Source organism: Delphinus delphis, chromosome 10 (genome assembly GCF_949987515.2).
Source record: "Delphinus delphis chromosome 10, mDelDel1.2, whole genome shotgun sequence".
Lineage (NCBI taxonomy): Eukaryota > Metazoa > Chordata > Mammalia > Artiodactyla > Delphinidae > Delphinus > Delphinus delphis.
The window spans coordinates 97,785,034-98,072,065 of NC_082692.2; the positions used below are offsets into that span (position 1 = coordinate 97,785,034).

A 287,032-nucleotide genomic window follows, 5' to 3' on the forward strand; every position below is an offset into this window, starting at 1 on the left:
AGAAACTGAGGCCCAGGAGGTTGGAGGTTACAGAGTGGTGGAACTTCAGGGCTTGGTGCCTGGAGCCCAGCCTAGGCCTGAACAGACCCTTCCACTCTTAAGAGGCCATGTGGGTAGGACATGAGAAGGAAGGGGTAGCGCGACAAGGTGCTCGGCGCGCGCAAAGTGCTCGGCGCGCGCAAAGTGCTCAGCGCGCGCAGTGCGGCGCGCGCAAAGTGCTCACGGGGCTCCCGGGCCCGGCCTAGCCGGGCTGAGGCGACGCGGGCGCCGGGCGGGCCGGGCCGCCGGGCCGCCGCGCGGCGTCCCCGTCCCTGCGCTGGCCCGGCCCGGCCCCTCAGCTCCACCCCCTGCCTCCCCCTCCCGCCTGCTCGCGCCTCCTGAAAAGCCAGCCCGCCCGGGGCGGCGGCGCAGAGCCGGCCCGGCGCACGAGGCAGCCAGCGCGGCCATGACGGCGGAGAAGGCGCTGCCTCTGGGCAACGGGAAGGCTGCCGAGGAGGCGCGGGAGTCTGAGGTGCTGGGTAGCGGCGGCGGCAGCGGGGGCGCGGCGTCCGCCCGCGACCCGCGCGACAAGCGCGACAAGGCAGTCCACGAGCGCGGCCACTGGAATAACAAGGTGGAGTTCGTGCTGAGCGTGGCAGGGGAAATCATCGGGCTGGGCAACGTGTGGCGCTTCCCTTACCTGTGCTACAAGAACGGCGGAGGTGAGGCGACGCGCGGCCCTGAGGAGAATGCGTTGGGGGAAGCCAGCCCTGTGGGGGCGGGGAGCTAGGGGTGAGCGCGAGACCCCTCCCGCGCCTGCGTGTAGGGGGCCCCTCGCGTTGAACGCCGGCCCGGCCCACCTGGCGAGCGAGCTTACCCCTGAGCAAGGCCGCTGTCCCAGTGCGCATGCGCGCCTCGCACCTGCGTGTACCACCTGCTAGCACGCGGGGACTTGTCCGCCAGGTGTGTTCTGTCCCAGCGTGAGGTGCAGACCGAGACGAGGAGCCCTTCATGTTTGGGGCAGGAGACAGACCCTTTGAGCCTCAGCTTTCCTGACTGGAAACCTGCATGAAGGAAAGGGGCTCATAATCTGAGTAGGCTCGGGTTTTGAGCGCTTGTTGAAACGCCAGCCTCCGTACTAAACTTTACTTACACCGTCTCATTTCATCCTACAGTCATCTTTGTAGGTAGTGCTATACCCGTTTTGCAGATGAGGAAACTAAGGGCCAGAGAAGTCACTCACTTAATAAGGGGTAAAGATGGGATTCTGACACCAAAGGCCTGGTTTTAAAGTGGGATTGGATGACAACAGGGAGAACTTTTAGGTGAGGCATTGCTGTTTGATTCCCTGCCTTTCATTTGCTCGTAGGGCCTTTTCTAGGGCCTATTTTCAGGACTGTCTGGTGGGAAAATGGGCAGCAAACAGTTTCTTTTACTGGTCTCAGTCACTCATGACAAATAGCAACAATAATAATTGGATGTTTAGAAGATGCTTAAAGCTTGCAGGGGTCAGGGAAAGGAAGGTGATGAGAAGGTTGTTTCTAGAGACAACGTGTCCGACTCAGTTTGGTGGAGATGCAGCAGTGAGTCCTCAAATCTCCCAGCCCAAGGAAGGGGCTCCAGGCTTTAGGAGCCCCCGACCTGTCATATCAGCAGGACAGCTGGGAGTTCCGTGGCAGAGGACTTTGTGAAACCTTGAGTGGCACAGTTTCCGCAAGGAGAAGTCTGTGTCTATGTTTTCCTCCCTCTATTTGCTGTGTCCCTCCAGCAGATCCCCAGACCCCAGTGAAGGTGGCTCAGAGGTTGGCAGGGACCACACTGTTAGGCTTCGTGGAGCGGGACTTCCTGTGCGGGCAGCTGCAGGGAGAGTGAAAAGGGTACTGCTTGGCCAGGGCCCTTTCTTTGGAGACATTCATCCTGAAGGCACAGCCTGCTCCAAGCCTGCCCTGCACTGGTAATGAAGTGGCCGCCAGTGTTGGTGGCTTGGCAAGGGGGAGAGATGGAGCAGACCCAGAGACCCCGAACGTGCCCTGTGCCCTCATCTGGGAATCCGCCTCTCTTTGTACATTCAGCCTGTGTAAGCTGCCATGTCCGCTTAGATGCCTGTGGAAACCCTTTGGGATAGTCCCAGGCAAGAGCTGTTTTAACATCTTTTTTCTTTTTCTTTTTTAAATACGGGAAATTCTTATGCCAAAACAACAACAAAAAATGCATTCCTAAAATCAGAAAATAGTGTAAGTTGCATTAATTACAAACTCTGCCTTAGATGAAAAAAAAGGTTGTAGTGAGTCAAGTTTAAAAATGAGTCATTTTCTTTTTACTCTAATGAGACAAGAGTCTCCGTTGGGTGCACAGATATCCTGGTTTAATTGAGCTAGTTATCCAAAGGATTACTAGCTTTGTGAACAGAGAGGCCACAAGGCTTTCAGAAAGTGTCATCTGTTAGGTTCTAGAGGATTCACAGGTAAATTACAGCATATTCGGGAAACTTCTGTGGCTTGTTTTAATCACTTAGATTTATATTCAGCAAACAGACCCTCTTATCTTTTACACACTTTTTGCCTTCTAATATAGTTGGGGTATCTGCTTATCAACTGTTTACCTTTTTAAAAAAATCTACACAGCTCTACTCATAAATTGCAACAATAGTTTAGTATTTCTTTCCCAAGGTGAAACTTTGTAAAAATAGAAAACTAAGACCTTTTCAAAACCTGGTAAATATTGTCCTATTATCAGGATTGATCAAAATCGTTGCTTTCAATCCTGTGGTTAAAGGGACTCATTTAGCAGAAAGCAATTTCAATGAAAGCCTTCATTTGTGAGATCAGATGGTGGAGAATAGCGTGTGTTTTCATGCTTTGTTATTAGACGAGAGAGAGAATGAGGGATTTGGGAAAATCCCTTTCTTCTTGTAATGGCTCATGTTCACCTCAGTTATTTAATTTGTTTCACAGAAAGGCTCAGGCAGTGGGTATTGTGTTTCAAGATGGGAGCACTAAAGCTTACGGTGGTCTTTTCTCAGATTGACTCAAAGCCAGCCTCTCTGGACGGATTCTTGCTACGAACTGCTTATAACTCAGCTTCATACCTGGGGCTCATGTACAAGGGGCTGTTACTGCTCATTGTATATCTCCTTGAGAATGCCTTTCTTTATGAAGACTTTTTGCAGGTCACTTCCCAAGTAAGAAGAAGAGGTCCCCCTCCCCTGGCCTGTTGAGGTTACTTTAGAATATAAAAGAAGGATGTAGCGTTCAGGGAGGGAATGAATTTGACCTGCGCTGGAGGGTAGAATGCATAAATAAAAGAATCAAGCATATAACACAATTTCTTCTACATTATCATCTTAGCTGCACAACAGTTCTGTGAGATAAGTGGTGCCGATATTAAGTATTAAAGCCCTATTTTACAGTTGAGGAAGTTGAGGCTGGGAGATGTGACATAAACTTGTTCAAGGGAGTAGGCAGCAGAGAGCACAAACCCAGGCTCACATTTTCTGACTCTGGTCCTCATAGCAGGAACTTGAACTCAAGCTCAGAGCACATGAGGTATTGCCTCTGGTAGGTGCTTATTAAAGGGCTGAACGTGAAGTGGTAGAGGCAATTTTAACCTCATTCGCTTACTTTGCATCCTTGCAGGGGCATTCCTGATTCCCTATGTGGTGTTTTTTATATGCTGTGGGATTCCTGTTTTTTTCCTGGAAACAGCTCTGGGACAATTTACGAGTGAAGGTGGCATTACGTGTTGGAGGAAAGTGTGCCCTTTATTTGAAGGTAAGTGCTGAGTTAATAACAAAGTAAAAGGGTTCCTGGGTGATGTCAGGTTGTGAAGGGCAGCTTTTAACAAGGCGGAGAGAGACAAATCACTGGCTTTCCTTTGTTCTTTCAGGCATTGGCTATGCAACGCAGGTGATTGAGGCCCATCTAAACGTGTACTACATCATCATCCTGGCGTGGGCCATTTTCTACCTGAGCAACTGCTTCACCACCGAGCTCCCCTGGGCCACCTGTGGGCACAAATGGAACACAGGTATGGCCTCCAGGGAGGGTCTCTCTGATGGTCCTGCTGGGGGACCTGGGATTGGTGGTATGTCATGTCTCTTGCCATGAGTCCAGATTCCAATGAAAGTGTACCTGTTCTGTACACTCTTCAGCTCTGAACCTGAGCTGAGTACTGGCCCAGGGATTGGCACAGGGAGAAGAACTGTGATGCTCTTTCCTTGCTTTGCCAAATACAGAGACTGGACCCTTCCTGCACAGAGTAGGGATGCAGGGAAGAAGTACTAAACTGAGGTTCGGGGGGTTGGGCTGCAATTGCAGCCCTGCCTCTTGAGTGTCAGATTTTCCTCTGTAAAATGAAGGGGTTAGACTAGATCAAGGGCTGCAGACAGGGGGCCTGTCAGCCAGTTAGGCTTTAGATCAGTGACCAGCAAATTTCAAAAATGTATTTGGTTGTCAAAATTGAAAAATCAGAAGGCTTGACATGAAAATCCAGATTTTTCAGCTTCTCTTGAAAAATTAAAAAGATCTGGCCAAACCAGAGCCACATTCCCACATTCTTACTTGGCAGCAGGGGCTGCAGCTGAGAACCGTCTGTTGCCTTTGCTTGAAGCTTCTGTCCTCAAGCTGGCCACAGTCCCCACCCAGCTCACATTGCTCATTTACTCTACCTGTCCTACCCAGGTAGATACTTGAATTCACCACCCTCCTCCTGCCTTGAACGGGTAACTTTTTACATTACTTTGGATTCTAATATACTGTTTACTTTTCAATTTGTCATCCTGTCAGGATTGAATCTTACAATCTAGGGAAGGCAAATACTTCTCAAACCCTGTCTTTGGAGGCTGTGCTCAGTGCAGACATCACTAGTCGATTGTAGAATGCTTTCCTTTTGAGTCTAGTCTTGGCCTCAGAACTCTGCTCAGTAGTCTAGGCAGCCACTACCTTTTGACTGGAATCAACACACATGCTTTAACCTGTTTGCCATTTGTGTTGTAACCTGTGGTTAGGTTGTCAATGGAAGTGGCCAGTCATCCTGAAAGCTGAGACACAGTAAGACTGGGTAGGATGTTGGTCACCAGCAGAAGGAACAGTGGGCATTAGACCAAGAAAACGCTGTGAGCTAGCTTCTATCCCTGCATGACTTTGCCTTGCTTCCCCCACCCACCACATTTTGTGGGGTCTTGTTTATCAAACTAAAATTCAAGGACATGTTCTTGGAGGGCTGTGAGTCCTCCCTGATAATTTAATTGTGCATCTTTATTTTGAGGATATTCTAAAAATATGTGCATGTTCTGGATCATCTGCACAGCCATCTTATAAATGAGGACGGTTGGGGGATCTCAGTGCCTGACTTTGTCCGTGTTTACAATTTAAGATGCATTCTTGGTGAACAGGATGATGGTGGCCAAGGGAAAAAGAGCAGAGAGATTTAATTCATAAATGGTCATTGATGCTAAGTCCAGCCAAGAATGCAACAAACTGTAGAAACAAAGGTTTTGCAAATTTGTGACCGGAGAAAAATGGTGGTAGAATTGAATCTCAAATAGTGCATGGAAAAATACGCAAGCTTGGGCTTCCCTGGGGGCGCAGTGGTTGAGGGTCCGCCTGCCGATGCAGGAGACACGGGTTCGTGCCCTGGTCTGGGAAGATCCCACATGCCGCGGAGCAGCTGGGCCCATGAGCCATGGCCGCTGAGCCTGTGCGTCCGAAGCCTGTGCTCCGCAACGGGAGAGGCCACAACAGTGAGAGGCCCGCGTACCGCAAAAAGAAAAAAAATACGCAAGCTTAATTCCATAGACCCTGCCTCCTACCTGTCAGTTCTGTTTTTCTGTTGGGAAATCGATTTAATGTCACAAGATGGCATTATCATACACATCCGTTTTATGCTATCAATTTGAATTGTGTTGGTTCCATAGTATAGTTGGCATTTAACTTGTAAGTTCTGGTTTTATAGGTGTTTGAATACTATAATCACAGACTTTATAATTCATTACTTATTTGTAAAAGATTAAATGTCATTTTAATAAAAAATACCATGTCAACCTTGGGTGTCTGAGACATTTTTTTGCTCTAGAAAAAAATATTTGAGAAACAGTGTTTTAGAGAATCTGATCAAAGCTAAGGGCTCCTCTCCAGAAAAAGGCACAAGTGTACATGCAGGCATTTTGCCTATAATATTAGGTTCCCAGACTTCTCTTAGGACTGTCTGTGGACCCCACAGACCATCTCCTTTCCTAATATGGTTAGCACTTGCCCAGAGAAGTGGGAAGGGGGCAGACACTTGGGGAACGTTTCCCCAGTGGGCTGCAAAGCTTTCTTCCACTGATTGCATTCCCTTTTCTCTGAGGGCGCGTGAACACTTGTGTGAAACATCACGTATAGGAAGGCTTCCTGTTCTGGAGATTATAGATGGAGTTGGAGGGCTCGTGCACACATGAGGAGAGCGAAGGGCCAGAGTGAGGCTGAACACGGGCTCCGTGCTGGCCACTGTGCTGGGTGCATGGGCTTTGAAGCGCATGGGTGCAGGAGGCCCTGTCCTCTGGGAGCTCACAGTCTGGTGACTGAGGTAGCTCCGTGAACAGGGAGGTGCAGGAAGGAAACCCAGATCCCATGGTGGCAGACAGAACCAGGCAATAACCATGGCAAAGGAGGTGGAGCCTTGGTTGGAGTTGATTCCGTTTTCTTCCCCTAACTGGCTGGTGACTTGTGAGGGGGGAATGGGTGTGGGTGGGGTCCCTTGACTACTTCTGAACCCTGATTCCTCCTCTTCAGAATAAAGGGCATGGAGAAGGAGGTTCCTTGGAGGACCTTTAAATTCTAACTTTCTTAGAATTCAGGAGATAGAGATCACGGAAGGCTTCTTGGAGGAGAGGTTAACGGGCTGACCTGGGCCTTAGAGGATGAACACTCAGATGTTTTTAACTTGAGATTCAAATCTCTCTTGGTCATCAAGTTTCATGAAATGAGAAGAGATATTCAATAAGTCCTTTCCTGGATTGAGGGAATGATTAAGGAATTAGGGATTCTTTACACATTTGGATGTTATTTCATCCAGTCATCAGGTCTTTATGAGGCAGCTGTGACATTAGCCTCTTCTTCCATGAAGAAAAACTGAGTCTCACCTGCATTACTGGCCCAGGGACACCATGGCTGACGCCCCCTTTAGCCCCCTTGTTCCTGCCGGGGCCACTGAGCAGAACAGGTAAATGCTATGGACAGGCCTTAGGCAGGGAAGTGGAAAAGGTGAAAGATTCAAGAACCAGGCCAGAGGAAAGAATTGGAAAGGCCATATTCGTGGGAATAGGAGAGAGGAGATACCCTGCCCCCCAAACTTCTCCTCCTGTTTGAACCGAGCCAAGCCTCCCTCTTAAACTGTTTGTAAGTGATTGATTTTCCCCACAGTGCTCTCTGAGCCATGTTTACCCGGAGCGGCTGGGTGAAACCGCTTGGTTGCTCCATCGGCCCTGAAGGTTTTCCAAGCTCCAGCCCTCACAGAGGGTAATTTTCCTGTGTTTCTTGTCTTGTTTCCACTGTAGAGAACTGCGTGGAGTTCCAGAAACTGAACGCAACCAACCACAGCCATGTGTCCCTACAGAATGCCACCTCTCCCGTCATGGAGTTTTGGGAGTAAGTGGAAACGTCTTGTCTCCTTTGGCCCCAGGGGGGCTCTGTCCTGGTGCTGCTCAGTTAACGTTGCCCCCACCCTTGGAAAAAGCCTGACCCTGCCTCCAGCCTTGTACTTCCTGGCTTCTATGGGCATCTGGCTGCTTTGGAAGCCAGAATGGAGATCTTGAGAGGTTTCCCAAAGGGGCAGCTGAGAGAAATGCTTTCTTGTTCTTTGATGACATGTCAGCATGCCTACTTACTGGGACAAGAAGTGCTTGGTAAAATGATGGGCAGTTTAAAAATTCATTTTTTAACAAAAGATAAGATTTGGCACGTTTACAATAAACTAAGTCAAGAATATATTTAGACTTGAAAGCAGAAGTCTCCGGGGGGGGCAGGTTAGCTTTCTGTCAGTAGCAGCAATGTCATGCGGAAAGGAAGTACATCAACATTAACGGGTAGAGGTTGTGAAGAGGCAGGTTTTCAACGTACTTAGGAAGAGCTTTAGCCTCACAGAGTTGTCTGCAAGTACTTCCGAAGGTTGTAAGCCCTTGTTCCTGGAAGAGTTTGACCAGTGTAGGCCTGCTGATGGTTGTTGGGAAGGTGCCTGAATCCACAGACGTTATAGGCAGTAGTCGTGTGGGTGGGCATTTTCCCAGAGATGGGCATTTTTCATCAGTATTCCAAAGAGGTCTGTGGCCCTGGAGTTACGAGAGCTGCCACGTACGGTTGTATAAGTTGTTCACTGCACACCCCTAGAGGGATGATTTACATTGTGAATGTGCAGAATTGTGCAGTGCCCCAGGAATTGAAGAGCAGTTTCCTCTGTGGGCTGAAGGGTGGCTAAAGGCTTTCTGAGGCTTTTTAATCTGGAAAGGTCTGGCTTCATTGAAGACCCTCCCCTACTTTAATGATAGTGTAGAGGGACAGTGGTTTTATGAGTGATTTTTATTCTATTCCCAGATACCATTCTTCTCCTTCCCTCTCTAGAGGTCATTATGCTGAATTTAGATGTATCATTCTATAAAATGAATGTCAAGGGCTTCCCTGGTGGCGCAGTGGTTGAGAGTCCGCCTGCCAATGCAGGGGACACGGGTTCGTGTCCCAGTCCGGGAAGATCCCACATGCTGCGGAGCGGCTAGGCCTGTGAGCCATGGCTACTGAGCCTGTGCATCCGGAGCCTGTGCTCCGCAACAGGAGAGGCCACAACAGTGAGAGGCCCTCATACCGCAAAAAAAAAAAAAAAAAAAAATGAATGTAAAGAACATGAGTTTATAAATATAACTTATTTATATAAACATTAATATAAATAAAATACTTCCCTCTGTACATACATGTGCCTATATACATATATATTCATATTATGTGTATCTCCCAAATAATGGCTAAGTCTTCCTTGAATGTTTTAAAATTTTATATTAATGGTATCCATTACTCACTCTTTCTTATAGCTTTGTTTCTTTGCTCAATATTGGTTTTGAGATGGTCTCCATATTGATACATGTAGCTTTGGTTCATTCATTCTGTTCCTGCTGTATAGTATTTCCATATATAAAGAGTCTACATTGTGTTTACCTGGCTCCTTTTGATGGGCATTTAGACTGTCTCGCGTTTCCCAGTATGATTAAGCTGAGTGAATGTCTTGTTTGTGCTTCTCTGCACAAATCAGGTTTCCTAGGCCATATACCTAACCGTGGAATTACTGGGAGGTAGGGTTCATGCACTGTCACTTTCATCAGATTATGTCAAATTGCTTTTTAAAGGAATTGTTCTAATTTACTCTCCAAACAAGAGTAGAACGAGAATTTCTACTTCTCCCCATTCTAGACCTAGGCACTTGTTCTGGTCAGAGTTTTTAAGTTCTGCCAGTATAATGGATATGAAATTGTATCCCACTGTTTTAAATTTGCATTTCTCTAATTACTTTATGAGGTGGAACATCTTTTCATGTTTTTTTTTGCTCCATTTGGGTTTCCTCATCCATTAACTTTCTGCTCATATCCTTTTCTCTTTTCTCATAGGTAGGAGTTCTTGATACATTGTAGGTATTAGTACCCATGCTGCAAATAGCTTTTCTTAGTGTGTGGCTTTTCTTTCTTGTTTATGTATGGCATAAATTATATTGAATTCAAATTTGCCAATAGTGTTCTATTTGGTTTGCACACTTGGTGTCTTATTTAAGATATAGTTCCCTACCCCAAAGTTGTAAAAAAAATTTTTTTCTGGGTTTTCTTTTTTTGGGGGGGTGGTGTTCTTTTAAGAGTTTTAAAGTTTTGTTTTTTCACATTCAGGAATATAATCTACCTGGAATTTTCTTTTTGCATATGGTACAAGGTAGGAATCCAGCCACATATATGTATGTATCTGCTGAATTGTTCATCCTATCCCTACTGATTTGTAATGCCATCTTCCATATAAAGTTTTCCTACAAGCACATGTCTGTTTAGGGGCTCTCTGTTCTGCTCATCTCTTTTGCTAACTGTGTGTCAATACTATACCTATAGTTTAATTTTAAGCCTTGACCTCATAAGGCAAGTCCCTCACTTTCCTCTTTCCAAAATTGTTCTGGTCTTCCAAATGAATTTTAGAATCAGCTTGTCGAGTTAAAAAACAATAATAACAGAACAACTCTGTGGGGATTTTGGTTGGGAGAATATTGAACTTATAGGTTAATTTGAGGAAAACTGACATCTTTGTGATTCAGCCTCTCTGTCCATGAACATGGTATAGCCCTCCATTTATTTAGGTCTTTTTTTTTTTTCTTTTTTTGCCGTATGCGGGCCTCTCACTGCTGTGGCCTCTCCCATTGCGGAGCACAGGCTCTGGACGTGCAGGCTCAGCGGCCATGGCTCACAGGCCCAGCCGCTCCGTGGCATGTGGGATCCTCCCGGACCGGGGCATGAACCCATGTCCCCTGCATCGGCAGGTGGACTCTCAACCGCTGCACCACCAGGGAAGCCCCTATTTGGGTCTTTTAAAATGCCTGATGAAGTAGTGCTGCCTGATGTGGTTGTCAGAGAAGCAGCATTAGAATCACCTGGTTAGAAATGCAAACTCTAGCTCTCTCCAGACCTACTGAGTCTTAGTCCCAAATAGAGCATCCATATGACATTATGCTAGAGCAGAGGCTGCTCTTGGGGGGTGGGACGAGGTGCTGTGTGACCTTTTCCAGCCTCACTGGGCTATGGTTTTCCAATGGAATGTTTAGGACCTGCACATTTGAGTGTCTGCAAAACATGGTCTCTGTGCTCCCTTAGGGAACACAACCGCAAATCCTACACTGGATAAGTTCTCTGTGTAACTTACGTTGCTTTGAACCATTCATTTCCTTTGTAACATGTATGGAAAACCTCGATTAAATTATTATTTGTGCAATATGTTTGATTATTGTGTGAATTCCCCAGGAGGCAGTCATGAAGCAGTACCTTTTCTGGTTTTGCTCACTACTGCCGGTCTATGGAAGGCCCCCAGTGAATATTTACAGAATGTACAGGTACATGGGAGGAAGGTGGCAGGCAATATTTTCTAGAAAATACTACATGAGGAGAGTCAAAGTGGGCTCTGGCAAGAACTCATCCTGTCCCTAAGCTCCCCAGAACAGCACTGATGGCTTTGAGGATTCCTTTGTCATATCCATGTCACCCACTCATTTGGACACCAAGTGGTGGGAGGGGCAGTGAGTCTGTGTCCTCACTTGTAACTGGGCCTTTTTGTCTGCTACTTGGTCATTCAAAGTCAATGTGAGAATGAACCCATCGTTCTAGTTTTCTACTCTGATTGCATTTGTATCATCTATGCAATGTTGAATTCTGCATCCTAAAAGTACTCAAATGCTGGTGTGACGCTCCTTCCATCGTAAGGTGTTTTTATCAGACAGCTCTAATTCATCTTCTCCTCAGAGCTGAACTTGGAATGTAGAGACTCTGTGAGATGTTTGTAGCACCCTATGAAAAGCTATTTGGAGCCACATAAATTTGAGAAGGGCTGAAAGCCATGCCCTTCAGTAAGAATATCCATTACCTTTGATTAACTCAAATTCCCAAACATATTTTCCCGTGCAATCATTTGGACTCTTTCCCCTCATCCCCCACCCATCGCCCACCCCAGAACGCTAGCATTCCACTAAATACAGCCTGGCAAACGCTCTGCTAGGAGAAAGTTCTTCCTTGAATTCAGTCATAGTTTGGCTTCTGGGGCTTTGGATAGAACGTGCCTAATTCCTTTCCCATGTGACAGCCCTTCAAGTATTGGATCAAGTGTCCTTAAAAATGTTTCTTTCCTAGTTCTCTTTGCTGTTTCCTTGTGTGGCTGGTTCCCATCTATAGTGTGCTCTTACTGTCTCGCTCTCACTGCCTCTAACTCCAGGGACCTTATTCAGGGCCACGTTGCTTGGTCAGAATGGACTGCCTCAGTTGTGTGCTTGTTCATTCATTCAACAAACGTCTGAGCTCCTGGTGCACGTAAGGACACTTGGCGTAATTGGCAGCGGTGGGAATGTAAGACGCCGTTCTAGCCCTCTAGAAGCGGAGGAGAGACAAGCCTGTAGATTCCCATAAAGTCAGTTACAAGGTGCTGTTTCCCTCCGCAGGGCTGCCCATGGCTTTACCCTGACCTTGGGCATCTGGCATCTTGAAAGTTCATTTTCCTTTTCAGGGAATAATTCATGTTACTGGCTTAGCCAGGGAGAACAGCTCAGGCTCTGGGTCAGTCCTGGGTTCTGGCTCAGGCAGGGGGCCTGTGGGGCAGGGGCGGCTTGTCTTCCTCATGTCAGATTTCAAAATCAGGCCACCCTGGTTTCCCTTAGTAACTCATTATGCATCTGGCACCCACGAGTTTATCTCAATATGTTTGCGGTTTTACATGTTGAGCCTGTGTCCTCTGGAGGGATTGAGTGCTATAAGAGTGTAACCGGCATTGTAGCATCAGATGGGCTTTGGTCTATTTTCACTTCCCTTTCTCAGTCGTCTCATCCCTCTCGCCCAGGGTTTTGCAAGCAACTGCATTCTCGCCATGTATACAGTTGAAATCGCTTTTGTGTGGCATCCATTCAGCACACATTTGTTGAGAGCATATTGTGTGCTGAGCCTGCATTAAGCTCTAAGGGTATTCAGTTCTCTATCTTTATTCAGAAGGATGCAGTCTTGTCTTTCTGGTTTATCTTTCCTGGAGGAGGTTTTAAAAAATTGTTTATTTCTAAATCATGTGGCCACTTGAACTGATTTTAATTTGGACACAAAATTTGGGCTCCAAGTTGCTGAAGTGAAACTCTTAATTCTTGCTGTGGGCCCGGGGCCGCCCCTGCTTCCTTCGTCTTCCCCTCTGCCCTCCTCCGCACCGGCCTTCTTTCTGTCTTTCGTATGTCCTGGGCTTGTCCTAGGCTCAGTGTCCAGCTTTTGCATAGAAGAGTCCCTTTGCTTAGAAGTTTCCTCACCAAGTCCTTGGGTGTCTGGCTCGTTCTTATCATTGAGTCTTAATTCACGTGTCATTTGGGAAGCCCTCCCTGCCCATCCTGTTGCTTCCACTTATCAGCTGAATCGGCACCCCGGTCCCTCTCAACCCCATCTGTCTGTTTTATTGTCTGCGTAGGACTTACCTGAAATCCTTGTGTCTTTTTTACTAGTTTATTCTCTCTCTCCCTCCATTAGACTATAAGCCCTATGCCAGCAAGGACTGTCCTGTTTTGTTCCCTGTTGTCCTGCCAGCACATTCTAAGTGCTCACAAAATATTTATTCAAACACATGGATAGAAGATTGAATGAATGAATGAATGTTTTTTAACCTCGTGGAGTTGTGTCCTCTTACTTTGCTTTTGCCCTGTCTGTTGAAGAGTATAAGTTCCCAGGTTCAGAAACGTAATTCATCTCTTAGATCAGCTCCCTTTTATAGAACTCCTAGTATTATCCAGTCTTGATCATTAAAGATATTTGTATATAAAATCAGCTATGAGGGCATTTGTTTTCATAAATAGTGGATGTCTTACACCGAGTAATGGGAAGCAGTGATTTACGGAACCACAAGAGTTCTGACTGAGATTCCTTTTACATCCTGATGGATGAAGTAAAGGAAGGGAAGTTGCAGTTAGTTGCTAAGCAGCTACTGTGTACCCTGGCCCTGAGCATGGCCCTCCAGGCCTATCGCTTCATTTAATCCACCCACCCAGGGGATACATGATACAGCATCACTGAACAGATTCCCATCTCACTCAGGGGATTCTGAGGCAGGGAGAGGTTAAGGGACTTATCCAAAGTGCCTCTCTTGTCTAGCAAGAGCTGGAGCTGGGCTGAGAGCCGGCCCTCTCTGATCCCACCTGCATCCCTCCACCCTTCCGTACATGCTCCTCCCGCCCATGTCTGAAATGCCATCAGCTTCCTGTTTTATCACGGGGCAGAATCCGACTGGTGTGTCCCTTCTATCTGCAGCCCTGTGGCCCTAGGGTCTTGAAGAGAGAGTTTTGCTGTAGATGGAGATGTATAATTGGTGGAGGGAGGGAGGAACGAATGAGGAATGACTTGTCTCCAGCGCCCAGCACAAACAAAACACAAAACACCTGTTGGCTTTTGTCTTGTTGGATTTCAAGAGGTACCTTTAGGAAATGACTTGAATGTTGCTTTTAATAGAATACTGTGGTTTCCAGCTGAGCCAGGCCTTGAGTGTGAGGCAAGCGGACTCTGATCTACTGTGATGAGAGATGGAAATTGATGCTGGCCTCCTGGAGTATGTTGTGGCCCTGCAGCTGGTGGCACAAGAGGTTCATGAATGACTTGAATTCAGGCTCAGGCAGAGAGTAACTCAGAAGGGGTTGTTCCCAAATTTTAGCGTGTTATCTCGATTCCTTATCACTTCTAATAAAACCAGGAGAAAGTGTTTGAAACTCTCCAGATTTACACACACATACACACACACACACACACACACACACACACACACACGCACACACACTCTGCTCCATGCTTTCCCTGGAAGACCTCTAAGATGAGGAAGAAGCACCAGAGCTGGGACCTGACTCTCCCACTCACTCCTGGGGGCCCTGGGCAGGTGATTCTGAACCTCACTTTCCTCCCTGGCAAATGGGTGCACCTCACCACCCTTCCAGGTGCAGTCAGCATAGAGTGATGGAAGCAGGGGGGCAGTAACCAGTGATGGAAGCAGGGGGGCAGTAACCAGTCGACGGTGGCTCCGCTCACCCCTGCATCTTGCCCTTTCTCAGCCTGTCCCCACTCTCCCACCCAACAGCTCAGGTGGATGAGGTGTCATTCAAAAAACAGAGGCCTCCTGGTGGGATACCCTGGACCTGGGGGCAGATGCCCGCTCCTGCTCTGGATCTCTCGTCCAGGGCTTTTCCTGATGTCACGTGTGCCTCTCCTGCCCGCAGTCCCTCCGTCGCAGACAGTGGCTCTCTGCCAGCCTTAACACAGAGTGTCTTGGAGGGGCCGACCCCGCCAGGTGTCAGACCCTCCCTGAGCTTTTGGCCACTCATAACACAGAGCTGCTGTACCAGGGGAACCCGGGGGTCTGGGAAGGCTGTGCTGAGTCCTGGTAAGGAGGAGAAGGGCGCTGGGATTCCAGCCACGGAGCAGTGAGGCCCTTTCCGTGGCGTGGGATCCCTACTTATAGACACCTCTCCTTACTGCTTCCTATCTTGCTGGATATTACCCTCCAGCCATGCAGGACCAGAACAGGCATTGAACTTGGGGTCAGGAGACTGGTGCGCCAGGCCAGGCTCTGCCACTTTCCAGTCTGTGATCTATGGCAAGGTCCATATCTACTTGGAGCCTCAGTCTGCTCTGGGCAGTGGGTGTAAAACAAGACAACATACGCGAGACTGCCCAGTGCTCCGTGCCAAAGTGTGTTCTACACAAAGTTAGGAGGTATTGCTTTGGAAAGGCAGAAACGTGATGGGGCACTTCCTTCTTAACAACTTTTTAATAGCTTTGTGGTATAATTTACATGCCATAAACTGCACGCCGTTTAGGTGTGCAAGTAGGTGATTTTCGAGCAAACTTGCCAAGTGTGAAATTGTCACCGCAAAATAGGTTTGTACTATTTCCATTTCCCCAGCAAGATCTCTCATGCCATTTGTAGTTAATCTCACTGTCCCTGCCAGGCAGCCATTCACCTGCTATCTGTTTCTGTGGATTTGTGTAGTCTGGACGTTGCATATTCAGTGGAGTCATGCAGTGTGTGGTCTCTGTTACTGTCCTCATGAAACTTAGCATCATGTTTCCAGGGTTCATCCATATTCTAGCGTGTGTCACTGCTTTGTTCCTTTTCGTGGCTGAATAATATTCCATTGTATGGATCGACCCCAGTTTGTCTATTGGTTGATGGACATTTGGGTGGTTTTCAGTTTTGGGCTCTTTTTGAATAACCTAGGAGTGGAATGGCTGAGTTTTATGTTTAAATTCTTAACAAACTACCAGACTTTTCCAGTGTGGCCAGAACATTTTATATTCGTACCAGAAATATGTGAGGGTTCCATTTCTCCGTATTCTTGAGGACATTTATCATTGTCTGTCTTTTTTTTTTTTTTTTTTTTTTTTTTTTGCGGTACACGGGCCTCTCACTGTTGTGGCCTCTCCCGTTGTGGAGCGCAGGCTCCGGACGCGCAGGCTCAGCAGCCATGGCTCACGGGCCCAGCCGCTCCACGGCATGTGGGATCTTCCCGGACCGGGGCACGAACCCGTGTCCCCCGCATCGGCAGGTGGACCCTCAACCACTGTGCGACTAGGAAAGCCCTGTTGTCTGTCTTTTTGATTACAGCCGTCCTCTTGGGTGCACCCTAGTGGTATCTCATTGTGGTTTTAATTTTCACTTTAATGGGGAATAGTTCTAAATAAGATTGGGAAACATTGGGTTAGACAGAGCTATAGAGGTGTCTTTATTGCAGGACTTCTCAGAGCCTTTAATAGTCTAATGAGCATTGGGCCTCTCTAAGGAGGGCTATAATGTGCAGCCATTTCTCAGTGAGGTCCCAGTGTGACCTCAGGGTGTATTAAAGGATTAGTGTTCTTTGGGAAGCATTAGCCTAGGACAGAGGTCAGGAAACTATGGGCCAAATCCCATCTGCTGCCTGTTTTTGTAAATAAAGTTTTATTGGAAGACAGCCATAGTGTTCATTTACATATTGTCTCTGGCTGCTTTCACACTGCAAGGATAGAGTTGAATAGTTGGGACAGAGACCATATGCCTTGCGAAACCTAAATCTGTACTATTTGGCCTTTTACAGAAACTGTTTGTTGACCCCTGACCTAGGAGTGCCTGGTGCGTGTAGATGCTCACTGCACCTTCATGGGGAAGGAGGGACCCGTCCTCAGGGTACAGGTGGGGACCAAGGAAGCACTTGGTGAGGCTTTGTATTATTTGAGCTGGTGCTTGAAGGACAGGCAGAATTTTTAAGGCATGTGAGAATTTACAGGGACATTCTTGGCAGAGAGAACCGTGGAATGAATCCTGGAAAGTGGAGGGGACTGGAGGGGACTTCCTCGCGACCTGGGAGGAGGATTTCTGCAGTGATAGAAGAAGTTGGCATGGAAGCTCCAGACCCCACAGACCAGCTTCGTTGCCTAGTTGTCTTCCCTGGGTGACACAATTTCTAGTCCATCTTCCCCAAGATGGGGCCATGGGTCCGAGCAGTGTCTCTGAAGTTGGATAGATGTGGCTTCAGGTTCTGCCTCTGCCTTTCTGGGCATGTTGCTGCCCTAAGCTACAGTTTTCCCATCAGTAAAGTAGGAATCATGGTTGCACTGGCCTCAGTAAGCATGAAGGGAGTGCAGACTGTCACTGACCTTGTCATCACCTTTCTCTTCCCTGAGGGCAGGACTCACCTGCCTTCCTCATCACTGCAGGCCTTGCTCTTAGGGCCCTCAGCAACGCGCAGGTAGCATCCAGTCACTCTCCTGAGTGAATACATGATGCAGAGGCCTAGGAGGGCCCTTGCCCTGAGTCCTCAGCTCAGTTTAGGGCCTCGATCGAGGGCTCTGCAGGAGCAGACCCCGTACACGGGGAGAGTTGGGGGCCTGCACTGGGCCGGGGAAGTGAGAGCAGGACCCCGAAGGTGGAGGGATTATGGAGGGGGCAGGGAAGGCGCATTTGTTTGGGTGATGGGCTGTCTTTGTTTGTTGCTTTGGGAGACCAGAAAGGAGGACTGAGCAAGGCTATTTATAGCGCAGTCCCTCAGTGCCAGCTTTTAGGGCGGCCTCTGCATCCCTGGCAGTGCTACCCTCCATGGCAGGTTAAAGAAAGGTGATGCGTTTGCCGGCTCCATGCTGGACACTGAGATGAGGCCTCCCCGGTCGGCTTGGGACCCGTTCCCACAGCGCCCCTCCCAGGCCCTCTGCGGTGGTGGGAGAGAAGGGTCTACTCCATCTTTGCTTTCTTTGGTCAAACGACTCTCGGCTCTGGAAGCTAGTGTGTGGAAGGAAAGCGCCAGGTATGAGGCTGTTTCCTTCCCTCTGGACTCAGCCCCTCTGTGTATGTGAGACACAGAGAGGACAGTGAGGGTGTTGCAGGATCGGATTCCAGCCACTTCCCTCAGACTGCGGAGGACATAGCAGAAGCCTTGAGTGGGAGGCATCCTCTCTCTGGGGTCAGCTTCTGCCGAGACAGAAGGATGTGTGGCCATCAGAAGAACCTGGTTTCAGGTCCCAATCTGGGCCAGTTGCTTCACCATTCTGGGCCTCAGTTTCCCCACCTGTAGAATGGGTATAAGAATGCCCTCATGGTAGTTATGTTGGTATGAGGACTGAATGCAGTGAGATGTGAGGGCTCTTGGGTGGCACCTGCCACAGTCCCCTCTGCTATCAGCTCCTTCTTGTTCCTTACTCTGAGAGTCTCTTAATGAGGATAGTTTGCTTTTCAACTCACCTCTTGGATTCCCAATTCTTTCCCTCTTCTTCCTGTAGAAATGACGTCTCCACGCATGGATTCTTTCCCTGCTGCCCGTCTCAGAGACTTCTACCTGCTTCTTTCCTCCCTCGCCCCCCATTCCCTTCTGCATTTGAAGCTTCCCCTCCCTCCTGGCTCTTTTCCATTAAGTATCCCAGTCATGCCAACCTGAAAATTAAACAAGCGTAGGTAAGACAGCTCTGATGCCCTGTGGCCAAGAACTACTAGTTCGCATTCTCATCAGAGCAACTTCTCCAAAGAGCCGCCTCAACAGGTCTCACCTCCCCTCTGCTCCCTGCGTGCCGCTGTCTGAAGTCTGCCCCGCCAGGGCTAGGCAGCTCTCCTTGCTTCACCTGCCACTCTGGCCCCGAATCCCGCAGTGCCCTCCCTCTCACCAGGCCACTTGGAGGCACTTGGCAGATGGGTTCCTTGCCCTCCTGGAACGCTCTCTCCCTCTGCCTCTGGGGATGCCACCTTCTTCAGGGATGCCTAACCCTTCTCTCTCTCCTCAAAGGGCTCCTCTCAGCCTCCATCTGCCCTGTAAGTGATGGGGTTCTGGGGGTTCTGTGGCCAGCCCTCTCCCTCCCGTTTCTCCAGCTCTCCCCAGGCGGCCTCATGCTCTCCCAGGACACTTGATGGCCAAGGGCTCGGGTCTGAATCTCCTGCCTGCATCTCTATTGTGAGGTTTGTACCCAGACACCCAGCTGCCTCTGGGCCTCGCAGCCGACTGGGTGTCCCACAAGCATCTCAAAATCACCTTATCTAAAAGATTGACTCTCCGGGGCTTCCCTGGTGGCGCAGTGGTTGAGAGTCCGCCTGCCGAGGCAGGGGACGCGGGTTCGTGCCCCGGTCCGGGAGGATCCCACATGCCACGGAGCGGCTGGGCCCGTGAGCCATGGCCGCTGAGCCTGCGCGTCCGGAGCCTGGGCTCCGCAACGGGAGAGGCCACAACAATGAGAGGCCCGCGTACCGCAAAAAAAAAAACAAAACAAAACAAAAAAAGATTGACCTTCCACCTCCTCCTCCTCTACACCGATTGACAATTCATTCCTGCTCAGCTAATGACCCCCATCCATGAAGGTACAAACCTGGCGTCCGTCTGGACCTCCAACTTCCCTGCTACCTGCCACCCCCAGGCAGCCACCTTGCACCCCTGCTGCTCCCCAGCCCATCTGTTCCCCTCCAGGGCCATTTCCCTACCTTCGTCCAGCCCCTCCCTCTTTATTGTCCAAATTAAGGCAAAAGTCTCCACACTGGGCACCTCGCTCCATTCCACCCTTACCCTCCAGTCTTTCCAGTGCAGCCAAAGAGAGCTTTCGGAAACATGCACCTGATGTAGTCTTCCTCTTTTTTAAGATTCTTCTCGGCTTCCATCACCCTCAGGATGAAGCCCCAGCTCCTCAGCAAGGCTCAGAGTCCAGCTCTTGCTCATCACTCCAGCCTGATCCTTTGCCCCCACTTCTTACCCCGCTTCCTGCTGCACATCGAGCCCTTGTTCCAGCCTCCTGGCTTTTGCCTTTGGTGGACTTTCTGCCCCAAATGCCTCCCTCTTCTTTGTTAACCCTCCAGGGCCTCCACAGCCCCGCTCCCACGTCCAGATACTGGCCAGATCTGCAGTGAGGTTCCTCTGCTTTTCCCTGTCCTGACCCTCTCCACACTCTGCTCTGTTCACTTGTCCGTCTTCCCCCGTGGACCATGAGCTCTTGAAGGACCCCAAGTGTAGCACAGTACCTGACACACTGAAAACACCTTAATAAGTATCACTTGAATAAATTCATAAATGCGTGAAGGATGCGTGCTGTGTACTACTTTTGCCCAGCGCACGAAGTCACGTGAGGTAGCTTTGGGGGGGTGCATTCAACATGGCTTTAACTTGTAAAGGAAGGAAGGGCTTCCTTACAAACTGCTCCCCGAAGCTTCCCAAACACCTCTTAGTGTCATGGGGGAATCTAGGAGCTAGCACTGCAGCTGCAAGTCTGGGCCCTGGAGCCAGGATCCCTGGGTTCAGATCCCGCCCGTCACTTGCTCTCGGCATGACTTTGGGCAAGTTACCTAACCGCCTGGCACCTCGGTTTCCCCATCTTTGAAATGATGATAACAATTGCGTCTGCCTCGAGGATTGTTGGGAGGGTGAGATGAGTTCCTGCTTGAAAACCTATGGAAAGGAGGTGACGTCCCTTCCCCAAGGTCACATAGCTTGTCAGGAGCAGAGCTGGCTTTTGAGCCCAGCCATCTCTGTGTGTGCCCAGGGCTGGAGAAGCAGAGGCATTACACCTCCAGGTACTGGGTGGAAATCTCCAGAAATAGTCTTATGGCCTGAAAAAAATGCTTCATGAAGAACCTGCTTTCATGCCTGGCTCGTAGTAGGTGCACAATATTACTCGGGTAAATGAATCCTTCCGAAGGGCCCCATCCAGTCTTCAACATTTCCCGCCCCCTGAACGGTGTCGGGAGGTCTGTTCCTGGGTCCTTTTTTGCCAGGGTGTTGGCAGCAAACTCTTCCTTATTCAGACCTTTCTTCTGTCCCGGCGCTTCACGGGGGAGGGTCATTAAGAAAGTTTTTTTCCCAGGAAGAGCTGTGCTTTCTCCAAGTCTCCAGAGTTGAGTGTCCCAGCTCCCATGCTCTCAAAGGCTGTCCTTGTAGATTTGAAAACAACCCCACAGTCCTGCAGGCTGAGAACCTGGTCCCCGAGCCTCCTTTCTTTAGAAACTCAATGTCCCTTGCTAGTTAGAGTCAGTGCTGGTTAAACCTAAAGAAAATAGTTTGAGGATGTTTTCAAATAATGTCTGGTGGAACAAAAGAGCAATTCATCCTGCATAGCTTTTAGTAATCTGCTTCCCATTTTGGGAATTAGATTGTTCAATTAAGTGAGAGGGCGCCGAAGCCAGCTGCATGACTCAAAAGTTTGCAGCATCCAAACTGTGGAAGAGGGGGGCCTGCACCAGCTCTCTCCTGGCGGGTCTGCTCCCTTCTTTCTCCCTCTGTCCCTGTGCTGTTTCCAGTTTTCAGATTCTCTGTTCAGGAAACAACCTCACCAGCAAGAGGGCATGGGTGTGCATGCAGCCCTGCTAGGCCTGTCTCAGTGTTTCTTTAATGGAGATTTCGAGGCTGCAGTGACAGGCACAGAGAGTACCCTGGGCATTTCCGTCTGCCGTAGCCGCTTTCTTTCCTGCTCTGGGTTGTCCTTTTTCATTCGCCACCTGATGGGTGTTTGGGAAGCTTCGGGGGGCAGTTTGTAAGGTGGTACTTATGCATCCGCGGCTGCGAGGCTCTAAGTCTGAAGACAGGGGAGTTTGTGAGCACCCTGAAGTTCCTGCAGAATTTGGGGAGTGAATGGGCACATCAGGGTATTTCTCTGGGGAGAAAGTACATCCCTTCAGTACCCTCTCAGAGGATCCCTAACTCCCTGTCCATGTCCTCTCAGAAACAAACAAACAAAACAAAACCCTTGGAGTCTGTACATCATTCCTCCAACACCAGGAAATTCTCCTTCTCCGGTGTTGCTCAAGCCTTGCTGTGCATGAGCAATCCTCTGGGAAACGTAGGAAAAGGTAGCTTCCTGGGAACCATTTTGTAAGGATTCAGACTCAGTGGGTCCACAGGAATTTTTGTATTTTTGGCAAGCACCCCACAAGGGCCATGCTCTGGGTCCTGCTGCTCTGTTTTAATGATAGATACTCTTAAAGGTTTCATTTAATACAGCCTGTCGTTTTAAAACGAATTAAAGCCAAAGACTGCTAAGATATAAGAAGCAAATAAAGTAACCGTTATAGCTAAGCAGCTGTCTCCTTTCTTTCTCAGATAACTTGGACTTTTTTTTGTCCAACTTATCCTAGTACAGGGCAAGCCCCATACCATGCGTGCCTTTTTATCCTCAGTATTAATATAGTGCCTGGTACCTAGTACATGCTCAATAAATGTATATTTAGGAGATGTCCCCCCTTCTGCCTATAGGTGTGAGAGCTGGCTTCCTTTCGAGTAAATCCCCGGCTGCACACAGCCCAATTTTATTTGGGGGCCTGCCTGATTTCTCCGACAGGGGCTGGGGCTGGAGGGAGCCTGCAGACCAGCGCTAATTGGTGTCATTGAGTAATTAATGCAAAATCAGGCCCCGAGTGGATTCCCAGGGAGACAGACACTGAGGGAGGCTTTCATGCTTGGTGGGATGGGAGCTGCTTTCTCAAAGGACGTTCCCAGAGCGCCCAGGCGACTGGCGTGGCCCGGTGGGGGTGGCTTGGCAGCCGGCATGGGGTTCGTGGAGCGAGTGTGGAGGGGGTTTGTGTTGGTGCCATGGTTCTGCACAATATGGAGCGTGGCGAGTCTGACTTTAGAGAAACACAAACCCCAGGCTGGGTTGTAGGAGCCAGGCCTGTGTCAGCCCTGAAGGACTGGTGGGGTCTGAGGGAGGGCCATGGCTGATCACGTTGGCTCAGCGCAGCCAGGGTCCCCCTCTCCTGTGGCCTGGGCCCTCTGGGACCCTCCCCTCCTGCCCCTTGGCACACTATTCAAGGCTCCCGAGGATGCCTCCTCTGTTTATCTGTCCTGCTTTTCGCTTCTGGTCTCTGGGCTTCCTCGTTGCCCAAGTATCCCATGCTCCGTTTTCTGGCCTTTGCTTTTGCTAGTCCCTGGGCCTAAAACAATCTTTACCCCCTCCTTCTCCTGGCTAAACTCTATCATCCTTCAAAATCTGGCTCAAATATCATTTCTTCCAGAAAGCTTTCTCGGACACCTGTGGCAGTCAGGAGAGTTTGGGTTATGCTGCAGTAACAAAGATCTTACTTAGTAGCTTGAAGCAACAGAGTTGGGTTTCTTTTTGTTTTTGTGGCTTTTTTTTTTTTTGAATGAAAGGTTATTTAAGTTCTACAGTACTTTACAATTTTCAAAATTTTCACACCCATGATTTATATAATCCCATAATAACCCCTTAAAAAAAAAAAAAACCCTACCCCTGTCTTGCTCCTCCCCCCTTCCCTCTCCCCACTGGTAGCCACTAGTTTGTTCTCTGTATCTGGAAGCCGGCTTCTTTTATGTTTTATTCACTAGTTGGTTGTATTTTTTAGATTCCACATAGAGTGATATCATCCAGCATTTGTCTTTCAGCAGAGTTTGCTTCTTGCTTCTTGCATTTAAAAAAAGCCACCCCGCTCATGTGGGGTGGCAGGAGGGCTCATGTACTCACTTAGGAACTTGGGCTTCTAGAGGTCCACCTTGACACATGCTTCTGTTATGAGAGCCACACTAGGGCGAAGAGAACATGGCGGACCACACCGCCTGCCTCTGAACGCCTCCGTCTGAAGGGAAGTGTGTGCCGCTGGTCAAAGCAAGTCCTCTGGCCACCGTTGAGTTCAGCAGGGTTGTGTAATCTCCCCTGAGGGAGGGACCTGGGATGTTTATGGACCGTCCTGCCATCTTCCAGCACCCCTGAGGTGGGCTAGGTACTTCTCGGTCTTCCCAAAGTCCCTGTGCTTCTTCCCATTGCAGCTCTTACCATACTGTTTCCATAAACCATCTGCTAACCCGCATCCTATCCCCCATGGAGCGAATCCATGAAGGCTGTGGCTGAGTCTTTCTCCTTTCTGAGGCTCCCACACCCGGCCCTGAGTTTGGCTCAGAGAAGACCCTTGGTGAATGGTGGGCGAATGAGTGGGCTGTCCTTGCCCCTCTGCAGCACTAGCTTTGCTTATGGTGGGGTCAGTGTGGGCTATCTCCAACCCCCGTGACTCTCTGCCCTCCCTTCTGCAGGCGCCGGGTCCTGGCCATCTCAGATGGGATCGAGCACATCGGGAACCTTCGCTGGGAGCTGGCCTTGTGTCTGCTGGCAGCCTGGACCATCTGTTACTTCTGCATCTGGAAGGGAACCAAGTCCACAGGAAAAGTAAGAGGTGGATCTTTAGCTAGCCGTGGGCAGGGGAGGGGCGAGTCGTCCTTGTACAAGCCACAGGGGACCCAGAGAATGCCAGGGGGCTCACGTGGCGAAGGCCAGCTCCTGAGTTGGAGGCTAGGAGGATTGCTAGACAAGGAGTCCAGAGCTGGAATCCCAGTCCACCGCCTGTTTGCCACACACCTCGGGGTGTTCGGTTCTACCTTCTGAGCCTCAGTTTGCTCACCTGTGAAATAATAGAGCCTGGTCCTGTTTTCTAACTGGGTTGAGAGTCATATAAGGAAAGTAGAGTTAAGGTGCTTTGGAAAGCAGGAAATGCTGAACTACTACCATGGGGTTTTTGTAATGAAGACCTGCACTCCAGGCGTGTGCTAGGGCAGGTGGTGCTGGGCGCCTCCGCTACAGATCCCGAGTTCTCACCAGCCTCCATCTTGTAGCCTTGCTGTGCCGGCTGCAGCAGGTGGCCTCCAGGGCCAGTGCCTCACAGGGGAGGAGAAATGGGGGGAGACAGCCAGCTCTGCACTGCCTTGGCCTGGAAGGTACTGCGGCTCTTCCACTCACAGGCCACCGGCCTGAGCCTAAGGCCCAGGCTCACCAACCGCCAGGGAGGCTTAGAAGTGAGGGCAGCAAAGGGCCGTCTGATGCGTACAGCCATCTGTACCACAAGTCTCACTAGAGGTTATAACTGTGTAGCTCATGGCCAAGTCCAGCCCACTCCTGTATCATATCAAAAAGAAAAGAGGCGGGGGAGAATTAGTTACCAACGTTCAGAAATCAGGAAGTTTCATGTGAAATATGTGGAAAAAGAAGTAGGACTCTGTTGTCGCTCGGAAAGTTGGAAGATTGGGCCATGCTGGGATTGATGACCTACCCGGTAGCAGTGGGCTGAGTGGGAAGACTGGGCCACGCTGGGCTTGCACGCCTACCCGGTAGCAGTGGGCTGAGTTGGGCCGCAGCCACCTGCTTCTAGGGATACTAGGTTGACCAGTCCCCACCATTTCCATCACCCCTGGTCCTGTGGCTGGGCGTCAATGCCGTTAGTTTCCTCATTTGTGGAAAAGAGGAAAATCAGACTTTTTTTAAATGCCTGTGTCACCCTGACCGTGTCACTCCCCGCCTGCCTGCTTCTGGTAGGCAGTTGCTCATAAACTTTATTCTAAGTTATTGGCTGGGGCAGTGGGTGAAGACGAAACGTCCAAGGAAATAGGAACTTAATAACTCCAGGACGTTTTGCAAAAGATGGTCCCCTTGGCTCCCACAGGGGTAGGTGAGATGAAGAGGAAACTGCTAGAATGTGGGAGGCGGGCAGACCTGCAGGAGGGGCTTAGGAGAACACAGAAGAGATACCAACAAGCCCCGTGCTGTGGGCTATAAGGAGGCCAAGGATGGACTAGAAAGTCGTCATAGCTGTGCCTCAGGGACCGGAGAGTAGAACAGAGACTCTCATGTCCCCTCAGCCGAGGTGATTTTGCTGATCTTTGTTTTCTCTGGTTTGTGTCTTAAAGACAATAGGATTTTTTTTTGTTTTTCCAAACATAAAATTCATTGCATTATCGACTACATGCATCCTGCCCCCATGCCCCCCTTGCTGCCTCTTCTGGCTAAAGAAGAGGAGAAAGACTGGAGGGGGTGAGAACCAGGGTCTGGAACCATGGTCCACATCTCAGGTCTCTCTCTCTCACTGGCTGAGACTTTGGGTGCATCACTTAACTTCTCTGAGCCTGTTTCCTCTTCTGCAAAACAGGGATTGATGAGTGACCTCGTCTCAGGGATGGTTGTAGGAGTGAAATGCAAGGCTGCACATTTCAGCACTTAGCAGAATGGGGAACTGATCATATGTGCTGAGTAGACGGTGATTTAAAAACATCTTGTTATAAAACTTATTCATTCAAGAAGTAGTTTCTGAGAATCTGCTTAATACCTAGCATTATTCAGTGGGTATGTAAAGATAAATAAAGCACAGCCTCTACCCTACCCAGGTGACATATGTGAACGTGCTTTGTGAACCATAGAAAAAAGGGAGGAGGTATCATGGGTGGTGCTCTTATTGCTCCTACTGTGATGACCACCTTTCTGCGAGTCCGTGCTGGGCCAGCGAGGGCTGCAGTGATGAGGTTTTGGTGCGGGTGCGCGCATGGGCTGTCCACATGCATGTGTGGCTTTGGGCTCTCGGACCTGGGCCACGGCAGAATTTCATTCCACTTGGCCCTCAGGAGGAAGCTCAGTCCCCAGTGGGGCCATTTGCCATTGGCTGGGACATCGAGCCTGTGTGTCAGAGAATCCTAAGGCAGGGACCAAGTATCAAGGAAGAACCGGTGAGCTATGTTCCAAGAGATTTCAGAGAAGATTTAGGGAAGGCAAGGTGACGGTTGTTAAGTACTTCAGATGCCCCTTCCATTCAGACCTTGAAACAACCCCATGAGACGCAGGGGCTAGCATTATCCCCATTTTACAGATGAGGAAACTGAGGCTTCGCGGGGTTACGTAACTTGCTCAAGGACACTCAGGTAGGGAGGGGAGGGCCGGGATTAACCCCAAGCCTCGGTGACCACATAGCCCATGCCTCTGGGTGAGTGGACCATCGTTCCTGTCGTCTGTGACCTGAGGGCAATGACCGTTTCCTCGCGGATTGGTTATGAAGAGGCCGTTGACGAGACTGCCTAGAACATAGTAGGTGCTCTATGATTGTTGGTTGCAGCTGGATCTAAATGGGGCTATTAAGGGGAATGCTGAAGTCGTATGAACAATTCAGTATTTTCCTCAAGATTGGGTTTCATGGGCTCTTCCCCATGTTTCATGCCCAAGACCAGGGTAAGTGTCCAGGATGAGATGTGGTTTGCTGGACCTGTGAGGTTCCTTAGAGATTATCTGGTCCATCTGCACCCGTATTTTATGCATGAGGAAACTGAGGCTCAGAGAGGAGAAGGGACTTGTCCATGGTCTCACAGTGAGTTAAGTGTCAGGTTAGGACCTGGTCTGGTGGCCCAGCTCCCTGGCTGTTTATAAATGACAAGGTTCTGTAGGTCACATCTGACAGTTTGGGGAGACCAGGAGAGCCCGGATCAGCATGTGGGCTCCTCAGGAGAGGGTCTGATGCTTTTGTTACTGTTTATCATTCATCTCACCTTGAACATGAGCCCAGTGTCCAAAGGCTTTTCGATTTTGTACAAAAACAGTTAAAAATAAACACAGGGTCATCTGAGTCTTCCTGAGTGGGCAGAGGTTGCCCCTGCCGCCTGCCTGCGGGACCCTGGCCAGAGCCGCCCTCAGGAGTCAGTTGAAGGAAGCAGCAAGAACTCCATATTCCTGCTGTTGTCCAGGCCACGCCCGAGTTGGCTCTTCCTCTGCATCCCAAGTTCCAGCGTGCTCTCCATACCTGGGCTGCACCAGAAATTTCTGAAATTTCATTAACTTGGAAAAAGTTCCTGGCCGCATCCTGTCTCCAAGGCAAAAACTATAACCCCAGCCTTAACTCAATTGAGAGCCCATCCCCTGCTCAGGAGTTCATGCAGACGCTGCAGGCTCAGCCTCTTGGCAGGTGGCTCTGTAAGTAGGGATTTCGGATCACATCACAAATAAGCAGATCACAGATGAAGCCGTGGCAAGGTGATAGGTGAAGGTGTAGCAGTGCTCTCTAGCGGCCCGAGGGGCGGTGTGTGGGCCCCGACGCTGTGTTGGCGTCATTGCTCCCACCAAGGACAATCGCTGTATGTGACCTTCACTCCATCACCTCCTGCGCCTTCCTCAGTGCTTTTCATCCTTCTGACATCACAGAGGCCCGCATGCAGCATCTCCCAGAGTCAGGGCAAGCAACATCAACTCTCAGAAGAAGCTGCTCTGGCTGGAGAGAGAGTAGCTAGGTTCCAGCTTTGGTACATAGCGAGTGGCACATGGCTGTTGCTTAGTGAACATTTGAGGAACGGATGAATCCTGCCTGGGCAGGGCCTCCTTGCGAGGTGCTGGGACACACTGGGGAACAGTTAGACAGTCGGGTCCTATGAACGTGGGGCTTCTAATGGCGGAGAACTGGCTCTGGAATGTTAGAATATAGCTTGTCCGAGCTGGGAGGGTTTAAGTCCAAACCCTATTATATAAATAAGGCAGTGGAGGCCCAGAGAGGCCACGAGATTTGCCTAAGACCACCCTGCTTGGGAAGAGCAGCGCTGGGATCCAAATCCAGATCTGTCTGCCTTCCCTAGGCCTGGTACTCATCTGTTCTCATACCTCCAGCTGTGGGTTCACGTCCAGGTTCAACGAGAACACATGGATCCGATTTCTGAGCGCGTGGCAGGGGCTTAGTAAGCCATTTATTTTCTTGCCCTGGTTTTAGTTCTACAAGGTTATTTTTCTTCTCTCTCTGGACAATATTGGAAATTCTCACAAGTCTGGATTAACAAAATAAATAAGAACGTTTCTCAATTGTATATCAAGTCCTGAGAAAATATAGGATTCTGAAACACTTGCTTTCATCAGGAGGAAACGTCCAGGCTGTTTATAACTGGTCATCTTCTGGATGATAATCATTTTCAACTGATAATGGAAATCAAGTGGCTAAGACATGGAGACATCTTTGTGATTTTCTTGTGTCCTTGCTTTTTGTTTTTAAAGATTTTATTTTTTAGAGCAGATTTAGGTTCACAGCAAAATGAAGCAGAAAGTACAGGGATTTCTCATGCACTCCCTGCCCCCAACACTGTATAACCTCCCCCATTATCAATATCCCCCGCCAGAGTGGCACATTGGTTACAACTGATGAACCTACTTAAACACATCGTAATCTCCCAAAGTCCGTAATTTACATTAGGGTTCACTTTTGGTGCTGTACATTCTGTGGGTTTGGACAAATGTGTAATGGCATGGATCCACCATTATAGTATCATATAGAATAGTCCCATCGCCCTAAAAATCCTCTGTGCACTACCTGTTCATCTCCCCCCTTCCCCATCCCTGGCAACCACACACACACACACAAAACCAGTCTTTTGCTGTCTCCATAGTTTAGACTTTTCCAGAATGCCATATCATTGGGATCATACTGTATGTAGCTTTTTTAGGTTGACTTCTTTCACTTAGTAATGTGCATTTACGTTTCCTCCATGTCTTTTCATGGCTTTATAGCTCATTTCTTTTTATCACTGAGTAATGTTCCACTGTCTGAACGTACCACAGTTTGTTGATCCATTCACCTATGGACAGACATCTTGGGTGCTTCCAAGTTGGACAATTAGGAGTAAAGCTGCTGTGAACAGTCGCGTGCAAGCATTTGTACGGGCATATGTTTTCAACTCCTTTGTATTAATATGAAGGAGCATGACTGCTGGTTCTTATGGTAAGAGCATGCTTAGTTTTGTATGAAACCATGAACTGCCTTCCAAATTGGCTGTACCATCTTGTATTCCCAACAGCAGTATGAGAGAATGCCTGTTATCTGCATCCTTGCCAGCATTTGGCATCGTTGGCGTTTTGGATGTGGGCCATCCTAATAGATATGTAGTGGTATCTCTTTATTGTCTTAATTTGCATTTCCCTGATGACAGGTGATATGAAGCATCTTTTCATATGCTTATTTACTGTCTGTATATCTCTTTGGTGAGGTGTCCGTTAAGGTCTTTGACCCATTTTGAAATCGGTTGTTTGTTTTCTTATTGTTGAGTTTTAAGAGCTCTTTGTGTATTTTGGATAACAGTCCTTTATCAGATGGGTCTTTTGAAAATATTTTCTCCTGGTCTGTGGCTTGTTTTCACATTTTTTTGGCATTGTCTTTTGCAGAACAGACGTTTTTAATTTAATGAAGTCCAGCCTATCAACTAGCTCTTTCATAGATTGTACTTTTGGTGTTGTATTTTATCTAAAAGTCTTTGCCATACCCAAAGTCATCTAGGTTTTCCCTTATGTTATCTTCTAGGAGTTTAATAGTTGTGCATTTAGATCTATGACCCGTTTTGAGTTAATTTTTGTGAAGGGTGTAAGGTGTGTGTCTCGATTCATTTTTGCATGTGGATGTCCATTTGTTGAAAAGACTGGCTTTGCTCTTTCCTTGTTTTTTTTTTATTTGCCCACCAAATCCATCTTGCCCATCGCCGCCACCAGGTCCTCCCTCTGGTCTCACAGGCCTCAAACCACTAACTTGTTTTGACAACTTCTCACCTAACCTCTCCAGTTGTTGACCAAGTCTACTTTGTAATCACCCTAGAAAGCATCCTGTCTTGTCCATTTTTATTGTCCATCCATCCACTCAGCCACCCACTAGACATTCAACAGTAGCTCCCCAGGACCTCCAGAGTGAAAATTGCTCTTAGAACTTCCCATTTGCACAAACATATTGCTGACATGCAGAATGACACAACTGAAATCCTTTATGTTCTATGAAACAATAATTTCAAATAAATTCAAGGTGCTCCTGTCTTTATTCTATGTTGTCATCCTACAGCATGGAAGCAACGTTAGGGAATGGTGATAGCCTAGTACCTGCTATGCATATTCTTTGAAGACTGAAAAAACCGGTCCTTACTACGTGTCCTTCTCGTGTGGCTTTGCTAGGCCTTAGTCCGACCTGGGGATCGGTCAGCATTGGCCTTTGGCCAGATTTCACCTATGGCCTGCTTTTGTAAATAAAGTTTTATTGGAACACAGCCACATCCGTATGTTTCTGCGTTGCCTTCAGCTGCTTTTGTGCTACTACAATGGCAGAGCTGAGTAGTTGCAACAGAGTTTGTGTGACCCACAAAGGCTAAAATATTCACTATCTGGCCCTTCACAGAAGAAGTTCATGGATCTCTCCTCTGTTAAACTAATTAATGCAAACTATTTGCCGTGTAACAAGAAACTAACACCTAAATTGCTGTCACCCCAAACGTGGACCACTTCAGATGCTGAAAAGCTACAGTGATCGTTTGCAATGGAGAGCTTTTCTGAAGGAATCTTAAAATCTCACCCCAGCCTTTCCAGCTCCTAAATGTTCTGGTTCTTGTATCCAAATGCTCACTTGCTATGGATGTTACTCATTGATTCTTCTGTTCATTCATTAAATGTTTATCGCTCACCTACTGTGTGCCAGGTACCAGGCTGGGGGCTCTTTTCAGTGGTGAGCGAGTCAGACTGTGAAGCTGACTGTTGGTGGGGGAGATGGAGAACAAGCAGCTATAGAAACGCTGTGGGCGGAGGACGGGGGCCTTGAGGGGGAAGAATTAGGGCAGGAGACATTCTCACGGGGGGGGGCCAGGAAAGCCTCCCTGAGAGAGGCCCCCATCTGTGATGGGAAGGATGTGAAGGGATTGGCCTGGTGAGCAGCGCAGATGACATTCTCAAGTGGGAAGGACTCGGTGAATTTGAGAGGCAAAGTAAAGGTGGAGGCCAGATGGAGTCGATGTTAGCAAGTGATGGGGCAGGGGACAGACTAACAGCCATGGTGAAGGGTCGGGGATTTTATTCTAAGGGCCGTGGAGAGCCGCTGAAAATTTTTAAGCAGGGGTAGCACGATCTGACTTTCATCCTGAAAAGCTGGCTCTGGCTACTCGTGGACAATGGACGGGTGGGAGCGGAGAGGCTGGGGAGCTCTAGTAGCGGGTGACCAGGGGGAAGGTGCAGCGGGATGGAGAGAAGTGTCCAATCAGAGACACCTTTTGGTGTGGCGTCCTCCTTCTGCGGGACCCGATGCTGCACAGGAGCCTAAGACCTTTCTCTCTCTTTTGAGTTTTGAATGGGGCGGCTTGCCCAGCTCTTGCCTAGATGCTCTGCCCTCTGCAGGCAGCCCTCCCTGCCCACCAGCTAGTCAGGTGCCCCCTCATGCCACCCGCACTCCCTGCCCAGCTGGCCGCTGTTCTTTGCTCTGTCCCCCTGGCGGTTCCTTCTTCTGTCCTCCTCTCAGAGGATGATTTATGGATTTTTCCCCCTCGTTTCCTGGTCTCCAGGAGCAGTGGTTGGGAGGGGAGGGTGCTACAAAAATAGTTCTGGCCTCTTCCCTGCCTCCTCCTAGTGCCACTTTAAAGGAAGCTGCAGGATTAGCTGGGGTTTTAAGCAGAATCCTGCCTGTTCACTGCTTTAGGCCACTGTTTTTATTCTTTTCAGAGCTCCAGGACACCAAGGCAGGAAAGAAGAAAACACACACAGACACACTCACACAGAAACAGCTGCAAATAGCCTTGAATTGATTTATTTTTTTCTTTTCCTTCCTTCATTCACAAACAAGTAGAGGAGTTGGAGGTAGTACAAGGACGCTTTCTTTTATTAAAGTGTAGTTGACTTACAATATTAGTTTCAGGTGTACAACATAGCGATTCAATGTTTTTATAGATTATACTCCATATAAAGTTATTGGGAAATATTGGCTATATTCCCTGTGCTGTACTTACATCATCCTTGTAACTCATTTATTTTATACCTAGTAGTTTGTACCTCTTACTCCCCTTCACCTGTCTTCCCACTGATAACCACAGCCTGTTCCTGTTACATTTGTGCAAGGGCCCTTAAACAGCCCGCGTTCTCTGCATGATGGTGATGGTAAAGCAGATGTTTCAGTGGCACTTTGATCCAGGCCCTGTTCCAAGGCGCTTGCTACATTAGCCCGCTGAGCCATTAAGACAACCCTATGAGAAAGGTACGATTGCTATCCCCATTTTACAGATGGGAAGACAAAGGCTCACGGGGCTTAAGCTGCTTGCCCTAAGATCGTGAGGGATCACACCCCTTCGGGAGCAGGGAGGAGCAGGGCGGGGCCTCTTGGCCGGTGAGGGTGCCTGCTGCCTCCAGCTTATCCCAGACCTGCCAGACGGAGATGCAGCCTGGAGGGGCCATCCGTGGCTCCTCCCTCGAGTGTGTGCCTTTTTCTCCCTCCCTCCCACTACCACCAAGGGGGTTTGGAGCTGCCAGCAGGGAAACCCTCAGGAGCCCCCCACAGAACATTTATGCTTCAGGAGCGCCCCATAAAGTGGCTGATGGATTCAATGAGGCATAAAGCAGGAGTAAAGGGGGCAGGGGGGAATGAAAGGGAAAGATGTGTGAAAGGGGAGAGAACAGGCCCAGGAAAGGAACTGGGCAGTGCTGTCTCTCGGCCCTCAAGTGGCCTTTGTTGCAGCCTGAAGCAAGCGGGGACGGCGTTGGTGGTGGGGCTCTTCCAGCGCCCGGCTGCTGTCTGCATTCAGAGAGGAAACTAGAGCGTTCATGAGATGCATGCAGAGAGCCCCGCAAGGAGATCCCCTGCCTTCCGCCCCCAGAGCCCGAGGACACCCCAAGCCACTGCTGAGGGGCCTTTGTGCGATGTTGGGAGCACTTCTCACACAACTGGTCCGGGGAGAGCCGTAGATTGTAACATTAAGTCAAAAGAGTTTAGCGTCTTGATTCAGCCCTTTCTTTGGCCTTGAATGACGGCGCTTCACCTTTAGCGGGAACCCTGGCAGCGAGGAGGGTTGGAAAGGAGGGAAGCTTTGCGACTCAGTAATACCGTCTTTATTAAAGCACAAAGGCCCCCCAAAGTCTGAGTGGTTTCTGGGTGGGAGGGGTCCCGCGGGGCTGGCCGCCTCCTGAGAAAGCCCTCGGAGTACAGAGGGGGACCCAAGGGGAGTGGGCGCTGTTAACCCTTCTGGAGCGCCCCCGGGGAGCCCGGCCCTGCCCGCAGCCCATCCACGTGCGGCCGTCTCCCTGGGAAACGAGCCGCCCTCCCGCATGGCAGCGTCAAGGAGTCAAGTCGGCTTTGCACTCCACGTGAGACCAAGCGAGGTGTCATGGGCTGAACCTGAAACGGGCAGAAGTGTTTATGTTGAGCCTCCTGAATATTAGCACCAGGCTGAGCACTGCAAGGGGGAGTTTAAAAGAATGGCTAGCTGTGTACCCTGCCCTCCAGAATTGGGCAGAGAAGCTGAAGACAGAGCTAGTGATGAAGGATGGAATGAGCCGACGTTTGGTGTCAAGAGTCCTGCCCCACAACCCGCCAGCGGCGTGAGTTAGTGCGGCCACCATCGCCCTCCCTGGCTGTCTGTGTTACTCCATTTCCCTGGGCCTCCGTTTCCCCTTCTTTCAAGGGTAGTGTGACAGGTGCAGTGACAGGTGGGGGGGCTGCGCTGGTGTCACTAGGGAGAGAACTTTTAAGTCCTGGCAGCCAGAGCATGCCGGGGGTGGGGTGGGAGGGGTCAGCATGTCCAGGAGGCTCCGGGCAGGTGACGGGTGGGCTGGCTCTGACAGATGTGGTGGGAACAGTGACAGGCAAAGGCCCAAAGAGACATCTGGGGGAGCAGTGAGGGATGGCGTGAGCCTGTGCAGAATGCAGGCCGGGGGCTAAGCAGGGGACTGGCGTGTTGTGGAGGCGTCCGTCACTCCACTGCGCTTGTCTCTCACCAGGGTGTCTGCAGATCCCCTCTGCTCCCCACCCCTGTGGCCATCTTTGTCGGTCAGCATTCAACCAGAGCAGCAGAGCCAGGAGATACGTATTCAGAGATTCCGTTGAGGAATTGGTGGTGGTGAGGGCTGCCTGGGCAAGTCTGGCGTCCAGAGGGTGGGCTGTAGCTCTCTGCAGGAAACGATGCCCACAGGTGGGCGTTCTCCATTAGGGAAACCTTGGTTCTGCTCTTAAGGCTTTTGAACCGGTTGGATCAGCCTACCCAGATCATCTAGAACAATCTCCCTTACTTAAAGTCAACTGATTATGGACTTTAATCACATCTATAAAACACCTTCACAGCAACACCCAGATTAGTGTTTGCTTGCATAACTGGGACTGTAGCCTAGCCACCTAGCAGAGCCTTCCCAGCACCTTCATCCACGTGCCCCCCACCTCACCCCCGGATGTTGGCACAGCAGGCCACCCAGACCCAGGCCGCGTGTTGGCCACTGCCAGACTCTGCTTTCTTAACCATGACTTTCGTTATGTACCTGTTCCCTCAGAACTCCACCATAGCTTCCCAGCATCTATAGCACCTACTCTGAGTCTTAAAAATTGCCCAAAGAATATGTAACAATAGCTATTTCAAAGTGAAAAATGGTCCCCCCCAAATCACTTCCCTGTTGCCCTCCAATCCTTGTACACATTTCGTATAACCATAGTTTGTACCTCATTTAATCATAACATGATAGAATTGAATGTTTTGCCTTTTTCATCACAGAGCCTTCCTGCTGCCCCCATTTTGCCAAAAGACGATTTTTAAATTCCATTGAATAAATCTTTCATGACATCGTAAACTCTTCCATGACTTACTGGACTCAAGATACTTACAGTTCTTCCAGTCGTTGAAAATGCTAATGGGAGTGCTTGATTCATGTGGCTTTCCTTCCCTATGGGAGATCATTTTGCTAGGAAGGCGACAGGGTGTGAAACCTCTGCCAGAATCAGTCTTATCTGCCCCAAGAATCTTTGTCTACTTTCCCTTCCCACCCCCTGCTTCCTGCCGGGCTTCCAGCGTCTCTCTCCTCATGCCCAGATGCTCATGGTTGAAGGCCCAGCTCAAGTCCGGTCCTGGCATTTGGGAAATGTTAGGATTGGATGAAAGAGGTAAGTCTCCTTCACCCCAAACACCTGTTCCCTCAGACCCGCCTCCCTGTCCCCACTTTCCACCAGCGCTCCCTTCTCCATGTTCACTTGACAGATGAGCAGGGTGACCGGGGGCACTTTGCCCCCTTCCAGCTCTTGCTTTCTCACCCTCCTGCTGTCTCTTCTCCTCCAGGAAGCCTTCAGGGGCCCCTCGCACCCTCATCCTTCGCGGCTTTCTCTTCACTCCGAGGCTCTCACCTCGGCAGCATCCGGCTGCCCTGAGTTTGCCTCTCGTTGTCTCGTGACTGCTGGGCTTGTGGGCCCAGAGTGATTTCCTACCCTGTAGGGCAAATATTTATTAAACATGTCCTGTGTACCGTGTCCTGTGCCCAGGACCACAGATATCAACTCTAAACAACCTTAGAGGCTAGAGTTTAGAAGACAGGTAAACAGGCAGTTACAAAATATCACTGTGCTGGGGATAAATGCAGGAAGCAGTGGGATCCATGCTGGCTGGGGAGGTACGGGTGGTTATTAATTACCCAAAGGCAGAGGAGGAAGGAGATTCCAGGTAAAAGGAACCACGTACAAAGGCCAAGAAGCTAGCTTACATCCTTTGTCCTCCCTCCTCCCTTTTTCCTTGCCTCTTTCTTCCTCTTTGTGTATGCTGACAGAGCACCCCTGGCTTGTCGGGGGCCCTTGTGCATTTCTCTGTCCCCGGGGTAGCCCACGTGGTCGGTGCTGGGAACCATCGCGTGTTGATTCAATCAGCCAACAAGTGTGTGATGCCTGTCACATGCTAGGACCTGCTTGATTGATTGAGGTGAAAGTTCTAAAGCATTTCCTGGCAGTCACACGACCAAGCTCTCTTCCCCGCCCTGCCCGCCCCCTGCCCTCCCTGTGGCTAGAGAAACAGCAGAGGGAAAACCGTTCTCGGGGGAGAGAAGTGGAAAAGGAGGCAGGGTGGATGGCAGCTGCGTGTGACCTGTGTGCAGCTGTAGGTGCGAGACCCTCTCGGGGGATGATGAGCAAATGGAGGGTGACTGCAGGTCGAGGGGGTGCAGGGAGATGAGCAGGGGGCACAGAAGCTAAGGGGTCAGGCTGCCCAGGTTCAAAGCTCGGGTCCTCCCCCAAGCTAAGGAAATGCCTTTTACAGAGCACCTACTGTATGCCTGACATTGGGCTCGGCACTCTCTGTTCATTGTCTAATTTAACTTTACAGCAGACAGTCAGGTGAGGGTCAGCACGCCCACTTTATAAATTAAGTCCCGGAGGCGTAGGTGATGGGCATGGGTCACGTGGCTAGCAGAGGCAGGATTCGAACCCAGGTCCGCCAAGGTGGAAGCCGATCCCCAACCACTGTTCTTCCCACTGGTGAATGCAGAGCCCTCAGTAAGTGAACCTTCAGCCGCCCCCCGGCCCGAGTGCTCACTACGGGCCCACCGGTGGTGGGAGGGTGGGAGAGAGCAGAGCCCGGCGGACAGGAGTTTGCATCACAGCTCTGCCTCCAGCATGACCCTGGGGGTGGGCCTTTCTTTGCCTCTGAGCTGTTTCCTCAGCCTTCACTGGGGGCAGTCAGAGGACCCATCTCGTTGGGTTGCTGTGAAGCTTAAGTGAGGTGTTGCCTTTAAATTATCTGCTTATCACACAGTAAACACACAAATTGCTATTGTTTTTATTTTATGGCTTGTAATTTCTATAAACCCATTCTCCAGCTTAAAAGAGTTTTCAGTCTAGTGGGGCAGTAAGATTGGATTCACTCACTTGAAGATAATTAACAGCATTTTGTAGTATAGATGAACTGTCAAATGATGGCTCGGTCAGTGCTGGTACAGAGTTTGGATAAAGAAGTTGCTGTGGCCCAGAGCTGTCTGGAAAGTGCCCCTGGGAGAGGTGGGATGTGAGCTTCACGCTGAAGGATGGCTATGTGCAGGAGGAGGGGTAAGGAAGGGGACCATCAAGCATGGCTGTGGAGGTTGGAAGCGATAGGCTGGGCCAGACTCCAGGGTCGGGCTAGACTAGGTCCCGTGGGCAGGTGGGCAATGGGGAGCCATTGAGAGTTCTTGAGCAAGGATGTATTTGAGGAGAGTGGAGGGGTCCCCGACACGCCTCACATTGCACTCTGTGCTGGGCAGCAGCTGCCTTCCTTCCTGTTGGACAGCCGCCCGTGGGTAATAAACGAGAGCCCCCCAGTGAGAACATTGGAGCAGGTAGTAACTCACTCTGCAGAAGCCAGACACTGCTGTGGCCCTGAATCACAAGTATGTTGTGTAACAGTTATGACTGGCCCGGTGCTCTGACGGTCATCGTATTGACACCGGGAAACCAGTGCTGCCTCTGTGCCAGCACTGGCACCACAGCCTTTACGAGCCCCGTTTATAGACCCAGCACCCCTGTTGATGGTGAGGATTGTAACACTGCCTTTGCCACCTAGAAGTGCAAGTCATAAATAATCTACCAGCACAGGTAAGTCTGAGAAAATCTATATAATATCCCAGCTGTATTTTAAAGGAAAAGCAGAAAGGAAGCAACTTATAATAAAACAACATGTGTTTCAACATGTAAAGGCTCAGACACAGACATAATCTAGTCGACGGGTACCAGCACCACCCTGGAGTGATTGCATTTGGCTGCGAGATGGGAGAGCCACATGTTGTCTGTACTTTTCCTCTACGTTTTACATCTTGAAATAAGAGCTAGCACCTACATTATTATAGAATCTCCGTGAATACCATGGCTACAAACATGGACTCATAGAAGGGAGTGGCACTGGCTACTCAGGTTCCACTGGTGGCATCGCCGGTAGTGACGTGATCTTCTTAAATGATGGATAACATTTGGTAAAGCACTGAATAAAAGATAGTACCATCCACCTTCAATTTATATGGTAATTGCATTTCTGGAAAATTCAGTTTATATTAAAATGAAGTGAAATATACTTTGAGGTTATATGTAAAGCAGAATCAGATTCTAGGCTTAATAATTATAAGCAACCCACACCCATGAGTGTCTGGTGGCACGTTTAGAAATCATGAAAAACAGGGCAGTATTGTTGTGCGGGACTGTCCCCCTGCATGCAGGATTGCCAGCTTTCCTAGGCCTGAGTCATTAAATGCTGACCCTCAGTCTTTGTGGTCACCTAAAATAGCCCTGTGTGTCTCCAGGTTGCCCTTTAGGTGACAATACTGCTTTTGCAGCAACTGCCAACTTATCTTAAATTGTTTAACCTTTGCAACAACCCTTTGAAGTAGATGTTTTCATTCCCATTTTCTGGATGTGCACACTGAGGCTTGGAGAGGTGCCGTAACCTGCTCAAGGCCCCAGAGCTGGGACCAGAACCCTCTCTGTTTTTCTGCCTCAGGAGAGCATTTAGTACTGCATTAGTGTTTTATGGAACAATGTGCCTTAAGGTTACTTCAACATGCATTTATTAAACACCTACTGGATTATAGGCACCCTGGTAAGTCCTGGAGACACAGAGGCAAATACCTAAGATGTGGTCCCTGTGCAAAGTGTGGGCTGGTACAGCGAGAGGGTGGAGTGGGGGGTCATGGCTCAGGAAAGGAACAGAAAGAAGTTCAGGGTGGCCAGTGCACAGTCCTTGACAGGGAACGGAGGGAGACGGGTTGGAGTGGCAGGCAGGGGTGGCTTAGGAAGGCACCTAGTGAGATGCAAGTGGTGGAGAGCCACAAAGGGCTTAAAGCAGAGGAGTGTCGTGACCGGGCTTTCTTTAGAGAAAGGCCACCATGCTTGTGGCATGGGGAATGGGTACATGGGACCTGAGGCTGCATTCCACATAGTAGTCGTTCGGTGGGAGGTGGTGGCAGCTTTCGGAGAGAAGAGGACGGTTTGAGAAATACACAAGGGTAAGCATCCACCCTCGGTGACTGAACGCAGAGGGTGTCGGGGGCAGAGAAGTCCAAGCAGCTTCCTGGCTTGAGTGCCCGCGCTTGGTGGAGCTGTTGAGTGAGTTGGGGTGGTGTCAGGGGAGGGAGAAGTTGGGCCGGAACTGAGGGAGATATGCCTCTCTTTGGGGACCCGTTACGTTTGCAGTGCCTCTGAGACTGGCAAGTGGAGATGTCCGGGTGGTGGACGGGAAGCCTGGAGCTCGGACAGAGGGATGTGGAGTAGAGTCATCAGTTTGTGTGTTAGGATTTCTTTACCTGGGGCCCAGGGATGCTTCGGGGGGGGGGGCCCTGAAACCCCTCGGAATTGTATAAAAATGATGGGATCAGGGGACTTCCCTGGCAGTCCAGTGGTTAAGACTTCGCCTTCCAATGCAGGGGGTATGGGTTCGATCCCTGGTTGGGGAGCTAAGATCCCACGTGTCTCACGGCCAAAAAACCAAAACATAAAAAAACAGAAGCAATATTGTAACAAATTCAATAAAGACTTTAAAATTGGTCCACATCAAAAAAAAATCTTAAAAAAAATGATGGGATCATGTGAATAAGTACATTTTTCTAGGGTATGAGTCCATAGCTATCATCTGATTTTCAAAAAGGCCTGTGTCCCCCAAAAGATGAGAAACCTCTGACATGCCATATTTTACCTGTTCTAAGTTACACTGGTGTTTTATATGCCAGAAGGTACATAATACGTCCAGTGAAGACGGATGTACGTCAGAAGCAGAAATACTGCTAGTTAATCTGCTCTACGTTACCTTCACGTTGGTTATTCCTTTGTGACACGTGAAATAACCACACCGGACTCTTGTTGCTTTGAAGATTATTTATCTCTCCCAAAGGAACCGGCAGGTTCTCCTGTCTGCAGGGGTATTGTTTGAGGTACGACAGCGATCAGTTTGCATGTACTGCAGTAACAGCATAACCCAGCTTCGTCTACTGGTGCGTATCTTCTCAGATCCATAAAGTACTTGGTTGTTTCTCTGCAAGAAAATACAGGATCGTGATCATTTCTCTAATGATTTATATTTGCTTTACAGTATCAACTTGAACCCTCTGTCTGTGAAACACAGTGTAATCTTTTAAAAAGACGTTCTAAACATCAAACAGCAATGGATTTAAATTAAATTGATTTAAAAATATTTTAACCAACAGAGCCCGTAACTCAGCCAAAGTGATGATGAAAGGATCAGCTCTGAGCCAGGTCCCTTACACTCAGAGAGTGCTAACTACATGCCACCTGGGGGACATCCTGATTTCAGAGACAACAAGATAAATAGTGCTAAAAGAACGCATTTTAGAGTTGATGGCATTAAAGCTCTGGGAACGGGTGGGAAACCCAGGGAGAGAATTCAAGAGAAGCACCGAGGCGTAAAGATATGGGACTTGGGGAGATGAGCGGTGGAGGAAGCCGAGTTCTCTGGGAAGTAGAGAAAGGCTGGTTGCGGGGGTGGGGGGGGGACCTGGAAGAGAGTAGGAGAGGGAGGGCCCCCTGCAGCTGGCCACGCCTGGGGAGGGCAGCATCGGGGCTGCAGGGCAGTGGATCCCGACTGTGCGTCTCTCCCTTTCAAAGGCTTTATTCGTTTGAGTTCAGAAGTTGAACTCAAAGAGGACACAGTGAGGTTGTCGTGTAGGTGACACTATTATCCAAGAAAGAGACACAGAAGGAGGAACAGATTGGGGGAGAAAGTAACAATTTTTGTTTTGAGCATGAGGTTGTAGGTAGGAAATCCAGGTGGATGTACACAAAAGGGTGTTGAAAGTATGGGTCTTAAACTCAAGAGATACCACTGGGCTGGTGAGAGACATTGAGGATCATGAGCACATCAGTGGCCCCAAGAACCGCAGGAGTAGGTAAGAAAAGCCACGGGAGTGTGTAGAGAAAGAACAGATGTGGGAGGAGGCCGGACTTCCGGGAAACCGCTTAGAAATCTGCAGACCCAGCAAGCAGCCACCATGACAGCCAGAGGGCAGGGCTCGCTCCTGATCTACCTTCGCATCCTCTATGCCTACTGCAGTAACTGGCACATGACAGATGCTAATCAGAGTTGGCTGACTGGTTGATGAATTGATGGAAAGAATGTGTGAAAAAATGAACTGGTAAAAGACTAAAACATGAGGAAAGGAAGCAGGAATGCAGAAGCATCTAATGGGGGAAAGTTTTTAAGCTGGGAACTGGGAGAAAGACGTGTCCGTTAATGAGGTGCCCTGGTGTCCTTGGGGAGCGGCCCTTGAGTGGAGAGTTGGGAAACAAGACAGATGGCCATCACCTGAGGCAAGAACAGGAGGCAAGCATGGATTCTTCTTTCAACCAATGAAGCTGTTTTGGAAGGAGCGTGTTGCAGCTAGCACAGGTGGTCTGGGAAGGACCCGTGTTGCTCAGGACGCCTGAGAAAGGGCCCAGGAGAGCCCCCCAGTCGTTGCCCTGTGGGATGGATGAGAAGCAGTCCGTCTTAGGGAACAAGTGATGCTTACAGGATCCAGGCAGCATCTTGCCCTTTCTGGCTGCAGACACAGCCCCTGAGCATGGACGCTCTCCTCTCCCCTCCATCACTAAGAGTGTGTTGAAGACTAAAGTAAGAGGACATGGAGTGGTGTTTCTTGTTCGATAACCTCCCTGCACCAGTAAACCCTTGCCCGGGATTTAGGGGTGTGCTTTCATGGTGCCCTTGGTTGCCATGGCGACAGCAGCCTTCTAGTCCAAGAGAGATGGATGGTGTTTAAATCACTCTAAGCCAAGGTACCAGTGTCTTTTCCAGGCCGTAAATAATAGCTCCTAATGCTGGTGGAAGCTTGGCTGGGCTCTGCACGGAATATTTATGTTCTTGGGCTCTTCGGGGGATTCGTTTTCATTTTTGTGGTCTTCGTGGTGGAGATGTGTAAAAATCAATAGCATCGACTCGCTCGCTCATCTTAATTCACCATGAAATAGGCTTAAACACCAGACTCCCCCTTCCAGTGATGTTTTTTCTTTTTAGGTATCCTGTGGACAAGGACTTGAATTGGGCTCCGCAATCTTTGTGCATGTGGTTGTTCTTTAGGTCTCTTGTCCCCTGCGGACATGGCTTCCCTGCCACCGTGCAGATCTTGTTTCTTTCCTAGAGGTGAGGTTCCTAGGCTGAAGCGCCCTGTGTGCCGACCCTTCTTGTTCTAAAGAATGTATTCACACAGCATGTTCTAGATCAGGACTCCTTGGGAGCAACAGGACAGCCTGTTCCCCTTCAAAGCCCAGCTCCAGGAGGACCTCTCTGGCGACACATTGCCACCTGAGCTGCCTCTGTGTCCCTGAGCTCCCACTGCTGCTGTCCCCCCAGTGGTCCTTCGTCATGACTGTCACCGTCTGGGTCTGGCTCATTCATCAGCATGATGTCGAAGACCAGCACAGGACCTGGCACCCAGTGGGCTTAATAAATGGCTGGTGAATCGAATTGGACAGAATGTCCTTTACTTTCAGATGGAGAGGCTCGAGCGAGAGCAGACTGTTTGCACTGAAAGCCCGTTGTAGACACATGGGTTGATGTCCTGTTTTGTCCCATTCATTCTCGCTGGGTAATTGGGGTCAGAATGGACTCATTCACCGAGTGTTTACAGCTTTCATAGGCCTCAACGAGGAGCACGCAGAGCACGCAAAGATAAGGCCCTTACCCTCAGTAAGGGAGAGGCAGGTGCACGAGAGTAAAGAATGAAAAAGGGCTCAGGAGGAAGGAGAGCTGTTGAGTAGGGCTGCTGTGCCTGCTGCTGTGTAGACACTGGCTCGTGTAACTCACACCTGCCATGAGAGGTGGGAACTGTTATCCACATTCCATGGACATAAGAACCCACGGTTCAGGGACTTCCCTGTTGGTGCAGTGGTTAAGAATCCACCTGCCAATGCAGGGGACACGGGTTCGAGCCATGGCCTGGGAAGATCCCACATGCCGCAGAGCAACTAAGCCTGTGCGCCACACCTGAGCCTGCGCTCTAGAGCCCGCGAGCCACAACTACTGAAGCCCGCGCACCTAGAGCCCGTGCTCCGCAACAAGAGCAGCCATCGCAATGAGAAGCCCGCGCACCGCAACGAAGAGTAGCCCGTGCTCGTAGCAACTAGAGAAAGCCCGTGTGTAGCAACGAAGACCCAACGCAGCCAAAAATAAATAAATTAATTGAAAAACAAAACAAAACTTACGGCTCAGAGGGATTGAGTCAATCTGCTGCATTATTGTCCGCACTTTACGGAAAAGAATAGGAAGACCTAGAAAGACAGCTTGCCAAAAATCAGCCACATACATGGAAAGCACCAGAGGCTGGGTTTTGAACTTGGATTTTCTGGAGTCAAGGCCTATCCCGTGTCTGTGTGCTGTATTGCCCAGTGTGCTGTAGGCTATGGAAGGAGCATTTTGTCCTTCCTGGATGGCCTCATGCTGAGACCTGGAAGACATAGTAACTGAACTGGTCTTGAAGACTGGCGAGATGTTGGTAAGTAGAGAAGGAGGAAAGGAGCTTCTGGGTGAACAGAAGCAAAGTCTTGCACGTGGGAAAGTGCAGGGTTTGTTCGGGGAACACAGGGAGATGTGGTGTGAGATGAAGCTGCCCTTGAATCCCCTGTGGGGCTGGGTAGTAGTTGAGTGTCGGCTTTGGAGTTGGATGGCTCTGAGCTTGAATCCTACCTTCTTCTATCTGGGCAACCGTGGGCCAAATACTCTAATTCTGGGTGCCTCCGTTTCCACCTCTGTGCAATGGGAATGATACTACTTTCTGTCTTTTAGAATTCGATAGCGTAAGAGCAAAGCGTGTAGAGCCAGCAACAAAAACTAGTCCCATCATTACGTCATTACCGAGTATCCCCTGATCTTCCATTTCTCCCAAACTGAGCACTTTCCCTCTTGAGCCCCCTGCTTTCAACCAGGATGTCCCTGACGACTAAATAATAAAGCCATGGGATCTCAAGGTTGGAACAGGCCATGGGTGTGGATGATCTTTTTGGTGCCAACCATCAGCAAGAAGAAAGAGTCACACCATTCCCTGGCCTCCTGAGATGTTGGGCTTCCTGCCCACAATGCCCCAACCCTGATGATGAGATTAGATGTTGAGTGAATCCTTCTCTCCTGAACTACCAGGGCTGGGGGTGGCATTTTGGGGTCAGTGTCCGAGAAGTCTCTGCAAGTTCCTCTCCATAAGCTGCACGTGAGCCCCCAGCAACCACGTACCCCTCAGCGGGGAGCCCCTGAGCCCCTTCCTCGCGGGGTTCCTGGAGCCCCACAGCGGTTGGTGATGTTCGTTTTCCTCAGCTTCTCCAGAAGCCCGGCTTCCCCCTTTGCAGGGCAAGCTTCATCCCTGACATAAACATGTCTGCAATGGCACATCTGGGACCCGTCCTTCCCTCCAACTCAGCTTTTGAATCCCTTCTATTCTTTTAAATTGGAATTCTGTCTTAACTGGTCCAGCCTGATAGAATGTCTTCTATTCCATCTAAGGACCCTCTGCCCCCTGGCCCCTCAGCCGCTGCTGGAGCTAGGACTTCAGAGGATTCCATCCGTAATGGCCCCTATGGCTCACTCCCACTGCCTTCCATCCTTTATCCCGGAGTCTGGCTGCTACACCTCCTCAGGATGGCTGTGTACACTTCTCTCTGTCCTGACGATTTTTTTTTTTTTTTTTAATCTCTGAGTCCTGTTCACCCGATTCACCCAGATTTTCCAGCCAATGAATAACCACCTCTTAACACCAGCCTTCCACTGCCACCACATTGCCAGTCACTCCCTTTGTCAGTAAGGGAATCCCATAGGGATTTCCGGGCGACACCACTCTGTCCCTCCCCATATAGCTAAGACAGCCTCTCTGTTTGCATTTTTGAGCCCCCAGATATGTTGTTCTTGGCCAGCCAAGGCCACTGGGCTGGAGGGCATTGCGTCTTGCCTCAGTGATACCAGCAAAGGCAGTCAGAATCCTTCCAGTTATTGAGCGGTCAGTGTCTGTGTCATGTGCTTGGCGTGGTGATCTCTAATCTTCACATCGACCTTGGAAACAGGTGTTATCTTCATTTTACACCGAGGAAGATGGAGGCCCTGGAAGGCTGCAGAGACCTTCTAACCCAGGCACACAGCTTTGTACTTGGTGATGGTGTCCACACTGTCAGGTCAGTCTAAACTGTGACAGAGAAGGTTGGAACTGTGGATTTCCAAGAAATGGTGATCTCTGGCAGGTCTGTTCTAACTTCTCTTTTAATATGATGGACTGGACCTTCCTGCAGGCTTCCTGACTCTATTTATTCCTATTCCTGGTTGACCCCAGGTGTAGGATGGTCGCTTTCGAGAGTCCACGTTCAGATCCTCAGGTTGTCCTCAGCATCTTCGCTTCATTCTGAGTAGAAAGGAATAGTGCGGATCATCTGGGTGGGTGCATTCACTTAAGGAAAGGTGGCATAGACTAAGATTGGGAGCAGGCCCTACCCACAGTCACAGAGGTAGTCAGGGGTTAGATTCAAGGGTTAGATATTTAGGTTACATGTTTGACTCCTTGTAATGAAGACCTCAAAGAGCAATAGCAGGAAGAAGATGGTTCTCTCCTGTAACAGTCCAGGCATAAGCTGCCTGCTTGTGGGGACCCAGGCTCCTTCTGTTTTGTTCCTCGGCCTTCCTGTGGGTGTTGTCCCTATTTCCATGGTCTAAGATGGCTCACTACCTGGTCTTCATTCCAGCCCGTGGGAAGGGCAAGAAGGAAAGGAAAGGGTACAGCCCTTCCCTTTAAGGATACAACCTGGAAGTTGTACGTGGCACCTTTGTTTGTATCTGATTGGCCAGAACATAGTCACATGGTCACACCTGGCTGCAAGAGAGGCTGGGAAATGTCTTTATTCTAGGCAGCCGTGGATCCAGTCAAAACTTAGGGGTTTTGTTACTGCTGAAGAAGGGAGAGTGGATCTTTGGTGGGGGACAGCTCAGAGTCTCTACCGTTGTGGTGGGATGGGGACTTAGAACCCAGTTATCCCTCCCTCCCTTGTTGCCTCTCAGTTCTAATCCTGTCCCTTATCACTTTCCCTCACTTACTCCTCAGCCCAGCTCAGGGCTGAGGCCATGTTACCTGGATCCCAAGGCAAGCCAATGTTCTGGCATGTTCTTTTAGGCTCCACACAGGTGCTAATGACAAACCACTGTCACTGCACAAAAATGAAAACTTTAGCTCCTCGTGGAAATATTGCTGCATTGCTAAAGTACTGTTACCTCCTTGAATAGTGAATACCTTCAGTATTTTCTTGTGCAAACATGATTCCCTCCACCTATTTAGAATTTGGTTACTTGAAACAGAATGTTTTTTCTTCGTTTACTGTTTCTGCTGCAGCGGTCTAAGAACACCTCTAAAAATGATGAAGAGGCCAGATGTGTCCATGGTGACCTCCCTTTTCAGATTCTCATTCTCCTGGCAACTTGTTCCTAGAGATCAATAGCATCTTAATGGAAGTTATGCCAGACTGTTTGGTGCCTGCTGTAGCGTTCTTTCCTAGGAGTTCAGGTAGTGCTCTCTCAAAATCCAAAGCTGGGAAAAATCTGTTGGTGTTCAAAACAGTGATTCTCTAAGGATTGGATGTTCAGTACCCTGCTTTCCAACCATATGGGATGGGCAGATGTACCCCAGACACAGAGGCAAACATGGCTGGGGTAGCAGGCAATGATGAGTTGCTGCCAAAAGTCAGGCAAGCTGGGCCCCTGGGGTTAAGGACAGACAGAGGAGCAAACAGGAGTTGAAGACAGGAAAGTATTGTGTCGCCAGGTTTGCAGCAGAGAGCCCAGCACATGTGGTGGAGAGGGCAAACTCCTGATCACTGACAGCTCTGTGACCTGGAACAAGCCACCTCTCTCTCAAGCCTCAGTTTTTTCTTTGTCTGCAGAGTGGGGATAGAACTTATTCAAGTGGTATTAAGATCAGTTAGAGATACTCTGTGACACATCTCAGGCACCTAGTAGGTGCTCAGTTAACCTCAGTGTCTTCCAAGCTCCAGCTAGCTGGCTAGAGGAAGGTTCAGCCCAAGTCAGGATCAGGACCCTGGAGAGCTCCAGGGAGTCCTGGTCCTTTGAAAAGGGTTGTGCTCTAGACAGGGGTCCCCAAACCCTGGGCCTCGGACCACGCGGCCTGTTAGGAACCGGTCTGCACAGCAGGAGGTGAGCAGTGGGCAAGCGAGTGAGCGAAGCCTCATCTGCCGCTCCCCATCGCTTGCATTTACCACCTGAACCATCTCCACACACACACCCGCCTCCCCCAAACCCCACCCCCGCACTCTCCCCCACCCCCCGGCCATCTGTGAAAAAATTGTCTTCCATGAAACCAGTCCCTGGTGCCAAAAAGGTTGGGGACCGCTGCTCTAGGAAACACTGCTGTTGCGGGGATGGACGTCAGCTTCATCCATCCTGTCTTTCTCACACATAGGCGAAGTGTTCTTTCTCCTGGCTGTCCACAGGGTGATTTTGGGGGTATATGAGCCCAGATTAAAGAACATCCCGTCACATAATGAGACAGTATATTCCCTTTTCATGTGTCTTAAGGCAAAAGGTGCAGTAAGCTGGCTTATTTTTTAGCACCTCTCTGACACCTGCTATACTTGGTTTTGAACTAAAAGAGAACACAGCTCAGACTCAGAACCTTTGGCTTAGAATTTAATCCCGTTTTATCTTCATTGCATTTATTTTTGCATTTATCTTCTATTCGTGGTAAGAGAGAATGGTTTTCAGTTTATCGCGGCAACTTACAGTTTTCTTATTACATAATATTTATTTAATGTAAAAGAGCATATTGATTTATAGAAAATATTAAGTAAATAATGCAAAGATGATACGTGTATGTGGCAAAAAAAAAAAAATGGGCCAGATGGTAAGAGTGATTACAGTTTGGGTTAGTTAACCTCGCCTCATTGTCGATGGTAGAATGCCAGCCCAGGGAGAGCATGGAACTTGCCCGAACTGCTCAGCAAACTGTACCTTCTGACCCTGTGGTCTTGGGTCCTTGCGCCAACACCACCCTGCTAGCTCAATGCCTTTTGAACAATGCTCAGCTTTCCAATTGACTCCATTATCCTAGAAAACGTAGGGAGGGGCAGCCCTTCTTCAACTTTCGTGGCATTCTCAGTGATCCGACCATCCCCTCCCCCTATGAAATAAATAGCTTTGTCCTGGAAGTAGGGAGAAAACACCCCACAATTCCAGTATTGGAATGCAAATGAGCAATTAGAGTCAATTAAAACAGGATACAGTACAATTACCACCAATTGTGCTAACCTTTATATTCAGAAGGACTTGACCTGCTAAAAGGAAATTAAACAATAGTGAAACAAAAAACAAAAAAAACCCAACCCAACCTCTTTCTGAACCAAAGGGTGTGCTTTGGTCAGGAGTCTCCTTTCAGAGGCCTGAGAGGTCTGACAGCTGAGACCCTCCTCCCCCCACACCCACCTCTCTGGGTCCAAGCCATCACTGGCAGTGGCCAGGAACAGCCAGGCTTGATGGTACCTTGTCAGTGACCTTATTATGCCCGTAAGCAGACCCTGCATAATTTAGCATAATGCCTGAGCCCTGCTTGGCTCCCTTCCAGACAGATCCTAGGGCGTCAAACATCTTGAAACTGAACTTTGCGCCTGAACTTCCTTGCCCTCCATCAGCGGACTCGCCTGTCTTTTAAAGCCGCATCTCCTGTGGTTTCCTTATTTATGAACACTCCCTAAAATCCGATGCAATTTTCTGAACCCCATTTTATGTGGTTCTAGCATTTCAGATGGACAAAGCACAAGAGCTATTCTGAAGACCTGCATTCTAACCTCGGGGTCCAGATGTCAGACTACTGATTTGTTTCTCTAACGAATATTTATTGAGCACATTGTATGTACCTTATGCCAGCCTGGGCACTGTGGATACAGCAGAGAATGTAAAAGACCCAACTCCCTTTTTCTGTGGAACTTACATTTTAGAAATGTTAAATTTGCAAGACAATAAAACAGCTGACAGAGAACAGCTACAGTGCTGGGCAGATGCTGGCGTGACTGAGGGATGGATGTGGGGTGAGGGGCAGGGAGGACGTGGCAGACAGGCGTAGTTTATAGTGAAGAGGGTGGCTCCTGACGTAAGACTGAGGTACTTGAAACCCACCACCGGGGGCCTCCCTGCCTGATGTGGACAGTAGATTGGACGATATCGCAGCTGGAAGGCAGGGCCCCTGGCTGTGAGGAGTCCTCAGCCCTGTGGGGATTCAGGCGTACCCAGGACTAACGCCTTGGGTGGCCCAGGAGCCGGGGATGGACGTTCCGGACAAAGGGAGGCATGAAAAGGCAGGGAGGCCTGAAGGAGGCCTGGCATGCGCCCCAGCGGCGGGGAACCTGGCACAGTGAGAGCAAAGTGGTTGGGGGAGGGGTGGAGACCGACGGAGTCGCACAGCAAGTGGGGGCAGCGCCAGGGTTGGAGCACAGGGTTCCTGACGTGAAGCCCAGCCCTTCGCTCTGTATCCCACGACCCTGAGTGAGAGACTGGGAGGTGGACTCAGGAGCAGGAAGACACAGGCCAGATTCTTATTTTTAAAACTTCGGCTATGGAATGGGGCTGTCACATGACTGAGAAGAAAGGTGATGAAGGGCCCTGCCGATGAGGATGAAAGCAGGGTGTAATTTCGAGTATAGTCGGAGATCACGTTGGCAGGACTTGACGCTCCTGCTGGTATGTGAGGGCAGCCTCGGTGCGGTGAGGCTGACTGCAGCCTGAGCACCCGCAGGACAACCTGGAGGTGCCTAGACATCCCAGGGGACCAGATCTGTGCTCATTTCCACATCTTTGGCTGGTTCCATACCTTCCCCGCCTGACTCAGCTCTCCCGTTCCTGCTTAGCCTTGGAGACCCAGCTCCAACCCCGCTGTCACTGCCAAGAGAAGGCCAGAGCCCTTCCTGGAGACCCTCCAACCTGCCTCTCTAGCCTCCTTTCCCGGTTTCACGCTGCTGTGGTGGGTTCATAACCCTGGGCACCTCACCCGTGTGCACACATCCAGCAGTTCTTGAGCACAACACCTGGTCTCACCATTCTGAGGGCCGGGACTAAGGACCTGCAGTGGATGGTGAAGGCATGAGTGAAAAATGGACTAGAGCAAGGGGAGCAGATAGCGGGTTCTTCCCAGATGAAAATGGGGCTGCCTGGAGTCCCACGCGGAGGGTTCTGGGGCCACATCCAGGCTTAGCTTCAGGGTATCATGATAGGGGGTGATGTCTGGCATGGGCACAGGAGGGATGTGGCAGCATGTGTACCATTTACGTGCAGGTTCTCGATAGCAAGATGTGTACTGTTTGGACAGTCTCCAGCTACTCTTGGGAAAAATCAAAGGTGATGTGCACGTGTCTAGGACGGCTGAGGGTAGAGACCGATTGCAAGGGGCTTTTAGGAGAGCTGGGCCAGCCATGCGTCTCAGTTTTCATACTGCTCTCCGCTTACGTGCATTACATAATGACCCTCCTGAACCACCTTTTGTACCCGGCTCCGGGCTCTCAAACATCAGCTTACTAAGGGATTGTTCTAGCTGAGGCCTGACACCCAGTGGTTTCACTTTGGCAGGCTGACTTGTCCGCGCTGTGGTCTTCGGGCAATTTACCTGAATATTTTATTTCCCTTACGGTTTTACAAAATGAGTGTCAAAAGGAGGGTGTGGGTGCCAGTGGAGAGAGTGGAGTTCTCCTAAATGTCCTATAGAAGCAGAGCCTCCATTTAGAACTCCGAACATTGGAATTGTTTCAGAATACTCATCAGCCACTTAATAAATCCTGCCCGTGTGCTGACTGAGGAGCAGTCTGCTCTGTGTACCGCCACGGGCATGGCAGGCTGCGTGTGGCCAGGTTATAAAGGACCCCTGATGCCACACCAGTGGCCCAGTCCGCTCACCACAGACCAGACAGAGCACAACCAGCACGTTTAGTCACATCAAGATGGTCCCATAGATGAAGGCCAAATGTCTGTGATTTTCGTTTGCTCTTACGTTTTACGGGATAACATCTTTTTCCCTAAATTTTGTGAGCATTGGGGGGTAAGCTCCAGAAATATCATTCATCAGGTCCTGGGCATTTTGGATAATTAATCTTCTGCCGTACAACAGAGACCAAAGTGGAAATTATACGATGAAAGCAATAGATTTTAGCCTTCCCAGCTTCATAGACTTAAGCTGGTTGATTGGGGGGTTCATTTTGAAGGAGGAGAATCAAGCATTTGTGTGAAATGCTGAAGATCTGTGATAGATTGTGCCTACAAAGCTAAGGGAAGTGGAGATTTTATAGCAATCTTAATTAGCTCTCTGGGCAGGAACCATCGACATTTACTGTTTACTGGTCTCTAATTTATTATTATTACTAGTATCGTCTACTGGTCTATAGTTATATATTTGACTTACTTTCAACTTCTTTGGGTGACCATATATGTGACAGCAAGAAATTGTTTGTATTGATTATATGCCTTGTCGATTGAGCCAGTGGTTGATCTGGGGCCATGGACATCGAAATTTGTGGGGCAGAGTTGTGGGTGGCCTGAGGTGGGTACCATCATGGTAGGTTAGGAACGGTGTCTGGATGAGATCATCCAGGGTGTGTTGGCAGGACCCATGGACACCACCCCCTGCTGCTTCTTATTTCCCGTTGTTCAGGACTGAGTTTAAATCCCTGCTTCGTCAATTACCAACCAAATGACGTAACTTCTCTGAGAGTCACGTCTCTAAAAATGGGGAAAATAACACTGAATTTGCATTGCTGTCGTGGGAGTCACATATACAGCCTCATGGTTGATTGCATGACCTTGAAGTCAGACAGGCCTCCTTGTGAATCCCACATCGGCCATTCCTTAGCTGGGCCACCCTAGGTGAGTTAGCAGTGACCTCTCTGACATTCCTCATATCTAAAAAGACGGTACTCATAACTGTCTGAAGAATGAATGCCTGGTGTGTGGAAGTGGTGAATAAACATAGCAATTTCTATTGTCATGTGCAAAGTGCGCAGCATATAGTAGGATTTTATTTGTTCCTTCTTCCTTCCGTCTCCATTTCCCATGTCCTGAGCTCCTATTCATCCTTTACGGGACAACATCTGGATCACCTCCTTGGAGAAGCCCTCTCTGACTACCCCTGAGATTAGCTACTCCCTTCTCTGTGCTCCACCATCCTTTGCGTTCCCCCGATTACACAGTGCATTAATTATCTACCTACATACCCGCCTGTCTTTTCTGTCAGTGGGAAGCCTCTTGAAACAGAAACTTTCATCCTGTGACTCCCATTCATTCAGGAGTCTAGCTCAGTGTTCGGTACATAGGAGTGTTTAGGGTTTGTGGGTGAATGAGTGAGTAAATAAATAAATGAGTGGAGTGAAGGCCTGAGCCGCTAGTGAAAGAAACCCTGCATGGCAAAGGGGTGAGAGGCTCCAGAGTGATGGAGGGATTAAGATCTTAGGTCCTAGAGCACAGGTTCTTTACTTGAGGAATCTGAGCCTCTGGACCATCCAAAAGCTGGTGCACGTATCTGTGAAAGTGCACACTTGGGGGAAAGGGGGAGAGGGTCCATAACTGTCATCAGATTCTCAGAAGTGTCTGTGGCCCCCAAATATTAACAAGTTGATGCTCTAAATAGGTGGAGGGATGAAGTGATTGGAGGAGAGGATGTGACGAGGGAGAACAAGTAAGACAGGAGGGGACACTGAGTCCTGAGGGCACCTCAGGTAGAACAGGAACTCCTGTGCTCTGTCAAGGTGTTGCTGTCTCCTTCCACGCGGCTTTTGTTCAGGAAAGCTTAGGGAGGATTTCGTTCCTTTCACCGCCTTGATTCTTGCAGATTCCATGGGCTGCAAGGGTCTCTCAGGTTCATGGGGTCCAATCGCTTGCTTCCAAGCAGACCAAGCGGAAATGATTCCAGGAAAACACTGGGTCTTTCCCACCCTAAACAGCTCCCATCCTCCTCTCCCCCTCCCATTCCCTTCTCTGTTTTCTCCTCTCCTCCTCTCCTCCCCTCCCCTCTTGGGGCTTCCCTGGTGGCGCAGTGGTCGAGAGTCCGCCTGCCGATGCAGGGGACGCGGGTTCGTGCCCCGGTCTGGGAAGATCCCACATGCCGCGGAGCGACTGGGCCCGTGAGCCACGGCCGCTGAGCCTGCGCGTCCGGAGCCTGTGCTCCGCAACAGGAGAGGCCACAGCAGTGAGAGGCCCGCGTACCGCAAAAAAAAAAAAAAAATGTTGGTCTTGACCCATTAGTGAATTGACATGAATTTAAAGGGCCATGACCAGTGTTTAAAAATGACAACAGTATGATAGAAAATACTAGAGTGCATCACACATGTGACATGAGCATGAGTTTGTGAAACTTCCTGTTTCAGCTCTATGTGTGTATGAGTTGTGATATCGTATATATTGCTTTCTTCCGTTCTGGTCCAAAAAAGATTGGAAAGCACTGATACAGCACCACTGTGGGCTCTCAGTAGGTGCTCACTGCAGGACCCAGCCTCGCGGGGGTGGGTACGAGAACAAGCTGTGTTCGGGCTCACTTCTTACCGCTGCGCTGGGCGGCCCTTTGCTGCCAGCAAGAAGTTAGGGGCCTGCCGCGTTGCCTGCCACTGTCGCTCCTTCTTGATTGTTCCCTCTCCTCTCCTGGCAGGTGGTGTATGTCACCGCGACGTTCCCCTACATCATGCTGCTGATCCTTCTGATCCGGGGGGTCACGTTGCCCGGGGCCTCCGAAGGCATCAAGTTCTACCTATACCCCGACCTCTCCCGGCTCTCCGACCCACAGGTAAGAGTCGCTGGCTCCGTGCACAGCTGCCCTCCACCTCTGGGAAGCCTCCTACACGGCGCCTCAACGACCCACTGAGGGAAGTCTGTGGCCCCTTCTCAGAATACTTTTCAATGCGTAAATTACATACACAAGGAATCAAATACATTGAAATACAATCACCAAAACATGAAAAAAAGAGATTTATGACATGGTAATGTAGCAATATCCAGCATGAGGAGAATAATTTCCATGATTTCAAAGCAGTGATGAGCATACATGATATTTGGAGAACTCTGTACAGTGATATGAAAATATGTGGGATCTCTACCGATGACAGTACTGTGGTCTGTCGCCTGCCTTTGTAATTGAAGGAAATGCTAAATTTCAGTGAGAGGTCATTTAAAATAAAAATACACTTTTTTCTCCACCTAAGAACACAGATCTCTGCAGGCGTGCTTCTCCGAGAGAAACTGGGTCTTTGTTGGTGATTCTCCTTGCGGGGGTAGGTCACAGAAACAAAATAACTGGTGACCTGGCTAAGCTGTCAGTTGTCTTTGGAAAGGCATCAGCCGTTCTGAATTCTGGGTAGAACTGTTTATGCCGAAGCCTCTCCAGGTGGGTAGGGGTGGTGTGCCTGCAGGGGGGAGGTGTTAGACAACAGATGAACGCAGCGTCTTAGGGGCCCAGGTCTTCGCAACCTCCACTACTTGTTAGAAACTCCTGGGGAGCTTTTGAACATCCTGATTCCCACCCAGAGCACAACCCCTACCATTTAAAACAAACCCTCTGGGGGTGGGTCTCAGGTCTCAGTATCTTTTGAAGGCCCCCTGGCAATTCCACTGTGTGAAATAACATGCCCAACAGATATCTTAGTGGGTGAAGAGGCGCTCGTTTTTCTTTGAAAACAAACACAGATCGTGCCGTAGAGTGTGGAATCTGCGTTCAGCTGATCACGAGGCTTGCAAGAGATGTCAAGTCTTCCGTCTCTGGCTTGCGGCCGCCCCCTCTTAGGAGAATGGGGTTGTGAGGAGCGCTGGTTCGCGCAGCTCAGCTTGTAGCTCATTACGGTGGGTTCAGGTGGACGGCGGCGGGGCCCGTGTGCTCGTTTCTGTCTCAGTTTGCCCCGCCGTGAGGGCCCCGAGGCTCAGGCCCCAACAAGGAGCAGCCTGAGTTGCAAGCAGAATCCCAGGAAGAAAGAAATTAGCTCCTGACGACTGGCTTCACTAACTCCAACCTCCGATGCCAAAGGCTCAGTTGAAGAAGCAGTTTTGGAAAACAGATTTCCACAGTGACTGCCCTGTGCATTTTCGTTAGGTCCACAAATTCTGCCTTGATCCGGATGGCCGTCCTGTTCCCTCCTCCGCCCACCGGCTTGCTTCTCCCGGTCCTCAGGGCTGGCCAGTCCCGAGCATCTCCCAGAGTTTCCAAACCTGGCTGATCCTCAGAACACCTTGGCACATGCTGAAATGCATTTTCTCGGGGGGCTGAGATGGCACCTGGGCATCTGTATCTTTAAGCTTCAGAGGCCATTCTGATGATCAGAAAAGTTGGCAAAAACCCAGCTGATACCTACAACGTTGGAGCCCTACACATAAGACACGTGTGCACACACAGACACACACCACACGCAGAACAGAAGTGAGGCCAGGCGGTTCACCATTCAGACCCCCTGCCCGAATCATCCTAGTTTCCTACCGGATCTTTCCTTTAGGCCTCTGGGTCCCAGGCCAGCACATATCGGCAAGGCTGTCCTATGGAGCGGCTGCTTGGAGTGGTGGAAAGCACACGGGGCTGGGAGTCAGGACGTGAATTCTTCCTCTGGTTATGCCACTGGTCCTGAGTGACCTTCGACAGGTTCCTTCTCTCTTTCTCCTTCTGGGCCTCAGTTCCCCGCTGATGACATGAAAGGGTGAATTCAGTCAGCGGTTTTCAAAGTAGATTTGGAGAGCCCTGAGTTTTCCATGAGCGTGAGTCGGCAAACTGTGACCTGCACGCCAAATTCGGCCCTCTGCCCGTTTTTATAAATAAGGTCTTATTGGAACATGGCCATGGTATTATTTTTTTTTAACCTATTGTCTGTGGCTCTTCAAAGGCAGAACTGGGTAGTTGAGGCAGAAACCATAGGACCCCCTGTATCAAGGGTTCCAAGACCTCCCCCCATCACCACCCCACATCCAGTGATTTATTAGAAGGGCTTGCAAGACGTAGAAGAAGTTATTCTCTTGGATTTGGTTTATTTCCATCATCAGTGGGAGAAAAAGACACATCAGGCAAAGTCTGGAGGAATCCACACCAGGCGTAGAGCAGTCTCTCCCCTTCCTGACGGGAGAGGCTGCACAGAACGTCCTCTTTCTTCCAGTATCGAAATGCGGCAGCACGTGGGCAGCACTTCTGCCCAGGGGAGACTGCTCCGGACTTGGAGTCCGGGTTTTTAATGGGGGCATTTGATTAAGTGCATGATTGAGCACAGTCCTCTGGATTCCAGACCCCCGTCAGGAAATCCGGCATTCACTGTAAAGTGCATTGCTTGTGTGGACAGTCCAGGCAGGCTGGTCCAGCAGAATTGAGTGCCCCAGGCATGCGGACAACCGCATCGCTTGGCGTCATAGGGAATGTCGAAGCGGAGTTCCTAGACACCAGGGCAAGCCATGCCTCCTGGAGAGCAGCGTCAGGCCTGCTGTGGTAACGCTTTCCTGCATACCTGCAAAACATTAAATATTCACTGTTTGGCCTTTTCTAGAGAAAGTCTGCTGACCCCTGAGTTGAAGAACCTTCAGACACCTGTGAGGGGAAGGTTGATGGGCTCCGACCCCCACCTGATCCCCCCACTCCATCCTTGTTGCCCTCTGCCTCTACTGCCACCAGCCTCATTCAGGCCACCACCATCTCCCATTTGACAACTACAGAAGCCTCCTAACTGGTCTTCCAGAAGTGGCTCTTAACCCCTCTAGGCTACTCCCCACCCAGCAGCAGAGTGATCTTTTTGAAATATAAATCTGGTGGGCACCTCTTTGTTTAAATCCATTCTGGGGTTCCCTGTGGTCTTTGGAATAAGATCCAAGTGGAGGGGCCTCTGAGGTCCTCCGTGAGCTGCCTCCTTGCTGCATCCCCCATCACTCTCCTCCTCTATCATTCCACACCTTAGAATTCCAGATTTTGGGCTCCTTTCTGCCCCAGGACCTTCGCACATGCTGTTTCTCCACTGGGAACACTCTTTCTCCCCGAGACCCTCCTTCTCCACCTTGCTTGAGCAACACGCAGTCACCCTTTAGGATTCAGTTTAAACATTATTTGGTCAGGCAGGTCTGTCCCAACTGCCAACCATGCACCCCTGGACTGACTTTCCAAAGAACTTATCATGTTTGCGATGAAATAATCACATATATATGTCATATATATGTATGACCTGTATGATTTATTTATTTTCTATTTATTTGCAACAGATATTTACTGAGTGCCTACTCTTGTGTCAGAGATTATTATAGGTATTAGGCATATGGAATTAGACAGTGGACAAAAGAGTGATCCCTGCCCAATGGAATTTATATGCTGGTTGGGGAAGAAGGTAGTAAACAAAATCAAGTCAAAGATGCCATCCATTAGATGGTGGCAAGAACCATGGAGACAAAGTATGGACGTGGGGCAAGAGTGCTGGGGAAAAGACCTGTGATTCCCAACAGGTGGCCAGGAAGGGCCTCTCTAAGAAGGCACCTTGGAAGCTGGGTCTGTATCTGCCTTGCCCACCACTGTGTCCCTAGGCCCTGGATAGCTCAGTGCCTGGTACATAATAGCTCAGTAAATGTTTGCTGAATGAATATAAGAGCCAGAGCTATTTTGGTTTTTAAAGAAAGATTTTGTTGCTTTAGCAAGAAGTCTAAAAACCTCCAGCTCACCAGATCTGTGAGCTGTAATGTTTTTTGTTTCTCTCTCAGTAATGGCCAGAAAATGGATATGTTTGTGTGTGTCTCCACAGTCATAGCTGATTGTCTGGACCGAGATACGGATACTGACCCCAAAGGGCAAAGAAAACAAAACTCCAGGTAGCTAGTGTTTTTTGGAAGCTGGGGTGTGTTGCAGGAACGGCTCAGGAAAGGGAGGTCTGGAAAGGGAGGTGGGAGCAGCCCCGAACCTGCTCTTGATCTGCTCTGGGCGCTGAAAGGCAGGCAGTAGAGTGTACAGTCATGATGAGTCTGCATAAGGGTTTTGATGGCTCCTCAAATTTGGAGGCTAGTGCATCACGCAAAGCTTGTCTCCTTGTGGGGAGAGAGGGCAGCATCTGAGCAGGTCAGTAGAATCACAATGCCCCAGCTGGAATGTCTACTCGACAGATAGAGAGATCCAGGTCAGAGAGGCTGAGCCACTTGCCTGTGGCCACACAGCAGCTTCGCAACCCAGTGAAGACTTAGAGCCCAGGGTTCCTGGGTTCTGGGAAGGACAACTCCTAAATGAAGGGAGGTGAGGTCTTAAGAAGAAAACAGATCCACAGCACCCGGTTACAACTGTTCCCATTTGTATATATTCCAGACCATGAAGAAGCAGAGGCCACTGGTTTTGACTCCTACCTCCCGTTATTGGAGATGTGGCCTCAAGCAAGGTTCCTCACCTCTCTGGGGTGAGTTCCCTCTTCTCTAGAATGAGGATCTCAGGCTGTACTTGCCTGCCCCATCAGATGACCATGAAGGTCTAGGATGATGACCCAGCTGTGGAGGAATATTCTTTTCCTTTTATAGTTATGTACTTATTTTAATGTGCATTAGAAAAAAATCTGGGATATCAACCAAATCAAAATACACACACACACACACACACACACACACACACACACACACACACACACACAGAGTTGACCCTTGAACAACACGGGTTTGAACTGTGTGGGTCCACTTATACATGGATTTTTTTTTTTTTTCAGTAAATGCTACAGTACAATGTGTGGTTGGTTGAATCCCCGGATGCGAGCCCCAGGTACAGAGGGCCGACTACGGGACTTGAGCATCTGCAGATTTTGTTTCTGTGTGAGGTCCTGGAGCCAGTCTTCTGAAGATACTAAAATCCACAAATCCTCAAGTCCCTTACTGTTGGCCCTCCGTATCCATAGGTTCTGCATCTGCAGACTGAACCAGCCACAGACCATGTAGTATTTGCCATCTGCAGTTGGTTGAATCTGAGGATGTGGAACCCGTGAATACAGAGGCCCGACAGTATACACACTCACGTGTATATATGTGACACCCCTCCCCACAACCTCACACACATACTCTGAAGGGTAATTTGGCAAGAACTTTGAAAACCAGAAGTGAGCATAGGCTGCCGCCCAGAACATCCCTTATGTGTGTGCATAAGGAGGTATGCACATAGAGGTTTGCTAAAAAAAAGAAAAAGAAATAGTTTATCATAGGAAACATTGGAAATAAATATCCATCAAATAATGACTGGTAAAAAAAAATATATATATATATATGTGTGTGTGTGTGTGTGTATATGTATATATATATATGCATGATAAAATAAACAAGGTTAATTTTTTTATTTTTCAAATTATGTTTATTATCGTGCCATAACATTCTTTTTTGTAACATCTTTATTGGAGCATAATTGCTTTACAGTGTTGTGTTAGTAAGGCAGTATTAAATGAATATTAGAACAAACATGGACATGGCAAAAATAGTGCAAGTGAAAGGTGGTTGGCTGAAGTTTGGGCCACAGCCGGGGCTGGAGGGACCTCTGGGTAGCGTTAGGACTTTAGGTGGCCACATGCTCCCACTCGACACAAGAGGCCAGCTCTCACAGAGAAAGTTGGTCGGAGAGCTGCTGGCTGGACATATTTTATCAGGAGGTCAGTAAAAGCCTCGGTCTTGTGTCTCTTGGTAGTGTTCCCCTTTTAGCCAGTGCAGATTTTTTTTTTTCTGAATAATCATCTTAAGTTAGTTTCCCATTTGTACTTCAAATTGCACCAAGAAGGAAAGTTCCTGGGAAGTGTCACTCGGTCTAGTTGTTCGGCTGCTCTCGGAGTGTGAACACACTTGTTTCATGGGGATGATCTAGAAGTTGCAGTGTGCAGGCTGCGAGGGACTCAAGCGTTGATTCCGGGGCTGGAGAGCTGGGAAGGAGAGGTGATGGGGACAGGTGAGCCACGGGGAGGTCGTTGGTCCCCGGGGCTGCTCCATCCGGTCCCTGGGGAGTGGGGGGTGGTCAGTGATCTCAGGTGCACTGAGGGGTCAGCAGGGGGTGAAGTGAGCACTTGGTTGGGAGTCCTTCCTGATCTGCAGACCCCACGAGGACGGGCATCCCGTTAGTCCTGTGTACCACTCATCTGTCACCAAAGCCTGGCAAAGCTGCACCTTACGTTATTCCAGATGCTCGTTGCATGAACCTATGTGCCAGACATCAGCATGTAGAATGAGTGAGACCCCCCCTTCCCCTCAGGGGGCCCACAGTCTGGCGTAAGAGGGCAGAGTCACCGCTCCTCGCCTGAGTTCCTCTCCCTGTAAGAAGAGGGAACAGGCATGGGCGAGATCACAGCTTCCCGTCCTTCCTTCCAGTCAGTTGAGAAGAATGTGGCCGCTTGTTACTGATAACCGTCCTTGCGCCAAAGCCAGTGAACGATTCAGCCTTTTATACGTACACCCACGGGGATGGGAAGCGGCTGCACTCCTGCCATGCCTTTCACTCTCATGCCTTCCAGAGGCGTACTTGGTGGGGGCCTCAGGGGTGGGGGTTGCTGACGGCTGAGGCTGCACGCGTTAGAACCCCCAAGTCTCCTGGTCTCTCCTGCAGCCTGAGGCACCGGCCCTGTCCTGGGGCTCCAGTGATAACTGGGGGGCTGCCCATTACCATCAGAGCTTCACTTCTCTGCAGACATGTTGGGGGTTCCCTGAAGTCTGGGGCCTGGGGTGGGAGTGCCCATGCATGTCATCAGGGGGAGGGGAGGCAGTGACCCACAGGAGAAAGACGGTCCCCAGGGTGTCTTCCCTCCCCATAGGATGCTCTTCTCCCGGCATCTGGACCAGAATGGTGAGGAGCTTAGATGCAGCCCTGCAGCCTCCCCAGGATCCAGCATCTCTATTAATTCCAGGTCCGGGCCCAGCTCCCTTCCCTCCTGCTTACAAGGGGCTCAGACACGCCTGTTTGCTGTGTCATTTACATTTACAAAGGGACACAGGGAGCCTGACTGGTGCAGAGCTCTGGACCCCAGCTCCGGGGCCTTGGACAAGGGAAAATTCCCTTTGAGAGACCCTCCTGGCCCCTCTGGGCTTGTGTGGCAGGGATTCTCCATCACAACTGATTGTCGGATGATGGGCACTTAGGTTGTTTCCATCTCCGGGCTATTGTAAATAGAGCTGCAATGAACATTTTGGTACATGACTCTTTTTGAATTATGGTTTTCTCAGGGTATATGCCCAGCAGTGGGATTGCTGGGTCATATGGTAGTTCTATTTGTAGTTTTTTAAGGAACCTCCATACTGTTCTCCATAGTGGCTGTACCAATTCACATTCCCACTAGAGTCTGTCATACAGAGTGAAGTAAGTCAGAAAGAGAAAGACAAATTCCGTATGCTAACACATATATATGTAATTTAAGAAAAAAAAAATGTCATGAAGAACCTAAGGGTAAGACAGGAATAAAGGCACAGACCTACTAGAGAATGGACTTGAGGATATGGGGAGGGGGAAGGGTGAGCTGGGACAAAGTGAGAGAGTGGCATGGACATATATACACTACCAAACGTAAAATAGATAGCTAGTGGGAAGCAGCCACATAGCACAGGGAGATCAGCTCGGTGCTTTGTGACCACCTAGAGGGGTGGGATAGGGAGGGTGGGAGGGAGGGAGACACAAGAGGGAAGAGATATGGGAACATATGTATATGTATAACTGATTCACTTTGTTATAAAGCAGAAACTAACACACCATTGTAAAGCAATTATACCCCAATAAAGATGTAAAAAAAAAAAAAAACTGATTGTCGGGCCGGGTCAGGGAGTATTCACAACAGCCCTCTCTTCCTGTCTCCCAGCTAGTGAAGCAGGAGAGAGAACTCCAGAAAGCGAAAGTAGGTAAAGAGCTAAGCTGTGGGAACCTGGGAGCTGGGAGAACACCTGCCTCACAGGAAAACGCGGGGTCGAGAGAGCCATGGAAGTTGTTTCCAGGTCTAAAAGGCTGTAGTGTCCATGAGGGCTTCCCAACCACCTGGTTTAAAACTGCAGCCCCCTTCCACCCTCCACGCATTCTGCCCACCTTCCCGGCTTTGGTTTCTCCCTGACACTTGCCAGCATTCAGATGTTGTTCATTGTGTATCACTGTGCCCCACACGCTACAGTGTAGGCTCCATGAGTGAGCGCAGGTGACTGATCTGTTTCGTTCGCTGCAGAACTCCAGCCCCCAGAACTCTGCCTGCCCCACAGTGCACGCTCGATAAATAGTTATTGAATGAGTGAAGGAAGGACGATTCCCACCAGAGCCTGTGTGACTTTGCATTACGGTGACGTAGCATACATTGTGGTTGGGGGTCTGCTCTCCAGAGAGAGGGGTTTTCAGTGCAGTGGAATCTGGTGTCGAGGGAAAGAAATTTGAGACACTACTGCCCTTGAGCTGCTGGGCGGCCTTCAGCCCATCCCTTTACTTCTCTGGGCTCAAGGAACTCACCTGTCCGTCCAGGTATGAATATCTACTGCATAGAGTAGCCGTGAAGCCAGTGTGCCTGGGAATGCAAACACACTTCTAGTTTTCAGTTTGGGTGCCCGGCACATAGGAGGACGCCGAGAAGTCGGCGGTGTTCCTCATCCTGTGTCCACGCCACTGGCGCTGGCCAGGGCAAGCCTAGGCCTCACAGCCCAAAGGGGAGGCCTTGAACTCAGAACTGAGAGCTTTTATCATGGGTCCAGTAAATTAAGTTTCTCATCAAGCCCTTGAAGCCACACAGCAACTCGCCGCCTTTGTCCCCTGGCAATTTGCATTCCGTGGTCTGTTATAACTTTCTAAACATCTATTTGTCTTCTCTGTCAGCCCTGTGTTCTCTCTGAAGTATGAAGTGCTTCCACTCCATTTTTTTTTTCCCTCAAATTTTTATTTTCTGCCTTTTCAGTCTTTGGGGAGTGGAGGGGCTCTTGCAGGAAATCACATTTTCCCTGCCCCAGATTCCTGCCACTCTCGCGCTTCATTGTGTTTCAAGTGTGTGTTTTCAGGGCAAGAATAGAAAAGCCTGTCACAGATCCAAGTCGTGGGGTCTGCTTTCCCAGGGCGTGTACAAGTTCCCCGAGTCGGCCTCCTCTCTGGAGGGAACTGGAGCCTGTAGCTAAGGTGTCAGATCCTGGGGATGGGGTCCAAGGATGCCCGAACAGTGAGAGCCCGTAGAACACCAAATCTATCCCCCTCCCCACCCCAAAGGGGGACAAATCAGGGAAAACAAGACCTCGGTTTAAAACCCTACCTGCTTACCCAGCTGGGACGAAGTGAGAGAGTGGTGTGGACATATATACACTACCAAATGTAAAATAGATAGCTAGTGGGAAGCAGCCACATAGCACAGGGAGATCAGCTCGGTGCTTTGTGACCACCTAGAGGGGTGGGATAGGGAGGGTGGGAGGGAGGGAGACGCAAGAGGGAGGGGATATGGGGACATATGTATATGTATAACTGATTCACTTTGTTGTAAAGCAGAAACTAACACACCAGTGTAAAGCAATTATACTCCAATAAAGATGTTAAAAATAAATAAATGAATAAATAAATAAAAGAAAACCCTACCTGCTGAACCTCAGGGATGGGACCATGGAATTTGGCAGTGTACTCTGATTCCAGGCAGGGACCCAAGGGAAAATGGGCCTCTTGGCTGTTGGACGTTCAAACCAATATTTACAAAATTGATATCGACTTAGAGACATGGGATGTGTTTTGGAAAAGATCACAAACCTCACTGACATGGGGGTTGCAAACCTCACGCCATGGGACTGAAAATCCCCCAAGGTATCCTTTCGGTACGTTTGATTCAGGGTTAGGGTCACTGCCCCACCATGCCGGTTTGTTTTCCTCTCAGTACCAAGCAGGGGGATGCAGAATCAGATCACACGTTGTTCTTGTCTTCAAGGAGATGACAGTCTCTTAGGAAAGACACACAATAACAATAAAGTCAGTGGTGAAGGGCTGTGCAGTGGTCGGAATTCACCTGACACAGGTGTGCTCCTTCCAGTCGTCAGGTAAACGCCTCTGGAATTAGAGATGCGTTATTGATCTGATATCATGTACACTTAAAGACAGTGACTGTTTCTTTCTTTACTGCTTGAAATTCCTTCAGAATTGCCTGCTGTTAGAATCAGAATTCCTGTACACGCCAGTGAGATTTTGTACATCGCTGGGCACCCACTAAATTCTTCCAACCACAGGTTTACTCAAGGTGAAGGTTTGTGCTTTTTAGTTTTTGGCAGTTTTAGCGGCACCTTATTAACCTGCAGTCTTGGTGGTTGAGGAGCTGCTCAGGTATCCGTAAGAGTAGTGATACTGGTTACTGCTTATCATCTCTTGATGGCTGACTCTATGTCAGTTACTGTGCTTTATGAACTTGTCATTTAATTTATCCAATTCGCTTAATCAGCAAATAGTCAGGTGTTGAAAATTATTCTGTCTCAGACTCAGGAGCTAAGTGCTATATGTAAGTACCTTAAATTCTGATGACCAATAAGAAGTCCTTAGATTCTGTGACTGAGAGAAAAGTCCTATCTTATAGGACCTGAGAATCTTAAAACCCATGACCTAAAGGCTTTCACGTGAGGAGTCAGGGCTCCAGCACTAGTGTCTTGCTTACACAGCTAGCACTTGAACCCAGGTGAGTCTCACTCGGCCATGTAGAGGATTCAATGCTGAAACTTTGTCATATCTGATCTTTCTGGGCTCACTCTCTCTCTGCCCAGCACTGGGATGACAGTCCTGCTTCTGGGGTCTTTGAGCATCCCAGACCTATGTGACTATTTTGCAGGAATCCTAGAATCTCAGCATTGGGTGAGATTCCCACCCGAGGTGCCCAGTGCAGGAATCCCCTCTGTAGAAACCTGGTCAGCCACTGAGTGGCCCCTCCTGTGACATGGAAGCCTCTCACCTCTACTTTGGGACAGCCCTCTACTCACCTGGGTCCCAATGTTGAGATATTCATTTATTCTTTCACTTGCTTATTCTTTCTTGACTCATCTGCTCTAAGTTGTCAGTCCCCCACTTTGAGAGTATCCACCAGGGTTGAACACACTAATTTAAATGGAGCCTAAACTACTGAGGCACAAGCCAGCCTCCTCTGGGCTAATAGAATAGCCTCCAAGATGGGCCCCATCCTCCAAGGTGGGCCTCTTACTCACTCACTCACTCTTTTCCTCACACAGCAGACCCAGGGAGCTCTGAAAAAGGAATCTGGATCATGCAACTTCCTGATGTTGTTATTCAAATGTATTTTCCTTTAATGCTTTGAATATATCTATAATAACTCCTTTACAGTGTTTGCTAAATCTGACATTTTTCAGGATATAGATCACGTTTTTCTGGTTTCTTGTTTTGTTTTGTTTTCTTGCATGTCTGGTAGTTTTTGACTGAATATTGTGAATAATATGTTGTACACACTCTGGATTTTGTTATCTTCCTCTGCAGAGTGTTTTTTTTTTATTTTAATAAGTAGTTCGGTTATTGGCGGATCACCTTAAACTTCTATAGGTTCAACGTTGTTTTTTAGTGTGGATCTGTGGAAATCCCAAGCTGTTTCCCAAGCTCCTTTAATTTGATGGGAGTGGATAGGACTTAATGGGATTCTGAACTCTGTCTCCCCAGTAGATCTTGCCAGGGCTTGGCTTTAGGCTTTATTAGGATGGAGCTAGAGTAGTGATTACTCTAGAGTGATGGCTCTCAACCAGGGAAATTTTGCCTCCCAGGAGACACTTGCAAATGTCTGCAAACAGTATTGATTGTTACAACTTGGGGGGTTACTGGCATCTAGTGAGTAGAGGCCAGGGAGGCTGTTAAACATTCTACAATGCACAGGACAGCCCCTGCAACAAAGAATTACGGGTCCCAAATGTCCATAGTGCCACAGTGTAGAAACCCTGCTTTAGGACATGGTTCTTCCCCCAATGGAAGGTCCTTCTATGTCTCAGCCAGGTACCAAGGGTGAATACTTGGCGTTGGCCAGATCTGTCTACTCGGGCAGGGAGGGAGCCCCGATCCCCTGGCGCTGCTCTTTCCCTGGCGGCGTCTGGCCTCTAGTGTCTCTTGCATTTTCAGCCCCAAGCGGTGCTATCTGGGAAGTCTTGGTGGTCTCACCCTGGATGTTTACATCAGCCACAGCCTCGTGGGAACCTCCACATGGACATCTGGGGCATCCGCTCTGCACAGTTCCCCCTTTCCTGTGCCCCACACTGCAGATTCCAGCTATTTCAGCTGCCCTGCTCTCTGGCCCTGCCTGTTCAGCTTGGCGGGACTGTGTGTTCTGCTTGGCTCTAGTTGTTGTCCCCAGGCAGAGGGCTCAGCACACCCCTCTTGGATCTTCCCATCTCTCAGGGGTAGCAGTCTTGCCCTGCGTGTTATCTACTGCCTGAAAATGGTTATATTTTTGTCTGCTCTGATAGTTGCTTATGGCAGGAGGGCCATTCCTTACCAGTCCCTCAGGACCAGAAGCAGAAGTCTGACCCTCCTGCTTACAAGCCCTAGCAGCTTCCCCTTGCATGAGGATTAAAATCCAGACTGCTCACCATGGCCCAGGCTGAGGAGCCCTCCGTGGCCTGGCCCCATGTCCCACGTGGTGCTGGGCATCCCAGGCTCTTTCCTACCACAGACCCTGTCTGTCTGGGCCACTGCCCCATCAGATATTCCCATGTCCAGCTCCTTCTCACCCTACAGGTCTCCGCTTCAAAGTCCTCTGTGATCAGCTGTGCTCAGACATCCCCACTAAACCCCGTGACTCTAACCAAGCCCCTGTTTTATTTTATTCATGGGGCTGGTGGCTCTCTGAAGCAATCGCGTGTTCATTTGTTGAAGCCTCACTGTTAGCCTCCCTTAATTAGAATGTGGACTCCCTGGCACCTGGCACAGAGCCTAGCATATGTTAGGCTTCCCGTCAATACTGGATGAGTAGGTGGGTGGATGGGTGAGTGGGTGGGTGGATGTCATATGGTGGTTTAGATGAAGGACTGCTAACAGAGGAGAACAGAATTATTTCCAATTATATGTCCCAGAGAAGATTTTATGAAACAAGTAGCCTTTCATTTCATCCTTGAAGGATGGAGAAGGGAAGGCTATCTGGAGATAAGCAAAGACCAGCAAGTCTACATATACGAAGGAAATGGTAAGAAGTTCAATGTGGCTACAGGATAGGTTTTGTGACAGGAAATCACAGGAAATAAGGTTGAGACAGTAGACTGAGACCCCTCCTTCTGGGAGCATCATGTGTCAAGGCCAGAGAGCTGAAGATTTCATCCAGTGGTCGGTAGGGAGCTGTCGAGCATTTCGGGGCAAGAGGTTGACCGGCATGAACAAAGCTGTAACATCAGAAGATTATGCAGACAAGAGAGGCTCAGCAGAGCTTGCCATCAGAGAGCTTTAGAGTCAAACGGAGCTGCATTTGAGTGCCTGCCTCTCCCTCACCCACTGTGTGACCTTGAGCAAGTGACTCACTCTCTCTGACACTCGGTTTCCTCTCTTGTAAGCCTCTAGCAGGCAGGGTCCCATCTTTTACTCGCCTCCTGCGCCCTCGTAGATATGGTACGGTTAGATGAAACAGCACAGGGGAACTTCTCCAGGTGCATAGAAAGAGCGAGAAAATAGAGTATGTTTGGAGGTGAAGAGGGAAGAAGCAGAGATACGTACCAGATGACCTTGATCTGGGGGAGAGGGGAAGCTTTGCCATGTCATAGGGGATATGAGAAGCAGCCCTCCAGCTGTGATGTCACAGGTGTATGGGCAGGTGTGGCTGGAGTTAGTGCCATTGTGTGAGTTTGTCTAGCTACTTGCAGAAGCCCGAGAGGCGCTACAGAGAAAAGAGACTGATGTCAGCAAACATTCAGGATGCACCTACTGTGTGCAAGTCCTGCCCATGGGGTAGAAGTATGAGGGATGAGTCAGGCACTGGTTTTACCCTTGAGATGTCACCAGGAGTGGCCACAGCTGGGGCTGGTGAGAGCCACAGAGAGTGAGGACTCCAGCTCTACAGCACAGGAGAGGAGCAGCTGCAAGCCCGTCTCCAGGGGTTCTTAGGCCAATGTTTTAGAATTCCAGTCTTATGTTTATTCATCCGGCAAGTATCACTGAACACATACTGTATGCCAGGTATTGCGCCTGGTCTTTGCTTTGAAAATGAATCAACAGAAATGTACAAAGTATCCGCTCTTGCCAGACATTTGCTGGGCTCTGTGGGAGTGGGGTGGAGGGGTGGATGAGCGATATATTCTAGGACAGGAGTTTTTTCATTGGGGGAAGGTCTTTGGCCACCCCTCCCCAAAGTTATATATAAAATATTGTATATTAAGCATGTTCTTTTTCAATTAATAAACTTTTTTAAAGCAGTTTTAGCTATACAGAAAAATTAAGCAGAAAATACAGAGTTCCCATATATCTCCTCTCCCCTGGTCCCACTTTTTCCCTATTATTAACATCCTATATTTCTGTGGTGCATTTGTTAAAATTGATGAGTCAGTATTGACACATTATTATTGCAGTATTTACTAAATAAGTCTATTGTTTACATTAGGGCACACTCTTTGTGTGCTGCAGGCTATGGGTTTTGACAAATGCATCATCCAGCATTATGGTATCATACAGGAAGGACAGTTTCACTGCCTTAAAATTGCTGCACTAGGCATCCCTCCTCCTTCCTCACCAAACCCCTGCCAACCACTGATCTTTACTGTCTCCATAGTTTTGCCTTTTCCAGAATGCCATACATTATGTAACCTTTTCAGATTGGCTTCTTTCACTTAATAATATGCATTTAAGGTTCTTGCATGTCTTTTTGTGTCGTGATAGCTCTCTTCTTTTTATCCCTGAATAATATTCTGTTGTCTGCTTGAAGCACAATTTGTTTATCCTTTCACCTATTGATGGACATCTTGGGTACTTCCAAGTTTGATGATTGTGAATAAAGCTGCTATGAATATCTGTGGGCAGGTATTTCGTTAGCATCTTTTTCTTAAAAAGAGTCCATTCACCCCCAACAGAGATCCCTGTTCTTGAGCTTTCAACCAAAGCTGCAGGTACAGTGTGGGGTCCCATCAGACTGCTTGGATTTCATGGCTCGTCTGCTTACTAACTGTGTAACCGCAGGCACATTACTTAGCCTCTCTGTGCCTTGATTTCCTCATCTGTAAAAAGGGTTGTTGTGAGGATTAAATGAGATAATGCTCATTCATTGTGTGCATAGCATTGTGTCCAGCACATAGTAAATGCTCAGTAAATGTTAGCTGTTATTTTCTTTAAGAGATGAATATGCCTTTAATTTTATTGACCAAAACTTCAGGCATTTTTGTGGTGCTACATAGTATGAACTTGTTAACCTATCTTGCTCTCACAGAATATGCTTTTAAACGCCTTGAGAGAACAGATACAGATGTTAACGTAAGCTATTAATGCTAGCTGTCATCGTACATGTAGACAGAGCTAACTGACATTTCGAGAAGTCTAAAACCTTATGACTCCAAGTGTGGTCCCCAGACCAGCAGTAGCATTAGCCTTATTTGGGAGTTTTTAGTAAATGCAGATTCTCAGGCCCCATCCCCAACCTGCCCCATCAGAGTCTGCATCTCAGCAACATCTTCACTGGTTTTACAATGTGGGAGTTTGAGGAGCACTGGTCTAGGAGCATTCAGGTCTGGCTGAGACGTATCAGACACATCAGTGAAGGCTGTGGTCGGGGAGGAAGAGGTCCTGGGGCCAAGTAAGGTGAGCAAGGTTTTCCCGGGTGTTGGGGCCACCTACCTGCTCTCGCTCATGTTCCGGGGCAGAGGGTGGGAGAGATCACTCTGGGAATTCCTGTACCCCTCTCTCTCAGGATCGTTTGAGAATGGAATGGATCTCTTCAGGGATCGCCCACCCTCTAAAACTACACTGTCCAGCACAGGAGCCACAAGCCATATCTAACCATTTAAATTTAAAGTCATTGAAATTAAAGTCAATATTCCGTTCCTCAGGTTCAAGAGTCAGATTTCAGATGCTCAATAGCCACGTGTGGCTGGTTCCTCCCATATCGGACAGAGCAGGTATAGAATGTTTCTATCATCGCAGACCGTTCTGCTGTACTTTTGTGCTCTAGAGGGATAAAGCCTCAAGAAGCAGAAGAGTCTGTGGAAACTCAAACTCCAATCGCACCGGATGCCAAGTGAGCCCTGCCTCTCTGAAGGCATGCTGTTGGCATTGTGGGTTTCTTTCCTCTACCCCTTAGGGGCCTGGTTATTTCCAGAAGAGTTCAGAGAATGCACATTGAAGAATCAGGATCAGAACTGTGGCCACAGCTGTCTTGGGCAGAGTGGACTGCAGTGGAGTTCCACCCAGTGACATGCCGAGGAGGCTGCGCTAGCTGCATTTGCAGTGGCCCCAGGACGGGAGGAAAGGGTCTTCCCCCAGAGCAGTGGGAAGACAGAAGACGCAGGTGCCCAGTTAGTCAGAGTGGCTCTTAACTAGGTTTTTTCTCTTTCTGAGCAAGAAATACCATGGGACACAAATTTCCCTCCAGCTTCCACACTCTGCCCATCCTTGTTATTGTTTTCCACCCCTTTTTAATTCTGCTTTATTACTGTATAGAGTTGATACTTATTTGGATTTTACAATGTGTTTACTGATTTCTTTGCTTCCTGTTATTTTTACTCTTTTCTAATAGATTAAACTTCTTCTTGTTGGAGTACATCCTTTAGTAGTTCTTTCAGCAAAGGCCTTTGGGAACTGAGCTCTCTTAGTTCATATCTGAAAAGGTATTTATTTCACTGTCACCCTGGAATGGGAGTTTAGCTGGGTATGCAATTCTAGGACAGTAGTTTTAAAGTGTCAGTTTAAACTTGGATGCCCACTTGGCAGGAGCACTGTGTGATCATACCCATACCTGATATTTCCATATCGAGTCCTGGGCTGAGGGGCAGAGTTTTCTGACCCCTCATTCACCATAAGACAATCCCTTTCTGGCTCCTAGGTTTTTGCAGTGATCCCACTCAGTTTCTGGTCATGCCCAGGGCCTGGAATCTTTTTTTTAAAATAATTTGTTTTATTGAAGTATAGTTGATGTACGGTATTATGTAAGTTACAGGTGTACAATATAGTGATTCACAATGTAGTGATTTTTAAAGTTTATACTCCACTTATAAAATACTGGCTATATTCCCTGTGATGTATAATATATCCTTGTAGTTTATTTTATATATGATAGTTTATACCTCTTAATCTCCTACCCCTGTGTTGCCTCCCTTCCCTCTCCCCACTGGTAACCACTAGTCGGTTCTCTATATCTGTTAGTCTGTTTCTTTTTTGTTATAGTCATTAGTTTGTTATATTTTTTAGATTCCAAATATAAGTGCTACCATACAATATTTGTCTCTGTATCATATTTTAGATTCCACATATAAATGATATCATGGAATTATTGTCTTTCTCTGTCTGACTTACTTCACTTCGTATGATCATCTCTAGGTCCATCCATGTTGCTGCAGATGGCATTATTTCATTCTCTTTATGGCTGAATAGTATTCCATTGTATAAACGTACAACATCCTCTTTATCCATTCATCTGTTGATGGACACAGGTTGCTTCCATATCTTGGCAATTGTAAATAATGCTGGTATGAACATTGGGGTGCATGTATCTGTTCGAATTCGTGTTTTTGTCTTTTTCAGATACATACTCAGGAGTGGAATTGCTGGGTCATATGGTAGTTCTATTTTTAGTTTTTTGAGAAACCTCCATACCGTTTTCCACACTGGCTGCACCAATTTACCTTCCCGCCAACAGCGTGCAAGGGTTCTCCTTTCTCCATATCCTCGCCAACATTTGTTATTTGTGTTTCTCTTGGTGGTAGCCGTTCCGACCGGTGTGAAGTTATAGCTCATTGTGGTTTTGATTTGCATTTCCCTGGTGACGAGTGGTGCTGAGCATGTTTTCCTGTGCATGTTGGCCATCTGCATGTCCTCTTTGGAAAAATGTCTATTCTGCCCATTTTTTAATTGGGTTGTTCAGTTTTTTTGATGTTGAGCTGTATGAGCTGTTTGTGTATGTTGAATACTAAGCCCTTCCTGGTCATATAGTTCGCAAATATATTCTCCCATTCAGTAGGTTTCTTTTCATTTTGTCGATGGTTTCCTTTGCTTTAAAGCTTTTATGTTTAATTAGGTCCCATTTATTTATTTTTGCTTTTATTTCCTTTACTTTAGGAGACAGATCCAAAAAAAATACTGCTGTGATTCATGTCGGGCAATGCTCTACCTATGCTTTCCTCTAGGAATTTTATGGTTTCCAGTCTTAAATTTAGATCCTTAATCCATTTTGAGTTTATTTTTGTACATGGTGTTAGAGAGTATACTGATTTCATTCTTTTACGTGTAGCTGTCCAGTTTTCCCAGCACAAGTTATTCAGGAGACTGTCTTTTCTCCTTTGTGTGTTCTTGCCAGGGCCGGAAATCTTAATTCTGTCCTTGGGAAGGAATTTAAATTCTAGATCCTCAGGTGTCTCTCTACTTGGATGTCCCCATGGGTTGCTGGGTCTATTCCTAGTCTTCATCTTTTAGCTTTGACTCTCATTTCTGGCACCTGGAAGAATTTTCTATCTCCCTTTCCAGACAGGTTATGAATTTTCAATATCTGTTACATTTCATAATTATTTGTTTTCTGTATCTCTCATAAAAATATGTTGGACCCTTGGTATTTGCTTTTCTTCGTCTGCTGGTCTTGAACATGACATACTGAATGTTTAAGCAGGAAATTAATATTAAAGGAAGTATCCCTGGGTGCTTAATTCAACAGTTCAGTTTTGTTCATAAAGTCGTATGTTTGTGGTGATGATTTCATATTCCACACTATCCATGATTATGTTTTCTGACAGTGAATTTGTCTCTAGCACATGGAGTAAAATCATATTCGTCAAGGTTTTTGACAAAAAGCCCCCTGGGCCCCACTTATTTGCTGTTTTAACAAATTTGAGAGTCAGTTTCTAGATTCACCTTCTTCTTTTGTGGACAAGTTGCTGAGTCCCAGAGAGAGGACATGACTTACCCACAGCCACAGCTGGGGGAGAACAGGATGAGGACATAGAACCTCCAGTTTGAAACATCTATTATCTTTCCACCCCTTGAGCCTGTTTCCCCAACTATGAAATCAAGAGGTTAGAGCAGACATGGAATAAGGTCCTGACTCACTAGCTTTGTAACCTTGAGCAGGTCACTTAACCTCTCTGGGCTTCTGTCTTTATAAGCCCGACCCTCTCCACCTCGGGTGACTGCTGAGAGTACCAGTGGGGCTGACCTGTACGACAGAGCTCTGAGGAGCACAGGGCTGCCGAGAGGTGCACGCCGTTCTTTTCTGGAAGATGCTAAGACCGCCTCCCGAGATACCTCCTTAGTGAGGAAGGCGCATGCTTTGCAAATGCAACGTATTCTGATGATTTCTGACCCAGCACAAATGGGAGCGAGGAGAGCAAGGCTTTCCTCTGTCTGCGAGCAGCAAGGTGACGGGGCTTTGATACATCTGAGTTTGCTGGGGATTGGGACTTTTGATGCTGAAAACTCACTGGTGTGTGAATCTCATGTTCCGCCTGCCTCACTTCTCGTGTGCGAGCAAGAGCTGAAAAGACCCTCAGGGCCAGTCCTGAGTCCTGCGTGACGTTCACAAGGAGGGTGGAAGCTGCTCCGGCTCCTTGATGAGACACCCCACTTGGCTCAGCTGCTCCCTCCGTGCCGTTCCCACCCTTTCCTGCCTGCAGGAGGTACTGTTGCCCAGTGGGAAACTCCTAGGCTCAGGATCAGGGGACCCAGCTCCATCACTGACCTTGAAGGGTCGTTGTCCCTCCTTGTGCCGAGTTCCCTCAGCCATAATGAGGGCATCAAGTAAAATCACTGGTTTTCAATCTTTTCACGATCAATGACCCTTGACTTTTCTTTCTCCCCTTAGGACCCATTCTGGGCTATTTCATACTGACAGGAAGTTCCTATTAGCGGTTGTATGTGGATGATTAATAAAGGTGCCAGAGCCCAGAAATTAATCTTTAAAATGTCCTTCTATGAAAGTTAGACCCAGAGATTGGAGATGATTTATCTATGAGCATGTGAATATTTTTATGTTATAAATCACCCACATGTCTCCAAGGTTATAGATGATAGCACGTTAAGAGTTCTCAAGGCCATGTAAGTAAGTGGGGGAAGAGGGTTGGATGAATGCCGTTCTAAGCAAATATGTGATTAACATCCTTGGGGGCTTAATCCAAACTACACGGGCTCACCACCCAAGACTACCCTTCCAGAACATAGACAGCATCTCTTTCAACCATACCTCCCCCATGGGGGCTTCCATGCTGCCCAGCACCCAGTACGTGCTCACTAAACACCTGTCGTAGAATGCCATCATCTCAGCGCTAGGCTCCTGCCCGGAAAGGGGCTGCCATGATAATTGTTTATACCTCGAAATAGGTGACAGAGTAGAGAAGACACAAAGGGAGGAAGAAAGTAAATGTTCTCTAAGAGAGACAGATGAGGAAAACACATTACAGACACGGACATCTTAGTGAATGCCTCCGAGACAGAGCATCAAATGTATCCGTGAAACCGTGCAGAGGGTGACGGTGGGGGTGGGTGGGGGGGTGTGCCCTTGTGCCTTCTTGGTCACCACTCCTGAACCTCTCTTGAACCCTGGAAGGTTGTTCCACCTCAGCCTGAAAGGAATTGTGGCTGACAGTGAGGTTTAAGCCCTGCTCAGATAAATCCACAAATCACAGCTGGAGGATTTAAAGAATTCACATGTGTTTTTAATCTTTGAGGTGAGGTCGAGGAGACTTGTGAATCCCAGAAAACTTCGAGATTTCTGGTCGCTGACTGAACGCTGGGTTTGGCCCCTGACTGTCACCTGGGCAGAGCTACGATTTCCTCAGTTTAGTCCCCACCGACGTGCTCGTGAGGTACCGGCCACAAAACACACATCTTCTCCCGGACGTGTCCCTGGGAAGCGTGTCCCTCCCCCTTAGCAATTATGGACCCATCTCCGCAGTGAGTCCGCAGTTCCCACTGCTGGATGGGATCATCCTCTCCAGCATCCTGTTGGTCCTACCTGCCCAGGGAACACTCACATACTACTCGCTACCCAGATTCTGCCATCAGCATTTTGCTGTGTTGGCTTCATCACAGACCTTCCCAGGACTTGCATCTATCCATCCATTTTATCTCTTTGGATACATTTCAGAGTAAGTTGCAGACATTGGCACACTTCACTCCCCAAAGACTTCAACATTCATGTCTTGATTTATTTTTAAACTGGTCATTCTGTCATTCTTGGTTTTGTTGCTCAAGCAGATGCCCAGGGACGTCACTGAGAGAGGCGTGAGGAGTGAGGACAGTCCCTCTGTCAGGTGGCTTTGCCCAGAGCCGAGGCCACCCTCCTGTAGCATCACTTGGGAGGGAGTGTTGTGGCGGCCTGTCTTGTCTCCTGTGCGTGCTCACGTGAGGTTCGCCATCGCTCCTGTTTTCTCACCCTGCACGACCTTGACGTGCGTGGTCAGGAAGACGGCCTCGCAGCTCATGGGTGGGGGGCAGCCTGCCATATTGTGACGGTCGTGCACACACGCAGTCTCTGGACCTGCTTCTGCCCTCTTCCTGGGCACTCTGGGCTTGCTGCTCTGTTAGTCAGCCTCCCGAGCATCTGGTATCGTTGAAGGCTGTCACCTCTCCGTTCAGATGAGCAGAGGAGGGGCAGTGTGGAGCAGATGGCTATGTGACCGTGAAGGCTGGCAAGGACGTGGGGTGGGAGTGGGCGGTGGAGGGAGCATTTGTGAGCGGACACAGGCAGGTCCGCGGATGTCAAGCACCACATCCCCCGGGATGTGGGCCTGGGAGGAGCAGAGACTCGGGTGATAGGCTGGTCGCCTGGGGCTCTCTCCTCTTGGTTGAGATGGTGGAAGTCTATTGGGGAGATTAAAGGGAGGGCTTTGGGGTCAACAAGTCTGGGTTTGGGTCTTCCTCCTACTGGCTGCCTGATCCAGGGTCACTTCTATAGCCTCTCTGGGCCTCTGTTTCCTGGCCTGTAAGTGGAGATAATAACAGCATCTGACTTGAGGTGTGGCGAGGACCACATGAGACGAACAGTCAGCTTCGTAAGCCCCCAGCAGAGAGGGAGTCTGCAAGGGCTTGGGATCCTGGATTTCTGTGGCTGAGATGATTAAGGAACCCACCCACCTTCTTTTTTCAGGAGCAGAGAGTCTTTGCATCCCCAGGCGATGCTCACACAGGCAGCCATGAAGGCCCACACAGCCTCAGCGGGTTTCCCCTTTGTTCTCACTCCTAATGCCACCCGGAGGCGATGGCCCCAGGGAGACAGAGAGGTGCCCTGAGGCCTTCAGAGCCCCGCTCCCTGAGGTTTGTCTGTGGGCCTGGGGGAGGAGGGAGGTGTGACTGAGAAGGAGGCTTGTTGGGCAGCTGTCGGGGCAGTTCTGAGCCTCTGCAAGGGGGCCAGCGTCCTGCCCCTGGTGGAGCTTCCATAGCAGGTGGGGGAGGCGGCGGGGCTCTGGGACCAGCCCCTGACTGTGCCGAGAAGAGCTGACTTTTCTTCTGCTTACCCTCCTGGGACACACCTACGCAGCCCCCAGACCCTTCAAAGATTCTTCTCAAGCCGGAAGTCATGAGCCGTCTGTGGCCACTCAGCCCCTCCCACTGGAAGAGCAGTTACTGTGAGCCGGGTGCCAGCACGCGCTCTACACACACTGAGTCATGTCTCCAGAACCCCCTGGAGCTGTTGCTCTTCCCATTGTGCCCACAGAGAAACTGAGGCTCGAGGAGTGACCTCCTTGAAGTCGCCCAGCAGAGCTGGCACCCAGCCAGATCTGTCTGACTCTGTGTGACCAGGGAAGGCACTTGGCTGACCTCCTTTCCCCACATACACTTGCTAGATTGCTAGCCTCTGAGCAGGGGATCAGCGTTCTGAATTATCTCCATATTGGCCATGCCTGGCAGATATATATGGTGCTCAGAAAACGTTGTTGAGGGGAATTGACCCACTGACCATCAAGTTTCTTACCAGCAGAAAACCTCAGAGATCTTCTGCCCTAACTTCCAAGGCAATGCGAGAATCGCATCCCCAACTCTGCTTGGTTACCTCTACTAACAGGGAACTCATCCCAGGGCTGGAGGTCTCAGCCAGGGAGGAAGCTCTTCCATTGTTGACTGTGACTGACCTCCCCACCCCTCCCCCGCCACCATGGATCCCCTCTGGGAGGCTGCTCCGGGACGAAATTTGAGCACTTTGCCTTGCCCCAGTCAGAATTATTTTCACGTGGAATTGAGTAGCATCGTCTGCATCCACCGTGTGGCTACCGTAGGTATTTTCCCACCTCAGCCAAAGACGAAGTGATGAATGAAATACCAGCTGTCTGAATCCATGGGACTCAGGAAGGAGCATTCCATCCCCTCTCTCAGTCCTTAGCGTTCCCACTAGGAAACTCCAGACAGTCCTTTCTTTTCCCTACCTCCAGGCCTTTGCTTATGCCACTTACCTCCAGCCTTCCAGGCCAGGACAAGTACCAAAAATCCATTGGAAGTGTGAATCTCCATGAGCATGGTGGTGTTCTCCTTCTTGCTTTTGTAAAGACTCTCTGCCCGGTGCATTTGACTTGAAGTTTGTTCGTAATGTGGGTAGGAGCTTAAATTCCGTGGTGTTACAGTGTCTTCCTAGGCTTTCAAGACTGTAGGATTGAAACACCCCAGCAGAAAACCCCAGGGAAAATGAGTCACAGCTGACCCCCAAACATATCCTTGCTATGTAGGTCTGCGGTGTACATCCCCGTCAGGTTTTAACTCGCTTACCAACTCTGACAGGTGGTGGACTTTCTCCACCATAGCTGGGGGCAAAAGGACTGTGTGATTGATTAGCAATGCCTGCCACGGGCAGGAATGATAGGTGGGATTGATCAGTAATGTCTGCCATGGACAGGAATAGGGATGGGATGTACATGCCATATATTTGTCATCTCATTGCATTCCAGTTTCCTTATTTTGAAGATTAGAAAACTGAGGCCAGGAGGAAAGAAAGAACTTTAGGGAAAACATAGGAACTTTCGGGACAACCTAGAATTGCAACCAGGTGTCCTGACCCTCTCAGTCTAACACACTGTCCACTTGGCCTGGTAGCTAGGATTCTGCATAAGCCTTGAATTCCCCATTCCTATGTGCTGGAGACTAAGCAGATGTGGCATTCAATACATATTTTTTGAGTGCTGACAATGTGCAAAGTGCTGGGGAATGCATCAGTGAAAAAACAGAACTTCCTGCGCTCCTGGCACTTCTATTCTAGTTGGGGGGAGACAGACAAAAATCAACGAACATAATGATGTCATTAAATGTATTGACTTGTCTGTCTCCGGGCAGACGCAGAGGCAGCTGCCTTCACCAACCATGGCTGCTTGCTGTTTTGTGTTCCTCTTGAGGAAGTCCCTTCTCTAGGCTGGAGTACACACCACTGCTTGGCTCTCCCAGGGCCTGGAGCCTCCTTGTGTGCCCTTTCTTTCCCTGGCTCTCTGCCTCTGTACCAGCTCCATGGTTCTTAGGAGAGAAGTGATTAAGGTGGGAGATGACAAGGTTTCATTTCCATCTCAGTGCTTGCTCGGATGACACAGGAGAACGCACCTGCTTGGGGCTCGGTTTGGCCCAGAAGACCCTGGCCTTGTGTTCCCAGCAACGGCAGCTGGGTTCTGCAGCCCCACCGCTGATGCCAGCTCAGACTCCCCTGCCTCACTGGTTCTCCCAGAGGAAGAGGTGGGACCACTGCCCAGGGGTCATTTAGTAATACGTCGGGGAGTAATTCTGGTTTCCTCTATGACGGGGGCACCTCTGGCATTTAGAGAGTGGGACTGGGTGATGCTAAACCTCCTACAACGAACAGGACCGTCCTGCACAATGAATGTCCTGTCCAGAAGGCCAGTTGCACCCTCTTAGAGGAACACTTTAGGGGGAAGACCTTGCCCTAAAATGTAGCCCCCAAGGCCGTGTGGACAGTCCCGGGAACAGCGCAGGACCAAGAACGTACTGTCTCCAGGCCTTGCTCATGCCCTCCATTGCTCCAAACCTCCTCTCTTTAGCCCTTTAGTAAAATGGGGCTCCACTGTCTCATGCGATGGTTTAAGGGGTAGACGCGCATGGCCCCAGGATCCTATCACATAAGGCAGGGAGGTCACTGCCATCAGCCCAGTGCCAGCAACTGCCCGTCCACTCCCTCCACACTCTGTGACCAGGACACAGCTGTCCAGCCTCCGGGCAAAGGCCCAGCACCGTGACCCCGCTCCCTGCTCCACACAAAGGGGCCACCGGGGTCAGCCGACACACCCAGGCTCCCCTCACCGCCCACGGTGCTACCCTTCAGCCCAGTGACACTTTGCTGGCAGGGCCTCTGGGCAAGGCTGGCTGCCCGGGGAAGGGCTGGCACCAGAGCCAGAGGCTGCAGAACATATTTCCAGTGGAGCTTGCAGGCCAAGAGCTTCTGCCCCTTCCCACCACTGTTCCCGCTGGCCCTGCCCGGCTGCCCGGCACATTAGCATTTAAATATATCCAGAATCGGCTCCCCCAAAGCCCTCTCCCCTCCCTGAATGCACCAGGGAGGGAGCACTTGAATCCTCCTGCCTCGACTCCCTTCCTCATAATGGCCATACTGCATTCATCAGTGTCTGTATGTGGCATTAGCTGAGCGGAGAAGAGAGGGCGCCTAGCAACCCAGAGGGGGCTGCGAAAGAGGTGGGAAGGAAGTGATATTCATGTAATCATTCACTTCTACAAAAGCCGTTGTCAGGTACACACTGGAAACACAGCTGTTGTATTATTCTCCTAACCTACTTTTAATCTTCTGAGACTATTTCCCAATACAAATGACCAAAAGAAAGAGCTTAATTCAGCTATTTTCTGCCGGGCCATATACGTTATGTTTTCACCTCAGTGGAAGGCTCTGCTTACAAAAGTGGTGTTGTGTGTGCGTTTCTGTGTCTGTGTGTGGCTGTCTGTCTGAAAAGAAAATGTTAAAGAAAGAGAAGGCTGTGGGTCATGAGCCCAGGACGGCCACCAAGCCCTGTCCTGGCTACTTGGATCCGAGAGCCAGACGCCGCGTGTGCTGTTGGGTCTGGAGGTTTTAGCATCTTCTTGGCAGGGCAAGGAGCACAGGAGCAGTGGGGTGCTGGCTTCCTCCGCCCCTCCCTGTTGTACCCTAGCTCACGGCCCTAAGGGCAGGTGACTCTGCTTTAGTGATGGACGGTGGCCGCATTTGGTACTGCTCAGAAATCTGATTAGCTCACCTGGTAGGGAGGGGGCTGGGATGGTGGGAAAGACCTGGGAGCCTGTTTTCATAACATGTACAGTGGAGAAGCTACCGTACATGCTGTGTATAGCATTAGCCACATGAGGAGTGGAAAAGCATTAGCCACCAAAAGGAAGCAGATTAAGGGAGCTGTGCCAGGTACCCCGTTACGTACTTTACGTTCATTGTATCTTTCTTTTGTGAACAAGGAAGTTGGGGCTCAGAGAAGTGAAGTAACTTGCCCAGAGTTGCACAGCAGGTAAATGGCAGTGCAGGGCTCCAGCCTGGGTCTACCTGACCCTGAAGCTCATGCCCTTTCCATTAAGCCCCAGAGAGGTGCGGAACCAGGCACCGGGGAAAAGCCCAGGTTTGATTTAGTCCCCTTCACATGATGCTCCAGTGCCTTCTCCCCAAGGCGGGCCAGGTTCCAGAGGTTTTGTCCCTAAGCCCAAGGGGACTCCTCACACAGTGGCCAGTGCGTACATCTCTCCAAAGCTAAATAGACAACAAACTCCCCCTCTCTGGGTGTTAGTTTTTTATCCATAAAAGGGAGATAATAATTGCACTGATCTCAACAGTGAGTCTAATATTTGTGAAGTGTGTAGAACAGCCCCTGCTGTGTCATCGGTGCTTCCAAAGGTGAGCAGGTGCTCTGATGACTGGCTCCTCTCACTGGTGCTTTCCTGGCAGGATGGGTTAACGCTGCGTTTGTCAGGGACCTCAGAGCATCAGTGCAGCAAACGCCATCTCCTCCAGGGCACAGGGACAGATGGACCAGGCCCACCTGCTGGCGCCAGCTTTGATCCCTGGCAGAGTTGCTGCCCTTCTGCTCTGACTGGCGGCTCTTTGTCGACATGAAAGCACATTTCTGGGGGATCTTTTTTCTGTAGCCCGTGCTGCCTTAAGACACTGCAGCAGGTCACATCTGCAACTGCCCCTTCACAGAGCAGGGCCCCGGCCCCGCTGCCCCACGCCCCTGCCTCTCACCATCCGCCCACTTGCTCGTCTCCACCAGATGCCGTGTTCCAGCCTATCTGCCCGTGTTTGTGGCCTGTCTCTCCTGCTAGAAGGTAGTAAGCTCCCTGAGGGCAGGAGCTCCTGGAACTTCGCCTGGCACATAGTGGACACTTGGTGCTTGTGCACTGTGGGGAGAAAAGGGAAAAGAGGCTTTTTTCTTCTCCTCCAGATTTGTGAAGACCGGTAGATCCTGAGAAGGGATTAACATTGACTAAGTGCCTGCTGTTGGAGCTCACGGCTGGGTTTCTGAGCACTTCCTCGGTGCTCTCCAAGAGCTGGGCTCTGTGCTGAGTATTTGTTTCACACACATCATCTTATTTAATCTTCTGTGCGCAAGAGGAGGGAGGGGCTCACCACTATGCACACTGACCCTCTCCCAGGTCTCCCCTATCAGGGTAGTCTCTTCTCTCCAAGGGGTGAGAGAAAGACATGACGCTTTTGCCCTCAAGCTTCTAGGAGATTAGACATTCTACATATGAGGTCAAAGGGGGAAGAGGGAGAGAGGACGGGGCGTTTTCCGTGTCCCCCCCGCCAACAGCTGTCTCTAACCTGGGCGTGATGACGCCCACCCCAGGACAGTCACAGGATGTAGGACGATGCCTTGTACACTCTAAAGTGCTGTCCGTGTGGACAGGGGCGCGGGTACTAAGCGTCCATCTTGCCAGTGTAGCTCCTGAGCTTGGTAGGGAAGAGTGTGTCCTGGTCCGTCCGTCCTTCCTTGCTTCTCCCGGCTGGGCCCCACCGATCCAGTTGGGAAGGAGGGTTACACCCTGATCCACTGCTTTCTGCACCTGCCGTGCACCAGGGCTCATCGGAACAAGTTGGTCTGAAAGAGGTGAAGTCGCCCCAGAGCTAGGAGGGCGGGACCACTTCTCTTCCAAAGGGGCTCTGCTCCCTGGTTCCCATGCAGATCTGTCCTCCAAACCTCTGAATGTGGACGGCCCCTGCCATGCAGCCAGAACGCCCCCCATTCATTGCTGCAGAACATGGGGAGCGATCCGTTTCTCAGCTACTGACCCAGCTTCCTTAGGGTTTGTTCTGTGGAGACTGTTTTCTCTTCAAATTCTCTTGAGAACTAGGAAGGCCTTTCTCCACTGAGCTGCCCCCTTTGTGGCGTCCTGGGAGATGCTGGTCAGTGGGGCTCAGTTGCCTGGTCTTCCTTTCATGGAGGTGGGGTTGTTTTTGTCTTGTTGACCTCACAGCCACAGAGCTGTTTAAACCCCTGCCGAGAGTCCAGGCCTGCGCAGTGCACCAGGAGGCCCCAGCTTCTCTCTTTAAAATGTGGAGCCAGAACGCCTGGGGTTCAAACCTGACTCTGTCCCTTGTTAGCTGTTTGACCGTCTATGGATCGCTTCCTCTTCTCTAAAGAGTACTCTAAAGTACTGCCTAGTGAGATGGTTGTGTCAGTTATGAGATTGTTCCATGAAAGCCTTGCGTACACGGTAGGTTTTCAACAAATGGTGACTCAAGATTCCCACTTCCTAAGGCATCACCAAACTGGTAGAAGGTTCATGAATGTCCTGTTGGCCTGTTTTATTAGCCTCTCTTTGCAAATCATTCTGTCAAATCATTCCAGTGGCCACCATGATCTAGTCTGATCTCTGGGTGTTTGTGGAATTCCTAGTTGAAGAAAGAAATTGCCTTAGATGAAAAAGACTTGGGCTAATGCCTGTAGCAGAGGCAATGCTTTCTGTTCACTAAACATCTATTTTTTCTCTTCCTGAGTGAAATGGGAAGAGACTTTCCCAGACTTCCTTGTCTTTAAGTTGGGATCACGGGACTTGGTTCTGGTCAGTGGTGTGTGGGCAGGGTGGTATTAGTAATTACAAGTCTGGTTCTAAAAACTTCCCAAACATGGGACTTCCCTGGTGGCGCAGTGGTTAAGAATCCGCCTGCCAATGCAGGGAACATGGGTTTGAGCCCTGGTCTGGGAAGATCCCCCATGCTGTGGAGCAACTAAGCCCGTGCGCCACAACTACTGAGCCTGCGCTCTAGAGCCTGCGAGCCACAACTACTGAAGCCCACGTGCCACAACTACTGAAGCCCACGTGCCTAGAGCCGGTGCTCCACAACAAGAGAAACCCCTGCAATGAGAAGCCCGCGCACTGCAACGAAGAGTAGCCCCCTCTCGCCACAACTAGAGAAAACCCGCGCGCAGCAGTGAAGACCCAACGCAGCAAAAAATTAATGAATTAATTAAAAAAAAAAAAAAAAACCCACCTTCCCAAACAAAGCTCTCGTAGTCTGTTCCTCTGCGTCAGAGGCTGTGCTGACCTGGGGGTATCATGATGAGGTAGGAGGGCTTGCTCGCTGTCATTGGGTGGAAGAGAGCCAGCCCCTGCACAGTCTGCCATGTGCTTTGTGTAGGCGGGAAATAAACTTCCATTGTGCTAAGCCATTGAGGCTCGGGGGGGTTATTGTTTATTTCAGCGTAGCCTGAACACATACAGCTCCCCCAGTGAGTTCATTCGTTTCTTCCTAAACAAAGGTTGTAGGGAGGCTAACAGTTGGAACCCTGTGGCATTTTCGCAGCCACAGGTGTGTTCAAGAACATAGACGTGCATCAGGTATGCCTGTCTGCTGAGGAGTCCGATGGTGTAGAGTCCCCGTGAAGACATGTCATGCTTCTTTGTGAGACTTTTTCAAGAAATCGAATCCTGAAGCTTCGCGGGCTCTGCAGGCCCAGTAAGCATGTATCTCAGCAGAAAAGTTGAATCAACACTGGTTTATCAAATGTGGAAAATAGAAAAGGCCAGTGGACAGAGCTTTGGATCTGGAGTCAAGGAGATGATAAGTTAGTACTAAAATCCTGATGACTTGCAAATCTGTGTCTCAAGCCCAGACTGCAATATTTAGCCCTAAACTTTCTGCCTATCTCCTGAACAGCTCACCTGATGCCTTGTCTAGACTATACTCGTACCCTTTTCCCCACATTGTACCTCGAACCTCCCTTTAAAAAACTGGCTCATCCTCTAGTGTTACACCCCCACCCACCACATCCCTCAGTTCTGGGGATCCGTCTCTCACCCCCAGTCAAGACCAGTCTTCTTTAATCTGCCCTCTGAAAATGTCTTGAGAACCAAGGAGACAAGATGGCAACAGAAAAAAATTTTTTTTTAATTTTCCAGAATCTCCACACCTAAACAGAGAAACTAGGATAGTAAACCAAAAAGCATATGGATGGTACCTTCAGCATAACTAGGCGGCTCCATGAACCACAAAAGGTGAACAGGTCAGATACCAACAGCAGTAACATCTGCATGGTATCCACTCTATGGGATGAGATGAAGATGAAGAGGTAGAGGAAGAGGAAGGCAAAGGGATACAGAAGGCTGAGAGACAGGAAACCCATAAATCTCTAACATGTATTCACCCATAGAAGGAGAGGGCACTGGGAATAGAAGGTTGGTGCACCCATCTGAGAATGTCAGCTGAAACTAGGAGGGATGTGTTCAGGCTGCAAGTCACAGGTGAGTGTGAGAGGACTGTAGGAAGTTCAGGCAGGGGTCTGGGACCTGGGAACTCTACAGACTGACCAGCTGAGGCTCTGTGGTCAGACAGGACCCCCACATTGAGGAGAAACCACTGAAAACAGAATCCAAATTGAGCAGGACAAAGACAGTAGAGGAAACAAAGAGAAATTCTGGATAAGAGTGGAGAACAGTAATTGCAGAAAGTACTCTCTGCGTGGCTATAGTTTTAAAGACTTTTTGGTACTGTCGGAAGAGGCAACGCTAGACCTTTGAGGCCAGAAAATCTACACAAGAAAACCTCCTACTAAGAGTACCAAAAAAAAAAAAAAAAAGCATGTCACCTACATGTGAGCACCAGAAAAGGATTGCGATCAAGTCTCATACAAAGCTATTATAAGAAAAAGAATTAGGAGCAGAATAGTGTTCCTACAGATAATGGACACATTCCACAAAGACCCAGCAACTTAATATTTCACAACAAGCTAAAAGAAATGAAGAAACAATAGATGCTATGAAACACTAGCATAAATGAAATTGTTAGGCAAAAAGAATATTTGAAAGGAGAGCTGACAGGAAGGACAGCTTATGAAAGAAAAAACAAATGAAGAAAGTTTTTAAAGAATGTAAGAAAAAGTGATAGGTATAGAAATAAAGAAGATCCAACATACAAACAAGTCCCCAGAGGAGAAATCCAAAGTGATGGAAGAGAACACATACTAAAAACAATTATTCAGGAAATTTTTCCCCCTGAAATAAAAGAGGAGACTCGAATTGGCATCTTGAAGAAGTATATCACAAGCCTGGGAAAAATAACCCAGAATAATCAACATTAAGACATGTTTTTATTAGAATAATATTAGAATTATTGGACTTCCAAGAGAAAGCAACAAACCTGTTGATAATTCAGACAAAAAGAGTAAATGCTTTTATAAGGGGAAACAAATTAGAGTGGCGTCAGACTTTTCTACCCCATCACTTTGTGCCAGGAGACACCTAAGCAACATCAAAGTACTCAGGAAGAGAAAAAGAGAACCAAGGATTTTATATGCAGCCAAACCAACTTTCAGTTACAAGAGCCACAGATCAACTGTTAGGAACATGAAAGAACCCAGGAAATATATTTCCCATAAGCCTTTCCAGAGGAATTTACTAGAGAACAAGCTACAACAAAACTGACTGGAGAGGTATTAAGATAATGGCTGGGGGTGAGCATTAAATTTATAGTCACCTGTAGAACTCACACTAAATAATGGCAAAAGGGGGACAGTATAATATGAAATGGCTGTATGTTCTGATAATGCAGATACAGTACAAGTATTAAAAATTGGGAGAGAAGGGAGTGTGTATATGAAAAGTAAAGTAAATTCACATAATGCCTTTCGGTATTAACTGGAAACAAATGAATATTTCTTCAAATTAGATTCTAGAGGAAAGGGAAGAAAGAAAGAGAAGATGTGGCTAATTTCAATATTCCTCATAGTAGGGAGCCAACAGGGGGAGGGCTAAGGGTATTGTATAAAGGTGTTGATTTAATGGTAATCATCTGAATAAAAATGACAGCCTTTTCCCTACAGAGGTAGGGGAGCAAGAAAAAAAAATCATTGAGAATACATTCCTCCCTCACGTGAACCTCCATACCCAATGTGTCCTCTTTCATCACTTCTCTATTCTTTAAAGGTGTGCCTCCTCCAGACAGCCTTCTCTGATTTCCCTAGCACATGTTAATCTTTCCCCTCCTCTACCACTCCCAGGTACTGGGTATCTTGTTCTCTGAATGTTTCATTTTATCTCACCTGCAGACAGAGATGGAGTGCTATAAATAATTGTACAGTACCTCTTTCAGAGCCTGGCACAGGGTTCTGCATACAGAAGGCACTCAATAAATGCTGGGTCATTGGTAATTCAGGATTGATTGAAGAATTTGGGCTTAGAGCTCCTAGGTTTTTCTAAGATCTTAATGTTGCTGTTAGTCAGAATTCTTTCTGCTTGAAGTGACAGCAGTCCCATTCAAACTGACTTAAGAAAAAGAGGAATTATAGGCCTCTGAAACTGAAATACTCTCAGGTAGGCCTGATTTCAGGTGTGGCTGGATCCAGGGACTTGAGTCATATCTCCAATATTAGTCTTTCTTTGCTCTAAACTCTGCTTTCCTCTGCATTGGCTTTATTCTCAGGCAGGCTCTTCACTCATGGTCAGCGATGACCCCCAGCAGTTACAAGCTTAATATCTGTAAGAGAAAAGAATGTGTCCCATTTGCAGTAGCTCCACTAAAAGTCCCAGGATTGAGTTTCATTGGCTTGGTTTGCATCATATGCTCATCCCCGAACCAGTCACTGTGGCCAAGAGAAATGCTTTGATTGGCCTGGGTGGGGAGGAGGTGGCTTTTCAAAGTAAAATTGGGGTGCTGTTACCTGAAAAGGGGAGATGGGTGCCGGGTGGGCAAAAACAGCAGATGCCTGTTTTAGTGCTGGGTGCGATGAGCAAACTGCAAGAAAAATCCCCTGCGGGTGGAAAGCGTGGTTTGAGGCCCCATCTTTGGGACGTGTGGGTGGAAAGCTCTCTTGGGTGTTTTTGAACTCACGGAGGGGTTTATGTACCATGTGGGGAGGGTGGGGCCATTCGCCATGGGGCCCCGTTGTGATGAAGCCCCCAGGTTTCCCACGGGTCTGGAGGCTTCCCTCACTCTGGTCTGTGCACTCCGTGAAGGTTCTGGGGAGAGGGACACCCCGTTTGCCGAGGCTCTAGGAACCACACGTGTTCGAGTGCTGAGCGTCCCAGCACCTTGCTGCTGGGATCTGGCCTTGCTTTCTGGGTTAGGAGCTGCCCTGTGTTTTGCTTCTCCATATGGTTTACTGGCCTTACCGAGGAGAAAAGGGGGTGCACTGAGGTGGCAAATGGAGAGACTGAGGCACAGCAGGAGGACTTTAAAATACATCCATTTCTCTCCCAAATCTTCAACATTGTTTTTTTTTTGCATTGGGCCCTTCCTGTCAACATTTAAGCATCCTCAAGTTTCTGCTATTTTTAAAAAATCCTCCCTAAATTATTTTCTCTCACACAACCACCCTGTCTCCCAACTCCCCTTTCTTGAAAAAGTTTTTTAATATTCCCTCTTCCCATCTCCTCCTCGCCGTGTCTCAGCCCGCTCTGATCTGCTGGCACCCCCTCCACACACACACATACACACACTTCATGAAAGAGCTTTCCCTGCGTTCCTCATTTAGCGCTGAGACACTGAACCCGAAGGCTCTTTGTTAGAGGAAGACAATGTACCACTTTTTAGGTTGAAAAGCAGCACTGTGATCTTCACTTCTAATAAATGTTTCTTGAATGATTTAACAAGCAAGCAAACCCAGGGTAGAGTGACCTGTACTGTGTAATCAAATCCCCAAGAGAGAGGAAGTTGAGAAAATTTGCCTGGAAAAGGCTGTGTTCCAGAGGGTTCTTCAGATCTGTAAAGTGCTGCCACAGGGGAGAGGGAGGTGTGGCCCCAGAGCCAGGGAAACAGGAAGGGAGATTTTCTCTCATTTTAAGAAATGCTCTAATGGTCAGAGTTCTCTTAAGAAAAAGAAAGGGGCTGTGTCAAAAGGCAGTGAGCTCCACATCACTGGTGGTAGTCAAGCAGAGACCATTCTGTCAAAAGTACTCAGAAGAGAGTCCTGTGTTGGGTGGGGGGTTACACCAGATGTTTTTTTGGGGTTTTTTTTTCGGTACGCAGCCTCTCACTGTTGTGGCCTCTCTTGTTGCGGAGCACAGGCTCCGGACGCGCAGGCTCAGCGGCCATGGCTCACGGGCCCAGCCGCTCCATGGCATGTGGGATCCTCCCGGACCGGGGCACGAACCCATGTCCCCTGCATTGGCAGGCGGACTCTCAACCACTGCGCCACCAGGGAAGCCCTACACTAGAGGTTTTTTGAAATTCTGGGGTTGGTTACATGTGTTTCTTTAGCGGTGTGTCTCCTTGGACTTGCGTCTGCCGCTCCCAGCTGTGTGGTCTTGAGCAAGTTGCCCCGTTCTCTAGATGGCAGCTGCTTCTCAAGCTTCAGTCTCATCAGCTGCATTTGGGTTTTAGCTGTGGATTTTCCTTGGTAGCTTCTAGGAGCAGCGCTCAGAGAGAGTCCAGGGGGGTGTTAGAGAAGCCACCATAATTCCTGTTGTGCGTGTCAGGGCTTCCACGGCAGGTTTTGTTGGAGGCAAGCTTGGAGACTAAGAAAGTAGTTTCCACGTGTATCACATAGGAAGCCCAAATGCACCTCTTTGGAAAGGTGGTAAAGATTTGGTGGGAGGGCCTCCCGCATCTCATTTCCCTGTCCTCTGGCCGAGCACATGGGGCAGAGTGAGAGAAGTCTCCAGACCTGGAGGAAAAATGGGGTTTCATTGTAATTGGGCCCCATGGTGAATGGTCCCCTGGTATATATACATGGTAAGTAAGCTCTGTGAGTTCAAAAATACCCGAGAGAGCTTTTCTCGTGGTGGTCTTAATCGCAAAGCAGAAAAAATCACTTGTTTTGGCTTCAACAGTCCTGAGAGGGAAGTTTACTCCCCACTTTGCAGTTCAGGAGACTAAGCCTCAGAGAGGTTAAGTAACTTTTCCAAGGTCACACAGCTGGAGCAGAGTCCTAAAACCCAAATTCTTGCTATTTGGTGAACTACTGTCCATAAAGTCCAGAAAATTCTGGTTTTAACTAAGGTCGTTTATATTTAATCACCCCAAGAATAGAACTTCTAAAAAAAAATGCATTCCTGAGATGAGGACATTTGATTGTCCCTTTGTGGAGTCTTTTTGGAGGTTGGGTGTGGGTGGGGGCTTTCAGAGAACAGGGCCATCCCACCCACCCACCCCCTCGCCGCACATCTGACTTCTCTTTCTGCCAACTTCTTTGTGCCTTCCTACAGGTCTGGGTAGATGCTGGGACGCAGATCTTTTTCTCCTATGCCATCTGCCTGGGTTGTCTGACTGCTCTGGGAAGTTATAACACTTATAACAACAACTGCTACAGGTGAGCATTTCCCCAGGCCCTGCCAGCTCTCCACCAAACCCGAGAGCCCGCCATGCTGCCCGGCTAGTTCACGGTCATCTTCTCACCTTGCAGGTCTGGGTGAGGGAAAGAGGCCTGTTAAGAGAGGGGCGACAGGGCACCAGCCATTCCAGGTGGAACTGGAGAGGACCCTGGGCTATTTGTCAGCCTCTCCCCACCCCAGGGACAAAGAATGGTCCAACAGAGGAGCTAGGAGAATAATAAACATGATCAGAGTGCGTTCCAGGCTGCAAAGTGAGTCTACTCCGGGAATGGGACTCAGGCCTCCATCCTACCCCATACAGCAAAGCTTTATCCCAGGATGAATGATTGGCCCAAGGTTACACGGCAAGTAAGTGGCAATGCTGGGACTTGAACCCAGGTCTTCTGACACGAAGGGCCTTGTTCTGCCTTCTGTTCAGGAATTTCTTTCCTGCTTCTTCACACTTGACTGTAGGGTCCTGTCCAGTCCCACTTGGAATGGCCAGTGCCCTGCCGCCCCTCTCTGGACAGGCCTCCCTCCCTCCCTGGCTTCCTGCAGCTGGCCACACCCAGCGTGGGGAAGGGGCCCACATGGGGAGGTGAGCCTGAGGCTGTGTGACCCTGGCTGCCTGGTCCTCATGCCTGTAGCCTGGTTTCTACCCAGAGGCTGAGTCCACAGAGGCCCAGGGACTTGGCTAGGGTCACCCAGCAGTGCCTGGCGGAAGTGAACTTTGCACCCTGGTCTCTAACTCTAGGCCTGTTGGCTGAGGTCGCTGCACCCCTGAATCAGTGCCTGGTCATAGACGGTGAATACGCAGAGAAGGCTGGACAGCACATCTCTGTCCCCGAGTTCCAGAGCTCCTTATTCTAATGTAGAAACTCGTGGACTAATGGCAGTGAAGCCGTCCCTGAACACAGGTTCATTGGAAAAGGAAGGGTTTTTCAGCAAACAATTCTGAGATAGGATAAGTATTTTGGTGGAAGTAATTAGGATAGATCCTCACCTTGCCCCACATATGCACCATAATAAGTGTCAGATTGATTCAACAGTTAAATATTTTTTAAAAGAAAGCCATCCTAAAATGAGGAGTAAAATATTGTTTTCATAATGGGAAAGATATGGAAACATCAAAATCATTAAATCAGGAAGGAAGTGACAGATTGATTCACATAAATATCTAGAACTTCTAAATTTCTGGAAAGATACAGAGGAAACTATTAAAAAGAGCCACCTCTGAAGAGAGACACAGAAGTCAGAGATGGGGAGACAGGCTTTTTCTACCTATACCTTCCTGTACAATTTAAAGGTTTTGTTTTGCCTTGTCTTTACTCTTGAGTACATATTGCTTTTATAATTTTTAAAAAGTCACATTAATACAAATGTTATCTATATACCTCCCGCATTACATCTCCAAGCAAAACATGAAAATCATCTACAAAGTTAAAGGGCATACGAACAACATATAATATGATACTCAAAGTGTTGGCGCCCCTAATACCTAAAGATTACAAACAGGCCCATATGAAAAACCCTAAAACACCAAGAGAAAAGTCAGCAACACACTCTTAAAATAATGAGCTTATTTTTCTTAACTAGCACATGAGCTGTGGTCTAAAAATGACCCCTGTTTGATGCAGGTGAGGGTACAGTGAGAGGGGCCATGTCCCAGTCTGTTGGTGGGATGGGAACTCGGAGGTGACAGCCACATCACTTGGTTGTTGTGTGGCTCGAGTGGGAGCATCATTTCAGAGAACTTTTGTCAGTGATGAAGTCCCTCCCGTGTTATCCCCATCTTCGTGGGAGGGAAATTGAGGCTCATGGATGTCATTCCTCCAGCTAGGTGTGGTAGACCTGGACTCTGGCCACGTTCTTCTAATCCCCATCCTACCACTCTGCTGCATCCTCCCTGAAAGCTGGCTTTGTGATCGCTTTACCAACCCATTTGTTAAGTCAGCCGTGTGCTGTATGTGTCACTAAGTGTGAGATGCCCAAATCGCTACCTTTGGAGATACACACAGCTCCAGTCTACAGAGACTGCCACTTGGGGAAACCAAGGCAATGAAAGGGGGCAGATCCAACATGCTGGAGGAGAGGCCACAGGGGAAGCCAGCGGGCTCTGCTGTCCCTGGGCCGTTAGGCAGAGAAGTCATTTGGGTACTGTTGGACAGAGGGATGTTAGAGAGGTGGGAGGTCAGACCAGGTTGTCCAGAAGAGCCTCTCATCCTCCAAGGCATTCACAGGAGGTGGGTCTGGGGGATGAGGTGTAGCACACTGTGAGCCACGATAGAAAATAGAACCACGGGTAAGAAGAGAAGGGCGCAGGCACAGGGAGAGCAGCGGGCAGACCCCTGGTCTGGGTTGAGTGTGACACCCTCCGGGTGCTGTCTGCGTACAGCTGTCAGCACGTCAGCAGCCAGCGTCCAGCGCGGGCCCTCCGTGCCGGGCGTTGCGGAAATCTCTAGGTCACTGTCCATCACCTCCAGCTTGGCCGTCAGCTCCATGAGGACACAGTCTGGGTCCTCTTGTTCACCACCATTCCTCAAGCCTAGGAGAACACTGGCTGAAGTGTAAGGAGGCAAGGAAGGAGCCACACCATTATCCAGATGAGGAAACTGAGGCCGGGGGTAGGCCCCTTGCTCGATGGAACGTGGCTTTGAACCTGGGCCTTTCTGGCTCCTGCACCCCTATCCCTCACTCCCAGGCCTGGCCAGTTCTTCCCCAGCTACTGCAGTCAGCAAGGATTTGGCCGAGAATGCGTCGTTATCAGGCTGGGGTATCATGCCTCGTCTCAGGGCAGTGACAATGGCAACTTTCTTCCTCGCCAAGCAGGTGGGTGAAATATGCTGACTGCCCCAGATCCCTTCTGCTTCCGCCTCCAACAGGCAGGTTTTTTCCCCTCCTGTCAGTAGCAGAAAGCAAATCCCCTAGGTGACATTGCAAAATCTGAGGGCTCCTTTTATTTCTGTTTCCAAATTTTTCCCTGAGCACATCTTCCCAACTCAGAGGGAGTAAATTAATACCCTCTCTTCCGACAGCATAATAGCTTCTGGAGGTCTTCAAAGCCCAGCTCAGCTCCTGCCAACTTCAAAGCGCTTCTTACGTAGCTGTTCACCTAGAAGGTGCCCCGTGGGGAAGGAATTAGAGGGCTGGAGATGGAGCAAACCAGATGGGGAAAATCCTCACTTCAGAACACAGGCTGCTAAGCTCTCTCTGCTTGGAGGTTGGGGTGCTCCGAGGAAGGGGGTGCAGGGCACAGGACTGGAAGCACCTCGAGTCTGCTCAGAGCTTCTGTCCCTCTGTGATGTGAGGAAGTCACTCAGCGTGGGGGGGGGGGCGGGGAACCTTGCAATAAGGGACATTTGTTTTCAACAGCCACATGGACGCCCAAAGATTGTTTTCCAAAAGTCAGGATTTAGAAATCTGAATTCTTAGGGAGCATTGTTACTGTGTAGCGCCTAGAAAAAGAGTGGGCTTTGGTGTTTGAGACAACTAGATTCACATCCCGGCTACCCCGGCAGATGACAAAACAGTTTGAGTGTGTGACTCTCCTCCCTGGGCCTCAGGATTCAGTGACAATATTCAACACTGCAGGTCCAAAAAACACAGGAGAATTCCAGAATGGAGAGGCTATGGAGAAAACACTTTGCTCACCAGTGCTGCCTTGTTTTGGACTGTTGGATAAGTCAGGGGCCAGAAACAGGCATGCAGGGCAGATTTACCCCAGCCTTAGGAATAACTTTGCCCTCCTGGGCTGAGCTGAATTTCCCTTAGAGAGGAGGTGATCAGTCTTGCAGATAAAGTCTCCAGGCCTGCCAGCCCAGCCTCTGTCCACAGTGCCAGAAGAGTTCTGTAAAGGGACCTGTATCAGTCACTCACTGCCGTAAGAATGCTGTGTAACAAGCAGCCCCAGGACTCAGTAGCTCACCACAACAAGCATTCGCTTTTATTGCTCACCAGTTTGCTGGTCAGCTGGGGACTCTCTCCTTCAGGCTGTGGGTTGGGCAGGTTTGGCTCCAGGGTCCAGGCCAGGCTCAAGCCTGCTCCATGTGTACATTCTGGGGTCCAGGCTGCAGGGACAGCAGCTCCCCTGGAAAAGTCCTTCTCATGGCACATCACAGAAGGGATAAAGGACAAGACCAATTGCACAAACACATCTGAAGCCTCCACTTGTGTCACACCTGCTGATAGCTCATTGGCCAAAGCAAGTCACGTGGCTAAGCCCAAAGTCATTGGGGCAGGGAAATATACTCTACCCCAAGGAAGAAGGTATGGAAGTGACCACTTGCTGAAAAATGACTTAATCAATCACAAGGCCCAAGAGACCCTCTTATCCAAGCCACCTTGTCATATAGCTGGTAAGGTCAGGCCCAGAGAGAAGGTATTGCAAGGGGAATTGGAACCCAAGGCTCCTGACCCCAAGTCTAATGCTCTTTCCACCATGCCCTTGATTCCCAGGGTCAATGCAATGCAACGCAACTGGGGGCCACAGTCACCAACATCTGTGTAAACTTTGGTTGCATTACAAAAAGTATGGTGTCAGGAGAAGAGGAGGTGAGAGTCCTGCTCTGTTCTTGAGTCTAGTGCTCAGTCCTGGATATGACATTGGAAAAGGGTCTGGACAAGCTGGAGTGAATTTCAGATCACCAGCAGGATGAGGAACACTGATAAGGGAACTGGGAGGTCTAAATGAGCGAGCTAAAACCTCAGGGGGATCTGAAGGGGATATCTTCAGAACTGTAGGCTGTTTGGGAGAGTAGAACTAAAACTCCCCAGAGGAGGTGGATTTGGGTCGAACCCAGCATGAGGAAGTTCTTGCACTGTGAGCGGCAAGAGCGGTCCGGGAAGAAAAGCACCACGGAGCAAGGTGACTGGTCCTGCTTGCTAGGGTGGGAGCAGAGGCCAGCTCGCCGCCATTGCAGGGATGCTCCAGGCTGGTCGTGCTTCAGGGAGGAGATTGGACAAAACACCCAGAGCCCCTCCCTCTGAAGTGGAGCATCACAGGTGTTGTAAGCCTGATTCCTATGTGCACGCTCTGTGGCGGCTGAGATCCTGAGAGGCTGATTCCCTGACCCATCTGCGTGAGGATGCACAGCCGAGGTTGAAGGGACCCGGATGTGAGGGTTCCATCTTCTTCATCTTGGCAAAGCCCTGTCATTTGTAGTCTGAAATCTCCTGGGTCACGGCTTTATGCTGCTGCTTCTTTGCTGTGAGCCCTTCCCAAGAGCAGGGAGCAGTCACTGCTCTGGTGAAGCCCCCAGGAGGAGTCTGGCCTGGGAGGGGCTGCCCCTCACAGCAGAAGAGCAGACGCTTGCAGTGAGGTCTGGGAGATGCCGCTCTGGTAAAGAGCTGGGCCAGGAGGGATGTATCTCCCAAGGCTGCTCCACTGTCGGGGAAGCAGTCCTTTCTCTCAGAGGCTTATATCCTCATGTTTTGAGCTCCTAGAAAATCAATCCTCTCTCGCTTCCCTTGGTTTTCTCTCCTACCAGGAATTTGGAGGAGCGATGGTTTGTCTCCAAGTCTTTCCTCACCAGTTGTGCATTTTCCCACTTGCCAGCTTCCCTTCCTTCCCACCCCCTCTCCATGCTTCTGGTCTGTGACCTACCTTACCTTCTAGAAATGCAGGACAAGCGGTGTGATCGTGGGCCAGCCACCTACGCTCTCTGAACCACAAGGGCTTCCTCAGGCAGTGGGACAGCCATGGTGCTCAGACAGAACGTTCCAGTACTGCACTGGTTCCACCCACCCTGACCCAAGCTTCTCTCGCTGCTTTCCCACAGGGACTGCATCATGCTCTGTTGCCTGAACAGCGGCACCAGCTTCATAGCCGGGTTTGCCATCTTCTCAGTCCTGGGATTCATGGCATATGAGCAAGGGGTGCCCATCGCCGAGGTAGCAGAGTCAGGTAAGTTTGCCAAAGAGGAACTATGATCTTCCTCAGCTCGCTCTGCTCCTGGGCTCAGGTCTCAGGAGGGGGCCCACTGTCCGTCCACAAACCAGGCTCCTGGGAGGGAGCCACCAGCCCAGAGAACCGCCACCTGGTCGACCACAGGAGCTTTCACTGGCCTCCCTGCCTCCCCTGTTGTCCCCTCTGTTCCATGCACCTCTCACCCTGCAGAGTGATTTTTTTTTTCAAAATGCAAGCCTGGACCTGTCCTTCCCTGACGAACTGCCTGTTTTGGCTTCTCCTAGGGCTGACCTCTCAGTGTGGCCCCAAGGCCCTGCACTGCCCAGCTCCTGCGGTCTCTCACCCTCCACCTCGCTCCCCTGTGCTCACTCTGCCCCACCACACTGTGGTCTGCTTTCACTTCTGCAACATCGCTCTCTCCCTCCCTGCCACCCCAGGGCCTTTGCACATGCTGTTCCCTCTGCTTGGAGGACCTCTTTCCCTTTCCTTGTTCTAGATGTAGAATCACCATGAGTGTGACAGTCCTAGTGTAAGATGACGTGTGTTTGTATCAAACACACCACAGGTAGGGTCATTGCTGCTAAGGTAATTGTGCAAAATGGTGAGTAACTCTCCCCTTGATTGACATTTTTTTGAATTCTGGGAAAATTCAATGTACAGTTAAAAGTACAAAAATAGTTTGCGTTTCCATAACAGAGTTAGCCTCTCACCTCCAATACATCTAAATAAGGTTTTCACCTGCAAGAATGTCTGGAAGGACAGTTAGTCAGGAGCTTCACAGGGGGCCCAGCCTCCCTGGCCTCCATCTACTCAATGCCGGTCATGCCGTCCATTTGTTAGGACGCACCCCTGGGGCTTTGTTCCCTCCACTGAGTACACTGGTCTAGGATGTGGCTGCTTTTGCCTGGCGCGCACAGAGAGGGAAGCACCACTCTGACCCACCAAGCTGGGCAGGGTGGTAGATGTGGACACTGGAGCAGGAAGCTGGTTGCCAAGCTCTGCTTCATGACCACATGGGCTCCAGCTTCCTCTGCATGGTGTCTGTCAGAGGGACAGACAGTCCCTGCTGAAATCAGGGAGCCAGAGCTGGACCAGAGGATATTAATATGATCGAAGCTGTCAATCATCGAGCGCCTGCCATGGGCAGGAACTGTCACATATGATCCTCGACTCAGCCCTCCGAGGTGGCAGTTTTGCCACCCCCATTTTACAGATGAGAAAGCTGAGGCGCAGAGACGTGCTGTCACTTATCCAAGGTCACACAGACCGGAAAGAACAGGGCTAGATTTAATCCAGGCCATGCTCTCACCACTCCATCCCGTTGCCCACTGGGGGCAGGCACCTGGCACTTCACAAAACATTCATGTTCCTCCCTTGCATTAAACCACGGGGCAGCCCTGTGAGGAGGCAGCATTACCTTCTCTGTGAGACTTTTGCCCTCTCTGAGGGACCTTTGACCTCTCTGAGAATCTGCTTCCTCCTCTGTAAAATGAGCAAACTAATTCCCACCTCAGGTGTTGAGTGCTATAGGGTATCTACAGCACTGTTGTTACTCTTTTTATCGTTATTTCCGTTTTACAGATGAAGCTCAGAGAAGAGTCATGGAGAGAAAGCAAGAGAGCCAACTAGAAATAAATTTTATTGTTTTTTTTTTCTTATTTCAAATTGAAAGCACATTCACTGTAGAAAAATGCTGAAATATTGACAAAGGAAAATCTCCGATCTGAATCTCACTACACTTTGGGGTTCTCCTACCAGGATTTTCCATACATACATAGCTATATCTATATTAATGAAAACTAGATCATATTAGGTTGCATTTTTCGATTCACAATAAAGCATGAGAGCTTTCTGCCGCAGTAAATAAAGATCTCAATCATGAGTTTTAATGGCTGTGTAGTATTCCACTGAAAGGATGTACCATAATTGATTTACTGTGTCTCACTTGTCAGGCCCTGGGGTGGTTGTTCATATACTACCTCACGAAATGCTCATAGCACCTCTGCAAGGCATGCTTTATCAAGGCCTGCATTTGTGGCTGTGCAGAATGTGCCCTGCACAACTCCAGGGGGCGTCATTCACATAGACAGCAGTCCTGGGCTTTATACTGCCCATTACAGAGGAGGACTCTGTAACTCAGAGCATGAAGTGGGTCCCCTAAGGCCACACAGCCCATAGGTGGTACAGCCTGGCTCTAGCCTCTTCTGCTTCACCCTCCTGTGTCACTCCTGGTGTCAAGCAGGTAAGCCTGCTCTATGGTTAGGGGTGTGAACCAGACCAAGATCCCCTTTAGGAGTTCCCGCCATTTGGATCAATTGCATGTTGTAAGTATGTAGCCCCCCCCCACTCACCCTTCTCATCAGGTTCTTACAGTGAAATTTACAACTTTAATTACCTAATTAGAAGGAAGGTGTTTTTTTTTTAACATCTTTATTGGAGTATAATTGCTTGTGTTAGTTGTGTTAGTTTCCACTGTATAACAAAGTGAATCAGCTATACGTATACGTATATCCCCATATCCCCTCCCTCTTGCGTCTCCCCCCCACCCTCCCTATCCCACCCTCCCTATCCCACCCCTCTAGGTGGTCACAAAGCACCGAGCTGATCTCCCTGTTCTCTGCAGCTGCTTCCCACTAGCTATCTATTTTACATTTGGTAGTGTATATATGTCCATGCCACTCTCTCACTAGAAAGAAGGGTTTAAAGTAAAAAATTAAAGTTTTTATCGGAAGAAGCTGAAAAAAAAGTACAAATTAAACCCAGAGTAAGTAGAGGCAAAGAGATAATAAAGGTGTGCTCGCTTGGGCAGCACATATACTAAAATTGAAACAATACAGAGAAGATTAGCATGGCCCCTGCACAAGGATGACACGCAAATTCGTGAAGCGTTCCATATTTTAAAAATAAATAAATAATAAAGTTAAGACATACAAACAATAGAGAAAATTTTCAAAGCCAAAATTTGGTATTAGAAAAGATAGCAAAATTTATAACACCCTGGCAAGACTAATTAAGGAAAAAAACAGGAGAAAACACAAATTACTGATATCAGGAATGAAAGAGGAAATATGGCTACAGATACTGTAGACATTAAAAATGAGAATAAGGAAATATCATGAACAACTTAAAGCAAATATACTTGATAATGTAAATTAAATGGACAGATTCCTAAAAATCCATAATTTACTTAAACTGAGTCAAGAAGAAATAGAAAAACTAAATGGCTCTATATTTTGAAAAGAAATTGAATTCATTGTCAAAAATCTTTCTGCCAAGAAGACTCCAAGCCCTGCTGGTTTCACTGGCGAGTTCTACCAACTGTTTAAAGAAGAAATAACATCCCTCTTACGCAAACTCTTTTAAAAATTAGAGGAAGTAAGAGTATCTGAGGACGACAGCTGTATAGCTACATATATCCCCATTTTTTCCCCCAAAAAAGAAAACAACAAGAAGGGAAAAGAATATTCTACAGAAAACCATGCCCCCTGCATAATCTGAAGCAGAAAATGTCGAAGCTGCAGATAACTGTAACAGAAAGAAAAATCACCAATCCCAGTTCACAGTCTCCACCGCAGAGGCAAACCGAGAAAAGCTGTGGGACAGACAGAAGATAGAGGCTAGCTAAAGGACCTAAGTGATTTGGAGCAACCACCAGAAAGATTAAATCTACTCTAAACCTGAATGTACTGGAAAGGATCCAGACACATCCCTTAGCTGGGACTACAGAGAAGGGATTCAGTGTAGGTGTGATTTCAAGGGGCACGGACCATTTCAAAGGGACAGGAACATTTTAAAGGAGGTACCATTTGAAACACAAAGCTTCTTGGGGAGAAAAAAGGCAAAAAGAAAGGAAAAACACCCTTTTACAATGAGATGGTGAAGGGAAACCAAGAAAAGGGGATAAAATGTAAATACCTGCAAAACAAAAGAGAACCATAAAGTGAGGGTGTGAGAATGGGAGCTCACCCTTCCCCCATCACCAGAACAAAAGGCTGCTAATGTGCCTGGACTTTGCAATACTGGCAGAAGAGGGCGCTGTTAAGCTGGGACTATTGTAAAATACCCAAGAACGCGAACAAGAGAAAAGTCAAGTCCCTGCAGAACTACTATAGAAAATCAGGAGTAGAAAGTTCCCACGTGTCTATGAAGAACCACACTGTGCCTCTGAAAAACAACCATGAACTAGAAGAAAATTGTAAGTCAACACTCCAAACAGAATTAAATATACTCAAACAAGCATCTGAGGATGTGAAAAAACTGACCCAGAAATTTTAACAAATGCATGAGGGGGAGAACAGGAATGAATGAAAAGGGAGTTGATTGAAATCAGGGAAAAAATGAGAAAAAAGGAAAGATATTGTTATCTCAGAAATGAAGAATAGGGCTTCCCTGGTGGCACAGTGGTTGAGAGTCCGTCTGCCGATGCAGGGGACACGGGTTCGTGCCCCGGTCCGCGAAGATCCCACATGCCGCGGAGCGGCTGGGCCCGTGAGCCATGGGCGCTGAGCCTGTGCTCCACAACAGGAGAGGCCACAGCAGTGAGAGGCCTGCGTACCGCAAAAAAAAAAAGAAAAGAAAAGAAATGAAGAATAAATTACAAAGTATCAAATGGAGAATAGTCTCAATAAAAGGCATTTTGAAAAGGAAGGAAAACAACCAGGTGAATGAAAATGACATAAAGAAGTAAAAATGATCCCTCCAAAGAAGTAGAGGGAAGACCAGCAAAGAAGAAAATATTCATATTATCAGAGCCCCTGAAGAAAAATAAATAAATAAAAGAGTGGAACAGAGGTAATATTTAAAACCGTAATCCAAGAAAACTTTCTAGAAACAGAAAAAGAGCTGAATATACACATTGAAAGGACTCCTTGGGTACTAGGGAAAATTAACCCAGAGTGATCAACTCCAAGACATCTTAGTAAAGATACTAGATTTCAAAGATAAGATAAATTCCTCAAGCCTTCCAGGCAAAAAAAAGATCAAATAACTTATAACAGCAAAAGTATTAAACTGGCATCATACCTTTCAAAACTCACATACAAGACAACTATGGGGCAGCATTTTTTAAAAATTCACACAAAGAAGTGTGAACCAAAGATTTGATATCCGGCCATGTCTTCAAATGTGAAGGCTATAGAAAAAACATTTTCAAGATACAAGAACTTAGAGACTTATACAATCTTCAGCCCTTTGGAAGAATCTGCCAGAGGGCGAACTTCATCCAACCCATTAACAACTGGGAAAACTTCAGAAATAGGACTGATGGTAAGCACTTAAAATATATATAAGTATACATATAAGACCAAAACAAAGGTGAGGAAAAAGAGGACTAATGTAGAAATATGCTACATACTGTTACAAAGTAGAAATCATTAACCAAAAAATAGAGGAGGCAAGAGAAAATATCAATAGAAAAAGCTCACTGATGTATGAGCAATAGGTGATAGTAACGGATACTGCGGGTGAAACCTGGAAAGCCAGATAGTAAAGATTTACATAAGAGAACAAGGGCTTAAGAGCATTTTAAAAAGGTACAAGTATAAAAGTAACCACTAGAATAAAAACATAAACCTTCCTAAATACCAAAATAATAATAATAAAAGTATAAAAAAAGAACACAGAATACACAACTCATAGAGATACATATAAAAATATACATAATCATAAAATATATTGTCAGTTAAGACCAAATATATCAATAAATGTGAATGACCTTAACTATTAAAAGAAAAAGATTTTCAATTTGGCTCAGAAAATAAGACCTACGCACAGGCATACTTTGTTTTATCGTGCTTCACTTTGTTGTGCTTCGCAGATACTGCATTTTTTACAAATTAATACTTTGGGGCAACCCTGCATACCCCGTTTACTGCGGATAAAATGCTATCAAATGGCACGGAATGCTACAGAGAAATCGCTCTGGAAAAGAAGAGTCAACCAGTGGCGCAAACTTCACTGTCGTCTTATTTTAAGACATTGCCATGGCGACCCCAACCTTCAGCGTCCACCACCTGATCGGTCAGCAGCCATCCACGTTGCGGCAAGACCCTCCACCAGCAAAAAAATTATGACTCACTGAAGGCTCAGATGATGGTTAGCATTTTTAGTAATCATGTATTTTTTAATTAAGGTATTTATTGTTTTTTTAGACATAATGGTATTGTACACTTAGTAGACTACAGTATAGTGTGAACATAACTTTTATATTTGCTGGGAAACCAAAAAAATTCATGTGACTCACTCTATTGTGATATTTACTTTGTTGTGGTGGTCTGGAACTGAGCCTGCAACATCTCTTGAGGTATGCCTTTATGTGCTATATATAAGAGACACATCTAAAACAAAACGATTCCAAAGCCTAAAAATAAAGGGATAGATGATGATAACAATTCTGATATCAGACAAAGTAGCATTCAAGCCTAAATGCATTAAGCATGACAAAGGATGCTTTTTAATGTTAAAAGCCACAATTCACAGTGAAGATATAACACACACAAAAATGTATGCACTAAATAACACAGCAATAATCTTTATGAAGCAAAAACTGCAGGAGATGCAAGGAGACAGAGATAGAAATAAACTAACAATAAGAGAAAACTTTACTAAACACATTTATCAATAAAAGTGAAAGAATGAAAATAAATTGATTACATCCCCTGTTTAGAAAAATAAGAAAAACAACAGCAAAATGAACTAAAAGAAGGCACAAGGAAGGAAATAATAAAGATAAAAGCAGAAAGTAATGAAGTAGAAAATAGAAAAATAGTACATCTGGTTTTTTAAAAATAATAAATTAAGCAACCTAAATGTCCATCAACAGAGGAATGGATAAAGAAGATGTGGTACATATATACAATGGAATATTACTCAGCCATAAAAAAGAATGAAATAATGCCATTTGCAGCAACATGGATGGACCTAGAAATTGTCATACTGAGTGAAGTAAGTCAGACCGAGAAAGACAAATATCATATGATATTGCTTGTATGTGGAATCTGAAAAAAGGGTACAAATGAACTTACCTACAAAACAGAAGTTGAGTTACAGGTATAGAAAACAAACTTATGGTTACCAGGGGATCAGGGGGTAGGGATAAATTGGGATATTGGGATTGACATATACACACTATTATATATAAAATAGATACCTAATAAGGACCTACTGTATAGCACGGGGAACTCTACTCAATACTCTGTAATGGCCTATTTGGGAGAAGAATCAAAAAAGAGTGGATTTATATATCAGTATATGTATAACTGATTCACTTTGCTGTACACCTGAAACTAACACAACATTGTAAATCAACTATACTCTAATAAAAGTTAAAGTAATAATAATAATAAATTAAAATTCTAGGTTTTTAGAAATAAAAATAGACAAATCACCAGATGATTAAGAAAATAAAAGGAGGGGGGAGAACATGCAAATAGCAAAATTAGAAATGACAAAGGGGAAATAGCCATTGAAGCAAAAGACATTTTTAAAAATCATAAGAGATTATTTTGCAATCCTCTTTGCATATAAATTTGAAAACCTAGATGAAATGAATATTTTCCTAGGGAAATAGAGATTGCTAAAATTGACCCCATTTGATTTAGAAAGCTTAAACAGGCCAGTTTCCATAGAAGAGATAGACAAAGTTATTGAGGAACTACCCCACAAAAAAACAACAGGCCCAGATGGTTTCTCAGAAGAATTCTACCAAACCTTTGGAACCAGCTAGGCCCAGTGCTCTATAAATTATTCCAGAGCATTGAAAGGGGAGGAAACTTTCCTAACTTATTATATGAAAAGTATAATATTGATACCTAAACCAAATAGACAATGCAAAGAAAGAAAACTACAGATGAATATCACTCGTGTGTATTGCTGCAGAAATACTAAATAAAATATTAGCAAACTCAAATCCAAAATATTAGAATCCACACTCACATTAAGAAGGTAATATACCATGTCCAAGTAGGGTTTATTACAGGAGTAATGTAAGGTTGATTTAACACTAAGAAAGCCATTAATATCACACACTATATTAATAGCCCAAATAAAATAAATCATAAAATTATCTCCATAGATACTGAAAAAGTCTTTGAAAAATTCAACATTTATTCACTATAAAAAAAAATCAAGTAAATGGAAATTGAAGCATATTTTTTTAAATAGGTATGCATATCAAAGTTTAAAAAGCAAGTATCTATGATATTCCACCCATCATGTAAGAAAGGAGATAAAAGAAAATACGTCTGTGTGTTTGTGTAAAAATAAACAGAAAATAAATAAATAGAAAGGAGAAAACTTATTAAGTTTTATCAATAATTATTAATAATTAACAAATTATTAATATTTACTTAACTATTAAATATTGTTAATTATTAATAATCTTGTTATTTATTTATTTAAAAATAAATAGAAGAAACTAGAAAAGAAAGCTCATGGTTACCTGAAGGGGTGGGTAGAAAAGGGATAGAAAAGGGGGAAGAATAAGAAGTAAGGATGAGAAGGAAGCACCCCTTCCCTGAGTATATATCTTTATTAGTTCTGACTCTTAGAGTCACAGTAATATTTCACATACCACCCAAAATAAATAGTTGCTTTTTGTGGGTGGAACCAAAATGTAATACAAATAGTGACAAACGAACTTAACTATATTACAAACGAACAATGCAACCATACTTAAGAGAATGGGGAAGAAAAGAGCTAACATAAGTGAATTTCAGGAAGCAGTATGTTGACTGGAAACTGTAAGGCTAAAAAAATTACTGTACCCTTGTTGGTAAAGGGAAATGGGTTAGCAATTCTAAACTATTACATGGCTATGTTAGGATTGAACAAACAAGTCAATATAGATAATTTGAGGCAGATTTTTCACCGCCTGAAAAAGATGTTACAAATAAGGAAAGTAAAGAAGCTAGAATGAACTGTATTAGAATTGGAGGTATAAGTTTGGACTTACGATTTTAATATTTATACAGGTAGATATAGACACATAAGCATGTATGTTTCTGTGGGTAAATATACGTATACATGTTTTCTAGCTTTGTGTGCTGAGAGGGTCTGTGAGCAATGATACTCCAGTAGCAATGAGCATACCTAGTGGTCAGATCTTGGTTTCTAAATGCCATTTAGAAAGGAACCAGAACCCCTTGGAGAAGCAATTGGTTTGAGTGCTGGGGAAGGACAAGATGAAGTTGGAACATATCATGGTGCCCCTAAAATAAGAAAGTACTCAGAAAAGTGTTGGAGGTATGTCAAAAAGACACAGGAATCAATCTGAAGAAGTTCCCAATGGCCAAACCAGGGATAATTTGAATAGCAAAATAAATAATGATAGTACTGGATTATGACCCCTAGAATAATCTAAGTACCCAGGAGTCCATACCTGAAATTAATAAAAATTGAATAAATAAGTGGGTGTGACAGGGCAGCTCTTTCTTACAGAAAAATTCTTATTAGTAAGTATAGAAGGAATGAAGAAAATATAAACCCATTAGGCAAACACCATAGGGATAATCGTTGCAGGCAAGATCCACCAATGGATGATAAAATCAATGAGTAAAGGTTTGACTTGAAAGAGGATATTTTCATGATCTCAAAGTATCCTCCCCAAGATGGTTACCAATTACAAAGGGAAACATGGTAACTTTATAGTGGAGAAAACTGGCGTTCACCAACTTACCCAAATGATCAAGGTAAACATCTCCTGTACTAAGTTTTATTGACATCCTGTGTCCCCTTATATGATAAACTGAGAAAGACACAGTATCACTTCTATAGTTTTCTTGCCAAAAATATGTATACTCTCAGTTTAATAATGAGAACATGAGACAAACTCACATTGAGGAGCATTCTGCAGAATAATGACCAGTACTCATCAAAAGGTCATGAAAGACAGGGAAGGGCTGAGGAACTGTCACAGGATGGAGGAGACTAAAGACAGACAGCCATGAAGTGCAAAGTGGAATCCTGAATTGGATACTAGGACAGAATAAAGGACATAAGGAAAAAAAACTGATGGAATATGAGTAAAGTCTGTAGCTTAATTAATAGTATTGTACCAATGTTAATTTCCTAGCTATTAAATATTAAATGCTTTACCCTAAAATCTGAAACAAAGCAAAGATGTATGCTGTCTCCACTTCTATTCCATATAATACTGGAATTCCTAGAGAGTGTGATAAGGCAAGAAAAATAAATAAAAAAGATTAAGATTGGAAAGGAAGAATAAAAACTGTCTTCATTCATAAACATCATGATTGACCACATAGAGAAGGCCTAAGAAACCTACAAAAAAAAATTACTAAGTGAATTTAGTAAGGTGACAGGATAAAAAGATAATAAACAAAAATCTATTGTATTGTGTATATGCTAGCAACAAACAATTGGAAAATTTTAAACTTCTGATTTTCACAAGACACAATTGAAAAAATGAAAAGGCAAGCCACAGACTTGGAGGAAATATTTATAATACTTCTCTCTCATAAAGGATTTATATCCCAGGGACTTCCCTGGTGTTCCAGTGGGTAAGACTCCGCATTCCCAATGCAGGGGGCCTGGTTTGATCCCTGGTCGGGGAACTAGATCCTGTGTGCATGCCACAACTAACAGTTCGCATGCCACAACTAAGAAGCCCATATGCTGCAACTAAGAAGTCCACATGCCGCAAGTAAGAAGTCTGCATGCTGCAACTAAAAGATCCCGCATGCCACAATGAAGATCCTGCGTGCCACAACTAAGACCCAGCGCTGCATGCATAAATAAATAAATAAATAAATAACAACATCAAGTGTTGACAAGGATGTTGAGCCACTGGAACTCTCAAACATTGCTGGTAGGAATGTAAAATGACACAGTTAACTTCTGAATTCAGTTGGGCATTTCTTAGAAAGTTAAACATATAATTACCATATGACCTGGTAATTCCAGGTAGGATTGATAAAGCTAATCTAAGGTGAAAAAATATCAGATCAGTGGTTGACCAGTGCAAAGACGGGGAATGAGGGTGGAGAGACTGCACAGGGGCCCCGGGTGATGATGGAAATATTCTATATCTTGATTGCAGTGGTGGTTATCTGGGTGCATCCACTTTTCAAAAGTCATTGAACTGTACACTTAAAAATGAATGCTTATTATAGGTAAATTAGACTTTAACAAGGCTGTTTTTAAGGTAGAAAACAATCAGAATGAATGTTTTTTGAACATTTACCTTTTTAAATACTTTCCATATTCTGTATCATCGCACTGAATTCCCCAAACCACCCTATTAGGTAGGACTACATTGTTTCCATTTTCTAGCTGAGGAGACAGAGGTAGAGCTCACAGTAAAGAATGAGGATCTGAGCCCTCGACCACTGTGCTAGAGGGCTAGAACATCACAATCTCGCCCTTGACATTCATAAAGCTTATCCTGAGGATGTGCTAACAAGCCCTCTGCTGGGAGCAGCTAAGAGAAGTGAGTGTGGATCTGGGAAATGAGAGGAGACGCCCAAAGGAAGAGGTGGCCTGTGGGGACCAGCATTTGTCCAAGCCTGGACTTCTAAATACTTACATAGGAATCGTCGGGTGCCTGGTCCTTGCCTCACCCTAGACCGACTGTATTAGAATCCCTGGGGTGAGCCTGAGAGCCTGCATTTTAACAAGAATGTCCCCCTCCTACCCCCACCTACCCCAGTAGGAAGAGTAGAGACAGGTCTGTGCAGAGGAAGGTCTGGGTGTCAGACCAACCTGGGCTTGAATTTGACCCTTCCAGACCCTTGCTTCCCCCTCTCCGCCTCAGCTTGCTCATCTGTACAATGGGCATCATAATAGTACCAATAGCATGATGTGGCTGGGAGATTACGTGATTTGAGTAAAATTAGGCACAGCACCTGGCACAAAGGAAGCACTCAATACATGTTGGATTAAAATAACAATTGAATGCGGCATTGAACTCCACTCAGCACCTTTCTCTCTCCTTCCTCTCCAGGCCCCGGCCTGGCCTTTATCGCTTACCCCAAGGCCGTCACCATGATTCCCCTCTCCCCACTGTGGGCCACCTTGTTCTTCATGATGCTCATCTTCCTGGGCCTGGACAGCCAGGTAAGAGGGGAACCCAGGCTGGAAGGGCAGGGAGCCAGGTATGTCACTCTCCAGAATAGCTCTGAGACCTACACACCACATCCTGGTCCTTGTCGTCAGAACCGCCCAGACCCTGGAGGACACGGAGATGTGGAAGAGCATCTTCTTCTTCCTTCCTTTATCTGTGGATTGGGGCCCCATGGCATGCCACTGGCGGCCACATGGGTCCTCGGTACCACCACCAGCTACCGCTGCCCCCGACATTCCACCTGCCTGCCTCTCTTCTCCGTGTGGGCTTCTCCCGACCCACCCTCCACTTGGCAGCCCGCCTTCCTCCATGAAGGCTGTAGAGTTAGAACTAGCGGTTTATCTGTGCACATTTTCCTTTCTCTCCACACGAACACGTACACTTACACCTTCTCACACTGTAAAACCCACCCAGCCCGCCCTCCCACCCTCCTCTAATCCTCTCCTTGGTTTTCCTGCCAGAAACCTGTGGCCTCCAGTCTCTCTTCTGTCCCAGAAATCTGCCCCTTGCCCTGCTGCCCCATCGTGGCTGGGTTTCCTAAGAGCCCCAGAGAAGGTTTTCCAGCCAAAGCCAGGTGCTCTGCTCTCAGACAGGGGTCTCTTGGCAAGGTGCTGCCCACCCCCCTACCGGTGACCTTGTGTGAGTCACGTAGCACCCAGGCCTGGTGGCTGGTGTGTCTGTCTATTCAGCCAAGTCCTGTTTCTTCCCCTGGATGGTTTCTCAGAAACTGCTGAGCCGAGCTGCCGCAGCACCGGGTGTTTTTGCCGATAATCATCCCGTCCGTGGTTGCGGGCAGAGGCCTCAGGAGGGGTTGGCAGCTTGTGTGACAGTGACAGGCCCGCCTCCACAGGGTGTGCAGGGTCTGAGCCTCGGCTCTGTGAGTCCCCGGGCTGAGCTAGGCCAGCATTAAGACGGAGACACTTGGTTTGCAAAGGGGACTGGGGGCCCAGAGGTCTGGCCTGGATGGCTGCTCTGCTCACCCCCAGGTGTACATGGCATGGGCTTTGTGCCTGGGCTGTGTCCTCAGTTCTCAGTCATGATAGCGACATGGGCTGGGGGGGGGGTCCCCTTTTGTTATCCTCATTTTGCAGAGGAAGAAAGTGAGGCTCAGAAACGCAGAGTGACTTGCTGGACGTGCACCCAGGTCTGTGTGCTGCTTAAGCCGCCCGCTTTGATGTCACTTCAGTTTAGGTGCTGGATCAACAGGCTCCCCGGAGCCTCCTTCCTTCCCTGGGGACCCTGCAGAAAGGACGAGCACGGCCAGCCTTGCTGCAGAGGCAGGGCAGCCTGGACGCTAGGAGTCCAGGTGTTGAAGCCAGACAGGGCTGGGTTTGAGTCCCAGCTGCACGACTCTGGCCAGCTGTGTGACTCTGGGCTAGTCACCTCACCTCTCTGTGCTACAGTCCCTTTGCACAATAAGGATAGAAATCCGTACCCTAAGGAGGTGGACATGAACCAGAAAGGATTTGGAGCCAAAGAATGGCTCCAGGGAAGTGGGGGGAGTGCCCCACAGAGGTGACAGCCAGCCTCTGGAACAAGATTGCCTGGTTCAGATTCTGGCCCTAATATGTTATACCTCTGATCTCAGGGAAAGTTGCTTACACCCCTGTGCTTCCGTGTCTTCATTTACAAAACGGGTAATAATAGGACCTAACACCTAGAGATTAAATAAATTAATATGTTAACTGCTTAGAACTGAGCCTGGCACACGACAAGCACCATGTGTTTGCCACTGTTGTTATTATTCATTTATTAAACATTTTCTGAGCATCTCCTCTGTGCCACTGGAAATAGATGAAAACGATGTGGCCTCTGCCTTCCAGGGTCTCACCTTCTTGCTAGGAGACAGGTCAACAGCAGTCACGGGCCCCACGAGATGAAGGATATGGACTAGAGGGAAGAGAGGGGAGATCTGTTCTGCCCAAGTAGGAGGCAAGGAAGAGCAGCGAAGAAAAGGCTCATGCAGGAGGTCTGCCCACAGTGCTGGAAGAACCCGGGCAGGGGGGTAGGGGTGTGCTGGGATATTTGGGCTGGGTGTTGATGGGTGAGTAGGAGTGTAACTTAGCCCATACCCAGCCCTGTCTCAGCATGGCGGGACACAGATGCCTAGTGGCTCAGGCTCTGCCGTTGAAACCTGCCCAGCCCAAACGCAAGAGCTGGGTGTTAGCTCACCTGACTGCCCTCCCCCCAGCAGAGGGTCACTTGCCCACCAGAAGCAAAGGGCAGGGTAAATGTCACAGGCCTGGAGGACAAAGCAAGTCAAGTCCCACCCACAGACCAGAGCCTGCCAGCAGCAGAGCCCTCAGCTCTCAGGACAGTTACAGGGATTCCCATCTTGCTTCCCAGGCAGAGGCTGGGTCTCATTTAAGTCGTTGACCCCAGAACAGGGCCCAGCACATAGGCACGTGATAGGCAGCTTGGGGGGGATAAGGAATTCTAGAGTCAGGAGACCTCATTTCAAGTCCTGACCCTGCCACTTCCTTGCTGAGAGACTTTGGGCAGGTCGCTTTCCGTCTCTGAGCCTCAGGGTCCTCATGTGTTAAATGGGCCCGCCAGAGTTCTGTAAACGCCGGGATTATTTTTATTCTTGGGTCCTCCATCAGGGTAAGTGTGGGAATGAAGGTGAGACCCAGTGGAAAGGAAGCCCAGGGTTTAAGGCTGCTCTGCTTGCCTGGAGCCAGGGCCAGTAAGAACGGCCTTTCTCTTGGGTTTCACACCATCATTTCTACCCTGTCCAGTTTGTGTGTGTGGAAAGCCTGGTGACCGCTGTGGTGGACATGTACCCCAAAGTCTTCCGGAGGGGCTATCGGCGGGAGCTGCTCATCCTGGCCCTGTCGGTCACCTCCTATTTTCTGGGCCTCGTGATGTTAACGGAGGTGAGTGATGAGGATACAGGTAAGTGATGTGAACAGGGTAGCACAAGGGTTAAGTGCCTGGGCTTTGGGTTAGCGGATCTGACGTTGACTAGCTGTGTGACCCTGGCTCCAGGTCCAGCACTTCTCGGGGACTCCGTGTTCTTATGTTTGTAATGGGTTGTTGTGAGACTCCATGGCCGTTTTCATTAAGCCCTTAGCACAGTGACCTGCACGTGTAAGTGCTCAGCTCAAGGTCTCCACTTCACTGCCAGAAGGAATAAAACTCCCAGAGGGAAAGGCTGGGTTTACCTGGTCATCGTGAACGTCCGGATGCCGGGGCCACCCCTTTTAGTAACTTCTGGGTGAAGGGGACAGTGTCAGCTACGGAACCCTCAACTATTTGCTATTATCGGCCTCCAGTTCAGAGGAGGCTTTTCTGGGGCATCACTGAGAATAGGCATGAGGAATTGGGCACCTTCAGGCACTGTGTGTTCCCGCCCCAGCCCTTCATGTGTACCCTCTTCTTGTCTCTGCCTGGGGTCAGGAGGGGCTCATCATGACCCTAAATTAAGACTGTCTCATAAAGCCATGTTTCTCTTCGCTCGTGCAGCCATCCTGTCAAATAAATACTTTCTTAAGTACCTTGGGAAGGTGTGATTAGATATCTTTTTATCCACACTCAGAAAATTAATTAATTTTAAAAGCCAAACCACCCCCCACCAAAAAGCCTAAAAACTGTTGTCTAGGGACAAGAAGAGGTTTTGTAAGAAACATGGAAAGAAATGAGGGAATTCAGAATCTGTCAAAGCAGCTGATATGGTACTGAAGTCGGTCTGTTGATTGTCATCCTCCACTTCTCAGTTCAAATGCCACCTCCTCCTGGAAGCCACCTCTGCTTTCCTTCCCACTCAGGACTTCATTCTAAGCTCAGCTCAGCCTCCCTCTGGCCATTACAATGACCTGTCTGTTCACCTGCTGCCCGCACAAGGCCCCGAGGTCCTCAAGAACAGGAGCTGACCTTGACCTGCTCTGCACCCTTGGGACCTGGCATGGAGTGCGCTCTGGGGCGTGGTGGCTGGTGTTATTACTGCTCCTAGTCATTGTCACATTAATGGGAGTGATAATCAGCATTTGAGCAAATGAATGGTGAAGAACTTCCCATTTCCTCCTCTGCTCTCCCCACACGGAGAACCAGGGAGGCAGTGAGCAGGGCCTCATTAAGTGCTGATTAATTAGGCAAAGTAGAGTCTTTTGTCACGCACAAGTTGGGGGGTTAACCTGACGCCTTAAAAAGGCTGGTGGCACTACAAGAAGAGAAGGCATTGGCTGGCGTCCCCGGCTTGCAGCAGGCAGGTAGAGCGCCCTCCTGGACACCGGCCCTGGGTGCCCTGCTCACAGAGCCTTCCAGCCCACCCTCCTCCAGGCCTCGGGTCTGCCCCGGGGCACCTTCCCCCCCCTCCCCACCCCCCCCCCCCCCCCGCCCATGAGGGAGCCAGCGCTGTGTCTGCCCAGGACCAGCGTGTCCTTGAGTGATCACACCGGGAAGGTCACACTGCCAAATGGGCCCTGTCGGCCTCAGTAATTGCTGGCAGGATCTTCTCCCTCATTTAAAGCTCTGCTCTAGAGAAAAACTAGTCCGCAAATATCTGATCTTCCACTGAGGCAGTGTGATGGGTGGTGAAGGGCACGGGCTCTGCAGCCAGACACTTGGGCTCAGTCCTCAGCCCCACGGCTGGGCAGCTGGGTGACCTGTGGTGCGTATTCTCACTGGCCCGGGCCTCGGGTTCCCCCACGTGAGCACTGAGTCTAACTGTAGCACCTGCCCTGTGATCACACTGTGCAGGAACAGCTAGACTGAGACCTGGGACCAGGTACCACAGAGCTGGCAGGTGGAGAGCACTGCGTTAAGGCTTCCTTCTGGGTTATTTTAATGTATGATGTTTGTGGAAGGAGACCCTCGGGAGAGCAATTAGGAGGGCAGTCCTGGGTTTAACTCAGAAAGCTCCTTACGCTCAGAGACCCGAGCACCTGCCATATCTGTCACAGACAGGAGGCCCCAGACCAGATACGGCCCAGCGATCCATGTTGTTTCCCCCTCACTGTGATCTTTTAAGAAGATGAAGAGGTTACCAAAATTAAAGAGAAAGATTTCTCAAGAAAATTTGGATTTGGGGCATCTTCCAGAAAATCTGCAGACCTGGCTGCCCAGGCCTACGTCCCCCAGCAGCAGTCGACTGGAGTTGTGTGGCCACGTGGGGCCTATGCTCTCCAGTTAGCCACAGTCCCCACCACTCCCTCTGTCACACACTAGGACCACTTGGACTCAGCACTGAGATGTTGCCCCTGGTCTAGTTGAAGAGATGAATGAGGAAACAAATAGTCCCAGGGTGTGTGGTCTTTCACATGATAGAAGGAGGCCCGGGGACTTGGGGAACACAGAGAAGAAGCTTAGTCCCAAGAGGTCCCGGTGGCAGACACATAAGGAGGCTGTCCAGGCTTCATCCTGGCCTCTTAACCCCCCTCCTTTCCTGGCATTTGGAACACCTCCCCCAACCCGACCCTCCCTCCCTTTTGTACTTTTATTTCTGCTGCTTTTGATTGTCCCGCTAAGGACTCTCATTGTGTTGTAGGATTTTCTTTACGGATCCCAACCCTTCCCACACCGGCATCTGGCCTCCCCTCCTCTGCCCACCCAGACACCTCCCCTGCCTCCCAGAGATCCTTCCAGAGCACCTTGGCCAGCCAAGCTTGCACCTCCCTGGCCTTCCACTGAACTTAATCATCAGAGATTTGCATAGCACAGAGCTGGCCCACTTTGTTCCTGCATCCCACAACGATTGCGCACCTACTGTGTGCCGAGTCTTTGGCCAGAAACAGGGACACAGCTGTGGACAAGCCATTCAGAGTCCCTCCCCAACAGGGCACTCACTTCATATGATTCAATTTGCACTTACGGGGACATACTGCAAGCCGGGCCCTGCGCTGAGGGTGGGAGACACACAGAGGACAGTGCGGGGGCCTTACCAGCAGGAGCTCAGAGCTAACAGAGTAGCTGATGGCAGAACACTTTTTTTTTAAAACTATGAATCCTTAAAATGTGCTACGGAGGCCCAAAGAAAGAACGAGGCTGTCAGGGAGGGCTGCTTGGAGGAGGTGACATTTGAGATGAGCTTTGAAGGAACTTACCCAGTGAAAGGGAATAGCATGTGCAAAGGCACAGCAGTGAGACAGTCCCTTGGTGTGTCCAGGAGGGAGCATGTTGAGGGGGACTGTGGGAAGGGGAGCTGAGGCCCAGTGAGGAGGGCAGCCCTGCCTGGCAGGCTGAAGGAAGCCAAGGGGTAATTGTAAACTGTAGGGTGACATGGTTGGATTTGCAGGTTGGAAAGGTCCCTGTGAAAGCTGGTGTGTGGAAGGGTAGGAGAGGGAGGCTGGAGGCAGGGAGGCCAGTGGGGAGGCTGTCACAGCCACCTGGAGAGAGGTGCTGAGCCTTCCCAACCTCCAGTCTCTGGTCTTCTGTGTTGTCTCTGACGTTTGGGGAGCAGGGACAAGACAAACCATCGCAATCTCAGCGACCCCCCAGAGGGTGGTCTTAGGGGGCGCCCAGGTGTGGTGGGCGCAGTGTTCCAGGACCCTGGGGAGACCAGTCTGTCCTGGTGGAAGTGAGCCCCGGCTAGTGGTAGCCGCAGGGCGGAGAGCCCTTCCCAAGGCCAGCTGGCTGACCCTGCTCTCCAGCTGTCTGTCCCTCTGTCCATATTTCTGTCCTCTCACTTCCCAGGGTGGCATGTACATCTTCCAGCTCTTTGACTCCTACGCCGCCAGTGGGATGTGCCTTCTCTTTGTGGCCATCTTTGAATGCATCTGCATCGGCTGGGTGTACGGTGAGTAGAGGCTGAGCCCTCGCGCACCCCAGAGGCCGCCATGGTGCCCAGCACATGCACACCCGGGACCCGGCTGGGCCTGGGTTCCCTCTGGCTGGTCTCCATCTGCATCAACCTCTCCGTCCTCCCCTCAGGGACTTCTTGTCCTTTCCCACTTGTCGGGAGACCCTCCTGCTTTTATATCCCTGCAGCAGAGGGAGGGGTTCCAGGCTCAGACACTGTGACCTTGATTCTGTCCTTCTGCCCCTGATGCTCAGTTTTCCCACCTGCAAAATGGAGTAGTGTCTCCGAGCAGGAGGTAGTGTAGGCAAAGCAGGTGGCCCAGTGCCCGGCCCTCAGTCAGCGCATGCCTTCTGGTTCCCCAAACCGTGTGAGTGCGTGAGGGTTGCTGGTCTCGATGATGATGCACACTGCCAAGTGTGGTTCGGGAATAGACACCCCACAGGCCACCCGTCCGGCCCTCACCTTCAGAGCCCTGACCCCCGCCCCCGTGCAGGTCAGCCAGCCCCTGGCCCTGCCTCAAAGGGACCACCTTCTTCCTTTCCCCCAGAAACTCCTGCCCGTTTCCTGGACCTCACTGCCCAGGGTCAGAAGGGGTCTTCCCAATATTGAACCAGAGTCCCTTCTACCGCAGTTTATCCTGACACCTCACATATGTAACACCTTGGTAGTTTTTAAGCGGTAAATAGGGTTCCTGCCGCAATGTGTCTTGGGCTGGGGAAACCAGACACTCATAGCCTTCCCTCTGAGTCTTGTACAGAAATCTTCTGGGGTGTGTATGCCCATCTTCTTTATTCTGGACAGGAAGCAACCGCTTCTATGATAACATCGAAGACATGATTGGCTACCGGCCGTTGTCACTCATCCAATGGTGCTGGAAAGTCGTGACCCCCGGGATCTGTGCGGTAAGGGCCCTGCCGGGAGCCGCCTGCATCCCACCCACCCACCCACCCACCTACCCACGTACTTCTGCACCCCAGAGCCCAGACCTGGCTGAGGCCGAGACTGAGGAGGTGATGTCCCCCTGGGGACCCTCTGCGCCCTCAGAAGGTCCGAGGCACCTGACACTTTTCAAAGCCGGCATTGTGGGGACAGTCTCTGGGCTTGGCCAGGGGGCCTCACTAGGACCCCAGCCCTGCAACCAGCTTGCTGTGTGATTGTGAGCAAATCACCTCCCTTCTTGGGACCTCAGGTTCTATGCCTGCACACGTATAGAGGCGGCTGGGACCTGCCTCTGTGGGGGCCGAGGGTCCTGTGAAAGGCATTTGGCTCTGCTGTTCACAGTGAAGCAGCAGTGTGAGGGTGAAGGGGCCACGCTCTGCCCCTCACGTCAGACCGGGAGAGGCCTTTGTGAGAGGACGTTTAACTAAAAAGACAAAACCCCCTGCTCTTCACCCAGTCCTTGGCACTGGAAGTATCTCAGAGCATCTTCACAAACCATCTTAGTTCTGAAAGGCAGCTTTGAAACCAGCCCTGAGAAGTAGCTAGGAAAAAATAATAATTCCTGAGTGGGCAGAGGCGGGGAGTGAGGCTCCTGGGGGTCGCGGAGGGTCTCCTGGGATCTGTGGGGGTTAGTTCCCCGTGTTTCTCGCTGTGGACCCAGCAGGGCATCACCTCTCCGAGGCCGCCACACGGGGTTGGCTGTCTCCCCTGCTGGCTGCCCGCACGCAGGCTGAGGGCCGCCCCAGGGACTTTTCCCCGTCTCCCCGCAGGGCATCTTCATCTTCTTCCTGGTCAAGTACAAGCCCCTCAAGTACAACAACATCTACACCTACCCCGCCTGGGGCTATGGCATTGGCTGGCTCATGGCCCTGTCCTCCATGCTCTGCATCCCGCTCTGGGTCTTCATCAAGGTGTGGAAGACGGAAGGGACACTGCCGGAGGTGAGCAGCCTGGGAGGAGGGGTCAGGAAGGGCGGCTCAGAGGTGGAGCGTATGGCTCAGGGCAGGGCTGGCAGTGCTGGGAGGACTGGTGAGTGTGGGCACAGCCATGGGCACGTCTGGGTCCCCGCTTCCTCATCTGGGCAATGGGTGTGATGAGAACGTGTCCCTACGTGTCTCCCAGGGAAGCCTGGCCAACTCCTCCCTGGCGGGTATTCGTCAGTACTGCTGTGCTGAAGCCTTGGGGTTGAGACATTTTCCCTGAGCTCAGCCTCAGTTTCCTCATCTGTAGAATGGGTCAACAGCAGTCCCTCACTTACAGAGGTTGTTTGAGGACTCAGTGAGTATGCAGAGGGAAAGCACTTAGACCAGGACCTGGGAGAGAGAGAGAGACCAAGTGTTAGCTCTTACTGCTCTGTTGATTCTGTTCATTAAGGACCCCATTCCCAGGGCACAGGGAGAGGGTCTGACATTTGTGGAACATCTATCCTGTGTCGTCGCTATGCCAAGCTCTCTCTGTGCTGCATCTCCTCTAGTCCTCAGAGAAATTAAGTCATTCGCCTAGGATCACACAGCCAAAAATTAGCAAACCAAAATTTTTTAACAATCTTATTGAGGTATGTTTTCTATATGGTATCATAAAATTCACCCATTTCAGGTATACAATTCAGTGGGGTTTTTTTTAGTAACTTTCTGTGTAGTGCAGTCATCACCATAAATCAGTTTGCAAATATTTGTATGTATGTATTTATTTATTTTATTTATTTATTTTTAAGATCCCTGGTGCCCATTCCCAGTAAGCCCTGTTCCCAAGCCCAGACACGCACCAATCTGTCTCTGTGTGTGTGCCTCTTACGGGCGTTTCCTGCCAGTGGAATCCTGCAGTATGTGGTCTCTTGGTAGCAGAGTGAATTTGGACCCCAACCCGTCACACCCCCCCACCCACTCTCTCCTCACTCTCCTTTCCCACCCGCTGGCAGATCAGAAGGTCTGAGTCAGCTTCTCGCCCATTTTGCAAACTGTCTGCCGTGTGGCAGACGCTGCTCTAAGCCGTCTACAAGCACTAGGCCACTGACTCCTCACAGCAGTCCTGTGAGGCGGAGGAGCTTCCTGTCCCCACGTCACAGGTGAGGAAGCTGAGCACAGAGAAGGGAAGCAGGTTACCCAAGGGCACACAGCCTCTGAGTGATGCAGCAGGTACCCTGTGCCCCCTGCCCCCGCCTCGTTCCTGCCCCAACGCAGCACCCCAGGGCTCTCGGGGCTGACCTGCGTCTCACAAGCATGCGGCCTGGGTGCAGACACGCACAGGCAAGAGCCAGCTCTCCTGCCCACCCAGGGGCCTGAGCTCCAGAAAAGCCACCATCCAGCCAGGAGGGGCAGGCTGAGAGGGAAGGTCCCTTTCTCCAGCCTGCTCGTGCTCTCAAGCAAGTCAGGGTCCTCCGCTCCTGCAGGGAATGTAGGTCAAGGGCAGTTGTTAATTCTGGTTTGGGACCAGACATGTCCAGAGGAGAGCAGCCCTGGAGCCCTAACCCCTTGGCCATGGCAGGCCCCTGACAGTTAGTTCCCCTCCTTCCATTTCCAGAAGGTTCTGCCCGCTGATGGGAAGGTTCTGGAAGGAAAAATGGGGTCAGAGAACTGCTGTGAGGGTGGGTAGTCTGTGCTAAGAGCTGTGGATGGGTCAACAAATCTGAGGCCACCTCATGACAACGCTAGAGGCAGGTGCCACTGTGACCCCCTTGGACAGATGAGGGAACGAGACACGGAGGGTTAAGTTCTTGCCCCAGTTAAGTGGTGGGACTGGGAGTCAAGCCCAGGTGTCTGGTTCCAGAGCCCGTGCTCCCAGCGCCTGTCCTGTGTCAAGAGCCTAACACCATACCTGGCACCCAGGAGGTGCTCGGCATTGCCGAGGGGTGGGCGGGGGTGCGGGAGCTGCCTGTTAATCCCGTCCGGGCAGGATAGGTCCAGCTTCTCTCAGGCACGGCATGATCTGAAAGAGAAAACAGAACCTTGATCATAAGAAACCAGCCACCCCAAAGTCTTCCCAGCCTTCCTGGGGAGAAGGTTTATGCCCAGGAAAGGCCTCCCAAATCCTGGCCTGATGTCTTCTGGAGGTGCACATGAGGCTGAGGTGTGGGACCCGAGGCTGGGCCGGGGGGGCAGGAGCGTGTGTCCAGGGTCTGCCCGTGGCCTCCGCTCCCTCATCGGTAGAGTAGACGATGGCCACCCTGTCTGCGCCCAGCCCAGAGCCGGCCACTCTGCCAGGCGGCGTGAGGCTGTGGCCTTAGGGATAACGTTTCCGTCTTTAGACACACACCGCCTGCTCCCCTGGATGGGGGAGCGCGATGACAGCCTTTTGTGGGAAACATACCTGTTTATCCAGCGATCATTATAGGAACGGCTCTGGAGGTGCCGTAGCTCATCCTCACAGCAGCCCTTCGGGCAGGTACTCCTATCCCATTTCACAGATGGGAAAACAGCCCAGAGACGTTAGGTGACTTGCCCCACATGTAGGGAGGCTAAGCAGCTTCTCTGTCTCCACGGGTACAGCTCTCACGTCCCGGCCACCTGCAGCGGGCCAGGTACAGCGTGGGCACTTCCGCTCACTGTCTCCTTACTCCTCACCCAGTGATTGTCCCCATGTCCGGGGGTGGGGGCGGGAAACGGAGACCCGGAGGTCCACGCATGGTCCAGGACAGAGCTCTGAGTGGCAGGGCTGGGGCTGGGGGCTTCACTGCCCCGAGGTGTCCACCGTGCCGTTGGGAGGTGCCGAGGCAGGCCCAGGACCCTGGCAGCCGCTCTCAGACAGCTCTTTTCCTCTCCAACCGTGTAGAAATTCCAGAAGTTGACGACCCCCAGCGCCGATCTGAGCACGCGGGGCAAGCTTGGGGCAGGCCCACGGACGGTGATGGTTAATGACTGTGACGCCAAACTCAAGGGTGATGGGACCATTGCAGCTATCACAGAGAAGGAGACGCACTTCTGAGCGCCCCTGCCACCTTGATGCCTCTTCCGCTCCTCGCCCGCCCCGTCTCCGCCGTCCCCGCCGTCCCCGCCGTCCCCGCCCTGTGTACAAATGAATACCTGAACCACGTACTTCACCTAATGGTAGAGGCTTGCTCGTTTTGCACAGGATTCATTAACAAGTTAATTTTAAGGTGGCCGCACCCACTCTGGTTTCAAGTCACATCCCCTCCTCGCCCCCCAGTTGCCATGTGAGTAACAATATGAAGAGATAATCCTGTACAGGGACTAGTATCATCCTCTCGTGCTAGGACGCTTTTAACCAGCATTTTCTAGGGGTTAGGAAGTTGTATCATAGGGCCAGACTTTTATACTCGGGCTGTGGGGCAGGTGGGCGGGAGCGATGCCTGTCCCCCTCCGTCAGCCTTTGAACCCACCGGTTCATGTCCCACCTTTGTCCCTGACCGCGCAGCTGCCCTTCCTCCGCGCTGCCATGCTTCCCCTTCAGCCCCTCCCTAGCTTCCTAGAGGTGGGTTTGCAGACAGCAAGGCTGTGTCAGAGAAGAAGTCCCAGCAGACTCAGGACTCCTGGGTGGCAGGCCCTCCTCTTCCCTGGTCCCACCGGGTGATCTGGGGCACTTCCCTCCCCTCTCGCGTGTCCCCAGTGGGGCGGGCTGGATCAGGTGACCTCTGAGGTTCTGCCCACCCGGCTTCATCTCTTGGGGGTGCTCTGCGTGCCTCCTTGGCTTGCAGACCCGCTGTTGAGCTCGGGTTCTTCTGAAGACTTCCAGGTGGGCAGTCCCTCGCCCCTCACCCCCTTATTTAAAGTCAAGTTTGTCATGGAAACTTTGTGGTTTGATTTCATCCATGAGCATTCCCATCCTCGAGACCAGCCAGGTCCTCGGCCCTGTGGCAGGGCTCCTCCTGGCCATCTGCTCACACCCTCTGCTCTGCCTCTCTGTCCTCAGAAGGGCTGGCTGGAGTTGCCTGTGCGCTGGTTCTCGGGCCCGGGCAGCAGCCTCTATTCTGCTTGCGGCTGTCTGTCCTGCCACGGCCCCCACCGGGATCTGCATTGTAGGACCTTCCAGCAGCCTCCAGGGAGGGAGCTGTGGTCGGGCCTGGAGCCTGGTTTCCTCCTCCAGCCCCTTCTTTGTCCTCCTGCCTCGTTTGGTCCCTCTCGCTGTCGTCCCTGCCCTCCTCCCTCTCCTGCCATCTTGTGACCTCCAGTCCCTCCCCATCCCTTCCTGTCACCAGCAGAACCCTGGAATTTTCACAAGGCTTCTTCCCTACCTTTTTCCCGGAGCCAACGCACCTGCCTCCCTGGCCAGGGAGCTGAGAAGCCTCAGCCTCACTGATGGGGAGATGGGGGCTCCCACCCGTCCCTCAGTACAGCCCTAGGGTGTGGGGAGGTGGCTGGTGCCGCGCCAGGCCTCCCTGGCTGACCCCTCTCTTCTTTAATTGGATTTGACGGCAAGCCTCTGCCTTGGATCCGGAGTTATTTGGGGACAGGGAAGGTGCATTCTTTATCCTTTTCCTTTATGTTCCCTATCTTATTTGGTGGAAATGCGAGTTTCCTCCAAACAGAGGATTTAGTTTCCTGTAATAAACCTGCGTGTTTGATTGGCCCAAACGCCCAGCTTCTCTGCCCCGGCCAGCCCCCATCTGAAGCCCGCGTTTGCTAAGAGGGATGCCAAGCGCCCCCCAGGCGAGTCGGGATGAGCTGTCTGCTCCGGTGGAGCCAGGAAATGGATGCAGGAAGACCGGGGCTCTCGCTGAGCCCCCGCCTGTGTCCATCGTCGTCTGCTTTTCTCCCAACAGGTCGGGGAGGGGGTCTCCCCACTGCTGCTGCTACCGGTTCTCCACCAACCACTGTCGCCAGTGCACAGCCCCACAGCCTAGCTGGGGACAAGCCGCATTGTACTTGTGGCACTTAACACTTCACTTACTTCACGGGACTCATGGTGCAGGGCGGAGGGAGGGTTTTTGTTCTTTGCTTTTTGTAATTTCCTACTAGTATTTGGGTAACTTTGGGGGGCGGGGAGGGAAATGAGGGGGCAGGTGAAACGTCATTGCAGTGACTTTTTTGATATTCATTAGAAACAATACATCCTTTCTGAAATATTTACAGTATTATTAAAAAATGAAAAAGGTTGTACTGTTTTGCACAATGAACGTTTTTATTGGGTATTCAAAGGGTACACGATTGTCAGCTTACTCATTTTTAAAAATTAAAGAAGTGAACAAACTCTCTGTGGCTGTTCTGGCAGAGTGGTATTCATCGGGTGGTTCTTCCTGTTTTATTACTTCCGTGATATTCCTGCCAAACCATCTTGGCATTTGGAGGTTGCTGTTTCAACTGGGGATTCCAAGTTAGAAACACCCAGGACTGTTTCAGGAGCCCACACTGCCTTTCATGTGATCCCCATGCACTGAAGGTCTACTGTGTGCTAAGTGCTTTACAAAATTTCTCTCTTTAAATCCTACCACAACCCCACTTTATTTGTCTGTTACTTCCCCTGCTTTACAGACAGGAGAAATTGAGGCACAGAGAAGTCAAGCCATTTGCCCAGAGCCTCACAGCTAGTAAATAGCTAGACCAGAAAGAGAAGTCAGCTCTGTCTGAACCCAAAGCCCAGTCCCCTTGTCACTACACCTTACTCTCCCTCAGGCTGCAAGACGCAAAGAAGGCGAGAGCCACCCCGTGATGGCAGCGACGGTTGCCACAAAGCTCCTGCACCTGTCCTAGGGGGCAGCCCTGCGTGTCTGAGGCAGGCAACGGGGGGGTGGAAGGAGACAAGGATTTGGAGCGTGCAGCTCTGCTTTGGGCTCTGGGATCCACCTTTGACAGCCTCAGTTTTCTCATCTCTAAAATGGGGATAATACCTCCTGCTTCAAACTTGGGATGACTGTGAGATCTATTCACTCTGGGTGTGAATGGTAAAGCTTTGTGTTCACACTGGTTATCATTATCCTGAAAGAATTGTGCCTAAGCTCTCAAAGTGTGTTGTTGCTCAGAACTTAGACAAAAATCTCTAAATCTGTGTCTGAGATTTCCAGACAGTGGCTCAGGACCATGGAGTGTGCTTTGTCCTGCTAGCACATGGCACAGCAAGGTTGTCTGCACACAGGGTCTGCTCATTCCTATCTGGTTGGCTCTTTTGCTTAAAATCCAGGTCCACCTGAACCTGTCTTGGCCTCTTGCCACATGTGAGGTGGTAACATCTGCTCACAGGGAAAGCATCCCACAAAGATCCAGAATTCAGAAAATCCCTGTGACTCCCCAGAGGGTCCCTGAGTACCTTATAACTTCACAGAGCCACGGGGATCGGTCCAGTCACCCGTCCCCTGCCCACGTGCCCTCCTTGTGTCTGAAAGTATATTGTGTTAGGCAGTGATCAGCAGCAAGGCACAAAGAGGCTGCGTCATGGAAATGTGGGTCTCCCTCATTCCCAGGAAATCTGATTTGCAGACTCCCGAGCTTACAGAATTGGTAACTTGTGGCATTAATTCACCCAGTAGACCTGGCAGGCTGCAGTGTGTCTAGCAACCCCTGCTGGCCAAGTGTGACTCTGCAGCCTAGCTCTATTAGGTGCTGCAATTAACCAGAGGAGAGGGGAGGCCTAAGATATTTTTCTCTGGGTTGAGGGAGGGGATCAGACACCAAATAGCTGGCACTTTGGGCTGAGAACTGCAAATTCTGGAAAATAGGGTCATGTATTCGGTAGGTCTTACTGAGCATGCACCGTGCTCCTTGCCTGGACCCAGGACTAGGGGTATTGAGAAAAGTGGAACAGCCCCTTGTCTTGAGTGTCCCTGCCCTTCCTAGTCAAGAGGAGAGGTGCCCACACTCCTCTGGACAGGGGCAAGTGCGTGGAGAGAAGCTGCCCTGTCTTCCCCAGTCTTCACCAGCCAGTTTGAGCTCTGCAGTGTGGCCCCGGGCAAGTGTGCCCACTTCTCCGGGCCTTGGATTGGCCACTAGTAGAAAGGTGAAGAAAATGTGACCCAGAGAGGAAATATAGCTGGCTCAAGATGCCCCTAGAAGTCCTCTGCCCTCCCGTCTCATACTCAGCCCCCTGCACCCTCTCAGGCTGTGAAAAATCAAATGAGCCCTTGGCCGGGGCACCTCATGACCCGCTAGGGAGCAGAGTCAGTCTTTGTTGCCAACTCTTGGCCTTCTCTGTCTCTCACTTTTGAATAAGGTCCACTTCGCGAAGGATACTGAGAGGAGCCACACAGGCACTGCCCTCAGAGCTTCAGGCTAGCTGGACTGTCAGGACCACCCCCACGAGAAACTCCAGGGCAGAACGTGCCAGGGACAAGTGCTCAGGGAGTGCCAAGGGCAGGATCAGAGCAGTTTATTGAGCACCTACTATGTTCCAGGGGTCATGCCTGCATTACCTCATCAGAGCCTCACAACAAACCGAGCAGGTAAGTGTTATCCCATTTTTTTATATAAAAGAACTAATGTTTAGAGACCATAAATAATTTGCCAAAAAATGATACCGGATATACCTCCTGGAGAGTGGAGGAGCTGAGTAGGACCGAGGTTTGCCGGGTCTGCCTAGAGGCCACATACCAAAGCACTTAACCAAGGACTGGAGACTTGAGTTGCACCTTGAGGGATGTGAAGACTTTGCCAGGCAGGGAAGTGCATCTGAGATGGGGGAACAGCCTGAGCAAAGGCAGAGGCACAAAAATGTCTTTGGGGAAACATGGTGAAAGCCAGAGTCCCGCCCCCCAGCCCTGGTTTACTCTTATAACGCATTGTGCGACTTCACCTGCTGTGTGGCTGCGGTGAGCCCTCCCCAGTTTCTCAGAGTAAGGGGTTTGGGTAACACCAGCATCAGTGCAGGTCCTGGCACAGAGCAGATGCTTCCTGGGGCAGGGGCTTCGATGAATAAACACCCAGCTTGCTTGAGAGTGGGGAGCTATGGGAAAGGGAATGAACAGGCACTGAAGACCTACCTGGTGCTGGAAACCATGCTGGCTCCCCCATAAGTAGCACCCTGCCCTCGTTCCCCGTGCGGGTTGGCATGGTGGTCACCTTCTACCAATGAGCAAATGGGCTCAGAGAAGTCGATTTGGCTGCCCCAGGTCCCAGAACTGGATAGCTGCAGAGCTATGGTAACAGGCCTGGGGTCTCCGGCTCCAAGGCCCATGCCCTTTCCATAGACCACCTTTGGAAGGCACTGAGTGCCGCCATGAGCACTGATGGATCATTCATGGCCATGGGGAACCGGCTGGTGGTGGAGGCCGTGTGGGAAAGATCTGAGGGTCTTCAGGAGCCTTGAAACACCTCAGGTGACACTAGGGACCTCTAGAAGTCTCCAGAGTTTCCCAGAAATGATATCCTGCCACTGGGGTTCACTGAGAGGGACAAGGGAACGTTTGGGGCCAGTGAGGTGTTGATAGTGGAAGGGACCATTGGGACCCCTGGAGACCTAAAAGACAAGTTAGGGGGTCCTAGGAATCCAGCAGAATTATGTGGAGCCATCAGTACGTGATGGAGCCCTTTGGGAGCTAGGAGGGGTTGAGGGTACTGGATGGTACCCGTACTCACACACATAGGGGACCGCTGGGGAAAATGGAGAATCATCGCAGAGTATGTCAGAGTTACTGAGGGCCATCCAGAGTTGTAAGAATATCAGGGCCCTTGGTCATTACTGCGGGGCTATGGAGCCATCCAGAGTTCTAGGGGGCACTTGGGGTCACCTTGTGGTAAGCGTGTTTCTGGAGAGCACCCTGCAGGATGCAGCCTTGAGGAAAGGGGAGGAGGGGAGCTCAGAAATGCTTTCCGGGGGCGGGGCAGGGCAGTGAATCTGACGTGAATGTGAGTGAAGGCAGGGGGCGGCCCGGCAGTGATGGGGAGGCCCCGCCTGAACTGCAAACCAGGGGAGGCGGTGGGCAAGGAGGGCCTGGGCTGAGAACTCCATGACCTTGACCTTGAGAGAGTGGCGCAGGCTTTGCTCTTCCAGAGAGACTCCCCCACCCCCCACCTAGGTGTGTCAGACTAGTTCTAGCCAACACTTGGCTTTTCTTATTCTCCCAGGAATCTTCTCTGCCTTCCTTTTGAGTATCTTCCCAAAGCGAACCATTTCTAGAGTGAGGAGACGCTCATGGCCTGGTCTGAACAGGAGCTTGGGCCCAAACAAAGAAGGGTGACTTAGGAGAAGCCCAGCAGAGGGTCTGGGCCTGATCGGTGGGTCCCCGTGAGCAGACAGTGGGGAGAGGGGTCAGAGGAGACAGCAGAGCAAAGGCAAGTGTCATTTACTGATCGCTGAGAGTATCATTTATTCAGCACCTCCCATGCACCTGGGATAGGGTCAGGTATTTTCTATTAGCCTCAAAACTACCCTGCAACTGCGATTCATTCCGACTGTACAGTTGTGGAAACAAACTCAAGAGAAGTAAGTGGGGGAACTTGCCCAGCATCACACAGACTGAGCTGGAATTCAAAGCCAAGTCTATCAAACCCAGAGTCCTTGGTTTTTTTCTCTATACCAGGCGGCTATTGGGTGACCTGGGGCTCCCACAAGGAAGAACGAGCTGGGGGACCTCCCTCCCCTGATCACTGCCCTCCTACCCGGAGTCCTACCCGGAGATGGGCTCTGGTGGCAGCAAATCAGCCACCAGGTGGCGCTGCTGCTAAACCCAACCCCCGTCCTTGGGATCCAGGCTCCGACCAGTGAGGTCAGAACTGGAGCAGAGACTGGAACTCGAGACTAGAGGGTCCAGAGGCTCCAGATGAGGGACCAAGAGGCTGCCCTTGACAGAAGGGCACGATTCACCCTTCTCACCCCGCCCCATCCTGAGCTGTGTCTGCAGTGCTACCGCAACACCCAGATGCCCCTGCCTTCAGTTCTCAACAGCCTCACTCACTGGCTGTGTGGCCTTAGGCAAATGACTTCACCTCTCTGATGTCAGTTTCCTCATCTGTGCAACTGGACAGAATAAGCCCCTCTGACATTGAGGGGCTTAAAGGAGACAATGGTGTGCGCCTAAAGTGTCTGGCACATGGAGAGAGTGTGCTTCTTGTTACATGTAGCTCTGCTCAGGATGCTGGAGTCAGGAGACCTGCATCCTGGTTCTGAACTTGCTCTGTGCCTTGGACAAAGTCATTTCGCCTCCCTGGGCCTCAGTTTCCTCATCTGTAAAATGGGGCTAATCACAGGAATGTTCTCTTTTGGCTATTTTAAGGATTAAATGAGATAGCGGCTATATGGCCTTTGTTTTATAGAGCTCCCAATAAACAGGAAAGGTATTAAAAATATGAAAATTTCCAGGGGAGTGTGGATAGGTGAATATGAAAATGATGATAAAATATGAGTAGCACAGGGAAGCTTCTCAGGGATGGACCTGACGTGGGACAGACTGTGGGTTTGCTCTGACCGTGTACTAGCAATTACAGAGGCCCCGCCACTAGGCCCTGCCTTGGTACCTGCCCAGCCTCCCTCTAGTCCCTACCTTGCTCCGTCTGCCCGGATGTCCTGCCCCAAACCCATTTGGACACAAAAATATAGCACACAGATGAGAAGGCCAGACACTGAGATGTAGATAATGATTATCTCTGGGTGATACGTTTTGGGCTGACTTTAATTTTCTCCTTTCTTTCTATGCCATCTAATTTTTTCTTTAACAAAGAGCATCTATTGCTTTTATATTCCAAAAAATAAAATCAATAAAGCTATTTTTAACAATCCTCTCCTCACCACTGGGAGGCTGGTTACAAACGCAGGCCCGCAGGGAATGGAAAATGATTCTCATGTGGTTGGAAGAAATGGCAAGAGAGAGAAGGGGAGGATGTTGCCACTGCATACATTCCTCAACCTCGGCTCCAGCCTCTGCTGAGGCCTCTGGGCGCCCAGTGAGCTAAGCCTCAGGAGGAGAGAGAAGCAAATGGGGCAGGACCCCTTCTCTGCGCCACATAATTCTCCAAACATTTATGGATGTGCCAGCGGCTTCAAGCTTGTCACAGGGAACTTGTCTATAGTGAGCTTCTCACAGCTGTTTGAGGGGAGAAGGAAACACACTAGCAAGGAAGCCACTCTTTGTTGAGGGCTGACTGTGTGCTCATTACTGCCGCCCTTTTATCTCAGGAGGCCTACCCTCCCCACACACACTCATTGAGGGAGCTGGGATTATTAGCCCAATTTACAGATGAAGAAACTAAGGTCCATGCTTGTATATTTGCTTTGTGAACAGCTCCTTTTGGGAGTCCACTGGGGCATCTCAAACTCAAGTTTCCCAGTTGAATTCATCTCCTCTAACCCCACACCCACCAGTCTGTTCCTCCTGTCTCAATAAATGACACCACCATCCAACCACTTCCTCCATTCAGCAAATATTGGTTGAGGACCCACAATGACTCTGCCCTCACAGAGCTTACATTCTAGTGGGAGGACAAGACAATGAATTTTTTTTTTTTTTTTTCGGTATGCGGACCTCTCACTGTTGTGGCCTCTCCCGCCGCGGAGCACAGGCTCCGGACGCGCAGGCTCAACGGCCATGGCTCACGGGCCCAGCCGCTCCTCGGCATGTGGGATCCTCCCGGACCGGGGCACGAACCCGCATCCCCCGCATCGGCAGGTGGACCCTCAACCACTGCGCCACCAGGGAAGCCCTTTTTTTTTTTTTTGACAATGAATATTTTTTAATTGAAGTATGGTTGATTTACAATGTTTCAAGTGTATAGCAAAGAGATTCAATTTTATATATATTTATAAAACTGAATCATATATATATGATTCATATATACATTTTTTTCAGATTCTTTTCCATTATAGGTTATTACAAGATGACTGAATATTTTAAAGAGTAAAAATATACAGTATAGAAGATGATAAATAATGGGGCCAGAAAGAAAGTGGGGAAGAGGTATAGGGAGGGCCAGGGAGTACGGAGTTGTGTTGGAATTTTAAATAGGATGGTCAGGGAAGGGGGGGAGGGAGAAGGGCGGGGAGCCTGTGGCTGTCTGGGGAAGAGCATTCCAGGCAGAGGAAAACAGCATGTGCAACAGCCCTGGGGTGAGGGCTTATCTGCACTGTTCCCAGAGCAGCTAGGAGGCCAGGATGGCTGAAGCAAGGGGAACAAGGGGAGCGTGTAGAAAGGAGGTGAGAGAGGTGGTGGGCAGATCACCAGCTGGGAGGCTGGTGTAGATGTGAGCTAAGGAGCTACAGGAGGGTTTTCAGCAGAAGAGGAACGTAGTCTGATTTCTGCTGTAATAGGCTGCTGTGGGGGTCTTGGGTGGAGGCAGGGAGACCAGTGAGGAGGCTGTTGTCATCCAGGCAAGCGATCTTGGGGGTTGGACTGGAGAGAGAGGGCAGATGTTGTCAGATTGTGGCCATATTTTGAAGGTAGGATTTCCTGGGGGTTTGGAAGTGGGTGTGAGGGGAATCAAGGATGCCCGGCGTGTGGGCCAGCTCGTCAACTGAGAATCCTCCTCACTCTCCACATTCCACCAATCAGCCAGTCTCCCCATCCTCTTCCTTGGTACCTCTCAAATTCACACACTCCTCCATTCCAGCCACTGCTGGACTCTGCGCCCTCGCCTGGGCTGCTGCCGTGGCTTCCTGCCTGGCCTGCACCGCCCCTCCCCGGTGCATTCTCTGCTTGTGATCAGGCCCTTCACACCTGTCAGTGCCCCTGACTGACTGGAGCACTTCCCACCTCACTCAGCACCAGCTGTCAGGGAGCTTTCCTTCTGCCTGAGAGTTACTACCCCAAAGGGAAATCAGGGGGTACCAGCACCAACAGAGGGGGGGAATGATGCTCGGTCACCAAAAGCCCCAAAAGTGCATACCCCAGCCACACATAACCACCAGGCCAGTTCCATGACCAAGCGTCATTCAGAGGGGTAGAGAATGGCAGCCCCAGAGCTGGCAGAGAAGGCTTCCTGGAGGCGGTGGTGGGGATTGGGCCCTTGAAGAAGTCCAGAGCTTAGTGATTTCAACTGGGGGCTCTGGCATCTCACAGATGTGGTTTGAATTCTGGCTCCACCACTTACACCATCTGGGTGACCTCAAGCAAGTCTCTTTGCCTCTCTGAGCCTCAATTTGCCTCATCTGCAAATTGGAACCAATAATCCCCAGGCTTTGTGATTTTTGCAAGACCTGAGAGTTCCATTAGGGTGTTCGCTTAACTTAGGATAAGGTCTCCTAGGGTCTGATGGTCCCCCATAAAAGGAACAGGCTCAAGCTCTGAAGTCAGACAGACTGGATTCCCATCCCAGCTCAGCCACTTACTAGCCCAGTGACCCACAGTGAAGCCACCACCTCTCTGAGCCTCCAACCCCTCTCCTGCAAAAGGGAGCCCACCACTCACCAAAAAGGCAGCTGTCTGTGCACCCAGCACATAGTAGGTGCCCCGCCACAGTGCTAGAGAGTTTGGACTTCACCCTGGAGGCAGCTGGACGCGCTGCCTAAATGCTCCCCCCGCCTTCGTGGGCGGGGCAGCTGCAGCCCCCACTGGAGTGTTTTTATCCCCAAGCCGCAGTGGGCTCCGCAGAGCTCGGCAGAGTCCCTGCGCACGGACAAAGAGCTGTTGTTCCCGCAGATCTAAAATTGCCTCCCTCTGATTGCCGCTATACAAACCCAGGCGGCTGCTCGCTTCCCCCATCCAGTTGGGTCTATTTCAAGAACACGCTGATTAGCGCTGATTGCGCCTTGATTATGGCGAGCGCATAGCCCAGCCTCCTCCCCAGGCTCCGCGGGGAGTCCATGCTCCTGCTCCGACCGTGGCCCCGCGGCACCCAGGGGCCCTGGACCCGCGAGGAGTGCAGCATAGCCAGGCTGGGGTCCTCGCTCTGCCTCCACCGCCTGTGGGACTTGGGGAGGTCACCTCCCCCCTCTCCAGCCTCTCTTCCTTCCACGGCAAAATTCTGTGCTCAAGCAGGCAAGGAAAAGAATAGCGCCTATAGGGAAGTGTGGCTTCAACGGTGGGCTTTCAGACATTGTGGTTGTGATTGTCATGAGGAGAAGGAACATAGTTTTGGCCAGGGGGAGACTTCAAAGCCCCCCATCTCTCTCTGTCTCTGTCTGTCTGTCTCTCTTTCTGTCTCACACACACGCACACACACACACGCAAACTCACTCCCACCTGTACTTGAGGCTGCCCTTGGTGCAGTGGAGTGAACTTTAATAACCAGAGCGTCCCTTAACTGAGCACGTGCTAGGCACCCAGGGCACACGATCTCGTGTGCAAACGCCTCAGTCATCTTTTGAGGCACCTATCTCATGTCCTGTGCAGGTGAGGTTCCTGACGCTCCCAGAGGTGATGTGACTTGCCCATACCACCCAACCAGGGAATGGTGAAATCTGGCTTTGAACCAAGGTCGTTGTGAGGGCGAAGCCTGTGCTTCCCAGCACCCCAGAGCCTGCCCAGGGCTCTTGGCCAGGGTTAAGGGAAACCATGAAGAAGAAGAATAGATCAGACATCGAATGCTATTTGTTTCTACGATTCTAGTCCTGTGTGATCCTGGAAAAGCATTTTTCCCCTTCAGGGGCCTGTTTCTTCCTCCATAAAATGGGGAATCGACTCAGGGCATCCCAGATTCTAGCCATTGCCCGTGATGAATGGACTGATTCTTGGAATAATCTGAAAGTACCTTTTAAAAATGTAGGTTCTGGACCCAGTCATTAGAGATCTGAAATCAGTAGGCCTGGATGGGCCCAGGAAGCAGTGTTTTAAGACACTACAGGCGTGGGTCAGTTGTTCTGTCTGACAGCAGTCAACTCTGCCCCAGACTCCTCAGGCCCCCGCCCCAGCCCCACCCATGCACAGGACCTGTCTGTTCTCCAAAATGGGCCTCCAATCCATCTGGTTCTCTGCGCCCCCCACTACGCCCTGCCCCCAGCCCCAGCTCCCATCACCATGTGCACCAAGCACTGCAGCAGCCTCCTCCCTGGACTCCCTGCTGCCGCTCTGGCCCCTCTCACCCGTCTTCTACACTGCAGGTTGAAGGATCTTCTTGAAATGCAAATCCAAACACCAGCACCACCTCCTAGCCTAAAGCGTCAAGGGCTCCTCATTGCTCCAGGCACAAAGACTGAAGCCCACGCTCTGGTCTGCACGTCCCTGCAGCCCCGGGGGCTGCTCTCCCACCCCCAGCCTCATTTTACACCACCAACCCCAGCCCCTCCCCGGGTCTTCTTTCAGATTTCAGACTTTGACCCACTGTGTGAGTCAAAGGTCCACCAGAGGGCCTTTGCATCGCTGTTTCTTCTTCTTAGAGCACCTCCTCTCCCTTCTTTTTCCAGTTAACTCCCGTCCATTCATTAGATGGAACTAAGCCTCACTTCCTGGGAGTATCCTGGGAGAGACTGGGCTGCCGCGGGGATAGTAAACTCCCCGTGCAGGGAGGAGTGCAAGATGATTCTGAGTATCCACTTGGGAGGAGGTCACAGAGGGGATGTCTGCTTTGGGTCTGAGCCCTAGATCCCTCTCCCTACCTGCGAGAGCCTGTGGGCCTCTAGGACAAGGGAGCCCTGCCCTCCTGGGGTGTGGGGAGCGAGGCGGCAGTGGAGACTGGCCCTGGTCCTCAGAATCCCAGGCAACCTAAGCGAAGGCCTGTTGGCAGCAGCGGGGGCTCCAGAGCTCTGGCAAAGAGACTGGAATTCTCATTCTACTTGCCACTTGGTCCCCGGGTCCTGGGCAGCTCTGGGGAGTGGAACGCTCTGACTCCTGGTTGGCAGCCCTTCCAGCCCCGAGAGGTTTCCGAGGAGCGTGCAGATCAGCTCTCCCTTCTCCTCTCTGCTACCCTGAGGCCCCTTCTCTCTCCAGCATCCTCCAGCCTTTCACCTACCCCCCTCTTCTTCTTCTCTTCGGTACTTCTCCTCCCTCCCCCTCTCCCGTAGGCTTTCACCTCTCCTGCTGTCTCCTCTCCCCTCCCCATCATTTTACACCCCTCTTTGTCTGAAGACCTCGTCCCTGGTTCTCTCTCTCTCTGCAGATCCCCTCCCGCAACCCTGCTCCCATCTGTGTATGAGACCAAGGACCTCTGTCCATCCTGCCCAGGGTCCTAGGGAGTGCTGCAAGTGCCAGGCCAGGCCAGGCGGGACCCGAATGTCACAAACCTGAGGAGGGAGACACGAGTCCCAAGTCCTTCCCCTGATGTCCTGAGCACCCGCCTGACACACAGTGGTGCTTGGGAACTGTAATAGATGGCTAGAGACCGACCTTGGTCTCAGGCTTGACCTCCGGGCAGGGGAATGAACATCTGAGCCGCTCTCTGAGTTTCTACATAGGTCCTCAGAGGGAGAAGGGTCTGGGGGGTTAAGAATCATAAGGCACCTTCACATCCATCATCTTTGTAACCCTCCCTCTGTGCCTCGGCTGGGTTGGGATGAGTCACCCCAGTGTTATGCATGAAGAAACCCATCTCAGGAAGGTGAGGCCACAAGCCCCAGGTCTACAGTTGGTCTAGCAAGGCCAGGGCTTGAGCTCAGCTGCATGGCCCCTGGAGAACTGTCTCCCTCCATTACCTGGTCCTGGACCCCAGCTTTGGGGACCATCACGGGGCTACTTTGGGGTCTCCAGGGCCCATGCCTGGGATGTGGGAGATAGGCAGAATGTTTGCCCAGATTCCAGGATTCTGCAAACCCCTCCCAGTTTCCCACCCCCTGTTGCTAGGCAACAGCTGCTCAAGGCTGAGGGGACAAGCAGAGGTTGAGTAGAGGGAGGCTGAGCAGCTGGCTCTGTCCTTCACAAAGGGGCTGGTGGAAGCCGCTCCCACGCCAGACCCAGTGAGAACCTGAGCCTCAGAGATGTGCAGGGACTTACTCAAGACCACTAGAGATGAGGGTTAACTCATCCTAGCACCAAAACGCCAGAGCTGGCAGGACCCTTAGAAAGTCTGCTCTTAAAGAACATGCTTGCTATAACCCTCAATGCCTGAGCCAGGGCAGACATTGCTAGTGGATGACCGTACTCCTTCCCACCGAGCCCAGCCTTAGCTCAGAATTCTCAAAACAGTGGTCAGGCAGCTCTAACAGTGGACCAGAGTTGGCATGAAGGATAAACCAATTTATTATCTCGAACCTGCTCCGACCCCCTCATTTACAGATGGATAAACTGAGGCCCAGAGAAATGTGGCAGAATTAAACGTGCATGGGGCCTGGGAGTCAGATAAGCTCAGGTGTAAGCCATGTGCTGTCTTGCTGTGTGACCGTGGGCAAGCCCCTTTACCTCTCTGAACCTCAGGCTCTCGGTTGTAGAATGGGTTTGATGACAGCAAGTCCCCACCTGTGAAAATTAAACCAGGGAGTGGGTGCAATCACTCCCAGGCACTGGGCACAGAGGTGGTGTTTGAGGAATTTTTGACCCCTTCTTTCCTTTCTTGTTTGTCTCCTCCAGGGCTTGGCAGGAGCCAGGCTGGAACCCAGGCATCCCCTTCCCCAGGACACACGTCCCTCAGTCCCAGCTCTGCCAGCTGCTCCGTTCCTGGGGCAGATGTTTGCCCAGCAAGTGGGGTTAAGTGTGAGGAGAGAGGGAGGGGCCAGAACTGAGCGCCTGGGTCTTGGTGTCCCTGGAGGAGGAAAGGAAAGATGGGGCTGGGGGACAGGTATCGGCTGGGGAGGGGGAAGGTTGCCTGGCCGCTGGGGTCCTTGAGCGTCTGGCTGGTTGCTCAGGTTTGGAGTCAGCCACTTCCCTCCCTCAACTTCTTTTTCTCTCTGTCCGCCAGACTCAGACTCCACCCCTGCTCTGCCTGTCATGGCTGCTGGGGGAGAAAGCAGCAAGGGCTCCCCCTTCAAACACACACACACACACCACGCGCATACGTCTCAAATGAGCTTATTCAACCCTATGATACAGGAAGAGTCACTGGCCCCAGAACCAGGCACTTGCCACTGGACAGCCCCATCTTGGCTCCTCTAATCCATGCAGGACAAGCTGGGCACCAGCCCACCACCAATCCCACCCGCCTGCGAGCCCCTCCCCCATCTGCCCTCAGCGTGGAAGGTGAGGGTGCTCATCGAACCCACTGTTGGTCCTGTCTCCACAGCCAGGCAGGGCTCCCTGAAGGCAGCTCTTGGCTTGGCCAGCGCGATGCACCCAGAGCACACAGTCGGTGCTTTCGGTAAGCGCACGCAGCGGTGCTCAGTGAGCGTGGGCTGAGTGTACACACGTGTGCATGAATGAATGAAGAGATGCACGAACGAACACACGCATGGATGAATGAAAGAACACAGCTCCGTGCCTGCTGGATTGTAACCTTCCTGAAAGCAGGGCTGTGTGTTGGCTCAGGCACTAAGCTGAGAGTCAGGGGACTGGGTTCTGCCCCTGAGTGTGCCTGTCGCTGTCTGTATGACCTTGGGGAAGCGCCTCCCCTCCCTGATCCCAGTTTCTCATCTGTCAAATAAGGATGCAGAATAGATGCTTGGGTTCTGCAGTTCAGAGCATCCTTGAACGTGATTTATAACTCCCGAGACCTGCCCTCTGTGTGCAGCTGGGTTAGGAAGCAGCTGCTGTGGGGAAGGGGAGGGAGAGAGTCACCCCACCCCAGTGCTGTGGTGTGTGGGTCCACCTGGTCCATCCTTTGCTAGGGACAGGCCCTCTGCCTGAGTCAGGAAGGACGTCGTGGCATTGTTTGCCCTGTGGACCAGGAGGTGAGCGTTGAGAGAGGTGTTCAGAGGAGAATCATGCTGGAAGGAGATTCTTGTAAAGATTTTCTAAGCAGGAGGGGGGGACTTGAAAGGAGAAGTTCTGGGAGAAATGTGCCTGCACGTGAGCGTGTACACACAAACCGCACGCCACACCACACACACAGACACACACCACACACACATACCATATCATGCACACGCACACATGCTGACTTTTCCTGCAGAGCTGTTTGGGTGTCTTCTCCCCCTGAGATGTTTCCATTGTCTTCCTGATTGTCTCATCTCGAATGTGATCATTCTGACTCGGCCAAGGAGCACAGGGGCTCAGCTCCCACGTTGGGCAGCAGCCGTCAGGGCCCCCAGCAGTGGGCTGAGGCTGGCAGCACAGGTCCTGTGGGTGCGGGGTGCTGAGAGCAGGTGAGGGACCACGGGGTGCGGGCACGAGGGCCCCTGGTGGTCAGCTCTGCTCGGACCCAGGGCTTGGTGAGCTTGGCCCATCTGAAGGAGGGACCCAAGTCCTTACTGGGGGACAGAGGGGCTCCCCTGACTGTGGCCTGGCTGGCCTCTCTGCCCAGCCTCTTGCCCCAACTGCGCTGGGTCTCATCGCTCCTCATTTAGAGGGAGAGGACTTTGTCACAGCCTTGGTGTGTCTGTTTTGCTGGGCCTGGGGACTCTCACCAACACCATCCTTGCCCAGATTTCTCTTTACATTTTGTTAAAGTCATCTTTTCACTATGATTTTTGTCAGTGCCTTTCATCTTCCATTTTCAAAAGATCCAGAAGTGACAGGGAGCCAGGAACAGGAGTAAAGACATTCAGCTAGAAGCACGGGTTGGAGAGCATTCAATAATTATTCATTAACTCACTAAATAAAACCTTCTTGAGCACCTACTATGAGCCAACCACCACTCCAGAGGCATGTTCTTGCTGCGTGGAGTATATACCTTAATATATCCATCTGTAAGTAGACAAAACAATGACAATGATCTGCGCTAGAAAGGGGGGGGTCAATGGCCTGAGACAGTGAGTCTTAAGGCTGGTGACGGTGGTCAGGAAATACTGCTCTGAAGGAGACGCCAGCAGGAGAAAGAGCTGGCCAGGCAGAGTGGAGAGAACCGCATGATCGATCGGGAAAGGAGAGAGCAAAATGCCCAAGTGTGTGTGAATTACAGAGAGGAGGCTGGTGGTGCGCAAGGTGCGGAGGCATGACGTGGGCGGGACAGGTGGGCAGGCCCTGGTGAGGGGACAGGTGTGGCGGCCAGGAGCCAGGGGTGCTGGGGAGAAAATGGAATCAGGGACCAGTCGATTTCTGCCTTGGGTAAGTGGAGGCCACTGCCGTGCTTTGTTGAGGGTCTACTGGGCCTCAGACCCAGACGCCTCATCAAGTTGGTGGCGGTCGGGGGGTGGTCCATGGCTGCCCCCGCAGCCGAGAGACTGTGTCCACAGGCCCAATGGGGCCCCAGGCAGCTGTTGAGGGCAGCAGCTGCAAAAATATCCCCTCCTTGCTGCCTCCACCTGACCCTCAGCCGCTCCAGGCATGCAGGCCCTGGGCAGAGATGCTCATCTGAGGCCCACCTGCTGGGGTTGAAACAAGAGCTTTGGAGAGGTCTGGTGCTCAGACGACAAATTCCCTCACGTTCCAGGAGTTCCGCCATTTGGTCCCCTGGACTCCCAATCCAGTTGAATCAAACAGGGTGAAGGCAGCCGGAAACCTAGTCCCCACTTACTGAGACCACCCCCTAGAACTCACCTTCCACATTCAGATCAATGCCTCCTTAAAATGGGGCTCCCGACCCCACCAGAAACTTCTAAGAAATCCAGCTTCCCAGGGCCCATCCCTGACTTGCCAGTTCAGAATTTTCTTGGGAGTCCTGTATTTTTAGCAAGTTTCTTTGTGACTGGGAACCACTGTTCTGGAGTAGAGACCTGGCAAGTCTCAGGACAGAGGGGCAAGCTGGGGGCCCTGGAGGCAGAAAGGCCGGGGATACGTCCTAGCAGACCTATTGTGGGATCCTGGGCACGTTGCTGAACCTGTCTGAGCCTTGTTTTCCTCATCTGTAATGGGAAAATTGAATATAACTCTGGTCCCTCCACCCACTGCAGATTCTTCATGAGGTATGTCAAGTTCCCGGCACACAGTGGTGCTTAATCAAGGGGAGGGATTTTAACCGTTGTCTTTGACGTAGGTTCTTCTTGTGGATGTTTAGAGAGAAACCACTAGCTTGTAATGGCTGCCCGAATGATTCCCAGGGCCCGCCGAGCCAGCCCGTTGTTCCTGCTCAGATGGGCGTGCTGAAATCTCTCAGGCAGGTCTCCTTGGCACTCAGGGTACCAGGCACATGATTTCCCCAACAGAGGCAAAGCGGGAAGGATCTTCCCAATGTCCCTAGCTCCCCTGTGGGTAGGGGCCAGCCCACTCACCCAGTCCCAATGGGCAGGGGAGGAGGGGCCTGAAAAAGGCTTAGAGAGAGGAGATGAGCCCCAAAGTGGGTCAGTGCTGCCCTGGACACTAACCCGTTTCCACGCCCTCCTGCCCGTAGGCCCGCCGGCCACGGGCTGTCATCTTGCATTTGCTCCTCTTCTGCCAGAGACTTTGACCCCGTTTTCTACCTCTTGCCAGTGGAGGGGGACGCGTGTTTGAACAACTCGAGCATAGCCCATGGGGATTGCAGGGATGGCCTTATGGTTTATGCTGGGTATTCTAGAAGGGCTTGTCACCCACGTGTCCCAACTTAATCTGGAGTGGGGGTTCCGGGGGAGCAGTAAGGTGGTCAAAATAATATAGGATTTAGGGCAGCCAGATGTGGGCTCCAAACCCAATTCCCCCACTTCCAGGCCCTCTGTGCTCCTGTGCAATTGGCTTTGTTTCTTCCGAGCCTCTGTTTCCTCATCCATAAAATGGGCTGTTGCAAAGGTTAAATGAGATGGTATCTATACACATCCTTCCTTGGGGACTTGCTGAGAAGCCTGATCTACAAACAGCAGCTGTGATTCTTACTCTAGTATAACAGAGGCTGGGGACCAGGCTTGGGAGCTGGCCAGACCTAGGCTGGAATCATGGCTCTGGCCCTTGGAGCAGTGTGCGACTTGAGACAAGTGGCTTAAACTTCTCTCCCCCTCCATTTCTTTATCCGTAAAATGGAGAGCTTCCCCTCCCAGGTCTGTGAGGATCACATGCAGGGATGCTGTAACGGAGCCTCGTGCAGAGTAAACGCTCAGCCAGCAATAGCTATTAGTAACGATAATCAGCAACTGCGTGTGAATCTGTTCGCTGCACGTTTATGGAGCACTTACCTGCGTGCACGGCACTGGGACCTAGGAGGGAAGAAGACATCTGGCTCTGGGTCCGGAGACAGAGCTTGCTGACAAGTGGATGAACAATCCCAGTGCAAGTTATTACCTTTCTCCATCCTCTGTGATCCTGAGCGGGGAGACCTGTCGCAGCCCAATCTCTTTTCTCTCCAGAGAGGTCCAAGGGAGAATGATGGACCCCAAGTCAGTCATCCAGCCAGGGTGGGGGGGCCGGGTAACCCAGGACACCACGCTGCCTCCCACACCACCCCTGCTCCCCTTGATAAGCTGTGGCCCCTCCTCGGGTGGGCAGAGGGGAGCTGGCCTCGAGTGGTTCATTCAGAAGCAGTCAGTAGGCACTTGTGGCTTGGAGAGATGCCCAGCTGTCAGTGACCCAGCAACTGTCCTGCCACAGCTGCTGGGAGTCAAGCTGTGGACGCCACTGGTTCTGGGTGGTTATTGATTGGCAGCTCTGTGCCCACACCTCCAGGATGTGAGATGAGGTTCTGTTGAGACCCAGGCCCGGGTTAATGGCCAGAGACAGAGGAAAGGGCTGGGCGAGGTCTGCAAAAGCAGTCCCAGGGGAGGCCTGCAGGGGTTAAAAAAAGATACCCTCCTCCAGGCTTTGAGCCCCATTCTCCCCAGCACCCCAGTGCTGGGAACTTGCTCTGCCCAAAAGCCCCCCCCAGGAAGTGACCTGAGCCAGCGGATAGCCACGTGCTGCTGAGGTAGAAATACCCCAAATATCCTCCTGGTGGGTCAGGCAACTTGGAACTTGGGCTATCATTGGAGAATAATTAGAGACAGATTTCAGGGCCGAATTTATATCCAACTTAACACCACTTACTACCTGGACCCCAGTTTTCTCATCTGTAAAATGGAAGCAACAACAATAATAGTACTGAGCTTGCAGGATGGTCGGGAAGTTTAAAAGAGTTCACAGATGTAAAGCAATGAGAACAGGACTTGCACATAGCAAAGCTTAGTGAGTGTTATCTGGTATATTGTCAGAGTGAGCAGCCCTGCTAGGGAAGGGAGCACAGACAGGGAATTATCAAGGACCTACCTAAAGGAAGCCAATGTAAATGGCCAATGCAGTTTGGTGCCTGGAATGATTCTGACTCACACACTTTCCACCCCTCACTGCCCCCCAACCCCGGCCCCGATCTCAGCCATGGCTGTCTGTGCAGTCTCCTTTTCACTTTGCTCAAGGACATGCCAGAGTCTTTGCCTAAATGAGGGGGTGTCCATGGAGTTCACGGGAACCTCATGCACATGCAGCTCAGAGATTCTGGGGAATCAGCACCCCATTCCAGGCAACCCTTGACACATGGGGGACCAGAGTCAATGGGCAATTCTGGGAAGACACAGTCCTTTTATTTTTTTTCTGGCCATGCCACACAACTTGCGGGATCTCAGTTCCCCAACCAGGGATTGAACCTGGGCCACAGCAGTGAAAGTCCAGAATCCTAACTACTAGACCACTAGGGAACTCCAGCGGGAGGACACAGTTCTGACGGACAACTGCTTGGAAGATGCTGGAAGATTTGACTCCTATTTCCCGCTGAAGGCCCCCTTCTCCCTCATTCCTGTCCCTTTGGTGGCACTGGTCAGACTTTTGTCCTCGGCTCCCTAAGTTGGAAGTCAGCGTTCCTAGAGGTCTCATCCTCGCCCTCCCCCAGGTGCACCCACTGCTCAAAAGCAGAACCTCAGGGAAGGCAGCTAAGGTCACACGAGCTCCCCTCCCAGCCTCTCAGAGACAAAAATAAAGTGTGTAACTGTCAGAAGCATTATGGAACTGTCAAAGGTATATGAAATCACTCCCGTGAATTATTAATAAGTCACGGGCCTAACTAATCGGTGACAGTATAAAAAATGACAAAAATGTTTATCAAGAGGTAAAGAGTTTTAAAAAGTAAAGAAAGTATATGAGCTGTGGGAATAGTAATCCATGAGTTTCCAAAATCAGGAGCAAAGAGTTAGGAGAAACCATGAACCCCAGTGCAGTGTGTTTCAGGACCATGGAAAGCGACGTTGTTGGGGGAAAGTGGATCTCCTGTCACCATGGCTCCTCTGATCCTAGAGCAGCACCACAGCTGTCTGGACCTCCACTCTAGCGGCCTCCCGCTCCAAACGCATTGCCTTCGCCTAAACCGCGATCAGAGCTGGTGACCATGCCGGCTGTGGCCTCATCTCCCTAGACTGTTGAAATCATTGAGCCCGGCACCCGCATAATGCAGGAGACTCTGGGGGTGCACCCTGGTGAGAATTGCCTGTCTCCAAGCAATTCAAGGTAACTAATCAACACCATGATGTTGGCAGCTGTGACTGCTAATGCAGCTAGAAGCTGTCAAACTGAAGGTAATAACTGTCTCCTTTATTAAAAAAAAAAAGTTAATTAGCATAATCAGGGCATAAATGGCCAATATTCCTAACCCAACATGGGAGATGAATATGAATTATGGTGCCTTCAGGGTCTCTGGTAGAGTTATCAAAACCAGCCGGGGGTTGGGGTCACCAGTTTAGAAGGTAGAGGAGAAGAGGGCAAGTGTGTGGTTAGGAGAGGTGCTATGTGACTGTCCCCAGGAGATGTTGTTTTATGTAAAACGCACCCCTGTCTTCAAGGCAGTGATGTTCATCTTAGCATTTTTCCAATTCATCCTTTCATGTGTATTTACTGAGCCAGGAAGGCAGCCAGGGTTCATTCTTGGCAAAAACAATTTTGAAGTTCACAGAGTGTGCTCTCCATCCCCCAAGCCCCTCATCTCCCCTCCCACTCCCAAAGAGCTCTGTTCTCTGTGTTGTCAGGGTAAGGTGAGAGCTCATTCCAAGTTATACATGTCTGGTAAGGCTCTCCAAGGGGCTCTGGGAATTGAGAGAACTCAGCTCTCATGTCTCTCTAAGTCATTTCCCCAATCAACTGCTGCCTGAGTTGTGTGTCCTTCAGGTGAGAGTGGGGACAGGCATGAAATGATCCTAGTTACACCAACGCTTATACACCATTTCTCAAGTGCTTGGCATTGACCAATACTATGTACACATTTATTTAGGTATGTACTGTCCTATCAGTGAGGTAGGTACCGTTATCACCCCATTTTATGGAGGAAGAAACTGAGGCTCAAAATGATTAAATAACCTGCCCAAAGTTACCCTGCTAGTGCATTCCAGAGTCAGAATTTGAACACAGACAGCCTAAATCCAGGGTTCAGGTACTTAAATACCTGAAGTTCTGAAGTCAAACATCTGTAATAAAGGGCCAGGCAGGGAGCAGAAGGGAAGTAACGTATCCTGAGCACTCAGTATGTGGAAGGCACGGAGCTAGGTATGGAGACCACCAAGGGAGCCAAGACCTGGTCTCTATAGCCAAGATGCTTGCAGGCTGCAGCCAGGGGTGACCGACGCATATAGCACTGAGCTCTTGAGCAGTCGCTTCATATACTGTGGGTTTGAATCCTGGCTCCTCCACTTACCAGGCAGATGCCCTTGGGTAAAGGTCTGAGTTTGGGTTCCTCTTGAAGCTGAGCCTGAAATGAAGATTCAAGTTTAAATAGTTCATTTGGGAGGTGAACCCAGGAAACCTTGATAGTGGAGTAAGAGAGTGTATTAATTAACTATCACCATAACAGATTACCCCAAAACTTAGATGCATAAAACAACAAGTTTCTGTTATCTAATAGTTTCTGAAGGTCAGGAATCTGGAAGTTGCTCAGCTGAGTGGTTCAGGCTCAGAGTCTCTCATGAGGTTTCAATCAAGCTGTCAGCCAGGGCTGACGATTTGAAGGATTGACTGAGGCTGAAGGATTCACTCCAAAGCTGCCTCTCATGGTTGTTGACAGCCCAGATTCCTTGTTGGCTGCTGGCTGGGGGCCTCAGTGTCTCACAGTGTGGGCCTCTCCATACTGCTTCCCATGACATGGAAGCAGGCTCTCCCCAGAGTGAGTGATGGGGGAGAGAGAGAGATAGACAGAGACAGAGATCTCCAGACAGGAGCCACAGTGTCCTTCATAACCTAATATCAGAAGTGACATTCCATCACTTTTGTCATATTTTATTGGTCACACAGACCAACCCTGATACAGTGTGGGAGGGGCTACAAGCGTGTGAATACCAGGAGGTGAGGATCATTTGGGTCATCTTAGAGGTTGGCTGTGACAGGAAGTGAAACAGGGGAAGCAAAGGAAGCCAGTAGAGGGTGTGTTATCAAGCCAGATCCCACTGTGGGCCACTAGAGCTTAACCCCACAGGGGACTCTGGAAGACAGTGTAGAACATGCCTCAGTGTCATCCCAACCTTGAGGTGAAGACGCAAGGGTATTTCTCCATCCAACCCTTGCCCGTCATTGGTTGAGAGGTGTTTCCATGGGCATCACCTCCAGTGTTTTCAGCTTACCCTGTGCACAGGGTAAGCATAATGGGTGATGCCCTAATGGAATCTACTGCAGTGGGGACTCTCTCTTGCCCTAAGATTCCTGATCTGTAAGTGAGGATGATAACAACAATTACATGACAGAGTAACTGAGCAGTGGTTGTGCCTGGCAAATAGTAAGTGTTCAATAAAGCCTGTGATGTGGCTACAGTGGTCATTCTGAGGGATGGCCGTGAGTTTGAAATGAGATGGTGTCCACACTGCCCTTGTTAAATCCACATTTCCTGACTCCGATTCCTGTGCTCTTTCCAGCTCACCACAGCACAAACTCCAGACAATAGCATTTCAGATCTCTGTGCTCTGACACTTAGAGGAGCCCAGAGACAGACTGAGAGTAGAAATGGGTTATTTCAAAAGCTGTTGCTGATCTAAGCGTCCAAGGGCCGTGCGGGGCCCAGGGAGCCCAAAGTCACATCAGCACCTCGGACAGCTCCCAAAGGCTTGGCCGGCCTCACCTGGTTTCATCCCCCTCCTTGTTAGCAACACCGCCACAGTAGTTAGATGTCTTGAGACCCTCCTGTAGGTCAGCAAAGTGGTTTGTCTGAAGCACTGTAGCTAGAAGGGCAGAGCCGGACTCAAAGGCCAGGTATAACTGCCTTAGATAAGGTGCTTATCTCTGTGCCTCAGTCTCTTCTGTAACAAGGGACCAAGGCTGGGTTCATGGGCATGTAATGTGGTTTAATTTTCGTCTGTCACTGTCTTGAAATTCATAATAATTGTTTAACAGGGGGATGGGCATTTTCATTTTGCACTCAGCCCTGAAGCTCATTTAGCTCCTTATTCCTGCCTGGGAATGATAATCATAGCACCTGCCTCTACTGGACACATTCTGTTTTCCACTCTGGGCCTACTCTCCAGCCTTCTCCCCCTGCCCTATGGCCCAGAAGGTTGGCTTATAAGGACTAACCCTCAGGCTCCCTTGTCCTCTGATGAACAGTTGGGTCAAGCCAATGGGACACCCTGGCAGGAGATGGGAGGGCAGGAGGAGAATGGGTGCTCAGCTTCAAGGGCATGCTACTCATCCCTCAGTGGGGTGTTTTCCCTGGCTCCCTCCCTGTTGGGTCACTGCAGTTTGCCTACGTTCCCCTGGCCGGCATCCTGCTCCAGAAGCTATGGCCACTCTCTCTGTGTTCCAGTAACACCTCCTTCCCTTGGTCCACTTAGGCCCCTAGTTGCCGACTTCAGCTGCATCATCATCCTTTGTTGGTTTTCTTGAACCTTTCGTTAAACTCTCCTGAATTCCTCCCTGTGTATGCACCTTCTCTTTCCTGTCAGGACCCCACCTGATACACTCTCCCATGGAGTTCCTGGGGAAGCTAAGAAAACCCCACATGTAACACATTCAGCATGGTCCAGGTACACAGTACACGCTGAACGAAAATTCACTATTACTATTGGTTATCTAGCTCCAAAGGCCTAAAGCTCTTAGCTATTATCCTACCCAGCCACAACCCTCCCAACACATGCACACACACACACACATGCACAGGCACAAGCCACTCTACTGAAAACAGTTGATTTGGTGGAGTGTGGACAACCAGAGAGAGCTGTGTCTAGAGGTTTCCGGCTTTGGGAGTGAAGTTTGGACTGTAACTTGCTCCCAAGGACCTCTTGTTTCCAGCTCACGGGCTCTAGGCTGCTCTATGATTCTCATCTTGGAAGGCAGCTATGCTCACCAGTATACCACCAACGCACATTAATTCTCATTTTGGGAATCTCTCTCTCTCTCTCTTTCTCTCTCTGTCTCTGTCTCTCTCCCTTTCTCTTCCCTCCTCCCTCTAAGAAGATCCAGCCAGCTAGCTGGCCTGTGGAGGCCTCACTTCCAACCAAGACTTGGGTGTCTGCAGCCTTGGTCCTCCTCTGGGACACATGGGCTCTACGTCAAAAGACAGAAGCCAGGGCTTGGTTTGTCTCTCTATTTGGGTGAGCAAACCACCTCACAGCTCTACTGCCCCTTCCCAGGTGTAATCAGGAGACCACAGAAGACCAAGGAGTGTAAAAACACCAGTGTAGCAGAGATGGAGCCAGCACCATCAGCAAGGATGCCAACTGATCACTGCCACTGCACAGCAGTGCAGGGACCCTCGAAGAGCAGGTTCTGCTCCCTTCACTGGGCCCAACTCCTCTTGATTCCCAACTGCATAGACCCCCCAAGCCATGGAGCCATCACAGACTTGGGATGGCCTTGTTGGGTTAGGGTTCAGTTAGGGTTGGGGTTAGGGCCATATCTGTCTTGTTCTCCACTGCATCCTTGGATCCTGACAGATGGAGCAGGGACTTCTTAAATGTGTGTTGAGTGAATAAATGGGTGAACAGATGAATGAACACTTGAGTCCATAAGCTAGTACAAGAGCCAGCTGAGCTCTTCCTGTATTTTAGACCCACTTTATTTCACACAAAGTCTCCCCTCCACGTTTGGCCTGAGGATGTTGTGGAAGAATCTCCCACACATACAAGGCATCTTCCTCCCAGTCACCTTCTGACTCAGCTGAATACACACTCCCCTGACCTGTGACAATGCTAGTTGGAGGGAGAATTTCTTCTTCTACCACTCTGATTAATTCTTCCTCTCCCATGCAGCCCAGGTCCTGACCAGGAGCCCCTTTGCAGGGGCAGGTGGAATTTCAAAGGAAAACGCCAAGGACACTGTTGTTTTGTGTGTGTGTGTGTGTCTGTCTGCGCTGGATCTTAGCTGCAGCATGCAGGATCTTTTTTTTTTTTTTTTAGTTGTGGCATGTGGAACCTTTAGTTGTAGCATGCAGGCTCTTAGTTGTGGCGTGAGAGATCTAATTCCCTGACCAGGGATTAAACCCAGACCCCTGCATTAGGCGCACGGAGTCTTAACCACTGGACCACCGGGGAAGTCCCCAAGGACACTCTGAGGAAAACCACAGAGACAACTGTTGGGATGGAAAGGCTTGGCTGGGCTGGTAAAGGAGGGATGTGGAGGTGCCCCATGAAGACCTCCCCAAGAATCCACCTGTCTCAGGGTGGACTCCCCTAAAAGAGACCTTGAGACAAGGATCTGAATGGAAGCAGCTTATTAGGTGGTGGCCCCAGGGAACCCTAGTCAAGGAAGCTGAGGAGGGAAGGGAGTAAAGAAACAGCTCACCGCTGAGTAGGTTCCCACTGTGGGTAGCTGGGGCTTAGTGTTCACCTCGAGCCATCCCTGGAGGGACAAGAAGCTGGGGTCCATCCTCCCACTCTTGTCCATCTTTGGCCAGGGCTGCTTCCAGGAGCACACCCAGCCTGCCCTGCAGAGCCAAGAGAAAGCAGTCGGGTGGAGAGTGACAGGGCCCACAGTGGGAATTACCTGCACCCCCTCCACCTGAAATGCACCCTCAGTTACCCCCATGAGAGGGCGGAGCTTCCTGTAATGTGGGTCCTGGTCATGACTGTGTCCATGGGTTTGCATGGCCACCATCTGGGCCAGGATCTGTCCCTTACACATCCTCTCTCGGAGTCCTCACACAACCCTGTGAGGTTGTGCGGTTGTGTGAACAGTCGTCTGCACTTGACAGACGAGGAAACCTAGGCATAGAGGTTACATGACTTTTGTAAGGTTGGACAGCTAGAAAGTGAACGAAATCAATGAGAATTCCTGCCCTGATGTCCCGTATATCCTCAGAGATGTAGAGAGACAAGCAAGTGTGTAGGGCTTTAAAAGGCAACAAGTGCTGTGGAGAAAACTTCGTGTGTATATATATATATATGTAAAATAAGGGGGATTGGGCGTGCTGGGGGAGGGGTACGAAATGAAATAAAGTGATCAGAGAAAGATTACAGAGACGGCAGCATTTAAGGACTTACAGGAGGTGAGGGCAGGAAGGATTTGTGTGAGGGAACAATGTTCCAGGCAGAGGTAATGGTAAATATAAACTGCTGCGGCGAGAGCCTGCCAGTGTGTGAACAGAACAGCCGGGAGGCCAGTGTGGCTGAGACGGGGGGTGGGCTTCCCAGAGGAGGGGGCCCCTTCGAGATCTGCCTCGAAGGCCATGGCAGGGACTTTGATTTCTGCTCTGAGGGAGGTGGCTTCCAAGCAGCGCAGGGGTCTGGTCACTTAACAGAATCCCTCTGGCTACCAGGTTGAGAAGAGAATTTAGTAATGAGTGAATGACTGAATGAGTGAGTGAGCATCCTTGTACCTCTTCACAGATTCACCACTTACTTGATGGAGGGACAGGAGGCAGCAGAGGAATAGGTGCTGGTGGAAACCACACCGCACACAGAGTCTGGAATGCAGGCCCAGCAGACAGGCAGCTGGGCCCGGCAGGAGGCCGATGGGCTTTGCTGTGGTCCGGCTGCCCCACCATCCCTGTGTTCCCACCGCCAGCAGAGCCTCAGGGGACTGGTGTGATCATAGACATTAAAGGGAGCCCCACGCAGGGAGTATGATCAGAAGCCTTGTGACAGCTGTTTTCCCTCAGAACACCGCTTCTGAGAGGCCCCAGGCCATCCGGGCGGCCCTTTTCATCCTCCTCAAGCCCCCTGGGCCGCCTACTGGCCCCCTAAGCAGCAGGCTGAGGCCGTGACACTTCTACCCAACAGGAGAAACAGTCCACAGTTGCTGAAATACTAACACTGTGATGAAGCGAGGTCTGCTCTGAAGGGAGGAGGCCCATAGCTGCAGGTGAGGCTGGTCAGAGTGTGGTCGCAGATGCCTGACCCCCACAGGGCAGCCATCCTTTGAACCATCACTGTGTCCTCTCTCTCTCATGCTCTCTCTCTCTGTCTCTCTGTCTCTCTCTCTCTGTCTCTCTGTCTCTCTTTTTCTCTCGACCTTTGGACCGTAAATTGGGAAAGTTGACAGAGAGGAGGGAAGAGATGGAGCTGAAAGGGGAGGAACAAGAAGGAAGGCAGAGAGGATGAACAGGAAAGAGGACAAGGAATGAAGACCCTGTGTGAACATCAACCCTGGGCTTTCTAGTCACTATTTCACTTAATCCGCACAACAGCCCCATGAAGCAGAGCCTTTCGCAGAGGTGCAAATGTGGCTCAGAGAGGTTAAATCTCCTGCCCAAGGACACAGGTGGGGAAGTGGCAGAGCTGGGGTTCTGTATCCTGATGCTGACGCTACCTGCGTATGACAATCTGATGAGTGGCACATTCTGTGCCTAGTCCTTGTGTAGGGTCGGGACTGGGCAGCCTGAGATCCCTGGAGCCCGGGCTCCAGGCCCAGGTGAGTCATGGAGCCAGGGACAGGGAAGGGTCCAGCCACCAGGCCTCATTCAGCTCCACGCACCCTTGTTTTTCCACTTGGCCACCACCCATGGACAAGGCCATGCTGGGGACTCTGAGAGGAATCAGACTTCAGCCCTGCCCTCATGGGGCTACCAATCCAGGGGGCACACATGACCAAAACCCAGGGTAGAAACTTTCAACTCCTCCCAAAGGACCTTCTTCCATCAATGGGGATTTGACTAATTCTATCCGTTCCCTACCATGGCCTGAGCTCCTCCCTATGACAGGCTCCACGCCTGTCCCTGGGGCTACAGTGGTGAATGAGACAAGGTCCCTGCCCTCAAGGAGCTCTCAGCTCCAGGGGAGGAAGATGGGTACACAAATACATCCAGAGCAGGATTATAAATGCCTCTGAGGCAATCTTTTTAAAAAAATTGTATTAGAGTATAGTTGATTTACAAAGTTGTGTTAGTTTCAGGTGTACAGCAAAGTGATTCAGTTATACATATACATATATTCATTCTTTTTCAGATTCTTTACCCATATAGATTATTACAGAATACTGAGTAGAGTTCCCTGTGCTCTACAGTAGGTCCTTGTTGGTTATCTATTTTATATATAGTAGTGTGTGTATGTTAATTCCAAGCTCCTAATTTATCCCTCCCCTCAACCTTTCCCCTTTGGTAACCGTAAGTTTGTTTTCGAAATCTGTGAGTCTGCTTCTGTTTTATAGATAAGTTCATTTGTATCATTTTTTAATTAGATTCCACATATGAGTAATATCATGATACTTGTCTTTCTCTGTCTGACTTACTTCACTTAGTATGATAATCTCTAGGCCCATCCATGTTGCTGCAAATGGCATTATTTTGTTCTTTTTCATGGCTGAGTAATATCCCGTTGTACATATGTACCACAACTTCTTTATCCATTCCTCTGTCGACGGACATTTAGGTTGCTTCCATGTCTTGGCTATTGTAAATAGTGCTGCAATGAACATTGGAGTCATGTATATTTTTGGATTTTGTTTTCTCCAGATGTACACCCAGGAGTGTGATCACTGGATCATATGGTAGTTCTGTTTTTAGTTTTTTAAGGAACCTCCATGCTGTTCTCCATAATGGTTATACCAATTTACATTCTTACCAACTGTGTAGGAAGTTTTCCTTTTCTCCACACCCTCACTAGCATTTATTGTTTGTAGATTTTTTGAGGATGGCCATTCTGACCCGTGTGAGGTGATACCTCCTTGTAGTTTTAATTTGCATCTCTCTGATAATTAGTGATTTTGAGTATCTTTTCATGTGCTTTTTGGCCATCTGTGTGTCTTCTTTGGAGACATGCCTATTTAGATCTTCTGCCTATTTTTTGATTTGCTTGTTTGGTTTTTTGACATAGAGCTGTGTGAGCTATTTTGGAGATTAATCCCGTGTCAGTCACTTTGTGTGCAAATATTTTCTTCCATTCTGTGGGTTGTCTTTTCATCTTGTTCATGGTTTTCTTTGCTGTGAAAATGCTTTTAAGTTTAATTAGGTTCCATTTGTTTATTTTTGTTTTTATTTTCATTACTCTAGGAGGTGGGTCAAAAAAGATACTGCTACAATTTATGTCAAAGAGTGTTCTGCCTATGTTCTCCTCTAAGAATTTTATAGTGTCCAGCCTTACATTTAGCTCTTTGGTCCATTTTGAGTTTATTTTTGTGTATGGTGTTAGATAATGTTCTAATTTCATTCTTTTACATGTAGCTGTCCAGTTTTCCCAGCACCACTTATTGAAGAGACTGTCTTTTCTCCATTGTATATTCTTGCCTCCTTTTTCATAGATTAGTTGACCATAGGTGCATGGGTTTATGTCTGGGCTTTCTATCCTGTTCCATTGATCTATATTTGTGTTTTTGCAATGGTACCATAGTGTTTTGATTACTATAGCTTTGTAGCATGGTCTGAAGTCAGGGAGCCTGATTCCTCCAGCTCTGTTTTTCTTTCTCAGGATTGCTTTTGCTATTCAGGGTCTTTTGTGTTTCCATACAAATTTTTATATTTTTAATTCTAGTTCTGTGAAAAATTCCATTGGTAACTTGATAGGGATTGCATTAAATCTGTAGATTGCCTTGGGTAGTATAGTCACCTTGACAATATTGATTCTTCGTCCAAGAACATGGTATGTCTTTCCATCTGTTTGTTTCACCTTTGATTTCTTTCATCAGTGTTTTATAGATTCAGAGTATAGGTCTTTTGCCTCCGTAGGTAGGTTTATTCCTAGATGTTTTATTCTTTTTGATGCAATGGTAAATGGGATTGTTTCCTTAATTTCACCTGTGAGGCAATCTTTTCAGAGTTGAGTGGAAACCCAGAAAGGGTTGATTGGAGAAGGTAGAGAGGGCTTTGAAGCATGATTAGGAGATGTGTCAAACCAAGAAGAGAGACCTGGGCATTCCAAGTGGAGAGAACAGCTCAAGCAAAGGCCAAGGGGTACGAAAGGTCATGTAGTGGCCAGGGAATTGCCAAAAGGTCAAAGCAGAAGGAGCAGCCAAAGCGTGTCTGCATCTCTTCCTTTCTCTTCTCCCCACATAGTCTCTAAAAATCCCCTTTACTGCTGGAGCAATTCTGCTCTGCCCTCAATTTGCATTCCTGTTGGAGACCTCACCCCCGATCCCCCCAAAAGTATACAAGTATTCATCCAAATAAAACACCTCTCTTCCTAGGGAGAAAATGAACTTCTGAGAGCATATGATTTTCAGCACATTGTTACCCAAGAGATGAGAGAGTATTTTTTCATGCAGTGGGAGGACAGGAGTGGAAGAGGCCACCCACTATTCTAGCTGGGGAGGCTGAATGATTTGGCCTGGATGGGACTGGATTAGGAATCAGGGAAAAGTGATGGATGGAAAGGAAAGAGGCTGGATTCAGATTAAAGAAGCCAAGACCCCAAGCTGAACTACTGAAATGCCGCTGGGGGCAGGGGTGCCAAGGGCAGCTCAGCCAACCTGGACCCTGGGTGGCTCAGCCAGTGGCCACCCCAGGCTTGCTGGGGGTAAGCATGGAGTTGGCGTTCGGAGCTGTCAGAAGTGATTAATTCATTAACAACATGGTGCACTGGAAAACTGCCTCTGACTCAATGGCTCATTAATACCCGGACTCTGATCAGCCTGCAGATGCTAATTCAAGCCACTCCAAATAAAGGGTGGCCTCCTGAAAGCTCGACCTTAACCCTCCCTTGCTTCCCCTGCAGGATGCACTTGGGGCCTGGAGGGGGTGAGCCTGGGGTTGGCTCTGGGCCACCCACCATCCTCCCATGCGAGGACAAGCTCATGCTCAGTAACTCTGCAGGGCCAGCGCCCAGGGGCACTTAGAGACAATCAGGCCCAATTGCTGCCATTTCACAGATTGAGACACTAAGCCTCAGGGAGGTGCAGGGACTTGCCCATGGTCACAGAGCAAGAAAGAAACAGAGCTTGGACTTGACTCCATGCCTGAGCCCGTCCCACCCCACTCTTCTGTCTCCCAGCCCCTGATGCAGACCTGTGTGCCAGTCACTGAGCCCCACAAGCAGTGGGAACTGACACAGCAGGGCCACGGCCCTAAGCCCGACTACAGGCACATGGGTGGGGCATTTGGGGAGGGCAGCTATCTCTTATTCAACTCCACACCCTTGCCCCCAGCCCTGGTCCTGATACAGAGACGTGCTTGATAAAATGTAGAACAAGTTCATGACTCAGTGAACTCAAATTCATGTCCAGTGGGAACAGGTGTTTTAATCAAGTACAAACTGCTCCATGAGCTCGGAGGAAAAAGAGATCAAGGAAGGCTTCCTGGAGGAAGGAACATCAGAAATGAGCCTTTATGCAAAGAGGCACAGACTGGTCCTGCCTGGGGCTGCTCTGAGCATCTTCTCATTTCATCCTCACGATAACAACCCAGCGATGATTGTAACAATGATTATATCTACTTCACAGGTGAGGAAACTGAGGCCCAGTCAGGCTAAGTCCTTTACCCAAGGTTCCACGGCCAGGAAGCAAAGGAGTTGAGACTTGAAACCAAGTCTTTCTGTCACCAAAACTCATGTTTTCATCAGCATCTGAAGGCCCTGCTCAAGTAGTCCTGCCAGAGCTCTCCAAGATGTGGCCACTCGCCCCTGGGGATCCCCACATCACTCCATCCCAACATCATGCCTGCCTCTCCTGCCGTGGGCTCCGATCAGCTGTGTCTATGGACAGGGGATCATCATGGCATCACCCACACCCACACCCAGCACTGGGCTTTGCGGGCTGGGAGCTACCCACAGATGTCTGTCAAGGGGACTTTAATCCATGGAAGCTGAGATCTCAGAGGGCTGCTGTGAGGATTCCATGAGTGGACACTCAGGAAGAGGCTGGCTCAGTGACGGGGAAGGCTGCTGTTGGGTTGTTTATTATTATTCAGATTTGACCAGCCTCCCTTCCTGGATTCAAAGCAATTCCTGTCCCCAGGGAAGTGCAGACCAGAGAAGGTCACATGGCCACATGAGGCCCAAAGCCAAGTTTCCGGACTCCCCAGGAAGTGCTCCCTGACCCTCAGGAACTTCACTCAGCCTCACTTGAGTTCTGCATCTTTTGACAACAGAAAATCCCCTAAGGAAATAATTCAACCCCAGCTCCATCACCGAACCATACATCTGTTTCCACCTCACCCTGTTCCCACTGCTTTCCCTGTTCCTGACCAGAGGTTGGATGCCCTGCTTGTCAGACTAGCCTGGAGTATGCTGTGGAGAGTGTGTGAGCCCAGGGAGTGGGGTGTGTGTGTGTGTGTGTGTGTGTGTGTGTGTGTGTGTGTGTGTGAACCCTGCAGGAATGTGTGTGTACATAAGAAAACATGCTCCCCCTTGTGTTTCTCCTTTGCTCTCACACTACGACCACACTCACAACACTTTTGACACCAGACACGTGGGTTTTCCACACATCAAACAATTCTGTGACCCCAGCTGGGTGTCCTCCAATTCAACTTAGTTCTGACGCTGTCTCCCTGGAGTTAGCGTCAGATTCCACATGCTAAGGGCTCAGTCCCACAAGATTTCCCCCACTTCAGACATCAATCACATGTCCGGAGTTATCGCCTGCACTTCTGACCAAGCAGATATAAGTCAGGGTCCCCATAACCCCCTCGTTGGGTTTGATAATTTGCTAGAATGGCTCATAGAACTCAGGGAAACACTTACTTAGGTTACCAGTTTATTGTATAACAACAGATGCGGATGAACAGCCAGACGAAGAAGTATGTACGGAATGGTCCAGAAATGTCTCAAGTAGAGGAGCTTCTATCCCTGTGGAGCTGGAGTGCACCACCACCATGTGGATATGTTCACCAACCCAGAAGCTCTAGGAACACTTTGACGTTTCTGTGGAGCCTTCATCATAGAGGCACGGCCAATCGTTAACTCAATCTCCAGCCCCTCTTCTCTTCCAGGAGGATAAGGGACAAGGCTGAAAGTTACAAGCTTCTAATCATGGCTGGGTCTTTCTGGGGACCAGCCCCCATCCTGAAGCCATCCATGAGCCCAGCAAGTGTCACATCATTAGAAAAAAATCGCTCCTATTATTCAGGAAATTCTAAGGGCTTCAGGAGCTCTGTGCCAGGAACTGGGAGCAGAGATCAGTATGTATAATGTTTATATTATCTCACAGTGCGTATGTTTGGATGTGTGTGTGTTGTCTCTCTCAGCCAAGGCCGTGCCGTGCTGCAGTAACAAGTGCTCCCCAGAGCACAATAGCTCACAGCAATGTAGAGTTACTTCTCAGCATCTACATTACTTCGAGGGTCACCTAGGCGCTGCTTCCTGTCAGCAACACCCTGGGACCCAGAGTAAATGGGCAGCCTCTACCCGGAGTGCCACAGGTCACCACAGCAGAGGGAGAAGAGAGCCTGGAGGACCTGGAAGCTGGCTCTGGAGGCTCCCACCCAGAGGGGCACACAGCTCTTCCCCTCCAACTTCAGGGGCTGGAGCTGGTCACGTGACTGAGTCTGTCCTCACGGGAAGTGGCCCCTCCCTCAGGGAGAGCCAGGAGGCACCCCTGAACTGGAGGCAGCCTACCCAACTCTGATTCAGCGGTGTGAGAAACTGTGGGTCTTGGTTAATGTGAGAAAGTGCAGCTGCACAAATCTACCTTTTGGGATACCTTGTGCTCTGGGTGTGGACAGGTGTAGGTAGGTGTTTCTGGATGTAAAACAAGTGTGTAAGTGGTGTGCGCAGGAGCCTGTAGGTGAATGGACAAATGGGAGTGCACATGTGATGGGAAGAATGTGAGTCAGGGTGGTGTGAGCATGTATGTGCAAATTTTGTGTGTGCATATGTGTGCGAGTGTGCGCACACGTGTGCAAGCATGTGTGCACGTGTATGCCACTTGCCCTAGCCATGGCACTGAGTCCATCTGTATGTACAGCAAACGCCCCCCACACTCACACCCGAACATACGCTCCCTTCCACAGGGAAGAAGCTCTCACAGATGGGAGGTGAGATGCTCAATTTCCCAGCTGATGATTTAGCAGGTTCATTCACCCCTCATTTGTGGCCATCTGTCACCTTCCACGTGGCAGCTGGGCTGTCTCCACCTGGCCTGCACGCTGTGGCTGCAGAGGAATGGTGGCAGGACAGCAGGCAGGGATTCTGTCCGCAGCCTCCAGTTCCAGAGACTGAGGTCCCCTTCCAGTCCCAGGACTGCCTCTCTCAGAGCTGCCCTGGGGGATGGGGGCCCAGGCGGGACAGACCCAGCCCTGAGCAATCCCCAAAGATGAGTCTCTTCCAGAAGGGACTTGGGGGTTCTCCAAAATGCCTTAGACAGCCCCAAACCTCCAGCAACCCTCCCCTACTCCCAGCTCGCCCCTCCTCCCCCTGCGGGGACCTCCAGTCAGAACAAGCCAGCCCCTAACAGTCACCTCCGGGTGCTGACCCTGTGTGAGGCTCCGTGCTAAGCGCTTGACATGCACTCTCTCATTTAGACCAAGATGTTGGTGTTGCTCTTCTCCCTGTTCGACAGATAAGGAAACTGAGGCACAGAGAGGTGCACACGTTCACACAGCCCACTGGTAGCAAAAGCCTTGGGCTAAGGTCTCCCTGTTCGAATGGGTCCAGGGCTGCTCCAGGTTACCTCCTCCAGGAAGCTGCCCACCTAGCATCCTGGAGGCGCCAGGCCTGGGCTGTGGCAGGACAGCAGCCCTGGGTGTGGATGCTGGGGGAGGCGGTGGAACAGAGGGTCCAGGTCACCCCATCTTCTTCTCTGGTGACCACCCTACCCCTTCCCAGGAGAGAGACCTTCCCGCCTTGGTCCTGCCTTCTGATTCCAACACTTCCTTGAAATGAGCCTCTCAAGCCCAGGGCTGCTTTTGTCATGTCCCTGCTCCACCACCGTCCTGGCTTGGAATGAAGTCCAGCCTCCCTAACACACCGCAGCTGGCCCTGGCTTTGGGCCTCGCCCCCGCCCCCCAACCCTGGCCCCGTCCAGCCTCACAGCCCCACCTCCCCTCCACTCTTGCGTTGAGTTCCTCACCCACGCTCCTTCACCTCTGATGCTTCGCTTTCCCTCCACCAGTCTCCTTCACACTTTCCCAGCTCACTCCTGCCCACCCTGCCCTGCTCATGGAAGTCTTCCCTGCCCCTCAAGGCCACGGCAGATCCCGTCTCCAAGCTGCCCTCCCCTCCCCTTCCCTTCGTGGAGCCTCTCACACCACAGGGGATTTGTGTCTCCCACACTGAACTGTAAGTACCCGGGGCACATGGTGCTTCCCCGGTCACTCACTTAACAGATATTATTGATCTCCCCCTGCCCCAGGCCACGGACTGTTCTAGAGGCCAGAGATACAAGAAAACAAGAAAGGAGGATGAGAGGGAGACCGACTAGGCTCAGCCAGCAGCTTCAAGATAGGCGGCGAGGGAAGGCTTCTCAGAGGTGGTGACAAGTATGCTGAGGCCCGAATGACGAGAAGAAAGAAGCAGCGTGAAGGTCTGAGAGTCGGCAACTCCTGGCTGAGGAAACAGCCAGTACAAAGGCCCTGAGGCAGAAGTGGGTCTGGCACGTTTGGGTTATGCTCATGTGGCTGGAGTGTAGACAGCTGGGGGAGGGGAAGGGTTCAGAGAGGTAGCAAAGGGTTTCCTGAACGTTTTAAATTTTGTCCTTCAATGCTCCAGACTGCCTACTCCAGAGAACCTTCTCTGACTGCACATTCCTCGTGCCTCTGAGCCCTCCCAGCCCTACCCCGTGTGACCCAAATCACCTCTCAGCCCCTTTATGATGGGTGAGTCTCAAACCCCTGCCCTATCTTATTTGGATGATGTACAAGCATTCTACAAGTGGACCTTCCTCTGGTCCTGGGTCCCATGGCCAGGAGAGCATCTGCGGGATTTGGATGGGGTCCCTATCAGGACAATTGTCCTCCATGTCTGCTCCAGCTCCCGTTAGCAGGTCGCTAGGGGAGGCGGGCTGGACTGGCTGGACTGTCAGGTTCGGTTATTTATGGAATTCGATTTCCCATGCTCCCTGCAACTCCCAGGAGCATCACAGGGAGGCTGCAGAGAAGGATTTTGTCTGGGCCTATGAGAGGGATTCAACGGCCAAGTGAATCAAACACCCTCCAGAAGGACAGAGAACACTTTGGGGCAGTGTCTGGGGATAAGGACTCTGGCCTGGGCATCAGAAAACCTGGGTTCTAGGCCTGGCTCTGCCCCAGCGTTAGGCCAGCCCTTCTCTGGGCCCCAGTTTCCACCTTAATAGGAGGTGAGAGAGATTGATCTAGGTCAGGCATTGATGTATGTTTTTGTAAATGACCATATAAAAAACATATTAGGCTTTGTGGGCTATAGGGTCTCTGTAACAACTACTCAACTTGCCTAGCAGTGTAAGAACAGCCATAGACAATAAGTAAGTAAATGGACATGGCTGTGTTCCCAAAAACACTTTATTTAACAAAACAGGTGGTAGGCGGACGTTGGCCCATGAGCTATAGATTGCTGACTCCTGATCTAGGTTACTGGTGTGTTGGTCAGGACACTTTAGGTTGCAAGCAAAAGAAGCCCAATGCATACTGGCTTACACTAAACATTGTCTAGGGGAGGGGGCTCGTTGGGTCATATAAAAGAAAAAGTCCCAGCGGGGCTTCAGGCGTTGCTGGATCCAGGGGCTCAGATGATATCAATAGGACTCATTATGACTGAGTTTCACTCTCACTACTCCTTGACTACATTTGCCTCTATTTTGGCCTTGATTTTAGGCAAGCACTCTTCATCAACAGAGGTCTGGGATTCATTCTGATTGGGCCAGCTTGGTCATGTGCTCCTCCCTGAACCAATCACTCAAGTGGGAATGATGAATTTACCCTGATTGGCCAGGCCTGGGTCACGTGCCCATCTCTAGAGCCAAAGGTGAGTCCAGCTCCACGATATGACATGCACCGTCGTATAGGGAGTGGCCTTGGGAGTGGACATCAAGAGACGTCCATGTGGCCCTCCCAGTGGACAGTTGGGGGTTCTTTGTGCAGGTATTGTCCTTAGGGTTTCTCCTCATGGTGTCATCATTCCTCCCTGGATAACTGCAGCCACCTCCTAAATGCCTCTTGGTCCCCCTCACTCTCTGTCCATCCAACCCATACCACACACCATCACCAGATTAATCTTCCCAAGGCTTCCCAGTAAGTCTCCTGCTCAAGAACTTTCCTTGGGTCCCCAATGCCATCAGGACAAGGTCCTCGTGCCTCAGTCTCGTGCTCAAGGCCCCCTGTGATCTCACTTTAGTTGTTTTTCTCAGCCTTGTCTCTTCCACTCTTCTATGCTGGAATAAGAGTCCAAGACTTGAGTTGGCATCACTGTTCACTAGCTGTATGACCTTGAACACAATTCAGTATTGAAGAAGAACAAAGCTGGGGGACAGACACTACTTGACTTCAAGACTTCCTATAAAGTTATAGTAATCAAGACAGTGTGCTATTGGTGAAAGAAGAGACAAATAGGTCAATGGAACAGAATGAAGAGCTCAGAAATAGATCCTGATAAATAGAATCAACTGATCCTTGATAAAGGAGCAAAGGAAATGAAATGGAGCAATGATAGTCTCTTCAACAAATGGTGCTGGAACAACTATACATCCACATGCAAAAAAATGAATCCAGACACAGACATTATACCCTTCACAAAAATTACCTTACAATGGATCATGGATCCTACATACACCTAAATATAAAATGCAAAAGGAGAAAACTCCTAGAATATAATGTAGGAGAAAATCTATATAACTTTAGGTATGGTGATGACTTTTTAAATAACACCAAAGGAACAATTCAAGAAAGAAATAATTGATAGACTGGACTTCATTAAAATTAAAAACTTCTGCAGATGACGATGTCAAAAGAATGAGAAGGCAAGCCACAGACTGGGAGAAAATATTTGCAAAAGACCTATCCACAATACACAAAGAACTCTTAAAACTCAACAATAAGAAAACAAACAACCCAATTTGAAACTCAAAAGATCTTAACACACACCTCACCGAAGAAGAAGATATGCAGATCAAAACTAAGCATATGAAAAGATGTCTCACATCATATGTCATCAAGGAAATTCAAATTAAAACAACAATGTGATACCACTACACACCTATTAGAATGGCTAAAATCTGTAACACTGACAACATCAAATGCTGGTAAGGATTTAGAGCAATGGGAGCTCTTGTTCATTGCTGGTGGGATTGCAAAATGGTGCAGCCACTTTGGAAGACGTTTTGTTGGTTTCTTACAAAACCATACTCTTATAATGCTATGCAGCAATACCACTCATTGTTATTTATCCAAAGGAGTTGAAAACTTACCTCCAAAAAAAAACCAAACATAGATATTTACAGCAGCTTTATTCATAACTGCCAAAACTTGGAAGCAACCAAGATGTCCATTCAGTAGGTGAATGGAAACATAAATTGTGGTACATCCAGACAATGGAACATTATTCAGCACTGAAAAGAAATAAGCTATCAAGCCATAAAAAGACATATTAAATGCGTATTACTAAGTGAAAGAAGACAATCTGCAAAGGCTACATATTGTATGATTCTGACTGTACGACACTGTGGAAAAGGCAAAACTATGGAGACAGTAAAAAATTACTGGTTGCCCAAGAGTGGGGCTAGGGGAGGGATGAGTGGGCGGATCACTGAGGATTTTTAGGGCAGTGGGTGCCATAATAATGGAACATGTCGTTATACATTTGTCCAAACCCATGGAACATATACAATAACACCAAGAGTGAACCCTAAGGTAAACTGTGGACTTAGGGTGATAACGTTGTGTCAACGTAAGTTCATCAGTCGTAAAAAATGTACCACGTTGTGGGGTGGTGTTGATCATGGGGGAAGCTGTGCACATGCGGGGGCAGGAGGTATATGGGAAATGTCTGTCCTTTCCTCTTAATTTTGCATGAACTGAAAACTTGCTTAAAAAAAGGTTTTGTTGTTGTTGTTGTTTTAAAGCAAGTGACAGAATGACAACTAGAGTACAATGCTATTTTTATAAAATAAACACACAAACAAAAAGATGTTTACTAGGTATTTATAGATGTACCCAAATGGGAAGAAAACAATGTGTGGAAGGACATGCAGCAAACTATTCCTATTATATCTGCAAAGGGGAGGAGGAGTAAATGAGGATTAAATGGGAAGATCAAAGGGAACTTTTGTCTTAAATATTGTGATCGTTAACAGGGTGTAAATACCAGAAGTACTCGGCTAATTAATAATATTTTTTAAAGAGGAAAAATGAAGGAAAACAAAATAAGGAAAGAAAGAAGAGAGGGAGGGAGAGAAAAGGAAGGTAAAAAGAGAAGTAAGAGAGGGTCAGAGAGAAAGGGAGGGAGGAGGAGGGCAAGGGGGGAAGCAGAAGAGGACAGAAACGCCCTGTGGCCCCCTCTTTACCCACCTGCCAAGATGTCTCCGGCCCACCTCAGCCTGGGCAGGCAAGCTGCAATCCTAGAGCTCTGCTATATTCTCTCCCATTAAGATGTCAGCTCTCTCCTGGCTGCTGCCGGCCCCTAGCCCTGGCCTCCGGTGGAGTGCTTTATTCTCGTTATCAGTCAGTGAGAACCAGCAAGGACCACATCTCTGGACCCATGCCTGGGCCACAGATTGCAAATTGTTTCTGAAGGAGCACTTTGCAATGGGCTTTCCCTCTCCCGGGACTATTCTAGGAATGTCAATAGCTTCTGTTTGGAATAAAAATGCTGAATCCATTTCTCTCATAAATAACAATATTATGATTAGCTGCCATTTGGATGGCAAATAATGAAAGTGGAGCAGGCATTTGCTGCTTCTGGATTTCCTAAGATAGAGATAGAGGTATGGATGCCAAAGCCCTGATGGGGCATCCACTCCATGCCAGGGTTTGAGTGCCATGAACTCCTTCTGCCTCTCAACAGCTCTCCTAGGTAATCACGGCTGCGCCTGTGTAACAGAGGAAGAAACTGTGGCCCAGGGATGTCACTCAGCTATGAGGTCCTAGAACGAGCCAGGAACTCCTGAGTCTAAGATCAGGATTCACACGTCTACCCCAGCTGCCCCTCACTCTTGGAAGGCGAAAATTCCAGAAAGTGCATAAGGTTGAGCAGACTCTGGATAATGCTCCGTGCCCCAGCCCCATCAGGCATCAGCTACCTTTGCAGTGTCCACCCCTTTCCTACTGGAGGATACATAGTATGTCACCCATAACCCTGCACCTGACTTTCCCAGGGGCTCTGGCCAACCTCCCACTCTCTTTCCTGTAATGCTGTGCCTGGGGGCTTCCCTGCAACCCCAGAAGGCTGCTCGGCCAAATGCCTCCTAGTGCAGAAGTGCCAGGAAATTGGCACCCTTGGAGCAGTCTTCAACCAAAGGCTGGCGAGAATTGGTGTATCAATACCCCAGCTCCCTTTCCCCTCAAGTGGGGTAACTCTGAGATGCATGTGCTACCCTGTTTCCTAGAGTTTTGTCCCTGGAATTAAGTGCCGGCTGCCCACCTGGTAGCTGGCTGGATCAAACACCCTACGCCGGCTGCCTGCCCTTCTGACATCCCACTTCCCTCCTGTGTTAGCTCTGCCTCCCAAATAACCCACTTGCACTCAAGTCCTTGTCCTCAGCTTGGCCTATGGGGAACCCAAAAAAGATCCAGACACGCTCTGTGTCTTAGTTTAAGCTGTAAAATTGGTATAACACCTCCCATCCTGTGGGGTCACTGGGAGGGTGATTGCAATGATTCATGCGAAGGGCTTTGGCACTAAGTAGAAGCTCAATAAATACTCACATAGTTACAGTACTTAGAATTTTCAAGGCATGAACTTGCCCATGGTAATGCAGCTCCTGGGGTGTGAATTAGTCTCCCCACCCTGAGGCCCATATTCTTTTCGCAGCACTAATTCCCTCTTTGTGCCTTTCTTCCAGGCCTCTGGTTTCCCTCCAGCACAGTCACCACATTTGCCCCATCTCCTCCTGGGGGTCCTCAGTGCCCTACACATGGGAACCAGCCTGGGTTGGTTTTCAGATGCCCGCAGGTGACAGTGACATTCAGATCCGTCCTGACAGTGACTGTGATGCTTGCCAGCAGGCAGGGTTTTCACTTCCAGGAGCCTGGCAGTGCTCAGGGGAGAAAAAGTCAGAATTCTCAGAACTCCGAGCCCTTCTCGCACCCTGTCTATCCGAGGAGCCAACGGGCAGGTCCTCAAGAACCTGCCACATGAGTAAGACATGATCCCATGGTTTTCATGTGTGCATTTCTCTCTTCAACAGATATTTAGTGAGCAGTTCCTGTGTGCCAAGCACTGGGCTGTACCCATTTCTGACCTCGCAGAGCTTAAGAGTCCAGAGAGAGAGCGGATGAAACCACGAGTTAAACAATCCAGTGTGCGCATTTCTATGAAGGGGAAACGTGCAGAGTGAGTCCAACCAGGGAACGGGGCCAGGCCGTGAGGGCAGGAGTCATCCCACTGGCATCCAAGTCAAAACCTGCAGAGTAAAGGTAAGTCCACTAGAGAAGAGGATAAGGGAACAGTGTTCCTGGCAGAGGGAACAGCATATGTAAAGGCCCAGAGGTTGGGACCCTTGAGGAGCACTGAAAGTAGTCTCATATATCTGGATGTTGGCAATGAGTGTGGAAGGAACCCAATAGCCCTGGGCTCTCTGCCCTGGGAGCAGATACAAAGTGTCAGTGAATATTGAGCCCCTATTGTGTGCAGGGCTCCAAGGAACAGCAGTCTGTGCCCCCATTGAAGGTAGAGTGGTGAGTACCTTTAAAGGGAAGCAGGAACGAGATCTGTGTAGGAATTGGAGGCATGAAGAAATCATATGCAGTTGGGCAAAAGCCAGACAAGATTCTTGGAGGTGGTGGCATTTGAGATTGCCTTCAACTCTCAGTTAGAATCTTATTGACTCGGGGGTAGAGCAGATTGCAAATGGCACCTGCATAATAAGAGTATTTGAGCATTTACCACGTACCAGAACATGAGCTGGCTTTCTCCCAGCAATGCTGTCAGGTAGAAGCTATAACTGTTATTATTATTCCCATCCTATAGATGAGGAAACTGAGGCCCAGGAAGGTGCGGTCACTTGGCTAAGGTCTGTCTGGCTCCAAAGTCTGCACATTACCCACAAACTGTACGCTGTGGAGAAGAGTTTATCGGGCCATCTCCTTGGGACAGGCCCTGTCTGTACTGAGAACAGCCTGCTTCCCATCTTGTGGGGGGTTGCCTCTTTGGAAGTGGCAGTCTGTCAGGGTGTTGCAGTATTGAGCCCAGCATGGTATGATATGCACAAATATTTGAACATTCAGCAACAGGGCCGCTGCCAAGGATCTGCCCCAGCGTGACTCATGGACAGGATAACAAAATGATATTATGTCCTATTATCCCCCGCGAGGTTTATTGTGGTTTTTCAAGTGGTTACACACATTAATGTGGTGGCTCTTTTGCTAACGGGGGAATTTCTGGTGTGAAGGGGGTGTGGTTAAGGTAATAGCATCCCTTCTGAAAACAAAACACGAAGCCCTGTTTCCCTACAGGGGATATTTTCTTAGGTCGAAGGGAGGCTTGTCAGTGTTACTAGAATTTTGGACAAGCTGGATGATGGAATTGTGTTGTCTGTGGAAACAGAGTCTGCCGCGAGCAGCTGAAGGGTTCAGGACAGGAGGCCTGGGCAAGGTGTGGGGAGCAGACTCAGGCATGGCCTTCCTCCTGAGCCCCTCACCCAGCAGCCTGAGGACTTGGGATGTCAGAAGGGAAGTGAAATCTCTTTAATTTGAAAGTGAGGAAACTGGGCCTCAGAGAGGGAAAGGGACTTGCCCAAGGACACACAGAGGGCTGATGACAGATCTGGACATCCCGCCCCCCCCCGCCCCCCCCAAATCAGGTCTCTTCCCACAGCATCACCTGTGGCCTGATGAGAGGTTGCCTGGGGGTGCAGGGGCGAGATTAATGAACTTAATGGCCCAGGGTGCCACCTGTGGAGATGGCCAGGCTTCATTTGGGATCCCAGCTCTGCTCCATTTCTACCGTGAGACTTTGGGCCAGTGACTCTCTGTTTCCCCATGGGTCAGTGATTAGCACACAGCAGTGCTCCAAAATACAGCTAGCGGTCATCACCTTCCTGGCTCTGCTACCAGGTAGCCAGGTGCTCGCAGGCAAGTCACTGTGTCTCTCCAGGCCTCAATTTACCCATTTCTAAAATAAAGATATTCGACTAGGTAATATCTCAGGGCCATCTCCAGTCTGATGCCCTGTAAGTCTATGACTCATTGAACTGCCCCAAGTCAAGGGAAGGTAGGGGACTACAACAATAATATTAACAATAATAGTTTCAACCATTTATTGAGTGCCCACTGTTAGGTGCCAGTCCCCCTCATGTCACGCCTACAACATTACAGCAGCCCCCTACTGGTCTCCTGGCTTCCAATCTTCTCCCCTTCAATCCACCTTGCATACCTGGCCAGTTTCAACAATCTTAAATCCTACCTTACTGTTTCTGCTCCAGCACATTCAATGGCTCCCCAGTGCCCCACAAGGTCAGATCCAGTTCTTCCATGTGGTGATTAAACCTTCCATGGTGAGGCCTTGCCCTCTTTAATGGAATCTCCTACCAGCTGTGTTGTCTCTTTGTCGAGTCCTCCCCCGTGTCTCGTCTCAGAGGTGCTCAATGAACATTTGTTGAGTGAACGAACACATGGGTGAAATGTTTCTCTAAATTAGGCTACGCAAACTTCAGTCACTTGCAAACCAGCCGCGAGAGTTTTGCAAAAATCTGTGCATTGTGTCTATTTTTATTTACTTAAGTATTTTCCTCTTTTAGATTAAATAAATGTATCTGAAAAGGAAACTGTACATCACACTGTAACTAGAAGATCAGTATCACTTGCCAGAAATAGGTCTCCACTAAAATAGACACAAGGACAGTTGAGCAATGTGTTCAATTCTAACTAGATATTGGTGTCTACCAGGGCTACAGTCCTAGGGCTTATCTCTCTTAGTTAAAATGGGATGGCTCAGTACTGTGAGAGGTGTTAAAGACAAATTACCCCAACCTGAGACTTGCCCATGGACAGAAATCACAATGATGTTACAGGGAGATGAATATGGAAGAGCTTTTGTGCACCAAGTTATTCCACCTCACTGAAAATTATCCTAGCTACCACCAATGGTTGCCAGCCCACATTCTGAGAACTCTGCTAACAGAAACTATCCCTCTAGCCCATGAGGGATGCATGTAAGTTCTCTGGAAGACTTTAACCAGGCTTTTAGGAAGGACATGGAGACGGTGCATCAGACATCTCAACTTTATAGTATAGGGTCCCTTATCTGAAGCTCCCCTCTGCACAGTAGACAGTCCTTGGAACACCAGTGAGATAAGAGTTTGTTGTTTGAAACCATCCGCCTGGTGGAATAATGAGTTTCCCATGACTGGAGATGTGCAGGCAGATGCTAGACAGTCATGGGCAGGCAGGGAGGGAGGGGAGTGGGGAGCAGGGGATGTTATGGAGATAATTCAAGCATTAGATGGTCCAGTCTATGAAACTGACCTGACAGCCAGACTTTGCTGTAGGCAAAACACATTTTTAAAAAAACTTATTTATTTTTGGGTGCGTTGGGTCCTCGTTGCTGCACGCAGGCTTTCTCTGGTTGCGGTGAGCGGGGTCTACTCTTTGTTACGGTGCGCGGGCTTCCGATTGCGGTGGCCTCTCTTGTTGCAGAGCACGGGCTCTAGGCGAACGGGCTTCAGTAGTTGTGGCTTGTGGGCTCTAGCGCGCAGGCTCAGTAGTTGCGGCGCATGGGCTTAGTTGCTCCGCAGCATGTGGGATCTTCCCAGACCAGGGCTTGAACCCGTGTCCCCTGCGTTGGCAGGTGGATTCTTAACCACTGCACCACCAGGGAAGCCCCTGCAAAACACATTTAGAGCAATGAAAATAGAGGGGAATTAACTTCTGAATAGGAATACAGAAAAAAGAGAGATGATTGTGAGAGTATCGAGGAGACTTGAAGGAAGAAAGGGGAGTGGAAATGGTTACTATAATTCGTTTATATCAGTAATGCTTCCCATTTCTCAATCCAGAACTGGATTCATCAGCACTCTTTTGGTTTTAATCAACATAAACTGAACTCAAACTTGCGTAAGTGACAAAAAAGGAACTTAATGTGATTTCAATAATGAAACTGCCTTCAGGCATGGCTGAGTCCAGGGACTCAAACAATACTCATCAGGACTCTGTCCATTGTCCATCTCTCAGTTCTGCCTTCCTCTGTGTTGGCTTCATTTTCAGATATGATCTGTTCAAGGAGTGACAAAGCTGGCTGCCAGCAGTTGCAGGCTTAGGAACCGTGGTGGAGATCAAACTTGTGTTTGACAGTAGTTTTAGCAAAAGTCCCAGGAACAGTTCTCATCAACCCAGTATATGTCACACGTTCTTTCCATTGAGATCAGGGTGATGTGCTCTGGCTGTGCCTGGGTCACATGTCCACCCCTGAAAGGAGGGAACTCCACCTAACCATACGAATATGAGTGGAGAAGGGGAAGTTCCCCAAATCAAAATTGAGGTGCTGTCGCCTGAACAAGCTGAAATGAATGTCAGGCAAGAAAAAATAGCTTCCATATTTGCTACTCTCATACCCTTGCTCAAATCTGTGTCCCGCATCTCCATCCAGATAGCATCTATTCATCCTTTGGCCATCAGCTCAAATGACACTTCCTTGAGGAAACCTTTCCCAACCATCCCAAGCTGGACCGGATCGCCTGGAATGTGTGCTCCCAGCAGAGCTTGTCACTCTGGGCCTGTGTGGTTATTTGACAGAAGCCTGTCTCCCATACCGGACCAGGACCACCTTGGGGTCTGTGGCCTGTCTTGTTCACCATGGTGTCTCCAGGTGGTGACCAGTAGACGGGAGGAATGGATGGGTCAAGGAAGATATCAAGATTCCATGCTTGTGGGTGAGAGTGTGGGAAAGAGCCAGGAGCAGTCAGGGTCACCTTGGGGAGCACTGGGGGTTGTGGGGTCCAGGATGGATGATGGGTGGGCAATGTGGGGTGGGGGATGGCAAGTCTATCAGCAAATGCCAGCCCTGGGGCCAGAGAGAGGAGGCAAAGAGTAGGTCAGGGGTAGAGAGAAGGGATCCTTTCTGTGAGTCCTTGGGGAACCCAGATGGAAGGGCAGTCATGGCCCCATTACCAGGAGTCTTGGCAGGTCAGGACTTGGCAAGGGGTAGGGAGGGAGTCCTCTGGTACTGGGTGAGCACTGGCTGGGAGAGAGGCTTCTCTGGGACAATCCCTCAAATCTCAAGAACTGGAAGGAGGAGGGTACCTGGGGGACAGGGCTGGGGGGGCAGGGGAGGGGGAGGGGGTGTTCTGCTGCCATCCCTGGGTGTTGTTGCAGGCTGTGTTTCTCTTTTTAATCATCTGTTTATCCATCTGTCCATCCACACGCATAGCCACTTGTGTCTCCACCACCACCCCCTGGCAGCAGAGAGGGAGTCCTCACCAACCCGCCCCTCCCCGCCTTATGCACACATCCTGCCTGGGATCAAAAGCCTTGTTGCTTCAGCTCAGAAACTGTTCCCTGTGTAACAGGCAGGGGAGCAGGGAGGGGGCAGGAGCCCACCCCCCACCCCCACTGAGGGGCCTTGTGACCTACAGAGAGAGAAGAGGGTGAAACAGGGAAAGAGAAACGAAAAAGACCATCAGAAGCAGATCAGCAAGGCTGGAGAGAGAAAAGCCAAGAGGGAAATCCATGTTGAAAAGGACTGGGACACAGAGACCCAGACAGACGGGCCAAGGCAGGGAAGAGGCCACCAGACGAAAGGCGAAGGAAGGAGAGAGTGAGGGGGAGAGGGGAGCGGGCGAGGCGGATGGGGCGGGGAAGAGAGGAGAGAGAAGAAAAGGAGAGAAAAGGGGGTAGGGAGGGGAGATGGAGAGCGAAGAACTGGAAGCGGGAAACGGGAGAGACAAGGAGAGAAGACAGGAGTGGAAGGAAGGGAGTGGGGTGAAGGGACGCCGAAGAAGCCGTGGAAACGGGTCGCGCGGCTGGCGGGGGGTCGCAGCAGCCCCCTCCCCGGGCTGGGCGGGCTCCGGCGCCCCGGCCCCGCCCCCGCCCGCGCGCCCTCCGCCCCGCCCCCCGCGCGCCCCGCCCCCCGCACTCCCCGCCCCTCTCTTCCCGGTGTCTCTCCGCCCGCCCCCGAGAGACTGAGCGAGCAGCGAGATTGCGGGCGAGAAACGCGGAGCTGAGGCACCGAGGAGCTGGGGAGCGCAGCGCGGCCCGAGGCGGGAGCGGCCCCGCGTCCGGAGCGCACCGGAGGGGCCGAGCTGCCCGCGCAGCGCCCGCCGCGGGCAGCGCAGCCCCGGCCGCAGGTAGGAAGGGGCTGCCGGCTTCGGGACGCGGGGCGCAGAGTCCGGGACGGCTGGACAGCGCGGACGGTCGCCCAGAGCCACCGCTGCGGGCCGGGCGGGATGGGGTCGACCACGCCGAGTTTCCAGCCCCGGCGCCTCGCCCGGCCTCGGGCCACAGGAAAGAGCCTGAGGTGCCGCTCCGACAGTCGAGGCGCACCCCGGCCATCCCCATGGGACGCGTAGGGGACCGGGGGAACTAGAGGGACCGAGGGTCGCTAGAATCTCCTGCCTTTTCCTGGTCGCGGGCCCCTTGGACCCCCAGCTGGTGTTGAATTCTGCTGGAGCCGTCGAAGCGCCGCGTTCATCCCCAGGGGATGGCAGGGGACCCGGGAAAGAATGATAACGTTTGGCTAGTCGTGCGCCACTTCTCCGTCTGGGGTCAGCTGCGCCGAGGTCGAGCTGTGCCCCTCTTCTGTTCTCTCCGGGCTCTGGGGACCAGGCGACTTGAGAATGGGACACCTCCTTTCTGTCCTAGGGCCGCTTAAGCTGTCAAGAAATGTTGGCTAGAAAGCACACCACAGCTTGGGCTTGAGCTGAGCGCGCTGAAGCTCGCGACGCGGTCTCCCCACTCCTTTCCCCGAGGAATGTGGAGTGAGGGGGGGTCTCTCAGAGGGGTTGAGGACGGTGTCTCCTTGCTACCGCAGGGACCATTCTCAGCTTCTTGCCTTACATCCTGGCATTTACTTTCCGAGGATTGGAAAAAGGGACGACCCTGCTCCCCGAGGTTGCCTGGGGGGAAATAATCAGCGGGTCTTCATGCGTGGTCCCTTTGTACCCACACGTCCCCACGACTGGCACCCACAGATGCCGTGTTCTAGCGTAGCTTGCTTTTTGGACAAGGAACTCAGACCTGGCAGCCCGGCACTGAGGCTCTGGGCTAATCTACTCCCCAAATAGATGTGAACCCCAAGGAGAAGATTGGGTTTTTAAAAGCCCAGTGATGATGTTTAGTGTCTTCCCGTTGTGGGGCTTCAGCTCTCTCTCCCTCTCCCAGTAAGCTCAGCCTCATCTTCATGAAGAACTGGGGGCTCTGAATAAAATGGCTCCTGAGCTTTGGTGACACCCCCAAATCAGAGACTGTGTCAGGCTAAGTGAGTGGACTTTGGGGTAAACCTTTATCTGTGACAGGCAAGGTGGGTGTTTGGCAAGAGAGGGGGTGTTGGGTGCTGGGGTATTGCTTAGATTCTCTCTTTGGGAACTTTGGGGGAAATGCATTCATAAGGGAGTGTGAAAAGGCACCCCAACTCCCAAATTCCAGAACAAAGGAGGTCAGTGGGAACAACAGGCATCTGTACTCTCTCTTTCTCCTTGGAATGCTCTCTCTGGGAAGGGTTGACCCAGCCCCTGCTCTGGTCCTGGTCAGAGCAGCCTCAGACCCTCCCTCCCCCTCCTCCCCACACACAGAGGATGATACAAGTCCCTGGAGAAGTGAGAGGGACACCCCCCCCCCCCAGGAATGGGGCAAAATGGCTGAGCCTCCCTTGAGCCTCAGAAAGATATTGTCAGGCAGACGGCAAACAAAGGAAGCGCTCTCTCTCTAGCCAAGCGCTGGCTCAGTGGCCAGTCCTCAGAGGACAAACAGTGAGTCCCAGGCAGTGGGACGCAGCCCGGCTTGTCTGCCAGAGCATCTAGAGAGTGGGGCGATCCCTCAGAATTACAGTAGAGAGGCGGCCGCTGTGGGAGAGAAGAGGGAACCATCTCTGCTGATGTCCTACCCTTTAGTCCATGCTGGAGGCTCAGTGAGAACTGGGTCCCCTAGGAACTCAGGATGGGGCTGGGAGGGGCGTCTAGAGGCCAAGGAGGAGGCAACTCAGAGGGCAAAGGAAAGAGCAAGTCCCTCAAAGCTGACAGAAGCACAATAGACCTGTCTCTCCCTGGATTTCATACGCATGGCAACCAGGAGCTCCAAGTGCTATGAATGTGTCTGTGCGTGGCCCAGCACCCAGCAGGCACTCAGTCAATGTCTTACAATAAAGCCTACATAGATGGAAGGTGAGGACAGCCTAGCATGGACCTCCCTGCGTCGTTGAGCTGGAAGGCTACAAAATACGGCCTCCGAGACCTCGGCCAGGAACGAGCCCTAGAAGGATTGGCTTGGAGCTGGGCTGCTGCCATCTTCTGCAGGTGACCTTGGGCAAGTTCTCATCCCCATGGGAAGGTAGGAAAGAAGTATTGAAAGCTGCCAATGTATCCAGCTTATAATTCCTACAGTAACCTTGCGCAGCAGGTACTATTCTAATCCTCCCCTTCAGAGGTGAGGAAACTGCAATACAGAGAGTGAAAGTGACTTGCCCAAGGTCACACAGCCAGGAGGAGGCAGGGTTGAGATTTGAACCCCACTCTTCTGACTTCCAGGCCAACGCTTTGCCCCTTTGATGGGTCTCTGGGCTTTGTTTTTCACCTCCATAAAGTGAGGTGGTGGGGCGATGGTCAGGGTTTGATGACTGACACTGAGACCCCTCTGGACTGCCGTCTGAGCAGTGGCTGCTCCCTTGCCTTCCCACATATGCTAAGAGCAACCTTAAATAAAGCACAGTGTCAGGCAGCTTCTTGCCTTCGCATAAAGACGCTGTTCCTACGCTTGTCTGTGAGCTCAGTAGCTGAGATAGAGACATCCCAAGCCGCTTGGAATTTGGAGATGTCATTTTGTCCCTCTTGTGGGGTGTGGATCACAGGCTGAGCATCGTCCCCAGCTGATTAAGCCTTGCTGTCGCCTCCAGCCCCCTGCATCCTAAAGTCCATCCCCTTTGTCCTTGGGAGCAGGTGGAGTGCCTGAGTCCCTCCCTGTCACCTGGCCTGAGGCGTGCCTAGCGCTTCCTTGCCTTTGATCACCTAAGCCGTCTCCCTCAGCCACATCTCAACGCCAAACCCAGTTAGAGACTCTTAATCCCCCTGCTCCCCAGATGGAAACAGAGATGTGTCAACCTTTGCCCATGTCAGAACCGCCCCTTCCATTCAACTGGGCCAAGTTGCCTGGACGGTGGGCAGAGCACACCTGCCACGATAAAAACAACCTTGAATCGACAGCAATTGCAAAGAGCTGCAGCCACAGCCCACCGCCACCCCCCCCCACCGCCCTCAGTGGGGAGACCATCAGCTGTTCATCCACTGCTCTGTGGCATTCCTCGGCACCAGCTCCCCAAATGGCCCCAGCACCGAGGGGCCTTTCTGCCACCTTTACCCCATTCTCTGCAGGTCGCTGGAAGGTGGTGGGAAACAGGGTGGTACTTGAGAGGGGGAAAGGCTGGGAGGCCCGATGTGGACCCCAAAATAGGGCTTCCCAGAAAACGTGCCTCTGTGAGCTTTACGAATGTCCAGCATGTTCACGCCCAGCTCACCTGAGAGCCTCCGGAGCAGGGGGAGGGGGTGAGAGGCAGCGGCAAGCCGGCTAATAGCGGAGATAGGGTTGCCTGGCATAGACCGTAGCTGCGAACGCAAGCTGTGATGTTTCAGCACAGACTTGGATCCAGTCATAAACAGGAAAGAAAAACCCACTAAATGTTGTTCCAATGATAATATCATCAATAACAGTTATAACTAAGAGTTATTGCAAGTTGGTGATCTGCCAGGGAGTGTGCTGTGTGCCTTCCTGCTAGTATTGCATTTAATTTTCACAAAACCCCGTGAGCTACATAGTGGAGTTGTCCCTGTGCTGATGAGGAAACTGAGAAAGAGAGAGGTTTAGGCACCTGCTGCAAGATCGCTGGCCTAGGAAATGGCCCTGGAGCCCAGAGGCGGCCACATGGTGCTGACACCCCTGCCACGGAAAAGGCCCTGGCCTTGCTCACTTGGCAAGGCCCACGATGCCCTGTTTAAGGAGCTGTGCAATAGAAAGCACTTCCCAGTTCGTTCCATCAGTTGAGCTTTGCCACAGCTCAGGAGGCCAGTAGCGTGATAGCTGCTATTTGCTAGCTGGGGAGGTTGAGGCAGAGAGATGAATTTGTACCCAGTGTCCCTCAGTTGCTAATGCCTCTGTTGGATTTGCACTCAGGTGCCCCCCTGTACAGCGCATTCATGACCTATGCTGTAGATTCATTTAAAGCTGCTGTTGACGTTGTGCACCCAGCCACCTTGCCCTGACTCTCGGTGCCCCCCAGTTTGTCACCACCCTCTTGCTGCTCTGGAAGCCATCGAGAGCAGCCGAGGAAGCCGTCAGCTCTGTGTACCGTGATCTGACATGACACGAAAGTGGCATCCGATTTGATGAGAGCTGCCTGCAGCGAATGGCCTTCTATTTTTACATTTCTCACAAATTGGAAATTACAAGGAGGCCAGGCCTTGTGGAGCGATTGGCTGGAGCCCTGTGCAAGCAGGGGGTGTGCAGCTAGGTGGAACGGGCCACATTTAGGGTGCCAGGGACCGTCTTGGCTACAGAAGGGGCTCCCAGCTTCCGGGGCTGGATGAGATCCTGGCATGCAGGTCAGCCTGGAGGATGCAGGAGTTAGTGGCTGCTTCGGACAGTGACCTGCAGCTCTGCCCACCTGTCAGCTGCCCAGTGTCTGCAAGATTGGTGTCGCATGCCAACTCTGGAGATAACTGAGTTCTTACCAGAGGGACATTCAAGGTCAAAGATGCCCGGAAAGACATTGACAGCGGGTTGCTTTCATGGCCTTATTGTTTGGTAAGGAGGTTCTGTGCAGGGAGAAGGCAGCAGCCACAAGAAGGTGAGAAATGACATTTGGTATCAGTGTTGCAGTTTTCTGGAACTTAGTGCTGAAAGCAATTCTCCCAGTCATCAGAACAACACGGTTTACAAAAAAAAAAAAAAAGAAAAAGCTCTTGTGGCTGTTCTTTCTTTTGCTCCTGTATGAAGTATGCCAGGGGAAGAAAATATGGTTCTTGATATCCCGGAGAACGGTCCTCTGTCAGACAAAAAGAGACATCTTCTGTAAGTGACTTTTCTCAAAAAGCCCAAATCAGAATGACCTTGACTCAGATGAGGCCTCTTTGCACACACGTAAAATACACACACACTTAACGCTTAAGCAGAATTTCACAAAATGCTTTCCATTGAAGTTTGCATGAGCCCTGGGAGCTCCAGGTGAAAGCAATATTATTATTATTATTACTACTATTATTATCTCCACCTTTTGGTTGGGGAAACAGGAGCTCTGCAAGCCCTGAACACCCTCACCCATGACCTCTGGTTTCCCAGTTGAGGGGAATCACCTTTCCTAAGCCCGAATCCGAATTCACCAGGTAGCCCCTTGGAAGGAACCCAGAGGAGCCTCGATTTGTAGGAGGCAGAACACAGCACCGGGGTCAAGCCTGCCAGATAGTGTGGAAAGGCACAGCGTGAGGTTTGAAGGACAGGGTCCCTGATCTTGTTCTAGCCTCCCCTGAGCCCTGGCCAGCAGCTGACATGTCCTCCGTCGCATCCAGTTTGGGGTCTGAAGTGTGCTCATCTGGCCAGGACTCTGCAGCGGTGGCAGCACCCGGGGAAAGGAAGTCTGGTTGCTTTCAGATGCTCGGGCACACGCACACGTGTGTGTACCTAGATGGATTTAGATGAAAATGAACACCAGGGGTCCTGTGAGATCATCTAGAAAGATCAAGGGCCTTGGTAACCAGGAGAGGTGTGGGCAAGTGTTTGTATGTGAGCCTCGGGTGGTTTGGGACCCGCTTTGTGCCTTGGAGTCTTGCCCCACCCAAGAGGGAAGGGAAGGGATGGGGGAATGGGATGCAAACCACTCACCCTGGCCCGTACCCCCTTCCTGTCTGCCCATGGACTGCTGCCCATGCTGAAGACTGTGGAATATCACGAGGTCTAGGGGCTTCCTTCTGGGGGTGGCAGGGACACTTGAGGGTCTGACATGTCCCCTGGCTGCGTGGCCAGCCCAGCCCTGACCACTGGTGCAGGAGCACCTCCCAGGCATCAGTCGTGGGCCGCCCGAGGCTGGTGAGAGTAGTGCTGGGGGATCAGTGTTGCTGTCCCCATAGGCCGGAGGAGGACCCTGAGGCTGAGGGAGGTGGAATCACTCTCCCCGGGGTACACAGCAGAGTTCAGACCCAGGACTTGCTGATGCCAGCCCCTTGCGCTTCCCACGCCACCCGCTGCCACTGGAGAGCACCTGAGTGAGAGCGTAGTAGGGGGAGGTGGGGCTTTCACTCAGTGAGGCGGAGGATAAACAACACAAAAGTGACCACAGCCAGAGGCCGCCGCTTCCCACGCGCTGTGCACTGTCCAACCTGCGTCCAGCCCTCGCCGCCGCCCGAGCCTCTCAGCGCTCACGTTGGCCGTTTCCAGAGCTTGAGGTCAAGGACCCACCTATGATTTTTTTTTTTTTTTTTTAAAGTGGGCTTGGGGATGGAGAAGAAGCAGTCTTACTGAAGGACTTTATTTATTTATTTATTTTTTACTGAAGGAATTTAAATGCACTCATTGTACTGCACGTACGCTCCTAACAGGTCGTCTCAGTGCTGTGACACGAAGTCATCAGATGCGTACAAGCCCCAGTGCTGAGCGCTGACTTTGATGCAGGCGCTGAGCCCAGCACTTTACAAGCCGTGTCCCAGGATCCTCAGTAGGACACTGAGCCCAGGGCACTCTTGTGGTTGCCCGGGTCGCCCCCCTGACTGACAGGTGCTGGGAGACCCGAGGCCTGGGCTTGCAGACCCCAGGAAGTGGCGGGAGAGCTGCCTCCTATGCGGGCTGCCCGTTAGCCTGGGGGACAGTGGGCCGGGTCCTTCCCTAATCTGGGCGTCGCTTTCTCAGACTGTAAAGCCAAGGGGTTTGGACCGGACACGTCGATCGGCTGCTCCCTGTGCCCGGCGCCAGCTCTCCAAGCGGTAAAGGGGGGCTGCGTGCCCCACTTCCTCCTCCATTTCCCCATAATAGCGTCCCTGAGACTAATGACTGGGAAACTAAGAGCCCTTTCTCCAAATGGCAGTGAATGCCGCTAATGACAGAGCAGATGCAGCACTGTTAATTATGCCGCGGGTATTAAACCAAAACGCCAGCCCGGGAGGAGTTAAATAGTGCCACTGGGCTGGCCACGGGTGTGCCTAAAAGCAGCGCCATCAGCCTGCGCCAAGGCAGAACCGCCCCCTCCCCAACCCGGGAGCCAGCCAGGAGTCACAAAGCCTCGTTCGCACTGGCCCCTCCCCAGCATGGGGTCCGCGGCGGCTCCTTGGAGCTGAGACATCGGGATCTGCTCTGGGAGATTTTCTTAGAGGCCTCTGGGGGGTCAGAGGCAGATGTGGGCCAACAACTGGACCATATAAAACTTTGAGCACCTACTGTGTGCTGGGCCCTACTGTGGGTCATGGAGGTAAACCAGGAGCAGGAATGCCATGTCTTCTGGTGTCTCTGGTGCCAGAATAGTTGGGGACGCGTAGCAGGTGCTTAGCTCTTGCTTGTGATTGTCTATGTGGCTCCTTAAGTGGGAGCCAGAGGCCACACAAGTGGGGACCAGAGCAAAACCAGCCGTGGGCTGAATGGAGCAGAGGGACAGGCAGGGGACTGTCGCACTTCCCTAGGCACCACCCTTCCTGCCTTTCCGGGAGTCGGACCTTTTACTTGCTGGTGCCCATGGACCCCTTTGCCCTCCCTGAGCCTCAGTTTGCACACCTGCAAGTTGGGTACAGCGAGGGCTGTGATGGCAACTCCTCAGGAGAGAACGTGGTCACCAAAGGCAGCTTCTGGTTCTTCTTGTGGATGTAAAATGTCACTCAAACCTTCAATCCTCTTCAGTAACTCTGGTTCCCTGCCTCCTGCTTCCTGGACCTTGAAATCTGTTTCTCAGGTTTTTCTAGGCCAGAGAAAGTCACAGAAGCCACCCATTTCAGACACCTCTGTTACAGATGGGTAAACTGAGGCCTAGAGAAGAGGGGGGTCTAAGGCCTGCAGGTGCTGGGACCCAGAGCTCCTAACCCCTAACCCCGTGCTCTTTCCCCTGCCCCAAGCCAGCCCAGCTCTGCTGCTGAGAAATCATTAAATAGAGTTGTTGGAAGGACTCTGGTTGCCATGGCAATGGAGCCTGTGTCCTCAGGAGATAATGGCGTTGCACAAGGCAGAGTGATGTGTGTTGAATGCTGATTCAGGAGCTGCTAGAGCGAGCGAGTGAGTGGAGGGGACTGTGTCTAGGGCTTGAGCTTCCCCAAGAAAGAGGCTGGTAGTGAGGGCAGCTGCGGGGAAACTTGCTTTGTCTGGAAGCATCCTTGCTACAACCTCGCAGAAAGGGATAATTTCCTTCACTTCATAGAGGTGCACAGTGAGGTGCAGAGGGGGGAAGTGACTTCACCCAGGTCACATACCTGGGCAAGAGATAGAGCTGGCATTCAAACCTCCAGTGGCTTCAGGGAGTCTAGGCTACAGAGGGCCCGTAAGGGGGCACAGCGAGAGGGAGGGCAGTTGGGGACACAGTGTACTCGGAGCACGTGGACCTCTCGAAAGACTGTTGAGAAGAGTCTCAAACATGAAGATTCTGGTGGGCCAGGAGCAACAATTCCAGCCCAAGAGGAATGGGAAACAGTAAGTCCAAAGTCGAAGCCCGCCCTCCCGTTTCCTAGCTGTGTGACCCAGGGCAAGTCACTTCACCTCTCTGAGCCTCAGTGTCCGCATCTGTAAAATGGGTAATAAAAGACCTACTTCTTACGATTGTTATGAGACCAAATAAGGTAAGGTAGGAAGAGCATCAAGCCCCACTGCTGAGCACAAACAGTCACTGTTATTAACCAAAGAGAAGAGGCTTGGAGAAGGGTCTGCTCCCAAACGTGTATCAGCTTGTAAGGTGTGGTGTTGGAAGAGTGAAATTGGCTAAAGCAAGTGCAAGAGCAATAAATAACAGGGATCTTCATTCCAGGCTAGTGAATATCAGCAGAACAAATGAACAGTCCCCATCACCAAAAATATAAATAAATATTTTGTCTTTGTAAGGCATGATTGGTGTACCTCACTTTAAAGGTACTGTCCCTAACAGCCTATTTGCAAACCACATCGGGGGAAACCGTGTTTGCTCTATGCCGGCTATCCACATGACCTTGCGCTGCAGCCCCGTGGAACATAAATACTCTCACCCACACTCTTCATTTCTCTATCCCGAACTGCTGGTGCAATATATTCACTTCCCTAGTTGGGGGTTGGGGATCATGGGGTTAACACCCCAAGAAACCCCAAAGTATATCATTTGCATGCTGGCAAAGATGGGATGCAAGCTGGCAGACAACCCCACTCCATTTTGGAAGCAGAAAGAGGGTGCTGGACTCAGGCGTTTTGGGCTATTTCAAAAGCAGTGGTGAGAGCTGGGATCCTGCTTACTTAGAGGCAAGCAACCATTTTGTTTGTTACCACAAACCTGTCTGAGCAGATCCACCCCCAGAGTAGAAACCTGTTCCTGGGTTCCTGGAGAGGGAGCGTCGTTTGTTCGCTGCTGCTCCTGAGGCTGGATGGCAGGGTGCATGGAAAGCAGTGAGCCCAAGCCCCCCAGGTTCTGACCCCTCCATCGTCGGCAGGCGGGAGAGAGTCAGGGAGATTCATTCTGTGGACAAATGAAGACGGTTGACATTTAACGGGATTTGAGCAAACGTGCTAATTACAGGGATAGGTACCCATGAACACTTCAGGGACCGTGTTTAATGAGCAGTTTGAGAATTTGATATGATTGGCGGCTGCCAGTGGCTCAACCATTCCCTTTTATCGGTTGCATGTGCGTTAAGATAAGTGTGGGGCTTCCCTGGTGGCGCAGTGGTTGAGAGTCCGCCTGCCGATGCAGGGGACACGGCTTCGTGCCCCGGTCCGGGAAGATCCCACGTGCCGCGGGGCGGCTGGGCCCATGAGCCATGGCCGCTGAGCCTGCGCGTCCGGAGCCTGTGCTCCGCAACGGGAGAGGCCACAACAGTGAGAGGCCTGCATAACGCCAAAAAAAAAAAAGATAAGTGTGGCATTCTGCCCAGGACTTTTTTCCCATAGGTATCTTAAAAAATAATAATACTAGCCCTAATCAGGTGATTTATTATAATCTCTGCCAGGTAACAAGCAAGTACTATGCACCAGGCTCTGTATGAACCACTTTACACAGTCTCCCATGTAATTCTCACAGTGGCCATGAAAATAGATATCATCACCTCTGTCTTAGAGAGGTTTTGTAGTCACGCAGCATCCGAACTGAGACTCAAAACCAGGTTTTCTTGACCTCAGGGCCAGTGCCGTGAACCACTGCCCTATTCCGTCTTGTCTCATGACAAATAAACCTCTGAGTACCCTTGACTTCTCAAGTGGAAGTTACTCATGCATTTCTTCATTGTTCGTGGGACTTAAGGACGTTTACTTAATAAAAATCTCACTTTCCCAAATGGAGAGGTGCTTCTCGCTACATGGGCTTTTTCGCTTGACAAAGAAGGGGGGATTCATGCTATAAAGATTCCTTTGGAAAGCTTGGTGAGTGAATCAAGAACAGATGTGTTGGCTAAAGTGAGCATTCGCTTGAGTCTTTTAAAAACAAAATTAGCTTTCTCTTGTGGGAAATGTTTGAGACCCAGGAATCTGACCCTTACTCGACTCTGAAAATACACTCCCTCCTCATTCTTGCAAAATATTCTGAAGCAATGTCTCTCAACATTTTTTTAAATCTAACTGAGCTGTATTATAAGAACAATAGGATTTGTTGTTTCCCAAATATAAACTCATATTGCTGACCTCGCTTTTTTAACCAGCCCCCAAATTTTGCATATTTCCTAGGGAAGGGGCAACAGTAACCCCTTCTTCTACCACTTTGAGAAAAGAGCTCTCTGGAGTGACTAGACTGCTCCTATATAGTAGGATTGCGAACTCAAAGGCCATGGAGGGCCATGCGGGTCAAAGAAATGAGTAAAGAGGTCAGGAACAAGGTGACGGTCATGGTGGGACTTGTAGCAAACTGGAAAACACATACCGACTCCCCGTCCCCAAAGCACGCAACCAAACGCGTGTGGGACCCATTCGGCCCGCAGGCCATCGGTGTGACATCCCTGGTGGTCCTTATTGTGGCTTGGTGTGATCTCAGTCCAGACAGTTTGTCTTTGGGGCTTTGGTGTGTGCATCTCCAGAAGGGGGCTGATAAAGGCTGCGGAGCCGTCGAGAGGAGAAAATGGAGTCCCAGGTGTGGACGCTTGGTAAGGAACCGTGGAGCTGCCCAGGGCCACCGTCACCAAAGTACCGTTCCGTGACACGGACTCAGCTCTCCATTCCAGCTGCGCGTCTGCCCATGACTTGTTACGGATCACCATTTAGTTCAGCCAGTCCCTGCGGTATTATGTTTTTCTTTTTCCCAAATCTGAGTTCTTAAAGGGCCTTAATCCTAATGCCCTTCAGAGTCCTTGAAGAACATCTTGAACAGGAGAGAATGGTTATTTAACCCCCTGGTTTTCTTACAAGTGTGTCTTAAAAGGCAAAGAGCAATGTGAAAGAATGCTGGGTGGGCATCCTGTCCCTCTTATTTCCTGATCTGAATTAATCCTTTCTGGCTGGTGGAGCAGGGTCTTTTCAGAGGCGTCCCCTGGAGCAGAATTCTCCAGAATTCCCCACACCAGGCAGAGGAAGGGAGGAAGAGAGACTCCCTCGCAGACTGCGGGGGCATGGAAGCCGGCAGCCTTGGCTCTTCCACTGCGGGTCCCCTTGTACCCCTGGGTGGTTCTCAGGGGTGCTGGAGCCTGCCCTGGCACAGCCAGTTAGGAAGGCTGGAGGGAGCTGGGGGGGGGGGGGGAGGGGAGGCCCAGCGGCCTGCTTCCAATCACAGCTTTTCAACCACTTGCGACCTTGGGCTCTGCCGGGGGGTTTCTGAAACATAGGCTCCCTCTGTCCTTGGGGTCTTGGGCTGGTTCTGTGCGATCGCAGAGCAGAGCCTGGTGCAGCACAGAGGAAATCAACAGCACACCTGCGTCTCCTTCCTTCTCTCCTTCGTCCCTCCGTCCCTTCCTTCCGTCTTTTCTTCCTTTTTCTCTTTCCTTCCCTCTGCCTCCTGCCCCTTCTCCCCGTTACTCTGCTGCTCCCCTCCAGTCTCCCTCTCTCCTGTCTCTCATTTTTGACGTCCAGGGCATTCCTTACAGGAATGAGCCTGTGAGGTTTGCTGAGTATGCGCATCTCTTTCTGATCCTGTGACCTCATGGTGGACCCTGACCAGGCTTTGGTGGGAACATGGACACCACAGAAATCAGTAGACGCCCCCAGTCAGGACTATCGCTTGCTCTCCGGAGAGACCTTTGTTAAAGCTTACCAGCACACCACTGCTTTGGAGACAGGTGCCAGCCACCTCCTCCGAAGCAGACATTTCTCGAGGACTTGTAATAACAACGTCCCCTGCCACCAGGGTGGGACTCGGGATGTGCGTCTGGCACTGTGTGAGCTGCTGTGGGGGAAGCAGAGCAAGTTGAAGACCCAGGTCCCATTGGTACAGAGGGGACAGGGGAGCTGGGGAGGTAGGACAGAAGAATTAGTTACGCATCAGGATAGGAGCCAAGTTGTGTAGAGTGACTGGGCCTTCCCCATGGCCCCCACCCCCGCCCACAGTCCCAGCTCAGGCACTGTCCTTCCATCCCTGACCTCCCCACATACACAGCTGACGGGTTCTTGCCAAATCACCATCAGATCAGATCTCTCCACCTTCAAAGGCTCCAAGGTTCCCAAGCTCCCGCCTTCCCAGTACTCACTGTGGGGAGGGGCAATTAAAAGCATGGGCTTCGGAGTTGAGCTGTTATCTCCAGATCTGGGACCGTGGGCAAGTTGCTGTCCTCCTTTGAGCCTCAGTCTCCGTATCTGTGAAAATTAAATGCGAGCATCTATGAGATGCACTGAACAGAGTAAGCACTGAATAAGCCTTTGGCATGATCACTGTTCTTATTGCAGGACACAGGGCACCCCCTTTTCCTGCATTCGGAGCCCTTTACTGCTACTGCCACCTCCCAGCCAAGCTCCCTAAATGACCCCAGATTCTGTCCAACCAAGCCAGGCCCCTCACTGTCTCTAAAAACATTATGCTTTTCCCCCGTCCTCTCTGCCTGAGATGGACCAGAAGCAGTTAGGCTTGTGGTTGGAGCAAGGATTCTAGTCCTGCTTCTGTAGCTGTGATTATAAAAGGAAGGTCCCCATTTCTGTCCCCTTTCCACTAGCCCAAATGCCATCATCTCCCAGTTTCTTGCCTGAACCCCGGCCCCCTCTATCTGGGCCATGGAAGAACTTACTGCATGGATGTTGGTTATCCACGCAGCCCGTCACCCAGCTGTCCCCAGCGCTCAGTGGCGGCAGACTCAGACGATCCCTCTGCACCCAGCGTGGGACCTGGCTCCCTGGAGGTGCGAGGTTGATGCGGGTCGGATTGGATTGAAAATTACCTCGACAAAGCGAGGTGCTCGGTCGGGCATTGTGGACAATTAGCGGCCAAACAGATGTTAGCAAACGGCTGATTGTGTGAGCGAGGCAGGGGGGCTGAGATGAGAATGAGGATGGGGGTCAGGAGGATGCTGCCGGCTAGAGTCTGACTCCTCTCCTCTCACACAGAAGGGAACCCAGGCACAGAGAGGGAAAGGGCCTGGCTCAGGGTCACACAGCTGGTAGTGTGTGGAGTGAGGATTCAGACCGGGGTCTGCAGACTCCAGAGTCTGAAGCTAACTGTGCTTCCTCCTCTGCTGGGCCCTAGAAAGGCCCTCTCCCTGCTGCAAGCACAGGCCGTGTCTGCAGGGGGAGGAGAGCTGGGGACTCCCAGAGGGGATCGCCACCCCTGGGGCTGGCTGTCTCCTGGGGGGACTCTCGTTAGGGCCCCAGCCCCAGGGGCCTGGTGAGAGCTGCTCAGCCTGGATCCCACGTGACCTCTTGTCGGCTCCCAGGACCCCTGCAGGGTTTGCCCAGTATGACCATGGGGACAAGTTAGCCTTTCATGAAGCCAGACCTCAGAGGATGAGTGTCAGCAGCTCCTTTTGGGTTTCCTATAAAGAGCAGCAGGCCTTGTCCTTGGGGGTTTGCCCTGGAAGGAATTACCATTCTCCCACACCCTAAAGGTGGGGCTCAGGGGTTCCGCAGGCACCCTGCTAGAGACACTGGTTGAGTGTGGACACAGGAGCCCAGCTGCCTGGGTTCCAGTCCTGGCCCCCCATGTTCCTAGCTGGGAGACCTTTGGCAATTCCCATTCCCTCCCTCTGCCTTGGTTTACCCATCAGTAAAATGGGGGAGAGGGGTGAGAACGGCCGTTTACTATCCATAAAGCACTTAGAGCAGGCCCTGGCATTGTCAGCTAAGCACTCAGCTGACTTCTTTCTCGTACTGTGAGCTCTCCTATCTCTTTCCTTTTTGTTAATGAAAAGTTGGGGATGTTTTCCTGTGTGCAGCCGCAGAGAAAAGAGCAGCATGACTTATTTCACCTTTGAATGAGTCTAGGAAGCCTCCAGCTGATATAAACCTGATTTTTTTCTCACTCTGGTTGTTGGTGTGGGGTGGTGCCCTCTAACCTTCTCGTACCTTCTGGTTTAGGGGGCACCCTAGAAAACCAGACTTCCAGGCTCTCCAAGGCTGCAGGCCGAGGGGAAGGGCTTGCACCTCGGTTTCATCGTCTGTCGAGGACTGTGGGACCAGGCAAACCCCCTTCCATGCTGTCACCTCTCTACCTCCCCAGAACCCAGCAGGCAGACGCTTCAGAGAGTTTCACCCAGGCCAGTGTCTGGGAGGCAGGTGGTAGGTAAGCAGAGGGCCTGGGCTAAATTCCTGTGTGACCTTGGGCAGGTTATTTGACCTCTCTGAGCCCCAGTACCATTATCTGCAAACTGGGACGAATAATCATTTTAGCTTCACTGTATTTAGCATTTGCTGGCCAAGGGCTAGAAAATCTAAATCTAGCCCTGGGCCTGTGTAAAGTGGTGACCATTGGCCTCATTTCCTGTTAGAACAGACAGTTTGGGAAAATATGTAACTTACATGAAAGTCACACTGGGATGTTGTAGAGAAGAGGCATTCAACACTTAATACTGGGGAATGCGCCTGGGGCTGCAGATTACCTCTCGGGTTTGTTGAACCAGCGGAGGGCTTTGCACCTAGATGTGAAGCTTTTTCCTTCGTGTCTTAAGTAAGAGTGTGCAGGGGGCTGAGATTTGGGGTGGTGGGGGTCTGTAAGGGTCATATGACTCGTGTGCTATGTGACCCTGGACCAGCCACCAGCCCTTTCTGGGCCTTCTTTTCCATCTGTAGACTGTTGTTATAGGCCAGGTGTACCGTGTGGCATGGAACAGACTTGAACCAGGAAGGAGGCTGCCTTGGTCCTGGCCCCAAGCCCCACTGGTCCAAGGATGAGAGCCTAACGCCTGGACCTGCAGCCATCCATTTAGCCTGCAGCTTGCACCCTGGCAAAGACTGACTCCTCACCGCCAGACTGGGTTCAGGCCTCTGAGGCCTAAGCCCTGAGGCCTTGGAGATCCTCTCGAGCTGCCCCTTCTCCATCAGAGCACCTTCTCCACCAGAGCACCTTCTCCAGGGAGCCGTCACGGACCTCCAGGGCAGTCCGTGGCAAGGACCGCCCACAGCACCAGCCCTCCACCTGCACAGTCCACCCTCCCTCTACCCTTCCGCACTGGATCATCAGCTATTAATTGGTCCTCACATTTGTATGGCGTTTTTCGATTACAAAGCACTTCCGTGGCCATTCATCTCTTTGAATGGCAATCTAAGCTGCTATTTATTGAGTGCTTCCTGTGTGCCAGGCCCTCTGCTTTCCCTGGTCTCATTCCATGCATTATCTCACTTCAGAGTTTCACAACAATCCTATGAAGTGTACGGGTCTATATTTGCAGACAAGGAAACTGAGGCTCGAGCAAGCTAAATATCTAGCCCCCGGTCACGCAGGGATTTGAATCAAGCTCCGTGAAATAATCAGGGTCACCCATAACCTACCGCCTCTGAAGCTGCCGTGTGCACCTGAATCCCTGGGACCTTGTTAAAGTGCAGCTTCTGATTCTGTGGGTCTGGAGTGGGGCCTAGGACTCTGCATTTCCGACAGGCTGCCAGTGATGCTGATGCTGCCCACGGAGAACCACACGTTGCGTAGCAAGGCTCTGGATCGCTGAGCCATGTGAGACTCCTTTACAGTAGCCTCAGGCTGGCAAGCCTTAGTTTCCCCATCTGTCAGATGGGTGAAATAGCCCCTGGCTTCTAGGGATGGGAGGAGGACTGGATGACGTAGCACCTGTGAAATGCCTGGCACACAACAGGCGCTCAATAAATGCTGGCTCTTCTCCCTTGGTAGGAGCTGGCGTGGGTCTGGGTGCACAACAGACGCTCAGTAAAGCCTTGTCCAGTGGACTGAGCCTAGCATTTCTCCCTAAAGGAGAGAATAAACTGTATTGTTTCCCCTTGGCATGCTGCCAAACCCAATATTAATTTTTTTCTTGAACCGCAGAGTTTCAAAAAGAAAGAAAAGGGAGTAGAGTGATTGCAGTCTGAAGCAAGGCTCTGTAATTTCTGTAATTACAGAACGGGAGCGAAATAAAGCAGGAGTGCGCACAGCGGCATGGGAGAGAGCGGCCCCCTCCCGGCCTGCTGCCCCCCCTCCCCACCTCTGGCTCTTCCCGGTGCCCCACTCGCTCCCAGTGGGTTCTGGGCCCAGCCCTGGCCCTAGACAATGACAGCCTGAGACTAGGCCTTGGCCTTTCTGCCTCTGCCCAGGTCCCTACCCCACGCAGCCACCCATCCCGCTGGTGCAGTAGGACAGAGGGGGATTGTCCAAGGCAGCTGCCACATGCTCCCCTCCCCCAGCCTGCCATCTGGCCTAGGGCTGGGCTGCTGACAGCCAATCCTCCAGCAAGGTTTGCGGGGCCCCACCTCCAAAATAGATCCCCGTCCACTCCTCACCATCTCTGGCCTGGCTGCCACTGTTCAGGTCACCATCATCCCTCGCGTGGACTCTCAGCTCTTAAGGAGCCTGCCTGCTTCCACCCTTGCTCTTGGGCAGCCTCTTCTGGGCAGCCAGGGTGAGACTCATAAACGTAAGTCAGGCCACCACCACCACTTAAACGCTCCACTTTCTCCGTTCCCCTTTAGAATAAAATCTGAGCTCCTTGCCGTGGTCTCTGAGACTTTGCATGATCTAGCCCCTGCCTGCCTCTAACTAGATCTGTCCCCTCCTGCCCTGGGACTCCCACGACCCTGGCCTCCATGCCATCTCGCAAAACATGCCAAACGTATTCCTGCCTCAGGGCCTTTGCACTTGCTGTTGCCTCTCGTTAAAATGCTGTATTCTAGAGCATCACATTTCTGGCTTCTAAGTCAAACTGAAAAAAAATTTTGTTCAGGCCAAATAAAGCAAGCCCAAGGGCCAATGTTGACCCGTGTTGCCACTCCTGATCTAGAGCTTCCAAACTCCACATGTTTTCTTTTCCTTACAAAGCATTTCCTCATTCAGGGATTGGCAGACATATTCTTCCTGTTTGCTTTGGCCCCATTTTTATCGATGGTGCTCATTGAGGAAGGATGGGGCATCATGGGAACATCTTTAGCATCTTCCTGTCTCGAATCTCTTTCTCTAACTCCATCCTCCCCAGAGCCTCCCTGAGTGAGTCTTCTTCTATAATATGAACTTGACCACATTGTCACCCCTGTCCCATCCCTGCAGTTGGTCCCTAAGTTCCCTAGCCTGGCTTTTGAGTCCCTTCGCAAACTAAACTTCCTAGCTTCAAACCTCCCTACCTTTGTTCATGTGTTTCCCTCTACTTGGGATGCCCTTTCCCTCTTTTTGAGCCTATGAACACCTATGCAACCTTCAAAACCCAGCTCAAACGTCCCTTCATCTGGAATACCTTCTCTGGCTGAATTAAATCATTCCTTCTAGGCCTGTCTGATTCATACGGTCTTGTAGCACTTATCACAGAGTATTATGAATAACTGTAGCAGAGCTATTTCTCTTTAAAGCCTGTGACCTTGTCAAGGTCAGGAACCTTGTCTTATTAATCCTTGCCACCTAACCATCCAGCCCAGCTCCGTGCACACATTAGGCTCTCAGTATGTAGTTACAAAATAGGATCTTTCTGCCGGCACCTGTTAGATCACTGGTTCAAACTCTGGTGACCAGTGTGTAGTTCAGAATGCAAAACGCTTGGAACAACTGTCCCATCGCCAATTCAGCTCTTGGAACGAGCTCAGTAAATGCTTGTTGAATGAATGAAGGTGTGAAGGTGAGTGAATACAGAGTACTTGTCGCTTGTGGTCTCACATTAACTGTACCATTTAGAACGTTGCTTTGGTGGAGTTCAGTGAATGTTGGCACGTGAACGACTGGATTCTTGGTCTGCAGAATATTGCCACCTGACGAGGAAGAACGGGGAGACTCTGGAAGAAGTCCTTGGAAACATGCTTCAAATCTTGAGGTGGTGAGGCCTCTCCTTCCACCAGCTCCGCCAGCAGATAAAGGAGGAAGAGGAAAGAGAGGTGGGGCCTCCCTGCCACCGACCCGCAGAGCCATCCTCTGACCCCGAGCGGCGCCGGCACTGCAGAGCACGGGTGCCAGTTTCAGGAAAGAGAGAGTAACACTGGTGAAAAGGTTGCTTCTGCTTCAGAGATCATTAATTTTCTAGAAAGACAGTGGGTTCCCTTGCCATGAACATGCATGTGCCTGTGCTTTCTGTGTGCCGTTCTTCATGGGGGAGGGGGCGACAGGTGAACCAGCCAGGTCAGGAACTAAAGTTACCTGAGCAGTGCGTGAATGAGGCCGCTTCCTGGAGCCGCTCTGGGTTAGCACCGGGTCCCAGGCTTTTTCACTAATGGGGGCCTTTTATCATTTTCCTCCCATCGCTGAGATGTTTTGGAATTTCTTTTCTTACCAGATTTTATTTACTACAGAACAATACTTTTTCTTATTAACCAAACACACAAAGGTACCACTGCTGGCTTCTGACTGGCCCAAGGTGATCAGCTAGACCGCTCTGAGCTGGTATAAAGACAGCCCAAAGCAAAGGGCTTGACATTTTTATTAGCTAGTATTCCCCATGATGACTAAAAGATTGATTTATATCTGGCTTCTGAAAATGCTGAAAGTCGCTCCAGGGCCTGAATAATAAGCCCTCAATAAATGTTAGCTGCTATTCTTATTACAGTTATGGTTGTTACATCATCATCATCTCTGTGGCCTTCTGGGAAGCTGAGAACACGAGATTAAGAGCCACGATCCGCACACAGATGGCAGCAATCACAACGATGATAACGGCTGAAACTCCCTGCACCCTCGCTATGAGCCGGGTGTTCTTTCCCATGCTTTACAGGCATGTCTCATTTAATCTTCCCACAAGCCTTGGAGGGAGGCATTATTTTCCCCCCATTTTACAGATGAGGATCAAAGAGGTGACGTAATTCGCCCAACATAAGCATCGGAGGGAGCGAAGGTCTGTCTGATTTAGGCCTGGGCTGGTCCTTGCAGGAAGGGCCTTCTCAGTCTGATTCCTCAAAGAAGCATCATTTATACTAATTCCTGGCTTTACATTCTTGATCCTGGAAAACTGCACGTATGCTTATACGGCTCTTCATGGGGAAGTTGCAGACATTTGGCTGAATCTGTATACGTGCCCTAGTTCTGGAAACTGCACATATGTCTTCCTCGTTGTGAGTTCTCTGGAGCAGCCGCCCTCTTTGATCTCTCCGGAGGGCTTCAGTATACTCATGGAGAAGACGATGGAATAAACTTCCTGGTGACCCGGAGCTCTCCTCCTTCAGCCTTGAACGGTTCCCGCAAAGGATATACACACCCCGTTCCACCTGGTTCAACACGCCCTGCCATCTTTCTACCTCTCTCTCTGAATGGCATCAGATGATCCTGTGGCCCAGGGCACACACCAGTTTCCAAAGCCCAGTAGATTTTAGAGTTTGGTTTGATTTGAGTCTCCCTGAGAATCAACAAGTAAACCCAGAATGAAGCCCAGAAGTTGCTGTTCCTCCAGGACACAGGGGTGTGTGCAGAGATTCAGGATTGTAGCAGGAACCCCGGACCCAACCTGCAAAAATGGGGAATTTGTTTTACAACCATGGGGATGCTTTGCAAACTCCGAGAGCAGGAAGGTAGCCAGTCTTAAGAAAGCCTGGAACCGCAGAGTAGAATGCCTTGAAGACCCTCTCTTTGTCGTTTGATCTCTGATTTCCTCCCTCCTCAGCACACCAACTCTCTCTGCTGCTCTGAGGACAAGGTGGGCAAAAGATGGCCGCCTCAGAGTTCCCAAGTCGCTGGAGAGACTGCCTTCTTTCTCGGCCCCGCGCCGGATTCCCAGGGAAGGAGGCTCGATTGACTTGCCGGGGTCAGGTGACCAGCCCTGGTGCAAAGTGGTTGGATCATTTTGAACAAATATGGAGGCTAATACCTGTAAGTTTAAATTGTGGAGACAGTTAAGGGCATCATTGTCTTAACAGTTAATGGTTGACCCTTCCTCCCCCAAAAGAGGGGCTGCTTTAGCCTCTCCCCACTTTCCTGAGGCTGCTCTGTCCCCAAGATTCCCTGGTGGACATAGAATCGGCTGCCTCCTGCCATTCCTGATGCTAGGAGGCAGTCACCCCACCCGAGTCTGGAGTTCCCTCTGATGTTCCCCTGCTCAGGCCAGGATTTAGATGGGCATCTGAGACCATCCTTGAGAACAAGAAGCAGGGTTGGCGGTAAAGTTTGGATTATCTGAAGGTGGTCTGGTTCTCTGTGAACTCTAGGAAGAGACAGTGGAGTTTGGTAACGGGGACTGCATGTGGTGGGGGGATGAGTGCACAGCAAACAGGGTGCCCCCAGGTGGGGCAGAGCTGAGGGGAGGGGCCGCTGGGACAGGGCCAGGCCCACACCACACGTTGCTTTGGCTCAGCTCCTACAACTGAGAGCCCACTGGCCAGTGCTCACGTGCTCCGTTTGCTCTGAGGGTTCCATAAGTTTATTCTGGTATTTTAATTTTTTTAAAAAAATGTGGAACATTATAGAAATCCAGAAAAGAACAAAGAAGAAAATACAACTCACTTAGAAACTACTCACTGTGAATGTGAATGTCTTAGGGTATATCCTTCTGGTGTTTTAGGTTTTGATTTTTTTTTTTAATGAACAGTTTTGGGGGGATGGGGCAAAAATGGGGTCACACTAAATGAACTGTTTTGAAACCTACTTTCTTCACTCTCTCCCATATTCGTACATGGTCTTTGGCAACACTTCTGCAAGTTTGGATGGAGGATGGAGAAAAATATCTGCTGCATTCATTGGCTCCCCACGGGGCCCTGCAGAGCTGCAGCCCCTCTCTTGATTTCTCTTTTCCTTCTGGTAAAATTATGGAATGTCTTCCTCACGTCACCCTCATGCCCACCCCCACTACTGTCCCGAGGGCAGCAAGCCCACTCCTGCACGTTCCCAGCGCCGGGGACTGGCATCTTGCTGTGTGCACATGCTGTGGTCACCCCTGCTGGGTGGCTCCATGGGGCCCATCTGCAGCTCAGATGCTGGCAGGCTTCCTGCACCCCTGCTGCTCTCTGCCCAGGGCTACTATCAGCCCGTCTGTCCGTTCAACGTCCCTCCTGTCCTCTGCTTTGCAGGCTCTCACCCAGGGGTTGCAGAGGGAGCTGCTCTGGAGCTGACCCAGCACAGAAAACCGTCAGGTAACATCAACAACCAAAATCAAAACAACCATCTATGGAGTTCTTTTCTGAACCATTTGGGTGAAAAGCACCCTCGCAGCCATTAAAGTTTATTTTGGCCATAATTCTACAAGCCAGATAGGATCCCCCCTCCCCATTTTATAGGTGGAAAAACTGAGGCCAGAGAAATCAAGAGTAGTACTTAGGGTCACTCTGCTGGTAAAAGGTGGACTGGAGATTTGAATCCAGGACAGGTCTGATCCAGTGTCATATGCTGTCTTCTACCCCATGCTGCCTCTGCAACTAAAGAGGTAAGAAGGGTACAGAATGTAGGTAGAACATCTGGGGGAGACCGAGGGTCAGAGAGGTCATCCAAGCTGGTAGTCCTTCCTTGCCTGAGGGCTGGGCTGGGCTCCCGGCCTAAGAATCTCCTTTATCGGGATTTGTTAAAAGTATAGATCCGTTCATTGATGATGTTTCCATCTCCTGGCTATTGTAATTAGAGCTGCAATGAACATTTTGGTACATGACTCTTTTTGAATTACAGTTTTCTCAGGGTATATGCCCAGTAGTGGGATTGCTGGGTCATATGGTAGTTCTATTTGTGGCACATATATACGATGGAATATTACTCAGCCATAAAAAGAAACGAAATTGAGCTATTTGTGATGAGGTGGATGGACCTAGGGTCTGTCATACAGAGTGAAGTAAGTCAGAAGGAGAAAGACAAATACCGTATGCTAACACATATAATATGGAATTTAAGAAAAAAAAATGTCCTGAAGAACCTAGGGGTAAGACAGGAATAAAGACACAGACCTACTAGAGAATGGACTTGAGGATATGGGGGCGGGGGGAAGGGTAAGCTGGGACAAAGCGAGAGAGTGGCATGGACATATATACACTACCAAACGTAAAATAGATAGCTAGTGGGAAGCAGCCGCATAGCACAGGGAGATCAGCTCAGTGCTTTGTGACCACCTAGAGGGGTGGGATAGGGAGGGTGGGAGGGAGGGAGACGCAAGAGGGAAGAGATATGGGAAAATATGTATATGTATAACTGATTCACTTTGTTACAAAGCAGAAACTAACACACCATTGTAAAGCAATTATACTCAGATAAAGATGTAAAAAAAAAAAAAGTATAGATCTGGGGCTGTCTCCTAGAGATTCTGATGTGGCACATCTGGGGAGGGACCTGGGGACCTGTGTCTTTGTAGAGCTTCCTAAATGACTTGGAAACACAGCCAGGCTTGGGGGCTGCTGGTGAATTAGTAGCAGGTCCTCACTGTTTGCAGCCACTGGGTGCTCACTAAGTGAAGAACAACAGCCCGGTAAGGGGTCCACTACGATCATCCTCAAATTAAAAGATAGGGAGAGTGAGGCCCAGAGAGGTTAAGAAGCTTACTCAAAGTCACACAGCTCCAAAGTGGCAAAGAGGACTTTGATCATGATCAGAGTCTGTGCTCACATACCGCCTTCACCTACCGCTGCAGCCAGGAAACCTCCCTATTCAGCCTCACAGGAAAATCCTGCATTGCTTACCCTGCCTTGGCTATTATGGCCTCAGCGAATGGAAAATCTCCCAACTGCATCCTGGGAGGCAAAGGTTAAGTGCACATAATACTTCTGTTTGGAATTTTGGTTGCCTGGGGCTACTCTCTGACATGGACATGTAACGGAGGGCACGTGACACAGATGGCCAGCGTTGATGCTAGCCCAGGAGACATCAAGACCACATTCTCACATGCTGACTTTGGAAGCAAAAGGCATCTTCCTTCCTCCTGGGGCAGGAGCTGGCAGGAAAAAGAGGGAGAGCCCTCTTCGTCCCTTGGTTTGTGGGTTATTTTGTTTTGTTATTTTGGGGCGACTCCAGGATCTTAACACCTTCAGTGCCTGTCACCCTATCCCTCTGTTCTCCTAGGGTGACCTTGAGCCGCAAAACTGCTGTCCACGTAGACCAGGGCTGACATCGCACGTCCGTCTGCCAGGACCCCTGCGTCCAAACTCCGAGACATGGCGACCAATGGCAGCAAGGTGGCCGATGGGCAGATCTCCACGGAGGTCAGCGAGGTCCCCGTGGCCAATGACAAGCCCAAAACGCTGGTGGTCAAGGTGCAGAAAAAGGCGGCGGACCTTCCAGACCGGGACACATGGAAGGGCCGCTTCGACTTCCTCATGTCCTGCGTGGGCTACGCCATCGGGCTGGGCAATGTCTGGAGGTTCCCATATCTCTGCGGGAAAAACGGTGGCGGTAGGTGCTGGCCTGGTGACCTCCTGCTGGGTCTGCACCCCCCCCCCGACACACACACACACACGGAGAGTGTCCTGCTTAGGCATTTTCTGGGGTGACCTTGGGGAAATGGGTCCCCTAAAGACTCCAATGGGAGTGCCAGGCCCCACTTCTGCTTCTTGTCCTTTTCCAAAGGATTCCCAAAGGGCAGTAGTCCTCTGTTAATGATGCCCGAAAGGTCCCGTCTTCATTCTGCAAAGTGCAGGGCATGGGTCTTGAGCAAAGGACGTCCTCGGGCCTCACTTTGGCTTCGGGGGCTGCTTTTAAGGTAGAATATAATGAAATCGTGGCAGGGACCCCAGAACGCCCCGCTGTGATGCTCTCTCTGACCGACCGGGTTTCTAAAAGCTCAAGGCCACGAGCATCTCTCTTCTCGACCCCGCAGGGGCCTTCCTGATCCCCTACTTCTTGACGCTCATCTTTGCGGGGGTCCCGCTCTTCCTGCTGGAGTGCTCCCTGGGCCAGTACACGTCCATCGGGGGCCTGGGGGTGTGGAAGCTGGCCCCCATGTTCAAGGGTGAGTGTGCAGAGTGGAGCTGTGGGTTGTGGTCGTGCTCCTGCCCACAGCTCCGGGCCCTGGACAGAGGGAGCTGTTGGGTCACGTCTGAGCAGCGGGGAGCCCTTGCAGGGGCCAGGTGACCCATGGCAATGCTGGTCAGAGGAGGACCCAGTCCAGAGGCCCCGCACGCACGTCAGCCTGCCCTGCCCCTTGAGCTCATTTCCCCAGCAGGGGCTGAGCGCGACTTCCTCTGCTTCCTTGCTCAGTGCCTGACGGACACTCGGGTGGACACGTGCAGGGTCGTGCTTGCCTGGCAAGCCAAGGCCCCGGTCCGCCCTGCAACCAGCCTGTGCTGGGCCCCAGACGCAAGTCCTGGCTCCCTCACTTGCCATGTGTGTGTGACCTTAGCCAAGTCCCTGCTTCTCTCCAAGTTCCAGTGACACTGTAGATGTCCTGGAAAATGACAACGATGACAGGAGCTGGGATGGTTATGATTCTTACTGTATTAAATGAAGGTCGTGATGATGTGTCTGGTCCCAGGTGTGGGCCTTGCCGCTGCTGTGCTGTCGTTCTGGCTGAACATCTACTACATTGTCATCATCTCTTGGGCCATCTACTACCTGTACAATTCCTTCACCACAGTGAGTGGCCCCTTGGAACACCCGCCCCCCAGAAGGAGGCAGACCCAGACCCCACCCTCCCTCTACTGGGACCACCGTTCTGCCGACAGGGCCATTCCTCCGGGTAGCGGGCGTGGTTTGCCTTCAGTAGCCCTTGTGTCCTCGTCATAGCACCATTCGCCCATGTTATATAGACCCAGACAGCCTGGGTTCAAATCCTGACCCTAGTCTATACCAACTGTGCCGCTTCAGGAAAGAGACTTAACCTCTCTGAGCCACAGTGCCCTCATTTATAAAATGGGGCTTAAGGTAAAACTCACCTCACCTCATACGGTTGTGTGAGGATTAAGGAGTAATATGTGTAAAGTGCTTAGAACCATACCCAGCAAAGAACAAACACTGTAAGTGTTCACTGTTAACTTCATCGTGCACAGGCTCAGACGGGCATGGTTACTTACCCAAGGTCACGTAGCTGGGAAGTGGCCCCAGGGTGGACACAGGAGACCTTTCGGTACAGCTCGGAGAGCTGGTTTTCAGAGTGAAAAGGCTGAGGTTCAAATTTCAGCCCTGACATGTAGGAGCTGTGTGGTCTTGAGCAAGTTGCTGCCCCTCTCTGATCTCTAAAATGGGGCTCACAACATGACCTGCATCTGGAGCTGTTGGGAATGGGAGGTGCGGTAATGGCTGTGAGCAGGCTCAGAGGACTGTGAGGATGTGCGGGATGTGCTGGGGCCACTGGGGCCAGCTCTTGGGGTCTTATGTGGTTTATCTGTGCCGCTGTGTCTTTGCAGACGCTGCCATGGAAACAGTGTGACAACCCCTGGAACACAGACCGCTGCTTCTCCAACTACAGCATCGTCAACACCAGCACCATGACCAGCGCCGTGGTGGAGTTCTGGGAGTGAGTGCGGGGTTATCCCTGGGGGCGGTGGCGTATCACTCAAGGCCAGTGAGAACAACAGCGAGCTTTCACTGCAAGATTTTAAGCAGGAAAGTGACGTGATCAGACATTAGAAGGGGCTGGAGTGGGGACAGAGCAGAAGTGAAGGGGGGTGGTCCTGCTGAGAGGCCTCTGCAGACATCCAGGTGAGCGGCCATGGTGGCAGAACTAAGTCACTGGCAGGTCCCTTGAGCAAATAGTACTTTCTCCCGATTAGTGTAAGGGACCCGTGGCCCCCACCCAGCTCTTGGAGCCCAGTGATCACAGCTGTCAGCACCATCACGCCCTGGGCGCCCCCGCCAGCCCCACGTAACTTTGTCCTCCCTCCGATGTTCCACCAGGCGCAACATGCATCAGATGACAGACGGGCTGGATAAGCCAGGTCAAATCCGCTGGCCTTTGGCCATCACCCTGGCCATCGCCTGGATCCTTGTGTATTTCTGTATCTGGAAGGGTGTTGGCTGGACTGGAAAGGTAAGAGGTGTGCACAGTGGGGACCCAAGGGGGATGGGTCTACAAAGGGATCTCTGCTCTGGGTGAGGAGTCAATAGCTCCCAGGAACCCCATCCAGCTTTGACTTAAGCAGGTGCCTTCATCTCTCTGTGCCTCAGTTTCCTTTCCTGTAAAATAGGAATAAAAGGATTAAAGGAAATACTGCAAGTCATGCTGTTAGTGCAGTGCCAGGCTCATGGTGAATCCCTTGAGATCGAGATTCCCCTGGGCCAGACAGAACCATTGCAAAGCGGAGGGCAAATGTGGTTCCTGGACCATTTGACAAACCATCCCTGAGATCTACTCTGTTCCAAGCTTTGTTCTAGGTGCAGGTGATCCAGAGGTGAGCACAGTTACATCCCGGCCTTTGAGGAGGTAATAGAGATGGATTGGTTCGTGGTTAAATACTCAGGCCCTGTGTTCAAACGGTTCTGACCCATCTTGGCCATTTATGTGGCTGTGTGACCTGGAACAAATCGCTTTGCCTCTCTGAAACCCAGTGTCCTCTTCTGTAAAATAGGACCAATAACCGCTTATCCATTGGTTTGTTATGTGAATCAAATGAGCTGCTGATTTTGTGAAGAAATCAGAAGCTAGCAAGAGGAGTTGTTATTGTTTTTGTTTTTGGCAAAGGCAGAGCCGTGCCAAGCTGGGATGTCCAGCCTGGGGACACCTGGGGATTAAATTGCCAATCAGATCGGGGGTGAGGTGGGGACTGGCCTCACCCCCACCTCTTTCTGTTTTCAAGCCCCATCCCAGGAGTCTGGGGACAGAAGATGGCCAAGTCTCTCACTGGCCTGGACCGGAAGGAAACTCACAGGGCAAGGGTATTGTCTGAGGTCTTAGAGCAAGTAAGAGAAAGAAAGGAATTGAACTGAATCCGGCTCAGACAGGGAGGTCCAGACTGCCCAAGAAGCTGAATCGAGCAAAACAGAACCTTAGTGAATTACACACTTGGGCACGGACCCAGCTAACGAGAAGGTGCCCAACTGCGGTCAGGTGGGACCTTCGGATCCACCGGGTTCTCAGAACCAAGGCCGCTGTCAAACATCTCTGCTTTGTCCCTAGGCTAGGTGAGCAGGAGGAGGGCACAGGTGTCTCCCAGCCCAACTTCAGGCAGCGGAAGAATGTAGGGCCCAAGGGCTTTGGCGGAGACAGAGCTGAATTTGAATGTCAGTCCCCTGGGCCCTAGCTGTGTGCACTTGGGCAAGTCACTTCACTTTTCCGAGCCTCAGTTTCCTCATCTGCTAAATGGTCACAGTATTAGTGCCTTACAGGGTTGTCTCAAAGACTGAGATAATCAGTCTGCATGGAATGTAGAGCGTATGCCTAGCACACAGTCGGCACTCAATACATGATGTCTATTATAATTATTTGTGGGTTGTGGGTGGTACCTAAAGTTCCTGCTGCCTTAGGAGACCGACTACTTCTTGGGGACAGAGAGTAGAGCCCCTCTCACTGCATCTTTTGAGTGAGTCAACCAGTCTATCAATGAGCATTTACTGAGCTCCTACTGTATACCTGGCTCCATGCCAAAGACCCAGTGAAGAGCAAGACATAGATGACATGGATTAAGCATGTTGTATGTCCTCATACACCCAACCTGTCTGAGCAAAAAGGTTGATTGTACCCAGACAAGAAAAAGCTAGGTTCAGAGAGGATGAGAAATTGACCCAGTGTCACACAGCTTGTAGGTGACACAGATGGTTTTAAATCCCCTTTTCCTAATTCCAAGTACAGTGTTTTTTCTGCTGGATCGTGGCTGCCTTTCCTAAGCCTGAAGAGTCTCAGAGTCGTCAGGGAGATGAGACTAACCCAGAGAATAATTTATGCTGACCGGGAAGTAGGGGCACAGCAGACTTGGAGGTACAGAGGTTACTGACCTTGAAAATTGCTCTTTCACACTGGTGAGCAAAGAAATGCCATTTCAGACAGTGACGTCAGTCTCTTGATTATCAATTTAAAGTAATTTGTAAGGTGATTATCCTCAGTGCTGGCCCCTTTGTGGGAAAGGCACTGTCTGTAGTACTGGACGAAGTTCAGTTTCTGGGAGGTAATTAGGCAATGTGGATCAAAAAGCCTTGAGAAGTTTATTCCTTTTCACTCAGTAATTCCACTTCTAAGAATTTTTCTCGAGAATAGTATAATAATTTTGTAGACAAAGTTTTATCTACAGGGTGTCTGGTGTAGTAGTATTGAGACTCACATAAAATTGGAAATAACCTGAACGGATAACAGTAGGGGAAATTTTAAAAAGGGTGGTGGGACCTCCTGAGGGACTGTTTTGTATAATTAAAAATCACAGTGTATGAGACAGTAAAACAGCATTCAGTAAACGAAACAAGAAACAAAGCTGTACGTACTGTGTTTTTTAACTTTAAACATGTTAAATGAAAAGGCAAGTATATAATTTGCACCTCATTTGTCAGAAAATGTAATCATATATGCAAAGGAAAGTCTCAAAAGAGAATATTAAAATATTAACATCCATGCACTTATGTATCTGTCAGGCAGTTACTGAGTGTCTACTATATACCATGGACTGTTCTAGGCACTGGGAAAACAGAGAAGTGAACACGACAAGTCCTGTCCCTCATGTAACTTGTATTCTACGGGCTGTTGAAAGGAACTCTAATTTGTGTGTGTATTCATATGTAATTTAAAAATTTCCTTGTCACCACATATATTATTTGAATACTTTAAATAAAAATAAAAAAATAGGAAGGGTAGGGAAAGGGGAAAAAATGGGTGCTGAGCTGGTTGATTCAGACACCAAGGAGCAGCTTCAGAAAAGTGGCCAAGAGGAGCAGGTTAGGAATCCAGGAAGGCTTCCTGGAGGAAGATGAATTGGAACCAAGCCCAGAGCCACAACAGGTAGGGATGTAGGTAAAGTGGTTAAGGAGAGCATGGGTGCGCTGGAAGGGGCGTAACCCTTCGCCCCCTTTCCTCCCAGGTGGTCTACTTCTCTGCCACGTATCCCTACATCATGCTGATCATCCTGTTCTTCCGCGGAGTGACGCTCCCCGGGGCCAAGGAGGGCATCCTCTTCTACATCACGCCCAACTTCCGCAAGCTGTCGGACTCTGAGGTGAGCAACCTCCCAACCTGGTCCTGGAGCGCCCCCCGCTGGGATAAGAGCACATCTGAGTCCTGAGCCATCGTTTACCACCTTTAGGATAAGTTATCGCACCTCTCGGAGGGACCCGCGTTTGTGAACTGGGGTTGCTGCCTGGTAGAGCTGGTTAGCACGTGTGAAAGGCCCTGGGGCGTTCCGGGCTATGATTATGACTTTGACGTTTTTTTTTTTTTTTTAATCATTCTGCCTATAGGTGTGGCTGGATGCGGCTACCCAGATCTTTTTCTCCTATGGGCTGGGCCTGGGATCCCTGATCGCTCTCGGCAGCTACAACTCTTTCCACAACAACGTCTACAGGTGCTTCCCCGCGGCCACGCCCCTCCGAGAGCACGCCCCTCCCTTGGCCTGTCAACTCCACCCATCTCTGAGCCAAAACCTTCTGGCCACTCCTTCCGGTTCCACCCCTTCCGGGGGAGGCGGGGGGAGGGGCACACCAGTAGCTCGGCTCACAGGTACCCTACTCCGCCTCGCCCCTTGATAACCACGGCCCACTAGCTCACCTTCCCGCCAGCCCCACCCTTCCTGACCCCATCCCTCCCTCTCTGCAGGGACTCCATCATCGTCTGCTGCATCAATTCCTGCACCAGCATGTTCGCAGGATTTGTTATCTTCTCCATCGTGGGCTTCATGGCCCATGTCACCAAGAGGTCCATTGCTGATGTGGCGGCCTCAGGTCAGCACCGCACTGGGGAGGGCTGGGGGGAGGGGCTAACCCCGCGGACTTTGTACATCTTCATCGCTGTCACCGTCATCACCACCGTGGCTCGCTGGCGTTGAGTGTCCCTACCTGCCAGCAGTGCCCTGAGCATTTACATGGACAGTGTCCCTGAATCTTCCCAACACCATGGGGTCAGTGCTCTTGTTATCCTTATGTCATAGGTGAGGAAACCGAGACTCACCAAGGTCACCTACCCAAATTAACAGAGCTCAAAGGTGGTAGGACTGGAGTTGACCCCAGACCTGGCTGGTTGCAAAGCCAGGCCATTCTGGCACCTCCAGCACGATCCTGGACATCTGGGGGGAGCAGACCTACTCTTGTCCCCTGGGATATCAACTTCGGTCCAACCCAGACACCTTCACCATCGTGACTCAAAGCGCCCGCATCGGTGCTTTTGTCCCAGTTCCAAAAAGGTTCTCACCGACTGGGCTGTGCCCACTCTGCTCTCCACACAGTCATCCATGCCACAGGGTCCAAGGACAGCCCCAGACACACCCCCTTCCCTGCTCAAACGCGGGGGACCCACTATGTGCTCAGCAGAGGCTCAGGGAGGCAATGTGACCTGTCCCTTCTCTGTCGTGGGGAGCTGGGCGTGTCGTGTGGAAAGGAACATTCCCCTCCAAGGGCTTGCTCTCCCCTGCACGGGCAGCGCAGCATCTCATTTCTCTGGAACTTCCCAGCCAACCCCCTTTCCAGAGCCAGACCCCAGAGGGGTTACAGTCTCTTCTTTCTTCCACTGTTTTCCCTGATCTCCTGAATACCCACCCCCAGACACTCACAGTGTCCCAAACTCATCAAGCCTTCTCCTACCCTGTTCTCCCATCGTAGCAAAGGGTTCCAGTGTCTAGTGCCCAGGCCAGGCCCCCAGCATCATCCTGGACCCTTCCTTTGTCTTCCCTCCCCTTCCCTCGCAAACCAACCAAAACCAGGACCTGCCCACTCTGCCTCCTGAGTATCTCTCCATCCGGTCCCCTGTCTGTGCCAGCACTGTCCCCAGTCCCCGCCGCTGGCCAGGTCACTGCAGTCCCTCCTCTTATCTCACTGGTCCCCTTGCCTCTGGACCCAACTCTGTAGCCTCCTGCCTCCCCCTTCCTCAGCCCCTCCCCCCAACTGTTTCCTTGTCTGGAAAGGGAGGCTGATAACACTCACTGAAACGTTTCCTCTGAAGATGAGATGAAATAAAGCTCAGGAAGTGGGTGCGCTGGGGATGCCGCAGGGGCTCAGCGCCTTGTATTTTTTCCTCTTCTGCCCTTCCTGCCACAGGCCCTGGGCTGGCGTTCCTGGCATATCCGGAGGCGGTGACACAGCTGCCCATCTCTCCTCTCTGGGCCATCCTGTTCTTCTCCATGCTGCTCATGCTGGGCATTGACAGCCAGGTGAGGTTACCCTCCCTGGCGCCTTGAGGAGCCCCCACCCAGCCTCACTGGTCCAGGACCAAGCAGGGAGAGGAGCCCATTGTCTTAGGCCCCCTAGAAGCTGGCCAAGAGTTTCAAACCCACGGGATGTTCTACCACATGACACTTCAGGGATCAGCTCAGCTACCTTCCGCATTTTCCAGATGGGGAAACTGAGGCCCAGGGGGAAGGGATTCTCCTGAGGTCACAGAGGGAGGCAGAGGGAGAGTCAGGCCTGGAACCCAGGGTTCCCCTGGCCCTGCCGTCCCCACAGGGTGAGGCTTTGGGTGGGTGGGGCTGGGGCTGCCTGGGGTGGCTGACCTCCGCCCCCCGCAGTTCTGCACCGTGGAAGGCTTCATCACTGCCCTGGTGGATGAGTACCCCAGGCTGCTCCGCAACCGCAGGGAGCTCTTCATTGCCGCCGTCTGCATCGTCTCCTACCTGATCGGCCTGTCTAACATCACCCAGGTGAGCGCGTCAGCACCTGGCACACCTCTGCTGCTGCCTGCCCGGGGCCACTCCCAGGCCCTCTATGCCCCAGCCTTGTCCCATCCCACCTTTCATTTTGGTGGACAAGACTGACATGCAAACTAGATCATTAAATGCCATGAAGAACAGAGGATAGTGGGACAGAGAATGAACAGCAGGGGTGGGAAGGACGGTGCCTTGGACAGAGTAGTCAGGGCAGTCCCTCTGAGGAAGTGACCTTTCAGCTGAAACTCACATGGCGAGGAAGAGTCAGCCAGGGGAAGATCTAGCTAGGGGAGGAAAGCACAGCAGGTGCAAAGGCCCTGGGGTGGGAATGGGCTTGGCAAGCTTGAGGGACAGAAAGAAGGCCAGTGTGGTAGCGACAGAGGGAGTGGGGGAGTAGGTAGTGGCTGCAGAGCCAGATCATGCAGGACCTTCCAGGTGGGCATTTGGATTTTATTTTATTTTATTTTACTTTATATCTCTTTACATTGTATATATTACATTACAGTCTTATTTAAACTATGGAAGAGCTTCTGGAGAGAGACATGACTGGTTTAACATTGTGAACAGATGGCTCAGATGACCAGCTCCTCTTTCTGCCCTCCAGCCCTCCCAGAAATGGGACATTTCCCTCCGCCACCTGGGCATTTTCTTCCCATTCCCCAGAGTCCATGCCCACATCCTTGCAGGGTCGCAAAGACCTCTGTGCTTCCTCTCATCTACCCTCAAGCCTTCTTGATGCAGTGTAGCCTAATCCCAACCCACACAGCCTGTGTTGACCGGGAACTGAATGCACTGGTCCCCCGGGGAAGTGGACCCTCTCTCACCTCTTTTGCTTTCGCAGGGGGGCATTTACGTCTTCAAACTCTTTGATTACTACTCCGCCAGTGGCATGAGCCTGCTGTTCCTCGTGTTCTTTGAATGTGTCTCCATTTCCTGGTTTTATGGTAAGCACCAACCCCGCCTCCCTCCCTCCCTCGTTCATTTGTTCATTCATTCATTCATCCCTTTCTTCAGTCATCATTCAGTAAATACGACTTGAGCACCAGGCCCTCTCCATACATTAATTTATTCGGTCCTCACTGCAGTTCGATGAAGTTAGCACAGGACGTCCCGTGTTTAGAAGATACCATAAGAAGAAGAGTTAAATAAACTCATTGAAAATGGGAGTCAAAATTTCTTCATAAATTTTGCCATAAAAGACCTCTTTGAGATTTTATCGAGAAAAAGGAAACTGAAACTATAAAGAAGTTCTAAAGTTAAATATTTTTAAAAGCTAGGCTATAATTAAAAGTATGCACTATCTTAGAATGTAGGACATGATGATTTTTATTTGTTGATTTTGTGGGCTAAGTTTCCTGACCCAACTGCGTGATAGTGAAAAGGCTGTCCTTCCGGGCACTTTGGTTGTCACAGCAAGATGATGTTTTTGGAAGAAGTGTTCTCCAGAGTCCCTCTGGGTCCTTGGTATTCTGTGTATGTTGTTTGTAGTCCTGCCACCTCACCCTTCCTCATCATTTTCTTCTTGCTTTCTAACTGGCCTAGCACTGTCAGGTCCTCACTGTCAGTGACTTTGCTGATGATCTGAGCAGTGCCCAGTGCCCAGTGTCACTCTCATGAACTTCAGGACATCTGCAGTGGGTTTTTTTGTTTTGTTTTTTTTGCAAGATTGGCAGTTCTTCTTTGCAATTTGCAATCCATCACCAGTTGCTTATGCATCAGATCAGCAGGGAAAACCACCCCTGCCCAGCAAAGCTTTGAAGGAATGGCTGGGAGAGATGTTGGGTGGGAGGGACACTGAGAGTGACGGGGATGCTCTTTGTAAGTACATCCTTTTGTTGGTGGATGTTTTCACATTCAGGTGACTTGCTCTCCCATACAACTCGTTTGCTGGGGGATTTGGTTATTGAATCCTTAGCTAATAAGGACCCCCACCCCCACCCCAGAGCATTAGCCCCATGTTACAGATGAGGAAACTGAGGCTCAGAGAGGTTAGGTGACTTGCCCGTGGTCACACTGTGACAAAACAGCAGGTCGGGGCCTTGAACCTGCAGTCCTCACGGCTCGCCCATCCCTCCTGCTCTTGCTCCAATTGTCACAGGTGTCAACCGATTCTATGACAACATCCAAGAGATGGTTGGCTCCAGGCCCTGCATCTGGTGGAAGCTCTGCTGGTCCTTCTTCACCCCCATCATTGTGGCGGTAAGGGCAGGACCAGACCGGGCCCTGGGGTGACTCAGGTCCAGAGAGACACTTCTGGAGCCAAAGGCAGGGGGAAGAGACCCACAGACCTCTGTTCCCTAGGAATACTATTCTCTCATTTGTGCTGAGCATCTACTCTGTGCCCTGCATGGTACCAGACACGCTGCAGCATCCTCAAACATCAGCACAGTAGGCGTTATTGCCCCACTTGACTGCTGTCGGTACTGGGGCTCACCAGCCAGCATCACCCAGTGGGCTGGTGCTGCACTCAAACCTGATTCTGAAGCCAAACCAGTCACTCGGGGAGGCCTCTTATCCTCAGCATCCCTCGTTCCCTCCTGCAAGGGGAAGCCGAGGCACGAGCAGGCCTGGGAGGGGCTGCCCAGGTCCTTGCAGTGAGGCTGGGCCACTGCATATGTTGTGTCCTGCACAGGGACACTCAGCCAATGGCCGACTCGGGGCGACCTCCCACCCTTGTTCTGCTTGACAAACTGGTTAACCTGGAGGAAGGGATGCCCTTTTCTGTTGGTCCTCCCGGAGAAGCTACCTTTTGCTATTGGTCCTTCCAGAGGGGGCACCTTCTTCGTATTGGCTTTCCCAGAAGGGATGCCCTTTTCTATTGGTTGCCACTGAGAAGGCACCTTTTTCTGTTGGTCCTCCCGGAAGCAGTGGCTTCTTCTGTTATACACAAAGGCACCTTATGTCCTAGCAGTGGCCTTGGGTGCAGGATTCCCAAGATGCTGGGCCCTTGTGAGGGTCAGCCCCAGGGCAGGGGTAGAGGGCAGTGGACCTATCAGCTGCAGGGTCTAGGGAGGGGCCTTGGCAGTCCAGCCTGGGTGACTGCCTGCCTCCCTCCTCTTTCCTGTCCCTCCCCAGGGTGTGTTCATTTTCAGTGCTGTGCAGATGACCCCTCTCACCATGGGAAGCTACGTTTTTCCCAAGTGGGGCCAGGGTGTGGGCTGGCTCATGGCCCTGTCTTCCATGGTCCTCATCCCGGGGTACATGGCCTACATGTTCCTCACCTTAAAGGGCTCCCTGAAGCAGGTAAGTCCCTTCTTCACCCTTCTTGTCGCTGGGCCCCTTCCCCACTCTGTTGGGCACCACGCCTACACTCATGGAGCACAGTCTATTTGGGGAGACAGACAACTTGATAGCCAGTGAAAGTAGAGTGTCAGAGGTCACGATTGGGGTGAACCAGGGAGACATCCTCCTGCATTATAGAGGGTTAGAGAAGGCTTCCTAAAGAGGGGACAGCAAAGAAGAGAACTAAGGACTATCCAGACTTAAACGTAGAAGCAGGGGGGAAGAAAAAGATACAAATGAAGTTATTTACAGAACAGATGTAGACTTACAGGCATAGAAAACAAACTTATGGTTACCGAAGGGAGATAAATTAGGAGGTTGAGATTAACATATACACACTACTGGGCTTCCCTGGTGGCGCAGTGATTGAGAGTCCACCTGCGGATGCAGGGGACACGGGTTCGTGCCCCGGTCCGGGAGGATCCCACGTGCCGCGGAGCGGCTGGGCCCGTGAGCCATGGCCGCTGAGCCTGCGCGTCCGGAGCCTGTGCTCCGCAATGGGAGAGGCCACAACAGTGAGAGGCCTGCATACCGCAAAAAAATCAACAACAACAACAAAAAAAACCATATACACACTACTATATATAAAATAGATAAACAACAAGGACATAGTATAACACAGGGAACTATACTTAATATTTTGTAATAACCTATAAGGAAGAAGAATTTGAATATATATATATACACATATATATAAAACCAAATCACTGTGCTGTACACATGAAGCTAACATAAAATCAACTCTACTTCAATTTTTTAAAAAATAAATAAATAATAAAAGTAGAAGCAGAGAGAAGTCCCAGGGGTATAAACTGATCAGTGAGGCTGGAGGGTAGAGTGGGGAGGGGTGCAGGGAGGTGATAAGACATGAGGCTGGGAATGTAAGAAGGTTGGACCAGATGATGAAGGGCTTTGAAAATCAGGACAAGAACTTTGGACTTTATCCTGAGTTTATCCAGTGGCAAATGGGGAGCCATTGAGGTTTCAGAGCAGGTAAGGGTGGGATCAGATGTGTTAAGAGCTTAACTCTAGACCTCACGTAAGGCACGCTGCCCCCAGCAGGGACCCACTGACATATGTGAGGTCCACGTCAGCTCTTTGTTAAATTATATTGAATTCTTGAGTGAAACAAGGCAGTGCTGGAGGTCCAGGTGCTGAGACATTGATGAAGTAAGTGTAGCCCGGGGAGATTTCACTGAGGAGGTGGAAGGCCACAGCTGGGAGGACCTAGATCTGTGCCTCTCAGCCTTATTGCCCACCAAGATGTCCCTGCCAGACACACTCAGAGCCAGACGGAGGGTCTGTAAGGTCTGCATCATAGGGGTGGCGTGTTGTGCGCAGCCCCTGGAGTTGCTGGGCCAGCCTCCTCCCTTCACAGAAAGAGCACATGAGGTGCCGGGTGGGGAAACTGCTTCCCCATCCCTTGCAGTCAGGTATTAGCAGAGCTGGGGCCTTACAGCCCTTTCTTCCAACTCCAGGTCCAACACTTTTGTTTACCATGATTCGCTGCTGTGTCTCAAAAGGTAGTCAGGTCTGAGAGTGGCAGAGAGGCAGAAGGGGTGCATTTGTGGAAGGGAGCACAGCCTGTGCAAAGGCCCAGCGGTGGGAAAGGGAAGACTCGTCTGAGGACAGTGCTGATGGGGCAGGATGGCAGGGCGGGTGTGCAGAGAAGGTGGGGAGGTTGCACCCCTTTAGCAAACATGCATTGAGCACCTGCTATGTGCCAGACACTATTGTCAGTGCTGGGGACACAGCCATGAGCAAAATCCTACCCTCATGGACCTTACATTCTGAGAGAGGAAGATCAGCAATTAACAAAATAAAGTCACATTTGATGGGGATGAGGAATATGGAGAAAGAGGGTGTAGGGGGTGCTGGGCAACGCCTCGCTGAGGAGATAACGCTGAGCCAAGACCTAAGGAGACAGAGACTGAGCTGTGTCACTGTCTGAAAGGGGTGTCCCTGGAGAGGGTCCGGCAAGTGCAAAGGCCCTGGGGCAGGTGCTTGCTTGGTGCTTGTGAGGAGGCCAGTGTGGCTGCAGTGTAGAGAGCAAGGGGCTGAGGGGAGAACACTGAGGTCTGCAGTGATGGGCGCCAGATCCTGTGGGGCCGTGTAGGACTTTGGTGAAATGGGAGCCCTCGTGGGGTCCTGAGGAGCAGAGGGATGTGATCCCCCTCTGGCTGGGGTGTTGAGAGTAGAATGAAGGGGATTAGGGGCAGGAATGGAAGTGGAGGGCTGGGGGCAGTTACTGCAGGGACCCAAGTGAGAGGGAGTGGGTGTGGCCCAGCGGAGCTTTGGAAGGTGTGCAGGAGGGGGCTGGCACCTGGGAGCACCTCGCAGGCAGAACAAACAGGGGAGACTTGAGAAGAGGGTGGGCCAACGAGAGGCCAGCCCCCCTCCCTCCCAGCCTGAATCCTCCTGCTGTCCACAGCGCATCCAGGTCATGATCCAGCCCAGCGAAGACATTGTCCGCCCTGAGAATGGCCCAGAGCAGCCGCAGGCCAGCGGCTCCGCCAGCAAAGAGGCCTACATCTAGGGGTGCAGGGCGGCTCGCCCACCCACACTCTCACCCCGACCCTGGCTGTACACGACCACCACTTGATGTCTGAAGATACCGTCTATCTCAACCTACCTCGAGTGGCGAGTCCAGACACCATCACCATGCAAAGAGAGGGAGGTGGGGACAGTCACACCCCCGTGGGCCCCGCCGTGGGCAAAGAAGATGCCCGATGGCTCCAGCACGTGCGGGCTGGTGACCTTTTGAATCTGGGCCCCATCAGCATCAAGCAGTCGGCCTGTGTGGCCGCTGTGATAGATCATTTTTATCCCGCCAGCGAGTGTGATGCGGAGAGGCCGCGCACTCCTGGCTTTTAGTTGTATTCCTGACTGTTCTCTTACTGCCGAAACCCATGACTGTTATCTCGGACTTGGCAGGAGTTCGGTTCCGTCGGAACACTGCTCTGTGCACATGAAAAGGGCATTTTGTATAATGGACATTTCCAGGGAGAGCTCACTCTTAAGAGCAGAGAGCCAGCAGAGCTCTTTCATTTTTTGGTTTTCTCCTTCCCGAGGCAGCTTGACAACCCCCAGCCCCTTCGGTATTCCCAGAACTGCTTTCTCAAGCACTCCGCCCAGTGTCCTGTTTCCCTGCCGCCCGGCGGAATGAGCATCTGTGCACTAAGCTTTCCTGGCCCCCCCGACCCCCGCTTCTCACCACGCCATTCTGCTTGCGCCTGGCCCAACAGCGATCGTTCCCGATGGGCGCTGCTCCTCGGAAAACTGCCACAAGCACAACTGATTTTTTTAATCACCATTCCGGGGACCTCAGATCCCGCTGGGGAAATTCCCTAATCAGGAGCCCCAGTTTCTCCTAGGCTGCCCGGCTTTGCAGAGCACAGAACAGTTGCAGAGGAAATCAAAGTGAGGCTCTGTCCTTGAGGCAAAGTGGATCCAGTGATCTTTCTGTCTCCTTCTTAAAACGTCTCCCTCACTGCAACCCCAGTCAAGGCTGCTGCCCTCTCCCCTTCCCTGAAGTCCCCCGGTGAGAATCTCCTCACTGCCACTAAGATCTGCCAGCCCAGTAAATGAGGAGCTAGTGTTAATCCAGACCTGCCCCGCCAAGTGCTTCCGAGATTAAAGCTGCTTCGTTGGGAAGTAGTATTTGTTCCGTTCCAGAACTGGGCTCCACAGTGGTGGCAGCAAATCGGGTGAAGACAGTTTCTTGCAAGCTCCAGCAACTCAGCGCTTCTCATTTGCCAGGAACATGGGTTCCCATGTAGCAAATCGTATGTTGTGCCCTGTACTCCTTAGCTAGTTAACTCACGAGTTGTGTTTTACGACTAATCCTTAATAACTATGGTAAATAACTGTGACTGTGGGTTTTTTAATCTGTCATCCTCGTCCAAAAGTGACCAGCATACCAGTTCTTGCAATAAGGTATTACCCTCAGAATATTAAGCACATTCTTGTAGAGAAAAAACAAAAAGTCTGCGTACACATATAAATGCACACATATGTACATTCATCCTCATGCTTGGTACATAGGGTCTCATTTGATATTGTGTAGGAAATCTAAAAGCTTTTCCTGAAGTCATCTGTAAAATAGTCTCATTACTAAGGCATCCCAAATGCCAACTGGTGAATCCAGGATCAAAATGCATATGTATTGTTAAATTATAGGGTTTAGAACAAAAGGAACCCTTCACTGTGTCTCATGGTCCCAGCCCCCATCCTTTGTGTGAATTCCTTTAGAATAAGGGCAGGAAGACTTCTAACTTTCTCTTTGTTCTTCATTCTGAAACTAAGAACAAGTCTTTCGAAGACAAATGCAGCGTATTTAATGTTTGTAATCAAATCTAAGTGAGATGTTTGGCAAGAAATCCCTTAACTGATTTCCATCCAAACCTACTTATATAGCACAATATTATGTGTCGTACAATTACTGTGAGAACTGTGAATATGTGTAACTTTTTTTAGTATTTGCCCTGGGGAGGGAAAGATATTGTATTATCATATATGCTTTTTTTTGCAATAAGGATTTATTCTCAGAACACCAAGTAAATCTATCTCTATATTAAAAAATATATGTAATATATACATATTCAAACTATATACAGAGCCTGTTTTAAAAAATATTACAGTATTATTTAGTAAAATTATCTGTTCTATGGACCAAATGTAAAATATTTATACATGAAGATGCATTTTAAATGTCTATAAATGGTGTTATAACTAGAGCACGGGCGTTATGTACGTTTCTAAGAATATAGAGGAAAAATAATAAAGGTTCTATGATATACAATGTCAGACCTTCAGTTCTTTGGGGTGGGGGTCACAATAGCCTCTTTCATCAAAACAGCGAGAGATACACAGAATACATTTTTCCCCAACAGAGAGAGATTTGGGCTCAAAATCCAGGGACATGGAACTGGACTTCCCCAGAAGTCTTGGAATGAGTGGATAGAAAATGATTCTGAGCCACCGAAGGGAGGTGCTTTCACTCTTCTAAGAAACTTAAATGTGGTCAACGAAATGAAGGTCTAAAACTAGGATAATAGGAGCACATTAAGTTAACAACATTCATTCCCTCGTGATTCATTCCTCAAAATATTTAATTTTAAAATCTTATTTAAAATTTGAATTCTACAGAGAAGTTGTAAGAAAGGTTCAACAGTCACCCAGGTTCACCAGTTTTTGACACGTTGCCACCTTAAGTCTGTCTGTCAAGGTTCAGTCTGGGAAGCAGGACCACTATGAGTATTCTGGAATAAGGTGTTTATTAGAGGAACAAGCCTTATACAGTTGTGGGAGAAGGTAGGAAGTAATGGTCTGAAAGAGAGAGTTGGGAGATCAGCGGAAAGTCACTAACCAGGTGAGCAGGAGAGGTAGGAGTGGGCCTGGTACACATCGATGCTCAGATGGGCCCATTCTGAAGACCAGCTTTGTGAGTGCCCATGATAGCGCCAGCAGATTACTCCCCTCTCGGTCCTGGCAAACCATCCCTTTCATGGTCCTCCGTAGACCCTCCCCCGGGACACGCCTCAGGCTCACTGAGCTGTTGTGGGGCTGCTTGGGGGAGCTGCCCCGTGGGCGGTTGGCCGTGGGGATGGTCACAACAGTGATGATGATAACAGATCCATTGTGGTTCCACTAAGCAGCAGGCCCTGCACCAACTCCTCCCAAGCATTTTCTCAGCTGACCCTCAGGACACCCCCATGATGTGTCGGCGCTCTCACGCTCATGCCCTGGCCTCACCCCTGCTCTGGCTCCCTTCTCGTTTCCGTTTTTTGTGCGCACCAGCTCCGATATCCACCACCTCCACTCTGTGCCACAAACGTGGCTATTACCTTTTATAATGGGAAATACATAACAAATGGTATTTAACAAGAAAACCCACAAAGCCACGTGGGCTTGCCAGTGTGGAGGCGGACAATTTACTGACAAGAACATCTCATCATGATGCACATACATTTAAGGACTGAATATTCTGCTCTTGAAGGAAAGTCTTCTTGTGCTAAAATAAATGCTAATGGGGACATGGAGCGGGGAGCCCAGCCATGATGAAGACAATAACATCATAACACTGATCAAGGAGAAATCAGGGGCTCCGGAGACCTGCTTGCTGGAGGTGTCCCCTGATGTTTTCAAGGGGATTTGTTGGTGTTTTCCTTGAGGTTTGGGTCCGCTCAGGTCTGAAAGAAGAAGACACCAAAGACAGAGCTAGAAGTGCAAGAGATCTGAAGGGGGAGGTAAATGTCTTTAAATGGTACAGGGGAGAAAGGACAGGAGCCAGCAGGGAAACACTCGGGCACCTGTGCCAGGAGAGAGAGAAGGAAGGAGGCTTGAGTAGGAAGAGCCTCAGACTATGGGGCAGGGCTGGGATGGTGTCAGCCAGACCAAAGGACAGCCCCAGTGCCACGGCTGTCATGAAAGGAGCCCCACATGGAGGACTGCCCAGGCCACAGCACCTCCACCATGCTGGATCCTGACTGGGCTGCCAGGGGAAGGTGGACTTGTGCAAATGCTACAGCCGCAGCTGGAGACCGCTAGCCAGCTGCACTCCCCTCAGCAGTTCTCCAGGAGTGCAGGGACAAGGAAAGGATGTCTACATTTCTGAAGGCCTTCTACCTGCCCAGCACTTTCTCCTGGAATGCTGTTTACTCCCCACCACCAACCTGCAAAAAGGGGCAGGCTATTATTTCCATTTATAGATGAGTATGCTAAGGCTCAGAGAGGGACAGCAACTCCCCCAAGGCCACACAGCTCTAAGTCACAGGACTGGACACCACAGCAGTCTACTTGGGCAGACAAATGCACAAGGCACCGGCCCCATCTCAAACTTTCTGATGCAGGAAGTCGTTCTGATGCAGGAAGCCCGCAGGTGCTGGAGCCATCGGGCAGGGACTCAGGAATTGCCTTCTAAAAAGCACTCCAAGCCTTTCTGATGGAGAAAGTTGGTAGCCAATCACATCAAGAAACATTGTTTAAAAGAATCTAGGAAACCAAATTGAGGGACGTTTTACAAAACAACCGATCTATGCTCTTAAAAAAATGTCAAGGTCATAAAAGACAAAATGGAAGAGTTTCAGATGAAGGAGATATGACAACTGAATGCAATGCCTGATCCTGAATTAGACACTGGGCCGAGGAAAACAAATTTTTTTCTTTTGCTATAAAGGGCATTAGTGGGACACTAGGTGAGATTTGAATACGATATGTAGATTAGATAATAATATTTTATCAGTGTTAATTTCCTGATTTTGATCAATGCATTGTGGATACGTAAGAGAATGTCATTGCTTTTAGGAAATATTCAGGGGTGAAGGAATATCTTGTCTACAATTTATTCTCAAATGATTGAGGAAAAATAATTTACACATATGTGGTATGTGTATGTGTGTGTTGTATGTGTCGAGTGGGAGAGTGATGAAACAGGCAAATGTGGAGAAATAACACCTGAGGAATCTGCGTGAAGGTTGTACAGAAACTCTTTATACTAGTTTTGCAACTTCTAAGTGTGAAATTATTCAAACAAACAATCTAGGAAGGGCCTGGGTGTCACCTTCATTTGATTAGCGCTGCACAGGGCTGTGGGGATGGGGGTTCCTGCCGGGGTGAGGGGGGCGGAGAGATGGACACAGTCTTTGGTTTGGACCAGGACCACTCCTCACTCATGCACTCCCATGGCTGTAATTGCCCCTCTTCTCCTGGAAAGCCTTCAGGTCTCAGCCCAGAAGTCACCTCCTTGGATCCTACCAGGCTCACTACCTCCTAGGCTGCGTGGGGGGCCCCTCGCTTCCGTCAGAGCTGCAGGGCAGGGTCCTCCCCTCTCTGCTCACGCACTGTCTCCCCACCGGCCCACGAACCTCTGGGGGCCGGAGGGGAGTGGCTGTGTCTCATGCGTCTTTGGGTCCCTAGTCATGGCATGAAGTTTATCACACGCCAGTGCTCAAAAGAGATCCGCTTTTGGTTTCTGATTCCTGAAATCCAGCATTTCACAATACACACTAGCTAATTAAGCCCTGCCTAGCCTCTATCTCATTAATACCCACAAAACCTATAAGGTACTGACCCTTTGGAGTCGGGCCCCAACAAGGGTCCTCCTGCCTGGTGTTGTTCAAGCCAATAGAACAAGACCCAGTTCAGCTCATAAGCAGAAGAAAGCTTTCTTCTTTGACCAAAGCCTGGAGAGGTACGAGCTCGCTCTAGTGCGCGTGGAGAGGTGCGAGCTCGCTCTAGTGCGCGTGCTCTTCCCGACAGACCGTGGGCGGGGCTGCTGCGTAGGGCTCTCCTGGGCGGGGCAGGGGAGGAGGCGGAGTTCTCACGGGGCTCTCGGCTCCAGGTCGCAGTGCGGAGCGCAGTGCCTCTGCACACAGCCCGCAAGCGGAGGTGTCAGCGCCGCCATTTTGTACCAGTAACTCTTCTCTGACGAAGTGTCTGCCTGCAGCGCCCTCTGAGCAAGTGAAGCTAGACAAAGCACAAAAGAAAAAAAAAAGAAAAACGGTTAGACTTTATTTTATTACCCAGATTCTATTTTTATTTCCCGGGAATTGTTAATGGGCTTTGCTGGTGACAAATCCCCCCTGTGTCGTGCGTCCTCCTCCTCACTGTCGAGGGGCGCTGAGGGGCCCTGGCTCGTCTTCTGTGGCTGCTTCCTGCTGGTTTGGGGCATCATGATAGCCCCGGTGGAGGCGCGGAACTGCTCCGCGGCTGCCTTTAGGTACGTTTGGTTGCCCCCAGGCCTCAGCCCTGACTGTTCGTATCCCTGAGCGACCCCCATTTGTCTAACCTTTTGGAGACAAAGGACACCAGACAATTTAAGATCCGTGGCCCAAATATTAGCAAGAGAATAATGGTCACATGTCAAGTTTTTCCTGAAAACACGGGTCTCTCAGTCTTTGGGCCGTGGGCGAGCGGGCCCTGACGTCGAGGCTCTGCTGGGGCTGAATCTCCCTGGTCACACTTTGGTCGTTTTTCGGAAGAGAAGCTTCAGCTCAGAGAGAGGTTCCCCCAGGTAGTCGAGGGGCCGTTGCTCCAGGTCGTCTGTGTGGAGGTGGGGGGGGGGGGTCTCTTCCCTCGAGTGTGAGGCACCCATGGAGTGATCTCTGTGACTTCCGGTGTGACGGGTTAGGGTCACCGGGTGGGGTCCATCTGCTTAGGGGCGAGCGGGGCTGGCGGGCCGCCGGTTTTCCAGGGTTTTAGATGCACTTGGTCTCCTGGCCGGATGGGCTGGGGGCCTGGTGGGTGGGTGCGGGCAGCACCTGGTCGCCATATTCCGTGAGAGCGTCCTGGTTTCTTCTACCTGGAGGGCACACTTGGGTGGTTCCATTTCAAGGAGGTTAAGGTGCCCCATCTCTCGGGCTTGGAGAATGGGTCTACCGTACCTGAGTTCAAATGCACTTAACTTTAACTCATCCCTCGGGGCTGATTGCGCAAGGAGCGGGGCAATCAGAAGCAACTTAATCCAATTTTCTTGAGTTTCCTGACATAGCTTGGCTAAGGCCCATTTCAGGGTCTGATGGGATCTCTCACCGTTCCCCAGTGATTGAATGAAAGGTCCATCCTTTGCCCAGGGCACTCATTATCCCCTGTGTCACTTCAGACACAAATGCTGGACCGTTATCACTTTGTAGGGATCCTGGGAGCCCAAACCTGGGGGTTATTTCTTTTAATAATGCCTTAACCACTTCAGCTGCCGTTTCAGCTGTGTCTACTAGCACCGAGAGAGGCCTGAAATTGGCCGGCGCCCTCGGCCTGACGGTGCAGTGAATCTGCCTGTCTTCTCCAGGATATGTTCCTCTGGTCTGAATGGGCCTTATCTGGGGGCCTCTTGGGGGTCTTGTGTCGGGGGTGTTACCTATCAGGCCAGGAGTTACCACGACCTCAACCAACTAAGCAGTTAAAACGGGCTTTCCTCCCGTAGTGAGTTTCGTGATGAGCCTCCCTGATGGCTTGACAAGCTGCAGTTTGGGGAAGGAAGGATTGCCCATGTTCTTTAACTAGCCACCCCTAGATCTCTACTGAAGTCCCATTTGGGGGCTGTGTCTGATTCTTCCTTTGTGTAGACGGGGGAATAATTGGATGGATCTGGCTTTCAGGGTGTGAGGAGTGGTCGCCAAGTTACTGGTTCTAGGGCCACCCTTTTGGCAGTTCCGTCCACCTTGTTTCCCTTTATTAATTCTGCATCCCCCTGTTGGTGACCCCTGCAGTGAATCACTGCCACGTGATTTTTGGAAGCTGTACTAGTGCTAAGAGCTTCCATATGCTTAAGCCAGGTTTCATTGTTTATTCTCTGCAGTAAGCATACCTCTTTCCTTACAAATAGCCCCGTGTGTATGTAGGTTGGCATATGCGTACCGGGAATCTGTGTAAACGTTTAAGATCACCGAGCTCTAAAGCTCCGGTGAGGGCTATCAGCGCAGTTTTGGGGCAGAATCCTTGGAGGTAAGCTGCTTGCTTCTATGACTTGGGTCTGGGAGGTCACTGCGTGTCCCACCAGGCTTTTTCCCTGCCCATAAAGCTTCTCCCATCTGTGAATCACTCCTCTTTGGGGTTTGGGAGAGGCTCACTTCCTAGGTTGGGGTGGCTGGAATAGGTCGTGTCTATGGTTTCTGTACAGTCATGCTCCAGGGGCTCCGTTTCTGTGGGTAGCAGGGTGACAGGATTTAGCGTGTGACGGGTTTTTGTGGTAGCTATTGGGTTGTCTAAAAGCATAGCCTGAATCTGAACTGACCTTCTGGGGGATAGCCATTCTGTTCTCTTAGAACTAACTAAAGCCTGAACTTGGTGTATGGTCCGTACAGTGATTGGCTGACCGAACATGAACTTTTAACTAAAGCCTCCTTTGGCAGGGTTGTAGTAACTGCTACTGCCCATAGGCAAGGAGGCCACCCCTTAGTGGTTTGATCTGATTGTTCAGAGAAAAAAGCAACCACCTGAGTAAGGGATCCCAGTTTTTGAGCGAACACTCCAAGGGGTTTCCCCTTCTCTCATGAAAGTAAAGGTCAAAAGGTTTAGTTAAATTTGGGAGGGCCAGGGCCTGATGTAATTGCTTTTTCAATTCTTAAAAGGTCCCTTTGCATTCTGAATTCCATTCAAAAGAGTCATCATCCTCTCCTTTCAGCTTCTCATATACAGGCCGAGCTATTAGATCGTAGTTAGGGATCCAGATGCGGCAAAACCCAGCCATCCCCAGGAAGCCTGTAAGCTGTCTTCTAGTTGTAGGAGGGGTGAGGCTGCACATGGCTTCTTTTCTTTCCTGGGGTGGCTCCTCTGACCTTCTGTGAGAATGAAGCCTAGGTAGGTCACCCTAGTTTGTGACATTTGAGCCTTTTTCTTGGACACATTATATCCTTTATCAGCTAGGTGGTTCAGGGTGGTTACAGTATTTTTGTTGGAGTGTATCTTCTAGGTCTTCCGCTAAAGTTTCCCCAAAGATGGTGGGGGAGTTTTCGAACGCTTGGGGCAGGACTGTCCAGCAGTATTGTTGTTTTTGTTGTGTGTTTGGGTCCTGCCACGGAAAAATTTCTCATGACTCTGGGGCTAATGGGTAACAGAAGGCGGCATCTTTTAAATCTAATACAGAATATCAGGTCCTTGTGGACCGTAGAGTGACCAGCAGTGTGTAGGGATTAAGGACTACTGGATGTGTATTCTCAGTGGTTTCACTGACTACCCTGAGGTCCTGTACCATCACATATTCCCCCCTGGGTTTCTTTATGGGGAGATTGAGGGTATTACAGGCTGATTGGCCTGGCCTAAAAAGGCCCTGGTCATTTAGGCCCTGTATCACAGGGGCGATGCCTAACAAGGCCTCCCAACAGAGAGGGTACTGTTTTCTACTGGGCCATGTATGTCCAGGTTTTAGATGGACTACCATGGAACTGGCTCCTACAGCTCATCCCACCCGTCCCTCGGCCCAGACCTCAGGATTTACTCCAGGGAAGTTGACTTGCTCTGTCCGGGAAGGTTTGTCCTCAGTCATTAACATTATCCTCTTGTGCCCCTTGTCTAAGGGGACAACAGTCTCCAGTTTGTCTCCCATTAGGTGGATAGTAGCCCCCAATTTATGTAAGATATCGCTTCCTAGCAGGGGGTATAGGGCATTTGGGGACATATAGGAAGAAATGGATGAGAGTGTGTTCATCCACTTTACATTCTAATGGCTCTGTGAACGCCAGTTCTTGGGCCTTTTCTGATACCCAATAATTTTACAACTCTTGTGACCAAGTTTGCCTGATCTGGTGTTCAGAACCGAGTAAGTGGCACCAGTAAGAGACCTCCCTCTCATCCACAGGTCCCCACCTTTCCTGGGCGTCTGGTACCATTGGAAGGCCATCCAGAGGCAGGAGACAGACATGCCTGAGTTTTCACTCTCTGATCCCAGTGATGCCACAGTGTGATCCCTTAAGGGGGCCCAGTCCAGATGACTCTGGGGCTGTACTCTGTGTGTAGCACACCTGGGTATTGGGTTGCTGGGCAGAGTTGCTCTGTATTCCGCAGAAGGCTACTGCCGTCCTACCCCATCAGTGTCCTCAAGTCAGAGGAGGTCATTTCCATGTGAACCTCCCAAAGCCTCTGCCATCCTCCTGCTGGAGTCGGGGCAAGCCCGGAGCCTAGTGGATAGGTGCAGGCAAAAGGCCATGGTCCAGCCCATCTGGGTCACCAAAACTTATTACCAGCCCTTCTGAGTCAGGCCCCAACAAGGGTCCTCCTGCCCCGAGTCACTTGCATCAATAGAACGAGACTGAATTTGGTTCAGGAGCAAAGGAAAGTTTTATTCTTTGATCGAAGAATGGAGAGGTGTGAGCTCGGGATCTAGAGCACACGCTGTCCCCAAAAGGCCACCTGTGGGGCTGCTTTATAGGGTTCCCCCCAGCAGAGAGGGAGCGGAGTTCTTACTGGTTGGGCGCAGTTGTGCTGCTCACGGCTTCAGATCCAGGTGCCAGGCATAGCGTCTCTGCACATGGCCTGACATCACCATCCTGAATTGCAGTGTCGTGTGCAGAAGTGTCAGGTGCGGCCTTGTCGCACTAGGAGCTCTGGTCTGAGGAACTGGGTGCAAGATCTCTGCATGCAACACCCTATGAGCGAGTGAAACTAGACTAAGGGCAAAAGAAAATTTTTAAAAAGGTTAGACTTTTTCATTACCCAGATTCCATTTATATTCCCCAGGAATTGTTCACAGGTTTTGCTGGTGACAGTAGGCCTGATCACTCCCATTTGACGGATGAAAAAATAATGCTTAGAAAAATGAAGTGATTTGCTTTAAAAAGAAACATTTATTGAATAAATGAGTAAGCAAATAAGGTAGAAGGTCAGGTCAGGGTGTTCTGTGATCCCAGAGGGGCCAAAGGTGTGTGTATTAGGGGTGGGTGGGTGACGGACTCCAGTTCAACTGAAGGAAGCACATTCCCCTGGTCAGGACTCTCCAACAATAGAACACGCTGCCTTGGTAGTGAGTGAGGTCCCCATCCCTGGAGGTATGCAAGCAGAGGGATCCACTTGATAGAGATGACAGGAAGATGAGAGTTGGCTGCCCACCTGGGAGGGGCTGATTCTACGATTCTCCTGGTAGAGATGATTTCTGAAATGGTCCAGTAGGAAAAGGGACTTGGGACACCGGATACCTGAAGATAAGCATGTACTCTCTTTCCTCATCCGCTACCCCCACTCCAAGAATAACACTCCCCCAAGGGCTTGTTGCCAAGTCCTGGCCCATTAAAACATGAATTTGAAAAATTGGCCCTTGCACTTAGAATATTTTCAAGCTGAAGCTTTTTAACAAAACGATGGCCTCATTAGACTTCGTTTGAAGCAAGGGAGCCAACTCCCAGTGAGACTAATAGGGTCACATGGGGTCCACAGCTGGTCCCATCTGGGGCTTGAGAGCCAACTGGGACATTCAAAATTGCATCTTCTGAGCCTCAGGCAGGATCGGGCTCTCAGCCTCCACCCCACCCAGCTCTCCCACCCCAGACCCCCACCAGCCCTTGATCTGGGAGTTCCCCCCTCCAAATATAGCTCAGCTCAGACCTCTCCTCTCCCCCATCTCACGATTCACCTGGTGGCTGCAATGCCTCCCTCACTGGTCTCTGGCTTCCACTCTCGAGTGTCTAACCCACTGTCCACACATAGCTCTTTCTAAAGCTTACACAACTCACGAGACTCACCTGCTGGAAACCCTCCAACAGCCTCCTGCTGTGCTGAGAATTAAGTTCAAGCTCCTGGCTGTACCCTGCAAGGCCCTGTCTCACCTGGTCCCCCACCTTGGGCCACATCCAGCTGCTCCTGGCCCTCTGCACACTCATATGGCCTTGCACGTGCCTGTCCTTTGCCAGGTACGTCCTGCGCCTCTCACTGTGCTCTGCTCTGTAAACTCCTGCTTATACTTCAAGAGCCCTCTGGGGCATCCTCTTCCCCCAGAACCCTTTTCTGAGCCAGACCCCTTGCATGCATGCCCTGGGGGCCTCCAGACCTGCCTGGCTGTGCACAAATGCACTGTATTGATATGTCCCCTCCCATTCTCATTCCCCAGATACACTGTTAGTCCCACGAGGACAGGAACTGTCCCGCTGCTGTTTCCTCAGCACCAAGCACGTGCCTGTCAGGTTGTAAAGTTCAGTAACCATGTGGTGACTGAAATGGGGGGATGGATGAACCAGTGAGAATACAGGAAGACAGATTAATCAGCAAATATAAACACAAATGAATGATTAAATAGATGAATACATAAATGTCAGTAAATAAGTGACAGCATTCCCCCAGATCGTTTAAAGCAATGGTTCTCAACCCTGGCTACATGTTGGAATCACCTGAGGAGCTTTTAAAATATCTTGGCAGGCCCCATCTTGGATCAATTAACTCAGAATCTCTAGTGGGGAGGCTGAGGCTTCAGACTTTTTAAAGCCCCTGGTGATTCTAACATGCAGCCAGGGCTGAGTGGTTGTCAGAATGCGGTCCCTGGACCAGCAGCATCCGCTTTGCCTGGGAAATCAGTGTTCCTCCAACATGAGCATGGTCATCACCTGATTCTGGAAGCCTGGGGTGGGTCCCAGATGCTGCTGGTGCTACTGGCTGGGGTGCCCTTGGAGGTCCAGGGTTCTAGAAGCCCTTTCTCTCCAGTCCTTTATAGAGAAAGAAGGATGGGAGGGGTTGACAAGTAATGCGTGCAGGCCTGGGGCAGGAAGCTATGTAAGGGTAGGACAGGGATTGCTCTATCAATCTTTCTCCTTTTTCTTTACTTTCCCATTTTCATGATGAGGAAGCTGAGGCCTGGGGAGGATTAGTAATTTGCCCAAAGCCTAGAATCAAATCTTTTAAAAAACTGATTTAATGGCATATTTATTGAGCACTTGCTATGTGCCAGGCATGGTTCTGAACTGGGGGGCAGGCCTCTTCACTCAGACCTGGCCTCTTCCAGGTTGACACAGCACCCCAAGGTTGGAGCTGTGGATAAAGAATGTCACCTTCCATTTCAGTAAACAAAGGGTGTTGTGGCCATCAAGCCTTCAGCCACTGCAGCCACGCCAATGGTGCACGTGGGATTCAGAATGAAGAAAAACAGGATACTGGGCCTATCTAGTTAAGGTTCATATCAAAGGAATAATTTCAACAGGCCCAGACTCTTGCATCTTCCCATAGATAGAAAAGCGCTAAATTCATTAACCTGAGATGTCTGGTTTTTCTTTAATTAGCAGTCATCTTTTGATGTTTAACTACCTGGGTTGTTTTTTTTTTAAACTTCTGTATATCCTGACTTCTCACTTAACTCTTCGGAACAGTCCCCGAGAGCTATCTGAGAGGCTATCTCAGGCTTAAGTCCTCAGTAATGCCCCAAATGAAACAGAATCCTCAACTTATAGGTTGTGCTTTTTTTTTTTTTTCCAGTCAACAGAACTTAGGGATGGGAGGTCCCTGATGGCAGCTCAGCTCCAACTCAGCTAGACCAGTATTCCTGCTTCTCCCCTACCCTGATGGAAGAAGCAGATCTATCCCCTGCTTCCAGGGCCCCCAAGGCCTGCCAAGACCCAAGGGGGTCACAACTAGGAGTAAATGAGGCAAGGCGGCCAACTGGAGGCGCCCAGCTCTCAGCCGTATGGGATGCTCCCTTCCTTGGGGGATGCTTAGCTCCCACGCAGCCCATTTTTCTGTCTGCAAAGGTGGTGTCTGGAGACAGTGAACCAACAGCCATTTCCCCCCTTCTTCCTCAGTACCAAACCCTGATCCTATTCCGCAGCTCCAGAGGGTAAATCTTGATTGGTCTATGTCAATCATGTGATTTCTGTTCTCCTGGACAGTGATTGGTAGAGTCATAGGCATGGGAGCAGTTATGGCCAATGAGGTGTGAGGAGCCAGATGGTGAGAGAGGTAGGGGAATTTTTTGGTTCTTGAAAATATGTAGATGCTGGGAAAAAAAAAAAGGGGATGAATGGATGGAAGATGGATGGATTGCTGGAGATATGATAAAACAAGTATAATAAAATGTTAATGATAGAATCTAGGTGGTGGTATGTGGGTGCTCACTATACTATTCTTTCAGCTTTTCTGTATGTTTGAAATTTTTCACAGCAAAATGTTTTAAAAAATGAAGCCTGAGTATCCACTAAAGCTGAATATATGCATACTCTATGACCCAACCATTTTTATCCTAGGTAGAACAGAAATGCATGCTCATGTTCACTCAAAGGTGTGTGTAAGAATGTTCATAGAAGCACTGTGTGTAACAGCCCAAGACTGAAATGATCAAATGTTCAGTCACAAGTCGCATTTTCAGACTCCCATCCTCTCTCTCACCATCCACTTCCTCCACCTCCTGAGGCTCTTCTAACCTTCGGCCTTCGCACATGCTGTTTGCTCTGCTTGCAGCCCCCTCCTCCTTATGTCCAGCTGGCTGACTCCAACTTCTCTTTCAAGTCTTGGCTTTGGTGCCCTTCCTCCAGGCAGACTTCCTGGACTGTCTGCACCTCTTTTTGGAATATGAGGCCCATAAAGCAAGAAGAGAGGCCATAAACCCTCACATGTGCCCAGCCCTCTGAGAGGGAAACCCTCATTGATTTCTTCCAACAACCCTCCAAGATGGACAAGGCAGGCATTCTCAGCCCCACTTGACAGATCGAGAAACTGAGGACCAGAGAGGACATGAGACCTACACAAAATCACACAGTGTTCTTTCCTTTAGCAGACAGGCCCTGAATTATGCCTGTGAAATTTGGCAGCAACAGCAACAAAGATAATGATACTTGCTGAGGTTGATTTGACATTTATCAAGAAGAACTCTAGCAGGTTCATATGTATTAACTCATTTTATCTTCACAACAACCCTATGGAATAGACATTATTATTATCCCCAGTTTACAGTTAAGGGACCAGAAGCGCAGAGAGATGAGACACTTGCTCTGTTAGCTACCAAACACTCAACACCAAATACCAAGATACTCATCTTTTCACCTAGTAACTAAAAAAGCTTCTATAGGGAATCTTCCTCATCCATTAAATCTGCAAAATTAAAAAAAAACATAAATGGCAGTATCAGCAAGGACGCAGGGAAATGAACACATTTATAGATGTAGGACAGATACCTAAATTGATTTTTTTAAAACTTTCTGAACATAATTTGGCAATAGAGTAAGAATTCTCTTTTCTTTTTTTTTTTGGCGGTACGCAGGCCTCTCACCGCTGTGGCCTCTCCTGTTGCGGAGCACAGGTTCCGGACGCACAGGCCCAGAGGGCATGGCTCATGGGCCCAGCCGCTCCGCAGCATGTGGGATCCTCCCAGACCAGGGCACGAACCCGTGTCCCCTGCATCGGCAGGCAGACTCCCAACCACTGTGCCACCAGGGAAGCCCCTCTCATTCTTTTTGACTCAGCAATTCCACTTGTAGGAATCTCTTAGAAAATACTCAGCAATGCTGGGCAAAATTTGTATTAAAAGTTTTTCATTACAGTATTATATATAACAACAACAGAAGAAAGGAATTCACCCATTAGTTCAGCAGTAGGGTTTGTGGGATAAATGATGGCACTCCCAGCCCACGAAACATGACCCAGCCATTAGAAGTGATGTGGTAAAAGAAAAGTCAGTGTCATTTTTCTGAAAGTGTCGAAAATTCAATGATGAGTAAAATAAGTAGGGTTCAAAATTATACATACATAGTGTCATTCACATTGTATTCAGTTGGGTTGGGTTGGGTTGTATTGTATTGTATGCCTGAAAGGAAATCTCCCCAAAGGTTAACACTGTATGCAGCAATACTGGCTAAATTTACTGAGCAGGGCAAGGCAGGATATGCATTGATCTCATTCCCCTTCATAACAACCCCTGAGATGGCCTTTTATGATTCCCATTCCACAGGTGGGACCATTGAGGCACAAGAAATTAAGTTTCTCATCAAGGCCAAGATTGTCTGACTCCAGAGCCCACATTTTCTACACTCTTCTCTATACACAGTCTCTTGGTGTGCCTTTATGGGTAAGTGGTTAAAACTTTTTGTATGCTTTTAAAACTTATTTTCTAAGCTGTTTACGATGAGCATCTATCACTTATATAATCAAGAGGGGGAAGGCAATAAAATGATTTGTTTAGGCAAAGTGTCCAGAAGTTCTGGAAGGCTGTACATACCCAGGTGTTTGCAACAATTATCTCCAGCTGGTGGGAGGACTAGAGCATTCTGGTCTCTTTATCTTGCTCTGTTTTGTCATTTTTTTCTGTAGAAAGTGAGCACAGGCATTATTTAGAGTTGAGATATGTTTGGTGTCTGGGGCTTCCACAGGGTCTGCAGCAGCTGGAGGGGGCCTGCTCTGAGGGGGGGCGGGGTTGGCGTCTCCAGCCCCCTGCTCGCCTTCTGCCCCCCGGCCCCTGGTCGCTCCTCCCTGCAGGAAAAATGCCAACACCAGCTTGTGTCTCTCCTCCTTCCCTCCCAAGAGGGCTGTGTCCTTGCTCATGTGTAACTTTCAATTAACCAGACACCAGGCTCCGGCTCAGAGGCTGAGCCAATGTGCCAAGGAGGAAAAGAAAAACCAGCCCAACAACTCTGGGGAGGACATTTCCTTTTAACTAAAGTGAGAATCAGGGTGGCTCTGAAACCCCTGTGTGCTGAACGGTGACGTTGGCCAGGGAGGGCAGGGCAGGCTGGGGTGGAGGTCGGAGGGAGCAGGGCTGTGGGGAGGGAGCCACCTCCTATCCCTGCAGCTCCCTCCTGAGGCCCCTGCAGGACTGGGGTCTTCTAATTGCAGTGAGGAAGGGTGGCTGATCTCAGAACCCAGGACCCCCCGAGAGGGCCCCTCCCCACAGATGAGATTACTGTGACTACTAGCTGTTAGTGGTGTAGGGGAGGCGGGAGAATGTGGTGTGGGCCACAGGGGCGAACAGGGGCTCTGTGTCTCCAGGCCTCCTTGCTCCTTCTCCTGCTCCCCTTGCCCCCCTTGCTGGCCGGCCTGGCTTCTCGGGTTGTCTACTCAGACAAAATGAAGGGGAGGAAGGACCCTCCCTGCCCATGTTTGTCCCTTCTCTTGAGCCATCTCCCCAGAGGCCTGGCAGCAGGGCTGAGGTTCAGGTGATGGTGGGTGATGCTGGTGCTGGTGGTGGTGATGGGTGCAGTCATTGTGGCCAGCAGTTATTGAACATGGTTGTCCCTCAGGGTGCACCAGTGAGAGAACGGACCGAAGAGCTCAGCCTCTGCTCTCCCTAGCTGTATGACCGAGGGCAAAGTGATCCACCTCTCTGGGCCTCTGTTTCCTCATCTGTAAAATAGGGTTAATAGTGAGTCCTGTCTCATAAGGCTGTTGTGAGAATTAAATTAATAAATATGTGTGAACTGTAAGAAGAGTGCCTGGTACATGACCTGCACTCAGTAAATGTTAACTGTTATTAAAACATTTATACAAGCTAATTCATTGGTCCATCCCGATATCTCACCTGGTAGTCACTTTCATTATCCCGTTTGGCAAATGAAAACACAGAGGCACAGGGAGGCTAGGGAGCCTGCCCAAGGTCACACAGCTCTTCTGGTAAGGAGAGGAGCAGGATTCAGGGCCAGGCCCCAGGGCTCCTGGCCTGCACGCTGGGTCCTCAGTTTATTCTGCTTCTCAGTGTGGACGTGTGGATGTGGAAATCAGGCATGCATTGTACTTTGTAGCAGTTTTTTTAAGATGACAGATATTAAGGGAGTGGCTATAAGAGTTGAAAGGGCGGAGGCTCAGGGGTCAGGCAGGTGTGTTCAAGCCTCCATGGGGCTGCTTTCTCAGTGTGTGCCTTTGGGCAAGTCACTCAGCCTCTCTGTGCCTCAATTTCCTTGTCTGTGAAATGGGATCCCTGCCCCTTCTCAAGGAGGCAATAGAGTAAGAGGCATTGCAGGAACAGCCCCTGTGCAGGGTTGTGACATGGGGTGGGGAGGGTATGGCCACCAGAAGAAGGGCCTGTCCCCTGTAGATCCTGGACCCCTGCCCTTGGAAGGGGATCCTTCTCCCTCCTCCACTCTCTGCCCCTCTCAGTGGTTCTGAGTCCACAGAACAGCCAGAGGCAAAACCCTGGACCCCGTAACCACCACTTCCTGCAAAGTGATGAAGCATCAGGCTCCCATCACTTGAGATCTCAGCGGGGGCCCAGTCAGCTGGGCTTTGAGGAGGGAAGGGGGGCCTGCTGAGGGCAGCTGGGGCTGGGAGGCAGCGAGTGAGAACCCCACAACACTGGCTACTGCAATCCGGTCACTTCCACAGACAGCTAGGCAGCCCGGGACCCCCTCGTCTGGCTCTTCCCCACCTTCCTCGAGTCCCGCTCCCTCCAGCCCAGCCTCCAGCTGCAGCAGAGGGATCTGTCTAGGATGCAGATCTGATTTAATCTTGTCACTCTCTTGCCTAAAACCTTCCAAGGCTCCCCATCTCCCTCCATCCCTCCCCATGAAGCCCAGACTCTTTGCCATGACCCGGGGAGCCCACATCCACCTGGTCTGGGGCTGGGGTCCCTCTTCCGTCCTTTCTGGTCACTGCCCTCCCTCACGTCCACTGTTAACTAACTCTGAGCTCCCTGAACATTCCTTTGCCGTGCTGTCTCACCTCCACACTCGCAGTTCCCTCTGCAGGAAGCTCCCTTCCTGCTCCTCCTCCACCCCACCCCTCCTGAAAACTGCTGCACTTGGGGAAGCCCTCCCTAACACTCCCCTAACTCCAAGCTGAGTTAGCTGCTCCTGCTAAGGGTTTCCACAACTTCTCAGCTTCCCTCCTTGAGCATTTGTCGTACTCTGTTGTAATTGCTTAAAAATATGTCTCATCCATTGGGCTTAGGGAACTCCTTGAGGTTAGGGACTAATTGGGGCTGATTGTCATTAAAATAATGGTGCCTGGAACTGAGAAGGTGCTTAAGGTCTGATGGATGGGTGAATGAGTGGATGGATGGATGGATGGATGGATGGGCGGTTGGTGGATGATTGGGTAGATGGGTTGCTGAGTGGATGGATGGGTGGATGGATGGATTGATGCGTGGATGGATGGATGGATAGATGGGTAGGTGGATGAACAGACAAGTAGCTGAGTGGCAAGAGGGGATGATATATTGGTGGATGAATAATAAGATTATAGATAGATTAATCATAAATTGTGGATGAGTAGGTGAGAGGGTGGATACATGAATGATTGGAAGGCTGGTGGCCACATAGACAGATGAATGGATGCTGGTCCTTCCTCAATTATTAGAGGGAGTAAAGCTCTAGTCTTGGATTTCAAGGTTTGGAAGGCCACTGCACCTGCCCACCAGCCTTATCTTTGATAGTCACAATAACAGTAACATATTCCTAAATCAGACTTCTTTTTTTTTAAATTGAGGTGAAATTACCAAAAAATCAACCATTTTATAGAGAACAATTCAGTGATGTTCAGTCCATTCACAACGTTATACAACCACCTCTATCTTGTTCCAAAACATTTCGTCACTCCAAAATAAAACCCCACTAAACAGTTTCTCCTCATCCTCCCCTCCCCCAGGCCCCGGTAAGCACTAACCTACTTTCTGTCTCTATGGATGTACCGTCTCTGGACATTTCATATAAATGGAATCATACCATATGTGAGTTTTTGTGTCTGATTCTTAAATCAGACTTCTTGTGGGCAATAAAAACTAGTTTCTGAGATTAGCAAGGAATCTGTAAAATGGGGATATGACCACTCCTGCCTGGTCACTCTTGCTTGGAAAGAAAAAGAGCTTACAGAAGCAGCTGGGGCTGAGAAGCAGGCAGGAGAGCCTCTGGAGCCACAGGCTATAAAGTGGTTTGGAGAACTGCTGACCTCCCAGGGTGGCCAAACACCGGGCTCAGGGGCCGGCGGGCAGTGAGAACTTAGTAAGTAGGGAACAGGGTGACCCTTAGTGTGAACGGCAGGAAGAGGAATAAAGATTCCCCTCACCTCCTGGCTCTGCGATGGTCACAGAGAGAAACTTTCTCTCGTCCACATCAGTAAACACAAATAAATACCAATAAACAAGTAACACTTGCTGTGTTTTCACTTTTCCTGACTACCCTGCAGAGGGTCTTATCAGGAGACCTATTTTACAGATGCTGAAGTGGAGGCTCAAAGAGGTGAAGAGACTCACCCAACACCACACAGCAGAAAAGTGGCTGAGCTGGGCTTGAGCCCACATGTGTCCCGTGCCAGCCCGTGCACTTTCCCCTATAAATGCTGCCCCTTTCTCTCTTCTCCTCTGCCTGCTCCTTGTTGGGGCCTTGCCACCCATCTGCACTGGATTCAAACCCTTAAGGACATAGGCCCCTGTATCCCACCCCCTGGAATCTTCTTCTTAACCACTTCCTGCTGCCCCTGGAGCCCCAGACAGGCCCCCTCTTCTGCCAGCATCTCTGCTCCCCTAAAGGCAGCAACCAAAGGCCTCTTCATGGCGAGAGGCTGCCACATGGTGTCCGTGCTGAGTATAGCAGCCACAGAGAAAAATAGAGACAGGAGTCTGAGAATTAATTCCCTGCCCAGGCTGCAGCACCTCACAGCTCCTGTGACGGGCCCTGTTCCAGGTGGTTTACCTGCATTGATCTCATCCAACCCTTACTGTAACACTACAAGAACCACTTCCTGCGTATGTAGTAGGGACTCAGAAATACATGTGACAAAAAGATAAAACGGTGATTCCTCTTGTATGAGGTCCCTAGAGTATCCAAAATCATAGAGACAGAAAGTAAAATGGTGGTTTCCAGGGCCTGGGGGCGGGGGATGGGGAGTTGGTATTTAATGGGGACAGAATTTCAGTTTGGGAAGATGAGAAAGTTCTGGAGATGGATGGTGGTGATGGTTGCACAACAGTGTGAATGTACCTGCACACTTAAAAAATTAAAGAATAAAAACCATATGATCATCTCAGATGCACAAAAAGCTTTTGACAAAACTCAACACCCACTCTCCAGAAAGCAGGCATAGAGGGAACCTACCTCAACATGATAAAGGCCGTATATGACAGCCCCACAGCAAGCATCACTCTCAATGGTGAAAAACTGAAAGCATTTCCTCTAAGGTCAGGAACAAGACAAGGATGTCCACTCTCTCCACTCTTATTCAACATAGTTTTAGAAGTCCTAGCCACGGCAATCAGAGAAGAAAAATAAAAGGAATCCAAATTGGAAAAGAAGAAGTAAAACTATCATGTCATTTGCAGATGACATGATACTGTACATAGAAAATCCTAAAGATGCCTCCAGAAAACTACTAGAGCTAATCAGTGAATATGATTAAGTGGCAGGATATGAAATGAATGCACAGAAATCTCTTGCGTTCCTATACATTAACAACAAAAGATCAGAAAGAGAAATTAAGAAAACAATCACATTTGCCATCACAACAAAAAGAATAAAATACCTAGGAATAAACCTACCTAAGGAGGCAAAAGAACTGTACTCAGAAAACTATAAAACACTGATGAAAGAAGTCAAAGATGATGCAAACAGATGGAGAGATATACCATGTTCTTGGATTAGAAGAATCAATATTGTCAAAATGACAATACTACCCAAAGCAATCTACAGATTCAGTGCAATCCCTACCAAATTACCAATGGCATTTTTCAGAGAATTAGACAAAAAATTTTACAATTTGTATGGAAACACAAAAGACTCTGAATAGCCAAAGCAACCTTGAGGGAAGAAAATGGAGCTGGAGGAATCATGCTCCCCGACTTCAGTCTGTATTACAAAGCTACAGTAATCAAGACAATACGGTACTGGCACAAAAAACAGAAATACAGATCAATGGAACAGGATAGAAAGCCCAGAGATAAACCCACACACTTGTGGTCAACTAATCTATGACAAAGGAGGCAAGGATATACAATGGAGAAAAGACAGTCTCTTCAATAAGTGGTGCTGGGAAAACTGGATAGCTCCATGTAAAAGAATGAAATTAGAACACTCCCTAACACCATACACAAAAATAAACTCAAAATGGATTAAAGACGTAAATGTGAGGCCAGCCACTGTAAAACTCTTAGAGGAAAACATAGGAAAAACGCTCTCTGACATTAATCACACGAAGATCTTTTTTGACCCACCTCCTAGAGTAATGAAAATAAAAACAAAAATAAGCAAATGGGGCCTAATGAAACTTCAAAGCTTTTGCACATCAAAGGAAACCATAAACAAGACAAAAAGATAACCCCTAGAATGGGAGAAAATATTGGGTTGGTCAAAAGGTTTGTTTGGTTTTTTCCGTAAGATGACTCTAGTAGCACTTAGTTGTCTTTAACTTCATTTGAAACAATTTTGTTAGATTGTATGTGACAGCTGTCATATCAGCATGCATTTAAACAAAGATTTATCAAAATTGGTGAATTTTTGTATAGCCATTTTAATATTGAAAATGGAATTAAAAAAGCAACATTTTCAGTGTATTATGTTTCATTATTTCGGGAAAGGTAAAAACACAGCCGAGATTTGTGCAGTGTATGGAGAAGGTGCTGTGACTGATCGGACGTGTCAGAAGTGGTCTGCAAAGTTTCATGCTGGAGATTTCCCGCTGGATGATGCTCCGCAGTCGGGTAGACCAGTTGAAGTTGATAGCGATCAAATTGAGACATTGAGAACAATCAACGTTATACCACGCGGGAGATAGCCAACATACTCAAAATATACAAATCAAGTGTTGAAAATCATTTGCACCAGCTTGGTTATGTTCATCGCTTTGATGTTTAGGTTAAGCAAAAAAAACCTTCTTGGCCGTATTTCTACATGCGATTCTTTATTTAAACATAATGAAAACATTTCATTTTTAAGACAAATTGTGACACATGATGAAAAGTGGATGCTGTACAATAATGAGGAATGAAAGAGATCGTGGGGCAAGTGAAATGAACCACCACCAACCACACCAAATGCTGGTCTTCATCCAGAGAAGGTGATGTTGTGTAAGTGGTGGGATTAGAAGGGAGTCCTGTATTATGAGCTCCTTCCGGAAAACCAAACGATTAATTCCAACAAGTACTGCTCCCAATTAGACCAAATGAAAGCAGCACTCGATGAAAAGTGTCCAGAATTAATCAACAGAAAACACATAATCTTCCATCAGGATAACGCAATACCGTGTGTTTCTTTGATGACCGGGCAAAATCTGTTACAGTTTAGCTGGGAAGTTCTGATTCATCCATCTTACTCACCAGACATTGCACCTTCGGATTTCCGTTTATTTTGGTCTTTACCAAATTCTCTTAATGGAAAAAATTTCAATTCACTGGAAGACTATAAAAGGCACCTGGAACAGTTCTTTGCTCAAAAAGATAAAAATTTTGGGAAGATGGAATTATGAAGTTGCCTGAAAGATGACAGAAGGTAGTGGAACAAAAGGGTGAATACGTTATTCAATAAACTTCTTGGTGAAAATTAAAAATGTGTCTTTTGGGCTTCCCTGGTGGCGCAGTGGTTGAGAGTCTGCCTGCCGGTGCAGGGGACACGGGTTTGTGCCGTGTCCATGAGCCATGGACACGCTGAGCCGTGGCCGCTGAGCCTGTGCGTCTGGAGCCTGTGCTCCGCAACGGGAGAGGCCACAACAGTGAGAGGCCCACATATCACCAAAAATAAATAAATAAATTAATAATAATAATAATAAATTAATAAATAAATAATGTGTCTTTTATTTTTACTTAAAAACCAAAGGTACTTTTTGGCCACCCCAATATTTGCAAATAAAGCAACGGACAAAGGATTAATCTCCAAAATGTACAAACAGCTTATGCAGTTCAATATCAAAACAACAAAAAATACAATCAAAAAAATGGGCGGAAGATCTAAATAGACATTTCTCCAAAGAAGACATACACATGGCCAAGAGGCACATGAAAAGATGCTCAACATCACTAATTATTAGAGAAATGCAAATCACAACTACAGTGAGGTATCACCTCACAGGTCAGAATGGCCATCACCAAAATATCTACAAACAATAAATGCTGGAGAGGGTGTGGAGAAAAGGGAACCCTCTTGTACTGTTGGTGGGAATGTAAATTGATACAGCCACTGTGGAGAACAGTATGGAGGTTCTTTAAAAAACTAAAAATAGAATTACCATATGACCCAGCAATCCCACTACTGGGCATATACGCTGAGAAAACCATAATTCAAAAAGAGACATGTACCACAATGTTCATTGCTGCACAATTTACAATAGGCAGGACATGGAAACAACCTAAATGTCCATCGACAGATGAATGGATAAAGAAGATGTGGTACACATATATAATGGAATATTACTCAGCCATAAAAAGGAACGAAATTGAGTCATTTGTAGAGATGCAGATGGACCTAGAGTCTGTCATACAGACTGAAGTAAGTCAGAAAGAGAAGAACAAATATTGTATATTAACGCATATATGTGGAATATAGAAAAATGGTACAGATGAACCTATTTGCAGGCAGGAATAGAGATGCAGACGTAGAGAATGGACGCGTGGACATGGCAGGGAAGGGGAAGGTGGGACGAATTGGGAGATTAGGTTTAACATAAATACACTACCATGTGTAAAATAGATAGCTAGTGGGAACTTGCTGTATAGCACAGGGAGCTCAGCTCTGTGCTCTGTGATGACCTAGATGGGTGGGATGGGGGCGTGGATGGAGGTCCAAGAGGGATGGGAGATATGTATACATAATAGCTCATTCACTTCATTGTATAGCAGAAACTAACACAACAATGTAAAGCAATTATACTCCAATAAAAAAATAGAAAATAATGGTTAAAATGGTAAGTTTTGTGTTATATATGTTTTACCACGATTAAAAATATATATATGTGAGTGAGTGAATCAACTAAGAGATGAGCAAATGAATAAATGAATAAATGCATAAATGAATGCATAATCACAGTAACAGTAATGTTTACTGAATACTTAGTGTTAAAATACAAAGTGTGTTTCAACCCATGAATATTTTTGTTGAGCTGTGCGATGTACCCAGCCCTGCAGGAGGCTCTTGGGACACAGCAGTGAACGGAGTCTTTACCATGACAGACGTGTCATTTTGTGGGAAAGATAGTGAACAAGGAATATTAAAATGTCAGATGGTGGTACGTGCTATATATATATAATGAAAAAAACAAGGCAAAGTAAAAGGATAAAAATGGCTTGGAGGGAGATGGGGGAACTCTCAGGAGGGCATAGTCTGGGAAGGCCTTTTTGAAGTGTGTTATGTGGTCATTACCAGGTTGACCCTCACCACATCCATGAGGTAGGTGTTATGATCACACTCGTTTTACAGATGAGGCACCTGAGGCCTGGGGGTAGCTCAGGGTTCCACAGCTAGAAAATGGTCCAGCTAGGAACTGCACCCAGGTCTGTCAGAGCCCAGGTCTGTCAGAGCCCGGGTCTGGAGCTCTTAACCATGCTGTGAATAAATGTGGGAATGATGGGGTCTCTCCACTCATGCCCTGTAGGCACATACTTCAAATCTTTGAGGGCCTCAGGGCTAAGTCCCAGAGCTTGCCTGGCCCCTTCCCTCCCCGCCACCAGGCAGCAAGAGATGCAGAGGGATTCATATCTCCAGCAGGTGGCGCTGCTGCCTGACTCAGAAGCCCCAGAAGCAACAGTCCAGAGCCCTCCACCCCACAGATCAGTCTTTGCCAAGCTGGGAAGGGGGACCTGGGCAGTGGGACCAGTCTGAAGTGACAGACCTCCAGACACTCCAGATAAAGATGAGAATCCTCACACGGTATTGCTGTCACCCTTTGTGTGAGACAGGCCAGTTTTAGAACAGCAGCCCTGTGAGTCATAGGCCCATGCCCCACTTTAAGGGTGCATTGGTCAGGGTTCTCTAGAGAAACAGAACCAATAGGAGATACATAGATATCTGTCTGCATCTATATCTATTTATCTGTCTAAAGAGGTTTATTATAATAATTGGCTCGTGCTATTATGGAAGCTGAGAAGTTCCGCAATATTTTGTCTGCAAGCTGGAGCCCCAGGAAAGCTGATGGTATGTTTCTAGTCTGAGTCCAAAGTCCTGAGAACCAGGAGAGCCAATGGTGTGAGCCCCAGTCTGAAGGCAGGAGAAGAACAAGGCCCCAGCTCCAGCAATCAGGCAGAGGGAGAAAATACTCCCTTTCTGTTACTTTTTGTTCTATTCAAGCCCTTCACAGGTTGGGTGAAGCCCACCAACACAAATATGAATTTCTTCCGGAAACACCCTTACAAACATACCCAGAAATAATGTTTGGCCAGATATCTGGGTACCCCATGGCCCAGTCAAGTTAATATATAAAATTAGCCATCCCAGGGGTGAGGGGAAGTGTAATCCTCCAGATACTCAGAATAGGGGAAGTAGGGTTAGCAATGGACATCACACTGCTCTTATGATTCGTATAACGAGCCTATATTGCCAACTTAATGTTTTTAATTATAAGGCTATAAAACCTCCTCTCCCGATTGGAGGACTGAGCGACTACCTCCGTTTCCCAGGGAGAGTATCTGTGCTGAGATCACGTGGGGACCCTTAAGAGGAGGAGAATCAGCGGTTTCTCCATCTACCCAGCTTCCCACAACAGGAACCCAGGCATCACTGCAGACTCTTCTGAATGCTCTCCCCACCTGGCCAGTCATCACATCCTTCTCACGCGTATCCTTACCTCCCAACCCCAAGCACAGACCACTGCCTGGCTCTGATTATCACCACCTCACACCACCTAACAGCCTCAGTCGTCCGCTGGCCTCCCTGCCCCAGCCTTGCTGGTGTGGTCTCGCCAGATGGCCACTCTGACCACGTCACTTCCTGGCTGTCTCCCCAGGGGGTCTGATGGTATCATACTAAAACCCAAGCACTTTCCCTGGCATTCACACCCTTTGGGATCCAGTCTTCTCTTAATCTTCAGCCTCCACTCACTCCATTTCCACCTGCACCTTCCACACCACAGGCCCACTGGTCACCTTGCTCTTCTCTCTGCTTTTCCATGACTCTGTGCTTTTGCACATGCTGTTCCATCCACCTGCACCCCCCTTCCTCCTTCTTCAGTGGAAAAACTCCTCTCATGGTTCAAGACCCAGCTCAAATGTCACCTTCTGTGTGAAGCCTCCCAGTGCCATCCTGGCAGAGGGATAGAGCTGTGCTGCCCCCCAGCACACCCCCCATAGCAACCAGCATGCAGCATTGACATTTATTTCCATGACACCAGCCCCCCAGCGGAAAATACATTTCACACTAAAATCCAATACCCACACCCACATGTACACTGGATGCAAAAGTTTCCCAAACACTATTTTCCCTTGCTAACTGCTATGCACACTAATATTTTGTATTATAGCCTATTCTGTTTCACTTTTTAAAATATGCTAGTGGATCCATTAAATTCATTTTGCTACAGTCTGAAAAACACTGCCTGGAACCTCCTGCAGGGTTGCAGGGATTGCAGCCTTAATTCTCTCCTCATCTCCCAGAGCTTAAGACATTAATAAATGTCTTTAAATAAGTAAGAAAACAAATGAGGGAATGATTATTTACATGTGAGTGGATGAATGAATAATTGAATGATTAAGCAAATAAACTGATGAGTGAATAAGTGGGTGAAAGAATGAATGAATAATGAAGTGACTGGCCATGTTGTGGAGACTAGCAGTATAAGCCAGTGGGTTGCCCCACTGTGCAGGGTTTTTGCAGGTGTGGCTCCAGGGGAGCAGAGTACGAATGCAGGTGCCCAGTACCCTCTCAGACCTGTTGAATCAGACTTTCTGGAGTGAGGCGCAGGACTCTGCATTTTTGTAAGCTGCCCAGTTGATTTTGGGGTGTGCTAAAGTTGGAAGATATTGCTCCAGCACCAAAGCGAGCTGCTGTTGGAGGGGGCAGAGCAGACAAAGATAGATAAGAGCCTCCCTGAATCCTCCCCTGACCACTTCGGAAGGGAAGGAAGGGAGGACTTGCCGTGAGCCTGCTCCTCTGCCACGCCCAGGCCCCGCAGTGATGGGGCGACAGAACCCCATCCTGCACTGTTGACATACGAGCAGGAGGCAGTGGTTGCCATGGCTGCACATTCAGAGATGCAGAGCCACCTTCAGTTGCAGCATCTGGAAAGGGTCAAGCCTTTGGGATATGGAGGAGGGAGGGAAATCACTCCCCCGGCATCCTTGTAACTAACAAAGCCATAGCACAGTGACTGTTACAAAGCACTTTCACAAGCATTACCTCACGGGGTACTCACAAGGAAGCTAGGAAGTGGTGTCCTCATTTTACAGATCAGAAAACTGGGGCTGGAGTCAGTGGCAGGACTGGTATTTGATTTCAAAGCCTGTGCTCTTGTTCCTGTAATAGTTGCCCATCTTGGGGAACTGACAGGCAAGGACACAGAGACTCCAGAATCCCCATGGGGATTGGGGTTGGGGGGCACATGCACTGACTTGACACTACCTGTGGCCCACTATACCTGGCACTTATCTAGGAAAGTTCACACTTGCACAGACCAACAAGCAGAAAAGCTTCCAGAATGTGTCCATACATGCATGCATGTAGCACATGTATACACAGTCAAAGAAAATGTAACATACAGAAGCAGGTTCACATGGACATACACCTGCAAACGCATAAGCAGGCACATACCTGTATATACATAGAAGCACACACAGAATTGATTGCCTTAATGGTCCTGAGTTACCATCCCTCCACGTATCCACTTCTGACATGGGGCTTTGAGTTCCTCTCCTCTAAGAGGGGGATCTGTTTCCCTACCCATTGAATTTGGGCTCAGCCGTGGGGCTTGCTTTAGCCAATGGAGTGGTAGCAGACACAATTCAAGTAGACCCTTGAAAAAGTGCTTGTGTGCTTCTTCTTGCTCTTGGCCTTCACTGTGAAAACGTGCCTAGAATGTTAGAAGACAAGACACATGGTGCAGAACCAAGTCACCCCAATGGTCCCAGCTGAATCCAACCTAGATCAGCCAGCCCGTGGCCAACCATCACAAGTGGGACACTAGCTAAAACCAGAACCACCCAGCGGAGCACAGACGACTCATGAGCCAAATAAGTATTTATTGTTAGGTGCCACTGAGGTTTTGTGGTTGTTTGTTACACAGCGTTACTGTACCAGTAGATAATGGATACGTATATATACCAAAGGAGAATTTATGGTGATGTGCATTGGCCTTTTAAGAGAGCTGGGAGGGCACCCTAGCAATGTGTTCACCTGATGATAGGGTTTCGTAAATTTTAAAAAAGTAATCTTCTTTTTTAAATAACAGCTTGAGATTAAATTCACATACCATTAGACTCGGCTAAAGTGTACAATTCAGTATTTTTTTAGCATATTCAGAGTTGTACAGCCATCACTACTATCTTATTCCAGAACTTTTTTATCACCCCAAAAGAAACCCCATACTTACTAGCTGTCACTCTCCGTCCTCTCCTTCCAGCCCCTGGCAACAACTAATCTACTTTCTGACGCGACGGGTTTGCCTCTTCTGGACATTTCGTATCAGTGGAATTATGCAATATGTGGTTTTTTGTGTTGGGCTCCTTTCACTGAGCATAATGTTTTCAAGGTTCATCCATGTTGAGCATGTATCAGTACTTCATTCTTTTTATGACTGACTAATATTCCGTTGTGTGGATAGACCACGTTTTCTTTATGCATTCATCAGTTGATGAACATTCAAGAAAAGTAACACATCCCGCAGCTGGTTAAGACTGCTCTGCCTTCCCCTTAGCCATACTTCGGTCATGACAGCAGCATTTGGGGGAAGCTGAGTTGAGGGTACGTGGGACCGTGTGGCGTATGTGTGGGGTTCATGTCTACCCTATATATTTTTTATCATTAGCCATCCTGGCATAGCAGTGGCCTCCAGGAATCGCTCTGCTGCTTGGTGCCAACTCCCCCTGCATCAGGACCCGGAGGAGTGAGGCCTGAGGTTGGGCTGAGCTGTCTCAGTATGTGCTCTGGTGCCTCACATGCCAGGAACACATGGGTAAAGGAAGCAAGGTTGGATAGGTACAGAGCCAGAAGTTAGTATTGGAAATGGAAGTGAAACATTCTTCTAATCATCAGACATGTAGTATTATAGTTGGATTCAGTTCTCATTGACACCTAGTCAAAAATTTTTTGGGCATATGTTTGATAATGCAGTATATGCCCAAATCTGCAACGTACATCACTCCCAGTACACATCCAAGTATGTGATAGGAAACATACAAAATAAAGTTGATCAGAATCCCTGTGTCTATAGGGCCCAAATGAAAAGCCACGCTAAGCAGCAAATACCTGAACAAAGTCCAGTTTTACATATCCTAATTCCTTATAAAATTTTTTAAAATTGAAGTATAGTTGATTTACAGTGTTGTGTTAGTTTCTGCTGTACAGCAAAGTGATTCAGTTATACATATGTATATATTCTTTTGTTTGTTTGTTTTTTGTTGGTTTTTTTTTTTTGCGGTACGCCGGCCTCTCACTGTTGTGTCCTCTCCCGTTGCGGAGCACAGGCTCTGGACGCACAGGCTCAGCGGCCATGGCTTACGGGCCCAGCCGCTCCGCGGCACGTGGGATCCTCCCGGACCGGGGCACGAACCCGTGTCCCCTGCATCGGCAGGCGGACTCTCAACCACTGGGCCACCAGGGAAGCCCATATATATTCTTTTTTAAAAATTCTTTTCCATTATGGTTTATCACTGGATATTGAATATAGTTCCCTGTGTTATACAGTAGGACCTTGTTGTTCATCCATTCTATTTACAAACACTTACATCTGCTAACACCAGTCTCCTACTTCATCCCTCCCCCACCCCTCCTCCCCCTTGGCAACCACAAGTCTGTTCTCTATGTCTGTGAGTCTATTAGATATGTTCATTTCTGTCATATTTTAGATTCCACATATAAGTGATATCATATGGTATTTGTCTTTCTCTTTGTGACTTACTTCACTTAGTATGATAATCTGTAGGTCCATCGATGTTGCTGCAAATGGCATGATTTCATTCTTTTTATGGCTGAGTAGTATTCCATTGTATGTATGTACCACATCTTCTTTACCTATTCCTCTGTCAGTGGACATTTAGGTTGCTTCCATGTCTTGGCTATTGTGAATAGTGCTGCTATTATGAACATAGGGGTGCATGTGTCTTTTTTTTTTTTTTTTTTTTTTGCGGTACGCGGGCCTCTCACTGTTGTGGCCTCTCCCGTTGCGGAGCACAGGCTCCGGACACGCAGGCTCTGGATGCACAGGCTCAGCAGCCATGGCTCACGGGCCCAGCCGCTCCGCGGCATGTGGGATCTTCCCAGACCAGGGCACGAACCCGTATCCCCTGCATCGGCGGCGGACTCTCAACCACTGCGCCACCAGGGAAGCCCGCATGTGTCTTTTTGAATTCTGGTTTTGTCTGGATATATGCCCAGGAGTGGGATTGCTGGATCATATGGAAACTCTATTTTTAGTTTTTTGAGGAACCTCCATACTATTTTCCACAGTGGCTGCACCAATTTACATTCTAACTGTTAATAAAAGCAAATTGCAACCACCATGCCAGACAAAAGTCTGGTTTATCTTTCTTTTCTCTCTATAGAAAATATAAAAATATAAAAATCCTGCACATATGAAGAGGCTGTCAAAGAGTTTACAGCCCCCCAAAAAAAGAGTAGAAAATGCATTTCCAATGGTATCAGGTAGTTAATAAAATATATGTGAATTTTCTAGCTTTTGTGATTTTTCTTGTATTTGTCAGTTTTTAAAAAATGTGATCTTTAAAAATTCTAAATACGTATGTACATATGTACCTAAATTTGTATTGACAATTTTGAAATCTTTGTCTTAATGAGGGTCTCCCAAATGGTATAAACTTTAACCCCCTCCAAAAAAACCCAAAATGTGAACACATCCCTAGCCCACACTAGTGTACAGGATGTATGCGTGCCTGCACATGTGTGCAGATCTTGGCATCCACACGCCTGCAGGCACCCCAGGCAGGCTCTCTCCAAGGTCAGGGAGGGGAGGAGGAATCAAGTAGGAGGCAAGTGACCCCTAAGTCACAAATGCAGTCCCACCTTTCAGAAACCCCAGGGTGGCTTGGAGACACTCCAGCACTGGCTCATCTCTGATAAACACAATTGCTTTTGCTTACAGTGCTACTGGCTTTCCCTCTCCCTTCTTCCAGTCTTCTGGAAACCTCTGGTAGCCTTGTCTCCACCTGCAAGATCTCGTCCGCTAACCCACAGTCAGGGTGTAAGGTGAGGGTGAACGACCCTCCTCAGGGGGATATTTGAAAGCATTGCTCAGCCCAAAGGAGCAGTCTCCAGATGGTGGAGTTTTGTCCTGGCAAGTGGAATATTTGGGGAACTGCTGTCCTTCTGCGTCATGTCACATGGGCAGGTGTCTCCTGTTCTCTCCCAGTTTTCTGGCTGCGTGTACTTTCACTTCCCTCACTCTTCTCTCTGCTTCTCTTTATGATTGTGTGTCTGCTTGGGCTCTGCACCAGGGTCTGGAAGGCTTTTTTCTGTGGAGGGCCAGACTGTCAGTCTTCTGGTTTGGTGGGCCACACACAGTCCCTGCTGCAAATACTCAGTGCTGTCATTGGATGAAAGCAACCATAAACAGTACTCAAATGAATGAACATGGCTGTGTTCCAATAAAACCTAATTTATAAGAACAATCTGTGGGCCAGAGTTGGACCACTGGTTGGAGATTGCCAGCCTCTGCTCTAGACTCCAAGCTCCATTAAGGCAGGGCCTGATTAATTTTTACAAACAGACCTCTAGGTCCTCCCAGCATGACTGACATGGAGTGAGATCTCAGCTGGTATTAGTTGGCTCTGACTCTGTCTCTCTACCTGCCCTTGCTTTTCCTTTTCCTCTGTCTCCCTCTGTCCATGAAACCTCACCAGGCCTCGGCTTTTCAGAGTCCCAGGGGAGTCAGATGAGGAAAACTGCCTCTCGCTCTGGCCATCGGCTAACTGGCGTAGCTCTTCCAGGGCACTCAGTGAAGGAAGCTTCACACTTAATTCTACGTCTCTCTCAAGGCTTAACCCAACCTGGGAGAAGCATTAAGACGGAGGGGCCAGGGAAACCTCAGAGAGAGGCAGGGTGACAGCAGCTTGCAGCCACACCTCTGCTACCCTCATCCACAGCCCTTTCTCCTATCCTGCCATTCTTTCACGCTCTAGTTCGATATTTCCTGAGCGCCAGCACTGTACTAGGCACAGAGGGTGCAGCATATGGTCTAGCAGGGGAGACAGAAAATTAACACCAGCACAGTCACTGGCACATGGAAAATAACCCCCAGAACTATTAATGAACAAATGATTAGTTGAACAAGAGTGTTGGAGGTAAGGCTTGGTTCTTTCAGCAGCCATCAGGCACATTTTCCTCAGGATGAGCACTCTGGGATGGAAGCCTCTGGATGACCATCTGTGACCTCTGACAAGGGGAGGCCCAACTGGCTGGCAGGACTGCTGTTCCAAAATGAAAGGTGTTAACAAAGAGTCTGACTTAAAAATGGGCAGAGGGGGCTTCCCTGGTGGCGCAGTGGTTAAGAATCCGTCTGCCAATGCAGGGGCCATGGGTTCAAGCCCTGGTCTGGGAAGATCCCACATGCTGTGGAGCAGCTAAGCCTGTGCGCCACAGCTACTGAGTCTAAGTTCTAGAGCCTGCAAGCCATAACTACTGAGCCCACATGCCACAACTACTGAAACATGTGTGCCTAAAGCCCGTGCTCCACAACAAGAGAAGCCACAGCAATGAGAAGCCCACGCACTGCAACAAAGAGTAGCCTCCGCTCACCACAACTAGAGAAAGCCCACGCACAGCAACAAAGACCCAGTGCAGCCAAAAATAAGTAAATTAATCATTTAAAAAAAAAATGGGCAGAGGATCTGAATAGACAGTTTTCCAAAGAAGACCTACAGATGGCCAACAGGTACATGAAAAGGTGCTCAACATCACTGATCATCAGGAAAATGCAAATCAAAACCATAATGAGATATCACCTCACATCTGTTAGAATGGCTATCACAGAAAAGACAAGAAACTACAAGTGTTTGTGAGGATGTGGAAAAAAGGGAATCCTTGTGCACTGTTGGTGGGAATATAATTTGGTGTAGCATCTATGGAAAACAGCATGGAGGCCCTCAAAAAATAAAAAAAAGAACTACCAAACGACCCAGCAATTCCATGTTTGGGTATTTATCTGAAGGAAACAAAAACATTAATTCAAAAAGATATCTGCACCCCTGTGTTCCATGCAGCATTACTTACAATAGCCAAGATTTAGGAACAATCTAAGTGTCCATCAATGAGTGAATGGATAAAGAAAATGTGATGTTGATATGTGATATATACATATGTCACATTTTATTTATTGACATATATAACACATGCACAATGGAATATTATTCAGCCATAAAAAAGAAGGAAATCTTGCCATTCGCTACAGCATGGATGGGCCTTAATTAAGGTCATTATGCTAAGTCAGAGAAATAAGTCAGAGAAAGACAAATACTGTATGAGCTCACTTATATGTGGAATCTAAACAAACAAACAAATCCAAGCTCACGGGTACAGAGAACAAATCGATAGTTGCCAGAGGCGGTTGAGGTGAGAGGTGGGAGAAATGAGTAAAGGCTTCAAAAGGCACAGACCTCCAGTTTGTAAATTAAGTAAGTCATGGGATGTAATGTACAGCATGGTGACTATAGTTAACAATACTGTGTTGGATATTTGAAAGTTGCTAAGAGAGTGTTCAAAGTTCTCATCACAAGAAAAAATTTGTAACTGGTGATGGATGTTAACTAGACTTACTGTGGTGATCATTTCAAAATATATACAAATATTGAATCATTATGTGGTACACTTGAAACTAATAAAATGTTATATATCAATGATATCTCAGAAAGAGAGGGAAGGAGGGAGGGAAGAAGGAAGGAAGGAAAGAAGGGAGGGAGGGAGGGGAGGGGAGGGAGGGAGAGAAGGAAGGGAAAAAGGAGGAAAGGTAGGTGTTGAAAAATGCCCAGGCTTGTCCACAGGGAGCCTGGAACCAGCCTTGCCCAAAGCTCTGCCTTAGAGATGGGGACACTGAGGCCCACTGGGGGAGCTGACTGTCAGAAGTTTACCACCATGATGTCGGATGTCAAGTTTAAAACACTTCAGAGAAGATAATGTGATATGAACATGTGTTTGTGTTCAAGCTGCAGCTCCAGAGGAGTTTTCAGTTGCTTATTCCAGAATTCACAGTCCAGCTGGCATCCTCTCCAGCAAGGCCTTGCTGGCTCCGGAAGCCACTTGGACAAGAGCTTTACCTTCAGTGTTGATCAGCACCAGAGACTTTGCTGATTAGCATAATGACTGTTAAAAATAAATGGGTTTTCCAGATGGAGAGATATACCATGTTCTTGGATTGGAAGAATCAATATTGTGAAGATGACTACACTACCCAAAGCAATCCACAGATTCAGTGCAATCCACAGCCAGGGCCTTTACCACCTTTTTTTTTTCTTTTTCCTCCTCTTTTTTTTTTCTTTTTTCGGTACGCGGGCCTCTCACTGTTGTGGCCTCTCCCTTTGTGGAGCACAGGCTCTGGACGCGCAGGCTCAGCGGCCATGGCTCACGGGCCCAGCCGCTCCACGGCATGTGGGATCTTCTTGGACCCGCGTCCCCTGCATCGGCAGGTGGACTCTCAACCACTGTGCCACCAGGGAAGCCCCCTTCTCCTTTTTACTACTGTGGTTCTGTTTTACCTTCCGGTTGTTGTTTCATCTATATTTTTATTTTTATATTTTTTCTAACATAGCTGTTAGTTTCCTAGTCTAATCTTATTTTTTACTTTGTTATTGTTCTTTTTTTTTTTCTTTTGCCGCCCCCCGCAGCTTGCGGGATCTTGGTTCACGAACCAGGGGTCGGGCCAAAGTTCCTGCGGTGGGAGCTCCGAGTCTGAACAACTGGACTAACAGAGAACCTCAGACCCCGAGGAATATTCATCAGAGTGAGGTCTCCCGGAGGTCCTCATCTCAACACCAAGATCCAGCTCTAACCAACAGCCTACGGACTCCACTGTTGGAAGCCTCAGGCCAAACAATCAGTAAGACAGGAACACAATCCCACTCATTAAAAAATGGGAAAAAAAAGTGAGACGGCAAGAATATATGTCACAGATGAAGGAGCAAGGTAAAAAGCTATGAAACCAAATAAATGAAGAGGAAATAGGCAATCTACCTGAAAAAAGAATTCAGAATAATGATAGTAAAGATAAACTAGAATCTCGGAAATAGAATGGAGGGCCGGATTGAGAAAATACAAGCAACGTTTAACAGAGATGTAGAAGAACTAAAGAACAAACAAACAGAGATGAAAAACACAATAACTGAAATGGAAAATACACTAGAAGGAATCAATAACAGAATAACTGAGGCAGAAGAATGAATAAGTGACCTGGAAGACAAAATGGTGGAAATAACTGCTGAGGAGCAGAATAAAGAAAAAAAGGATGTAAAGAACTGAAGACAATCTCAGAAACCTCTGGGACAACACTGAACGCACCAACATTTGAATTATAGGGGTCCCAGAAGAAGAGGAGAAAAAGAAAGGGTCTAACAAAATATTTGAAGAGATTATAGTGGAATTCCCTAATATGGGAAATAGTCACCCAAATCCAGGAAGCACAGAGAGTCCCATGCAGGATAAACCCTAGGAGAAACACACCAAGACACATATTAATCAAACTAACAAAAATTAAATTCAAAGAAAAAATATTAAAAGCAGCACGGGAAAAACAAAAAATAACGTACAAAGGAATTCCCCATAAGGTTATCAGCTGATTTTTCAGCAGAAACTCTACAAGCCAGAAGGGAGTGGCAGGATATACTTAAGTGATGAAAGAGAAAAACCTACAACAAAGATTACTCTACCCAATAAGGATCTCATCAGATTCGACAGAGAAATCAAAAGCTTTTCAGACAAGCAAAAACTAGAGAATTCAACACTACCACACCAGCTTTACAAAAATACTAAAGAAACTGCTGTAGGCAGGAAACACAAGAGAAGAAGACCCACAAAAACAAACCAAAACAAATCAGAAAATTACATACATATCGATAATAACCTTGAATGTAAATGGATTACATGCCCCAACCAAAAGACACAGACTGGCTGAATGGATACAAAAACAAAACCCATATATATGCTGTCTACAAGAGACCCACTTCAAACCTAGGGACACATACAGACTGAAAGTGAAGGGATGGAAAAAGATATTACACGCAAATGGAAAACAAAAGAAAGCTGGAGTAGCAATACTCATATCAGATAAAATAGACTTTAAAATAAAGACTGTTACAAGAGGCAAGGAAGGACACTACATAATGATCAAGGGATCAATCCAACAAGAAGATGTAACAATTATAAATGTTTATGCACCCAACGTAGGAGCACCTCAATACATAAGGAAAATGCTAACAACCATGAAAGGGGAAATGGACAGTAATACAGTAATAGTAGGGGACTTTAACACCCCACTTAACACCAATGGACAGATCATCCAAACAGAAAATAAATAAGGAAACACAAGTTTTAAATGACACAATAGACCAGATAGATTTAATTGATATTTATAGAACATTCCACCTGAAAGTGGCAGAATACACTTTCTTCTCAAGTGCACATGGAACATTCTCCAGGATACATCACATCTTGGGTCACAATCAAGCCTCAGAAATTTTAAGAAAATTGAAATCATATCAAGCATCTTTTCTGACCACAACATTATGAGATTGGAAATCAGTTACAGGAAAAAAAACTGTAAAAACCACAAATACATGGAGGCTAAACAGTACGCTACTAATTAACCAAGAGATCACTGAAGAAATCAAAGAAGAAATAAAAAAATACATAGAAACAAATGACCATGAAAACACAATGATCCAAAACCTATGGGACACAGCAAAAGCAGTTCTAAGAGGGAAGTTTATAGCAATTCAGTCTCACCTCAAGAAACAAGAAAAATCTCAAATAAACAATCTAACCCTACACCTAAAGCAAACAGAGAAAGAAGAAAGAAAACCCAAAGTCAGTAGAAGGAAAGAAATCATAAAGATCAGAGCAGCAGAAAATGAAATAGGAACAAAAAAAAAACAATAGCAAAGATCAGTAAAACTAGAAGTTGGTTCTTTGAGAAGATAAACAAAATTGATAAACCCTTAGACTCATCAAGAAAAAAAGGGAGAGGACACAAATCAATAAAATTAGAAATGAAAACGGAGAAATCACAACTGACACTGCAGAAATACAAAGGATTGTAAGAGACTACTACAAACAACTATATGCCAATAAAATGGACAACCATGAAGAAATGGACAAATTCTTGGAAGGTACAATTTTCCAAGACTGAACCAGGAAGAATTAGAAAATATAAACAGACCTATCACAAGTAATAAAATTGAAACTAATTTAAAATCTTCCAACAAACAAAAATCCAGGACCAGATGGCTTCAGAGGCAAATTCTATCAAACATTTAGAGAAGAGCTAACACTGATCCTTCTCAAACTTTTCCAAAAAATTGCAGAGGGAGTAACACTCCCAAATTCATTCTACGAATCCACCATCACCCTGATACCAAAACCAGAAAAAGATATCACAAAAAAAGAAAATTGTAGACCAATATAACTGATGAACATAGATGCAAAAATCCTGAACAAAATACTAGCAAACAGAATCAAACATATTAAAAGGATCATTCACCATGATGAACTGGGATTTATCCCAGGGATGCAAGGATTCTTCAGTATATGCAAACTAATCAATGTGATACACCACATTAACAAATTAAGGGGAAAAAAACATATGATCATCTCAATAGATGCACGGAAAGCTTGTGACAAAATTCAACACCAATTTATGATAAAAACTCTCTAGAAAATGGGCATACAGGGAACCTACCTCAACATAATAAAGGCCATATATGACAAACCCACAGCAGACATCATACTGAATGGTGAAAAACTGAAAGCATTTCCTCTAATATCAGGAAGAAGACAAGGATGTCCACTCTCACCACTATTATTCAACATAGTTTTGCAAATCCTAGCCATGGCAATCAGAGAAGAAAAAGAAATAAGAGGAATCCAAATTGGAAAAGAAGTAAAACTGTCACTTTGCAGATGACATGATACTATACATAGAAAATCCTAAAGATACCACCAGAAAACTACTAGAACTAATCAATGAATTTGGTAAGATTGCAGGATACAAAATTAATGCACAGAAATCTCTGGCGTTCCTATACACCAGCAACAAAAAATCAGAAAGAGAAATTAAGGAAACAATCCTATTTACCATCACAACAAAAAGAATAAAATACCTAGGAATAAACCTACCTAAGGAGGCAAAAGAACTGTAGTCAGAAGACTATAAAACACTGATGAAACAAATCAAAGATCATAAACAGAGGGAGAAATATACCATGTTCTTGGATTGGAAGAATCAATATTGTGAAAATGATTATACTACCCAAAACAATCCACAGATTCAATGCATTCCCTATCAAACTATCAATGGCATTCTTCACAGAATTAGAACAAAAAATTTTACAATTTGTATGGAAACACAAAAGACCCTCAAGAGCCAAAGCAATCTTGAGAGAAAAAAATGGAGCTGGCGGAATCAGACTTCCTGATTTCAGACTATACTACAAAGCTACAGTAATCAAGACAATATGGCACTGACACAAAAACAGAAATATAGATCATTGGTACAGGATAGAAATCCCAGAGATGAACCCATGCACCTGTGGTCAACTAATCTATGACAAAGGAGGCAAGGATATACAATGGAGAAAAGATAGTCTCTTCAGTAAAGGTGCTGGGGAAAATGGACAGCTACATGTAAAAGAATGACATTAGAACACACCCTAACACCATGCACAAAAATAAAAATAAACTCCAAATGTTAAAGATCTAAATGTAAGACTGGACACTATAAAACTCTTAGAGGAAAAACACTCTGACATAAACCACAGCAAGATCTTTTTTGACCCACCTCCTAGAGTAATGGAAATAAAAACAAAAATAAATAAATGGGACCTAAATAAACTTCAAAGCTTTTGCACAGCAAAGGAAACCATAAACAAGACGAAAAGACAGTCCTCAGAATGGGAGAACATATTTACAAATGAAACAATGGACAAAGGATTAATCTCCAAAATATACAAACAGTGCATGGAGCTAAATATCAAAAAAACAACTCAATTAAAAAATGGGCAATAGACCTAAATAGACATTTCACCAAAGAAGACATACAGATGGCCAAGAGGCGCATGAAAAGATGCTCAACATCACTAATTATTAGAGAAATGCAAATCACAACTATAATGACGTGTTACCTCACACCGGTCAGAATGGCCATTATCAAAAAATCTAGAAAAAATAATTGCTGGAAAGGGTGTGGTGAAAAGGGAACCCTCCTGCACTGTTGGTGGGAATGTAAGTTGATACAACCACTATGGAGAATTGTGTGGAGGTTCCTTAAAAAACTAAAAATAGAACTACCATATGACCCAGCAATCCCACTACTGGGCGTATACCCTGAGAAAACCATAATTCAAAAAGAGACATGTACCACAATGTTCACTGCAGCACTATTTACAATAGCCAAGGCATGGAACCAACCTAAATGTCCATCGACAGATGAATGGATAAAGAAGATGTGGCACATATATACAATGGAATATTAGACTTACAAAGAAATGAAATTGAGTTATTTGTAGTGAGCTGGATGGACCTAGAGTCTGTCATACAGATTGAAGTAAGTTGGAAAGAGTAAAACAAATAGCATATGGTAACACATATATATGGAATCTTAAAAAAAGAAATGGTATTGATGAATCTAGTGGCAGGGCAGGAATAAACACATAGACATATAGAATGGACTTGAGGACACAGGGTGGGGAGGGGGAAGCTGGGGCGAAGTGAGATAGCATCGACATATATACACTACTGAATGTAAAATAGTTAACTAGTGGGAAGCAGCAGCATAGCACAGGGTGATCAGCTCGGTGCTTTGCAATGACCTAGAGGGGTGGGATAGGGAGGGTGGGAGGGAGGCTCAAGAGGGAGGGGATATGGGGATATATGTAGGCATATGGCTGATTCACTTTGTTGTACAACAGAAACTAACACAGTATTGTGAAGCAGTTATACTCCAATAAAGATCTATTTAAAAAAAAAAACCAATCAAAAAATGGGCAGAAGGCCTAAATAGACATTTCTCCAAAGAAGACATACAGATGGCCAAGAAGCACATGAAAAGATGCTCAACATCACTAATTATTAGAGAAATGCAAATCAAAACCACAATGAGGTATCACCTCACACCCGTTAGAATGGGTATCATCAGAAGATCTACAAACAACAAATGCTGGAGAGGGTGTGGAGAAAAGGGAAGCCTCTTGCACTTTTGGTGGGAATGTAAATTGATACAGCCACTATGGAGAACAGTATGGAGGTTCCTTAAAAAACTAAAAATAGAATTACCATACGAACCAGCAATCCCACTACTGGGCATATACCCAGAGAAAACCATAATTCAAAAAGACACATGCACCCCAATGTTCATTGCAGCACTATTTACAATAGCCAGGACATGGAAGCAACCTAAATGCCCATTGACAGATGAATGGATAAAGAAGATGTGGCACATATATACAATGGAATATTACTCAGCCATAAAAAGGAACGAAATTGGGTCATTTGTAGAGATGTGGATGGACCTAGAGACTGTCATACAGAGTGAAGTAAGCCAGAAAGAGAAAAACAAATACCATATATTAACACACATATGTGGAATCTAGAAAAATGGTACAGATGAACCGGTTTGCAAGGCAGAAATAGAGACACAGATGTAGAGAAAAACTATACGGACACCAAGGGGGGAAAGGCGGGGGTGGGTGGTGGGATGAGTTGGGAGATTGGAATTGACATACATACACAAATATGTATAAAATAGGTAACTAATAAGAACCTGCTGTATAAAAAATAAGTGAAATTCCAAAATTAAAAAAAAATGGGTTTTCAGAGGTGAAATCAGTGGCTTGTTAGCCAGCTTAATGAGTGCTAGAAACAGGCACTTGTTGATGAAATTGATGGCATTGAGAGTGTGTAGCTTGGCTAAAACATTTTAGAGACACTCCCTCCCCTGGCATGAAGAGGGTGTAAGACTCCATGAGCTCTCGGATGGCAGTCCAGGCTGCTTCCTCTGCATCTGCATCTGGCCACCGATGCAGGGCGATTCTGGTTGCCTGAAGGGGACTCTAACTATCACAGAATGTGGCTCTGGAATATTCTTATCTCTGTCTAATATTTATTGAATTTAATAATTTAATTTGGGGACTTCCCTGGTGGCGCAGTGGTTATGAATCCGCCTGCCAATGCAGGGGACACGGGTTCGATCCCTGGTCAGGGAAGATCGGACATGCTGCGGAGCAACTAAGCCCGTGTGCCACAACTACTGAAGCCTGCATGCCTAGAGCCCATGCTCCAGAACAAGAGAAGCCACCGCAATGAGGAGCCCGCGCACTGCAACGAAGAGTGGCCCCCGCTCGCTGCAACTAGAGAAAGCCTGCGTGCAGCAACGATGACCCAATGCAAACAAAAAAAATTTTTTAATTAAAAAAAATAATGTGTTGCATGAACTGTTTGGGGCCTGCTTGCTTATAATGGTTGCTTAATAAATGTCATTGTGGGGACACAATTCTGTCCACGACTTGCTTTCATTGTAGGCTGGTAGCAAGACTGTGGGAAAGCTGCAAATCCTCACACGATCCCACAAAAATGAACCTCATTTGTGCATTTCAGATTGGCTTAGGTTTCTTTGCACTAATGACCGTAGGAATCAGTGAGCCTGTGACCAGTCCTCCTTACTCCCAGGCCATTGCTCTGTCCCCGCCAGTTGGGAGGGGCCAAAATGCAGCTCTGCCACCTCCTTGAAGACATCTTCCCTCCAGCCCCATGACTGGGGACTGGGCCACTGGCCAGAAGCCATTTGTGTAGCAAATAGGAAGGCTGGGGGAGAGCAGTGCAAGGGTGGAAAATGCCTTGGGGTTCCTGAATTTCATGAGAGAGATCTGTGTTTGAGAAGTGTCTTCTTTGGGTTTCTGTGGTCACCAAGGGCCTTCCAGAGCTACCCCTCCATAACCCAAACCCCAGGCACAGGCCATCGTCTGTCCTCCTTAGCTTGTTTGGGAATTTCCTGCTGTCCAAAGCCTTTGAGGGTCAGGGAGGCAGGAAGTCCAGAGAGGAGGAGAAGGGAACAAATCTACTTCTCACCAACGCCCCCCATGCCCACCTAGATCAGTAGCAGATCCTGAGATCTGCTGGTGGAAACAGCGATCCTGCTGGACACTCCGAGAAGTGCAGCTTTGGGTAGGTGTCCAGGAGGAGCTGAGAGTTTGGAAAGATGTGCTGTTCCAGAAAACACTTCCACTCCAAGACTCAGAGGGCCTGGTAGAAATGCCTGGTGCCCAGGTTGTGAATTTGGAGTTGTCCCTCCACCTGGCACACTCCCTAAGGCTCCTCCAAGCTGCACGGAAAATGTCACCTCCTGCATCCATCTCATCTGGGTCCAAGCTCTAGTCCAGATGGGGCTGAGCTGGATGGCCGCCCTTGGGCTCCTTCCATGGGAGGGACACTGGGGAAGCTGGCTGGGCCTCCTACAAGGACGATGCTCCCTTTTCCCTTTGGGAAGACACTGCCAGGAGGCCCTCTGTCCCCTCCTCAGGTGGTCTCAGGAGAGCTAGCCCAGGTGCCCACAGTCACGGCCTTGATGACACCTCTTTATATTGGCTTTCCTCCTGCCCCATCTCACTTCTCTAATCCCTCCCTAACCCTAACCCTTCCCAAATAAACCCCTTGCAGACAAATCCCTGCCTCAAGCTCTGCTCTCGGGGACTTGGGCTGAGACCCTCCTCATGGAGGCTTTCCTTGACCCCCTCAGAGCAGGCTGGGGCACCCCCATACACTGGCCATCCCCTGCATTTCCTTGCAGAAGATCCGTCATCCTTGTGTTACTGGGCAAGAGCCAGCTGCCCAGCACACATAGAAACCAACACTGTGGTACCAGCTTCTGACGAAAGAGAGCTTTATTGTCAGGTCGACCAGCAAGGAGACGGGAGGCAAGGCTTTCAGATCTGTCTCCCTGATCGAGGGTTAGGGGAATTTCAAATTTGGAAGCCGACTGGCTAATGGATCCATAAAGGTACTTGTGCTGCTGGAAGCCAGATTTTCCTTACTGAAGGACTTCTTGCTTTATAAAGGGCTCCAGTGGCAACATTTCTATGCTTTGAGTTCTGCAGACTGAAGATTTTTGGATCTGGGGTCATCCTGGAGGCTTGGGCTCCCGTCTTGCACATGCATATTGCTGTTTCTGCAAAATAACTCAAGGTTTGATCAATCAACAGCCTATTTAAGGAGGCAAAACCAGTTTAAGCTGCTGCTGTTTCACTTTTGTGTAGTTATTTATTCATGTCTCTCTCCCAGCTAGAAAATAAACTCCACAGGCCAAGAGGAGTCTGTCCTGTTAACCACTTTATGGCCAGAACACATAGGAAGTACTCGTTAAATATTTGTTGAGTGAATGATTGATGGATGGGAAGCAGATGAAGAGGATATAGTTACTATCACACACCAGCTCTGACTCACTGAGAGTCTCCCTGCTGAGTTTTCTCCCCTGCAAGGGAACAAGGCCTCACGGGGCTGTCCTGGGGGAAGGAGACCTTAGGCCCTTGGAACGTGGGAAGGGGCTGAGCAGAAGGAAATGATGACCATGACCTCCAAAAAAATTCGGACCTTCTCAGACCTGCCTTGGAGATTTGGAGGAGCAGGAATTAGCACTTAATGAGCATCTGCTGTGTGTCAAGCACTCAGTGGACATTGTCAAGTGCGCATGTATCCTGCCACACTCCCTGGGGCCTGGGGAGAGGTGTGATAGGAAGGCACGGCTCTGCTCATGCTGGCGGACTCACTGTTGGGTCAGAAAACTACACCAGGCCCCTCTTCAACAACAAGAATAGAAGACACCCCATTTATCTGGGAATGGGAAGACCATTGTTATCCCCATTTGACAGATGGGGAAACCTAGAGTCACAGCTTGAAGTCACTCGCGGTTTAAAATGAATGAGACGGATGCAAGCCCAGGTCTGTCTGATATCAAAGCCCAGAGGTCTTGCCGCTCCCTGGAGCAGCCCCCTGAGCCCTGTTTCTGGACAGCCAGAGGAAAGCAAGGAAGCCAGGAATCCTGATTACTTCCTGGCACCCGGGGCTGTGCCTTCCTGTCCATTTGCAGAATGCAGATGAGAAGGGTGAGGGTGAGTCCGCAGAACAGTAAAGAAACACCAACATTCCCTTAATGGCCAACAGTCAATCCGCCCTGAGCCAAATTTCCACTCCCATGGCAACGTCAACACAAAGGCAAACCAGGAAGCCCTGTCCGGTGGGGTGGGAGTGGGGGGCGGGCGTTGAGCCTCAGCCAGAGGGTGGCCTGGGGGCTGGGCCCCATGTGTCATCAGGGGACTCCTGCAAGATCAGCACAGCACCCCCATTTTCCAGAGGAGGAAAGTGAGGCTCAGAGAGGGGGTGCCCTTGCCCAGTTTCACACGGCTGGTCTGTGACTGAATTAGGCTTCAACACGCAGTCTGAACCGAAAGTCCACATTCTTTCCAGTTGTCACGTTGGCCCTGCTAGGAAGGGAATCATTTTTAAAGTGAAAAAGAGGTTGCCGTAGCAGTATAGAATTCAGTTGCATTCCTGTAACTGATTAAAGCTACATTATACTGCTGTGATTGGTAGACAGGGGGATTAAGAACAGAGAATCCTTAACCATTGTCATCCCACCCAGGCCATGTCTGTGTCCTACCATTCTAGAACCTGTGGTCAGCTTCAAATCGTTTTATTTTTTTTACGTCTGTTACCTTATTGGTGCTGCTAAACCATCTGTGAAGTGGGGTCTAGCCCCATTTTACAGAGGAGGAAATTGAGGCCCAAAGAGCTTAAGCGAGTTTTTCAAGGTTACATGGCTAGGAAGTGGTGGAGACAGGATTTGAACCCAGACTGAATCCCAGGCCCATTCTTGTAAGCACTGTGCTTTGCTGGGCTGTTAAAACAAAACAAAACAAAATTCACCTGAGTAAATGTAAAGATCTTATTGCCTTTATTCAATTATTCACTAACCGTCAGCATCCCAACTAGCAAAAAGGAAGGAGCTCTCTCAGGAGCTGTACAAAGTGAAAGACTTTTATAGGCAGAAGGGTGTGGGACAAGGAAGTTACACCGCGGAAGAGCTGTTTGTTTGTGGCAAGGTCACCTTTCTTGAGGGGACAGCTGGCTTCTATCAGACAGATTACCTCACTTGTGCTAGCCAGGTAATTCCAGATTGGCTGGTTTAAGACTCCATGCCTGGGGAAGGCTGAAACTGTAATTAAGTTAGGTGTTAACTCTTGGTTTGGTAACATGGAACTTAGCACAAGTGACTCCATTTGGGTCTGCTTCCTCTTTTTTAACAGGGCTCTGTGTAAAGTGCTTTGCAATCATTACTTCACTTAATCCTGGTGATAATCTTGCAATATAGGGGGAATTATTTAATCCCACTTTACAGTTAAAGCAACAGAAATGGGGAGAGGAAGACACTTGCCCAAGTCACATGGCAAGTAGTATCTGTCCCCGAGAAAAGTCCCAGAGACACACCCCTTGATTCTCCTGGAAAATGACAGCCATGTTCCTCCACCATGGTGCTGGGCTTGCCTACTTGTCCTGGAGCTGGACAGATGGGAATTGTGGACAAACCTGTGGAAGCTGCCAGACTTGCCATGGATCTGGGGTGGGGGTGTGGGGAGGCTTCAGTAACTTAGCAGTTCAGTTAGTAGGTGCGCCTTGGAATCTTCTCAGCCATCAACTATAGGAAGGGAAAAGAAACTCAGCCTGACCCATCGCCATTCTCCCATTGTCTTTTCACTGGATCCTTGAACCTTCCCAGTGGGAATGACCCTCCCCATCTTGCAACGGAAGAAACGCAGGCTCAAAGAAGGAAAATGACTCACCTAAGCCCATACAGCTAGTTGAGCAGGGATCCCAACTCAGGGCTGTCCAGCAAGCTGGGTTTCTCCCTCTGCTCTGGACACCCCAAATCTTGAAGCTCCATTCATGAGGGTCTCCTAAGGCCCTGAAAGTTAAAGAAAACATCAGTTACCGGCTTCCCTGGTGGCGCAGTGGTTAAGAATCCGCCTGCCAATGCAGGGAACATGGGTTCGAGCCCTGGTCTGGGAAGATCCCACATGCCGCGGAGCAACTGAGCCCGTGTGCCACAACTGCTGAGCCTGCATGCCACAGCCACTGAAGACCCCGTGCTCTGCAACAAGAGAAGCCTCCGTGATGAGAAGCCTGCGCACCACAACAGAGTAGCCCCTGCTTGCCGCAACTAGAGAAAGCCCGCGCACAGCAACGAAGACCCAATGCAGCCAAAAATAAATAAATTTAATAAATTTAATTTAAATTAAATTAAATTTAAAATTTTAAATAAATTTAATTTAATAAATAAATTTAATAAATTTATTTAAAAACAAAACAACACATCAGTCACCTACTTGGGGCCTTTCTGTTCCTTTTTTCTTGCTGTTTGACCCTTACCAGGCTCAGTGCCAAGCTACGTCTGTACACCAAGGCTGTCTTTGCCCAGCCCTATGCCCTCCAGACAACAGGAACCTTGCCCTTTTTCCAGCCTCCCTTTCTAGATGGAACCGTAGGGAGAGCAAAGCAGATAGACGAGGCCAGGCACCAGAGGCTTGAAAGGCTTACAGCTCTTGCCAAGGAAAATGTCAGACTTTAGAGGGAGAAAATTGTGTTTCACACACTCCAGACCGAATTCCCATTTCTTTGCCATTACATGCCGAAAAGATGTGTCCATTTAGGATGTAAAAGATTGATTTTTTCACATTTGTTTAAGAGATACAGTGAGATATGGAGTTGAATAAAAAAAAGAGCCTCTATTGGCCAGAGAAGAAGAAGACTTGGTTTGGATCTTATTTGTGCCTTTACAAAGCTGTGGGACCTTGGGCTAGTCACCTTCCTTCCCTGGGCCTCATGTACAAAATAAGAAAATAGAAACAGATGATCTCTAGGGTTCCCTCTACTCAGCCCTGACATTTTGTTCATTGAAATTCAACATGACCGATGTCTGTTTTGTTCAAAATAAGTTGGCCTCTGTCCATCAGCTGGAGACTGGGTAAATGCATTGAGGTCCAGTCATATAATGGAATGTTATTCAGCAATAAGAAAGAATGGCTGCCGGTAAATGCAGCATCGTAGATGAACCTCAGAAATATTATCTCGAGTGAAAGAAACTAGACACAAAAGACTACAGATTGTAAGAGTCCATTATACAAAGTTAAAAACAGACAAAACTTAATTGTAGTGATAATAGAGGGGTTGCTTTGTGAGTGTGGAGGGGTGGTGGTTATCGACTGTGAGGGGGCATGGGGAACTTTTGGGGGGGATGAAGGTGTTCAACACCTTGATCTGGGTGGGGGTTACAGCAGTATGAGCAGAGGTGAAAATTCATCAAGCTGTACACCTAAGATTTATGCACTTTTCTGTACTTTAATAACAACTCAATAAAACACTATTAATATATAATTATACAAATCTTAATACACAAATACTATGTGTATATACATATATATAATCATATATGTGTGTATATTGCTTCTAGAACTGTCCACAATAAAAACCACTGGAAGTGTCCAAATGCCAAGTTTTCACAAAACAATTAACGAAGTATACCCCTGGGTGTGCTCGTGCTCTAAAAGGAAGAAAAACGGTCTGATCCTTTTTGATAAGAACTTGGTCATATTCTCGGTATGACCAAGCTTTGGAAAATGCCAGTTTGTCAAAGAGACGAGAGAAGAGAAAACTTCAGGTTTGAGGAAGTCTGCTTAAGGCTCAGGGGAGCCCACTCAGCAAGTCATGGTGGGAATGGGGCTGGGAGACTTGTTTTCCAGATGTGGCCGAATCACCACCAAACCCCGCCTTTCTCACATCCTTGAAGGGGAAGCGATGTGATTGGTCCAGGCCCTGCCCAGCTGCAGGCCTCTGAGCACCTCCAAGGACCATCTGCTCATCACCCCCAGGCCGAGCCCCACCCTGAGGCACAGTCAGTTCTCATCTGAGAAACCACAGCAGCTGCCTCGGTGGTGTCCTGGCGGCTGCTCTTGCCCCAGTGTATGAATCGGCTCAGGCTGCCGTGACAGAGGGCCACAGGCCGGAGGGCTTAACCTACGGAAATGTATCTCCTCACTCTTCTGCAGGTTGGAAGTCCAAGATCAAGGTGCTGAGGCCTCTCTCCTTCCTTGTACGTGACTGTCTTCTCCGTGTGTGTATGTGTGTCCAAATTTCCTCTTCTTATAAGGACACCAGAAATCTTAGATTAGGGGCCACCCATGTGAGCTGATTTTAACTGAATCACCTCTTTAAAAGCCCTATCTCCAAATGCAGTCACATTATGAGGTACTGGGGTTAGGACTTCAGCATACGGGTTTTTTAATTTTTTGGTTGCACCGGGTCTTAGTTGCAGCTTGCCAGCTCCTTAGTTGTAGCAGGCGGGCTCCTTAGTTGTGGCAGGTGGGCTCCTTAGTTGTGGCTCGCCAGCTCCTTAGTTGCGGTATGCAGCCTCCTTAGTTGTGGCATGCGTGTGGGATCTAGTTCCCTGACCAGGGATTGAACCCAGGCTCCCTGCATTGGGAGCGTGGGGTCTTAACTACTGCACCACCAGGGAAGTCCCCAGCATATGGGTTTTAAGGGGACACGATTTAGCCCATAACACCCATCAAGGACACTTTCTATCCAGTTGCCAAAGGGAGCTTTCCAAAGCACAAATGTGATTGTGTTGCTTCCCACTCAGAAGCATTCCATGTCTCCCCTCAATCCTCAGGATACATTTCAAATTTCTCACCCTGGCTCAAGGCCCAACGGTGGTCTGGCCCTGCCTCCTGCACCCTCCTCATCTCTGACCATTCTCCTTCCTGGTCTACTCCCGCCTCCTTGTTGCCCTGCCCCTGCCCTGGGGCCTTTGCACAAGCCGTCCTTTTGTCTAATGTGTCCATGTGTCTTGAGGAACTCATCTCTGACTGATTCTCACCCCTGCACATGGCTCAAAAAATGAGAAGCCTGTATTAATTCCTCCCCTCTCCCCCAAACCCCTTTATAATTCTCAGTGTGGATTCTGATACCTCCAGGAACTTTTGTGTTTCAGTGCCTCAGAGAGAACTTTCCAGGCCTATGGAAGGGCCCTCACCTGTGCCAGACTGCAAATGTGGGGATGGGAGGGGGTCCATGGAGGGAGGCAGCGGCAGAGGCAGAGATCTGACTGGGGAGGAAGGGGCAGGAAGGGAAGGGAGGGTTTCTCAGCGTTGTTGGTTTTGCAAAGCAGGAAGACAGGGAGTGTCTTTATGGTTCCAGAATGCCTGGGGAGGCTGGAGAGACCACCCAGAGAGCTTGAGGCAGGAGGGTTTCCATGGCCAGGTATGTGGCTGGTGGTGAAGGAAACTTTTGGAGTCAACAGGGGCTGGTCAATGGAGCACTGAGAAGCAGGCTAAACAGCTGCTAAGGAGAGCAGAAGAATAAATGGCCACAGTAGCCTCTCAGTGAGCTGAAGAACAGGCCCCATCCCTGTTTCCCATCCCTGTTTTCCCACTGTCACAGAAAGCCCCCATCCTTGATTCTTGTTTGAGCCTAAAACAGAGTAGCCCACAAAACCATGCCTGAGACTGAGTGCTTGCCAATCGGGTGAGTGTGGGCAGAGGGACACCCTTACGCGATTGAGACAAATAAGATAATGTGATGTTTTGTGTGTCCATATGTTGTGGAGCAAGTTGGTGCCTACCTGTGATGGTCAGTTTTGTATGTCAGTTTGGCTGGACCACAGATATTTGGTCGAACGTTATTCTGGATGTTTGCATTTTTTGGATGAGATCAACATTTAAATTGGTGAACTCTGAGTAAAGAAGATTGCCCTCCATAGTGGGGGTGGGCCTCATCCAATCAGTTGAAGGCCTTCATAAAATAAAGACTGACCTCCACCAAGCAAGAAGGAATTCTGCCAGCAGTTGGCCCTTGGACTCAAACTGCAATTCTTCCCTGGGCCTCTAGCCTGCAGGCCTACTTTGCAGATTTTAGAATTATCAAACCTGCACAATTATGTGAGCTGATTCCTTGAAATAAACCTCTCTATATACATATGTACACATTCTGTTTGTTCTGTTTCTCTGGAGAAACGTAACTAATACACCACCATACACTTTTTAGCATGCCCCACGCCACACTGCTCATATTCTGGTCAATTCTGCTCATCCTTTTAGGTCTCTGCTTAAATGGCATTTCCTACAGGAAGTCTTCCCTGACCACCATCAGCCCCACTCCCAAGATGTGTTAGGTGCCTCCTCTTTGTTGCCATAGAAATCTGTCTGACCTTTGTTGTAGTGCTCATCAAACTGAGCTTTAATTTTTCCATTACAGAGATTTTCAAAGTGGGTATTAATTATCTGTGTCCCCACGTAGATTATGAGCAGAAATTGTGTTTTACTAATAGGACCTGGCACATAGTTGTTGAAGGATGAATGGATGAATGAATGAAAAGAATAAGAATATATGTGAATGCTTATATGAGTTCCTGTTGCTGCTGTAACAAATGTTACAAAGCAAAATTCAACTGAGTAAATTTTAAAGATCTTACTTGCTTTATTCAATAATTCATGAATTGGGCAGCATCCCATCTAGCAGATAAAAGGGAGCTCCAAGGAGCTGTACGAAATGAAAGATCTTATAGGCAGAAAGGGGTTGGACAGGGGAGTTATACTAACAAAAAGTGGACTGCTTATGGCAAGGTCATCTTCCTAGAGAGAATGGCAGTGGTCTGTCAAGCAGATGACCTCACTAGTGCTGACCAGGTAATTCCTGATTGACTGGTTTAAGTTTCCATTCCTGGGAAAGGCTGAAACTATAACAAAGTTAGGTATTAAGTCTCAATTTGGTTATGTGGTGCTTAGTATAAGTGACCCCATTTGGGGCCTGTTGTCTCTTTTTTAACAATATCCCCCTTTTGGTCAAGCTCTCAGTCTAACAGAGATGCTATCAAAATTTAAGCCATTAACGCTACTCCCAGCTACCTCTCCGGAGTTCTCACAGTTTTTCCTGACCCTCTGTGTGGTATTTACAGGTCATGACATCTTTCTGCTGGATCTCTGTGGTATTCACAGGTCACAAGTGCAGTCTTTCTCTTCATTTCTTCATTCCTTTGGTTGGTCATTCTCTTCATTCCTTTTCTGACATTCTGGGCTTAGGGAGATCATTTGTTTGGTGACTGGCAGTTGCAAACATGAATTTAAAGCTTCTGAGAGAATACAGTACACCAGGGGAACTACTATGATTATTATAAGCAGGATGATTCTCAATGTCTGGAGTGCATTTCAGAGCCATGTTCCCCGAGACCCAAACCAATCAGAATCAAATAAGTCAAAGAAAGGAGTCAATTTCTTAAGCCAAGTGCCTTGTTCAGTGATTTTATGTAGCTGAGTTTCAATTTCTTCAGAAGTATTAATCCAGTTTCAGCAAGTGGTGTTGGCCATTGCACAAGCACCTCCTTGCTCAGCTAGAAGATAATCAAGGGCTAGCCTGTTAGCAAGAACAGCTGTGGCCAGAGAATTTAAGAATTTTTGTGGGGCAGCTATTGCTTTAGCTGCAGATTCTACAAAATCTTCAAAAGTTAAGGAGAGGTTTCTGATCATAGCTTTGTTTGCATTTACTCTGAGCAAGGGGAGGAGTGATCTACCAAAGGAAGCTAATTTTGAATCACGAATGCCTCCTGGTAATTGCCGTTTGAGTCTGTGGCTCAGGCCTAGAAAGTGACAGCCGGGTCAGTAAAATTTAAGAGTCGGTAGACTACACAGGAGGTTTTATTCTACTTACCTGTGCCTTGGGTTCCTTTCCTTATACACAGCCTGGATGCAAGGTTCTCTGGGTTTGAGGTTGTTAACCAGAGACAAGGAAATGGACTCCCAAGGTCAGAGAGTCTGACACAATAGAGACGGGGATGAGTTTTGCTTTTTGTGGTTTTTTTTTTTTTTGAGAAACTGAGGTGTTGGAAATCAGGAAGACATTTGTGACAGGCAGAAAGAATTACAGTATCATCAGCATCAAAGCAAATCCAACAGTCAGTTTATCCTCATTTACAGTGGCCTGAGATATGTGAACAGTAAACTTTTCAGGCCAGAGCAAGGAAAAAGGTGGACAAAAGAATCATAAAGAGCCTCATGGTGTAAGAATTAAGAAAAGAATGGTCAGAAAGGGAAGGAGGAATGGAAGGAAACGTGCTTGATCCCCTTGATCTGATGTTTTGGGAGGAAGCAGTCTACCTCAGTGTTGACTGCTTCTCTTCCTAGTCAATTTGATTTTGAGGTCTCTGGCATTTACACAAGACCAGATGTCAGATGGGGTCTTCTTCAGCTGTGAAATATGTCCCAAAGTTTCAACACCTCGTAATTTGGCTGTAGTGTCAGGGGTCAAGAATACTTGGTAGGGTCCTTTCCATGAATCTCACTTTTACAAAAGCATCAGAGTAGGACAATAACTGTCTGTAAATGACAAAAGATTTTAATAATGGCGATAGTTAAAGATCTGATTAGAGTTCATTATAATGCAATAGAAATTTGGTTATTTCTGAGACATACAATATTGTAAGATAACTAGAATTATGACTGATAACATTCCAGGACACGTCAGAATTTTAGGAATTTCAAATAATTTCTGGAACACTTATAACTTATACCTTTATGAGTACATCATAAAGAAGGCTTGGTATTACTTTTTATTTAACAATGCTTCCCATATAATTTAACATATTAAATAAGCCTAATTAGCTCAACATCTTCTTTTTTATCAATATAAGGAGAGAGAACACATCTTCTGAGATGTTCCAGGGGTCCTCTGGGAAAATCCCTAAGTTACTTCTAAGTCAAAAAGACTTCATTTGGAATTTGACAAAGTTGGTAAATAAATATAGAAAGTTTTTGACCCTTGACTAAATAAAGATCGTCATGAAACAACGCTTAGATATTTAACTAAAGTGACAGTGAAAGATTTCCAAGGCATATACAAAAGGTTACATAGTTGTAAGCAAAACTTAGCTCTTTTACAATTGAGAAAACTCAGTTTTCTTAAATATTCAAAGACCTAAGACAACATGAAGCACAGGAAATTATTTTGGTAAGACATAAATCTTTGCTTTCTAGGCAGATTACTCAAAAGGTAAAGAAAAACCTTTCACAATATCATTGTTATCAAAAGCAGACCAAAAGTCAGAAAAAAAACAAAACAACTTTGAAAGAGAAAACCAAATTCTGATTTTGTACCAGTGTACTTTTGATATAAAAACTCCCTTTTTTAATTAATTCATTCCAGTCTTAGCTTGACCATGCATAAAATTCCTTTCCTAAGATTCCTTTTCCACAAAACTTCCACAAGTTTTTTTTTTAATACCCCTTCAGATTTTGTCCTATGTTTTTACTCTTTCTCATCCTGGATCAGTCATTTTGCTTTCTTTACCTAATTTCCACAAACACTTGTTTCCTTTCATCCTTATTATTTCTAAGTAGTTTTAAGTACATATATTGATTAGAATTCTTAAGTCTAAGAACCTTTAATTTCTAGGGAAAACTAAGAAGTAAGCAATTGTAGACTGTCTCTTACACTAGCGTTCTTTAGATTGGCAAATGGATGAATACGTGAATTACCTCTAGAAGCATATGCTTCCTCACAGTACAGTTTTTTAAATGTGGAAGAAGACATGTTTACGGGTAGACCCAAATAGCTTTAGTTCCTCTGAGAAAAAGCTAAAAGTGGATAAATCTGTATTCAGTAATGAATGCGCTGTATTTGGAAATGATCTAGATTTTCAATGAATTTCCATCATTTAAGTTAACTTATCAAAACTTTAAAGTTTCAGTTTATAAAACTACTTGGCAAACTATTTTTTAGTAGACATACTTTTACACATAGTTATTGCTGAAAGTTCACCTGAAAACTTTTATCTCATTTATATCTGTCTACATCAGTTGTTCTTAACAATTATGTTTTAACTATCCACGAAAACTTCTCGGGACATTGGACAAAGTCTGCTGTCATCCCAAGCTATTTTTCTTGCTGACAAAGTCTGTAACAAAGATAACATGAGCTTATTTGACTTTAGTAAACTTAAGTAGAGTAAAAGCTTTATATTTGGTGCTGATAAGTCTAAAGACAGGCCTCTTTTAATTAAACCAAAAAATTTAAACTAGCTTTTATTTACTAAAGATTTATCCTAAATCATGTTAAGTTGAAAAGCATTTGGGTTAATTTCTATATTTTTGAGAGTCTAGAAGCATGTATTTTCCTTTAAGTGAATTAAAGTTCTTTTACAAATTGCTCTTAGCAATGCCACGCAAAGGTAGAAAAATATCACACAGCTACAACATACATTCATAGACATACACAAACATTTAGACAAATGCAAGCAGAGATCTTATAGCTTTAACTTCACATTTTTAGCTGTGAAATGGGTATGATAATGCAAAACTCACTGGCTTATAAAAGAACAGATGGATTCAAACTTTTTTTTTTTTTTGGCAGTTGGAATAAGTTAAGTTTACCTGCTAGGATGGCTAAAGGTTTTTCTATTAATATTTTTAGAGAAGACACTTAAGATTTGTATTCATCCTTGGCAAGTCATCTTATGGAAGCTGTGGACTAGATTTTGGGCAAGGGAGCTTCTCTGGCAGTTTGTATTTGTATTTTTTTAAAAAAAGATTTATTTATTCATTTATTTTTGGCTGCATTGGGTTTTAGTTGTGGCATGCGAGATCTTTATTGAGTCATGTGGGATCTTTTGTTGTGGTGCGTGGGCTCTTCGTTGTGGCGCACAGGCTTCTCTCTAGTCGTGGCGTGTGGGTTTTCTCTTCTCTAGTTGTAGTGCACAGACTCCAGGGCACATGGGCTCTGTAGTTTGCAGCCTGCAGGCTCTAGTTGGGGTGCGCCAACTCAGTAGCTGTGGTGTGCAGGCTCAGTAGTTGTGGCACGTGAGCTTAGTTGCCCTGCAGCATGTTAGTTCCTTGACCAGGGATTGAACCTGCGTTCCCTGCATTGCTAGGTGGATTCTTTACCGCTGGACCACCAGGGAAGTCCCTGGCAGTTTGTAGTTTTAAAAATCCTCTTTCTTTCTTTTTTTCAATCTTAGGAATTGCAGATGGTAAGGATAAGTGGACTTTGAATTATTTCCAGAGCTGCGTTTCTGGTTTTGCAAAAATTTGAAAGCCAAGGACTTTTAATTTTTCAAAGAATGGGCTGTAGCCTAAATGATATCTAGGGGCTGATCTCTCCTTCCAGCTATATTATCTTCAATTTGCTTCTTTATATCAGGGAGACCTAAGATGGAAATTCAGTGAGTTCTATGTTCTGGGTATAGGGCTGTTTGTCTTTGGAATGTTTTAGTAAATTTTTCCATAAGGGCTTCAGAAGGTTTTACTTTCTCTCTAGATACATTTAGCTTAAGGGAAGACGCCTAAACAAAGTTCCTATCAGGCTCTGAATATTAGCTTCCAATTTGGCCAACTTCTGACAATAGAGCTACATTAAAAGTCTTTTCAAATATCTTGCCAGGTTTCAGCTGGGACAAACAGTAAATATTTCTGGCAGTATTGAACAATCCCATGGATACAAGAGGCATCCTCAAAGAGGGTGCAAAATATAATACTCTCCCAAGGTCTAGAGCCACTCCCAAAGGGAGCCAAGAGAAAGAAGGACCTAGACACTTCCCTGGAGGGCTGGCAATGGACACTAGCCACAACCGTTCAACCCACATTTCTGTCTGGCCATATTTTGAGGCCCCCAGCCTGGCAGTCACCAAGCCAAGCTGTCAGGACACAAGAGAAGACAAACAAGAAGGTTACAGCTGTCCCTGGGAGAGAAAGGACCAATAACCAATGGGTCTGGATTTGCAAAGGGACAGTGTGAAGGTGTATTTTCCTCTTTCCACCAAGCACTACAGGCAGAGATTCAGGAGAGCTGCTTTTGGTAAGAATTCTCACCCTTCACTGGCTTCTGCCAGTTTTCCCAGGATCCCATCTGCAGGCTCCAGTATCTACCAGAATTTGGCATGGTTTTCCATTAATTTTAATTTTAGTTTCCCTTGGCTATTTAAGGGAATAGCATAGCAGTTTACCAGAAAATCCTTCAGAGACCCATCAACCCTGGGAGTGAACCATTTGGGAGTCCTCCTTCAATGGTAGGTATGTGGGGGCATTCAACTTGATGTGGAAGGATTTGCATAAAACCTTTGAGGAAAATATTTTCCCACTGTCCCAGGTGATTACAAATGAGACATTGACCCACGGGCCAGCATTTTGATGATGGACCCCTAGCAGATTACAGCGGAGGACGCCCGGGTATTATTTTAGGTTTCTGGCCTTGGGGTGATTGCAGCTTGATGGACCTTTGTTTACAATCCTTTCAAAGTGCTCAGCTATAGTCACAAGTCCAGTCAGGCCAAGGGCCTCCCATCCTTTTTTCTGCCTTTTATCAAACCACCAACCTCAAGAGATAATCCATTGACAAATAAGGCAGCTAGAGCAGGTTGGGTGACATCATTTATCGTATGGAACCCAGAACGCCATAGGAAGAGATCTTCCAGATGGGCTTTAAAGTCCGCTACAGATTTATCTTCCTTTTGTTTGCATGTTTGACCGATCAGTGCAGGCAGGGAAGACTCTAGAAATAGCTTTTAAAAGATCAGTTGCTATTCTGCAAGCTTTTCCTCGTCCATAAGGAGACCGTGTTGAAGACTGAGGATCTCAAATGTTATCCTTGGGTCGTGCCGTTCTGCTTCCCGCATCAGTTTTTGGGCTTCACCAGGTCCTACCAGCATGTGCACAAGCTGATAAAGACCTGGCAGCCTGGGGTCCTAGGCCTCAATAAGGGCTCTAAATTTTTCAGAAAACTTTTGGGGAATCCTCCCTTGGTTTAGAAAATTCTTTAATCCTTAGTTCGGTCCTTGACCAAGAAGTGAAGAGAATCACCTGCACCCACAGGTGGTCTTATTTTATTTTATTTTTCTGTCATTTTAATGTAAGATTGAACAGACTGCTACAGCAACACTTGAGATTCCACAGAGAACTGCATGATTTTGCTATTAGAAGACATTTGTTGAAGTATTTGAACTTTACCTCTTTAAAAAAATGAATATGGTCCATCAACAACAGATGAATGAATAAAGAAGATGTGGTGTGTGTGTATGTGTGTGTGTGTGTGTGTGTGTGTGTGTGTGTGTGTGTGTATATATATATATATATAAAATGTCTACAACAGAATAGCCATAAAATAGAATGAAATTCTCCCATTTGCAACAATGTGGATGGACCTAGAGAGTATTATACTTAGTGAAATAAGTCAGACAGAGAAAGACAAATACTGTATGTTATCACGTTTATGTGGAATCTAAAAAATAAAACAAATGAATGAATATAACAAAACAAACTCACAGGTATAGAGAACAAGCTAGTGGTTACCAGTGGGGAGAGGGAAGTGGGGAGGGACAAAATAGGGTTAGGAGATTAAGAGGCACAAAATCCTATCTGTAAAATAAATAAGCTAGGGAATTGCCTGGCAGTCCAGTGGTTAGGACTCTGTGCTCTCACTGCCGAGGGCCTGGGTTCAGTCCCTGATCAGGGAATTAAGATCCCACAAGCCGTGCTGCGTGGCCATTAATTAATTAATTAATTAAGCTAAAAGGATATATTGTATAGCACTGGGAATATAGCCAATAATTTATAATAACTTGAAATGGAGTATAATATATAAAAATATTGAATCACTCACTATGTTGTATATCTGAAACTAATATAATATTGTAAATCAATATTGTAAAAATGGAAATATTTCAATTTTTAAAATGAAATGGAGGTTTCAAGTGTTGTTTTCAGCACACAAACGTTCACAACAACCTTCTAGATAACGTATTTTCTACTTTTCCAAAAAAGGTAATTCTCATTTACTAGAACCTCACCCACCACTGAAGAATTCAAAGCTCCTGAGCTCAAAAGTGATCAGAACGCACAGCTGAGTATAATTAGTAGTCCAAAGCTTGGCTTAAATATCTGAAGAACAGGAAACACCCAGTAATAAATATATCAGCATTGTTTCTAGGAGGCAATGACTCATAAACTAAAACCACCTAAGTCTGAAATTTTCTGTACTCAGTGTCTATTGGCATAAAGACTTCATTCTTAATGCTTCTTGTGGCATCACAGGTTTTATAAATTAAACAATACATTTTTAGCGTTCCACAGTAATCATCACTTTCAAAAACTGTAATATACATCTGTATGTTACACAAACATATAATTCTCTACATAAGCATTTTGTCATATATCACCTCTTAGCCTCAAATAATACAAAAATCTTTACAGAACAAAACACCACAGAACTTTTGTATATTCCCTTTCCCCAGTTGTTAGCAGGTAGCACTGCTTTAAAAAGAAAGTGATGAAAAATCAGAAATTTTGCAACCAGTGTTTGACTTCAACTTTTTACTTTATCATCTTCTAGTACCACCATATCCTGCTGCTGTTCTGGGTCTGGTCTCTGAGCTTGAATATGCCGAAGAGCGACCTGTGCCTCCAAGAAGTGGTAAGCAGGGCTCTTCCACGTGCTGGAGTATGAGGGAGGGTGAGACGGGTGGTACCATGAGTCTGAGAAGGGTGTTGCTGCTCTCTTGCTGCCAAATATTCTAATATTCCTCCAGGTCCCAAGCCAGTCCAGAACCCTGGTCCTGAATGTTCATTTCCTTGCTGTCCATGCAAGCACTGCCAAAACCAGAGGTTGCACCATGTTGACCTGTGAACTCAGCCTTAAAGCCCACAGGAGGGGCGCCTGCTGAGTTGGTGAATCTCTGACAATGATGGGAATGTGGAGTATACTCAGAATATGGTGGAGGAGAATCTTGACCATCACTAAGGAACAATATATAAACTCCAAAGTCAATAGCAAGTAGCACCACAATGGTAATCGGTCCACTGATGCCACATGAGTCTGGGGAGTACAACTTCTTATAATAATCAGATAAAGAGTCAAAGCCATGGTTTTCCCTAGACTCTCTCAATTTCTTCAGGCCAGGTTCCATGTGATCTAAGTTATACTCCAAGGTATAGGAGCCTCTTAGTATGTACCTTCAGAGGATTCATAGCTTTTACAGCCTGGCAGTTTTTCCAAATTTGTACTTGATATCTAAATCAGTCTTACATTCCCACTGTACACCGTAGCCATCCCACCCTGTGTTGTGACACGGTATGAATTTGGGGGTATAAGCATCCCATCCAGCTACGCCTCCAGTACATGTCACTGTGGGATTGGAGCCGACCCACGAGAAGTGGTGTAGCGGTCCTAGTGGAGGGTAAGAGCTTTTGCATCCCACAACAATATTCTGTCTAAGTCGTTCCAGCCCTGGGCAGGGCCCACGGTCAGCAGAAGTGAAAGGAAGCTGAGGAGAGGGCAGCGTCTGGCTACGTCCAGCCCGCCAGCCTTGGCCAGGGTGCTTGGTGAAGATGGCAGATAAAGAGGGGTGGAGGGGAGTGGCCTGAGTTATGTCATAGTCTTTTATTTTATGTGCATCTTACATCTTTAATTTTTCATTAGCTTTTGGCAGTGACTCTTCTAATGAAACTATTTTGTAGTTTTGAAGCCCTCTGGAGGCTTCTGCATGACAACTAAATTAGGTAACCTATTCTGCTTGTTTGATTTGGGAGCCCTTGTTTTAAAGTGCATTTCTTAATTGATCTTGTCTTGGAACATTCCTCATAAAGGCCATTATAATTCTAGGTTGTCTTGGTAAGATTCTGCCATTTTTGTGGGTATCCACAGCTCCTGGGACCACAGTTCTTAGACATAAACAAGCGGGTGTGCCAGAAGGTGTGCTCGGTTCTTGGGAATTTCAGGATCCCATTACCCAAATAAATACCTAAGAAGCATGTGCCCCTGGGTCGGGGATTGTGTGGTGTTTTACAGTGTACCTCGCTGCGTGGAAATTTTCTTGAGGATGTTGAGTGACCTAGTGTTACTCTAACCCATTCTGTGATCAATGTATTCTAACATAGGAGTCCTGGAGTTAGGTGGTGAGTGCTCTAACAGCTTTGAAGTACTCAGTCCATGTCCACCAGTGTTGCAGCTTTTGGCTTCTGAGATTCCCATTAGAAATAGCCTTTCCCTCCTGTGCATGTTAACACACCAGCAGTAACCAAAGAGCTGTTACTGTGGACTGGCCAAGAGAAGGCCTGTGTGCACCACCAGCAATTCCAGTGTAGAACCGGAGAAAGGACTGAACCAGCACATCCCCAACAAATGGGGACTGTGGACTGGGATTCCAGTCAAATGGGGCACTGCGGACTAAACCAGCAGCATTTCCCAAAGTGGAACCAGGGACTGGGCCAAGAGCTTGGGACTTGGATTCTAGTAGAACTGTCTGCTAACTCAAGCTGACCTGCCCTGGGCTAGAAAGCCAATTACATCAGTGGCGCAATGCAAAGAGAACATAGCTCTGTACCAAGGAGAACCCTTGGAAATGGCGAGAAAGGCAGAGAACTAAAAGCATTTGTGGGTACCGCTGCCTGTGTTTCTTGTTGCCCCCAAAGTTGTTGGGAGTTTCCTCCAGATCCCATTGCTGCTACAAAATTAAAAAACAAAATTCACCTGAGTAAACTTTAAAGCTCTTATTGCCTTTATTCAGTGATTCAGGAACCAGGTGGTGTCGCATCCAGCAGACGGAAAGGGGCTCTGAGGAGCTGTACAAAATGAAAGGCTTTGAAGAAGGGAGCAGGACGAGGAAGTTATACTAGCACAAAGCAATTGGATATGCAAGGTGACCTTCCTTTAGTGGGGGCACAGGCTTCTATCAGGCAGGTTCAGTAGTGCTGACCAGGTCGTTCCTGACTGGTTTAAGATTCTATTCCTGGGAGAGTCTGAAATTATAGTTAAATTAGGTAGTAAGTCTCAGTTTGGTGACATGGAGCTTAGTATAAGTGACTCCATTTTGGGCCTGTTGTCTCTTTTTTAACACAAATTACCATAAACTCAGTGGCTAAAAACAACACAAATGGATTATCTGACAGTCCTAGAGGTTAGGAGTCTGACGCCATTCTCCCTGGACTAAAATCAGTGAGTGGGCAGGGCTGCGTTTTTTCCTGGAGGATATAGGGGGAATTCATCCCTTTACCTTTTCCAGCTTCTAGAGGCTGCCCACATTCCTTGGTTCAAGGCCCCTTTCCTCTATCTTCAAGGTCAGGAATGTTGCATCTCTCTGACCTAATTCTTACGTTCTTTTAAGAACTCATGTGATTGGGTTGGACCCACCCAGATAATCTAGAAGAATCTCTTCATCTCAAAATCCTTAATTAAATCACATCTACAAAAGCCCTTTTGCCACATAACATAACTTACTGTCAGGTACAGGGTTTAGGATGTGGACATTGTGTGGGACCATTGCTCTTCCTACCACAGTGCTTCATTGTTACTTTAAAAGAACTGCCCAGGGCTTCCGTGGTGGCGCAGTGGTTGGGAGTCCGCCTGCCGATGCAGAGGACACGGGTTCGTGCCCCGGTCTGGGAAGATCCCACGTGCCACAGAGTGGCTAGGCCCGTGAGCCATGGCCGCTGAGCCTGTGCGTCCGGAGCCTGTGCTCTGCAACGGGAGAGGCCACAACAGTGAGAGGCCCGCGTACCGCAAAAAAACAAACAAAAAAAAACAACAAAAAAACTGCCCAGACTTCTCCTTCAGGGTCTCTACCTCCACTAACAAGTGATAGGATATAGTTTAATGCACCCATCTGACAGATGAGAAAACTGAAGCCCTGGGAGAAAGGGGCATTTATTAAGTACCTACTGCATGCCAGGCCCTGTGTTAAGAGCCTCACATGGCTTGTCTCCCTGAATTCTCCAAACAACCAGAGAGGGATGTATAATACTACTGTATATACAATACGGCTGAAGGACTCTGCAGCTGCAAGGGACAGAAAACCCAGCAGAAACTGGCTTTAGCAAAAAACAGTGATTAAAAACCCTGAGGCTGATCTTCAGGCCCAGCTGGATCCAGGCGTTCAATGGATGTTATCAAGAACCTTTGTCTCGGGACTTCCCTGATGGCACGGTGGTTAAGAATCCACCTGCCAATGCAAGGGACATGGGTTCGAGCCCTGGTCTGGGAAGATCTCATATGTTGCAGAGCAGCTGAGTCCGTGCACCACAACTACTGAGCCTGTGCTCTAGAGCCCGTGAGCCACAACTACTGAGCCCATGTGCCACAACTACGGAAGCCCGCGTGCCTAAAGCCTGTGCTCCGCAACAAGGGAAGCACCACAATGAGAAGCCCGTGCACTGCAATGAAGAGTAGCCCCCGCTCACCTCAGCAAGAGAAAGCCCGTGTGCAGCAATGAAGACCCAACACAGCCAAAAATAAATAAATAAATTTTAAAAAATGCTTTAAAAAAAAAAAAAAGAACCTTTGTCTCTTCATCTCCTGGCTCTGTGTCGGCTTCTTTCTCAATCATGTTCTCCTTTTGTGGAGGCAAAATGACCATGAGCAGCTCTGAGCAGAAACCCTAATCTCTCTGAAATCCCTGGGGAAAGAGACCTTCCGGTTTTTCAACTTCCAACAGAAGCCCTGTTGGGGTCATTGAGCCCCCAGGGGTCTAGCATCCATATCTGAACTATCAAGGAGGGTGTGAGGGTAGAATGTGCTCATAGGCTAGGGCTGAAATACATGCCCAACTTGAAGCCTGGAGGTTAAGGCCAATCTTTCCCAAACACAGGGCTTGGGTGTGCAGGGGTTTCTCCCCAGGGAAAGCAGGTGCTATTATAGAAGTGACGATGCACATATGTAAAGGAGTTAAGAAGCCAGTGTTGGGGAAAAAGGCTCATTGTCATTATCATACCCATTTTATAGGAGTAGAAACTGAGGCACAAAGTGGTTCAATAAAATGCCCTACATCACGTAGCTGGTAAGTGGCCATGCCAGAACTTGAACCCAGATCCCCTCCCCCTGCATGTGATAGTCCCAGAACTCAGGGCAGGGCCCCTCCATGCTTGGGTCTCTCTCCTACTTTCTCTGAACCCCCAGACTGTGTCAAAAGACACATTTTAGTTGTTAGCTACCCCAAGGTCAGGCTGGGATATTTCTGTCTGTGCCCTGACATTTTAGACCTCAAAGTCCCTCCTCACCTGCAGAGGCACCTCTAATACAGGGAGGAAACAGGTGCTCAGGCACCCGACCACTGGCCCCTTTCAAGTCCTCCTCTGTGATGGCAAATTCCACTAGGGCTCCATACCATCTTACCAGGATTCCAAACAAAAGACACAGCTTACTGGCAAAGGCACCACCTTGGCCAAACCATCTTTACAAGGAAAAAGTGCGGATGAGGGAACAAAGACGATGCTCGTAAAAGAGATAGTCTCCTGGGAGATGCAAGAAACAGCTGAGAGGAAAGAATTGAGGCTTTGTGGGGCAGTTCCTGGAACGGGGGCCAGAAACCGACAGGATGAGGGCCTCTTCCCAGAGGGTAAAGAAGTTCATTAGGCTAAACAAGCCAGACCCCCTAGTGCAGGTGGTTACCATAGGAAATCTGCTCCCCCAGGGGTGACAGGACCAAATACATGACATCATTCCAGAGGAGACAAGCGGCAAAGAGTCAGTGCTTATCAGGGGCTTACTGTGTGCTGAGCACCTCACGTGATGAGGCTCTTCATCTTCCTAATCACCGTTCTGAGCAAGCACATTAATTTACACATTTTTACAGAGGGAGAATCTGAGGCTCAGAGAGGTAAAGCAACTTGATCAAGAGCACACAGCCATCAGATGGCAGAGCTGGATTGAAACCCAGGTGTGTCTGACTCTAAAGTCACTGTTCTTTCCTCCCATGACGTACACTATTAGAGGAAGTGTGGACATCCCAGGAACATTTCCCACTCACTGTTTCTGGAAAGCCCCAGCAAAAGCAGAGTCTTGGGTTGGATGGACCAGGTGGTGGTACCTAGTGGTCAATTCTCAATTTCTTAGAAGCACAAAATAGAGAAATGTTAAGGGGAGGAGTTGATACAGATGACCAGAGGCTCAGGTAGGTGTGCATGAAGATCTTCTAGGTACATGGAAGGAAGGCGAAATTATGTGGCAAGGCAGTAAGGCCAGATGGTAGGCAGCCACTGCCCCAGGTCCCTAAAGGGTCCCCCACACTGCTCCAGCTACCTTCCTTGGGAACCCCAAACTTTCCTGTGATCCAGGAATAAAAGGGGGTCTTCAGGACACAGCTGCTCTGCCAACTTCCGGCTGTTGTGTTTCTTTTTTTTTTTTTTTTAATTTATTGTATTGAAGTATAGTTGATTTACAATGTTGTGTTAATTTCTGCTGTACAGCAAAGTGATTCATATATATATATACATACACACATTCTTTTTCATATTCTTTTCCATTATGGTTTATCAGAGGATATTGAATATAGTTCCCTGTGCTGTACAGTACGACCTTGTTGTTTATCCATTCTATATACAATAGTTCTCATCTGCTAAGTGTTTCTTTGTATTGCTCATGCTTAGATACATAGATATTGGGGTCTCACTCTGCCCTGATCCCTAAAACATGTTGAATCTGCAGTAGGCAGAGCGTACACATTTATGGTACTGGGTACACTTTCTCACGCAGCTAAGAAATAGTTACTGTTTCTTCACTGCCTATTGTGTGAACTCACAAAAGCCCTGGGCAACGGGTATTTTACCCCTAGAGTAGTTGCTGTTGGGGTCCCAGCACCAGTAGGTCTCCGTCGCCAGGCCAGCATGTCCACTCTCCAGCACGTTGACTGCCAAGAGCTCACAGCCACCCCCCTTCTCCAGAGAATTGCCGTCTGTTGACAGGAACCTCACCAGGTGGTTACGTCCTTTCAAGAGCACCGCACAGTCAATGCTGACATGGGGATGCATCTGGAGTGGGTAACAACTCTGTGACATGAACAACCCACAGCCCACAGTGGATCAGGCTAAGGCTGGACCTTACCTGTGGCCACTTCCCCACTTGGCTCCCCGCTTCCCTATCCTGTTTCCCTCACTCCTTAAAGCTTTTTCCTAAGTGCTCTTCCTCAATAAATCACCCAGTGTCCTAAGATACCCCCACCCTATTTTACAGAACAGGAAACTGAGGCTTAAATAGGATGCCCCCCCCCGCCCCAGCTTAGTCTGTCCCCAGAGTTCAAGCCCTTTCTGTTCCTTCATCCTGCCTGGACAGAATGGACAGCAGACAGATCAGGAGAGGAAACCCCAAGTCCTGGCAGGGATGGGCAGCTTCTCCTCCCCCAGCTGCAGCCCAGGCTTCCTCGGGCAGAGCGCCGTTCCTGTTTCCCTCCCCCGCACTGAGTCATCACCCATGCAGAGCGGTGAGAAATCATGGAGCAGGACTGGGCGGGCAGCAGGCACTTGAAATGAGATTTCTCAGAAGCCTCCGTCCAGCTCTGCTCAGGAAAGCGGGGGCTGTTCCTCCCCACACTTGGTTGCTTCAGGATCGGAGGCAGGGAGACCCAGAGGCTGCTGTGCCTCCACCTGAGCCTCTCCTCAGAGACAAACTCTCCAAGGTGTTTCAGGAAGCTCGGTTGACTCAGCCACCAAAGCTGCACAGCAGGGTAACGGGAGACAGTGTCCCCAGAACATGCAGCAAAGGCTGAGCCACACACCCCTGCATGTCCCCAGGGCCCAGAACATCAGAGGCAAACTCTTGAGCCCTGAATCCCTGCTTCTTCCCATTTGGCTCCAGACACCCTCCCTCCAGTCACAACTTCTGGCTCTCAGCTTTTTCATTTCTTTTAATTGAAGTCAAATTTACATACACTGAAATGTACCAGTCTTGGGTGTGCCAATAAGTGAATTTGGATAAATGTGTACCTGTGTAATGAACACACTTCTCAGCATATAGAACATTTCCATCACCCCAGAAGGTTTTTCGTGTTCCTTTCTGATTAACCCCTGTAGGCAATCACTGTTCTGATTTCTATCACCATGAATTCGATGTACCTGTTCTTGAACATCTTATGAATGGAACCACACAGTATGTACTTTTGGGGGTCTGGCATCTTTCACTCAACGTCTTATCTGTGAAATTCGTCCATGCTGGGCAGGCAGCAGTCGTGACTCCCGTCTTTTACTGAGTGGTATTTCATCGTGTGAATACACCGCAATTATTCCTCCATTGTCCTGTTGAGGGACGTTTGGGTTGTTTCTACTTTTTGGCTATTATGAATAAGACTGCTATGAACATTCTTGAATAACGCTGTGGACATATGTTTTCATTTCCCGTGGATTAATAACTAGGAGAAGAATCGGTGGGTCATGGAAGTGGCATTGCTAACTTTCTAGGAAACTAACAAACTGTTCTCTAAAGTGGACATATCATCCTACACTCCCACCAGCAATATTTGACATTTTGAGCTGCTTTATAGCGTCACAAACATTTGGCTTTTCAGTGCTTTTAATTTTAGAAATGGCGTTTCCCTGTTGACTTTTGAAGTCAAGCACTTCTGCACATGCTCATTGGCCATTGGTATATATTATGCTGTGAAGCATCTATTCAAGTCTTTTGCCTATTTTTATTTATTTATTTTTTAAATAAATAAATTTATTTATTTATTTTTGGCTGTGTTGGGTCGTTGGGTCTTCGCTGCTGCACACGGGCTTTCTCTGGTTGCGGCGAGTGGGGGCTACTCTTCGATGCGGTGCGCAGGCTTCTCATTGTGGTGGCTTCTCTTGTTGGAGAACATGGGCTCTATGTACGCAGGCTTCAGTAGTTGTGGCACGTGGGCTCAGTAGTTGTGGCTTATGGACTTAGTTGCTCCACGGCATGTGGGATCTTCCTGGACCAGGACTTGAATCTGTGTCCCCTGCATTGACAGGCGGATTATTAACCACTGCACCACCAGGGAATTCCCTTGCCTACTTTTTAAAAATGTGTTTATTTTTATTTTTGTTAACTATTTTTCCATTTATAAATAGGAGAGAAATATTCTGCAAATCACCCTTTCTTAGAGAGGAATGATTAGAAATCAACTCATTTGTGCTGTTGAGACACGCGTAGGTAGTTCCAAAGTGTTCCTCTTATTCTGTAGCTAAGGTCTCTTGCTAGGGGATTTCCAGCTATTGGGAGATGGAACCTCTCAGGAGATTCTCTTGCAGTGAGGATGGAGGTTATGATGCATCCTTGGTTGGTACTATTACATCTTAAATCTCTGTAGAGAATACTGGATTCCACATTGTCCGTGCACTTCTTTCTAGTTCATTGATTAAATATATTAATATTAGGTTAATCAAATTTATAAAAATTGAATCAGTCGTATTCTGTTGAGATAACTTAATTAAGCTCTTGGTTTCCTATCAAGCATCCGTTTTCCCCTTCTTTCCTAATTCTTACTACGTTCGATATCCACTCCTTCCCCACCCAGCCAACTGCTGGACCCCAAGATCCAGACTGGACCTCAGTGGTCTGAAAGTAATCCTATCCCTGTTTGCATTGATTGCCTTTGGATGAGCACATGAGCCAATTCTGACTGTGAGCTGTGAGGGCATGTCTGTTGGGGGCTTTGGGGGAAGTTTCCCCTTTCTTAAGAGAAAACTTTTAAGAAGATGAGCTCTCTTTTTTGCCTTGGATGGTGCTTTGTGAGGTGATGCCCGGAGTAACTTGAGATATCTTACTACCAGCCTGAAGAAAATCTGACACTGAGGGCTACGAGCAGAGAGATTTAACAAGTCAGGATTCATGATACCAACATTCAGTTACTGGATCAATGAATCCTGAAGGCTCCTTCTGCCTCTGGACTCCAAGTTTCACGAGCCAGTAAACTTGCTGATTAAATTAGTGGAGGTTGTATTTCTGTTATCCGCAGCTAAAAGGGTCCTAATACAAGTGCTGGGTATACATGCTGTTCTTTTAATTGTTTTTATTAAACTATATAACATTTAAAGTACACAATCAGTGTTTTCAGTATATTCACAAGGTTGTGCAACTATCCCCAATATTTAATTCCAGAACATTTTCATCATCCAAAAAGAAACCTGTACCCACTAGCAGTCATTCCAAACTCGCCTCTCCCACAGCTCCTGGCAACTGTTAATCTACTCTCGGAATCTGAATTTGCGTATTCTGGCATATATGTGTATGTATGTATATATATATATATATGTAAAATCATACAATAAGTGACATTTTCTATCTGGCTTCTTTTACTTGGCGTAATATTTTCAAGGTTCATCCATGTTGAGCGTGTGTAAGTACTTCACTCCTTTTTATGACTGAATAATATTCTTTTGCATGGATATACCACATTTTGTTTATCAGTTCATCAGTTGCTGAACATTTGGGTTGTTTCCACTCTTTGGCTTTTTTGAATAATGCTGTTATGAACATTTGTGTAAAGGTTTTCTTGTGAACATACGTTTTCAGGTCTTGGGCATATACCTAGGAGTGAAATCTTTGGGTTTTGTGGTAATTCTGTGTTTAACTTTTGGAGGAATTGCCACTCTGTTTTCTATAGCAGCTGCCCCACTTCCATTCCAACTAGAAATGTATAAGAGTTCCAGGTTCCCCACATCCTTGTCAACACTTGCTGTTGCTGGTTTTTCCTCTTTTATTATAGTCGTCATAATTGATGTGGAATGGTATCTCATTGTGGTTTTGATTTGCATTTCCCAAATGTTGAACATTGTTTCATGTGCTTATTGGCCATTTTTATATTTTCTTCGGAGAAATGTCTATTCAGTCCTTTGTCCATTTTTAAACTGGATTATTTGTCTTTTACTGTTGAGTTCTAAGGGTTTTTATGTATTTTGAACATTAGACCCTTTATTAGATATACGATTTGCAAATATTTTGTCCCTTTCTGTGCATTGTCTTTTCACTTCCTTGATGGTGTTCTTTGAAGCACAAAAGGGTTTAATTTTGATAAAGTCCAATTTATTTTTTTCTTTTTTTGCTTGTGCTTTTTGTGTCATATCTAAGAAACTGTTGTCTAATCCAAGGTCACTAAAATTAACACCTATGTTCTGTCTAAGAGTTTTCCAGTTTTAGCTCTTACATGTGTGTCTATGATTCATTTTGCGTGTGGATATCCAGTTCTCCTAGTACCTTTTGTTGAAAAGACTTTTCTTTTCCTGTTGAATTGTCTTGGCACCCTGTCAGAAATCAATTGGTCATAAAGACAGAGGTTTATTTTTGGACTGTCAATTCTATTCCAAATGTATGTCTACCCTATGCCAGCACCACAGTCTTGATTACTTGATAGGTTTGAATTAAGTTTTGAAGTTAGGAAGTTTGTTTCTTCCCAACTTTGTTATTCTTTTTCAAGATTGTTTGGACTGTTCTGGGTCTCTCGCATTTCCATATGACTTTTAGGATCAGCTTGTTATTTTCTGCCAAAAAAAAAAAAAAAAGGCAACTATAGTTTTGATAGGGAATGCAGTGAATCCATAGATAGATTTGGGCAGTATTGCCATCATAAGAGTATTAAGTATTCCAGTCCATGAACACAAATGTCTTTCCATTTATCTACGTCTTTGGTCACTTTCAAAGGTGCTTTGTAATTTTCAATGTAAAAGAAGTCTTTCACCTCTTTTGTTAAATTTATTTCTAAGTATTTTAATCTTTTGGTTGTAAATGGAATTGTTTTCTTAATTTCACTTCTGGCCCATTCATTGCTAGTCCACAGAAATACAGCTGATTTTCAGATACAGATCCTGTGTCCTGCAACCTTCTTGAATTTAATTATTAGCTCTAATAATTCCTTCCTTCTTTCCTTCCTTCCTCTTTCCTTCTGCTTGCTTTTGGTTCAGTTGGCTCTTCTTTTTCTAGTTTCTTAAGGTGTAAAGTTAGGTTATTGATTTGAGATCTTTCTCCTTTTTTGTAGGTATTTACAGCTATGATGATTTCTAATTTTATTCCACTGTGGCCAGAGGACATGTTTTATATGATTTTCAATCTTTTAAAAGTGTATAAAGACTTGTTTTAAGGCCTACTATGGTCCAACTTTGTGCTGTTTTTTGAGATTCAAAGAAAAAAATATGTTGAAAATAAAAAGATGGGAAAGGCTCTATCATGCAAACCACAATCAAAACAGCTTGAGTGGCTATACTAATATGAGAAAAAAATAGACTTTAAGAAGAAACCTGTTAGTAGAGACAAAGGACATTTTATAATAATAAAAGGGTCAATGCCTCAAGAAGATGTAACGATTATAAACATATATGTACCTAACAAGAGAGTCCTAAAATACATGAAGCAAAAACTGACGGAATTGAAGGGAGAAACAGAAAACTCAGTAATGTCAGAGACTTCAATACCATGCTTTGAATAACTTGTATTTACCTAATAACAAATGATGTGGAGCATCTTTTCACGTGCTGAGTTAACATCCGTGTGGGAGCTTTGAGCTGGCTCTTGCCTGTCCTTGGGGAGCTCTTCCTAGGTATCTTCACAGCTCACTCCATCACTTCCTCAGGGCTTCATTTAGATGGGTCTTCTCTGTAAGGCCTCCTCTAGAAACAGTCTAAATTTCAACACCCTTTCCAAATCATTCCTATTTCCTTCCTTTTTTTTCTTAAATCCCTATCACCTCTCACAAACATACGATGCCCTGGCATTGCATTATTCCTCTTGAATTTCTATTATCTCACTAGCCAGCTCTGAAAACAATCCCAGTACAGTGTGTTATTATTACCATCGTCATCACCACCCGCTGTTCAGACCTGGATTATAACCTGGGCATGTGGTGCTGTCATTATCCCCATGTCTGTCTCCTTCATGAGACTGGGTGCTCTTCAAGGGCTGGGTGTGCCCAGGGCTGTCCGAGCTAAGTGCCCCCCAGTGCCCAGGACAGGGTGTGACACAGCCAAGGACCCTCTGAGTGTTTGCTTCGTGAAGCCAGGAGGCCCTGTTCTGGCACCAGGTAGGGACCATGAATCAGCCAGACCAAAATGAAATTGGGAGGTGAAACCTTTCTGTGAACCTCTGGACTTGAAATGGCTGCGCTCAGGGCAGAGAGAGGAAGGCTCTGATGGTCCCCCAGGCTCACTGCTCAGGCCCCGAACAGAGAGGTCAGGACTGCCGGGAAGTGCAGGAGAAAGACACAGGGTCTGGGACCCAAGCAGAGCTGGGTTTGAGTCCAGCACTGACACCATTTATGTGACTTTCGACAAGTCCCTTCATGTCCATGAGCCTTGTTGCCTCATCTGTAAAGTGAGCACAACAGTACTTACCTCAGAGAGTGGTCGTGTGCATTGGGGCACCTCTAAGGCACCTGACACAAAATAGATGCTGAACACATGACTATAATAACAGGTAAAGTTTACTGAGCGCTTCCTGCGTCCAGGCATTACACACAGCTCTGTACAAGCACAATCTCATTTAACCGTCACAATGTCCTCCATCAGGGAGTATCATCCCCATTTTATAGATGAGGAAAATAAGGCTTAGGGAAGCAGCGTGATTTTGCCCCAAGTGACCCAACTAATTAGTTACAGAGCAGACTTGAAACACAAACCTGTCCGGCTCAGAATTTGTGCTCTTGGCTGATGCTACATTGTTCACCTGGGCTCTCCTCACTCTCCCCCTTTCCCCTTTCTCAGGGTTCCCTTCTCCCCTCCTTCCCCTCAAGGAGCAGGAGACAGCACTACGTAGAGGTCAGGAACCTGGGAACTGAAGATGAGCAAGTCTGTGTCCACATCCCAGCCCTGTCATTTATTGGCTGTGTGGCGTCGAGCAGGTCACTGGCGCACTTTGAGCCTTAGTTTCTGTGCTGGTTTCCTAGGGCTGCTGTAACGAATTTCCACAAACTCGGTGGCTTAATGCAACATAAATTTGTTATCTCGCAGCCTGTAGCTCAGAAGTCCAGGAGGCTCAGCTGGCTATTCTGTTTAGAGTCTCACAGGCTGAAATAGAGGTGTCGGCCTGCCCAGGCCCTTACCTGGAGGCTCTGGGAAAGAACACGCTCCCAAGTAGAGTCAGCTTGTGGGCAGAATCCAGATCCTGTGACTGTAGGACCGAGGCCCCGTTTCCTTGCCAGTGGTCACCTGGGAGCTAGTCTCTGCTCCTGGGGCCACCCACATTCCTTCTCATGCAGGTCAAGTCTTTTTCATGCTTTGATGAAACCCTCCAGCTTCTCCTGTGGTTCCTTTCCTACTCCAACCAGGGAAAGTCTGCTTTTAATGGTTCATGTCATTAGATTGAGTCCACCAGGATAATCTCCCTGTTTTAGGGTCTGTAAATTTAATTACATCTGCAAAGTCCCTTTGCCATGTAGCATAACATATTGTCATATTCACGATGGGATTAGACCGTTGACATCTGTGGATGGGGCTGGGGTGGTGTATTCTGGCGACTGACCGACCCGCAGTTTCCTTTCCTTTGTTCATTCATTCGACAAGTGTTCATTAGCTTTGTAGCAGACACCATTGGTGCCTTCAATACATGCCCACCCCAGCTTCCTGCTGCCGCCACCTGCATCACCTGGTTGGAGGCTTTCTCCAGCTGTCAGAGTAACTTTGCAGAGCCCATAGAGAAAGACAGAAGTGCTGGGGAGTTCATACCCACCCAGGAGCAATCCTCAACCTATAGCTGATGGGAGCTGGTGGATAAATAGCCCGAGTCCATCACTCTTGAGATGCTGTAACTGCACGTGTGTCTTCGCTTGCTCCCAGCAGGCTTCATCTCCAGTTGTCCACGGCGGTCCCTTAATTAATAAAGCACACTTTCTGGGCTGCCTTCCTTTCCCCGCCTCATTCCCTACTCCCGGCCTCAGACCTCCCCCAAACTATACTTCTGCTGGTATCCTTGTCTCAGGAAATGCTTCTGGGATAACCAAGACAAGCCCTTGCTATATGACAGGCACTACTCCAGGCACCATTATTATCTCTATTTTGCAGATGGGTTAACTGAGGCAGGGAGCAGATATGTAATTTGCCCTCACAGCTAGCATCTAGCAGAGTCAGGATTTGAACCTGGGCAGTCAGGTACAGAGCCCCTGCTGTTATAAACTAGACCATACTGACTTTCTCCTTAGCCATAAATTGGGAGCAATATTCCCTGACTCATAGTGTCACTGTGAAGATTAAATGAGATAGTGCTTGTAAAGGCTTAGTTAGCATCCTGAGTCATCATAGTGAGCTGTCAGTAAACGGCAGCTCCAAACCAACAATAACGATAACACGACTGACAGTAATAATAATAATTGCTCAAACCCAACTCTGAGGCCAAAGGGAGCCTGGTCACTGCAGGCAGATCCATTCTCTGAGAGGGAATAAAGAGCCTGGCTAAGTGCAGAGGAAGGTGGTGGGTGTTGTTATAGCAACTGATGAGCCTTCTTGTGTCCTCACAGCCAAGTGGGCAGCGAAGCAGGGGAGGAAGAAGCTCGTCAAAGGAAGCCAGCAGGAAGCAAATGGGGGCAGACCAAGGGAAGACCCCCTCCCAGCCCCATCCTGGCCCAGCCGCTGTGACTTCCATTCCTTGGGTTGAGACTGGTGGGGGCCAGGTAGGCTGCTTCCCTGCTGGGGCTGGGGGCACAGAGATACTCAGAGGCCAGGCAAAGTGGGAAAGCACAGGAAGCCATAGCCCTCGGGCCCTCAGACCTGAGTAACCAGACAGTAAGCTTTGTGGACCAAGGAATGCAGTCCCTCACCCAGGGCGGAGCGAGTGCTCAGAAGCACTATTCCAAGACCAGAATCTGGCAGCTCCGCACAGGGATGGGTGTGACTCTCGTGGACCCCAACACAAGAGTCTGCTAATGGCTAATGGCGTGGGTTTGGTTTCTCAAGGCGCAAGCAACAGAAACAGACTCAGGCTAACGTAAGGCAGAGGGAATTTAGTGAATTCATATCAGAGGCTCAGAACTTCATGAAGGACCTGCCTGGGACCTGGAGGACCTGCCTGGGACCCATGCAGGATCCAAAGCAACGTCAGAGGGCTGGATGCCGGGACCCTGGGAGTGAGACCAGAGCAAGGGCATTCTGGTCAGTACGCCATCCCCGATGAGTAAAATCCAACCACTTTCATCTCTCTGTCCCTCTGTTAGAGTCTCAGATTCCAAAAGGGTGTGACCAGTGGGCTAGTTGATGGGCCATGGGTCAACCCCCTTTAGCTAGGAGTCCGTGACTTCACTCCCACTAGCTATAGCCAAAAAGTAGAGATAAATCCTCGAAAGGAAATTGTCAGGATTGAAGTTGAGCTCCTTCGTGCCTTCCTTTGTAGATTTGACTTGGGAAACATTCAAATATTTTACGCAATTATGAAACAAAATTAAAGTTAAAAAAAATCACTAAGTAAAAAATAAAATCTAACAAATAAACCTTTGCAAAAGTTGGTGATATAACCGCATAGAGAAGAATTATTTCTTAAAAACAGAGTAATCTGTACATCCCTGGTGGGATATATCCAAAGAGCCCTAAGGACAAAAATAACTGCAAAAAAGAAAAAAAATGTGCTAAGTATCTACCATGTGTCATGTCTGTGTGAGTTGCTATGAAACACTGATGGATAAGGCAGACATCCCTGCCCTCATGGAATTTGTTGTTTTGTGGCCTCCGCTATCCCTATTCCTTTCCAATATCATCCCAGTTTCCTTAAAACTTTTTGACTCTGGAAAATTTTAAACATATACAAAAGTAGACAGGATAGTATAATAAAATCCATGTATCCATCACCTGGCATCACCCATTATCAAGTTTGTTTCATTTTACCCCCACCTCCATTCTTCTCCCTCGTCCTGTATTATTCTGAAGCAAATTCCAGACTTCATATTATTTTCAGTATGCCTTCATAAATATTTCAGTATGTCTCTCTAAAAGACAATGACTCTCTCAAAAAAATAAATAACCACAACATCATTATCACACCTACAACAAATAACTACCCTTTAATAGCATCAAACATTCAGTGTTCAGATATCCAGTTATTTCATGAACCCTATAAAGTGTTTTATGTATTGTTTGGAATTGGTTACACATTGTGATTGGTTGATATGTATGTCTCTGAAGACTGTTAATTTATGGATTATCTCTCCGTTATTTTTCCCACTTACAATGCATTTCTTTAAAGAAAAAAAAAAAAGCTGGGTTGCTTTTCCTGTAGTTTTCCAGAAGTCCGGAGTATCTGGATTTTGCTGATGGCATCAGCATGGTGTTGTGTCTCACGTATTCCTTTGTCCTCTGAGTTTCCTGGAAGCTGATAGCTGACTCAGAGCTGTGCTGTCCGGGACGGCTGTCAGCAGCCACCTGTGGCTACCGAAGACTTGAAATGTGGCCCGTCCAGACTGAGACGTGCTGTGTCAAACACACGCCAGATTTCAAAGATTAACCATGAAACAAGCATGCAAACGATTTCACTGATCATTTTTCATATTGATTATATATTGAAATGATAAGATTTTGGATAGGTTGGGTTAAATAAGGCATACTATTAAATTAAGTCCACCTGTTTCTTTTGACTTTTTCAGTGGGCTTCCTAGAAAATTTTAACTTACGTATGTGATAAGTTGATTCGCCTCCGTGTGTATTTCACTGGCTGGTGCTGGGCTAGGGACTTGATCAGATTTCCGTTTAATTTTATGGCAATTTCAGGGCCCTGTGGTGTTCTTCCATCACGAGGCACTTAGTGTCTGCTGGCCTCCCTTTTAGTGATGTTTGCAACCACTGGTGCCCAAAGCCTGGATCCACTAATAGGGGTTGCGAAATTATGATTTTCTTGTTCTGTTGTTTCCTCGATGTATTCACTGCCACTCTATGAGGAAAATTCTTAAGTGAATAATCAGCCCCTCAGAGAGGTCTTCCCCGATGTCCCTGTGTAAGGCGATCCACGGTAGGTTCTTTCACTGCGCTGTTGTCTCCTCCGTGGCCTTTTCGCCACTTGCCATTATCAGCTTGCCTGTTGATTGGCGCGGGCTTCCACTACTGTGTAAGCCTGGGACGGGAGGGCTACTCTGGCTTAGTCAGCCATGAAATCCCAGCGTCCCAGCCTGCGAAGGTGCTGGGGAAGAATTTGGGGAAGGGATGGAGGGATTCAGAAGTGCACAAGACCCCAGACCATAACACAGGAAGCCTGAGCTCTCATCCGGCTCTGCTGTGTGCTGAGGGTCACTCCCACCTCCGGAGGCCGCCATTTCCTCAAGTGGGGTGAGCAGGTGGGCAGTCTGGCTGCCGAAGCATGGCTTCAGCTCTGAGGGGCTCTCCCTCTGCAAGAATAGCCTCCCATCAGCTCATGCTTCTAGAGGCCTCTCTCCCGCTGGGGCTGAGCTGGGGCCAGGTGGCCGATGATTACAGAGACACCCCACAGCTAAGAAATCCAAAAACTAATTAAGCTCAGCCCAGCAGACTCAAGGGAAGCCAGTCTGGCCGGCGCACTGATGGCAGGTGGCATTAATACCTAATGGTACATTCTGATTGCTGTCTTTCCCCGAGTCCCTCCTGGTTCCCAAAGCACTCTCAATCAGACAGAGAGCATCCACACAGAGCTTCTGAGCCCCAGCCCCTGGGGGGAAGAGGCCATGAGACAGAAAGCCACCCTACCAGGAGCTAACAAGTAAGTCGGCCAGACGAGGTTTACCGTTCAGAGAGGAGGGAAGCGCGGAGCCGGCTGGAGACTGCTGCACCCGCCTCCCAAAGCTGTCCGAGAAATTCGGGGGTGTGACTTTCTTGGCACTCTGCTGGGTGTATCTAAATGCTCCCAACAAGCGTTGGTCCCTCACAGCTCTGTAGGGTCATGTCGGTGAATAGGATTACCTCCACCAGGCCTTTTGGGAAACTGAGGCTCAGGATCAAGATGACTCGGGGAGGCTATAGAGCTGGAAAGCCAACCCGTGCTGCTTTATTCATGCACTCAGAAATGTTTAGCAGCCCTGCTGTGCGCGGCACGGTATGCCAGGCATGGAGGGCGCACACGTGTCTCAGGGCAGGTTCCCGGGAAGGGGAGCCCGAGTCAGGATGCTTATGCCCGTGGGCTGGGTACTAAGTGAGGACGCCTGGCCCTGTAGGGCGGCACCACCGAGTCGGTCTCACCTTGAGGCAAGCGGGCAGGATTTTGTACCTGTGTCCGTCACTGGCCATGGGCTATCCCAGGTGTGGAAGGCAAGGGGGCTCCTCCTTGGCCAAGGGCAACTCTCAGGAGAACTGAGAAGGGCAGTAAGAGCACACATTACAGCAGGTATACAGTAGGTAAGGAAAACAGTCCGGGCCTTACAGTCGTGGGGTAAATATCAAGGGAAACCCTCCCAAAACTCACTAAGACCTCCTGACACCACCCTATAAGGATACCTACACTCCTCATGGGAAGTAAAAAAGGATGAACTGTCATTAAAGACAATGTTATGGGAACTGCTATGTGCTAAGCACTGTTCTAAGCACTTGACATACAGTAGTGGAAAAAAGAAAAAGGCAGAGCTTGTATTCCAGTGGGTAGCAGGGCCACCCAGTTGTGCATCTCTAGGAGGTGACGTTGACCTATCACACTGTCGTCTGTGTAAATGGTGACCTCAGGAACCGTGCAGTGCACAGCCTGTGCAACAGGACACAGCTGACCCAGTTGGGGGAGACAGACAATAAACATAGGTGAGTAGAGTATGTACCACGTTAGGTGGTGAGAAATGCCGAGGAACACAAGGCAGAGAATACAGGGAGGGTGTGGTCCTGGAGGCTGGCATAGCCAGGGACAGGCTCACTGAGAAAATGACTACATCAGTCAGCATCCCGGCAGGGAACAGCTGGCACGACAAGGGGGTCACAGGAGGAGAGTTAGCAGAGGGACCACTTACAACAATATGGGCGGGATGGAGGAAAACCACGGGGATAGTGGTGTGGGACTACCGTCCCACTGAGAGTGGGAGAAGAGGAGACAGGACAGAGGACAAAGAGGAGGAAGGCTGTGTGCACACGGCCTGCAACAGTCATCTGGGAAGGGAGCCTGGGGAATAAATACCCGACCTCACTCTATTCTCCCCTCATCAACCTTCTCACGGTCCCCCCCACGGGCCAAACCCAATGGGAGCCAGAGGACAAAGGAGTCTGTGGGGTTTGTCCCTATAGTCAGTACTTGGGGGGCAGAGCAGGGTAGAAATAGGTGTTGAGTAGATCCAGGCGTGCAAATAGAAGATACTCGCACAGTGACATTTGAGCAGAGACCTGAAGGAAGCAAGGTCAAATGGATATCTGGAGAAGAGTATTCCAGGCAGAGGACAGAGCATGGGCAAAGACCGTGTGGTGGGAGAGTGGTTGGCATGTCTACACGGCAGCAAAGAGAAAGAGAGGAGTGCATGAAATCCCAAGATGGCAGGGGTGCTGGGGAGAGACTGATTGTCTAGGCTCTTGAATGTGATGAGCAGCCCTGGAGGGTGCAGAGCAGAGGAGAGCGTGCTCTGGCTTAGGTTTTGACAGCATCCCTCTGGCTCAGTGCGTAGACCAGGCGGAGTGGAGCAGAGGTGGAGGCAGGGAGAGAGCAGGGAGGAGGCTGGGCAGCAGCCCAGGTTGGAGACATGATTGCTGGGACAGGGATGATGGGAGCAGACGTGGTGACACAGGATTGGATTCTGATTCTGTTTCGCAGGTGGTGGAATGGAGTTTTCTGATGGACTGGCTGTGAGAGGTGGGAGAAAAAGAACTTGTTACTCTTGTCTATTATCCTTCAGCAACTTACTTACAGCCCATGGGCACCCTTTCTAGGAGGTCACTTGGCGAAGGAGAACCTAGGATATCTTCAAATTCTCTGTGAAGCCTCTGGGGATTACTGGTGGCTGTGGGAAGGGGATGGAGCACAATGATAGTGTTATGGTTCTGCTTAAAAGTGATGAGCCTCTTAGAGTTGCAGTCTGAAATGCTGGGTTACAATGAAACGATAAGAAGGCTGAGATTTACTGCGTAGTGACATGGGAGTGGGTGAGGCTAGAGAGGAAACAAACTCCGCCATAAACTGAGAGTTGCTGGAGTTGGGCGATGGTACATGGGTGTTCGTTACACTCCACTCTTTTCTCTGGTGTAGCTTTAGTTTTTCCAAAATAAAAGATTTTAAAGGACTTTTTTTTTTTTTTTTTGCGGTACACAGGCCTCTCACTGTCGCGGCCTCTCCCGAATCCATGCGTGGGATACATTTGCAAAAAACTGATTCTACACACACACACACACACACACACACACACACACACACACACACACACAAACGAGTACATGTAAAAGTGGTGACATCTGAATAAGGTCAGTGGGTTGTGTCAATGTTGATGTCCTAGCCATGATATTATGCTAAAGTTACAAAAGATGTCACCGCTGGGGGAAATGGGTGAAGAGTATGTGGGACCTCCCCACAGTACTTCTTACAATTGCATGTGAATCAACAATTATCTCAAAATTAAAAGCAATTCAAATCCCTGTAAAAGATTAGAGGAGAAAATAAGTGTTGGTAAGGATGTGGAGAAATCGGAACCCTTTTGCATTGTTGGTGGGAATGTGAAATGGTGAAGACACTGTTAAAAACAGTAAGGCGGGCTTCCCTGGTGGCGCAGTGGTTGAGAGTCCGCCTGCCGATGCAGGGGACGCGGGTTCGTGCCCCGGTCCAAGAAGATCCCACATGCCGCGGAGCGGCTGGGCCCGTGAGCCATGGCTGCTGAGCCTGTGCGTCCGGAGCCTGTGCTCCTCAACGGAGGGGCCACGACAGTGAGAGGCCCGCGTATCGCCAAAAAAAAAAAAAAAAAAAGGTATTTGTACACCCATGCTCATAGCAGCATTATTCACAATAAC

The 287,032-nt window shown here is 48.8% G+C and overlaps 2 protein-coding genes, 1 long non-coding RNA gene, 1 other non-coding gene and 1 pseudogene across 5 annotated transcripts; 3 read left to right on the forward strand and 2 right to left on the reverse strand.

The window, feature by feature from the left end:
• Positions 1 to 320: 320 nt before the first annotated feature.
• On the forward strand, positions 321 to 122,227 carry SLC6A11 (solute carrier family 6 member 11). Its single transcript, XM_060023056.2, has 14 exons — positions 321 to 701; positions 3,615 to 3,749; positions 3,865 to 4,005; positions 7,514 to 7,604; positions 24,211 to 24,343; positions 54,326 to 54,460; positions 90,302 to 90,405; positions 96,184 to 96,308; positions 108,271 to 108,383; positions 111,129 to 111,266; positions 115,021 to 115,123; positions 115,928 to 116,028; positions 116,836 to 117,006; positions 119,834 to 122,227. The coding sequence occupies exons 1-14, from the start codon at positions 446 to 448 to the stop codon at positions 119,984 to 119,986; spliced, it is 1,899 nt and encodes a 632-aa protein (XP_059879039.1). The 5' UTR covers positions 321 to 445; the 3' UTR covers positions 119,987 to 122,227.
• Positions 31,547 to 36,236, reverse strand: LOC132432517 (uncharacterized). The gene is made up of 3 exons (XR_009520930.1): positions 35,976 to 36,236; positions 34,679 to 34,850; positions 31,547 to 34,079 (listed from the first exon to the last, which is right to left on the reverse strand). It is a non-coding gene; the product is annotated as an uncharacterized lncRNA (long non-coding RNA).
• On the forward strand, positions 99,105 to 99,211 carry LOC132433023 (U6 spliceosomal RNA). Its single transcript, XR_009521064.1, has one exon. It is a non-coding gene; the product is annotated as a U6 spliceosomal RNA (small nuclear RNA).
• A 45,949-nt stretch (positions 122,228 to 168,176) lies between the features above and the next one.
• On the forward strand, positions 168,177 to 208,523 carry SLC6A1 (solute carrier family 6 member 1). 2 transcript variants are annotated; one of them, XM_060021507.1, is made up of 16 exons: positions 168,177 to 168,314; positions 189,841 to 189,903; positions 191,807 to 192,136; positions 192,561 to 192,692; positions 193,215 to 193,315; positions 194,086 to 194,195; positions 194,576 to 194,708; positions 197,680 to 197,814; positions 198,056 to 198,159; positions 198,411 to 198,535; positions 199,844 to 199,956; positions 200,311 to 200,442; positions 201,290 to 201,392; positions 202,547 to 202,647; positions 203,524 to 203,691; positions 206,162 to 208,523. In XM_060021507.1, the coding sequence occupies exons 3-16, from the start codon at positions 191,899 to 191,901 to the stop codon at positions 206,264 to 206,266; spliced, it is 1,800 nt and encodes a 599-aa protein (XP_059877490.1). In that variant the 5' UTR covers positions 168,177 to 168,314; positions 189,841 to 189,903; positions 191,807 to 191,898; the 3' UTR covers positions 206,267 to 208,523. The 2 variants fall into 2 exon arrangements, with proteins under 2 accessions (XP_059877490.1, XP_059877491.1); XM_060021508.1 differs by having other exon boundaries at positions 191,807 to 191,946.
• Positions 208,524 to 265,797: 57,274 nt separating this feature from the next.
• Positions 265,798 to 272,215, reverse strand: LOC132432929 (store-operated calcium entry-associated regulatory factor pseudogene; annotated as a pseudogene).
• Positions 272,216 to 287,032: the final 14,817 nt, after the last annotated feature.

Bases quoted from the DNA above. Each gene is read 5' to 3' on its own strand.
- SLC6A11 (XM_060023056.2), top strand. From the start codon at position 446: ATGACGGCGGAGAAGGCGCTGCCTCTGGGCAACGGGAAGGCTGCCGAG. The intron at 4,006-7,513 runs GTATGGCCTCCA...TTTCCACTGTAG, and splicing joins TGGGCACAAATGGAACACAG to AGAACTGCGTGGAGTTCCAG. The intron at 7,605-24,210 runs GTAAGTGGAAAC...TCCCTTCTGCAG, and splicing joins CCCGTCATGGAGTTTTGGGA to GCGCCGGGTCCTGGCCATCT.
- SLC6A1 (XM_060021507.1), top strand. From the start codon at position 191,899: ATGGCGACCAATGGCAGCAAGGTGGCCGATGGGCAGATCTCCACGGAG. The intron at 200,443-201,289 runs GTGAGCGCGTCA...TTGCTTTCGCAG, and splicing joins GCCTGTCTAACATCACCCAG to GGGGGCATTTACGTCTTCAA. The intron at 203,692-206,161 runs GTAAGTCCCTTC...TGCTGTCCACAG, and splicing joins TAAAGGGCTCCCTGAAGCAG to CGCATCCAGGTCATGATCCA.